The following is a 288,358-nucleotide window of genomic DNA, read 5'->3' as shown; positions in this document are numbered from 1 at the left end:
AGGGAGCCCGGTGTCTGGAAAACTCTCGCCTCGGGAGTCAGCAGGTCGTGGCTGTAAAGCCCTTTGAGAAGTCCTGAGTTCGTGAAAGGCACTATATAAATGCCAAGTCTCCTTCCTCCCCCCCCCCCCCCGCCCCCCCCCCCCCCCACTCCTTCGCCCCCTCCCCACCCCCCCACCCCCTCTGACCAATGTTCCTGTCTTTCAGGCCCAGTACTACGGCAAGATTAGCATCGGCACACCACCGCAGCCGTTCACCGTGGTCTTCGACACCGGATCATCCAACCTCTGGGTCCCCTCATCCCACTGCTCCATGTGGGACATCGCGTGCTGTGAGTAACGAGAAAACAGGACCAGAAGTGGTGGATTCACTGCTTTATCTTTCATTCTCTGGATGTGGGCGTCGCTGGCGAGGTTGGCAGCTTTTGCCCATCCCCCTAATTGCCCTGAGAAGGTGGTGGTGAGCCGCCGCCTTGAACCGCTGCAGTCCGTGTGGTGAAGGGGCTCCCACAGTGCTGTTAGGGAGGGAGTTCCAGGATTGTGCTGGGGGTGTTTGATGGGACAGTGTAGAGGGAGCTTTACTCTGTATCTAACCCGTGCTGTACCTGCCCTGGGAGTGTTTGATGGGACAGTGTAGAGGGAGCTTTACTCTGTATCTAACCCGTGCTGTACCTGCCCTGGGAGTGTTTGATGGGACAGTTTAGAGGGAGCTTTACTCTGTATCTAACCCGTGCTGTACCTGCCCTGGGAGTGTTAGATGCTTGGAACAAAAAAGGACAAGTACTGCTTCCTAACACCAGGAGTGACTCATCTCTAACCTTGTATTTATTGGGGGTGGAAGAGTTCAAGTTTTGAGCTTTGTTTAACGAGACCCTCGGTTTCTCCCTGTTCAGGGATTCACCACAAGTACAAATCGGATGCATCCAGCACGTATGTTAAAATGGAACGGAGTTTGCTATTCGATATGGAAGTGGGAGCCTTTCGGGATTCCTCAGCCAGGATACCGTAACCGTAAGTAAAGCCAGAGCTATCAGGTGGAGGGCCCAGATTCAATCCCAGCATTGTCTGTAAGGGTCCTTTGTGACCAGAGTGTGGGGCGGTCTCGATCAGCTTGCAGTAGGCAAGGCCCATGGCACAAATCAGCCCGGAATCCCCCATTTAAATTGGCCGTTTAGTGACTGGAGCTTTACTCATTATCTAACCCGTGCTGTACCTGCCCTGGGAGTGTTTGATGTGACAGTGTAGAGGGAGCTTTACTCTGTATCTAACCCGTGCTGTACCTGCCCTGGGAGTGTTTGATGGGACAGTGTAGAGGGAGCTTTTCTCTGTATCTAACCCGTGCTGTACCTGCCCTGGGAGTGTTTGATGGGACAGTGTAGAGGGAGCTTTACCCTGTATCTAACCCGTGCTGTACCTGCCCTGGGAGTGTTTGATGGGACAGTGTAGAGGAGCTTTACTCTGTATCTAACCCGTGCTGTACCTGCCCTGGGAGTGTTTGATGGGACAGTGTAGAGGGAGCTTTACTCTGTATCTAACCCGTGCTGTACCTGCCCTGGGAGTGTTTGATGGGACAGTGTAGAAGGGAGCTTTACTCTGTATCTAACCCGTGCTGTACCTGCCCTGGGAGTGTTTGATGGGACAGTGTAGAGGGAGCTTTACTCTGTATCTAACCGATGCTGCACCTGCCCTGGGAGTGTTTGATGGGACAGTGTAGAGGGAGCTTTACTCTGTATCTAACCTGTGCTGTACCTGCCCTGGGAGTGTTTGATGGGACAGTGTAGAGCGAGCTTTACTCTGTATCTAACCCGTGCTGTACCTGCCCTGGGAGTGTTTGATGGGGCAGTGTAGAGGGAGCTTTACTCTGTATCTAACCCGTGCTGTACCTGCCCTGGGAGTATTTGATGGGACAGTGTAGAGGGAGCTTTACTCTGTATCTAACCCGTGCTGTACCTGCCCTGGGAGTGTTTGATGGGGCAGTGTAGAGGGAGCTTTACTCTGTATCTAACCCGTGCTGTACCTGCCCTGGGAGTGTTTGATGGGGCAGTGTAGAGGGAGCTTTACTCTGTATCTAACCCATGCTGTACCTGCCCTGGGAGTGTTTGATGGGACAGTGTAGAGGGAGCTTTACTCTGTATCTAATCCGTGCTGCCCTTAAGTGTTCGATGCTCATGCGACTGAGTTGCTGAAATAGGGAAGTGGTGTGGTTTTCAACACCAACGCTACTCTTTAAGCACAGAGGTCACCACAAAAATAACTGAGGGTGCAGTTCCCTGAATCGGCAAGTGTGTGGGGCATCTACGGGCAAGTGTGACTTAGCCCAGCCTGTTCAGAATCTCAGGCGGTTTAGCCTCGACACCTCTCCTGTCTTGAGTGATCGGGAGGAGAAAAAGTTAATTGGGGCCTCGTGCTCCTGATTGCTGTCCAGCGCCTCCTGCTGTGAGGTATTTGAACGTCGGGCGCGAGCCGGCGCTGGCTGGGCCTGAGATTTGTTTTTTTTTCCTGCACAGCCTGCCCCAGTCGAGTAGCAGGTTGGTGCTCACCGCAGGTGAAGGTTTGGCTGAGCGGGAAGGCGTACTGGGGCGGAACATGTACTCCAGCTGCATGGCTCCCCTCCATTGGCCGAGAGTGAGCTGAGGGTAACGGAAGGTGCAGCCTACGGTCGAGGGGCAGCTGAGTGACGGTTTGAGAAGGCCGTGGGCTCTGTCGCCCCCCCCAAGCTGTGCTCCATTGAAACTGCAGCAGGTTGAATTCTCTTGTCGTGAAAAGCCTAACAACCAGAAATGGATGTTCTGCACTGCTGTTACCCAGAGATGCAAGCCAGTGGCGGATCTCTGCCTACTTTGCCCACTGTGTCTTGATGGCCGAAGTGGAATTCTGAACTACAACACAACATCTTGCATTTATATAGCGCCTTTATCGGAGTAAAACGTCCCAAGGTGCTTCACAGGAGCGATTATCAAATAAAATTTGACACCGAGCCTCAGAAGGAGATATTGACAGGCGACCAAAGGCTTGGGTCAATGAGAGGTTGGTTTTAAGGAGCATGTTAAAGGAGGAGAGAGAGGCGGAGAGGTTTAGGGAGGGAATTCCAGAGCTCGGGGCCCAGGCAGCTGAAGGCACGGCCGCCAATGGTGGAGCGATTTTATAATCGGCATTTGCGCAAGATGCCAGAATTGGAGGAGCGCCGAGATCTCGGATTGGGATTGAGGGTGGTGGTGGTGGGATTGGAGATGGGGAGCGGGCGAGGCCATGGAAGGATGCGAACAGGCGGATGAGAATTTTTAAAATAGTGCGTTACCGGATGGGGAAATGGAGAAGGGCAGAGGTTTCCAGGATGAAACTGTTAGCAGGCTGAGAATGTAATGGAGTTCTGTTTGAGCTGAGCGGAGCAGAGCTGAGATTGATGTGTGCTTTGGTTTTCTAGATTGGTGACATGAAGACCCCAAAACAGGTCTTTGCGGAGGCTGTTAAACAGCCCGGATTGGTCTTTGTTGCTGCAAAGTTCGACGGGATCCTTGGTATGGCCTACCCCAAGATCTCTGTCGATGGAGTTCTGCCTGTCTTTGATAACATGGTGAAACAGAAACTGGTGGAGAAAAATATCTTCTCCTTCTACCTGAACAGGTGGGTTTTGTGTGTGTGTTACTCTTACTGTGTGTCTCTCATTCCCTTCTGTCTCTCATCTCTCCTCCCCCCCCCCCCTTCCTCCTCCCCCTTCCTCCTCCTCCTCTCCCCCCCCTTCCCTTCCCCCCCTTCCTCTTCCTCCTCCTCTCCCTCCTCCTCTCCCCCCTTCCTCTTCCTCCTCCTCTCCCCCCCTTCCTCTTCCTCCTCTCTCCCCCCTTCCCTTCCTCCTCCTCCTCCCCCCCCCTTCCTCTTCCTCCTCCTCTCCCCCCCCTTCTCCTTCTCCTCCTCTCCCCCTCCCCTCCCTCTCCTTCCCCTCCCCTCTCCCTTCCCCTCCTCTCCCTTCCCCTCCCTCTCCCTTCCCCTCCCTCTCCCTTCCCCTCCCTCTCCCTTCCCCTCCCTCTCCCTTCCCCTCCTCTCCTTCCCCTCCCTCTCCCTTCCCCTCCCTCTCCCTTCCCCTCCCTCTCCCTTCCCCTCCCTCTCCCTTCCCCTCCTCTCCCTTCCCCTCCCTCTCCCTTCCCCTCCCTCTCCCTTCCCCTCCCTCTCCCTTCCCCTCCCTCTCCCTTCCCCTCCCTCTCCCTTCCCCTCCCTCTCCCTTCCCCTCCCTCTCCCTTCCCCTCCTCTCCCTTCCCCTCCCTCTCCCTTCCCCTCCCTCTCCCTTCCCCTCCCTCTCCCTTCCCCTCCCTCTCCCTTCCCCTCCCTCTCCCTTCCCTCCCTCTCCCTTCCCCTCCCTCTCCCTTCCCCTCCATCTCCCTTCCCCTCCCTCTCCCTTCCCCTCCCTCTCCCTCTCCCTCCTCTCCCCTCCTCCCCTCCCTCTCCCCTCCCTTCCCCTCCTCTCTCTCCCTCCCTTCCCCTCCCTCTCTCCCCTCCTTCCCCTCCCTCTCCCCTCCCTTCCCCTCCCTCTCCCCTCCCTTCCCCTCCCTCTCCCTTCCCCTCCCTTCCCCTCCCTCTCCCCTCCCTTCCCCTCCCCTCCCTTCCCCTCCCCCTCCCTTCCCCTCCCCCTCCCTTCCCCTCCCCCTCCCTTCCCCTCCCCCTCCCTTCCCCTCCCCTCCCTTCCCCTCCCCCTCCCTTCCCCTCCCCTCCCTTCCCCTCCCCCTCCCTTCCCCTCCCCCTCCCTTCCCCTCCCTCTCCCTTCCCCTCCCTCTCCCTTCCCCTCCCTCTCCCTTCCCCTCCCTCTTCCTCCTCTCCTCCCCTTCCTCCTCCCCCCCCCCCCCCCTCCGCCCTTCCTCGAGTGTAGAAGACTGTTTAATGTGCTGCCTGTTTCTCCCCGTGTCCTGTTGAAGCGTTTGTTTCATTTCTGAGGTGTTTTTGCTTCTTTCTGTCTTCGGTTCAGGAACGAGAGCACTCAGCCCGGTGGGGAGCTGCTGCTGGGAGGAGTTGACCCCAAGTACTACACGGGAGACTTCCACTATGTGAACGTCACGCGCCAGGCCTACTGGCAGATACAGGCCGACCAGTAAGTCCAGGCCGCTCTTGACTCTGCCCCTTGCACCTATTTGTCTTCGCTTCCTCTGCAAATATTCTCTCCTCGCCGGGGTGCGGAGCGGCAGGCGATGTCCACGTCTTCTGCAGTCACGCCTGAATTGCCGTTCATTCCATGGCGGTCGTGGACTTGGGAGTGCGGGGCTGGCTGTTTGACCATGGGAGCTTCACACTGGGCGCAATGCTGATCTCAGCAGACGGGTTCTCTCTCTCGCTCGCTCTCTGGAATATCGAGGATCCCTGGTGCCTGGGCTCTTGCCCGTGACCTCCGGGTGTTCCAGCGAGGCACTGGATAACTGGTGGCACCTGTGGGACCCGCACCCCTGTCACAGCAGCAGGAGTCCGCGGGGGGGGAGGAGGAATGTTGGCACTAGAGGATTGAGAAATTTATTGTGTGGGCGAACACCACCCACCCGGACCCCCCATCACCTCGGGAGGCTTGTAGGGTCCAGGAATCCCAGTCTGAAAACCAGTGCTTTACACCAGGACTGTAGCAGAGTTCGAGTGTTGTCGTGAAAGTGTTTACGCCTGATCCTATTATGATGGTTTTTCTTCTCTCTCCTCCTCTGCCTCCTTTTCCCTCTCTCTTCCTCTCTCTATCTCTGCCTCCTTCCCCTCTCTCTTTTTCCCTTTCCCTCTCCCTCTCCCTCTCCTCCTTTCTGCTGTGTAGGGTGACTGTAGGAAATCAGCTGACCCTGTGTAAAGGTGGTTGCCAGGCGATCGTGGATACAGGAACGTCCCAAATCACCGGGCCTGTGGAGGAGATTCGAGCCCTTCAAAGAGCCATCGGAGCGCTGCCCCTCATTCGGGGCGAGGTACAGACCGACATCTTAATACGGTTTCTCTCTCTGACCAACAACAACTCCTCGCATTTACAGAGCACCTTAACATCGTAAAACGTCCCAGGGCGCTTTCACGGGAGCGATTATCTAACAAAAATTGACACCGAGTCACATGAAAGTATTAGGACAGGTGACCTAAAGCTTGGTCAAACAGATAGATTTTGAGGAGCGTCTTAAAGGAGGAGAGAGAGGTTTTGGGGGCGGGGTGGGGGGAGCGCTGGTGTAGGGACTGGAAGAGGTTACAGAGATGTGGGGTGGGGGGCTGAATATCACACGGCCTCGTCTTGCTCAGAAGGTTGTGGGTTCAAGTCACACTTTAGAGACTTGAGCACATAATCCAGGCCGACACTCCCAGTGCGGTACCGAGGGAGCGCTGCACTGTCGGAGGCGCCGTCTTTCAGATGAGACGTTAAACCGAGGGCCCGTCTGCCCCCTCGGGCGGACGTAAAAGATCCCACGGCCACTATTTCGAAGAAGAGCAGGGGAGATCTCCCCGGTGTCCTGGGGCCAATATTTATCCCTCAACCAACATCACTAAAACTGATTAACTGGTCATTATCACATTGCTGTGTGTGGGAGCTTGCTGTGAGCAAATTGGTTGCCGCGTTTCCCACATTACAACAGTGACTACACTTCAAAAAGTACTTCATTGGCTGTAAAACACTTTGAGACGTCCTGAGGTGGTGAAAGACGCTGGAGAAATGCGAGCTCTTCCTTCAGCTGCCACTGATGTGCTGTCCCTGATTTTTACAAGTTTGCTCTGATGATCTGTGTTTTTCGTTTTCCTCACGCCACAGTACATGATCGACTGCGAGAAGATTCCGACTCTTCCCATCATCACCTTCAAGCTGGGCGGGAAGGAGTTCTCGCTGACGGGGGAGCAGTACGTGATGCAGGTGACGTGCGCTGGCAGCTTCATTATCTGGGTCTTCGGGTCAGGTTTTATTTTTTGTGCTGATTAAGGTGACGAGCTCTGGGAATGGAGCCTGTTCCACTTTTAAGCAGCAAACTTTCCGAGATCAGTTTGTAATGAAAGAACAAGGTGCGACACATCCAGTGTCCCCACTCCAGCGACTTGAGCACAAAACCGAGACTGACGCTCGCAGTGCCAGTACTGAGGGAGCGCCGCACTGTCGGAGGGGCAGTACTGAGGGAGCGCCGCACTGTCGGAGGGGCAGTACTGAGGGGGGGCAAGTACTGAGGGAGCGCCGCACTGTCGGAGGGGCAGAATTGAGGGAGCACCGCACTGTCGGAGGGGCAGTACTGAGGGAGCGCCGCACTGTCGGAGGGGCAGTACTGAGGGAGCATCGCACTGTCGGAGGGGCAGTACTGAGGGAGCGCCGCACTGTCGGAGGGGCGGCACTGAGGGAGTGGTGCACTGTCGGAGGGGCGGTACTGAGGGAGCGCCGCACTGTCGGAGGGGCAGTACTGAGGGAGCATCGCACTGTCGGAGGGGCAGTACTGAGGGAGCGCCGCACTGTCGGAGGGGCGGCACTGAGGGAGTGGTGCACTGTCGGAGGGGCGGTACTGAGGGAGTGGTGCACTGTCGGAGGGGCAGTACTGAGGGAGCGCCGCACTGTCGGAGGGGCAGTACTGAGGGAGTGCCGCACTGTCGGAGGGGCAGTACTGAGGGAGTGTCGCAGGGGCGGTACTGAGGGAGCGCCGCACTGTCGGAGGGGCAGTACTGAGGGAGCGCCGCACTGTCGGAGGGGCAGTACTGAGGGAGCGCCGCACTGTCGGAGGGGCAGTACTGAGGGAGCGCCGCACTGTCGGAGGTGCCGTCATTCGGATGAGACGTTAAACCGAGGCCCTGTCTGCCCCCTCAAGTGGACGTTAAAGATCCCGTGGCATTATTTCGAAGAAGAGCAGGGGAGTTCTCCCCGGTGTCCTGAGGCCAATATTTATTCCTCAACCAACATCACTAAAACAGATGATCTGGTCATGTATCACATTGCTGTTTGTGGGAGCTTGCTGTGCGCAATTGACTGCCGTGTTTCCTACATTACAGCAGTGACCACACATCAAAAAGTACTTCATTGGCTGTAAAGCGCTTTGGGACATCCTGAGGTGGTGAAAGGCGCTGGAGAAATGCAAGTCGTCTTTCTTTTAACAAATTACTTTTTTGCTGGCCATGTGACAGCCATTTTGTGTACAGCAAGATCCTGCAAAGCAACAATAAAATGGAACAACCAGTCCATTTTTATTTGTTCATGGTGTTGGTTGAGAGAGCAATGTTAGCCAGGACACTGGGAGAACGCCCCTGCACTTCTTTCAATAGTGTCAGAGTCTCTCTAACTTGAACAGGTGTGGCGATGCCGGTGTTGGACTGGGGTGGACAAATGTAAGAAATCACACAACACCAGGTTATAGTCCAACAGCTTTATTTGAAATCACAAGCTTTCGGAGCGCTGCTCCTTCGTCAGGTGAAGTGGAGAGATGCATAAAAACACAGCTTATATAGTCAGAGAATCATGTCAGATGTTTACAGGTAATCTTTCTAACTGCCATTTATCACACCTCGGCAGAGAGATAATCACAGCAATCAAAGGTGTAAATGGTGTCCAAACAGGTCAGTCAGGAAAACATTACATCAAAGAGCAATGAGGTGGGGCCACAAGGGATCAAATGTTGCAGATGCTTTAACTTGAACAGGCAATTGAGGTTTCAGTTTAACATCTCCTCTGAAAGACAGCACCTCCGACAGTGCAGCACTCCCTCAGCACTGCACTGGGAGTGTCGGCCTAGATTATGGGCTCAAGTCCTGGAGCTGGATTTGAACCCAGGGGTCAAAGATGAAAGGCCAGGGTCTAACCCACTGTGCTACTGAGGCCCCCTGAGAATGGTCTTTGCTCCACACGAGCCTCCTCCCCACCCCTTTTCATCTCACTCTTATCAACATATCCCTCTATTCCTTTCTCCCTCATGTGTTTATGCAGCTTCCCCTTAAATGTATCTACGCTATTTGCCTCCACCACTCCCTGTGGTAGCGAGCTCCCCATTCTCGCCACTCTCTGGGTAAAGAAGTTTCTCCTGAATTCCCTGTTGGATTTATTGGTGACCATCTTGTGTTTACGGCCCCTAGTTCTAGTCTCGCCCACAAGTGGAAACATCTTCTCTACTTCTACCCTATCAAACCTTTTCATAATTTTACAAACTTCGATCCGGTCACCCTGATCTCCTGCGGGGGAGGGGGGTTGCGGGGGGGTGAATTCCACCCACTTGTGTTAGGTGGGCGGAGGTTGGATTCGATAGTAGACGAGCGGTGATGACCTGGAACTCGCTGCTAACGGAAGTGGTGGAAGCGGAGACACTCAATGTTTTCAAGGGGGAGACTGGATGGGCACTTGAGGGAAATAAACTTGCAGGGCTACGGGGATAGAGCGGGGGAGAATGGGACTGACTGGATTGCTCTACAGAGAGCCGGCACGGACTCGATGGGCTGAATGGCCTCCTTCGGTGCCGTTATGACTCTGATATATTTGCACTTCAGACCACCCACTTGTGGTTAATTTTGAATCCCTTTTATCCTAACCTTTCCCTCATGTCGGTGGTTGTTTTTGCAGATCCACAAGTTTGGCCAAAGCATCTGCCTCAGTGGATTCATGGGTATGGACATCCCGCCTCCGGCTGGGCCGCTCTGGATCTTGGGTGACGTCTTCATTGGCCGCTACTACACCGTCTTCGATCGCGCCGACGACCGCGTGGGCTTTGCTGAAGCCGTGTAGCCCATTCTCCAAAAATAAAAGGGACTCTTTCCCCCCGCCTCGCGTCCGAGACAGAGTCCCCCTTTTTTTTTTGTTAAACTTGCGTGGGTCTAATTTTAGAAGGATTGTAGAAGAAAAAAATTGCAGCTCGGTTCCTACTGACTCCTACCCTGCTGACTAAACGCGACCTTCCCACGCTTCCGTAACCCTGACCCCGCTGATCGAACAGGACCTTGGTACAGTCAGGTGGCAGGAGCGATGGTTACCCACTTGATTTAAAGCAGGGATCTAACCCCGTGTGTCGGGGGAGCGCGAGAGTCCCGAGTATTCCCAGCAGTAAGGCAATTTATTTTTCTTTGCGCTCGGTGGGTAAATTTACGACTTGAAACCCTGTCGGAGTCTCATCCCGTTTATCACGGAGGTGCAAAACTATTCTCCCCCCCCCCCCCCCCCCCCCCCCCCGTGAACTGTGGTGTTTTCAGGGAATCCGATGAGCAGCAAAGTGTATCGGGACCCTGCCCCCTCCCACTCGCCCACACTAGACCATCGGTGAATGAATCTGGCGTCCCCTCATTTTTGCACTGTGGTATGTTTTAGCAATGTCGGTGAGGCCTGTGTCATTTGTCCCCCCTCTCTCCTGCTTGTTCAAAGAGAAGTCTTCACCACCTCTGGCGAGTTTCCCTTAGTGGAATGGTCTTGTTGTTGCAGATGCTTTGCTCTCGACCGCTCGACATATTCTGTACCCCTGCTGCTTACCTCGATGCCTCTTGGGGCTGGGGGGGGTGGTGGGGTGGGTCATTTTTATTCGCACCCTTTTCTATTCCGTTGTGACAGGGCCAGATAATGCTTGCCCTGAGAGACACAGCTAGGCGCTGTAGTATTCTAGATACACTGGATCCTGTTTCCAGCAGAGATTGATCAAGCAAAAAAGGGACGCTGTCTCTTTAATTCCAGAGCTGTCAAGATCAAAGCAAATGCTTATTAACGGTTTAAGCTTGTAATTCCTCCCCAGCCACTGCTCCCATATAACATGACGGACCACCTCTTATAATCTGCTCAGTCTTGTGGCTTCCAAACCAAAGGGCTCAAAAAAGATTTGATGCGTAGATCAATCTGTTAGTGACTCGGGTAGAAGAATGAATGAATGTTTGCTCTCACTCGTCTTCTCCCCCCCCCCCCTGCTCCGGCTCCCTTGCCAGCCAAGCGGTCAGGAGTTCTAATCGTAGGACCAATCTCCTGTCTCCCTGGCCTTGTGGAACGCCGAGTTGGCTGGGCTTCCTTCGTCCTCCACGGCAGGTGTTGAAGGAAGAGTGGAGCCGTGCAATGGACCTCCTCCCGCCCCCCCTAGGGGGCAACCAAGCATCGACCTGTGTAATTCTGGCCGGCTGAGTGGCAGAGTGAGGTTGGTGGTGACTGTGGGGGGGGGGGCAAGTACACGGCCCAGACACCCCAATCTCAATGAGGTGCATTGCACGGTCAACGATTTATACACCTGCCAGCCAGCAACTGGGCAAGAATGGAAACGGGGATCAATTCTAACTTGCTAGATTCTTTTTTAAAATCTTTTTTTCTTGAATGTAGGAATTTTTTCCCTATCCTAGTCCCTTCCCGGAACATTGGGGAAGATCCCCAGCCCAGTCAGCAGCTGATTTTTATGTTGATTCCTCCCTCTGGTTGCCGGCCAGCTATTTCTCAGTTTTTTGATCTGATCTCTCGAGGGAGTCGCCGGTTTGTATATCGGAACTGCCTCTGCATTATGACGTGATGGAGCATCACACGGTCTGAAACTCGGGCGGGGGGGGGGTAGAAAGTAGCAGAATTAAGCCCGTTGGACCCAATGGGGCAAAACTGTAATGTTGCAATACTCCACTTGTGCCACTAGAGGTCAGTTAAAATGCACAAGTCAAAGAAACGTAAGAGTCTACGGCACAGAAAGAGGCCATTCGGCCCACCTGCTCCGTGCTGGTGTTTAAGCTCCACACCAGCCTCCTCCCACCCCTCTTCATCTCACCCCATCAACATATCCCTCTATTCCTTTCTCCTTCATGTGTTTATCCAGCCTCCCCTTAAATGCATCACTGCTATTCGCCTCAACCACTCCCTGTGGTAGCGAGTTCCACATTCTCACCACTCTTTGGGTAAAGAAGTTTCTCCTGAATTCCCTTTTGGATTTATTAGTGACTATCTTATATTGATGGCCCCTAGTTCTGGTCTCCCCCACAAGTGGAAACATCTTCTCTACGTCTAACCTATCGAACCCCTTTCATAATCTTAAAGACGTCGATGAGGTTCTTGAGTAATGTCACACCCACAGAAAAGAATGCTTCTTTATCATGAGGTTCTGGCTTAATCCAAATACTTTCTGTCGTTGGCTTGTATTTAATAAAATAAATTAAAGTTGGTCCTTGAACTCGAACGCTCCAGATTTGTTTGTGTACAGAGCACGTGTTGTAAATGTGAATTGGACAGTAGGTCGAAGGTGTGAAGAGGACACCTGGGTTCGGCCATTGTTCTTCTCCCGGAGAGCAGGGAGCCTCTGGAATGTGTTGCGGGCTGGTGCAGTGGGTGCTGACTCTCTGCCTTCAAGAGGGAGCTTGACCGTTTCAGGGGTGTGGGAAAGCAAGTTGTGCAGAGGACTCAGAATCTGCAAAGGGATAGAGACAGGCTAGGTGCGTGGGCAAACATTTGGCAGATGGAGTATAATGTGGGAAAGTGCGAGGTTATCCACTTTGGCAGGAAAAATAAAAAAGCAAATAACAGGAAACTCTTTTTACCAGCACCTAAATAACCGGCAATCTCTCTTAACCGGCAAAATTCAGGAGTAGGTTCAGGTAAGTTTTACTTCATATTAGTGGCCGTGTAACCGGGGTTCCTGCACCTGTTGCCATGCAACAGGGACGCCTGGATCTGTGGCCGTGTACGGGGCTCTCTTACCTTGGTAAGTATACCTCTCTAATCCGGACTTTTTGATCAACCGGCACCACGCCGGTCCCGTCAGTGCCGGATGATAAAGAGTTTCCTGTATTATTTAAACGGAGAGAGATTACAAAATGCTACAGTTCATCCTTGTGCATGAAACACAAAAAGTTAGCACAAAAGCAAAATACTGTGGGTGACGGAAATCTGAAATAAAAACAGAAAATGCTGGAAATACTCAGCAGGTCAGGCAGCATCCGTGCAGAGAGAAACCGGGTTAAAAGTTCAGGTCGATGACCCTTCGTCAGAACAAAAAGTTGGCATACAGGTACAGCAAGTAATCAAAAAGGCAAATTGAATATTGGCCTTTATTGCAAGGGGTTTGGAGTATAAAAGCAGGGAAGTCCTGCTACAACTGTACAGGGTATTGGTGAGACCACAACTTGGGCACTGTGTACAGTTTTGGTCTCCTTATTTAAGGAAGGATATACTTGCATTGGAGGCAGTTCAGAGACGATTCACTCAGTTGATTCCTGAGATGAGGGGATTGACTTATGAGGAAAGGTTGAGCAGGTTGGGCCGATACTCATTGGAATTTAGAAGAATGAGAGGTGATCTTATCGAGACATATAAGCTACTGAGGGGGCTCGACAGGGTAGATGCAGAGAGGATGTTTCCCCTCGTGGGGAAACCTAGAATGCAGGGGCACAGTTTCAGAATAAAGGGTCGCCCGTTTAGAACTGAGATGAGGAGGAATTTCTTCTGAGGGTTGTAAATCTGGAATTCTCTGCCCCAGAGAGCCGTGGAGGCTGGGTCATTAAATACATTTAAGGTGGAGATAGACACAAGATAAGGGAGTGAAGGGTTATGGGGAGCGGGCAGGGAAGTGGCTTTGAGCCCACAATCAGCCATGATCTTATTGAATGGCGGAGCAGGCTCGAGGGGCCGAGTGGCCTATTCCTGCTCCTATTTCTTATGTTTCCTGACCGAGGCAGGGATCGCATCCGCAGGGTGTCTGGTGGGACTTGGGCCTACACGTAATTTTTTTCACGGGAAGCTCCCCGATTTCAGGCCATTGGGCGTGTTCTCACTGGAAAAGGTTGGGAGGTGATGGGATTGCTGTTTTCTTTTAGGATTCTATAGGCACTAGATAATCTAGACCGTGACGAGCTCTTTCACCTCGTCCGGGACGGTGGAACCAGAGGACATGGCCTGCGCTCGAAGGGGGGTAAATTCAAACCGGTGGTCAATCTGTGGAACAGGCTCTCTCGGGAGAGGGTGGAAGCTGTTGGTATTGATTCATCCATATCCAAATGAGAGGTTTCTTTCGGGAAATAACATTTTGAGATCCAGTATCTTGAGTAATTTGAGACATGAGGTGTGAGTGCGGCATGCTCGGGAGGAACAGGTGACTTTGGACCTATGGTTCCCCAAAGCTCTCCACCACTGGGGGTTTTCCTCGCCTCGTGTCTGGGTCTGTTGTAGACTCATTGATAGAGATCGATCGCTGTGATTGGTCGACAACTCCATTATCGTTGGACCATGGGAACACCAGGATGGCAGAAGGTGAACTGGATGGACCCTGGTCTATTTTCATCCAGCAATTCCTATGTTCAATTTTGCAATTGTGGGCAGTTACCAAGTGGAAACTACAAGGGGTGGGGTGGAAATAACAACTGGACCATTAATTTGGGTTTTTCCACTTGCCGGGACCTCCCTACCTCAATGGTATTCCCTTGTCTTCGGTTGGAGATCAAGGCGAAGGAGCAGTGTTGAGTCCCAGTGCAGACAACATTCCACTGTCGCTCAGGCCTTGAGTGATGCAGCAAGTCTGGGTGAACAGGCGATGGGCTGGAAATGGGCCCTAGGTTATATTGAATATGGGGTTATATTACTGTACTGATAACCTGGAGAACGTGACTTCAAACCATTGGGAGGATAGGCGCACCAACGTCAGTGTTCTTGCTCAGGCCAACATCCCAAGCATCGAAGCTTTGACCATGCTCAATCAGCTCCGATGGACAGGTCACGTCGTCCGCATGTCCGATAGGAGACTCCCAAAAACAAGCTACTCGGAGCTCCGACACGGCAAGAGAACCCCAGGTGAAGAGGAAATGCTTCAAGGACACTCTCAAAGTCTCCTTGAAAAAGTACAGCATCCCCACCGACACCTGGGAATCCCTGGCCCAAGACCGCACAAAGTGGAGGAGAAGCATCCGGGAAGGCGCCGAACACCTCGAGTCTCTTCGCCGGGAGCAAGCGGAAGCCAAGCGCAAGGAGCGCACATCAACCCAAGCACCCCACCCACCCGCCCCTTCAACCACCGTCTGCCCCACCTGCGACAGAGACTGTAGGTCCCGCATTGGACTCATCAGTCACCCGAGAACTCATGTTTAGTGTGGAAGCAAGTCATCCTCGGTTCCGAGGGACTGCCTAAGAAGAAGAAGAATCTGCAGAGCGTGACTTCAAATCACACCAGGGCAGTTTGAGAATTTGAATTCAGTTTGAGTCGGATGTCGTAAAAACCCAACTGGTTCACTGATGCCCCTTTAGTAAAGGAAACCTGCCGTCCTTACCCAGTCTGGGCCTATATGTGACTCCAGTCCCACACCAACATGGTTGACTCTTAACTGCCCTCCGACGTGGTCTAGCAAACTACTCCGTTACCACCACCTTCTCAGGGTAACTAGAGATGGGCAATAAATGCTGGCCTTGCTGGTGATGCCCACAAAAGAACATAGCGAGAGGGTTCGAGTACAGGAACAAGGATGTCTTGCTGCAGTTGTACAGGGCCTTGGTGAGACCGCACCTTGAGTATTGTGTGCAGTTTTGGTCGCCTTATCTGAGGAAGGATGTTCTTGCCATGGAGGGAGTGCAGCGAAGATTCACCAGACTGATACCTGGGATGGCAGGAATGACGTATGAGGAGAGATTGGGTCGATTGGGCTTATACTCACTGGAGTTTAGAAGAATGAGAGGGGATCTCATTGAAACTTATAAAATTCTGACAGGACTGGACAGACAAGATGCAGGAAGGATGTTCCCGATGGCGGGGGAGTCCAGAACCAGGGGTCACAGTCTAAGGATAAGGGGTAAGCCATTTAGGACTGAGATGAGGAGGAATTTCTTCACCCAGAGAGTGGTGAACCTGTGGAATTCTCTACCACAGAAGGCAGTTGAGACCAATTCATTAAATATATTCAAGAAGGAGTTAGATATATTAAGGCTAAAGAGATCAAGGGATATGGGGAGAAAGCAGGGACAGGGTACTGAATTTGGATGATCAGCCATGATCTCATTAAATGGCAGAACAGGCTCAAAGGGCCAAATGGCCTACTCCTGCTCCTATCTTCTATGTTTCTGTAAGAAATAGGAGCAGGAGGAGGCCCTTCGAGCCTGCTCCACCATTCAATAATGGTGTGGAGATGCCGGTGTTGGACTGGGGTGGACAAATGTAAGAAATCACACGACACCAGGTTATAGTCCAACAGCTTTATTTGAAATCACAAGCTTTCGGAGCGCTGCTCCTTCACCTGACGAAGGAGCAGCGCTCCGAAAGCTTGTGATTTCAAATAAAACTGTTGGACTATAACCTGGTGTTGTGTGATTTCTTACATTTGACCATTCAATAAGATCATGGCTGATCTCGAGAGTGAATTAAAAAGGAGCACCAAACCTCACTGATTGAACCTCATAGGTCAAGGAGGGCTAGACTTAGTTCAGCCCGTGAGACCCAAGCAAGGTTTTAATCCAGGTCAGCTAGAGAGAGGCTGAAGATCTCATGTCATCAATCTGGTGAACCTCTTGTGATGAATTGAGAATGTGGCCCCGTTTCACATCTCCAGAGGCACAAGGACAGCTTCTCCCATTCTTGGTGGGTTTCTTTCCTTCCCTGCAATGTTCTTCCCCCTCCTCTCATGCGGGGGAATGAATCAATGAGCGCGGCAAGACCTTCCAAGTGACCATTCTTGATGTGAGAGAGTCTGGACAGTGGGAAGCAACAGGCTACTTGACTGCACAGGTTTGAGCCAGACCTTGTTTGCTGTACAGTGACTCCTGATGCAAAGTGCCTGTGATTGTGACTGTCCCTGTGCGCTTGACACACAACATCTCCAATTGAAATTCCGCTCTAGATTGGCCTTCCCCACGCAGGAGACTGACGTCTGATGCCGAAGCTGATAAATCACTGAGTGCGTCGGGGAGATAATTGTTGCCCAGGTGTGACATTCACTGAAGTTTGCTCGAGTCAAAAAAATGACCCATAGCTCGCTGACGGCCAAGCGAGTCGGGTATCAGAAGGCCCGCCCGAGTTTCAACCCCCGGCCTGTGCTGATCTCAGCTGGGACACCGATTGGGATGAGCCAGTTGGCCTCAGCCCCATTGGGGCTTCGAAGATCCCAGCTACCTGACCGCAAACTCCGGTTCGAAAGTGCACATGCGTGGATCTTGGTTAAGAACCAGGTCGCTCTGGGCTGCGGTGCCCAATGTAAGCCAAAAGTCTTGCTTGACACTCGTATAAGGAATGGTGGCTTGGAGGAGGTACCGAAGAGTGGCTGGTGTTCTGGCGCCGCATCTCAGCAAGGTTCGGCATCTTTCAGGGAGGGAAGGGCGGGGCGCGGAATTGGGTGGGGGAAAGAGCCATGACATTGTAGCAATTAATTTTGGTGAGATTACTGGGCAAGGGCCACCAAACACACAAGTCCTTGTGACGCATTGCGTTACATAGAAACATAGAAGATAGGAGCAGGAGTAGGCCATTCGGCCCCTCGAGCCTGCTCCGCCATTTAATGAGACCATGGCTGATCATCCAAATTCAGTACCCTGTCCCTGCTTTCTCCCCAAATCCCTTGATCCCTTTAGCCTTAAGAAATATATCTAACTCCTTCTTGAATATATTTAATGAATTGGCCTCAACTGCCTTCTGTGGTAGAGAATTCCACAGGTTCACCACTCTCTGGATGAAGAAATTCCTCCTCATCTCAGTCCTAAATGACTTACCCCCTATCCTTAGACTGTGGCCTCTGGTTCTGGACTCCCCGACCATCGGGAACATCCTTCCTGCATCTAGTCTGTCTAGTCCTGTTAGAATTTTATAAGTTTCAATGAGATCCCCTCTCATTCTTCTAAACTCCAGTGAGTATAAGCCCAATCGACCCAATCTCTCCTCATACGTCATTCCTGCCATCCCAGGTATCAGTCTGGTGAATCTTCGCTGAACTCCCTCCATGGCAAGAACATCCTTCCTCAGATAAGGCGACCAAAACTGCACACAATACTCAAGGTGTGGTCTCACCAAGGCCCTGTACAACTGCAGCAAGACATCCTTGTTCCTGTACTCGAACCCTCTTGAATCAGGGTCCTCGGGCTGCGTCGAGTAGGATTTTTGGGAGGTGAAACGGTTGGGGGGTCGGCCACGGAATTTATTCGCGGTGGATCACTGTGCTCGTGCGGCGATGAAGAGCCCGACGTTGGCTCTGAGGCTTGACGCCCGTCGCCGGACGTGTTTCCTCACCACTGGCGTCGCGAACACCCTTGACATCACTCATCCCGGGCCGACGCCAGCCTCGGAGGATTGTCAATCTTATCGGTGTCAGGCCAGGTGTTAAAACCCGTGGCTGGTCAATGCCGAGTGCTGGGCTGCTGCTTAAGTAACCCGGGCACCTCCAGGAAGTGCCAAGGGCTTTGGGCACCTGGAGGAGGGGGCGTGGGGTTCTCGATGGAGAAATCACCATCAAAAACAAAGGCGGATGAGCTAGTCCTTGAATTAGCCAATGACCGCCGCAATCCGCAAGCTCGCTGACCTACATTGGCTTCCGGTCCGGCAACGCCTCGATTCTAAAATACTCATCCTGGTGTTCAAATCCCTTCACGGCCTCCTCGCCCCCTGCCCTATCTCTGTAACCTCCTCCAGCCCCACAACCCTCCGGGATCTCTTCACTCCTCCAATTCCGGCCTCTTGCGCATTCCCCCCCCCGATTTTCATAGCAGGTTATATTTAGCAGGGGTTTCTGAACAAGCCGTGCGATTTGCTAAAATATTGTGTCAAGTTTCACAGTTTTCATATTTTTGTTGTTGAGGATATCTCCCAAATTAATGCAATATTATTACGTTGGGAATTACAAACTCTTATTTTCTAGCCTCCCCGTCGAATACCATCATCAACATCATCCCTGGTCGACAGTCCTCGGACGTCCTGTGACCATCCACCACACGTTGGGTAACGGACTGTCCGCATTTGCTCTGTCTTTGACCTAGGTATGTTGGCCTTCGTAGCGAGAGGGTTCAAGTACAGGAACAAGGATGTCTTGCTGCAGTTGTACAGGGCCTTGGTGAGACCACACCTTGAGTATTGTGTGCAGTTTTGGTCGCCTTATCTGAGGAAGGATGTTCTTGCCATGGAGGGAGTGCAGTGAAGATTCACCAGGCTGATACTTGGGATGGCAGGAATGACGTATGAGGAGAGATTGGGACGATTGGGCTTGTACTCGCTGGAGTTTAGAAGAATGAGAGGGGATCTCATTGAAACTTATAAAATTCTAACAGGACTAGACAGACTAGATGCAGGAAGGATGTTCCCAATGGCCGGGACGTCCAGAACCAGGGGTCACAGTCTAGGGATAAGGGGTAAGCCATTTAGGACAGAGATGAGGAGGAATTTCTTCACCCAGAGAGTGGTGAACCTGTGGAATTCTCTACCACAGAAGGCAGTAGAGGCCAATTCATTAAATATATTCAAGAAGGAGTTGGATATATTTCTTAAGGCTAAAGGGATCAAGGGATTTGGGGAGAAGGCAGGGACAGGGTACTGAATTTGGATGATCAGCCATGATCTCATTGAATGGCGGAGCAGGCTCAAGGGGCCGAATGGCCTACTCCTGCTCCTATCTTCTATGTTTCTATGTTTGTATTCCGTACTGCGGTTCTGTAATCTCTTCCAGCCCCACAACCCTCCAAGATCTCTGCGCTCCTCCAATCCTGGCCTCTTGACCATCCCCTGATTTTAATCGCTCCACCATTGCCGGCCGTGCCTTCAGCTGCCTGGGCCCCTACGCTCTGGAATTCCCTCCCTAAACCTCTCCGCCTCTCTCTCTCCTCTTTTAAGACACTCCTTAAAACCGACCTCTTTGACCAAGCTTTTGGTCACCTGTCCCGAATACTATCTCCTTATGTGGCTCGGTGTTAAAATGTTGTCTGATAATCGCTCCTGTGAAGCACCTTGGGACGGTTCACTGCATTAAAGGCGCTGCATAAATACAAGTAGTTGTTTATTCAAAATCGCACTGTTTTATCTGCTCGAGGTATTGAGTGAGTGATATCCCACGTGAGATGGCAGATTTGTTAGGAATACCAGCACGCTTTCTGGTGGGATGAATGTAGACAGATGGCTAAAGGGAGGGAGTGGGGAGGGGGGCGATCTGCGGAGGGCTCCCTAGTCCAAAACTAGATGGTGGGGTCTGGCAGGGAGCGGTTGGTAGTAAGAAGGTACATTTAGCAATCATGGAATTATAGCAGCTTTCACGATGTCAAGATGTCCCAAAGCACTTTAGGGCTGATGAAATACTATTTGAAGTGTAGTCGCTGTTGTAATGTAGGAAACGCAGCAGCCAATTTGCACAGCAAGCTCCCACGCACAGCAATGTGATGATGACCAGATCATCCGTTTTAGGTGTTGGTTGAGGGATCAATATTGGCCCCAGGACACCGGGGAAAACTCTCCCTGCTCTTCTTTGAAATAGTGGCCGCGGGATCTTTTACGTCCACCTGAGAGAGCAGACAGGGCCTCGGTTTAACGTCTCATTCTAAAGACGGCCCCTCCGACAGTGCGGTGCTCCCTCAGTACTGCCCCTCCGACAGTGCGGCGCTCCCTCAGTACTGCCCCTCCGACAGTGCGGCGCTCCCTCAGTACTGCCCCTCCGACAGTGCGGCACTCACTCAGTACTGCCCCTCAGCACTGCCCCTCTGACAGTGCGGCACTCCCTCAGTACTGCCCCTCTGACAGTGCGGCGCTCCCTCAGTACTGCTCCTCCGACAGTGCGGCGCTCCCTCAGTACTGCCCCTCCGACAGTGCAGTACTCCCTCAGTACTGCCCCTCCCACAGTGCAGCGCTCCCTCAGTACTGCCCCTCCGACAGTGCAGCGCTCCCTCAGTACTGCCCCTCCGACAGTGCAACACTCCCTCAGTACTGCCCCTCCGACAGTGCAACACTCCCTCAGTACTGCCCTTCCGACAGTGCGACGTTCCCTCAGTACTGCTCCTCCGACAGTGCAGCGCTCCCTCTGTACTGTCCCTCCGACAGCGCAGCACTCCCTCAGTACTGCTCCTCCGACAGTGCGGCGCTCCCTCTGTACTGTCCCTCCGACAGCGCAGCACTCCCTCAGTACTGCTCCTCCGACAGTGCAGCGCTCCCTCAGTACTGCCCCTCTGACAGTGCAACACTCCCTCAGTACTGCCCCTCCGACAGCGCAGCGCTCTCTCCGTACTGCTCCTCTGACAGTGCGGCGCTCCCTCAGTACTGCCCCTCCGACAGTGCGGCACTTCCTCAGTACTGTAGTGGGCGTATCGGCCTAGTTATTTATGCTCAAGTCTCTGGAGTGGGACTCGAACCCTCAACCTTCTGACTCAGAGGCGAGAGCGCTGCCCACTGAGCCACGGCCGACACGGTGATGAGCCCTCGACATCGATTCCCCAACCAGAGGAAGTGATCACTGGACAGCTACTTGTGAGAACGTCTCATCGCTTCACGACCCGAGGAACTGCCATTGCAGATCAAATGAAAGAAGCAGTAAATGACGACCGACAGGGCTGGGAAAGGCTAACTGGACATAAGCAGTGATGCAGCCCTGAGCAGAAGCTGAAAGATGTGCAGGAGCGTTAAATGGCGCTGGCAATACCATATTTATTAAAGAACTTGCATTTCTATAGCGCCTTTCACAACCTCAGGATGTCCCAAAGCGCTTTACAGCCAGTGAAGTACTTTTGAAGTGTAGTCACTGTTGTAATGTAGGAAACGCGGCAGCCAAATTGCGCACAGCAAGCTCCCACAAACAGCAATGTGATAATGACCAGATAATCTGTTTTTTAGTGATGTTGGTTGAGGGATAAATATTGGCCCCAGGACACCGGGGAGAACTCCCCCTGCTCTTCTTCCAAAGGGTGGCCGTGGGATCTTTTACGTCCACCTGAGAGGGCAGACGGAGCCTCAATTTAACATCTCATCCCAAAGACGGCACCTCCGACAGTGCAGCACCCCCTCTGTACTGCCCTTCCAACAGTGCAGCGCTCCCTCAGTACTGCCCCTCCGACAGTGCAGCACCCCCTCCGTACTGCCCTTCCGACAGTGCAGTGCTCCCTCAGTACTGCCCCTCCGACAGTGCAGCGCTCCCTCAGTACTACCCCTCCGACAGTGCGCGGAGCTCCCTTAGTACTGCCCCTCCGACAGTGCAGCACCCCCTCCGTACTGCCCTTCCGACAGTGCAGCGCTCCCTCAGTACTGCCCCTCCGACAGTGCAGCACCCCCTCCGTACTGCCCTTCCGACAGTGCAGCGCTTCCTCAGTACTGCCCCTCCAACAGTGCAGCTCTCCCTCAGTAATGCCCCTCTGACAGTGAGGCGCTCCCTCAGTACTGCCCCTCCGACAGAGCGGCACTCCCTCAGTATTGCCCATCTGACAGTGCAGCTCTCCCTCAGTACTGCCCCTCCGACAGTGCGCGCTCCCTCAGTAATGCCCCTCTGACAGTGAGGCGCTCCCTCAGTATTGCCCATCCAACAGTGCAGCTCTCCCTCAGTACTGGGCCAGCTTTTGTGGGTTGGGGACTTTGAACCCCCATCCTTTTGGCTCAGAGGCGAGAGTGCTACCGGCTGACTTTTGTTTGACGCTTGCTACACATCGAAGCAAAGCCGGCGGTGTTTCGATGGCCTAAACGAGGATGCGGAGCCTGTCAAACCTGAAGAGGAGGTCAAGTCAATAACTGACAAGTTTGCAGCAAGATTTGACAGTGTCAGAGTGCAGGTGCCCCAGTTCGCCCTGTTCCCTACGCCTCTTGATAGCTAATCCTGACAGATTTGATGATTCCTTCTCACCAGAACTGATTGCATTTCAAAAACAGCTCTACTCTCGAGATCAGCTGCAACGTCACACTTCAACAAATCTGGACGATCCAGGAGGCCTGAAATTTGATGCTCACCATAGGTCTCATAGGAACAGGAGGAGGCCATTCAGCCCCTTGAGCCTGTCACCATAGGAACAGGAGGAAGCCATTCAGCCCCTCAAGCCTGTCACCATAGCAACGGGAGGAGGCCATTCAGCCCCTCGAGCCTGTCGCCATAGCAACGGGAGGAGGCCCATTCAGCCCCTTGAGCCTGTCGCCATAGGAACAGGAGGAAGCCATTCAGTCCCTCAAGCCTGTCACCATAGCAACGGGAGGAGGCCATTCAGCCCCTCGAGCCTGTCGCCATAGCAACGGGAGGAGGCCCATTCAGCCCCGTGAACCTGTCGCCATAGGAACAGTAGGAGGCCCATTCAGCCCCTCGAGCCTGTCGCCATAGGAACAGGAGGAGGGCCATTCAGCCCCTCGAGCCTGTTGCCTTAGCAACGGGAGGAGGCCATTCAGCCCCTCAAGCCTGTCGCCTTAGCAACGGGAGGAGGTCATTCAGCCCCTCGAGCCTGTCGCCATAGCAACGGGAGGAGGCCATTCAGCCCCTCGAGCCTGTCACCATAGGAACAGGAGGAGGCCATTCAGCCCCTCGAGCCCGTTCTGCCATTCAATGAGATTATGGCTGATCTGTGACCTAACTCCATACACCCGCCTTTGGCCTATATCCCTTAATGCTTTTGGTTAACAAAAAGCTATCAATCTCCGATTTAAAATTAACAATTGATCTAGCATCAATTGCCGTTTGCGGAAGAGAGTTCCAAACTTCTACCACCCTTTGTGTGTAGAAGTGTTTCTTAATTTCACTCCTGAAAGGTCTGGCTCTAATTTTTAGACTCTGCCCCCGAGTCCTAGACTCCCCAACCAGCGGAAATAGTTTCTCTCTATCTACCTTATCTGTTCCCCTTAAAATCCTGAAAACTTCGATCAGATCACCCCTTAACCTTCTAAATTCCAGGGACTACAACCTCAGTTTGTGCAATCGCTCCTTGTAATTTAACCCTTGGAGTTCGGGTATCATTCTGTTAAATCTACGCTGCACTCCCTTGTTACTTTGGGAGTGCACACATACACGAACAGGCAATTCTCCCCGATAAGCCTTGTACTCCCTTGAGTATAGAAGATTAAGGGGCGATCTAATTGAGGTGTTTAAGATGATTAAAAGCATTTGATAGGGTAGAGAGAGAGAGAATCTATTTCCTCCAGTGGGGGGAGAGTCCAGAACAAGGGGACATAACCTTAAAATTAGAGCCAGGCCGTTCAGCGGTGATGTCAGGAAGCACTTCTTCACACAAAGGGTGGTGGAAATCTGGAACTCTCTCCCCCAAAAGGCTGTTGAGGCTGGGGGAGGCCAATTGGAGATTTCAAGACTGAGATCGATATGTTATTGTTGGGTGAGGGTATCAGGGGTATGGAGCTAAGGAGGTTAGATGGAGTTAAGATGCCGATCAGCCATGATCTAATTGAATGGCAGAACAGGCACGAGGGGCTGAATGGCCTCCTCCTGTTCCTATGAAACAGATAAATCTAAGTACTACTCACTACGACTGGGCACGAATCTCAGTGTGTCCTTCAGGACCGTTGCTTCCAACATGACACCCAATGCAGACATGTCGGTTGACGATGTTGCTTTTCACAGTGATGATGGTCCAGTTCAATAATTTGACAAACGAGACAGGAAAATAACAAGCTATAATTTTACTTTATTGGTACACCTTTAAGTCGTGGGCAAAGGTAGCACTGCTTTCCGTAACAGATCCCTTCAGTTTGGAGTCTTGCTCTGTAGTTGTTTCTTTCTGGTCAGTGGATTCACAAAGAAGCTGCCCACAAAAAGAGGTCAAGACATTCGGATATTGTTCTATATATAACTCCCCCCCCACCCCCCGAACCTCTGGATTAGATACCAGCCTGTAACTCACTCCTGGGTATCTGTTATTCTATATATAAACCCCCTGAACCCCTCAATTAGATTCCAGCCTGTAACTCACCCCTGGGTATCTGTTATTCTATATATAAACACCCCGAACCCCTCGATTAGATTCAACCTGTAACATACTCCCGGGTATTGGTTATTCTATATATAAACCCCCTGAACCCCTCGATTAGATCCCAGCCAGTAACTCACCCCTGGGTATCTGTTATTCTATATATAAACACCCCGAACCCCTCGATTAGATTCAAGCCTGTAACATACTCCCGGGTATCGGTTATTCTATATATAAACCCCCTGAACCCCTCGATTAGATTCCAGCCTGTAACTCACCCCTGGGTACCTGTTATTATTCTATATATAAACACCCTGAACCCCTCGATTAGATTCCAGCCTGTAACACACTCCCGGGTATCTGTTATTCTATATATAAACCACCCGAACCCCTCGATTAGATTCCAGCCTGTAACTCACCCCTGGGTACCTGTTATTATTCTATATATAAACACCCCGAACCCCTCGATTAGATTCCAGCCTGTAACACACTCCCGGGTATCTGTTATTCTATATATAAACCACCCGAACCCCTCGATTAGATTCCAGCCTGTAACTCACCCCTGGGTACCTGTTATTATTCTATATATAAACACCCCGAACCCCTCGATTAGATTCCAGCCTGTAACACACTCCCGGGTATCGGTTATTCTATATATAAACCCCCTGAACCCCTCGATTAGATTCCAGCCTGTAACTCACTCCCAGGTATCTGTTATTCTATATATAAACACCCCGAACCCCTCGATTAGATTCCAGCCTGTAACACACTCCCGGGTATCTGTTATTCTATATATGTTGATTCCGGAGATGAAGGGGTTTTCTTATGAAGAAAGGTTGAGCAGGTTGGGCCTATACTCGTTGGAGTTTAGAAGAATGAGAGGGGATCTTATTGAAACATATAAGATTCTGAAGGGGCGCGACAGGGTAGAGGCAGGGAGGATGGTTCCCCTCGTGGGGCAGTCTAGAACCAGGGGGCATAATTTCAGAATAAGGGGGAAACCCTTTTAAATCGGAAATGAGGAGGAATTTCTTCTTTCTGAGGGTCGCGAATCTTTGGAATTCTCTTCCCCAGAGAGCTGTGGAGGCGGAGTCACTGAATATATTTAAGGTGGAGATAGACAGATTTTTGAAAGGTAAGGGCGTGAACATAGAAACATAGAAGATAGGAGCAGGAGTCGGCCATTCGGCCCCTCGAGCCTGTTCCGCCATTCAATGAGATCATGGCTGATCATCCAAATTCAGTACCCTGTCCCTGCTTTCTCCCCATATCCCTTGATCCTTTTAGCCTTAAGAAATATATCTAACTCCTTCTTGAATATATTTAATGAATTGGCCTCAACGGCCTTCTGTGGTAGAGAATTCCACAGGTTCACCACTCTCTGGGTGAAGAAATTCCTCCTCATCTCAGTCCTAAATGGCTTACCCCTTATCCTTAGACTGTGTCCCCTGGTTCTGGACACCCTGCCATCGGGAACATCCTTCCTGCATCTAGTCTGTCTAGTCCTGTTAGAATTTTATAAGTTTCAATGAGATCCCCTCTCATTCTTCTAAACTCTAGTGAATACAAGCCCAATTGACCCAATCTCTCCTCATACGTCATTCCTGCCATCCCAGGTATCAGTCTGGTGAATCTTCGCTGCACTCCCTGCATGGCAAGAACATCCTTCCTCAGATAAGGCGACCAAAACTGCACACAATACTCAAAGTGTGGTCTCACCAAGGCCCTGCACAACTGCAGCAAGACATCCTTGCTCCTGTACTCGAACCCTCTCGCTACGAAGGCCAACATACCATTTGCCTTCTTAACCGCCTGCTGCACCTGCATGCTTACCTTCAACGACTGGTGCACAAGGACACCCAGGTCTCGTTGCACTTCCCCTTTTCCCAATCTATTGCCGTTCAGATAATAATCTGCCTTCCTGTTTTTGCCACCAAAGTGGATAACCTTGCATTTATCCACATTATACTGCATCTGCCATGCATCTGCCCAATCACCCAACCTGTCCAAATCATACTGGAGTTTCTCTGCATCCTCCTCACAGCACACACGCCCACCCAGCTTTGTGTCATCTGCAAACTTGGAGATATTACATCTAGTTCCCTCGTCTAGATCATTAATATATATTGTGAATAACTGGGGTCCTTGCACCGATCCCTGCGGTACCCCACTAGTCACTGCCTGCCACTCAGAAAAAGACCCGTTTATTTCAACTCTTTGCTTCCTGTCTGCCAACCAGTTCTCTATCCAAGTCAGTACCTTACCCCCAATCCCATGTGCTTTAACTTTGCAAGCTAATCTCTTGTGCGGGACCTTATCGAAAGCCTTCTGAAAGTCCAAATACACCACATCCACTGGTTCTCCATTATCTATTCTACCAGTTACATCCTCAAAAAATTCCAGTAGATTAGTCAAGCATGATTTACCTTTTGTAAATCCATGTTGACTTTGTCCGATCCTGTCACTGTTTTCCAAGTGCTCTGCTATTACATCTTTTATAATGGACTCTAGCATTTTCCCCAACACCGATGTCAGGCTTACCGGTCTATAATTCCCCAGTTATGGGGAGTGGGCAGGGAAGTGGATTTGAGGCCAAGATCAGATCAGCCATGATAGTATCATTAGGGGGATAGATAGGGTTCTCTGCAGTCGAGAGCGGGAGTCCCAAAGGCTGTGTTGTCTGCCCGGTGCCAGGGTTAAGGACATCTTTTCTGGGCTGGAAAGAAACTTGGAGCGGGAGGGGGAGGATCCAGTTGTCGTGGTCCATGTTGGTACAAACGACGTAGATAGGACAAGGAAGAAGGTTCTGTTAAAGGAGTATGAACAGCTAGGGGTCAAATTAAAAAACAGAACCTCAAGGGTAATAATCTCTGGATTATTACCTGAGCCACGAGCGAATTTGGCTAGGATAAATAAAATTAGAGAGTTAAATGCGTGGCTCAAAGACTGGTGTGGGAGAAATGGGTTTTGCTTCTTGGGACACTGGCACCAGTACTGGTACAAGAGAGAGCTGTTCCGTTGGGACGGACTTCACTTGGCCAGTGCTGGGACTAGAATCCTGGCGAATCATATAACTAGGGCTGTAGAAAGGGCTTTAAACTAATTAGTGTGGGGGAGGTTTCTAGATAGCAAATAATAAAAATGACTACGGAGAAGGTCATAGACTTAGGTAGCAGTGGGGGAATTAAAAAACAGAGCGTGTCAGGAAGGGACAGAAGGTATGGAGTAAAAGGTAAAGTAGTAAAAGGGGAAAAAGCAGGAACTAAGTGTCACAAAACATATTTGAAAGTTCTTTATCTGAATGCATGTAGCATTCATAACAAAATGGACGCGTTAACGGCACAAATAACTACATATGGGTATGATCTTGTGGCCATTACAGAAACATGGCTGCAGGGTGACCATGACTGGGAATTAAATATGCCAGGTTATTTAACAATCAGGAAGGACAGGCAGGAAGGAAGGGGAGGTGGGGTGGCTATGTTAATAAAGGAAGGAATCACTGTAATACAGAGAAATGATATTGGGTCAAAGGGTCAGGATAGTGAAACAGTTTGGGTGGAGATACGGAATAATAAGGGGAAAAAAACACTAGTGGGCGTAGTCTATAGGCCTCCGAACAGTTGCAACTCTGTTGGATGGAGTATTAATCAGGAAATAGTTGAGGCTTGTAATAAGGGAACAGCTATAATTATGGGGGATTTTAACTATCATATTAACTGGACAAATCAAATTGGGCAGGGCAGCCTTGAGGATGAGTTCATTGAGTGTATTAGGGATGGGTTTCTTGAGCAGTATGTAACTGAACCGACCAGGGGGCAAGCAACCTTAGATTTGGTCCTGTGTAATGAGACAGGATTAATTAAAAATGTCCTTGTAAAGGATCCCCTTGGAATGAGTGACCATAACATGGTTGAATTCCATATTCAATTAGAGGGTGAGAAGGTTGGATCTCAAACACGCATGCTGAGCTTGAATAAAGGAGACTATGAAGGTATGAGAGCGGAATTGATTAGAGTGGACTGGGAAAATAGATTAAAGGGTAAGACGGTACATGATCAGTGGTATATATTTAAGGAGTTATTTTACAACTTCCAAAAAATATATATTCCACTGAGGAAAAAAGGGTGTAAAAGAAAAGACAGCCATCCGTGGCTAAGTAAAGTAATTAAGGATAGTATCCGACTAAAAACAAGGGCATATAAGGTAGCCAAATCTAGTGGGAGGATAGAAGATTGGGAAGTCTTTAAAAGACAGCAAAAAATAACTAAAAGATTGATTAAGAAAGGGAAGATAGATTATGAAAGTAAATTAGCAAAAAATATAAAAACAGATAGCAAAAGTTTCTATAGTTATATAAAAAGAAAAAGAGTGGCTAAAGTAAATGTTGGTCCCTTAGAGGATGAGACCGGGAAATTAATGGTGGGAAACATGGAGATGGCAAAAATGCTGAACAATTATTTTGTATCAGTCTTTACGGTAGAGGACACTAAGAATATCCCAACACTGGACAAACAGGGGGCTCTAGGGGGGGAGGAGCTAAATATGATTAAAATCACTAAGGAAGTGGTACTTGGTAAAATAATGGGACTCAAGGCGGATAAATCCCCATGACCTGATGGCTTACATCCTAGGGTCTTGAGGGAAGTGGCGGTAGGGATTGTGGATGCATTGATAATAATTTTCCAAAACTCCCTGGACTCAGCAAAGGTCCCGGCAGATTGGAAAACTGCTAATGTAACACCCTTATTTAAAAAGGGTAGTAGGCAGAAGGCTGGAAACTATAGACCTGTTAGCCTAACATCTGTGGTTGGTAAAATTTTAGAGTCCATTATTAAGGAGACAGTAACAGGACATTTGGATAAACATAATTTAATAGGACAAAGTCAGCATGGTTTTATGAAGGGGAAGTCATGTTTGACAAATTTGCTTGAGTTCTTTGAGGAAGTAACATACAGGGTGGATAAAGGGGAACCAGTGGACGTAGTGTATTTAGACTTCCAAAAGGCATTTGACAAGGTGCCACACAAAAGATTATTGCTCAAGATAAAAAATCATGGGATTGGGGGTAATATTCCGGCATGGGTGGAGGATTGGCTATCTAACAGAAAGCAGAGAGTTGGGATAAATGGTTCATTCTCAGACTGGCAATCAGTAACTAGTGGTGTTCCGCAGGGGTCAGTGCTGGGTCCCCAACTCTTTACAATCTATATTAATGATTTGGAGGAGGGGACCGAGTGTAACATATCAAAGTTTGCAGATGATACAAAGATGGGAAGGAAAGTAGTGAGTGAGGAGGACATAAAAAACCTGCAAAGGGACATAGACAGGCTAAGTACGTGGGCAGAGATTTGGCAGATGGAATACAATACTGGAAAGTGTGAGGTTATGCACTTTGGCAGGAAAAATCACAGAGCAAGTTGTTATCTTAATGGAAAGAAACTGGAAAGTACTGTAGTATAAAGGGATCTGGGGGTCCTGGTGCACAAAACTCAAAAGGTTAGTATGCAGGTGCAGCAAGTGATCAAGAAGGCCAATGGAATGTTGGCTTTTATTGCTAGGGGGATAGAATATAAAAACAGGGAGGTATTGTTGCAGTTGTACAAGGTATTGGTGAGACCGCACCTGGAATACTGCATACAGTTTTGGTGTCCATACTTAAGAAAAGACATACTTGCTCTTGAGTCAGTACAAAGAAGGTTCACTCGGTTAATCCCGGGGATGAGGGGGTGGACATATGAGGAGAGGTTGAGTAGATTGGGACTCTACTCATTGGAGTTCAGAAGAATGAGAGGCGATCTTATTGAAACATATAAGATTGTGAAGGGGCTTGATCGGGTGGATGCGGTGAGGATGTTCCCAATGATGGGTGAAACTAGAACTAGGGGGCATAATCTTAAAATAAGGGGCTGCTCTTTCAAAACTGAGATGAGGAGAAACTTCTTCACTCAGAGGGTAGTAGGTCTGTGGAATTTGCTGCCCCAGAAAGCTGTGGAAGCTACATCATTAAATAAATTTAAAACAGAAATAGACAGTTTCTTAGAAGTAAAGGGAATTAGGGGTTACGGGGAGCGGGCAGGAAATTGGACATGAGTCTAGGTTCGGAATGGTCATGGCCCTGTGGGTAGTGGAGCGGGCCCAGGGGCCGTGTAGCCTGGTTCTGCCCTTACTTCGTGTGTTCTAATTCTGTGTTAGATTTCAGGAGATGGTTCTATTCCTGTTCCTGGCTGGGGTGGAGATCACCTTTTACAGAAGGTAAGTACTGTAGAAAATATAGGGACAGTGATCTCCTGGACGAGTTTCGATCGCCTCGATGGGTCGGAGAGGAATTTCCCAGATATTTTTCTCCCAAATTGGCCATTGGGTTTTTTATCTGGTTTTTCGCCTCTCCCAGGAGATCACATGGGTTTGGGAGGGATGTAGAGTGATAGTAGATTTGAGGTTGGGATCAGATCAGCCATGATCTTATTGAATGGTGGAGCAGGCTCGAGGGGCCGATTGGCCTGCTCCTGCTCCTATTTCTTATGTTCTTATGTTCACTCCCGGGTATCCGTTATTCTATATATAAACCCACCGAACCCCTCGATTAGATCCCAGCCTGTAACTCACTCCCGGGTACCTGTTATTCTATATATAAACCCCCCGAACCCTTCGATTAGATCCCAGCCTGTAACTCACTCCCGGGTATCTGTTATTCTATATATAAACCCCCCGAACCCCTCGATTAGATTCCAGTCTGTAACTCACTCCCAGGTATCTGTTATTCTATATATAAATCCCTGAACCCCTCGATTAGATTCCAGCCTGTAACTCACTCCCGGGTATCTGTTATTCTATATATAAACCCCCCAAACCCCTCGATTAGATTCCAGCCTGTAACTCACTCCCGGGTATCTGTTATTATATATATAAACCCCCTGAACCCCTCGATTAGATCCCAGCCTGTAACTCACTCCCGGGTATCTGTTATTCTATATATAAACCCCCCAAGCCCCTCGATTAGATTCCAGCCTGTAACTCACTCCCGGGTATCTGTTATTCTATATATAAACCCCCCGAACCCCTCGATTAGATCCCAGCCTGTAACTCACTCCCGGGTACCTGTTATTATATATATAAACCCCCTGAACCCCTCGATTAGATCCCAGCCTGTAACTCACTCCCGGGTACCTGTTATCCTATATATAAACCCCCCAAACCCCTCGATTAGATTCCAGCCTGTAACTCACTCCCGGGTATCTGTTATTCTATATATAAACCCCCCAAACCCCTCGATTAGATCCCAGCCTGTAACTCACTCCCGGGTACCTGTTATTATATATATAAACCCCCTGAACCCCTCGATTAGATCCCAGCCTGTAACTCACTCCCGGGTACCTGTTATTCTATATATAAACCCCCCAAACCCCTCGATTAGATCCCAGCCTGTAACTCACTCCCGGGTATCTGTTATTATATATATAAACCCCCTGAACCCCTCGATTAGATCCCAGCCTGTAACTCACTCCCGGGTACCTGTTATTCTATATATCAACCCCCTGAACCCCTCGATTAGATTCCAGCCTGTAACTCACTCCTGGGTATCTGTTATTCTATATATAAACCCCCCCGAACCCCTCGATTAGGTCCCAGCCTGTAACTCACTCCTGGGTACCTGTTATTCTATATATAAACCCCCCGAACCCCTCGATTAGATCCCAGCCTGTAACTCATTCCCAGGTATCTGTTATTCTACATATAAATGCCCCAAACTCTTCGATTGGATTCCAGCCTGTAACTCACTCCCGGGTATCTGTTATTCTACATATAAATGCCCCAAACTCTTCGATTGGATTCCAGCCTGTAACTCCCCCCTGAGTACCCATTATTCTATATAAGGCTGGTCCAGTGGTTGTGTTTGCTAAGTGCTAATCCATGCATTCTCTGTGCGCCTATTGCTCTGTCCAGTGAGCGGGCTGGATTGCCTGAATTCCACGGTTTGAAGTTTTCCTACGTTTTTTTTGAGGCCTCTGTATCAGTGTCCAATAACCTCATTCCAGCCTGTAACTGATTGAAGTCAGTCTCATGCCAATTGGTCCCATGGTGAAGGCAGCCTTGTTTTTCAAGTTGTTGAGTTGTTTACATGCCGTTATCATTGCTCATGTATACAAAACAGGCGCTTGAGGTATTGGGTGCTCTGGCCTTTGGGGACTGGATTGCCTAGAAATGGAAATCTCTCGCTCCCAAAAGGCTGGGGGCCAATTGAAATTTTCAAGGCTTGAGATCGACTGATTGTTGTTGGGTAAGGGTATCAAGGGATATGGAACCAAGGCAGGTAGCTGGAGCTGAGATACAGATCAGACATGATCTCATCGAATGGCGGAACAGGCTCGAGGAGCTGAGTGGCCTCATCCTGTTCCTATGTTCCTATTTAAAATCGACAGGACAAACACAGGCCATTCGGCCGAACTGGTGTGTTTACACTCCACACGAGCCTCCTCCCACTTTAATTACCTCTCCCCAACCTGCCTCCCCAACCCTCTATTCCCGTTCTCCTTCATGTATGCATCAAGCCTCCCCTTAAATGTGTCAATGCTCTCTGCTTCGAGAGGTTGAGTAGACTAGGCCTATATTCTCCAGAGTTTAGAAGAATGAGAGGTGATCTCATTGAAACATATAAAATTCTTACGGGGCTTGACAGGGTAGATGCAGGGAGAATGTTTCCCCTGGGCTGGGGAGCCTAGAACCAGGGGTCACAGTCTCAGAATAAGGGGTCGGCCATTTAGGACTGAGATGAGGAGAAATTTCTTCACTCAGAGGGTGGTGAATCTTTGGAATTCTCTACCCCAGAGGGCTGTGGAGGCTCAGTCATTGGGTATATTCAAGGCTGAGATCGATAGATTTTTGGATTCTAGGAGAATCGAGGGATATGGAGATCGGGCGGGAAAGTAGAGATGAGGTCGAAGATCAGCCATGATCTTATTGAATGGCGGAGCAGGCTCGAGGGGCCGTATGGCCGACTCCTGCTCCTAATTCTTATGTTCTTATGCTCAACCACTCTATGTGTGCTTAATTTAGGGTAATGCGTGACTGCTTACTGTTGGAGGTGCAGTTTGTTTTTTTTGGATGTCTTTATCTGCAATGTTGTTGCATTGGTTCCTGCAGATGTTTGGCTCCGTGTGTTGTTGGAGTGCAAGACTGTTTTTCCCCAGTCCTTTTCCCACAGCAGCCTTGCTGTGACAGCTGGCATTTCACTTGCAGCATGCAGGCTCCTCGGCGTGGGAATATCTTTGGGAATTCCTGTAAAGAAAGAAAGAAGGACTTGCATTTGTCCAGCGCCTTTCACGACCTCAGGACGTCCCAAAGCGCTTCACAGCCAATGAAGTCCTTTTGAAGTGCGGTCACTGTTATAATGTGGGAAACACCGCAGCCAAATTGCGCGCAGCAAGATCCCACAAACAGCAATGACCAGATCGTCTCTATTTTTAGTGATGTTGGTTGGGGGGAGAAATGTTGGCCCAGGACACCGTGGAGAACTCCCCTGGTCTTCTTCGAAACAGTGCCCGCGGGATCTTTTACATCCACCTGAGAGGTTTCTCCGAAGACATGACATGGCAGGTGCAATTGCATTTGGCTCCCTCTTGCCTTCATCCCAGGAGCTACATGTTCCAATCTAGCTAGGTACGCCTACCTGGGTATGTCAGAAAGGACCAACCTTCATTGTCCACACTTCACAAGGAAGGTCACCACCAAGTTCGGCACTCTTGGGACGGTAGCATAGTGGTCATGTTACTGGATTAGTTAATCCTAGGAAAGGCCTGGCCTAAAGATTCCAGGAGCCATGAGTTCAAATCCCACCATGGTCCAATAATAATTCAATAATTAAATAGATCTGGAATTTAAAAAAAAGCTAGTATCAGTAATGGTGACCGCAAAACTGCTGGATTGTTGCAAAAACCCATCTGGTTCACTAATGTCCTTTCGTGGAAGGAAATCTGCTGCCCTGACCCGGTCTGGCCTATATGTGACTCCAGGCCCACAGCAATGCCGTTGACTCTTAACTGCTCCTCTGAAATGGCCTAACAAGCCACTCCATTGCATTCAACAAGGCGGCTCACTACCACTTTCTCGAGGGCAATTAGGGATGGGCAATAAATGCCGGCCTTGCCAGCGATGCCCACATCCTGACTGGATTGCAATACAGAGAGCCGGCACAGACTCGATGGGCTGAATGGCCACCTTCTGTGCCTCTATGACTCTATGGTCTGACAACTCCCACCCGTGGCTGTGAAAGTGCCCGAAGCATTAAACTTTTATGCTTGCGTGGCTCCTTCCAAACCACCGCTGTTGACGCTTACCAAACCAGTCAGTTTTTCATGCACTGTTGCAGTCAAACCAATATGACGGAGGCCTTGTTTGAAGGGGTGAGGTGGGTGGTGGGGGTGGTTGGGGTCGGAGGGGGAGGGGGGGATGCACGAGGGGAAGCAGGTTTACCGGTATCCCTGTGAAACGGAGACATCCAAACTGGGTGGAGTTTCAAACTGGGTAGCCATCCGCTCATCTGATTCAGCCGACAGCAATCCACTTCACCGGCCATCAGACCGGAGTTGGGGGCAAAGGGGATTTGTCAGTCGCCCATCTACTCCGTCCGCTCTGTGCCTCCAAGCTATGTTTCCCTTCCTTTGTTTTTTTTGCCCCTTGATTATTCTCTCCTCACCCCTCCATTCTCCACCCCCTCCTCCACATGCCGTCTTTGGAAAATCTGGCAAATAAATAAATTAATTTGTAACACTATGAGGCCTCAGGGGCCATATTTGCCCCAGATGTTGCTATTTCACCTTTTGTGTTGCTGCATCCCTTTAAGTGGGAGATGCGGGTATGTAAAGGGCCGCGTGCTAACCCGACGCAGCAGCCCTGCCACGTGATGGTGCTTCCTGTCCAAGCCCTAATTGGTGTAAGAAGCCTGTGCGAAATCTATTAATCAGGTCACCTTGCCCAATAGAAACTTGAGCTGCTCGCTCCATGAGCTTCCTGTGATTCCAGTGGCAATTTCGCTGCTATCGTCTGAATTGGCCCTTATATATATAAACCATCTTAACTCCTTGATACAATTCCCACCTGTAACTCATTCCCAGATATCCATCATTCTATATATAAACCACCAAAGCCCCTAATTAGATTCTAGCCTGCAACTCGCTCCCAGATAGCCATTATATTCTATTTATATATAAATGTCCCATCTGGATTAGATTTCAGGCTGTAACTCTAGTTCAGATATCGTTTATTCTTGATGCAAGGTGTCAGCCAGCGGCTCAGCGGGTAGCACTCTCGCCCCTGCGGCAGATAGGTCGTGGGGTTCAAGTCCCACTCCAGGGACTTGAAGCGCCTAACCTGGGCTGATATTCCCCTGATGGAGCGCTGCACTGTCAAAGGGGCCGTCTTTTGTGTGGGGCGCTAAACCGAGGCCCCGTCTGCCCTCTCGGGTGAACATAAGAACATAAGAAGTAGGAGCAGGAGTAGGCCATACAGCCCCTCGGGCCTGCTCCGCCATTCAACAGGATCATGGCTGATCCGAATCTAGACTCACGTCCACTTCCCTGCCCTCTCCCCGTAACCCCTAATTCCCTTATCTGCTAGGAAACTGTCTATCCCCATTTTAAATTTATTTAATGTTGCAGCTCCACAGCTCTCTGAGGTAGCAAATTCCATAGATTTACTACCCTCTGAGTGAAGAAGTTTCTCCTCATCTCAGTTTTGAAAGGGCAGCCCCTTATTCTAAGATTATGCCCCCTAGTTCTAGTCTCACCCATCAGTGGAAACATCCTCACCGCATCCACCCGATCAAGCCCCCTCACAATCTTATATGTTTCGATAAGATCGCCTCTCATTCTTCTGAGCTCCAATGAGTAGAGTCCCAACCGACTCAACCTTTCCTCATACGTCAACCCCCTCATCTCTGGAATCAACCGAGTGAACCTTCTCTGAACCTCCTCGAGAGCAAGTATATCTTTTCTTAAATATGGAAACCAAAACTGCACGCAGTATTCCAGGTGTGGCCTCACCAATACCCTGTATAACTGCAGCAAGACTTCCCTGTTTTTATACTCCAGCCCCTTGCAATAAAAGCCAAGATCCCACGGCCGCTATTCGGGGAGAAGAGCAAGGGGGGGGGCGGGGGGCGGAGTTCTCCCCAGTGTCCTGGGGCCAATATTTATCCCTCAACCAACATCACTAAAAAAAAAAACAGATGATCTGGGTCATTATCACATTGCTGTTTGTGGGAGCTTGCTGTGCGCAAATTGGCTGCCGCGTTTCCCACATTGCAACAGTGACCACACTTCAAAAAAAGTACTTCATTGGCTGTAAATCCTAGTATGTGCCATACTTGTACTGCAGGGTTTGTGCTGATGTTGGATGGGGGGTAACTTTGCTCTGAACTCCTGTGATTTCAGCCTTGGGATCGGTGGCGTTTGCTGCCTCGGCTTAACACGGTGCTCAGGCCTGCTTTCCCTCCAGGCCTCTTGGCCCGTGCTTGCTCTGCAGAAGGAAACAATAGTAAGTTCACCCCCCAAACCCACACTGGCCAACATGGTTTGCTCCAAAACTACTTCAAATAGCTCTCACTGTGTGTAGAACTGAGCGGCACAGGAAGGTTCATGGTTTGTAGTCAGTGGCCGGGGATTGCAATTACCCTCAGTGCACCTGGATAGAGCAGGGAAAATCAGCCAATGCTCAGCTCCTGTCCATCTCCCAGTGACCCCTGGAAGATCAGCCAATGCTCCGCTCCTGTCCATCACCCAGTGACCCCTGGAAGATCAGCCAATGCTCAGCTCCTGTCCATCACCCAGTGACCCCTGGAAGATCAGCCAATGCTCCGCTCCTGTCCATCACCCAGTGACCCCTGGAAGATCAGGCAATGCTCAGCTCCTGTCCATCACCCAGTGACCCCTGGAAGATCAGGCAATGCTCCGCTCCTGTCCATCACCCAGTGACCCCTGGAAGATCAGCCAATGCTCAGCTCCTGTCCATCACCCAGTGACCCCTGGAAGGTCAGCCAATGCTCCGCTCCTGTCCATCACCCAGTGACCCCTGGAAGATCAGGCAATGCGCCGCTCCTGTCCATCTCCCAGTGACCCCTGGAAGATCAGCCAATGCTCCGCTCCTGTCCATCACCCAGTGACCCCTGGAAGATCAGCCAATGCTCCGCTCCTGTCCATCTCCCAGTGACCCCTGGAAGATCAGGCAATGCTCCGCTCCTGTCCATCACTCGGTGACCCCTGGAAGATCAGGCAATGCTCCGCTCCTGTCCATCACTCGGTGACCCCTGGAAGATCAGGCAATGCTCAGCTCCTGTCCATCACCCAGTGACCCCTGGAAGATCAGGCAATGCTCCGCTCCGGTCCATCATCCAGTGACCCCTGGAAGATCAGGCAATGCTCCGCTCCGGTCCATCATCCAGTGACCCCTGGAAGATCAGGCAATGCTCAGCTCCTGTCCATCACCCAGTGACCCCTGGAAGATCAGGCAATGCGCCGCTCCTGTCCATCACCCAGTGACCCCTGGAAGATCAGGCAATGCTCCGCTCCTGTCCATCACCCAGTGACCCCTGGAAGATCAGGCAATGCTCAGCTCCTGTCCATCACCCAGTGACCCCTGGAAGATCAGGCAATGCTCCGCTCCTGTCCATCACCCAGTGACCCCTGGAAGATCAGGCAATGCTCAGCTCCTGTCCATCACCCAGTGACCCCTGGAAGATCAGGCAATGCTCCGCTCCTGTCCATCACCCAGTGACCCCTGGAAGATCAGGCAATGCGCCGCTCCTGTCCATCACCCAGTGCCCCCTGGAAGATCAGGCAATGCTCAGCTCCTGTCCATCACCCAGTGACCCCTGGAAGATCAGGCAATGCTCAGCTCCTGTCCATCATCCAGTGACCCCTGGAAGATCAGGCAATGCTCAGCTCCTGTCCATCACCCAGTGACCCCTGGAAGATCAGGCAATGCTCAGCTCCTGTCCATCACCCAGTGACCCCTGGAAGATCAGGCAGTGCTCCGCTCCTGTCCATCACCCAGTGACCCCTGGAAGATCAGGCAATGCTCCGCTCCTGTCCATCACCCAGTGACCCCTGGAAGATCAGCCAAGGTCCCCGCTCCTGATCATTACCCAGCGAACCTTGCTGGAACGTGCGAATGTGTAGATGTCGGGTGAGGAGAAGTGGGATTGGGCTGTGATGCCCCCCACATCCAAATATCCTTCTGATATTCACTGACCAGACTCACACAGGGGCAAGGGACTGGACCCACTCAACCCATCCCTCACACACATCACATTGGTGCCCTCAGAAAGAGGAGACGCCCCCTTATCAAGTTCCCAATGGACCACTACCCAGTCGGAGCGACAGGCAATCGACCTGGACAGGAAACTGGTCCCAACAGGTAAATGGAGGTTGAGGTACAGATCAATCATGATCTGACTGAATCACAGAATCATAAACATTTACGGCACAGAAGGAGGCCATTCGGCCCATCGTGTCTGCACCGGCTGAGAAAGAGCTCTCCAGCCTAATCGCACTTTCCAGCTCTCGGTCCGTAGCCCTGTGGGTTACGGCACTTCAAGTGCATATCCAAGTACTTTTTAAATGTGATGAGGGTTTCTGCCTCGACCACCCTTTCAGGCAGTGAGTTCCAGACCCCCACCACCCTCTGGGTGAAAAAAGTTCTCCTCAACTCCCCTCTAATCCTTCTACCAATTACTTTAAATCTCTGCCCCCTGGTTATTGACCTCTCTGCTGAGGGAAATAGGTCCTTCCTATCCACTCTATCTAGGCCCCTCATAATTTCATACACCTCAATTAGGTCTCCTCTCAGCCTCCTCTGTTCCAAAGAAAACGACCCCAGCCTATCCAATCTTTCAGCTGTGGCTCAGCGGGTAGCACCTCTCGCCTCTGAGTCAGAAGGCTGTGGGTTCAAGTCCCACTCCCTGAGACTTGAGCACGAAATTCTAGGCTGACACTCCCAGTGCAGTACTGAGGGAGCGCCGCACTGGCGGAGGAGCCGTCTTTCGGATGAGACGTTAAACCGACGTCTGCTCTCTCAGTTGGACGTAAAAGATCCCGCGGCACTATTCCGAAGAAGAGCAGGGGAGTTCTCCCCGGTGTCCTGGGGCCAATATTTATCCCTTAACCAACATCACTAAAACAGATTATCTGGTCATTGTCACATTGCTGTTTGTGGGAGCTTGCTGTGTACAAATTGGCTGCTGCGTTTCCTACATTACAACAGTGACCACACTTCAAAAAGTACTTCATTGGCTGTAAAGCGTTTTAGGATGTCCGGTGGTCGTGAAAGGTGCTACAGAAATGCTAGTCTTTCTTTCCTCATAGCTAAAATTCCCCAGCCCTGGCAACATCCTCCTAAATCTCCTCTGTACCCTCTGCAGTGCGATCACATCCCTCCTGTAATGTGGATGGTGGAACGTGCTCGAGGGGCCCGCTCCTGTTGCAATGTTTGCAATCGACCGTTCAATTCTCCCACCTTCCTTGGGTGGGCTTCTCATCTCTGCTCACCCCCCCCCCCCCACTTGACCAAGAACTTGCCGGGTGGGGAGAGAATCGGCAGCACAAACCCTTGCCCTACACCATGCCCTTGGGAATTGGATGGGCTCCAGCTGCCCTGATTACTGCTGCGTAGCATTTCAGGGCAGCAGTTTGAGACCGGGCAGAGGTGCTTGTTGTTGCTTTCCCTCCTCGTGTCTCATAAATATAGGGAAAAAAAGGTGTGTGATGCAGACCTCAGGTTGTTAAAAAAAATGTTTTCCACTTAATTTTCTCTTTTCCCACCTTCATCCCAGATGGAATCTCATTGGCACCCACTCCCAATAGACAAGTTATGCCTCCCTTCAATACCCCACTCGAAGGGGGTCACTCTCCACGCGCGAGTGCCAACAGGCAATTCGACTAAGGCAGGCATCACAGTTTTGTCTCACCCTGGATCCACAGGTGTGCATTTACTGGGGGGAGGGGGGGTTATTGATCGGCCTTAGGAGTGGGTACACCCCCTCCCTCCTTCTCCTCTGACAGAGAATTCCCAGCTCCAAGTGGGATTAACAGAAGCCCTGGCAGCGATCGTTCAGCTTAGCAGAGCAATGGATCTGTAAAAGAAAAACTGAGTGATTGTGACATTCAGTGTGAGTACGTATATCCATCTTTCCATTTAAATTATTGATTTTGATTGTATTAATTTTAATATATAAATGTTTAAAATCAACCCATTTAAATCCTCCACTCTCTCTCTCTTTTTCTTCACCTCACCATGACACAATAGTCAAACCCCCTTAAAGCACTAGGGGGTCTAAATGAAGCCCCTTATCCCACCTGGACATCCACCCCTGCCTATCGGATGCAAATGGTTAAATTAGTTCTCTGTGAATAGCCTTGCATCCTACAATTAATTTGTTACTGGGCTAAATAAGAGAGTGAGAGAGAGAGAGAGAGAGAGAGACTGCTGTTGAATTTTCAGCATTAAAAAAGGGATGGATTCCTATTGATAAAAAAAAAGCGACTTGTTTCTGAAGCGAGTTTCATTCCATAAATTGTTAACGGTGCTGAGTTACGTCATGGAGCATCTCTGCCGCAGAATTAGCAGAACTAAGACCCAGCTCTCTCTCTCTCTCTCTCAGCTACAGACAGCAGTCGCTCAGCCCACTATCTTTGAATTGCCAGCATCCTGCTATGCACTCTTTAATCGTCAACCAGAAAGGAGGGAAGTAAAGTACATTTGCATGTATGTGTGTTAAATATATATATATATATAATAGAGAGAGAGAGAGAGAGAGTTCAAGGACAAATGTCTGTCTGTGTGCATGTCTGCATTTAGCTTAAAAAAATAGAAGGAATTTGCAAATTATTTCTTGGGTTTTCTTTCCCCCGCCAGTGTGTGTGAATGTGAGTGCGTGTCAGTGAGAGAGTGTGTGTGTGTGTGTGAGAGAGAGAGAGAGAGAGAGTGAGAGAGAGAGGGAGAGAGAGAAACCAACCAAACAGCAGGGAGAATCCTCTCTCTGTCACTTTCCTGTGAAACTGACGGCTTTCAACAGAACAAGCAGCAACATTTTGTCTGAGATCTTGCAGCTCAGTAAGTATCGTATCTTCCTGTGCTTTCTATATTGCAAGATCATTCGCTTTGCATTTTAAATGAGCTGTTTAAAAAAAAAAAATTGTATATAGCAAAACCGAGCAATTTGGCAATTCGATATATATATATTTTAAAACCCCCACTGCTGCGAGTAAGGATGCAAATGCAAAAAAAAATTGAGATGTTGGAATAAAATATGTAACTCGGATGGAGCAGAGAATAGCTTTTTTTTATTTTGCCTGAATCTTTCCCTTCAGGACGGCTGAGGCATTTGAACCCTTGGATGCTGCGTTCTTGAGCAATGCACATCGACCATCTCTGTCGCCGGCGACAATTTCCCTTTTTTTAATATAAAATTATACATTTTTGCACCCCCCCCCCTCCTCTCCTCGGCCACTGTTTTATGCTTTTAAATAATGTGGTGGGTTTCTGTCAGTGTCGGCACAGTGCAGCGAGACTGACTTGTTATTCTGATTGTCCCGGGTGTTTAAATAGCTGGTGGGGTTTTTTTCCAGAATAAATGTATTTGTAGACTAGTAGGTGATTCAGTGTTTGCCTGGCACCGTCTACAGAGACCCCCCCCCCCCCCTCTCTCTCTCTCTCTCTGCCGTGTGTCTGTAGCATTCATTGCAAAAGGGCAAAACGTCGGGGTCTCTCGTCGGCTTGCGGTGTGCAACCTGCATGGCCATCGATTGCCAGCATTGTGCAAAAAATCAGAGGCGCTGTGTTCAAAACTAAAGCGGCAGAGACTGAGCACCATGGCTGTCACCCCGAGAAACAGGTCCGTCTGCCTGTCTGTCGCTCGGTCTCTCCATAGATCCATCCACTTTCCTTTTCTCTGTCTATTTGTATCTACCTGTCTCTACCCATCTCTGTCTAGAATCTATTTACCTTTCCATCTGTCTATCGACCTTTCTGTCTATCTATCTATCTGTCTGTCTATCTATCTACCTATCTATCTATCTACCTTTCTATCTATCTATCTATCTATCTATCTATCTTTCTCTTTACCTATCTATCTATCTATCTATCTATCTATCTACCTTTCTATCTATCTATCTATCTATCTATCTATCTGTCTATCTATCTATCTATCTTTCTCTCTATCTATCTGTCTATCTATCTATCTATCTTTCTCTCTATCTATCTATCTACCTTTCTATCTATCTATCTATCTATCTATCTTTCTCTTTACCTGTCTATCTATCTACCTTTCTCTCTATCTATCTATCTATCTATCTATCTATCTGTCTATCTATCTATCTATCTATCTATCTACCTTACTCTCTATCTGTCTATCTACCTCTCTCTATCTGTCTATTTATCCATCTATTTTATCTATTCATTTTCTTTCTGTCTTTATCTCTCTACACCCCCTTCAATGAGGGAACTGTAACACCCCCACTGGTGGGAAGGTGGAATTACAGCGTGACAAGTTTACTCAGAGAATTTTGATTACAAATGTGGACACTGGGAATTTGTATATATCTGTCCCTATCTGCCCGTCTGTCTGTCTTTCTCTTGCTCTCCATCTGTCTCTATCTGTAGATGTCCATGTTTTATATCTGGAACAGTGTCTATCTGGGTAACAATGTAGACATTAGATAATAGCATGGTAGGAATGATTATAAGAAATTAATCTCACGGCGGTTGGTTTAGCTGACATCATAAACCATGAGAGTGAAGTTTACATCGACAGTTTGGGCTAGTTTGGGGCTCTAACTTCCAAGATAAGGCCCATTCTATCCTTACCCTCACTCCCCCCTACTTTTTTAGAATATATACAGTACAGTTATCAATGAGCTCCATATTGAAGAGTTCAATTATGATTGAGTATCTGCAACTTACTGAGAAACAACGCTTTATCTCTCTAGTTATCATGTCTGCATATATCTATATCATAATTAAAAAATTATGTCTACAGGCACTTCCTGCTAGCTTTCCATTACAAATTCCTATGTCCATATTTATAATGGGAATTGTCTATGTCAACTTGTCACGCTGCAATTACACCCCTTCAGTGGAGACACTGCAGCACCACCACTGGTGGAAGGATGTAATTACAGCGTGATGAGTTTACATAGACAATTCCTATTATAAATATGGATATAGGAATTTGTGATAGAAATATATTTATATAAAAATGGCAAAACATACGCATTTAAAATAGGGACTGGATTACATCTCTGCTCCAAATGTTCCCCAGCCTCTAACTCCGCTTGACCTGAAGGCCACACTTGGTCTTGACTTCCTGTGTGAAGCACCATGGCATTGTATGTCTGCCTAGACCCCCTGCAGACTTTTCCTTTTACAAATTCCCAGTGTCCACATTTATAATGGAAACTGTCTATGTCAACTTGTCATGCTGTAGTTACACCCTCCCACCACTGGAGGTGCCATTTCTATTATAAATGTAGACACAGGCATTTATAATGGAAATGCAAAAATAAGGACAGAATGCATGACTTTCAAATGGAGACAGAATTATGTCTGTACATCCTGGTCCAAATATCCTCGCCGTTTCACCCAGCTTCACCAGACTTGGTCTTGATTTCTGTCCAAATGCCACGGGAGATCGACCAATTGAAACGTTAACCATGCAGTGAAATGGATGTTCTCATTTCCCAATTACCTGGTTCTTTATTTGCCTGGTGCACTCTCCAATACGAATGAGTTATCGAGGATCTGCCACTGTAATCGATGGCATTCCTGATCAGTAGGTCTTCCTGACCAAAGTGTAATCTGAAAAGTACAGGAGGTTAAACCTAATCAGACGATACCCATCATGCAGTGATCTCCTAGCACATTCACATTGGGTTTCTTTATGTTTAATGTTTGTCTCTGTATGTATTCACACCCTAACCAGAAACTGAACAGGAAGGGACATAGATATACACACAAACAGGCACACAGACATACGCTGATATATAAACACAGGCACACAGACATACGCTGATATATAAACACAGGCACACAGACATGCGCTGATATACACACAGGTACACAGACATACACTGATATATACACACAGACATACACTGATATATACACACAAGTACACAGACATACGCTGATATATACACACAGGTACACAGACATACGCTGATATCTAAACACAGGCACACTGACATACGCTGATATATACACACAGGTACACAGACATATGCTGATATATAAACACAGGTACACAGACATATGCTGATATATACACACACAGACATACACTGATATATACACACAGGTACACAGACATACGCTGATATATAAACACAGGCACACAGACATACGCTGATATATACACAGGCACACAGACATACGCTGATATATACACAGGCACACAGACATACGCTGATATATACACACAGGTACACAGACATACGCTTATATATACACACAGACACACAGACATACACTGATATATACACAGACACACAGACATACACTGATATATACACAGACACACAGACATACACTGATATATGCACACAGGTACACAGACATATGCTGATATATACACAGACACACAGACATACACTGATATATGCACACAGGTACACAGACATATGCTGCAATGTTCTCTCTAAGCTGTGCATGTTAGTGGCTGCGCAGTAATCTGCAAGGTACCGCACGGGCCGCTCACAAGCTTTCCTACTTGAAATACCATGCATGCGCAGAAATCTAAAGGGACCGCGTATTGAAATAAACAGGTTGGGCGCAACAAAGACAATTTAGAGGGAACACAGATACACTGATATACACGCACACAGATACACACAGGCATACATACAGATACTCGTGCATACACAGATACACGCAGAGATATACACACTGACGTTAATTCACAATTGTCCAAACATACAGACAGAGACAGTCAATCACAGATATGCACATAATCACACACACAGGTATAGATAGAGCCACACATAGAAACAACTGCACACATACACAGATACTTCTTCTTCTTCTTAGGCAGACCCTCAGAACTGAGGATGACTTGCGTCCTCACTAAAAATGAGTTCTCAGGTGACTGCATAGATAGATACACAAACACAGGTATACACACAGACACCAACACTCACAAATAGACACTGACATAAGAAAACTACTAGGCACTTGGTCTAAGCGTTAAACAAAGCTTTAATCAACTGTTTTACAACATGGCGGTCTAGTTGTGTCCTTCACTAGTTCCTGTTAAGAATGTCCTGCGCAAGCTGGGCCCGTGCCCGAGTATTTATACTCTCCCTGGACAGCGCCACCCGCAGGCCGCTCAGTTGATTCATGTCAGGCACTGTCTCACACACACACGTACATATCCATACACATATATTCACAGGCACACAGACGCAGGTATACACTTAGACTTAAATACACACACGGACACTCACGGTTACACATACTCACTTATAGACACACAGGGTTACAGACACTCACGGTTACACATACTCACTTATAGACACACACGGTTACAGACACTCACGGTTACACATACTCACTTATAGACACACACGGTTACAGACACTCACGGTTACACATACTCACTTATAGACACACACGGTTACAGACACTCATGGTTACACATACTCACATATAGACACACACGCACAGACAGACACAGAGAAACACATACAGGTGCACGCGCGCATACTCGAACCCACCCACCTATTCATGCACAAAACGAATCCACTCACTGACAAACTCACAAGCAAGCACACACTCATTCACACACACACAAACTCGCTTCCACATTTGTAAACACGCGGGCACACATGCAGACCCACACCTTTACACACAGGTGCATCCCCCCCCCCCCACACACACCCAGGTACACACAACACACTCCCACTCAAAATCACACACTCACACAGACACACTCCATGAATTTCACACCCAGTTACTCTGGCACAGACATTCACTCCACCAATCATACATTCCACTGCAAGCCACTGACTGTAAATGGGAAAATGCTGATATTTGCAAAATCATTTCCAATCCCCAATCAATTTGAGTGGTGGTGGTGGTGGGGGGGGGGGGGTGGAGTATAGAAAAATAGCCCCTGAGTTTGATGTTCTGATTTAGGGGCATGGAATGCTTCATTGCCCAGTAACTCTGCTCCCTGTCCGTTTGGCGCACTGTGTACTGGAAGGAACAACTATTTCCAGCAGCCTTTGATAAGCATTGCACACATGCCCCTGCTAAATAATGAAAGCGTTCCCGCTTCTAACAGATGCACAAACATCACCTGCTCGTTCTCTAAAAAATTGCCAAAAGATATATTACACAGACTTTGCAAAACACAAAAAACCCCCATCGACCAAATCTAATTTACACAGTAAATGGTCCTTTGACATAATATTCTGGCTCATTAAAAAAAAAACGCCTTGAGCTTTGTATAGGAATAGTCTCTGATTATATGATTTGCAAAAAAAAAAATTTTAACAAAGGATTTTAAAAGAAATGTTAGTGGGATATTTAAGAACAAGTTCCCATGTATTTTAAACTGAGAGAATCATGTACTGGGCAATTCCTTACGAAATGCTTCAATAAATAATATTAAGACTCAGTCGCTGGAAATTAATACAAGATTAAAACAGTTAGTGTTTTTTTTGGTAGCTGCAATGCCTCTTTGGGGTTTTTTTTTGCTAGCTTTGCAGATCTGAAGTGCTGGCGCGGGCACCACTGCAAACTATCACAACGAGTGCCACTCTTGCTTTCAGTTCGTCTATTCCTCATTATTTTATAAATACACAAACATGCCAGGACAAGATGTTTTTTTTAAATACCCCCCCCCCACACACAAAATCTGGTTTCTGCACTGAAGGGGGGAGGGGAAAGACCCCCTCCCCAGCCCCTGTTACTACTGCAACAAAGACCTTGCTTCCAGATTGGAGACTTGCATCTCTCTCACATTCTGTCACACTGCAGGGATTTAATGGTACATTTTGTCCTTATATCTATTATAATATATCTATAAATAAAAGTCAACCGGAGCCTTTCTAGTGGAGATACAGTCCATGAACCACTGCCTCTTGTTAAGACTAGTGTCCTGCACACAAACATCTCGCTTGGAATCAAAATCACCTTTTTTCTCCTGTCGTTGCAGATTGCGAAGGCGGTAAAGTCCACAGGAAACTTTTCTCTCATTTCCCTCACACCTCTTGACATCCAGCCTCCTCCTTTGGACGGTCGTTGGGATTGGTTTGTCCCCTCTCTCCATTTCTCAGTGACTTCCATCTCCTGGTGCAGCAGAGCTGAGCTTTCACCGTCCTGCACCGTGTCTACAAGCTTTCCCTCTCCCCCAAGTCTCTCATTTGAGCGTTGCAGGACAGAGTGAGAAAGAGAGAGAGAGAGAGGAGAGAGAGAGAGAGAGAGGGGGGAAAAAGTGATGACGAGAGGAGCCTGACTCAACCTGCCTCTGCATCCTGATTCGAAGAGCGAACACGTGCTTTTATAACGCGAAAAAAAAAGCGATACCCAGGCAAAAATCCATCCCATATGATCAGTTCAGTTTGCGTGTCCTCTTTCCGTGGGAGAAAGTCTGGAAACAAACCTCCTTCCAAGTCATGTTTGAAAGGAGATATGGGCAGAAACGAAGAGAGCGACAAGATAGTCATCAATGTTGGAGGCATTAAGCATGAGACCTATAGGAGCACCCTCAAGACTTTGCCTGGGACCAGGCTTTCCTGGTTGACAGAACCAGACGCTTTCAGCAACTTTGATTATGACCCTAAGACGGACGAGTTCTTCTTTGACCGCCACCCCTCGGTTTTCGCCTATGTCTTGAACTATTACAGAACGGGCAAGCTGCACTGCCCCGCCGACGTGTGTGGACCACTCTTCGAGGAGGAGCTGGCCTTCTGGGGCATCGACGAGACGGACGTGGAGGCATGTTGTTGGATGAACTACAGGCAGCACCGGGACGCCGAGGAAGCCCTGGACAGCTTCGAGACCCCGGAGCCGGACGACGAGGAAGATGGGGACCTCAAGAGGCTCTGTCTCCAAGAAGACTCGGGCAGGAAGCTGGGCTGGTGGAAGAGGTGGAAGAAGCTCCAGCCCAAGGTCTGGGCACTCTTCGAGGACCCTTACTCATCCAAAGCTGCCCGGGTAATGTGTGTGTGTGTGTGTGTGTTTTTTTAATGAATGGCTTCAATTTGTTGTGTTCCCGAGAGATGGAACTGTGTTCCCGTTTGCTTTGTGTGTTTTTTATGGAGAGCAGAGAAGATGTGAAGATGAGAGACAGGAATAAATTGGGAATTTTCAGAGAAAACTGAGATAGAAAATGATGGATAAGTGAGATCTAGAGAGAGAGAGAGAGAGAGAGACAGAGACAGAGAGAGAGAGAGAGACAGAGAGAGACAGAGAGAGAGAGAGAGACAGAGAGAGAGACAGAGAGAGAGAGAGAGAGAGACACAGAGAGAGAGAGAGACAGAGAGAGACAGAGAGAGAGAGAGAGACAGAGAGAGAGAGAGAGACACAGAGAGAGAGAGAGAGAGAGAGAGACACAGAGAGAGAGAGAGAGACAGAGAGAGAGAGAGAGACAGAGAGAGACAGAGAGAGAGAGAGAGAGAGAGAGAGAGAGAGGCAGAGAGAGACAGAGAGAGACAGACAGAGAGAGAGACAGAGAGAGACAGACAGAGAGAGAGAGAGACAGAGAGAGACAGCGAAAGAGAGAGAGAGAGAGAGAGACACAGAGAGAGAGAGAGAGAGAGAGACAGAGAGAGAGAGAGACAGAGAGAGAGAGACAGCGAGAGAGAGAGAGAGAGAGAGAGAACATGACTATGTTTGGGAGAAATGGACCAGAAAGATATTAGGAAATTGATCAATTGGGTTGGGAATTTGGTTCTTTTGAGATTTCGACTGGAAAGGGGAGAAGAATTAAGATATATAACAGAGATTGGAGTGGAGCAAAAGGGATGAATGGAAAGTTAAAACAAAAACGTGGTAAAGGAAAGGAAGTGAAATTAGAGAGAGAAAAGGTGCAGGGAAAAGAATGAATTAAATGTTAAATGAAGCAAGAGGAAAAAGGAAGATTCGAGCAGCAACAGAGGAGGGAAAAAAGGGAAGGGAGGGGGAAAAAATCTGATGTGTGTGGGGGGGGGAGTAAAATGGATGTAAAAAAAATAGGGAAAGGGAAAATTGGAGGATCTGCAATTGCAGATTGTGAAGGGGACGAAAGACGCATTTAAATTCCTCGGCGGGCCGGCAGGGGGCAGGACTGCGCTGTTGCAGAATCGCAGGTTGCGGCAAGAATTTAGCAACGATAGCAAATCTCCCCATTAATAATCACAGCGCCAGCAGTTTTGTAGCTGTAGTGAGCGCGAAGGTAGCGGGTTTCTTCACTATAAACCAGTAATGCAGCGAGAGGAGAAACATGCAACCACCCCCCACTGCAGCAAGGCTTGGGGGGTGGGGGGGGGAATCTCATTCCATAAACTTTAAAGCCCCTTTGGAGTAGGTGGATTAGCAACAGCCCTGTTAACACTTCCAGCATCCAGCGCTCCCCACTCACTAACAGATACAGATTTAACACAAAGGGGTAAAAGGCATTTTTAAAATTAAATTGCAATGCCCAGCAGGAAAGATTGCACAGGCTTGTGGGGGCTCTTTTTCCTAGAAAGGAGAAGCCTGAAGGGGGAGGTGACCGGATTGAGGTCTTCCAGATTCTGAAAGGGTTTTTGATGGGGTTGACAGAAGATGTTTCCACTTGTGGGGGAAACCAGCACAATCCTGCTATAATTGTAAGATGGTCACTAATAAATCCAATCGGGAATTCAGGAGAAACTCCTTTACCCAGAGAGTGGTGAGAATGTGGAACTCGCTCCCACAGGGAGTGATTGAGGTGAATAGCAGAGATACATTTAAGGGGAAGCTAGATAAACACACGAGGGAGAAAGGAATATGCTGATAGGGTGAGCTGAAGAGGGGCGGGAGGAGCTGGTGTGGAGAATAAACACCGGCAAGGATCTGATGGGCGGAATGGCCACTTTCTGTGGGTTCAAGTAATTGTATATGTTTAATATTCTTCAACATAAGAAATAGGAGCAGGAGTTGGCCATATGGCCCCTCGAGCCTGCTCTGCCATTCAATAAGATCCTGGCTGATCTTCGACTTCATCTCCACTTTCCCGCCCGAGCCCCATATCCCTCGATTCCCCTAGAATCCAAAAATCTATCCACCTCTGTCTTGACTATGCTCAACGACTGAGCCTCCACAGCCCTCTGGGGTAGAGATTTCCAAAGATTCACCACCCTCTGAGTGAAGAAATTTCTCCTCATCTCAGTCCTAAATGGCCGACCCCTTATTCTGAGACTGTGACCCCTGGTTCTAGACTCCCCAGCCAGGGGAAACATCCTCCCTGCATCTACCCTGTCAAGCCCCTTAAGAATTTTATATGTTTCAATGAGATCACCTCCCATTCTTCTAAACTCGAGGGGATATAGAGTTTAGAAGAATGTACTGAATTGTAATAAGCAAAACAGTTTGGTTGAACATGTTTAAGGATCCAGGCTCGTAAGGAATGCGTGTCTGACTGTTTATGAACAGTGTCCAGGCCCGCAGCCTTTGGTCTGTAGTTTACAGGACATATTTATGGAGGCAGCATCTCTTGTTAGGCCTCGCTCATTTAGACTGAGACTCGTTCCTTAAAAGCTTAACATATTTCCCCATAACCCCCTTCCCCCCTCCCAAATCAAAACCCCAACTCAGTCTGGGTTTGTGATCTGTCTCATTGTTATTTTGATCATCACTCTTGCCCCGAACAACTGTTCTGTTTTAATAAAACCGATTCACTAAGTTTGAAATAAAAACCCAGAAACAGTTTTTTTAAAAAGTGGGGAATTTGGAGAATGGGAATCTTGTTACTGCACTGGATGTAACAACTAGGGACTGAGAATTAAGAGTAAAGGATGAGAAGGAGGAAAGAAAGTGTTACCATTGAGATCATGACGTTTTAAAGGATACAGGATTAAAAAAAACATTTATATCCCATTGTTCATGACTTCAGGTTGTCTCAAAGCCCTTCACAGCCAAGAAATATTTTTTTGAAGTGTAGTTACTGTTGTAATGTAGGAAAGGTGGCAGCCATTTGCGCACAGCAATCTCCCACAAACAGCAATGTGATAATGACCAGATCATCTGTTTTTGTGATGTTGATTGAGGGATAAATATTGGCCCCAGGACACCAGGGAGAACTCCCCCCTGCTCTTCTTCGAAATCGTGGCTGTGGGATCTTTTACATCCACCTGAGTAGCAGACGGGGCCTCGGTTTAATGTCTCATCCGAAAGACTGCACCTCCGACAGTGCGGCGCTCCCTCAGTACTGCACCTCCGACAGTGCGGCGCTCCCTCAGTACTGTCCCTCCGACAGTGCGGCGCTCCCTCAGTACTGCCCCTCCGATAGTGCGGCGCTCCCTCAGCACTGTCCCTCCGACAGTGCGGCGCTCCCTCAGTACTGTCCCTCCGACAGTGCGGCGCTCCCTCAGTACTGTCCATCCGACAGTGCGGCGCTCCCTCAGTACTGTCCTCCGACAGTGCGGCGCTCCCTCAGTACTGCCCCTCTGATAGTGCGGCGCTCCCTCAGTACTGTCCCTCCGACAGTGCGGCGCTCCCTCAGTACTGCCCCTCCGATAGTGCGGCGCTCCCTCAGTACTGCCCCTCCGATAGTGCGGCGCTCCCTCAGTACTGCACCTCCGACAGTGCGGCGCTCCCTCAGTACTGCCCCTCCGATAGTGCGGCGCTCCCTCAGTACTGTCCCTCCGACAGTGCGGCGCTCCCTCAGTACTGTCCCTCCGACAGTGCGGCGCTCCCTCAGTACTGCCCCTCCGATAGCGCGGTGCTCCCTCAGTACTGTCCCTCCGACAGTGCGGCGCTCCCTCAGTACTGCCCCTCCGATAGTGCGGTGCTCCCTCAGTACTGCCCCTCCGATAGTGCGGCGCTCCCTCAGTACTGTCCCTCCGACAGTGCGGCGCTCCCTCAGTACTGCCCCTCCGATAGTGCAGCGCTCCCTCAGTACTGCCCCTCCGACAGTGCGGCGCTCCCTCAGTACTGCCCCTCCGACAGTGCAGCGCTCCCTCAGTACTGCCCCTCCAACAGTGCAGCACTCCCTCAGTACTGCCCCTCCAACAGTGCGGCGCTCCCTCAGTACTGCCCCTCCGACAGTGCGGCGCTCCCTCAGTACTGCCCCTCCGACAGTGCAGCACTCCCTCAGTACTGCCCCTCTGATAGTGCGGTGCTCCCTTAGTATTGCCCCTCCAACAGTGCGGCACTCACTCAGTACTGCCCCTCTGACAGTGCGGCGCTTCCTCAATACGGCCCCTCCGACAGTGCTGCGCTCCCTCAATACTGCCCCTCCGACAGTGCTGTGCTCCCTCAGTACTACCCCTCCGACAGTGCAGCACTTCCTCAGTACTGCCCCTCCGACAGTGCGGCACTCCCTCAGCACTGAACTGGAGTGGGACTTGAATCAACAACCTTCTGACTCAGACGGGAGAGTGCGACCCACTGAGCCACGGTTTACACCTTAGTGGGAAGGTGGTGGCGGGGCGGGGGGGGGGGGTGGATTTAGGCCTGGATTATGTGTGCAATTGAGTTGTTTGGAAGCACAGCGTGATCAGAAAGATTTAGTTACAGCTCAGGCCTGGTATGTTCCACTAACAGGGTGAATGCAGAATCTCAGGGCTCATTTCCAGTGAGCTCCACTCACCTGTTTTAAAGAATGTCACGTAACTTATTGTATCTAACACCAAAAATGATAGAGCGTGTTGCTTAAAGTTGGGGGGGGGGGGTTTCCCCAGTGACCTGGGCCTATACTTCTCCCTCAACCAACATCAGTAAAAAGAACAGATTATCTGGTTATTATCACATTGTTGTTTCTGGGAGCTTGCTGTGCTCACAATGGCTGCCGCGTTTCCTACATTCCGACAGTGATTACACTTCAAAAGTACTTCATTGGCTGTAAAGTGCTTTGCGACGTCCTGAGGTCGTGCAAGATGCTATATAAACGCAAGACTTTTTTTTCTTAAATGGCTTGGCAAACTATCTCCCTTATATTCCACATATATCACACTCTCCTCCAGCTTAGAGCAACTACTGTGTTGGTTACTAGGACAGTCCTCGGTACAGCAGAAGTCAGCTGGGAATACAGTGTGGACATTTTCTCTCTCCTCCTCCCTCCCCCCAACCCCTGCAAAAAACGATAACTTGTAATAATACTACAACAGCACTGGCCACGTGAGTCCCAAACATCCCCTGCTCTCAGCCTCCTCCCTCGCCTCGCTCAGCCTCAAAAGCTTCACCGAAAAATAAATGATTCAGACTGATAATGTGTGGGCGGAAGTTATTCAAGGAACAGCAATGCTATTTGGGTTGTGACCTGTGTTGCAGCACTACTGCCATCTCCGCCCCGAGAACAGGCTGTGTCCTCTGGTTAGCACCCCTCCTGCTGCCATCGCTCCGGATGCTCTGCTGTCACATCAGTGCGGCCACCCAGCATCAGAAATAAGCCTGCCTTTCCCGGGCACAAGCCCTTAGACACAGTAGCCCCTGGGTGTACACTGAGAAATAGCCCCTGTGTATATTATAAAGAGTTGCAGTCCCTGTATATATAATAGACAATAGTATACCTGTGTGGATTATATGAAATAGCAGCCCATTTGTACATTGTAAGGAATAGCAGCCCTTGTTTATAATACAGGACATAGCAGCCCCTGTGTATACTATAGGGAATAGCAGCCCTGTGTATATTATAGGGAACAGCAGCCCCTGTGTATATTATAGAGAATAGCAGCCCCTGTGTATATTATAGGGAATAGCAGCTCCTGTGTATATTATAGAGAATAGCAGCCCTTGTGTATATTATAGAGAATAGCAGCCCTTGTGTATATTATAGAGAATAGCAGCCACTGTGTATATTATAGAGAATAGCAGCCCCTGTGTATATTATAGAGAATAGCAGCCCTTGTGTATATTACAGGGAACAGCAGCCCTGTGTATATTACAGGGAACAGCAGCCCTGTGTATATTACAGGGAACAGCAGCCCCTGTGTATATTATAGGGAATAGCAGCCCTGTGTATATTACAGGGAACAGCAGCCCCTGTGTATATTATAGGGAATAGCAGCTCCTGTGTATATTATAGAGAATAGCAGCCCTTGTGTATATTATAGAGAATAGCAGCCCTTGTGTATATTATAGAGAATAGCAGCCACTGTGTATATTATAGAGAATAGCAGCCCCTGTGTATATTATAGAGAATAGCAGCCCTTGTGTATATTATAGAGAATAGCAGCCCTTGTTTATAATACAGGACATAGCAGCCCCTGTGTATACTATAGGGAATAGCAGCCCTTGTGTATATTATAGAGAATAGCAGCCTCTGTGTATATTATAGAGAATAGCAGCCACTGTGTATATTATAGAGAATAGCAGCCCCTGTGTATATTATAGAGAATAGCAGCCCTTGTGTATATTATAGAGAATAGCAGCCCTTGTGTATATTATAGAGAATAGCAGCCCCTGTGTATATTATAGAGAATAGCAGCCCTTGTGTATATTATAGAGAATAGCAGCCCCTGTGTATATTATAGAGAATAGCAGCCCTTGTGTATATTATAGGGAATAGCAGCCCCTGTGTATATTATAGAGAATAGCAGCCCCTGTGTATGTTATAGAGAATAGCAGCCCCTGTGTATATTATAGAGAATAGCAGCCCATGTGTATATTATAGAGAATAGCAGCCCCTGTGTATATTGTAGGGAATAGCAGCCCCTGTGTATATTATAGAGAATAGCAGCCCCTGTGTATATTATAGAGAATAGCAGCCCCTGTGTATATTATAGAGAATAGCAGCCCCTGTGTATACTATAGAGAATAGCAGCCCTTGTGTATATTATAGAGAATAGCAGCCCCTGTGTATATTATAGAGAATAGCAGCCCCTGTGTATATTATAGAGAATAGCAGCTCCTGTGTATATTATAGAGAATAGCAGCCCCTGTGTATATTATAGAGAATAGCAGCCCCTGTGTATATTATAGAGAATAGCAGCCCCTGTGTATATTATAGGGAATAGCAGCCCCTGTGTATATTATAGGGAATAGCAGCCCCTGTGTATATTATAGAGAATAGCAGCCCCTGTGTATATTATAGAGAATAGCAGCCCCTGTGTATATTATAGGGAATAGCAGCCCCTGTGTATATTATAGGGAATAGCAGCCCCTGTGTATATTATAGAGAATAGCAGCCCCTGTGTATATTATAGAGAATAGCAGCCCCTGTGTATATTATAGGGAATAGCAGCCACTGTGTATATTATAGAGAATAGCAGCCCCTGTGTATATTATAGAGAATAGCAGCCCCTGTGTATATTATAGGGAATAGCAGCCCCTGTGTATATTATAGGGAATAGCAGCCCCTGTGTATATTATAGAGAATAGCAGCCCATGTGTATATTATAGAGAATAGCAGCCCCTGTGTATATTATTGAGAATAGCAGCCCCTGTGTATATTATAGAGAATAGCAGCCCCTGTGTATATTATAGAGAATAGCAGCCCCTGTGTATATTATAGGGAATAGCAGCCCCTGTGTATATTATAGAGAATAGCAGCCCATGTGTATATTATAGAGAATAGCAGCCCCTGTGTATATTATTGAGAATAGCAGCCCCTGTGTATATTATAGAGAATAGCAGCCCCTGTGTATATTATAGAGAATAGCAGCCCCTGTGTATATTATAGGGAATAGCAGCCCCTGTGTATATTATAGGGAATAGCAGCCCCTGTGTATATTATAGGGAATAGCAGCCCGTGTGTATATTATAGAGAATAGCAGCCCGTGTGTATATTATAGAGAATAGCAGCCCCTGTGTATATTATAGGGAATAGCAGCCCCTGTGTATATTATAGAGAATAGCAGCCCCTGTGTATATTATTGAGAATAGCAGCCCCTGTGTATATTATAGAGAATAGCAGCCCCTGTGTATATTATAGAGAATAGCAGCCCCTGTGTATATTATAGAGAATAGCAGCCCCTGTGTATATTATAGAGAACAGCAGCTCATGTGTATATTATAGAGAATAGCAGCCCCTGTGTATATTATAGAGAATAGCAGCCCCTGTGTATATTATAGAGAATAGCAGCCCCTGTGTATATTATAGAGAATAGCAGCCCCTGTGTATATTATAGAGAATAGCAGCCCCTGTGTATATTATAGAGAATAGCAGCCCCTGTGTATATTATAGGGAATAGCAGCCCCTGTGTATATTATAGAGAATAGCAGCCCCTGTGTATATTATAGAGAATAGCAGCCCCTGTGTATATTATAGAGAAAAGCAGCCCCTGTGTATATTATGGAGAATAGCAGCCCCTGTGTATATTATAGAGAATAGCAGCCCCTGTGTATATTATAGAGAATAGCAGCTCATGTGTATATTATAGAGAATAGCAGCCCCTGTGCATATTATAGAGAATAGCAGCCCCTGTGTACATTATAGGGAATAGCAGCCCCTGTGTATATTGCAGGGAATAGCAGCCCCTGTGTATATTATAGAGAATAGCAGCCCCTGTGTATATTATAGAGAATAGCAGCTCATGTGTATATTATAGAGAATAGCAGCCCCTGTGTATATTATAGAGAATAGCAGCCCCTGTGTACATTATAGGGAATAGCAGCCCATGTGTATATTATAGGGAATAGCAGCCCCTGTGTATATTATAGGGAATAGCAGCCCCTGTGTATACTATAGAGAATAGCAGCCCCTGTGTATATTATAGAGAATAGCAGCCCCTGTGTATATTATAGAGAATAGCAGCCCCTGTGTATATTATAGAGAATAGCAGCCCCTGTGTATATTGTAGAGAATAGCAGCCCCTGTGTATATTATAGGGAATAGCAGCCCCTGTGTATATTATAGAGAATAGCAGCCCCTGTGTATATTATAGAGAATAGCAGCCCCCGTGTATATTATAGGGAATAGCAGCCCCTGTGTATACTATAGAGAATAGCAGCCCCTGTGTATATTATAGAGAATAGCAGCCCCTGTGTATATTATAGAGAATAGCAGCCCCTGTGTATATTATAGAGAATAGCAGCCCCTGTGTATATTATAGGGAATAGCAGCCCCTGTGTATATTATAGAGAATAGCAGCCCCTGTGTATATTATAGAGAATAGCAGCCCCTGTGTATATTATAGGGAATAGCAGCCCCTGTGTATATTATAGAGAATAGCAGCCCCTGTGTATATTATAGAGAATAGCAGCTCATGTGTATATTATAGAGAATAGCAGCCCCTGTGTATATTATAGAGAATAGCAGCCCCTGTGTACATTATAGGGAATAGCAGCCCATGTGTATATTATAGGGAATAGCAGCCCCTGTGTATATTATAGGGAATAGCAGCTCCTGTGTATATTATAGAGAATAGCAGCCCCTGTGTATATTATAGGGAATAGCAGCTCCTGTGTATATTATAGAGAATAGCAGCCCCTGTGTATATTATAGGGAATAGCAGCCCCTGTGTATATTATAGAGAATAGCAGCCCCGGTGTATATTATAGAGAATAGCAGCCCCGGTGTATATTATAGAGAATAGCAGCCCCTGTGTATATTATAGAGAATAGCAGCCCCGGTGTATATTATAGAGAATAGCAGCCCCTGTGTATATTATAGAGAATAGCAGCCCCTGTGTATATTATAGAGAATAGCAGCCCCTGTGTATATTATAGAGAATAGCAGCCCCTGTGTATATTATAGAGAATAGCAGCCCCTGTGTATATTATAGGGAATAGCAGCCCCTGTGTATATTATAGAGAATAGCAGCCCCGGTGTATATTATAGAGAATAGCAGCCCCTGTGTATATTATAGAGAATAGCAGCCCCTGTGTATATTATAGAGAATAGCAGCCCCGGTGTATATTATAGAGAATAGCAGCCCCTGTGTATATTATAGAGAATAGCAGCCCCTGTGTATATTATAGAGAATAGCAGCCCCGGTGTATACGAACATATGAACCATGATGGACAGGTAAAGACCCTTTGGCCCATTCAGCCCGTCCCACACATTTGCGATACCTTGTGTATCACAATATTTGAACGCCCCACCGCACCCGAAACCATGTGATATCCTGGGAGAGGCAAAAAAAGAGATAAAATCCCAAGACAATTTTTTTGGGGAAAAATCTGGGAAATTCCTCTCCGACCCCTCTACGCGATCGGAAGTGGTCCAGGAGATCACTCTGGCCCTGAATCCCCTGAAGTACCTCCCTTTTATACTTTTATATAGGATTACATGGGATATACGGCACAGAAACAGGCCATTCGGCCCAACCAGTCCATGCCGGCGTTTATGCTCCACTCGAGCCTCCTCCCGTCTTTCCTCATCTCACTCTATCAGTGTAACCCTCTATTCCCTTCTCCCTCAGATGCTTATCTAGGTTCCCCTAAAATGCCTCTGTACTATTCGCTTCAACCACTCCCTGTGGTAGCGAGTTCCACATTCTCACCACTCTCTGGGTAAAGAAGTTTCTCCTGAATTCCCGATTGGATTTATTAGTGACCATCTTGTGTTTATGACCCCTAGTTCTAGTCTCGCCCTCGAGTGGAAACATCTTCATATGTTTGTATACACAGGGGCTGCTAGTCCATATCCTACCCTATCAAACCTTTTTATAATTTTACAAGCTTCGATCTCCTGGGGCGGGGTGGGGGTGCCGTGGGGTGGGGGTTGGGGGGGGTGGGTTTGGAGGGTCTGAATTCCACTCACTTGTGTTACGCGGGCTGGGGTTGGATTCGATAGTAGACGAGTAGTGAGGACCTGGAACTCGCTGCCGACGGAAGTGGTGGAAGCGGAGACACTCAGTGTTTTCAAAGGGGCGACTGGATAGGCACTTGAGGGAAATAAACTTGCGGGGCTACGGGGATAGAGCGGAGGAATGGGACTGACTGGATCGAAGGGCCGAATGGCCTACTCCTGCTCCTATCTTCTATGTCTATGTTTCTATGCTCTACACCATTCGCTTCAACCACTCCCTGTGGTAGCGAGTTCCACATTCTCACCACTCTCTGGGTAAAGAAGTTTCTCCTGAATTCCCGATTGGATTTCTTGGTGACTATCTTATATCGATGGCCTCTAGTTATGCTCTTCCCCACAAGTGGAAACATTCTCTCTGTATCCACTCTGTCAAAACCTTTCCTAATTTTAAAGACCTCTATTAGGTCACCCCTCAGCCTTCTCTTGGTCACCAGTCTGTTCATCCTTTCCTGAGAGGTATAACCTCGCAGTTAGAATCTGAGAATAGTGCAGCATAGAAGGAGGCCATTCGGCCCATCGAGTCTGCGCCGGCTCTTTCGAAGAGCAATCCAGTTAGTCCCACTCCCTCGCTCTTTCCCCATGTCCCTGCAATTTTTTTCTCCTTCAAGTATTTACCCAATTCCCTTTTGAAGGCTACTATTGAATCTGTGTCCACCGCCCCATCAGGCAGCGCGTTCCAAATCCTAACCACTCGCTGAGTAAATCTTTTTTTCCTCATGTCGTCTCTGGTTCTTTTGCCAGTCACCTTAAATCTGTGGCCTCTGGTTATCGACCCTTCTGCCATTGGAAACAGTTTCTCTTTATTTACTCTATCGAAACCCTTCATGATTTTAAATACCTCTATCAAACCTCCTCTTAGCCTTCTCTGCTCGAAGGAGGACAACCCCAGCTTCTCCAGTCTATCCACGTAACTGTAATCCCTCATCCCTGGAACCATTCCCGTAAATCTCTTCTGCACCCTCTTGATTGATCTCAACCCTACTAACCTGCCTTCTCATGGCATCCCTCAATCACTTCTATCTTCAGAAATAAATCTACTTCCATGTTGAATCATCGATACAGTTTGCTTCAATGGCCTTCCCTTGTAACTTCACATCCTTCCTAAGGTGTGGTGCCTAGAATGGGACCCAATACTTCAGCTGGGGTCGAATGAGTGTTTTAAATTGGTTTAGCATAACTTCCTGGCTTTTGTACTCTATGCCTCTATTTATAAAACCATGGGGGAAAAACTCGGTATTGCCCCGTTTGAGGTGCCGTTATCGGCCGTGCGCACAGTTTAGCGCCTGGCGCTAATTATCGCCTCCGACAGCAAACTTGGCTTTTATCGCCCCTGGAGGTGATTGGAGCGCTAAATCAGGCGCTTCACACCTGTCTTAAGGTGCAAAGGCCGAGGAGCGAGGTGCTACCTCAGAGCGCTGGTGAAGCAAGGAAGGGCAAATCAAAATAAACCTGCAAAGTGCTGCTCAGTACCCAAAACTCCTTCACACAGCGTTGAATCTCTCCAGAAGTCTCTCTCTCTCTCTCTCAGAATGCGTGGTGCAAAAATGTCACCGACAAAAAAGGCAGGAAGCGGTCGCCTTTAAATAGCGCTCCCCCAGTCCCTTCCTGACAGCAAAACGCTCCCCTCAACCTGTCGTTGCTAGCGGCAGGCGGTAAGGCAGGGGGCGCCACTCAATATCCGGTCCGGGGCGTTAACGGGGCGTTGCGCACTCGACTGACGTCACGATCTGCCGGCGCAGGAGATCGTGGCGGTAGTGTTTAGCGCTGCCGCAAAATGTCTAGTTAATTTCGCGAGCGGCGCAAACATCGCCGCGCCCGGGCGCTAGTTGCTTTGCGCCCCAATTGGCGCCCTCTTAAGGCGCTAATGGGAGGCGCAAACAACTGAATTTTCCCCCCTAAGTGCTTTATTAACTGCTTTTTAACCTGTCCTGCCACCTTCAAAGCTTTGTGCACAGGCACCCCCAGGTCTCTTTGTTGCTGCCCCCCCTATAAAATTGTACCATTTAGTGTGTGTGGTCCCTCCTCATTCTCCCTACCAAAATGCATCACCTCACACTTCTCTGTGTTGAATTTCATCTGCCAGGTGTCCGCCCATTCCATCAGCCTGTCTGTGTCTTAGTGAAGTCTGTCACTGTCCTCCTCACTGTTTACTACAGTTCCAAGTTTCGTGTCATCTGCAAATTTCGAAATTGAGCCCTGTCCCCCCCAAGTCCAAGTCATTAATGTATATCAAAAACAGCAGTGGTCCTAGTACTGAACCCTGGGGAACGCCACGGTATACTCCCTCCAGTCCGAGAAACAGCCATGCACCACAACTCTCGGTTTTCTATCCCGTAGCCAATTTTGTATCCATGCTGCTACTGTCCCTTTTGTACCATTTCTGGCACCAGCCTTCTAAATCTTTTTTGCACCCTGTACTAGATTACTAGATTGATTCCTGGGATGAGAGGGCTGTCCTATGAGGAGAGATTGTGTAGAATGGGCCGATACTCTCTGGAGTTTAGAAGAATGAGAGGTGATCTCATTGAAACATACAAGATTCTGAGGGGGATTGACAGGGTAGGTGCTGAGAGGTTGTTTCCCCTGGCTGGAGAGTCTAGAACGAGGGGTCACAGTCTCAGGATAAGGGGTTGGCCATTTAGGACTGAGACGAGGAGGAATTTCTTCACTCAGAGGGTTTTGAATCTTTGGAATTTTCTACTGAAAAGGGCCGTGGAGGCTCAGTCGTTGAGTATATTTGTCGTTGAGGCTGCGATAGGTAGATTTTTGGACTCTAGGGGAATCGAGGGATATGGAGATCGGGTGGGAAAGTGGAGATGAGGTTGATGATCAGCCATGATCTCATTGAATGGCGGAGCAGGCTCGAGGGGCCGAATGGCCGACTCCTGCTCCTATTTCTTATGTTCTCTCCAGTGCCTCTATATCCTTTTTATGATATGGCGACCAAACCTGTTCACGGTACTCCAAGTGTGGTCTAACCAACTTTTGTAAGAGGTGATTTCTGCCCCAGCCAGAAACAGGTCCAGCTCTCACTTGAAGGAATTCAGCATCCAATTTCAATTTCAATTTTATTTGTCACATAACCAAATACAACAAGTGAAATCCAGTCAGTGAAATGCTTTTTCCTTAACGAGCCGAGCGCACCAATCAGCAAAGGACACTTAGCTGCCTGGTACGCACGGAGCCCACAAGGACGGCAGCCATCTTCATCGGCGCCATCACAATAGGGTTCGCTCTCGCCTCGCTCCGCCTTTCCCGCACTCCTGCCCGACAATCTTCAGCCGCCGTGGTACCGACGTCCCGGGGCCTGCTTCTCCCTGGCTCTCCTTCCACCCGGTCTGACCTCCGAGCCTCCCGCGGTGTCCGACCTTCCAGGGCCTGCTTTTCCCGCCCTCGGTCCGCTGGCCGCCTCCCCTCCTACCGGTTCGACCTCCGAGCCTCCCGCCACCACACGAGATGGCTGCCTGTTCCAGGGATCCACTATTCTCTAGGAAAAGAACCACCTCCTGACATCTAACCTAGATCTGGCCTTACACAACTTAAATTTGTGACCTGGTTATCCCTAATCTACTTAATTGGAACAAACTGTCAACTCGAACACAGTCGACTCCCTTTATTATCTTTCAAACCTTGATCAGATCTCCCCTAAGTCTGCGCATCTCTACAGTGTAGAGTCCCAGCTCTTTTAGTCTATCTTGATAGCTAAGGGGGGTGAAATTCCCCTAGAGGGCCTTCGAGCAGAGAAGGCTAAGAGGAGATTTGATAGAGGTGTTTAAAATCATGAAGGGTTTCGACAGAGCCGGCACAGACTCGATGGGCCGAATGGCCTCCTTCTGTGCTGTACTATTCTATGATTCTAACTGCGAGGTTATACCTATCAGGAAAGTAAAAAATGTTTGGAAAGTTAGTGCGCTACCCTTTTCAAACATTAGTTAAATTCCCATGTTTCTCCTCCAAGAGCGAAGTGGAGCGCTAAACCAAGCGCGCATCTTGCCTCTCGGAGCGCGAGAGACGGGGAACGTCCCGATCCGGGGCGAAGTGCTCAGCAGCGCTACAAGTGGGCAAGCGTGGCACTGCCGCGTTAAAGGGGCTCTTCCCCGCATTAAAGGGAAGGGCTCCACGCGGCGAGCTCCGCGGGTTTATTTTTAGATAGGTGGGCCGCCGGGGAGCGGGAGTGCTGGGCGGAGCGACCGCGGCACGGACGCCGCGACCGGTGGCCGAAAATAAGTATTTTTTAAAATCGGCGGAATTTTTTTTTGCCGGGCCACCCACCGCGCCCTTAAGTTGCGCCTCGCTGCGGGGACCGCGATTGCGAATTTTTCTTCCTAGGCGCTGCGCCTTGGAGATGACGTCACGATCTCCGGGCGCAGAGGATCGGGGCGCGACTCGGCAGCGCCGCCGCTAACTTCCTGCGGAATTTCACGGGAGGCGCAGTCATCGCCTTGGGGTGGGGGGGGGGCGGGGGGCGCAAAGCCATTGGCGCCCAGTTAGCACCTCCCACCGGAGGCTCAAAGGAGGGGAATTTTACCCCCTAGATGCTTTATACTGGGACTTAGTCTGGAGGTCATCCTCTGCACCCTTTACAAAGCCTCAATGTCACCCACCATGTGAGTATATTCCAAGTGAGGACCCAACAAGGTCTTGTACAGAGACAAAATAGCATACCTCTTCCAAATCAATTGTCCTAGGGATACAACCCAACACCCTCTTCGCTCCAGCTATCACTTCACAGCATTGCTCCTGTACCTTTAGCGATGTATGCTCTAGAACGCCCAGATCTTTTTCTATCTCCACCTTCTTTAATGCCTTTCCCTGAAGGGTGTATGAATGTTGAGCGTTCGCCCCGTCCACATGCAAAACATGGCACTTTTCCAAATTAAACACCATTTGCCAGTCATGATCCCAATCTCCCAACACATCTAGATCCCCCTGTAGCCGTCGAGCATCGTCCACAGTCCGAACGCTCTCACAGATCTTAGACCCAGCTGCAAATTTGCAGATCATGCCCCCAACACCCACATCTAGATCATTAATAAAAATAGTAAAGTGTATTATGAAAAAGTAATATTTATATAGTATCTTTTAAGAAATATCAGCTCCTGTGCATAATATAGAGAATAGCAGCCCCTGTGTATATTATGGAGAATAGCAGCCCCTGTGTATATTATAGAGAATAGCAGCCCCTGTGTATATTATAGAGAATAGCAGCCCCTGTGTATATTATAGAGAATAGCAGCCCCTGTGTATATTATTGAGAATAGCAACCCCTGTGTATATTATAGAGAATAACAGCTCCTGTGTATATTATAGGGAATAGCAGCCCCTGTGTATATTATAGAGAATAGCAGCCCCTGTGTATATTATAGAGAATAACAGCTCCTGTGTATATTATAGGGAATAGCAGCCCCTGTGTATATTATAGAGAATAGCAGCCCCTATGTATATTATAGGGAATAGCAGCCCCTGTGTATATTATAGAGAATAGCAGCCCATGTGTATATTATAGAGAATAGCAGCCCCTGTGTATATTATAGGGAATAGCAGCCCCTGTGTATATTATAGAGAATAGCAGCCCCTGTGTATATTATAGAGAATAGCAGCTCATGTGTATATTATAGAGAATAGCAGCCCCTGTGTATATTATAGAGAATAGCAGCCCCTGTGTACATTATAGGGAATAGCAGCCCATGTGTATATTATAGGGAATAGCAGCCCCTGTGTATATTATAGGGAATAGCAGCCCCTGTGTATACTATAGAGAATAGCAGCCCCTGTGTATATTATAGAGAATAGCAGCCCCTGTGTATATTATAGAGAATAGCAGCCCCTGTGTATATTATAGAGAATAGCAGCCCCTGTGTATATTGTAGAGAATAGCAGCCCCTGTGTATATTATAGGGAATAGCAGCCCCTGTGTATATTATAGAGAATAGCAGCCCCTGTGTATATTATAGAGAATAGCAGCCCCCGTGTATATTATAGGGAATAGCAGCCCCTGTGTATACTATAGAGAATAGCAGCCCCTGTGTATATTATAGAGAATAGCAGCCCCTGTGTATATTATAGAGAATAGCAGCCCCTGTGTATATTATAGGGAATAGCAGCCCCTGTGTATATTATAGAGAATAGCAGCCCCTGTGTATATTATAGAGAATAGCAGCCCCTGTGTATATTATAGGGAATAGCAGCCCCTGTGTATATTATAGAGAATAGCAGCCCCTGTGTATATTATAGAGAATAGCAGCCCCTGTGTATATTATAGGGAATAGCAGCCCCTGTGTATATTATAGAGAATAGCAGCCCCTGTGTATATTATAGGGAATAGCAGCCCCTGTGTATATTATAGAGAATAGCAGCTCATGTGTATATTATAGAGAATAGCAGCCCCTGTGTATATTATAGAGAATAGCAGCCCCTGTGTATATTATAGAGAATAGCAGCTCATGTGTATATTATAGAGAATAGCAGCTCCTGTGTATATTATAGAGAATAGCAGCCCCTGTGTATATTATAGAGAATAGCAGCCCCTGTGTATATTATAGAGAATAGCAGCTCATGTGTATATTATAGAGAATAGCAGCCCCTGTGTATATTATAGAGAATAGCAGCCCCTGTGTATATTATAGAGAATAGCAGCCCCTGTGTATATTATAGAGAATAGCAGCCCCTGTGTATATTATAGAGAATAGCAGCTCATGTGTATATTATAGAGAATAGCAGCCCCTGTGTATATTATAGGGAATAGCAGCCCCTGTGTATATTATAGAGAATAGCAGCCCCTGTGTATATTATAGAGAATAGCAGCTCATGTGTATATTATAGAGAATAGCAGCCCCTGTGTATATTATAGAGAATAGCAGCCCCTGTGTACATTATAGGGAATAGTAGCCCATGTGTATATTATAGGGAATAGCAGCCCCTGTGTATATTATAGGGAATAGCAGCTCCTGTGTATATTATAGAGAATAGCAGCCCCTGTGTATATTATAGGGAATAGCAGCTCCTGTGTATATTATAGAGAATAGCAGCCCCTGTGTATATTATAGGGAATAGCAGCTCCTGTGTATATTATAGAGAATAGCAGCCCCTGTGTATATTATAGAGAATAGCAGCCCCTGTGTATATTATAGAGAATAGCAGCCCCGGTGTATACGAACATATGAACCATGATGGACAGGTAAAGACCCTTTGGCCCATTCAGCCCGTCCCACACATTTGCGATACCTTGTGTATCACAATATTTGAACGCCCCACCGCACCCGAAACCATGTGATATCCTGGGAGAGGCAAAAAAAGAGATAAAATCCCAAGACAATTTTTTTGGGGAAAAATCTGGGAAATTCCTCTCCGACCCCTCTACGCGATCGGAAGTGGTCCAGGAGATCACTCTGGCCCTGAATCCCCTGAAGTACCTCCCTTTTATACTTTTATATAGGATTACATGGGATATACGGCACAGAAACAGGCCATTCGGCCCAACCAGTCCATGCCGGCGTTTATGCTCCACTCGAGCCTCCTCCCGTCTTTCCTCATCTCACTCTATCAGTGTAACCCTCTATTCCCTTCTCCCTCAGATGCTTATCTAGGTTCCCCTAAAATGCCTCTGTACTATTCGCTTCAACCACTCCCTGTGGTAGCGAGTTCCACATTCTCACCACTCTCTGGGTAAAGAAGTTTCTCCTGAATTCCCGATTGGATTTATTAGTGACCATCTTGTGTTTATGACCCCTAGTTCTAGTCTCGCCCTCGAGTGGAAACATCTTCATATGTTTGTATACACAGGGGCTGCTAGTCCATATCCTACCCTATCAAACCTTTTTATAATTTTACAAGCTTCGATCTCCTGGGGCGGGGTGGGGGTGCCGTGGGGTGGGGGTTGGGGGGGGTGGGTTTGGAGGGTCTGAATTGCACTCACTTGTGTTACGCGGGCTGGGGTTGGATTCGATAGTAGACGAGTAGTGAGGACCTGGAACTCGCTGCCGACGGAAGTGGTGGAAGCGGAGACACTCAGTGTTTTCAAAGGGGCGACTGGATAGGCACTTGAGGGAAATAAACTTGCGGGGCTACGGGGATAGAGCGGAGGAATGGGACTGACTGGATCGAAGGGCCGAATGGCCTACTCCTGCTCCTATCTTCTATGTCTATGTTTCTATGCTCTACACCATTCGCTTCAACCACTCCCTGTGGTAGCGAGTTCCACATTCTCACCACTCTCTGGGTAAAGAAGTTTCTCCTGAATTCCCGATTGGATTTCTTGGTGACTATCTTATATTGATGGCCTCTAGTTATGCTCTTCCCCACAAGTGGAAACACTCTCTCTGTATCCACTCTATCAAAACCTTTCCTAATTTTAAAGACCTCTATTAGGTCACCCCTCAGCCTTCTCTTGGTCACCAGTCTGTTCATCCTTTCCTGAGAGGTATAACCTCGCAGTTAGAATCTGAGAATAGTGCAGCATAGAAGGAGGCCATTCGGCCCATCGAGTCTGCGCCGGCTCTTTCGAAGAGCAATCCAGTTAGTCCCACTCCCTCGCTCTTTCCCCATGTCCCTGCAATTTTTTTCTCCTTCAAGTATTTACCCAATTCCCTTTTGAAGGCTACTATTGAATCTGTGTCCACCGCCCCATCAGGCAGCGCGTTCCAAATCCTAACCACTCGCTGAGTAAATCTTTTTTTCCTCATGTCGTCTCTGGTTCTTTTGCCAGTCACCTTAAATCTGTGGCCTCTGGTTATCGACCCTTCTGCCATTGGAAACAGTTTCTCTTTATTTACTCTATCGAAACCCTTCATGATTTTAAATACCTCTATCAAACCTCCTCTTAGCCTTCTCTGCTCGAAGGAGGACAACCCCAGCTTCTCCAGTCTATCCACGTAACTGTAATCCCTCATCCCTGGAACCATTCCCGTAAATCTCTTCTGCACCCTCTTGATTGATCTCAACCCTACTAACCTGCCTTCTCATGGCATCCCTCAATCACTTCTATCTTCAGAAATAAATCTACTTCCATGTTGAATCATCGATACAGTTTGCTTCAATGGCCTTCCCTTGTAACTTCACATCCTTCCTAAGGTGTGGTGCCTAGAATGGGACCCAATACTTCAGCTGGGGTCGAATGAGTGTTTTAAATTGGTTTAGCATAACTTCCTGGCTTTTGTACTCTATGCCTCTATTTATAAAACCATGGGGGAAAAACTCGGTATTGCCCCGTTTGAGGTGCCGTTATCGGCCGTGCGCACAGTTTAGCGCCTGGCGCTAATTATCGCCTCCGACAGCAAACTTGGCTTTTATCGCCCCTGGAGGTGATTGGAGCGCTAAATCAGGCGCTTCACACCTGTCTTAAGGTGCAAAGGCCGAGGAGCGAGGCGCTACCTCAGAGCGCTGGCGAAGCAAGGAAGGGCAAATCAAAATAAACCTGCAAAGTGCTGCTCAGTACCCAAAACTCCTTCACACAGTGTTGAATCTCTCCAGAAGTCTCTCTCTCTCTCTCTCAGAATGCGTGGTGCAAAAATGTCACCGACAAAAAAGGCAGGAAGCGGTCGCCTTTAAATAGCGCTCCCCCAGTCCCTTCCTGACAGCAAAATGCTCCCCTCAACCTGTCGTTGCTAGCGGCAGGCGGTAAGGCAGGGGGTGCCACTCAATATCCGGTCCGGGGCGTTAACGGGGCGTTGCGCACTCGACTGACGTCACGATCTGCCGGCGCAGGAGATCGTGGCGGCAGGGTTTAGCGCTGCCGCAAAATGTCTAGTTAATTTCGCGAGCGGCGCAAACATCGCCGCGCCCGGGCGCTAGTTGCTTTGCGCCCCAATTGGCGCCCTCTTAAGGCGCTAATGGGAGGCGCAAACAACTGAATTTTCCCCCCTAAGTGCTTTATTAACTGCTTTTTAACCTGTCCTGCCACCTTCAAAGCTTTGTGCACAGGCACCCCCAGGTCTCTTTGTTGCTGCCCCCCCTATAAAATTGTACCATTTAGTGTGTGTGGTCCCTCCTCATTCTCCCTACCAAAATGCATCACCTCACACTTCTCTGTGTTGAATTTCATCTGCCAGGTGTCCGCCCATTCCATCAGCCTGTCTGTGTCTTAGTGAAGTCTGTCACTGTCCTCCTCACTGTTTACTACAGTTCCAAGTTTCGTGTCATCTGCAAATTTCGAAATTGAGCCCTGTCCCCCCCAAGTCCAAGTCATTAATGTATATCAAAAACAGCAGTGGTCCTAGTACTGAACCCTGGGGAACGCCACGGTATACTCCCTCCAGTCCGAGAAACAGCCATGCACCACAACTCTCGGTTTTCTATCCCGTAGCCAATTTTGTATCCATGCTGCTACTGTCCCTTTTGTACCATTTCTGGCACCAGCCTTCTAAATCTTTTTTGCACCCTGTACTAGATTACTAGATTGATTCCTGGGATGAGAGGGCTGTCCTATGAGGAGAGATTGTGTAGAATGGGCCGATACTCTCTGGAGTTTAGAAGAATGAGAGGTGATCTCATTGAAACATACAAGATTCTGAGGGGGATTGACAGGGTAGGTGCTGAGAGGTTGTTTCCCCTGGCTGGAGAGTCTAGAACGAGGGGTCACAGTCTCAGGATAAGGGGTTGGCCATTTAGGACTGAGACGAGGAGGAATTTCTTCACTCAGAGGGTTTTGAATCTTTGGAATTTTCTACTGAAAAGGGCCGTGGAGGCTCAGTCGTTGAGTATATTTGTCGTTGAGGCTGCGATAGGTAGATTTTTGGACTCTAGGGGAATCGAGGGATATGGAGATCGGGTGGGAAAGTGGAGATGAGGTTGATGATCAGCCATGATCTCATTGAATGGCGGAGCAGGCTCGAGGGGCCGAATGGCCGACTCCTGCTCCTATTTCTTATGTTCTCTCCAGTGCCTCTATATCCTTTTTATGATATGGCGACCAAACCTGTTCACGGTACTCCAAGTGTGGTCTAACCAACTTTTGTAAGAGGTGATTTCTGCCCCAGCCAGAAACAGGTCCAGCTCTCACTTGAAGGAATTCAGCATCCAATTTCAATTTCAATTTTATTTGTCACATAACCAAATACAACAAGTGAAATCCAGTCAGTGAAATGCTTTTTCCTTAACGAGCCGAGCGCACCAATCAGCAAAGGACACTTAGCTGCCTGGTACGCACGGAGCCCACAAGGACGGCAGCCATCTTCATCGGCGCCATCACAATAGGGTTCGCTCTCGCCTCGCTCCGCCTTTCCCGCACTCCTGCCCGACAATCTTCAGCCGCCGTGGTACCGACGTCCCGGGGCCTGCTTCTCCCTGGCTCTCCTTCCACCCGGTCTGACCTCCGAGCCTCCCGCGGTGTCCGACCTTCCAGGGCCTGCTTTTCCCGCCCTCGGTCCGCTGGCCGCCTCCCCTCCTACCGGTTCGACCTCCGAGCCTCCCGCCACCACACGAGATGGCTGCCTGTTCCAGGGATCCACTATTCTCTAGGAAAAGAACCACCTCCTGACATCTAACCTAGATCTGGCCTTACACAACTTAAATTTGTGACCTGGTTATCCCTAATCTACTTAATTGGAACAAACTGTCAACTCGAACACAGTCGACTCCCTTTATTATCTTTCAAACCTTGATCAGATCTCCCCTAAGTCTGCGCATCTCTACAGTGTAGAGTCCCAGCTCTTTTAGTCTATCTTGATAGCTAAGGGGGGTGAAATTCCCCTAGAGGGCCTTCGAGCAGAGAAGGCTAAGAGGAGATTTGATAGAGGTGTTTAAAATCATGAAGGGTTTCGACAGAGCCGGCACAGACTCGATGGGCCGAATGGCCTCCTTCTGTGCTGTACTATTCTATGATTCTAACTGCGAGGTTATACCTATCAGGAAAGTAAAAAATGTTTGGAAAGTTAGTGCGCTACCCTTTTCAAACATTAGTTAAATTCCCATGTTTCTCCTCCAAGAGCGAAGTGGAGCGCTAAACCAAGCGCGCATCTTGCCTCTCGGAACGCGAGAGACGGGGAACGTCCCGATCCGGGGCGAAGTGCTCAGCAGCGCTACAAGTGGGCAAGCGTGGCACTGCCGCGTTAAAGGGGCTCTTCCCCGCATTAAAGGGAAGGGCTCCACGCGGCGAGCTCCGCGGGTTTATTTTTAGATAGGTGGGCCGCCGGGGAGCGGGAGTGCTGGGCGGAGCGACCGCGGCACGGACGCCGCGACCGGTGGCCGAAAATAAGTATTTTTTAAAATCGGCGGAATTTTTTTTTGCCGGGCCACCCACCGCGCCCTTAAGTTGCGCCCCGCGTGCTGCCAGCTGGCCTCGCTGCGGGGACCGCGATTGCGAATTTTTCTTCCTAGGCGCTGCGCCTTGGAGATGACGTCACGATCTCCGGGCGCAGAGGATCGGGGCGCGACTCGGCAGCGCCGCCGCTAACTTCCTGCGGAATTTCACGGGAGGCGCAGTCATCGCCTTGGGGTGGGGGGGGGGCGGGGGGCGCAAAGCCATTGGCGCCCAGTTAGCACCTCCCACCGGAGGCTCAAAGGAGGGGAATTTTACCCCCTAGATGCTTTATACTGGGACTTAGTCTGGAGGTCATCCTCTGCACCCTTTACAAAGCCTCAATGTCACCCACCATGTGAGTATATTCCAAGTGAGGACCCAACAAGGTCTTGTACAGAGACAAAATAGCATACCTCTTCCAAATCAATTGTCCTAGGGATACAACCCAACACCCTCTTCGCTCCAGCTATCACTTCACAGCATTGCTCCTGTACCTTTAGCGATGTATGCTCTAGAACGCCCAGATCTTTTTCTATCTCCACCTTCTATAATGCCTTTCCCTGAAGGGTGTATGAATGTTGAGCGTTCGCCCCGTCCACATGCAAAACATGGCACTTTTCCAAATTAAACACCATTTGCCAGTCATGATCCCAATCTCCCAACACATCTAGATCCCCCTGTAGCCGTCGAGCATCGTCCACAGTCCGAACGCTCTCACAGATCTTAGACCCAGCTGCAAATTTGCAGATCGTGCCCCCAACACCCACATCTAGATCATTAATAAAAATAGTAAAGTGTATTATGAAAAAGTAATATTTATATAGTATCTTTTAAGAAATATCAGCTCCTGTGCATAATATAGAGAATAGCAGCCCCCGTGTATATTATGGAGAATAGCAGCCCCTGTGTATATTATAGAGAATAGCAGCCCCTGTGTATATTATAGAGAATAGCAGCCCCTGTGTATATTATAGAGAATAGCAGCCCCTGTGTATATTATTGAGAATAGCAACCCCTGTGTATATTATAGAGAATAACAGCTCCTGTGTATATTATAGGGAATAGCAGCCCCTGTGTATATTATAGAGAATAGCAGCCCCTGTGTATATTATAGAGAATAACAGCTCCTGTGTATATTATAGGGAATAGCAGCCCCTGTGTATATTATAGAGAATAGCAGCCCCTATGTATATTATAGGGAATAGCAGCCCCTGTGTATATTATAGAGAATAGCAGCCCATGTGTATATTATAGAGAATAGCAGCCCCTGTGTATATTATAGGGAATAGCAGCCCCTGTGTATATTATAGAGAATAGCAGCCCCTGTGTATATTATAGGGAATAGCAGCCCCTGTGTATATTATAGAGAATAGCAGCCCTGGTGCATATTATAGGGAATAGCAGCCCCTGTGTATATTATAGAGAATAGCAGCCCCTGTGTATATTATAGAGAATAGCAGCCCCTGTGTATATTATAGAGAATAGCAGCCCCTGTGTATATTATAGAGAATAGCAGCCCCTGTGTATATTATAGGGAATAGCAGCCCCTGTGTATATTATAGAGAATAGCAGCCCCTTTGTATATTATAGGGAATAGCAGCCCCTGTGGAAATTATAGAGAATAGCAGCCCCTGTGTATATTATAGAGAATAGCAGCCTCTGTGTATATTGTAGAGAATAGCAGCCCCTGTGTATATTATTGAGAATAGCAGCCCCTGTGTATATTATAGAGAATAGCAGCCCCTGTGTATATTATAGGGAATAGCAGCCCCTGTGTATATTATAGGGAATAGCAGCCCCTGTGTATATTATAGAGAATAGCAGTCCCTGTGTATTATATAGAGAATAGCAGCCCCTGTGTATATTATAGAGAATAGCAGCCCCTGTGTATATTATAGGGAACAGCAGCCCCTGTGTATATTATAGAGAATAGCAGCCCCTGTGTATATTATAGAGAATAGCAGCCCCTGTGTATATTATAGAGAATAGCAGCCCCTGTGTATATTATAGAGAATAGCAGCCCCTGTGTATATTATAGAGAATAGCAGCCCCGTGTATATTATAGAGAATAGCAGCCCCTGTGTATATTATAGAGAATAGCAACCCCTGTGTATATTATAGAGAATAGCAGCCCCTGTGTATATTATAGAGAATAGCAGCCCCTGTGTATATTATGGAGAATAGCAGCCCCCGTGTATATTATAGGGAATAGCAGCCCCTGTGTATATTATAGAGAATAGCAGCCCCTGTGTATATTATAGAGAATAGCAGCCCCTGTGTATATTATACAGAATAGCAGCCCCTGTGTATATTATAGGGAATAGCAGCCCCTGTGTATATTACAGAGAATAGCAGCCCCTGTGTATATTATAGAGAATAGCAGCCCCTGTGTATATTATAGAGAATAGCAGCCCCTGTGTATATTATAGAGAATAGCAGCCCCTGTGTATATTATAGAGAATAGCAGCTCCTGTGTATATTATAGAGAATAGCAGCCCCTGTGTATATTATAGAGAATAGCAGCTCCTGTGTATATTATAGGGAATAGCAGCCCCTGTGTATATTATAGAGAATAGCAGCCCCTGTGTATATTATAGAGAATAGCAGCCCCTGTGTATATTATAGAGAATAGCAGCTCCTGTGTATATTATAGAGAATAGCAGCCCCTGTGTATATTATAGAGAATAGCAGCCCCTGTGTATATTATAGGGAATAGCAGCCCCTGTGTATATTATAGAGAATAGCAGCCCCTGTGTATATTATAGGGAATAGCGGCCCCTGTGTATATTATAGAGAATAGCAGCCCCTGTGTATATTATAGAGAATAGCAGCCCCTGTGTATATTATAGAGAATAGCAGCACCTGTGTATATTATAGAGAATAGCAGCTCCTGTGTATATTATAGGGAATAGCAGCCCCTGTGTATATTATGGAGAATAGCAGCCCCTGTGTATATTATAGAGAATAGCAGCCCCTGTGTATATTATAGGGAATAGCAGCTCCTGTGTATATTATAGAGAATAGCAGCCCCTGTGTATATTATAGAGAATAGCAGCCCCTGTGTATATTATAGAGAATAGCAGCTCCTGTGTATATTATAGAGAATAGCAGCCCCTGTGTATATTATAGAGAATAGCAGCCCCTGTGTATATTGTAGGGAATAGCAGCCCCTGTGTATATTATAGAGAATAGCAGCCCCTGTGTATATTATAGGGAATAGCGGCCCCTGTGTATATTATAGAGAATAGCAGCCCCTGTGTATATTATAGAGAATAGCAGCCCCTGTGTATATTATAGAGAATAGCAGCCCCTGTGTATATTATAGAGAATAGCAGCCCCTGTGTATATTATAGAGAATAGCAGCCCCTGTGTATATTATAGAGAATAGCAGCTCCTGTGTATATTATAGGGAATAGCAGCCCCTGTGTATATTATAGAGAATAGCAGCCCCTGTGTATATTATAGAGAATAGCAGCCCCTGTGTATATTATAGAGAATAGCAGCTCCTGTGTATATTATAGAGAATAGCAGCCCCTGTGTATATTATAGAGAATAGCAGCCCCTGTGTATATTATAGGGAATAGCAGCCCCTGTGTATATTATAGAGAATAGCAGCCCCTGTGTATATTATAGGGAATAGCGGCCCCTGTGTATATTATAGAGAATAGCAGCCCCTGTGTATATTATAGAGAATAGCAGCCCCTGTGTATATTATAGAGAATAGCAGCTCCTGTGTATATTATAGGGAATAGCAGCCCCTGTGTATATTATGGAGAATAGCAGCCCCTGTGTATATTATAGAGAATAGCAGCCCCTGTGTATATTATAGGGAATAGCAGCTCCTGTGTATATTATAGAGAATAGCAGCCCCTGTGTATATTATAGAGAATAGCAGCCCCTGTGTATATTATAGAGAATAGCAGCTCCTGTGTATATTATAGAGAATAGCAGCCCCTGTGTATATTATAGAGAATAGCAGCCCCTGTGTATATTATAGGGAATAGCAGCCCCTGTGTATATTATAGAGAATAGCAGCCCCTGTGTATATTATAGGGAATAGCGGCCCCTGTGTATATTATAGAGAATAGCAGCCCCTGTGTATATTATAGAGAATAGCAGCCCCTGTGTATATTATAGAGAATAGCAGCCCCTGTGTATATTATAGGGAATAGCGGCCCGTGTGTATATTATAGAGAATAGCAGCCCCTGTGTATATTATAGAGAATAGCAGCTCCTGTGTATATTATAGGGAATAGCAGCCCCTGTGTATATTATAGAGAATAGCAGCCCCTGTGTATATTATAGAGAATAGCAGCCCCTGTGTATATTATAGAGAATAGCAGCCCCTGTGTATATTATAGAGAATAGCAGTCCCTGTGTATTTTATAGAGAATAGCAGCCCCTGTGTATATTATAGAGAATAGCAGCCCCTGTGTATATTATAGAGAATAGCAGCTCCTGTGTATATTATAGAGAATAGCAGCCCCTGTGTATATTATAGAGAATAGCAGCCCCTGTGTATATTATAGAGAATAGCACCCCGTGTATATTGTAGAGAATAGCGGCCCCTGTGTATATTATAGGGAATAGCAGCCCCTGTGTATATTATAGGGAATAGCAGCCCCTGTGTATATTATAGAGAATAGCAGCTCCTGTGTATATTATAGAGAATAGCAGCCCCTGTGTATATTATAGGGAATAGCAGCCCCTGTGTATATTATAGAGAATAGCAGCTCCTGTATATTTTATAGAGAACAGCATCCCCTGTGTATATTAGAGAAAATAGCAACCCCCACACCAATGATTAGTTTATAATACGGTGAGATGTTGTTAGTCATTCTGCTCGGTGTGTTGTGGGCTACGTACAGATTTAGAGCAGTTCACAGCACTTGGAATTTTTGCTGCAGTATATAGATCTGCTGACGCAAGCATTTAATGTGCTCTGGGCTCTTTGTGATCTCTCAACTCATTAAATCCCACCTGCAGACAGCACGCGCTGGGGATACGTGAGTCAGTTTTTTTTTGCAGAAAGAACATTTCTTGCCGTGGTTTTCGCTGAGTGTGGATGGGCCAGTGTTCCGAAAGGTGAATGGGAATGTTCGGCCGGGAGTTTGCATGCTGTCTGTATTATCGAGATACTGACTGAGGTGCAACATTTTATGTTGTTGCAGTGGCCCCTCTGATAAAGACTTAAACCACACAGACCGGAAAAAATAAAGAAAAACTTGCATTTCCAAAGCTCCTTTCACGACCTCAGGATGTCCCAAAGTGCTTTACAGCCATTGCAGTGTAGTCACTGTTGTAATGTAGGAAACGCGGCAGCCAATTTGCGCACAGCAAGCTCCCACAAACAGCAACGTGATAATGACCAGATAAACTGTTTTTAGTGATGTTGGTTGAGGGATAAATATTGACCAGGGGAGAAATAGTGCCATGAGATCTATTACATCCACCTGAGAGGGCAGACTGAGGACTCGGTTTAACATCTCATCTGAAAGATGGCACCTCCGACAGCGCAGCGCTCCTTCCATACCACGTAGGAGTGTTAGCTTAGATTTTATACTCAATTCTCTTGGAGTGGAACTTGAACCTCACAGACCTTTCTAACTCTAGAGGCAGGAGTGCTACTGCTACACCACTGAGCCACAGCTGACACCAGAGAGAAACCATCAATTCTCCTAAATAACAACAGAAAACGCTGGAAAAACTCAGCAAGCCAGGGCAGCATCGGTGGAGAGAGAAACAGAGTTAACGTTTCAGGTCAAAGACCCTTCGTCAGAACTGGAAAAACAAGCAGGAAGAGGGATAGATTTTAAAGCAAGTGGGGGCCTGGGAAAAGGGAGAGGGGGTCTAGAGGGCTGCAGAGTGCCTAATCGAAAGATGAGGTGCTGTTGCTCGAGCTTACGCTGAGCTTCCGTGGAACAATTTTGCTATCAATTCTCCTAACTGGTTTAGATTCTAACGCATACTCCAAGGCTGCAAGGGTGTTCGGAGGAATCTGCGGTCAGATGCGGGTCGGTAACATTGCAAGTCCCGACTTTCTGAGCATTTATCCACATTATACTGCATCTGCCATGCATCTGCCCAATCGCCCAATCTGTCCAAATCATACTGGTGTTTCTCTGCATCCTCCTCACAGCACACACGCCCACCCAGCTTTGTGTCGTCTGCAGACTTGGAGATATTACATCTAGTTCCCTTGTCTAGATCATTAATATATATTGTTTGCAAAGATGCAACTGGAACGCACAAGTCTCAGTCAGCCAGGGAGACGTTGGCATGTTTCAAACCATTTTGCTTTGGATGGGGACATTTTCCATTCAAGGGAAGGCTTTGCTGGTTTCTGGCCGTGTGGGATTGTGTTTGACGTACACACATACCAACGTTGCCTGTTAGCAAGTGGTGCTTTTAGTCCACGCTACTGCCTGGCACTCCCCACTTTCCTGTTGGGATAAAGTTCCGTGGGCACCAACCCCGCAAAAAATGTACCGCGGCCAATTATCTCACTTACATGGCAGCCTCTGGAAATGAGTGTTGGCGGACTGTTCTACCATGGGGGCCATTACAGCTGGGACCTCAGCCTATTGTCACGTTAGTCTACGTGCAATCACAGGGGTCACTAGATAGTGATCAGGAACGGGAACCATGGGAGATTTTCCCTTCGATAGCGCAATGACGTTGAGGCCAGTTGTCGAGCCCTTGACTGCGATCAGTCAGTCAGCGGAGCAGAGACTGGACGGGGAACTCGGGGCCTTCCTAGTCTGTATGGCTCAGCACCTTATTAACTGCATTAGGTGTCAGCCGTGGCTCAGTGGGCAGCACTCTCGCCTCTGAGTCAGAAGGTTGTGGGTTCATAGTCCCCACTCCAGAGACTTGAGCACAGAAGCTAGGGGAGCTAGTACTGAGGGAGCGCTGCACTGCCGGGGGTCTTTTGGATGAGATATTAAACGGAGGTCCCGCCTGCCTTCTAAGGTGGACGTAAAAGTTTCCATGGCGCTATTTTGAAGAAGAACACGGGAGTTATCCCTGGTGTCCTGGGGCCCTCAATCAACATCACTAAAACAGATGATCTGGTCATTATCGCATTGCTGTTTGTGGGAGCTTGCTGTGCGCAAATTGGCTGCCGTGTTTCCTACATCACAACAGTGACTACACTCCAAAAAAAGTACTTCATTGGCTGTAAAGTGCTTTGGGACGTCCTGAGATTGTGAAAGGCGCTATAGAAATGCAAGACTTTCAAGACTTTTTTTAACAGCATATGGACCCATGTAAAGAGAGCTTTGGGACCAATTTCTTAATGGTAGACACTCAATTGTTGATCCATCTGGAAGCTCTGGTGTCCTCTTGTATCTGAATAAGGTGTGACCGACATCCTAGTGCCAGTAATGATTCACATTGGTCCCGAATTTCCGAGGCTTCCTGCGGGCAGATGCCTCCGATCGGAACAAAATCTACAAACTTACCTGCTGGTTCTGAGGCTTGCGATCCTGGGCCTCTCCTCTTTGAAATGCGCAGAGGCCCACGTATCCCGGGGACGCACGTGGTTCGCAAGCGCCCCGGGATCACATGAGCCAGGCGAACCAACGGAAGAAGGGAATCCCCCTTCATACTTTTGACAATTCCTGTACGCGCAGAGCTGTCCAAAGTATGAATGGGGATGACTGCAAAAATGCACCAACACACTGAAATAAATAAAGAAAAACCTTTATAGAAACATAGGCCTAGAAATTGAGTGGGCTTAGCGCCCATTTTGCGGCGCTAGAGGGCATTGCGCTGGACTTACAGCCGGTTTTGAAATTGACTAGGGCCCAACATCGGCGTTACACCGGTAGCGCTGCGCCGGCACCGATGACGTCATCGGTGTGCGCAGCGTCCCGGTTGCCGTGGTGACGGGCCCCAGCGCCGAAATTCAGTTGCGGCCGCCTCGCCCGTGGCAGCCGCAACTAAGACTCTGGCAACAGAGTCTTACACGACTTTGCGCCGGCACATAAAGGTGGAGCGGCGGCCGGCCGCTTTCCCGCCGGCCGCCTGCCCGCACCTCCCTCCCCGGACTCCCCCCCCCCCCCCCCCGCGGAACAGATGCTTCTCGGCTGCGAGCCCGGCACTTCCCCGAGGTGCCGGGCTCATTTTTGTGGCGATTTAACCGGCCAGCGGGCGGGTGCAGGCAGCTCCTCCTTAACTGAAGGAGGAGGCCTGCACTTCCCGAGCCTGCCGCACCGGGCGCCGCAGCGCCGGAATAGCGCCGCAATGCGGCGCGTAGCGCCAGTTTTCAGGCACAAACAGCCTTCAGTAGCGCCGGCAGCCGTTTGGGCGCGGCGCTACTGAATTTTTGGCGCGCACAGCCGACTTAGCACCGGCGCTAAATTTCCGGCGTTAAGCCCCGGCGCAGTGCAAACTCAATTTCTAGGCCATAGAAACATAGAAAATAGGAGCAGGAGTAGGCCATTCAGCCCCTTGAGCCTGCTCCGCCATTTAATGAGATCATGGCTGATCATCCAAACTCAGTACCCTGTCCCTGCCTTCTCCCCATATCCCTTGATCCCTTTAGCATTAAGAAATATATCTAACTCCTTCTTGAATATATTTAATGAATTGGCCTCAACTGCCTTGTGTGGTAGAGAATTCCACAGGTTCACCACTCTCTGGGTGAAGAGATTCCTCCTCATCTCTGTCCTAAATGGCTTACCCCCTTATCTTTAGACTGTGACCCCTGGTTCTGGACTCCCCGGCCATCGGGAACATCCTTCCTGCATCTAGTCTGTCTAGTCCTGTTAGAATTTTATAAGTTTCAATGAGATCCCCTCTCATTCTTCTAAACTCCAGCGAGTATAAGCCCAAAGTTTTCTAACCAATCAGCAGGGGTGACTCATTTGGCTGTAAACAAACAAACAGTATAAAAAGACCAGTCCTAGTGCGAGCAAGCACTGAGTGCGAGTCATGAAAGAGTGCTGTGAGTTTGGGTAAGTGTGAGTTAGGGTAAGTGGGGTGTTAGGTGCTCTTTTCAAACTTTAACTCTGTGGGTTGTAGTTAATAAGGCCTTTCTGGTGCAGATGACTGTTGGTAAACCATTTAACTGGTGTAACTAGAGGGATTGATTTAATTTAAATCCAATTAATTAAAGGGGATACTAGCATCTAAAATCGGGCAGAGGGTGTCCATAACTAACAATAAAAAATTTAATTAATTACATAGAATGGAGCAGGTGATGTGTTACTGTTGCGAGATGTGGGAGCCGGTGAACCCCATTGAGGCTCACGGTGATTACGTCTGTGACAAGTGTCTGCTGCTACAGGAACTCCAGCTCTGTGTTGATGAGCTGGAGTCTGAGCTTCAGACACTGCGACACATCAGGGAGGGGGAGAAGTGCCTGGACCCTGTGTATCAGGAGGTGGTCACACCTATGAAGTTAATTCATTCAGATGTAGCCCATGGTCAGGGACAGGACGGTGTGACTACGAGTGAGGCAGGTACGGGGATCCAGGAGGTAGAGCTGGAGGAGCCGCAGCCCTTGCTGTTGTCCAACAGGTTCGAGGTTCTTACTCCCTGTGGGGACAGGAGCAGGGACTGCAGGGAGGATGAGCAACCTGGCCACAGCACCGTGGAACAGGGGGCCATTCAAGAGGGGGGAGTAAATAGAAATGTTGTAGTGGTAGGGGATAGTATTATTAGGAGGATAGATAGAGTTCTCTGCAGCCGAGAGCGAGAGTCCCGAAGGCTGTGTTGCCTACCCGGTGCCAGGGTTAAGGACATCTCCTCTGGGCTGGAAAGAAACTTGCAGTGGGAGGGGGTGGATCCAGTTGTCGTGGTCCATGTTGGTACAAACGACGTAGATAGGACTAGGAAGCCAGTTCTGTTAAAGGAGTATGAGCAGCTAGGGGTCAAATTAAAAAACAGAACCTCAAGGGTAATAATCTCTGGATTATTACCTGAGCCACAAGCAAATTTGGCTAGGACAAATAAAATTAGAGAGTTAAATGCGTGGCTCAAAGACTGGTGTGGGAGAAATGGGTTTTGCTTCCTGGGACACTGGCACCAGTACTGGGGCAGGAGGGAGCTGTTCCGTTGGGACGGGCTTCACTTGGCCAGTGCTGGGACTAGAGTCCTGGCGGATCATATAACTAGGGCTGTAGAGAGGGCTTTAAACTAACTAGTGGGGGGGAGGTTCCTAGAGAGCAAATAATAAAAATGACAACACAGAAGGTCATAGACTTAGGTAGCAGTGGGGAAATTAAAAACCAGAGCATGTCAGGAAGGGGCAGAAGGTATGGAGTAAAAGGTAAAGTAATAAAAAGGGCAAAAGCAGGAACTAAGTGTCACAAAACATATTTGAAAGTTCTCTATCTGAATGCACGTAGCATTCGTAACAAAATAGACGAGTTAATGGCACAAATAACTACATATGGGTATGATCTTGTGGCCATTACAGAAACATGGCTGCAAGGTGACAATGCCTGGGAATTAAACATACCAGGTTATTTAACGATCAGGAAGGACAGGCAGGAAGGAAGGGGAGGTGGGGTGGCTATGTTAATAAAGGAAGGAATCACTGTAATACAGAGAAATGATATTGGGTCAAAAGATCAGGATAATGAAACAGTTTGGGTGAAGGTAAGGAATAATAAGGGGAAAAAACCACTAGTGGGCATAGTCTATAGGCCTCCGAACAGTTGCAACTCTGTTGGACGGAGTATCAATCAGGAAATAGTTGAGGCTTGTAATAAGGGAACATCTATAATTATGGGGGATTTTAACTATCATATTAATTGGACAAATCAAATTGGGCAGGGCTGCCTTGAGGATGAGTTCATTGAGTGTATTAGGGATGGGTTTCTTGAGCAGTATGTAACTGAACTGACCAGGGGGCAAGCAACCTTAGATCTGGTCCTGTGTAACGAGACAGGATTAATTAAAAATGTCCTAGTAAAGGATCCCCTTGGAATGAGTGACCATAACATGGTTGAATTCCATGTTCAATTAGAGGGTGAGAAGATTGGATCTCAAACAAGCGTGCTAAGCTTGAATAAAGGAGACTATGAAGGCATGAGAGCGGAATTGAGTAGAGTGGATTGGGAAAATAGATTAAAGGGTAAGACGATACATGATCAGTGGTGTACATTTAAGGAGTTATTTTACAACTTCCAAAAAATATATATTCCACTGAGAAGAAAAGGGTGTAAAAGAAAAGACAGCCATCCGTGGCTAAGTAAAGAAATTAAGGATAGTATTCGACTAAAAACAAGGGCATATATGGTAGCCAAATCTAGTGGGAGGATAGAGGATTGGGAAAACTTTAAAAGACAGCAAAAAATAACAAAAAGATTGATTAAGAAAGGGAAGATAGATTATGAAAGTAAATTAGCAAAAAATATAAAAACAGATAGTAAGAGTTTTTATAGTTATATAAAAAGAAAAAGGGTGGCTAAAGTAAATGTTGGTCCCTTAGAGGATGAGACCGGGAAATTAATGGTGGGAAATATGGAGATGGCAAAAACACTGAATGAATATTTTGTATCAGTCTTTACTGTAGAAGACACTAAGAATATCCCAACACTGGACAAACAGCGGGCTAAAGGGGGGGAGGAGCTAAACACGATCAAAATCACTAAGGAAGTGGTACTCGGTAAAATAATGGGACTCAAGGCGGATAAATCACCTGGACCTGATGGCTTACATCCTAGGGTCTTGAGGGAAGTGGCGGTAGGGATTGTGGATGCATTGGTAATAATTTTCCAAAACTCCCTGGACTCAGCAAAGGTCCCGGCAGACTGGAAAACTGCTAATGTAACACCCTTATTTAAAAAGGGCAGTAGACAGAAGGCTGGAAACTATAGACCGGTTAGCCTAACATCTGTGGTAGGTAAAATTTTGGAGTCCATTATTAAGGAGACAGTAACAGGACATTTGGATAATCATAATTTAATAGGACAAAGTCAGCATGGTTTTATGAAGGGGAAGTCATGTTTGACAAATTTGCTGGAGTTCTTTGAGGAAGTAACATATAGGGTGGATAAAGGGGAACCAGTGGACGTAGTGTATTTAGACTTCCAAAAGGCATTTGACAAGGTGCCACACAAAAGATTATTGTTTAAGATAAAAAATCACGGGATTGGGGGTAATATTCTGGCATGGATAGAGGATTGGCTATCTAACAGAAGGCAGAGAGTTGGGATAAATGGTTCATTCTCAGACTGGCAATCAGTAACTAGTGGTGTTCCGCAGGGGTCAGTGCTGGGTCCCCAACTCTTTACAATCTATATTAACGATTTGGAGGAGGGGACCGAGTGTAACATATCAAAGTTTGCAGATGATACTAAGATGGGAGGGAAAGTAGTGAGTGAGGAGGACATAAAAAACCTGCAAGGGGACATAGACAGGCGAAGTAAGTGGGCAGAGATTTGGCAGATGGAATACAATACTGGAAAGTGTGAGGTTATGCACTTTGGCAGGAAAAATCGTAGAGCAAGTTATTATCTTAATGGCAAGAAACTGGAAAGTACTGAAGTACAAAGGGATCTGGGGGTCCTGGTGCACGAAACTCAAAAGGTTAGTATGCAGGTGCAGCAAGTGATTACGAAGGCCAATGGAATGTTGGCTTTTATTGCTAGGGGGATAGAATATAAAAATAGGGAGGTATTGCTTCAGTTGTACAAGGTATTGGTGAGACCGCACCTGGAATACTGCATACAGTTTTGGTGTCCATACTTAAGAAAAGACATACTTGCTCTCGAGTCAGTACAAAGAAGGTTCACTCGGTTAATCCCGGGGATGAGGGGATGGACATATGAGGAGAGGTTGAGTAGATTGGGACTCTACTCATTGGAGTTCAGAAGAATGAGAGGCGATCTTATTGAAACATATAAGATTGTGAAGGGGTTGGATCGGGTGGATGCGGGGAGGATGTTCCCGATGATGGGTGGAACTAGAACTAGGGGGCATAGTCTTAGAATAAGGGGCTGCTCTTTCAAAACTGAGATGAGGAGGAACTACTTCACTCAGAGGGTGGTAGGTCCATGGAATATGCTGCCCCAAAAAGCTGTAGAAGCTACATCATTATAAATTTAAAGCAGAAATAGACAGTTTCCTAGAAGTAAAGGGAATTAAGGGTTACGGGGAGCAGGCAGGAATTTGGACATGAGTCTAGGTTCGGATCGGACATGGCCCTGTGGGTAGCGGAGCGGGCCCAGGGGCTGTGTAGCCTGATCCTGCTCCTATTTCGTGTGTCTAATTCTGTTAGATTCAGGAGATGGTTCTGTGATAGTAGATTGGCGGTTAGGATCAGATCAGCCATGATCTTATTGAATGGCGGAGCAGGCTCGAGGGGCCGATTGGCCTACTCCTGCTCCTATTTCTTATGTTCTTATGTTCTTAATCGACCCAGTCCAAAGATGTGCGGGTTAGGTTGATTGGCTATGATAAAATTGACCCTTAGTGTTAGGGGGATTAAATACGTGGGGTTACGGGGATAGGGTGGGATATGTGTTGGTGTTGGTGTAGGGGTTACGGGGATCGGGTGGGATATGTGTCGGTGCAGGCTCGATGGGCCGAAATGGCCTCTATCTGCACTGTGAGGTTTCTGTGATTCTGTGATTCTGTGACCCAATCTCTCCTCATACGTCATTCCCGCCATCCCAGGTATCAGTCTGGTGAATCTTCGCTGCACTCTCTCCATGGCAAGAACATCCTTCCTCAGATTCCATACATAAAATTAATTAAAATGCCATTTAATTAAATATTTTAAACAAAGGTTTAATTTTTTGAAAAATAAATGTAAATGTTTTAAAGGGGCTAAAAATTGCCATACCTTATTGCACAGGTTCTTTTAAATGATTGAAAAAAATATATTTTGATGTTATTTTAAACTCTTATGCTGGTAAAAGCGGGCCTTACCAGGCGTAAGGAATTTTGCGGCCTTTCAACGACGGAGGTTGCCCAGAAAGCGCAACTCTCCACCCGCGGAGGCCCTTCTCCCGGGCAGGCGGATGATCTGTCAAGAAGATTCTTGACATCGCAAGTGCTGGGTTTCAGCGCGTGCGCTTCGCGTGGTCTAAACCCGGCCCGTGCGCGGCCCCTACTGGTGCGTGCGTGCGCCTCATACGCACACGAGGGGGGTGGGGGGGGGTCGCAAAAAAATTCGGCCCATTGTGAATACACATTGTGCTCTCGGGCAATCAGATCCCAGTTATACTTCCGAATGTTCGGCAATCTTGTGTCTGATTCCCGGGCGTTTCAGAATACTAGGCTCAGAGGGTTAATTTATGAGGACAGCTTGCAGAGATTTAGCTGCTATTCCGTTGAGTATAAGGAGATTGAGGGGCGATCCGATCGAAGGATTTGATAGGGTAGATACGGGGATACTATTTCCACTGCCGGATGAAATCAAGAACGACTTAATCAAAAGGCACTTCTTCACACAAAGCGTAGTGGAAATCTGGAATTCTCGCCCCCAAACGGCTGTGGATTCTGGGTCAGTAGAAATTTTCACAAATAAGATTAATAGATTTTTGTTAGGTAAGGATATCAAGGGATATGGAGTCAAGGTACCGATCAGCTATGATCTAATTGAATAGCGGAACAGGCCCGGGGGGCTGAATAGCCAACTCCTGTTCCTATAATAAAAACAGATAAGGCTGGAAACTACTCCGCAGGTCAGGCAGCATCTGCGGAGAGAGAAACAGGGTTAATGTTTCAGGTCGATGACCCTTCGTCAGAACTGGAAAAAGTTGGAGATGTAACAGGTTTTTAAGCAAGTGCGGAGACGGGGAAAGGGGGGAGGGGAGGAGAGAACAAAAGGGAAGGTCTGTGATAGGGCGGAAGGCAGGAGAGATTAAATGACAAAAGGGATGATGGTGCAAGGCGAAAGGAGACGTTAATGGCACAAGTAAAGAAACAAAAGGCGAGACTAAAGCAAAATACTGCGGATGCTGGAAATCTGAAATAAAAACAGAAAATGCTGGAAATACTCAGCAGGTCAGGCAGCCTCTGTGGAGAGAGAAACAGAGTTAACGTTTCAGGTCGATGACCTTTCGGCAGAAACAAAAGATCGGTCCAGAGGAGGTGTAAATGGCTACAACAGAGTTCTTTGATGAGGTAACAGAGAGGGTTGATGAGGGCAATGCGGTTGATGTGGTGCACATGGATTTCCAAAAGGCGTTCGACAAAGTGTCACATAATAGGCTTGCCAGCAAAGTTGAAAGCCATGGAATAAAAGGGACAGTGGCAGCATGGATACGGAATTGGCTAAGTGACAGGAAACAGGGAGTTGTGGTGAACGGGTGTTTTTCGGACTGGAGGAAGGTGTACAGTGGTGTTCCCCAGGGGTCGGTTCTAGGACCACTGCTTTTCTTGATATATATTAATGACTTGGATGTGGGTGTACAGGGCACAATTTCAAAATCTGCAGATGACACAAAACTTGGAAGTATAGTGAATAGTGAGGATGAGAGTGATAGACTTCAGGAAGACTGGTGGAATGGGCGGACACGTGGCAGATGAAATTTAATGCAGAAAAGTGCGAAGTGATACATTTTGGTAGAAAAAATGAGGAGAGTTAATATAAACTAAATGGTACAATCCTGAAGGGAGTGCATGAACACAGAGACCTGGGGGTAAATGTGCACAAATCGTTGAAGGTGGCAGGGCAGGTTGAGAAAGCGGTTAAAAAGGCTTATGGGATCCTGGGCTTCATAAGTAGAGGTATAGAGTACAAAAGTGTGGAAATTATGATGAACCTTTATAAAACACTGGTTCGGCCCCAACTGGAGTATTGTGTCCAATTCTGGGCACCGCACTTTAGGAAGGATGTGAAGGCCTTAGAGAGGGTGCAGAAAAGATTTACAAGAATGATTCGCAGAATGAGGGACTTCAGTTACGTGGATAGACTGGAGAAGCTGGGGTTGTTCTCCTTGGAGCAGAGATGATTGAGAGGAGATTTGATTGAGGTGTTCAAAATCATGAGGAGTCTAGACAGAGTAGAGAGAGAGAAACTGTTCCCATTGGCGGAAGGGTCGAGAACCAGAGGACACAGATTTAAGGTGATTGGCAAAAGAACCAAATGCGACAGGAGGAAAAACTTTTTTACACAGCGAGTGGTTAGGATCTGGAATGCACTGCCTGAAAGGGTGGTGGAGGCAGATTCAATCACCGCTTTCAAAAGCGAATTGGATAAGTACCTGAAGGAAAAACATTTGCAGGGCTACGGGGAAAGGGCGGGGGAGTGGGACTAGCTGAAGGGCTCTTGCAGAGAGCTGGCACGGGCTCGAGGGGCCGAATGGCCTCCTTCTGTGCTGTAACCGTTCTATGATTCTATGATAACCATTGCCAGCACCCGCTGGGAGAAAGAAAGAACCTGCATTTATATAGCGCCTTTCACGACCTCAGGACATCTTAAAGCGCATTACAGCCAATGAAGTACTTTTGAAGCGTGGCCACTGTTGTAATGTAGAGAGCGGTGGTTATGATCTGAATTTGGCGAACTCGATGCAGTAATGTGTGAATTTCCTATGGCGCGCACTCACCTATGTGCCTGTTCATACGTTGCATTCAGAGCAGTTGAATGTTTCGTGGCTCAATCCTTCTGAAGGCTCAGCTCTGAGTCTAACGTGCTGCCTCCGTGCATCCGCTGCTGAAACCCTCATCCATGCCTTTGTTACCTCCAGACTTGACTATTCCAACACACTCCTGGCCGACCTCCCACGTTCTACCCTCCGTAAACTTGAGGTCAGCCAAAACTCGGCTGCCCGTGTCCTAACTCGCACCGAGTCCCGTTCACCCATCACCCCCTGTGCTCACTGCCCCGTGTCCTAACTCGCACCAAGTCCCGTTCACCCATCACCCCCTGTGCTCACTGACCAACATTGGCTCCCGATTAAGCATCACCTCGATTTTAAAACTCTCACCCTCGTTTTCAAATCCCTCCGTGGCCCTCGCCCCCTCCCTATCTCAGTGACCTCCTCCAGCCCCCACAACCCCCCGAGATATCTGCGCTCCTCTGAGCATCCCCGATTATAATCGCTCCACCATTGGCGGCTGTGCCTTCAGCTGCCTGGACCCTAAGCTCTGGAATTCCCTCCCTAAACCTCTCCGCCTCTCTCTCCTCCTTTAAGACGCTCGTTTAAAAAATACTCCTGTGAAGCGCCTTGGGACGTTTTACTACATTAAAGGCGCTATATAAATATAAGTTGCTATACCACCTCGTTCTGTCCTCTGTCGCCACGGATTCACACCCATGTTTCCAGGGATGAAGCACGTGGCACCAGGTGGTTTAATAAGTGGCTAAATGTGTCTTGCTTCACGTTATCTGACCGCCCAATAGTTCAAACCACAGCAGCAGTGGTCACGGCGGCTTTTGATTCTTGGCTGTTTTCAACAGTCGGCATATTGTTCTTCTGGGTGTATAGAATATCTGTGCTATTCAGCATGCAACCGTACAGCTCCTTGTGCGTTCTGATATACTGCACAACATTATGTTAAGCTTCAAGGACAGTGTAAAGCTGTCAAATGTTCCTTGGGCCTCAACAGTTCCTGCACTAGGAATGTAGGAACAGGAGGAGGCCATTCAGCCCGTCGTGGCTGTTCCGCCATTCTATTAGATCATGGCTGATCTGTACCTCAACTCCATTTACCCGCCTTTACTCCAAATAAAAAGAAAGACTTGCATTTATATAGCACCTTTCACGACCACTGGACATCTCAAAGCGCTTTACAGCCAATGGAGTACTAATTTGAAGTGTGGTCACTGTTGTAATGTGGGAACCGCAGCAGCCAATTTGCGCACAGCAAGCTCCCACAAACAGCAATGTGATAATGGCCAGATAATCTGTTTTAGTGATGTTGGTTGTGGGATAAATATTGGCCCCAGGACACCGGGGAGAACCCCCCTGCTCTTCTTCGAAATAGTGCCCTGGGCTTTTTTTGCATCTGCCTGAGAGAGCAGGCAGGGCCTCGGTTTAATGTCTCATCCGAAAGATGGCACCCCCTCAGTACTGGCACTGGACTGTCAGCCTGGATTATGTGCTTAAGTCTCATGGAGTGGGATTTGAACCCACAACCTTCTGACTCAGAGGCGAGTGTGCTACCCACTGAGTCACGGCTGACACTCCTGGGGCTGTAACAGTTCCTGCACTAGAAATGTAGGAACAAGAGGAGGCCATTCAGCCCCAATACCGCCATACCTTTACCCAACAAAAATCTATCGGTCACAATAGTTTCCATTGACCCAGCCTTTTGAGGGAGAGAGTTGCCGGTTTCCTTTACCCTTTGTGTGAAAAAAATGCTTTTTGATTTCACTCCTAAACAGCCTAGCACTAATTTTAAGACAACAGAAAACGCTGGAAAAACTCCGCAGGCCAGGCAGCATCCGTGGAGAGAGAAACAGAGTTAACGTTTCAGGTCGAAGGCCTTTCGTCTGACCACGCGATTTTCACTTGATTGACCTTGTTGTGCCCGCCCAGCGGGCTCAGCAGGCCAATTAAGGGCCACCCGGCAACAGGTGATGTCACAGATTGACATTTCATCTGTCAAGAGCTTTTGACAGATGAAATATCAGCGTTTCACAGCTCTTTGAAGCTGTCAAACACTGACAATCTGTACTCCAAGTTAATTCCTTCCTCTCAGGCTGATTTAGAGATCTCTCCAGAACAGAAAGCTGAATGCTGCAACTTTTGACAGCTCGCGGCCATTCTGCTTTCTGTGCCGGTGAGATGAGGGACTCCCGAGACCTGAAGGAAGGAAGGCTGTAAAGGTAAGTAAAGGTAATTAAACTTCTTTAAACACTTTACACACACCAAACACACTTACCTCTTCACTCATGCACCCATCACTCACCTGAACACCGGACATCTCGAACCGTCCAAGCCCTTCAGCCCGACGGTCCGCCTCGCTAATTTGGCGTGGTTTGGAGCCGTCGGGAATCCCACACTTCAGGAATAAAAATAGGGATTAGGCTAAAAACTACCTGTTAACAGGCAGTTAATTGGCACTAATCCCCTTCCCGCCTCGGGGAGGTGGGTCCCAGTGCGGGGCGGGTACCCGCCTCCTTTGAAACTGGCATGGAGGCGGGTTGGGGGCGGGATGGGTCCGTGCCCCCCGATTTCGAGATTTTAACCCCCCACATGCCTCCAATCCCACCTCAATGGCCCAATCCCTATGTCTCTATGTGAACAGTGTTTTTTTCAGACTGCGGGGAAAGTATACGTTGTTGTTCCCCAGGGTTCGGTATTAGGACCGCTGCTCTTTTCGATATATAGTAATGACCTGCACTTGGGTGCACAGGGCACCATTTCAAAGTTTACAGATGGCGCAAAACTCAGAAATGTAGTAAACAGCGAGGAAGATAGTAACACACTTCAGGAGGACATAGACAGGCTGGTGAAATGGGCAGACAAGTGGCAGGTGAAATTTAACGCAGAGAAGTGTGAAGTCATGCATTTTGGTAGGAAGAATGCAGAGAGGCAATATAAACATAAGGGTGCAATTTTAAAGGGGGTGTAGGAACAGAGACCTGGGGGTGTATGTACACAAATCTTTGAAGGTGGCAGGGCAAGTTGAGAAGATTGTTAAAAAGACTTATGGGATCCTTGGCTTTATTAATAGAGGAATAGAATCCAAAAGCAAGTAGGTTATGGTAGGTTATATAACACTGGTTAGGCCTCAGCTTGAGTTAGTGTATTTAATTCTGGGCACCGCACTTTAGGAAGGATGTCAAGGCCTTGGAGAGGGTGCAGAGGAGAGTTACTAGAATGGCACCAGGGATGAGGGACGCCAGTTCTCTGGAGAGACATGGAGCAGACTCACCGGCAGCGGCAGCAGCGAGAGCGGCCCTGGGAGGAGCCTGAGCGAGGACAGCGAGGTGTATAAGGAGCGGGAGAGTGAGAGAGCGAGGCCCAGACTCACCGGCTGTGGCGAGAGCGGCCCTGGGAGGAGCCTGAGTGGGAGAGCGAGGCCCAGACTCACCGGCTGTGGCGAGAGTGGCCCTGGGAGGAGCCTGAGCGAGGACAGCGAGGTGTATAAGGAGCGGGAGAGTGGGAGAGCGAGGCCCAGACTCACCGGCTGTGGCGAGAGCGGCCCTGGGAGGAGCCTGAGCGGGAGAGCGAGGCCCAGACTCACCGGCTGTGGCGAGAGCGGCCCTGGGAGGAGCCTGAGCGAGGACAGCGAGGTGTATAAGGAGTGGGAGAGTGGGAGAGCGAGGCCCAGACTCACTGGCTGTGGCGAGAGCGCGGCCCTGGGTGGAGCCTGAGCGAGGACAGCGAGGTGTATAAGGAACGGGAGAGTGGGAGAGCGAGGCCCAGACTCACCGGCTGTGGCGAGAGCGCGGCCCTGGGTGGAGCCTGAGCGAGGACAGTGAGGTGTATAAGGAGCGGGAGAGTGGGAGAGCGAGGCCCAGACTCACCGGCTGTGGCGAGAGCGCGGCCCTGGGTGGAGCCTGAGCGAGGACAGTGAGGTGTATAAGGAGCGGGAGAGTGGGAGAGCGAGGCCCAGACTCACCGGCTGTGGCGAGAGCGCGGCCCTGGGTGGAGCCTGAGCGAGGACAGTGAGGTGTATGAGGAGTGGGAGAGCGAGCGAGGCCCAGACTCACCGGCAACGGCAGCTGCAAAGGAAAAAAACACACCGAGTGATGTCACAGGATAGCTGGTAACTGGTTGGTTGGTAAAGGTTACACCATTTTTATTTGCTATTCAGATTCGGGGCCGGTGAGTATCACTGGTATTTTTTTTGTCTGTTGTCTCTTAGTCTTTAACTAAGGGCAGAGGGATATACTAAAAACTTTAGTTAATTAATCTGGTAACTAGAGGCATGGCAGGGCAGCTCGTTCCCGTGGAGTGCACATCCTGTGCCAGGTGGGAAGTCCTGGACGCTTCTCGTGGCCTGGACGACCACATGTGCAGGAAGTGTCACCAGCGACAGCAACTCGAGCTCCGTGTTTCAGAGCTTGAGCGGCAGCTGGATTCACTGAGGTGCATCCACGAGGCTGAGAACTTCGTGGATAGCACGTTTCTAGAGGTGGCCACCCCCACAGCTTAAGAGTGTGCAGGCAGAGAGGGAATGGGTGACCGCCAGACAGAAGAGGAAGACCAGGCAGGTAGTGCAGGAGTCCCCGGAGTGCATCGCGCTCTCCAACCAGTATTCTGTTCTGAGTACTGGTGGGGGCAAAGGTTCCTCTGGGGAGTGCAGCCAGAGCTAAGTCCATGGCACCACGGGTGGCTCAGCTGCACAGGGGGAGAGGAAGAAGAATGGAAGAGCAATAGTGATAGGGGATTCGATAGTTAGGAGAGCAGACAGGCGTTTCTGCGGCCGCAGATGTGACTCCAGGATGGTATGTTGCCTCCCTGGTGCCAGGGTCAAGGATGTCACCAAGTGGCTGCAGGGCATTCTGGGGGGAGAGGTTGAACAGCCAGAGGTCGTAGTCCATGTCGGTACCTCGACGTAGGCAGAAAGAGGGATGAGGTCCTGCAGGCAGAGTTTAGGGAGCTAGGAGAGAGATTAAAAAGCAGGACCTCAAAGGTAGTAATCTCCGGATTACTCCCGGTGCCACATGCTAGTAAGTACAGGAATAGGAGGATAGAACAGATGAATGTGTGGCTGGAGAGATGGTGCAGGAGGGAGGGCTTTAGATTCCTGAGGCATTGGGACCGTTTCTGGGGAAGGTGGGACCTGTACAAGCCGGACGGGTTACACCTCAACAGAGTCGGGACCAATATTCTCGCGGGGAGGTTTGATAGTGCTGTTGGGGAGGGTTTAAACTAGCTTGGCAGGGGGACGGGCACCAGCATATAGGAGTAGAAAAGAGGAATAAGGTGCATAAAAGAGTGAGTGTGTTGGATAGTACTAGAAAGTACTAGAGGCGGTAGTAGTACAATATTAGAGAGAAGCAGACTAAGAAAGACTACGAAAAATTCAAAAATGGGTTTAGAATGCATGTATGTAAATGCACAAAGTGTAGTGAATAAGGTTGGTGAGCTACAAGCACAATTAGCTGTGTGGCAATATGTTTTTGTAGCAATAACGGAAACATGGCTTAAAAACATTGAGGACTGGACGAGGGAGGTTCCTGAGGATTGGAAAGTGGCAAATGTGACACCATTGTTCAAGAATGGGTGCAAGGATAATCCTAGTCATTACAAATGTGAGAAGTCACACAACACCAGGTTATAGTCCAACAGCTTTATTTGAAATCACTTCTGTGTCGATATGCGCGATCTTCTTGGAGATCCTCTCCACTTTGAGCCGGCAGTTTGTGGTGTCGATAGTAGCCATGATCCGGCATCTCCACATCATGACTAGTAATTACAGGCTGGTCAGTTTAACATCAGTGGTGGGTAAAGTTTTAGAAACAATAATCAAGAAAAAAATTAACGGGCACTTGGAGAGGTTTAAGCAAATTAAGGAGAGCCAACACGGATTTGTAAAAGGCAGGTCGTGTTTGACTAATCTAATTGAATTTTTTGATGAAGTGACAGGGAGGATTGATGAAGGGAAATCAATGGATGTTGTCTACATGGATTTTCGGAAGGTGTTTGACAAAGTACCACACTGAAGACTGGTTAACAAAATTGAGGCTCATGGAGTAGGTGGGTCAGTGGCAGCTTGGATAAGGAACTGGCTTAAGGACAGAAAACAGCGAGTTGTGGTAAACGTCTGTTTTTCAGACTGGAGGATGGTAGACAGTGGTGTTCCCCAAGGGTCAGTGCTGGGGCCACTGATTTTTTTGATATATATAAATGACCTGGATATTGGAATATAGAGTAGAATTTCTAAATTTGCCGATGACACCAAACTTGGGGGTGTGGCAAACAGTGAGGAGGATACCAATCGACTGCAACAGGACATAAAAAGGCTCGCAGAATTTGACAGGCAAGTGGCAGATGGAATTTAATACAGAGAAGTGTGAGGTGATGCATTTTGGCAGAAGGAACAGGGAGAGGCAATATACACTTAATGGCACAGTTTTAAAGAGTGTGCAGGGACAGAGGGACCTGGGAGTTAATGTGCATAGGTTCCTGAAGGTGGTGGGACATATTGAGAGAGTCGTTAGCAAAGCATGTGATCTTGGGCTTCATAAATAGGGGTATTGAGTACAAAAGTAGAGAAGTTATGCTGAACCTTTATAAAGTGCTGGTTAGGCCACAACTGGAGTATTGCGTCCAGTTCTGGTCACCACACTTTAGGAAGGATGTGAAGGCCCTTGAGAGGGTGCAGAGGAGATTTACCAGAATGGTTCCGGGGATGGGGGATCTTAGCTACAAGGACAGGTTGGAGAAGCTGGATTTGTTTTCATTAGAGCAAAGGAGGTTGAGGGGTGATTTGATAGAGGTGTACAAGATTATGACGGGTTTGGATAGGCTAGACGGGGAAAGGCTGTTCCCACTAGTTGATGGTACAAGGACTAGGGGACACAGATTTAAGGTTTTGGGCAAGAGATACAGGGGGGGACGTGAGGAAAAACTTTTTTACGCAGCGAGTGGTGAGGACCTGGAACTCGCTGCCGACGGAAGTGGTGGAAGCGGAGACACTCAGTGTTTTCAAGGGGAGACTGGATAGGCACTTGAGGGAAATAAACGTGCAGGGCCACGCGGATAGAGCGGGGGAATGGGACTGACTGGATTGCTCTACAGAGAGCCGGCACGGACTTGATGGGCCGAATGGCCTCCTTCTGTGCTGTTATGACTCTATGCTGTCTTTCGGATGAGACATTAAACCGAGGCCCCGCCTGCTCTCTCAGGTGGATGTAAAAGATCCCATGGCCACTATATCGAAGAAGAGCGGGGGAGTTATCCCCGGTGTCCTGGGGCCAATATTTATCCCTCAACCATCATCACTTAAAAAAAACCATTTGATCTGGTCATTATCACATTGCTGTTTGTGGGAGCTTGCTGTGTGCAAATTGGCAGCCGCGCTTCCTACATTACAACAGTGACTACACTTCAAAAGTACTTCATTGGCTGTAAAGCGCTTTGGGACGTCCGGTGGTCGTGAAAGACGCTGTATAGAAACAAGCCTTTCTTTCTTGCTGCAACCTTTTCTCACTTCATCACTTTTTTACGCCTGTAAGATTATTTGGTGCCCAATTTGCTTCATCGAATGTTTAAATCAGCCTCAAGGAATCATGTAGGAGAAAACGGGGGGGGGGGGGTGGGTGGTGGGGGGGAGGAAATTGGTGAAGAGCAAAGTAGAGATAAGAAAGAATGTCAGAGACCCTAGAGTAAAGTGAGGCCTCAGTTGGTGCACAGATACCTCAGTTTGTATTATTTAGGATCATGCGACAATTCAGAAGATTAATATTTATGTCGATTAGACTTATGGTAAATGTGAAATTGCCTCGATGAGATTATGCTTCCCCTTGGCTTTGAATGGCATGTAATTACAGAGAGTTTGGCAATTTCTGTCCCACTCTCTCAACACAAACAGCGCAAAAGGCGGAACAAAAGCACAGATTTTACCCAAAAGTGATTAGACTGTGAAGCGGTTTCTCTGGCACAGGATTGATAGGAAACAGACTGCATCTAATGGGGAAGAATCCAAACTGATGCTGAGCTGGCCAGAATTCACTCACTTGCAGCAATCCACAATTTTGGTCCCATTTGCGGGACTCGAGTTTGAATCTATCGGAGGCTTTTGAACTAAATTGGACAAAGAGAAGATGATGCTACAGCCGGAGCCATCTTGTATCTGGTTTATCCGTGTCTGTTGGGTTTGAGTACAAGTCCATCCTGCAAGAGATTGGCTGGCACTCGGTGGGTGATGGCAGCTGAGAGTGTTGTGACCTGGATTTATGTTTAGATATGTATATATTTTTAAAGTTTATTTTGATTGGCTCCGGATGTTTTGCATTAGTTGGTGAAAAAGAATTCCAAAGAGTGGGATTGAACAGGAGAAATCATAACTCCTTGGGTTTCTGTACAATAGGAGTGAATGGGAAGGGGTTTGGTCCATTGGGACTCTATACAATAGGAATGAATGGGAAGAGGTTTGGTCCACTGGGACTCTATACAATAGGAGTGAATGGGAAGAGGTTTGGTCCATTGGGACTCTATACAATGGGAGTGAATGGGAAGGGGTTTGGTCCACTGGGACTCTATACAATAGGAGTGAATGGGAAGAGGTTTGGTCCATTGGGACTCTATACAATGGGAGTGAATGAGAAGAGGTTTGGTCCATTGGGACTCTATATAATGGGAGTGAATGGGAAGGGGTTTGGTCCATTGGGACTCTATACAATGGGAGTGAATGAGAAGAGGTTTGGTCCATTGGGACTCTATACAATGGAAGTGAATGGGAAGAGGTTTGGTCCATTGGGACTCTATACAATGGGAGTGAATGAGAAGAGGTTTGGTCCATTGGGACTCTATATAATGGGAGTGAATGGGAAGGGGTTTGGTCCATTGGGACTCTATACAATGGGAGTGAATGAGAAGAGGTTTGGTCCATTGGGACTCTATACAATAGGAGTGAATGGGAAGGGGTTTGGTCCACTGGGACTCTATACAATGGAAGTGAATGGGAAGAGGTTTGGTCCATTGGGACTCTATACAATAGGAGTGAATGGGAAGAGGTTTGGTCCATTGGGATTCTATACAATGGGAGTGAATGGGAAGGGGTTTGGTCCATTGGGACTCTATACAATGGGAGTGAATGGGAAGGGGTTTGGTCCATTGGGACTCTATACAATGGGAGTGAATGGGAAGAGGTTTGGTCCATTGGGACTCTATACAATGGGAGTGAATGGGAAGAGGTTTCATCCATTGGGACGCTATACAATGGGAGTGAATGGGAAGAGGTTTGGTCCATTGGGACTCTATACAATGGAGTCCCAATGGACCAAACCTCTTCCCATTCAGATTCTGGGCCATGTTAACTACTTCATTCCAGTCACTCGTTGAGCCTGGAGTTGGGCTTCCTGTAGCAGGGAGGTGATAGTCCACAAGCAACCAGCATTTAAGAAGCTTATTCTTGGTTGAGGCTTGTAGCCAACGCATGTGGTGGGTCAGTCACATCACCATGGCCACATGGACAATGGGAATGTCACACATCTCCTGCAAAGCAAATCCCTTTCAAACCTGTTCAATGTGAATAGAAAGAATCACATCAGTCCTAGCTGGTTATGTGTCAGCTGTGGCTCAGTGGGTAGCGTTCTCGCCTCTGAGTCAGAAGGTTGTGGGTTCACAGTCCCCACTACAGAGACTCGAGCACAAATTCTAGACTGACACTCCAGGGGAGTGCTGCACTGTTGGAGGTGCCGTCTTTCGGATGAGACGTTAAACTGAGGCCCCGTCTGCTCTCTCAGGTGGATGTAAAAGATCCCGTGACCGCTATTTCAATAGAAGAGCAGGGGAGTCCTGGGGCCAATAATTATCCCTCACTAAAACAGATGATCTGGTCATTATCACATTGCTATTCGTGGGAGCTTGCTGTGCGCAAATTGGCTGCCGCATTTCCCACATTACAACAGTGACTACACTTCAAAAAGCACTTCATTGGCTGTAAAGTGCTTTGGGACGTCCTGAGGTTGTGAAAGGCGCTATAGAAATGCAAGTCTTTCTTCAGTTAACAAGTGTAATAAAGGCATCTGCCTTTGATTTCAATATTGAAGCTGCCATCTAATTTTGGCACGGATTTTGTTGTTATAATTCTCAGATGATGCTAACATCAAAACTCTACTTCGAAAACAAACACAACCAGAAACAAATTGGATTTTTAATCCCCAGCTCCCCATTTGAGAAAAAAATAACTTGCATTTATATAGCACCTTTCACGGCCTCAGGACATCCCAAAGCGCTGTACAGCCAATGAATTACTTTTGCAGTGCAGTCACTTTTGTTCTGTAGCCAATCACAGCAGCCCCTCTGGTACCCCTCCCCAACTGGCCCAACTCACCTCTATATGAGACGGTGAGCATCAGCTAGCTGTTCAACCACGGGGACCTTCGCACCAAGTCCAATCTATTCGCTCCAAGTGATGTTCGCACGTGCCTAACTTCCAGCCCAGTTCAAGGGGCAAGAACTCTGCTAGCTGTTCGACCATGAGGGCTATCATAGCCCCGTTTCACTCTATCTGATGTGATATTAATGAAAAGACCAGCTGGTCTGGCAAGCCTGCCCCAAACTCATGATGGGTGGAGCATCGTGAAGAGACACTTCCTACCTAATCTATTGGAATTTTTTGAGGGAGTAACTGGTAGAATAGATGGGGGAGAGCCAGTAGATGTGGTGTACCTGGACTTCCAAAAGGCCTTCGATAAGGTCCCACATAAAAGATTAGCATGGAAAATTGAGGCTCATGGGATAAAGGGGAAAGTTTTGGCGTGGATAGGGAACTGGCTGTCAGATAGAAAACAGAGAGTTGGAATAAACGGCTCATTTTCTGAATGGCAGGCAGTAACAAGTGGGGTACCACAGGGATCTGTCCTGGGCCCCCAGCTGTTCACAATTTACATTAATGACCTGGATCAGGGAGTCGGATGCAGCATTTCCAAATTTGCAGACGACACTAAACTAGGAGGGGGGGTGGGCTCAGAGGAAGAGACCAGGAAGCTCCAGAGCGATTTGGACAGACTGGGCGATTGGGCGGATAAATGGCAGATGCACTATAATGTGGACAAGTGCGAAGTTATCCACCTTGGGTGCAGGAACGGGAGGGCAAATTATTATTTAAATGGCAATAGATTGGGAGAGGGGGAAGTACAGAGAGACCTGGGTGTTCTTGTACACCAGTCACTGAAGGCGAGCATGCAGGTGCAACAGGCGGTCAAGAAGGCAAACGGTATGCTGGCCTTCATAGCAAAAGGGTTAGAATACAGGAACAGGGATACCTTGCTGCAGCTGTACAGGGCACTGGTGAGACCACACCTCGAGTACTGTGTACAGTTTTGGTCGCCTCATCTGAGGAAGGATGTTCTTGCCATGGAGGGGGTGCAGCGGCGATTCACCAGGCTGATACCAGGAATGGCGGGAATGACCTATGAGGAGAGACTATGTAGTTTAGGGATGTACACACTGGAGTTTAGAAGATTGAGAGGGGACCTCATAGAAGTGTATAAAATTCTGACAGGTCTAGACAGACTGGATGCAGAAGGAATGTTTCCCTTGGCGGGTGAGAACAGAACTAGAGGACATAATTTAAGGATAAGGGCTAAACCATTTAGGACAGAGATGAGGGGGAATTTCTTCACTCAGAGAGTGGTGAACCTGTGGAACTCATTGCCACAGAGGGCAGTGTACGCCAGCTCATTAAATATATTTAAGAGGGAATTAGATATATTTCTACGGGCAAAAGGGGTTAAGGGTTACGGAGAGAAGGCGGGGACGGGATACTGAATTAAAAGATCAGCCATGATCTCATCGAATGGCGGAGCAGGCACGAAGGGCCGAATGGCCTACTCCTGCTCCTATCTTCTATGTATCTATGTATCTATGTACCTCCCTGCAGCCATGTAATCTCTCGGGAGAGGCAATAAACCAGAGATAAAAACCCCAGGGCCAATAATGAAAAGAAAAACTCTGAGAAAGCTCTCTTCAGTTGAAGACCTCCTCGGCAATGTTCCCTTTAAGCTGCGCTTTGCTCTGCGTGGTCTGTTTCTTTTAATGCGCGGCCCCTTTAAATTTCTACGCATGCACGGTACTCACGGTGTAAAAGCTGGTGAGCGGCCCGCATGAGAACATTGTCCCTCAGGCGACCAAAACCAGAAACTTAACTGGACCAGCCACATAAATACTGTGGCAACAAGAGCAGGTCAGAGGCTGGGTATTCTGCGGTGAGTGTCTCACCTCCTGACTCCCCAAAGCCTTTCCACCATCTACAAGGCACAAGTCAGGAGTGTGATGGAATACTCTCCACTTGCCTGGATGAATGCAGCTCCAACAACACTCAAGAAGCTCGACACCATCCAGGACAAAGCAGCCCGCTTGATCGGCACCCCATCCACCACCTTAAACATTCACTCCCTCCACCACTGGCGCACCGTGGCTGCAGTGTGCACCATCTACAAGATGCACTGCAGCAACTCGCCAAGGCTTCTTTGGCAGCACCTCCCAAACCCACGACCTCTTCCACCTAGAAGGACAAGGGCAGCAGGCGCATGGGAACACCACCACCTCCAAGTTCCCCTTCAAGTCACACACCATTCCGACTTGGAAATATATCGGCCGTTCCTTCATCGTCGCTGGGTCAAAATCCTGGAACTCCCTCCCTAACAGCACTGTGGGAGCACCTTCACCACACGGACTGCAGTGGTTCATGAAGGCGGCTCACCACCACCTTCTCAAGGGGCAATTAGGGATGGGCAATAAATGCTGGGCCTTGCCAGCGACGCCCACATCCCGTGAACGAATTAAAAAAAAAAGTCCAGGAGATCACATTCACCGTGCGTCGGTTAACTGTTAATCCACTTACCTTCCATATGATGTGCTCTCTGCATCAGCCAAGAACTTATGTTCCTATAGTCACACATGCACGCTTTCCAGCCCCAAGTCACAGGATGATGATCAGGAGCAAGACGCCTGGCTGATGGTTCCCCCTCCCCACTCCCTTCCTTCCCCCCCGAGCCCAGGGGCACTGAGACTTGATGGATCCTGCGGATGTGTTCCTGTCCAGATTGGTTAACACAGGATCATAACCGCTGGGGTCTTCTGATTTACAAGACTTTAGTGCCAGGCCTGGTGGTGCCTTGAGGCCACTAAGGGAGGTTGAAGTGACAGTTTTAACAAGTAAGTTGAGGTCCACAACAGCAAGACACAGCGCTTTTTAAAGATTCGTTTTCCAGCGCTGATTGGGCTGCTAACTGTGGTTGGGCATATTCCTGGAAGTTTTGTCACATGACCTATACTCATTGGAGTTTAGAAGAATGAGAGGGGATCCTATACTCATTGGAGTTTAGAAGAATGAGAGGGGATCTTATTGAAACATACAGGATTCTGAAGGGGCTCGACAGGGTAGATGCAGAGGGGATGTTTCCCCTCGTAGGGGAATCTAGAACTAGGAGACATCGTTTCAGAATAAAGGGTCGCCCATTTAAATCAGAAATGAGGAATAAGAACATAAGAAATAGGAGCAGGAGTAGGCCAATCGGCCCCTCGAGCCTGCTCCACCATTCAATAAGATCATGGCTGATCTGATCCTAACCTCAAATCTTCTATCACTCTCCATCCCACTCGAACCCATGTGATCACCCGGGAGAGGCGAAAAACCAGATATAAAACCCAATGGCCAATTTGGGAGAAAAAATCTGGGAAATTCCTCTCCGACCCATCTAGGCGATCGAAACTCGTCCAGGAGATCACTCTGTCCCTATATTTTCTACAGTACTTACCTTCTGTAAAGGCGATCTCCACCCCAGCCAGGAACAGGAATAAAACCATCTCCTGAAATCTAACACAGAATTAGAACACAAGAAGTAGGAGCAGAACCAGGCTACACGGCCCCTGGGCCCGCTCCACTACCCACAGGGCCATGACCATTCCGAACCTAGACTCATGTCCAATTTCCTGCCCGCTCTCCGTAACCCTTAATTCCCTTTACTTCTAGGAAACTATCTATTTCTGTTTTAAATTTATTTAATGATGTAGCTTCCACAGCTTTCTGGGGCAGCAAATTCCACAAACCTACCACCCTCTGAGTGAAGAAGTTTCTCCTCATCTCAGTTTTGAAAGAGCAGCCCCTTATTCTAAGATTATGCCCCCTAGTTCTAGTTTCACCCATCATTGGGAACATCCTCACCGCATCCACCCGATCAAGCTCCTTCACAATCTTATATGTTTCAATAAGATCGCCTCTCATTCTTCTGAACTCCAATGAGTAGAGTCCCAATCTACTCAACCTCTCCTCATATGACCACCCCCTCATCCCCGGGATTAACCGAGTGGACCTTCTTTGTACTGACTCGAGAGCAAGAATGTCTTTTCTTAAGTATGGACACCAAAACTGTATGCAGTATTCCAGGTGCGGTCTCACCAATACCTTGTATAACTGCAGCAATACCTCCCTGTTTTTATATTCTATCCCCCTAGCAATAAAAGCCAACATTCCATTGGCCTTCTTGATCACTTGCTGTACCTGCATACTAACTTTTTGAGTTTCGTGCACCAGGACCCCCAGATCCCTTTGTACTACAGTACTTTCCAGTTTCTTGCCATTAAGATAATAACTTGCTCTATGATTTTTCCTGCCAAAGTGCATAACCTTACACTTTCCAGTATTGTATTCCATCTGCCAAATCTCTGCCCACTTACTTAGCCTGTCTATGTCACTTTGCAGGTTTTTTATGTCCTCCTCACTCACTACTTTCCCTCCCATCTTTGTATCATCTGCAAACTTTGATATGTTACACTCAGTCCCCTCCTCCAAATCGTTAATATAGATTGTAAAGAGTTGGGGACCCAGCACTGACCCCTGCGGAATGCCACTAGCTACTGATTGCCAGTCTGAGAACGAACCATTTATCCCAACTCTCTGCTTTCTGTTAGAGAGCCAATCTTCCACCCACGCCAGAATATTACCCCCAATCCCGTGATTTTTTATCTTGAGCAATAATCTTTTGTGTGGCACCTTGTCAAATGCCTTTTGGAAGTCTAAATACACTACGTCCACTGGTTCTCCTTTATCCACCCTGTATGTTACTTCCTCAAAGAACTCAAGCAAATTTGTCAAACATGACTTCCCCTTCATGAAACCATGCTGAGTTTGTCCTATTAAATTATGTTTATCCAAATGTCCCGTTACTGTCTCCTTAATAATGGACTCTAACATTTTAGCAACCACAGATGTTAGGCAAACAGGTCTATAGTTTCCAGCCTTCTGCCTACTACCCATTTTAAATAAGGGTGTTACATTAGCAGTTTTCCAATCTGCCGGGACCTTTGCTGAGTCCAGGGAGTTTTGGAAAATTATTACCAATGCATCCACAATCCCTACCGCCACTTCCCTCAAGACCCTAGGATGTAAGCCATCAGGTCCAGGGGATTTATCCGGCTTGAGTCCCATTATTTTACCAAGTACCACTTCCTTAGTGATTTTAATCGTATTTAGCTCCTCTCCCCCTAGAGCCCCCTGTTTGTCCAGTGTTGGGATATTCTTAGTGTCCTCTACCGTAAAGACTGATACAAAATATTTGTTCAGCATTTTTGCCATCTCCATATTTCCCACCATTAATTTCCCGGTCTCATCCTCTAAGGGACCAACATTTACTTTAGCCACCCTTTTTATTTTTATATAACTATAAAAACTTTTGCTATCTGTTTTTATATTTTTTGCTAATTTACTTTCATAATCTATCTTCCCTTTCTTAATCAATCTTTGAGTTATTTTTTGCTGTCTTTTAAAGACTTCCCAATCTTCTATCCTCCCACTAGATTTGGCTACCTTATATGCCCTTGTTTTTAGTCGGATACTATCCTTAATTACTTTACTTAGCCATGGATGGCTATCTCTTCTTTTGCACCCTTTTTTCCTCAGTGGAATATATTTTTTTTGGAAGTTGTAAAATAACTCCTTAAATGTACACCACTGATCATGTACCGTCTTACCCTTTAATCTATTTTCCCAGTCCACTCTAATCAATTCCGCTCTCATACATTCATAGTCTCCTTTATTCAAGCTCAGCATGCTTGTTTGAGATCCAACCTTCTCACCCTCTACTTGAATATGGAATTCAACCATGTTATGGTCACTCATTCCAAGGGGATCCTTTACTAGGACATTTTTAATTAATCCTGTCTCATTACACAGGACCAGATCTAAGGTTGCTTGCCCCCTGGTTGGTTCAGTTACATACTGCTCAAGAAACCCATCCCTAATACACTCAATGAACTCATCCTCAAGGCTGCTCTGCCCAATTTGATTTGTCCAGTTAATATGATAGTTAAAATCCCCCATAATTATAGCTGTTCCCTTATTACAAGCCTCAACTATTTCCTGATTAATACTCCGTCCAACAGAGTTGCAACTGTTCGGAGGCCTATAGACTACGCCCACTAGTGTTTTTTTCCCCTTATTATTCCTTATCTCCACCCAAACTGTTTCACTACCCTGCTCCTTTGACCCAATATCATTTCTCTGTATTATAGTGATTCCTTCCTTTATTAACATAGCCACCCCACCTCCCCTCCCTTCCTGCCTGTCCTTCCTGATTGTTAAATAACCTGGTATGTTTAATTCCCAGTCATGGTCACCCTGCAGCCATGTTTCTGTAATGGCCACAAGATCATACCCATATGTAGTTATTTGTGCCGTTAACTCATTCATTTTGTTACGAATGCTACGTGCATTCAGATAAAGAACTTTCAAATATGTTTTGTGACACTTAGTTCCTGTTTTTTCCCCTTTTACTACTTTACCTTTTACTCCATACCTTCTGTCCCTTCCTGACACGTTCTGTTTTTTAATTTCCCCACTGCTACCTAAGTCTATGACCTTCTCCGTTGTCATTTCTGTTATTTGCTCTCTAGAAACCTCCCCCCCCACTAATTAGTTTAAAGCCTTCTCTACAGCCCTAGTTATATGATTCGCCAGGACTCTAGTCCCAGCACTGGCCAAGTGGAGTCCGTCCCAACGGAACAGCTCCCTCCTGTCCCAGTACTGGTGCCAGTGTCCCAAGAAGCAAAACCCATTTCTCCCACACCAGTCTTTGAGCCACGCATTTAACTCTTTAATTTTATTTATCCTAGCTTGAATGGCCCCCTGTACCACGGTGCTGTGGCCAGGTTGCTCATCCTCCCTGCAGTCCCCGCTCCCGCCCTCACAGGGAGTAAGAACCTCAATCCTGCTTGACAAGAGCAAGGGCTGCGGCTCCTTCAACACTACATCCTGGATCCCTGTACCTTCCTCACTCGTAGTCACACCGTCCTGTCCCTGACCACGGACTACATCTGCAGTAATTAATTTCATAGGTGTGACCACCTCCTGAAACAGAGTCCAGGAACTTCTCACCCTCCCTGATGTGTCGCAGTGTCTGAAGCTCGGCCTCAAGCTCTTTAACATGGAGCTTGAGTTCCTCTAGCAGCAAACACTTATCGCAAATGTAATCACCGTGAGCCTCAATGGGGTCTACCAGCTCCCACATTTCGCAACAGTGACACATCACCTGTTCACCCATATCTGTGTAATTAATTAAATTTCTTATTATTAGTTATGAAGACCCTCTGCCCTGATATAGATGATAATATTACACCACTATTTAATAGGACTTACCAACTTAAAGGTATAGAAGAGAAGGAAGAGGACCTACAACTAGCTGATCACCAACTTCCCTCGTGAATGCTGTCTGGGGGACCTGTCCGGTTGAATTGTCTCGCTGCTCCACGTCCTCAGTGTTGGATTAGCCAAAGTCTGCTTAAGCTCAATGCAACTTGCACTCCTTCTCTCAGAGGGTTGTGAATCTTTGGCATTCTCTTCCCCAGAGAGCTGTGGAGGCTGGGTTATTGAATATATTTAAGGTGGAGATAGACAGATTTTTGAACGATAAGGGGAGTCAGTTGTTATGGGGAGCGGGCAGGGAAGTGGAGTTGAGGCTAAGATCAGATCAGTCATGATCTTATTGAATGGCGGAGCAGGCTCGATGGGCTTAATGATCGACTCCTGCTCCTACGTCTTATATGTTCTTATGACCTCCAACTGCCCCGCCCCCACGCTCCCGCCATTGGCTGCCCGACAGGTCCATCACGCGGTGCCCGCCTTCCCACACCAAACGGCTCTTCGCTACTCAATTGGATAATTCCTGATTGTCAGTGAAGCAGTTTTTTCCTTTGCAATACTTTTACAGCTAGTAAATAAATAAAAACGTTCAAAGAAAGTGGAAATAAAAACACGCGCAATTTTTTTTTAATCCCTCTGATGATTTTTTTTTTCTCCTGGAGTTGCTGGCAATTCTGGAGGGTTGGCAGCTCGAAGCGCCGATGCCCACACGTGGGGGGCGGGCGCTTCGCGTTTTGGTGGACCGAAGGGTCACGCGTCCGGCCATCTCCTGCATGCGAGGCGAAGAAACGCCACCCACCACTGATTTTGGGGCCCGGGCCTCATTTATGCCGAGGCGGCACCAGACGGGTGTCCCGAAGCAGCTCGTGTACCGATTAAGGCCTACTGAAACCGAGAGTCACCAAGCCCTCCAGGGCTGGCCCTGGAGTCTCCAGGAATCGAAGATTAATCTCCTGGACACTGCCGCCAGCCAAAAGCCCGGGAGGAAAAACCATCGGGGAGTTAAAAAAATTGCGTTTTAGTTGAATTTTCCTCGAACGCTTTTGTTTATTAAGTTATAAAAATGTTGGAATGGGGAGGGGGGAGAAACGGTCTGTTTAACTGATAGCCACGAATCATCAAATCGCGTAATGAAGAGTCTGTTCCCTTTCCGATTGGCCGTGGGGAGGCGGGGCACCGCGAGGATGGACGTGTCGGGCGACCAATGGCGGGAGTGCGGGGGCGTTGGAGGCAGGAGGTCATGTGACGAAACCTCCAAGAATACGCCCAGCCAGAGTTGGCAACACTAGATCCGCCGGTCCGGGTTGGCAGCAAGCTAAGTCGGGCATCCCAGATTGTTTTTCCTGCCCCTCCCGGCCCCACAAAAATAATTCCAAGCTTGCCCATACTGCGTCTCTTAGGCTCCGTAGCCCATTGACCTGAGAGTAGCTTCCCTAAGCCTCTCCATCCCCCTCTCTCTCTCTCTTCCTTTAAGACGCTCCTTAAAACCTACCTCTTTGACCAAGCTTTGGGTCGCCTGTCCGAATATCTCATTATGTGGCTCGGTGTCAAATTCTTGTTTGATAATCGCTCCTGCGAAGCGCCTTGGGACGTTTTACTACGTTAAAGGTGCTGTATAAATGCAAGGTGTTGTTGTTGTTGCACGGCGTATGATGCGACCAGTACCTTCCTGAGAGGGGGAGCCCAGAACTGAACGAGCAGCGATGCAAATGGTGGTGGTGAAAGCAGGCACCTCTGCCGCACACCTCCCCAGTTAGCAGTCCAAAAATAGTTATGCCTGTATTTTTATATTTCTCACCTCTGACTCAGAAAGTTGTGGGTTACATCGGATATATGGCACAGAAACAGGCCATTCGGCCCAACCAGTCCATGCCGGCGTTTATGCTCCACTCGAGCCTCCTCCCGTCTTTCCTCATCTAACTCTATCAGCGTAACCCTCTATTCCCTTCTCCCTCATGTGCTTGTCCAGCCTCCCCTTAAATGCATCGATACTATTCTCCTCAACCACTCCCTGTGGCAGCGAGTTCCACATTCTCACCACTCTCTGGGTAAAGAAGTTTCTCCTGAATTCCCTATTGGATTTCTTGGTGACTATCTTATATTGATGGCCTCTAGTTATGCTCTTCCCCACAAGTGGAAACACTCTCTCTGTATCCACTCTATCAAAACCTTTCATCATTTTAAAGACCTCTATTAGGTCACCCCTCAGCCTTCTTTTTTCAAGAGAAAAGAGACCCAGCCTGTTCATCCTTTCCTGATATGTAGACCCTCGCATTTCTGGTATCATCCTTGTAAATCTTCTCTGCACCCTCTCCAGTGCCTCTATATCCTTTTTATAATATGGCGACCAGAACTGTACGCAGTACTCCGAGTGTGGTCTAACCAAGGTTCGATACAGGTTTAGTATAACTTCCCTACTTTTCAATTCTATCCCTCTAGAAATGAACCCTAGAGCTTGGTTTGTCTTTTTTATGGCCTTGTTAACCTGTGTCGCAACTTTTAGTGATTTGTGTATTTGTACTCCGAGATCCCTTTGTTCCTCTACCCCACCCAGACTCGCACCCTCCAAGTGATAAGTGACCTCCCTATTCTTCCGACCAAAATGTAATACCTCACATTTATCTGTGTTGAATTTCATTTGCCAATTATATGCCCGTTCTGCAAGTTTATTACTGTCCTCCTGTAACTTGTTGCAGTCCTCCTCAGTATTGACTGTCCCCCCCAATTTGGTGTCATCCACAAATTTAGAAATTGTGTTTTTGATTCCAAAGTCTAAATCGTTAATGTATATTGTGAACAGCAGTGGTCCCAGCACTGATCCTTGTGGAACACCACTACCCACATTCTGCCACTGTGAATAGCTACCCTTTACCCCTCCTCTCTGCTTTCTGTCTTGAAGCCAGGCAGCTATCCATTCTGCCACTTGTCCCCTGACTCCGCATTCTCTGACCTTGTTCATCAGTCTATTATGGGGTACCTTATCGAAGACCTTTTGAAAATCTAGATAAATTACATCTACTGCATTACCCTTGTCTAATCTCTCTGTTACCCCTTCAAAAAATTCAATGAGGTTGGTCAAGCAAGACTTTCTCTTTTGAAATCCATGTTGACTATTCATTATATTATTTTTGGTTTCTAGATGTTTTTCTATTTTTTCCTTAAGTAGGGACTCCATTATTTTTCCTACCACCGATGTTAAGCTGACTGGTCTATAATTCCCTGGACATGTTCTATCCCCCTTCTTAAATATCGGTATTACGTTAGCTATCCGCCAGTCCTCTGGCACTACACCTTTTTCTAATGAATTATTAAATATGTGTAGTAATGCCTCTGCTAACTCCTCCCTAGATTCTTTTAAAATGCGTAGATGCAATCCATTCGGACCAGGGGTTTGAGTTTGATTAGTTTATTTAATACACCCCCTCTTTTTATTTTAAATGCACTTATCCCATTACTAATCTCATCATCCAATGTCATGTCCACCTGTTCTATCTCCCTGGTAAATACTGAAGCGAAATAATGATTTATTATTTCTGCCATCTCTCTATTGTTACCTGTGGCATTATCCTGTCTATCCCTTAATGACCCTATTCCTATCCCAACCTTCCTTTTTTTATTGATGTGCCTGTAAAATATTTTATTATTTTGTTTTATGTTCCTTGATAATTAAATTTCATAGTTCCTCTTTGCCTTCCTAATTATTTTTTTGACTTCTCTCCTAATCTTTTCATATTCTCCCTTATCATGCACTCCCCTGCTGTCTATGTACTTAACGTATGCCTCTTTCCTTACCCTCAATTGTTCCCTTATGACTTTATTCATCCATTCATCATTAGTGTTTAGTTTGTTCTTTCCTTTTAGTGGAATATATCGTTGTTTGCCAATATCGTTGCCCTTTTTATTTTCCCAAGTTCTATTCTCAGCCCCTCAGAATCAGCTTTTCTCCAATCTCGCTCCAGGGACTTGAGCACAAAATTCTAGGCTGACACTCGGAGGTGCCAGCTTTCAGATGAGATGTTAAACCGAGGCCCCGTCTACCCTCTCGGGTGGATGTAAAAGATCCTACGGCCACTATTTCGAAGAAGAGCAGCGGTGCTATCCCTGGTGTCCTGGGGCCAATATTTATCCCTCAATCAACATAAGAAAAAAAGATTATTTCATCATTATCACATTGCAGTTTGTGGGAGCTTGCTGTGCACAAATTGGCTGCCATGTTTACTACATTACAACAGTGACTACACTTCAATTGGCTGTAAAGCACTTTGGGACGTCCGGTGGACGTGGAAGGCGCTAGTTAAATGCAAGTCTTTCTTTTTTCTTTATTTCAAATCAATGTGTTCAATATTGCTTGAAAAATGGATCTAACCATTGTAGATCCAGCATTGCCACTACAGGATGCTAATACATGAAAGAGAACTGTTTCGGTCCACCCTCACTGCTCACGGTTATGTGGCGGTCACGAGCAAAACCTTCATGGTCACTCTGAGTGAAAATCGGGGCATTTTCCCAGGCGCCTTATAGACCAGCAGAGTAGGCCGAAGCCTGGGAGTAAATTACCTACACAAACTACTAATGATAGGGAGGGTTGCCAGCTCTAGTTGGACCGTGTGCTGAGAGGTTTCATCACAAGACTTGCTGCCTCCAACTAACCCGCACGCACGCTCCCCGCCATTGGTTGTCCGATGCGTCAATCGGTCAACAATGATGGCTGCAATACCCACAATCCCCCTTGCGCTCCAGAAACCACTCTATCCAATGCATGGTTTTATCAGAGGGCGCATGCGCCTCGGCCCCCCATTTGCATTCTGGGTGTGTTTTCCAGGCCGGAGCGAAACAGGAGACGGAAATATCCCTGTGTCAGGGATCTACAGTGTCAGCCATGGCTCAGTGGGCGGCACCCTTGTCTCTGAGTCAGAAGGTTGTGGGTTCACAGTCCCCACCCCAGAGACTTGAGCACAAAAATCTAGGCTGACGCTCCCAGTGCAGTACTGAGGGAGCGCCGCACTGTCGGAGGGGCAGTACCGAGGGAGCGCCGCAATGTCGGAGGTGCAGTACTGAGGGAGCGCCGCACTGTAGGAGGGGCAGTACTGAGGGAGCGCCGCACTGTCGGAGGGGCAGTACTGAGGGAGCGCCGCACTGTCGGAGGGGCAGTACTGAGGGAGCGCCGCACTGTCGGAGGGGCAGTACTGAGGGAGCGCCGCACTGTCGGAGGGGCAGTACTGAGGGAGCGCCGCACTGTCGGAGGGGCAGTACTGAGGGAGCGCCGCACTGTCGGAGGGGCAGTACTGAGGGAGCGCCGCACTGTCGGAGGGGCAGTACTGAGGGAGCGCCGCACTGTCGGAGGGGCAGTACTGAGGGAGCGCCGCACTGTCGGAGGGGCAGTACTGAGGGAGCGCCGCACTGTTGGAGGGGCAGTGCTGAGGGAACGCCGCACTGTCGGAGGGGCAGTACTGAGGGAGCGCCGCACTGTCGGAAGGGCAGTACTGAGGGAGCGCCGCACTGTTGGAGGGGCAGTGCTGAGGGAACGCCGCACTGTCAGAGGGGCAGTACTGAGGGAGCGCCGCACTGTCGGAGGGGCAGTACTGAGGGAGCGCCGCACTGTCGGAGGGGCAGTGCTGAGGGAACGCCGCACTGTCGGAGGGGCAGTACTGAGGGAGCGCCGCACTGTCGGAGGGGCAGTGCTGAGGGAAAGCCGCACTGTCGGAGGGGGCCCTCTTTCTGAGGAGATGTTAGACCACGGCCCATCTGCCCTCTCAGTTGGATGTAAAAGATCCCAGGGCGCTATTTCGAAGAAGAGCAGGGGAGTTCTCCCCGCTGTCCTGAGTCCAATATTGATCGCTCAACCAACATCTGAAGCAGATTATCTGCTCATTATCACGTTACTGTTTGTGGGAGTTTGCTGTGCGCAAATTGGCTGCCGTGTTTCCCACATTACAACAGTGACTACACTTTAAAAGAGTACTTCATTGGCTGTAAAGCGCTTTGGGGACATCTGGTGGTCGTGAAAGGCGCTATAGAAATGCAACATCCTTTCTTTTTTTTGTGATTTTTTTTTTCCTCCCGGGAGATCAATCCTTAACTCCGGGGAACCTCCACGGCAATTCGGGAGGGTTGGGAACCATAATAACGGCCCCGTGAGGCAGAAAGAGAAGGTTATACCTGAGATGCTCAGAAAGAAACGTACTAAAGAAAAAAAAAACCAATTCATTAATTCTTTCGGGTACTTCAGCCGGCTATGCCGCAGCCCAGTGACAGCGGACAAAAAATGGCGGCCAATTAGCCTCGCCACTGCTGCTAATGGCTGCCGGGAGAAGAGGCCCAAACAGAATTTGGTAAAAAAAATAAAACATATTTCAAAAAAAAATACTATCAGTAGTCGGAGCTGCTTGGAGGAGGAGTGTGCCTGTGATGAACAGTGACTGCTTCAAGAGTAAAACTTGGGAGATTTCCGAAGTAATTTTTCCTCTAACCTTTTCCTAATTAGTCCATTGGGGAAACCGTGGAGTTGTCACATTCATGGAGTGGGTGAGGAGGTGAGTGATTATTACTATGGCTTAGAACATGCCTGCTTGTTACTAGCGGCAACAGCGGTTTCCAACACAGCAGTGAGCCGCAGATCTACCATCATCATTTTAACAGCCGTCCTCGCTTTTGTTGCAAATTATAAGGTCCGGTATACTGTCCCAGCAAGCAGGAGGCAGCTTGAAGCCGACCGTTCCCTATATGGCGAGGGTACTGATGTCAGCCCTACTGACCTACCCAGGCAGCTGTGCTAACATGCAAGTCATTAACCCAAGGGGGGTGGATACAGGGATCCTGTTATTCCAACTGTGCGCCTGTGTTAATCCAGTTTCTTCACACTGTTGGGCACAGCATTCCTCCCACCACGCCCCCCGGGTGTTACTGACTCCATCTTCTTTTACGTTAATCCAGCTCTTTCGGAGAGTCGTGCGCTGTAAATCCTTCTCACTGACGTTCTGCGTCACTGCCCTTAACCCAGCTCCTTCTTGCGCTCACTGTACTGTCAGCCGTGGCACCCTCACCCTCTGAGTCAGAAGGTTGTGGGTTCAAGTCCCACTCCATCTAGGCTGACACTCCCAGTGCAGTGCTGAGGGAGTGCCGCACTGTCAGAGGGGCAGTACTGAGGGAGCACCGCACTGCCGGAGGGGCAGTACTGAGGGAGCACCGCACTGTTGGAGGGGCAGTGCTGAGGGAGCACCGCACTGCCGGAGGGGCAGTACTGAGGGAGCACCGCACTGTCGGAGGGGCAGTGCTGAGGGAGCGCCGCACTGTCGGAGGGGCAGTACTGAGGGAGCGCCGCACTGTCGGAGGGGCAGTACTGAGGGAGCGCCGCACGGTCGGAGGGGCAGTACTGAGGAAGTGCCGCACTGTCGGAGGAGCAGTACTGAGGGAGCGCCGCACTGTCGGAGGAGTAGTACTGAGGGAGTGCTGCACTGTCGGAGGGGTAGTACTGAGGGAGCGCCGCACTGTCGGAGATGCCATCTTTCCAATGAGATGTTAAACCGAGGCCCCGTCTGCTCTCTCAGGTGGACGTAAAAGATCCCACGACACTATTTCGAAGAAGAGCAGTGGAGTTCTCCCCGGTGTCCTGGCCCTATATTTATCCCTCACTCAGCATCACTAAAACAGATGATCTGGTCATTATCACATTGCTGTTTGTGGGAGCTTGCTGTGCACAAATCGGTTGATGTGTTTCCTACATTACAACAGTGACTGCATGTCAAAAAAAAGTAGTTCATTGTCGGTAAAGTGCTTTGGGACACCTGGTGGTCGTGAAAGGTGCTACAGAAATGTCCTTCTTTTCATCAGCCCACAAGGGTCCTGCGTTAATGACTGCTTCTCAGTACGATAGATAGTGACCGTGGGTTACGTAGAGCAGAGAAGGTTAAGAGGAGATTTAATTGAGGTGTTCAAAATTAGGAATGGTTCCGATAGAGCAAATAAGGAGAAACTGTTTCCAGTGGCAGGAGGGTCGGTAACCAGAGGACACAGATTGAAGATAATTGGCAGAGGGGGAGATGAGGAGAATTTTTTTACGCAGCGAGTTGTTGTGATCTGGAATGCGCTGCCTGAAACGGGGGAGCAAGCAGATTCAATAATAGCTTTCAAAAGGGAATTGGATAAATGCTTGAAGAGAAAACATTTACAGAGCTATGGGGGAAGAGCGGGAGAGTGGGATTAATTGCAGAGCTCTACCAAAGAGCCGGCACAGGCACGATGGGCCAAATGGCCTCCTACTGCGCTGTATCATTCTATGATTCTATGAATTGAGGAGAATAGATAGTGGCAGTGAGTTACATGGTGGTGCAAACCCCACTCCAGAGACTAATCCAGAGCATATAATCTAGGCTGACACTCCCAGTGCAGTGCTGAGGGAGTGCCGCACTGTTGGAGGTGCCGTCTTTCGGATGAGACGTTAAACCGAGGTCCCATCTGCCCTGTCAGGTGGATATAAAAGATCCCATGGCTCCATTTCGAAGAAGAGCAGGGGGGAGTTCTCCCCAGTGCCCTGGGGCCAATATTTATCCCTCAACCAACATCACTAAAACAGGTGACCTGGCCATTTATCACATTGCTGTTTGTGGGAGCTTGCTGTGCGCAAATTGGCTGCCGCATTTTCTACATTACAACAGTGACTACACTTCAAAAAGTACTTCATTGGCTGTAAAGTGCTTTGGGACGTCCGGTGGTCGTGAAAGCCGCTATAGAAATGCAAGTCTTTCTTTTTATAAATTGTTATCCAGGGGTCTAAATGTTCAGTGATGCCATGGCGATGCGTTGGAGCTCTTCGGTTTGGCTTTTTTAACTTCTCTCTCTTTTTTTCTTTTGGCAGTATGTGGCATTTGCATCTCTATTCTTCATCTTGATATCCATCACCACCTTTTGCCTTGAGACCCATGAAGCATTTAACCATCTGGTGAACAGGACCGAGATTGTTACCACGGGGAACGTTACCAATGTGGTGGAGGATGTGGAGATTGAGACAGAAGCATTCCTCACCTATGTGGAGGGGATGTGTGTCATCTGGTTCACCTTTGAGTTCCTGATGCGCATCCTGTTCTGCCCCGACAAGAAGGAGTTCATCAAGAACAGCCTCAACATCATTGACTTCGTGGCCATCCTCCCTTTTTACCTGGAGGTTGGCCTGAGCGGACTCTCTTCCAAGGCCGCGAAGGATGTCTTGGGCTTCCTGCGCGTCGTGCGTTTCGTCCGAATCCTCCGCATCTTCAAGCTCACCCGCCATTTCATCGGGCTGAGGGTCCTGGGCCACACGCTGAGGGCGAGCACAAACGAGTTCCTCCTGCTGATCATCTTCCTGGCCCTTGGCGTCCTGATCTTTGCCACCATGATCTACTACGCCGAGAGGATAGGGGCTGACCCTGAAGACATCACGGGCAGCAGGCACACCAGCTTCAAAAACATCCCCATTGGCTTCTGGTGGGCGGTGGTCACCATGACTACCCTGGGCTACGGGGATATGTATCCGGAGACTTGGTCTGGGATGTTGGTGGGAGCTCTCTGTGCTTTGGCTGGTGTGTTAACCATCGCCATGCCTGTCCCTGTTATTGTCAATAACTTTGGCATGTACTATTCCTTAGCTATGGCCAAGCAAAAGTTACCAAAAAAGAAGAACAAGCACATCCCCCGAGCTCCCCAGCCGGGTTCTCCCAACTACTGCAAGCCCGACATCAAGTCTCCCCAGAGGAGTGCCCAGGGTGATTCCTGCCCTCTAGCTCAAGAGGAGGTCATCGAAATAAACAGGGCAGGTAAGGCTTCTTCTGTGGACACAGACCCTAAGCTCAAATGGCGCCGGAGCTCTGTTGAAATTAGTCAGTGGACCAGTCTTCTGATGGCTTCTGATCTTCAGATCCACTGGGGTATCTGAGCCCTACAGACCCGGGTTCAGTCTTGTTCGGTGTTAGATTAGCAGATCTGCACCAGGGAAGAGGCAGGGGTGGCTTCACTAAGCCTCAGCCCCCCTCGGTAAGGGAAGGGGGAAAACACCCAGGGTTTCATAGAAACATAGAAACATCATAGAAGATAGGAGCAGGAGTAGGCCATTCGGCCCCTCGAGCCTGCTCCGCCATTCAATGAGATCATGGCTGATCATCCAAACTCAGTACCCTGTCCCTGCTTTCTCCCCGTATCCCTTGATCCCTTTAGCCTTAAGAAATATATCTAACTCCTTCTTGAATATATTTAATAAGTTGGCCTCAATTGCCTTGTGTGGTAGAGAATTCCACAGGTTCACCACTCTCTGGGTGAAGTAATTCCTCCTCATCTCAGTCCTAAATAGCTTATCCCTTATCTTTAGACTGTGACCCCTGGTTCTGGACTCCCCCGCCATCGGGAACATCCTTCCTGCATCTAGTCTGTCTAGTCCTGTTGGAATTTTATAAGTTTCAATGAGATCCCCTCTCATTCTTCTAAACTCTAGCGAATATAACCCTAATCGTCCCAATTTCTCTTCATACGTCATTCCTGCCATCCCAAGTGTCAGTTTCCTCTCCTGATTGGGACCTGGTGACCCCTGTTGGGGGCTCACGTGTCAGGACTTGGGGTGAGGAGACGATTGGGTCTGACTTTGGTGCTCTGCCATTGAGTATCTCATCACGCACTATCAAGGCTCACCCATGAGAAATGGGCATATATATAGAATCATAGAAGTTTACAGCACAGAAGGAGGCCATTCGGCCCCTCATGTCTATGCTGGCTAAACAAGAGCTCTCCAGCCTAATCCCACCTTCCAGCTCTTGGTCCGTAGGTTGCAACACTTCAAGGGCATATCCAAGTACTTTGTAAATGTGATGAGGGTTTCTGCCTCTACCACCCTTTCAGGCAGTGAGTTCCAGACCCCCACCACCTGCTGGGTGAAAAGAATTTCTCCTCAAATCTCCTTTAATCCTTCTATCAATTACTTTAAATCTCTGCCCCCTGGTTATTGACCTCTCTGTGAAAGGAAATAGGTCCTTCCTATCCACTCTATCTAGGCCCCTCGTCATTTTATACACCTCAATTAAGTCTCCCCTCAGCCTCCTCTGTTCCAAAGAAAACAACCCCAGCCTTGGTCGACGGTACTGGAGGATGACGGTTGTCAGGCATGCACCTCGTGGTCAAACAGCCCACTGAAACTCAACAGTCTAGGTGCACGTGGGTGCGTTGCTGGAGAGTGGCTGGTGCCCGAGGAAGGGTGCCCTAGGAAGAGTTAGCAGCAAGAGGCCCAACCAAGTGCTGGACTAACCTCAGGAGATACCAGCAACGGAAAACAGGGAAAATGTGTTTTTTGGATAAACCTTTGCATAATAAACTCTCATGTAAACTGCACTGGATGTCTACATTCAGTGGGGAATAGACTCATTCTGATGTGACAGTCACCCAGTCAACCAACCTATGACTAAAAGTTGCTTTATAAATGAGCACGACAATGGTATCCCTTAATCTGTTGACACTGTAGGATGTAAGCTGTTGCCATAAAAGAGATCAGAGGAGGTGTATGGACTGGACAACGTATTACACAGTGGGAGGTTTATGGACAGGACAGTGTTTTTTTTAAATTATTCGTTCATGGGACGTGGGCGTCACTGGCAAGGCCCAGCATTTATTGCCCATCCCTAATTGACCTTGCGAAATGGTGGTGGTGAGCCGCCTTCTTGAACCGCTGCAGTCCGTGTGGTGAAGGTGGTCCCACAGTGCTGTTAGGGAGGGAGTTCCAGGATTTTGACCCAGCGATGATGAAGGAACGGCCGATATATTTCCAAGTCAGGATGGTGTGTGTGACTTGGAGGGGAACTGGGAGGTGGTGGTGTTCCCATGCGCCTGCTCCCCTTGACATAGAAACATAGAAAAATAGGAGCAGGAGTCGGCCATTCGGCCCTTCGAGCCTGCTCCGCCATTCAATATGATCATGGCTGATCCTCTATCTCAATACCATATTCCCGCTCTCTCCTCATACCCCTTGATGCCTTTTGTGTCTAGAAATCTATCTATCTCCTTCTTAAATATATTCAGTGACTGGGCCTCCACAGCCTTCTGTGGTAGAGAATTCCACAGGTTCACCACCCTCTGAGTGAAGAAATTTCTCCTCATCTCAGTCCTAAATGTCCTACCCCATATCCTGAGACTGTGACCCCTCGTTCTAGACACCCCAGCCAGGGGAAACATCCTCCCTGCATCCAGTCTGTCTAGCCCTTTCAGAATTTTATGCGTTTCAATGAGATCCCCTCTCATTCTTCTAAACTCTAGTGAATACAGGCCTAGTCGACCCAATCTCTCCTCATACAACAGTCCTGCCATCCCAGGAATCAGTCTGCTGAACCTTCGTTGCACTCCCTCTATGGCAAGTATATCCTTTCTTAGGTAAGGAGACCAAAACTGCACACAGTACTCCAGGTGTGGTCTCACCAAGGCCCTGTATAACTGTAGTAAGACATCCTTGCTCCTATACTCAAATCCTCTTGCAATGAAGGCCAACATACCATTTGCCTTCCTAACTGCTTGCTGCACCTGCATGATTGCTTTCAGTGACTGGCGTACAAGGACACCCAGGTCCCTTTGTACATCAACATTTCCCAATCTATCACCATTTAAATAATACTCTGCCTTTCTGTTTTTCCTACCGAAGTGGATAACTTCACATTTATCCACGTTATACTGCATCTGCCATGTATTTGCCCACTCACTCAACTTGTCTAAATCGCCTTGAAGCCTCTTTGCATTCTCCTCACAACTCACAATCCCACCTAGTTTCGTGTCGTCAGCAAACTTGGAAATTTTACATTTGGTTCCCTCATCCAAACCATTGATATATGTTGTGAATAGCTGGGGCCCAAGCACTGATCGCTGCGGTACCCCACTAGTCACCGCCTGCCACCCCAAAAAAGACCCATTTATTCTTACTCTCTGTTTCCTGTCTGTTAACCAATTTTCAATCCATGCCAGTATATTACCCCCAATCCCATGTGCTTTAATTTTGTACACTAACCTCTTATGTGGGACTTTATCAAAGGCCTTCTGAAAATCCAAATACACCACATCCACTGGTTCTCCCCTATCTATTCTACCAGTTACATCCTCAAAAAACTCCAGTAGGTTTGTCAAACATGATTTTCCTTTCATAAATCCATGTTGACTTTGTCTAATCCCGTTGATATTTTCCAAGTGTCCTGTTATCACATCCTTTATAATACTCTAGCATTTTCCCTACTACTGATGTTATGCTAACCGGTCTGTAGTTCCCTGTTTTCTCTCTCCCTCCTTTTTTAAATAGTGGGGTTACATTTGACCTTGGAGGTTGTGGGTTTGGGAAGTGTTTGGGGGGTGTGTTACACGGGGGAAGGTATATGGACTGGACAGTGTGTTACACAGTGAGTGGTGTATGAAGTGGATTACACATTACAGAATTGCTCCCAAGAGTGGGATCATGGATTCTAAAGAAATTTCGCCTTATTTCCCTATTGGACTTATTAGTAAGAAGTCACACAACACCAGGTTATAGTCCAACAGTTTTATTTGAAATCACAAGCTTTCGGAGCGCTGCTCCTTCGTCAGGTGAAGTGGAGAGATGCATAAAAACACAGCTTATATAGTCAGAGAATAATGTCAGATGTTTACAGGTAATCTTTCTAACTGCCACTTATCACACCTCGGCAGAGAGATAATCCCAGCAATCAAAGGTGTGAATGGTGTCCAAACAGGTCAGTCAGGAAAACATTACATCAAAGAGCAATGAGGTGGGGTCACAAGGGGTCAAATGTTGCAGATGCTGGGGTCTGTATGAAAAACAAAAAAACAGACAAAAATCATTTTTTTTGGCTGGAAATCTGTGTGGAGAGAACAAGCCAACGACGACTCGAGTCTGGATGACTATAACTTGGTGTTGTGTGACTTCTTACATTTGTCCACCCCAGTCCAACTCCGGCATCTCCACACCAGGACTTATTAGTAACTATCTTGTATCTATGGCCCCTAGTTTTGGATTCTCCCATAAGTGGAAACATTCTTTCTACATTCAAGCTGTCCAACCCATTCATAATTTTAATGACCTCCATCAGCTCAACTCTCAGTCTTTTTTCTAAAGAAATAAAATCCAACCTGTTCAATCTTTCCTGATGGCTGTAATCTCTCACCCTTTGATTCTCATAGAATCCCAGAAACTTACAGCGCAGAAGGAGGCCATTCGGCCTGTTGTGCCTGTGCCGGCTCTTTGAAGGAGGAGCCGTGCTCAGTCCCACCCCCCCCCCCTGCTGTTTGTCCGTGACCCTGTGACCTCCTCCTCCTCAACCTGTCCAACTCCCCTTTAACATTATTGATGGGATCAGCTTCCACCCACTTTTCAGGTCGCGCGTTCCAGATCCCGACAACTCTCTGAGTGAAAACATTTCTCCTCCTCTCCCCTCGAGTTCAGCGAAGATTCACCAGGCTGACACCTGGGATGGCAGGAATGACGTATGAGGAGAGATTGGGTCGATTGGGCTTGTACTCACTGGAGTTTAGAAGAATGAGAGGGGATCTCATTGAAACATATAACATTCTAACAGGACGAGACAGACTAGATGCAGGAAGGATGTTCCCGATGGTCGGGGAGTCCAGAACCAGGGGTCACAGTCTAAGGATAAGGGGTAAGCCATTTAGGACAGAAATGAGGAGGAATTTCTTCACCCAGAGAGTGGTGAACCTGTGGAATTCTCTACCACAGAAGGTGGTGGAGGCCAGTTCATTAAATATATTCAAGAAGGAGTTGGATATATTTCTTAAGGCTAAAGGGATCAAGGGATATGGGGAGAAGGCAGGGACAGGGTACTGAGTTTGGATGATCAGCCATGATCGCATTGAATGGTGGGGCAGGCTCGAGGGGCCGAATGGCCGACTCCTGCTCCTATCTTCTATGTTTCTATGAGATCTTTTGCCAATGATTTTAAATCTGTGACCTCTGCTTATTGGCCCACTCATTAGAGGGAATAGTTTTTTCTCTGTACATCTACTGTCTCTCTACTCTATCAAAACCTCTCATCATCTTGAAAACCTCTATTAGGTCACCTCTTAACCTTCCCTGCTCCAAGGAGAACAGTCTGAACTTTTCCAGCCTCTCTTCATAACTGAAGTCCCTCATCCCTGGGAACATCCTGGTAACCCTCCTCTGTAACCTCTCCAAGGCCTTGACATCTTTCCTGAAGTGTGGGGCACAGAATTGTCCACAACACTCCAGCTGAGGCCTAACCAGTGATTTATAAAGTTCTAGCGTGATCTCTTTTTGCTTTTATATGCTATTTATAAACCCAATTAACCCCGTGTGCTTTTTTAACCACCTGATCAACTTGCCCTGCCACCTTTAAGGATTTGTGTATATGGACACTCAGAGGGTTGTGAACCTTTGGAATTCTCTGCCCCAGAGGGCTGTGGATGCCGAGTCGTTGAGTATATTCAAGGCTGCGAGCGATAGATTTTTGGACTCTAGGGGAATCAAGGGATATGGGGATCAGGTGGGAAAGTGGAGTTGATGTCGAGGATCAGCCATGATCTTATTGAATGGCGGAGCAGGCTCGAGGGGCCGTATGGCCGACTCCTGCTCCTAATTCTTATGTTCTTATGACACCAAGGTCTCTCTGCACATCTACTGTCGGGCTTTGAGGAAATTCTCGGTGATTCTAACGAGTAACACTTCTGTGTGTGTCTTTTTTTTTGTGTGTGTGTAAGATCCCAAGCAAAACGGGGATGCTGCCAATGCTGCTTTGGCCAACGAGGATTGTCCGACCATTGACCAGGCCCTGTCGCCTGAGGAGAACCAGCCTGTCACGCCCGGAGGGAGGGAGCGGTACGCCCGGGACAGAGCCTGCTTCCTGCTGACCACCGGAGACTTTGAGCACTCTCCTGACGGAAGTATCCGCAAAGGTACCACTTGAGGTTCCCCGAGCCCAAACGGAAGAGGGATACAAGCAGGTCCATAGTCTGAATACAGATCGGCGGGAGGGGAGCGGGGCGGGGGAATGCGATGGGGGTCCTTTGGTTAACCTCCGTGGGGTCGTTGAGGTGATCTACAACGGGTGGGAGCGTGTGGGTGGGGAAGGGCCTTATTCACTCAGATTTGTCTCTCAGCGGTTCCCCGCCGAACAATGTTCTCAATTGTAGTGGACGCGAGCTCAATTCGAAATTGGGTTTCGAAATAAAAAGAAAATCCTGGGAATTAAAAATGGTAAAAGTGACCTTGAAGCTGTGGGATTACCATTGAAGTTCCAACCGGTTCACTCACGCCCCCTTCAGGGAAGGAAACCCGCCGCCCTTACCCGGGTCTGGGCCTACACGTGACTCCTGTCCCACCCTGAACGCGGTCGACTCTTAACCGGCCCCCTCTGACGTGACGCGCCACTCACCTGGATGGGCAACGGGGGATGGGCCACAAATGTCCGCCCGCACCCTGAAAATAAATAACAAAAAAGGAACGGATGATGAGTATTACAAACAAATCTGAGGGCACGCCTAAATTTTGAGAAGGCCGCATCACCAACAGTGACCCCCCATTCTTTTTATTGTTTTATTACGCACCCTTTTGTCTCTATTTGGTGAACACAATGCTGGCTTTAGGTTTTTCTTATTCCCACAGCAAGATAACTCTGAGCTCACTCAGCTCAGTCAGCGAGGTTACTGTGACACCTGCTCATGCTGGCAGGGCATAGTGGGCAAAGTCGACCTCTCCTCTTCCTTTCACCCCGTTTTCTCCTGAAGAATCTGCCGCATGCTGGGGCACAGCCGCACAGGGGCCTCCAGCACCTCATCCGAGCCACCATTCTTCACCTGTAGAACCTAGGCAGCGAATGCCAACTATTTGACTATTGGGGGTATCACGGTTGAACCCGGTGTTGTCCTCCTTTGGAATAGACACACACATGTGCACAGTCTCGCACATGCAGACACACATGTGCACAGTCTCGCACACGCAGACACACGTGCAGTCTCGCACATGCAGACACACGTGCAGTCTCGCACACAGACACAACGTGTGCAGTCTCGCACACACAGACACACGTGCACAGTCTCGCACATGCAGAAACGTGTGAACAGTCTCGCACACACAGACACACGTGTGCAGTCTCGCACACGCAGACACACGGGTGCACAGTCTCGCACACGCAGACACACGTGTGCACAGTCTCGCACACGCAGACACACGTGCAGTCTCGCACATGCAGACACGTGTGCACAGTCTCGCACACGCAGGCACACGTGCAGTCTCACGCAGACACATGTGCAGTCTCGCACACGCAGACACACGTGTGCAGTCTCACACATGCAGACACACGTGTGCAGTCTCGCACACGCAGACACACGTGCAGTCTCGCACACGCAGACACTCATGTGCACAGTCTCACACATGCAGACACACATGTGCACAGTCTCGCACACGCAGACACACGTGCACAGTCTTGCACACACAGACACACATGTGCAGTTTTGCATGCACACGCAATGTTCCCTCAAAAATTTTTTGGGGGTGCACGGCCCCTTTAAGGGGCTGCGGGGCCCATTCAAACTTCCGCGCATGTGCGGTTTTTCCATTGAGAAGCCAACAAGCGGCCTGTGCGGGAGCTTAGAACATAAGAACATAAGAAATAGAAGCAGGAGTCGGCCATTTGGCCCTTCGAGCCTGCTCTGCCATTCAATGAGATCATGGCTGATCTTCTAACTCAACACCACTTTCCCTGCCCGATCCTCATATCCCTTGATTCCCTTAATATCCAAAAATCTATCGCTCTCAGCCTTGAATATACTCAACGACTGAGCCTCCACAGCCCTCTGGGGCAGAGAATTCCAAAGATTCACCACCCTCTGAGTGAAGAAATTTCTCCTCATCTCAGTCCTAAATGGCCGACCCCTTATTCTGAGACTGTGACCCCTGGTTCTAGACTCCCCAGCCAGGGGAAACATCTACCCTGTCAAGTCCGGTAAGAGTTTTGTACGTTTCAATGAGATCACCTCTCATTCTTCTAAACTCCAGAGAATATAGGCCTGGTCTACTCAATCTCGCCTCGTAGGACAATCTCCCCATCCCAGGAATACTCCAGGTGTGGTCTCACCAGGGCCCTATATAATTGCAGTAAGCTTCAGACAGCTGCATGGCCGCAGGCCGCATGGCTTAACGGGAACATTGCAAACGTATATACACAGTCTCACGCACGCACTGGCATATACATATGATCATGCATGCATGCAGACTCACATAGACACATAGAAGATTCACCAGACTGATACCTGGGATGGCAGGAATGACGTAATAGGAGAGATTGGGTCGATTAGGTTTATGTTTGCTAGAGTTTAGAAGAATGAGAGGAGATCGCATTGGAACTTATAAAATTCTAACAGGACTAGACAGACTAGATGCAGGAAGGATGTTCCCGATGGCGGGGGAGTCCAGAACCAGGGGTCACAGTCTAAAGATAAGGGGTAAGCCATTTAGGACTGAGATGAGGAGGAATTTCTTCACCCAGAGAGTGGTGAACCTGTGGAATTCTCTACCACACAAGGCAGTTGAGGCCAATTCATTAAATATATTCAAGAAGGAGTTAGATATATTTCTTAAGGCTAAAGGGATATGGGGAGAAAGCAGGGACAGGGTACTGAATTTGGATGATCAGCCATGATCTCATTAAATGGTGGAACAGGCTCGAGGGGCCGAATGGCCTACTCCTGCTCCTATCTTCTATGTTTCTATGACACAGTCTCAAACGCGCAGACATGCATATACAGTCAAACACACACACATTCAGCCAGTGCTAGTGGACAGCGACCAGTTATAGTGACACCCCCTTGCGTGGGGGGAACTGAGACAAATTCGTAGCACTTCCACAGGCAGTCTGGCTGAGATCAGAACAGATGGGTTTTTTGGGACCGCACCACTTGGCGCATGGAGGAGCCTTACAGCTCTAGTCGGACATCTGAGGCCAGCCGTCCTGGTGTGAATGCCAGGATGCGGCCGCTCTGCTGCTAACCCTGCGGGAGTCTGGGAGGTCAAGGGAGGGGGGGGGAGGGGTGTGGTGGTCGCCTCACAATGTAAGCGGGTGCTCACAGGGCGCCCCCTCAGGCCCCTGCCTGCCTGGAGAGGCCGAGACTCCCAACAGGAGGCTAGCCACTTTTGAGGCGTGATTGTTGCTGGGGCCACCCCCCCCCCCGACCCCCAACAACAGAAACAAATACTTAGATGCCTTGTGGCCCTCCTTGGAAGGGGGCCGGAATAATCTTTAAAAAATGTTAAATCTTTTGGGCAGGTTCCAGACTTCAGTTTCGGGCCTGAAGCTCCAAACCGGGCCCTGGGTCGGTCGTTGGATGGTCCAATCGATCTGGTCCCGCTCGGCACCCCAGGCTGCCACTCTACTGCCAGGCTTTGGATGATAGACCTCCTGGTCTGGGACTCCCTGCCCCAGCCAAGTCCCCCCAGCCTCCTAAGCCATTGGCCAAGTTTGGGTGTGTAGAGGCTCCTTCCCTTATAAGGCCCAGTGGAAATTGCCGCGCAAGGCCCAAATCCCACGTCCAGGCCTAATTTGTGTCTCTTCTGCTGGACTCCTGCCAGAATTATGGCAGAACTGTGCCGGAACCGGTTTGTGAATTTCCAGCCCCCTCCCTCCATCGCCCCCAACACCGTTGCCATGGGAAACAGGTGTAGTGATTTTTTGTTTTTGCAAGCTCCCCATTTTTATCGACAAGAGGACGACGAGTTTGCAGTGAGTGAGCACCGCGAGCTTTTGGTCATAAGCATTGAGAAACAGCTAAAAAAAGACCTTCTCAGGGAGGGGGTGGGGGGGTAATCCCGCGGTGCGTCACTCCCAGCGAGAGTACATCGGCGGAAATCGCTGGTACGCGGTCGAATTTTCCGTTTGACAACTTTGATGGATTCGCAATTTCCCTGAATGCTCTCCCCTCCGATCGCCCCTATCCACCGTCATCGGCAGCTCGCTCGGTCCCCGTCATCACCCCCCCCCTACTATTATTTAAAAAAAGAAGCAAAAAGATCCAATTCATACAAGAAGGCCCACCTTCACCCCACACCGCCCCCCGCCCCGTTCAGCTAAGCCTTTCTCTATCAACCGCCAACCAGTGATGCATCTCGAGGCTAAAGCCCGAACCGTTGAGGCACCCAGCTTCCTCCTGTAGCTCATCGAGTAAGCCTTCTGCTATCGAAACCTGAACTCAGGCCCCAATCATTGGCCCCATGCCACTATACCACTCAAATTCAGCATCCGAGATCCCTGATCTCGGTAGCAAAGTTACGATTGGCAATGACGCGGAGGCTGAAATTAATATACAATTTCTTAAAATAAGATTAGCGCAACAAAAAAAAAGAATCCCAGGGGCCAGTGCAGCCCTCGGAAATCCGCTGGGGACCTTGTTTGGGGGATAGTGTGACACTCAATTTGTTTTTTTTTGTTCTGCGCGGGAAAAGATTTGAAACGTTACACCAATCTCTAAATAAAATATAAAGGATGTTGTTAGACTATTAACGGCAACCAGGGAACGTGGGTAAAGCGATCGAGATATGCGGGACCTTCACGCTGAGGTCACCACAGAGGTCCTTTATGGAGGTTAAATCAGCCAAAGATGGGCAAGAAAGGAAGAGGCTATTAGCACGTGAGCTGGAATGAAGGCTTTCTCCACCCTCCTACCCTCTTCACGTAACCTTTTACATCTTCTTGTTCTCAATGTGTTCCATCTGTTTCGTTTCTTGGTTTGTGGGGGGGGGGGGGGGGAGGGAGTGTCCATCAGATTAATATTCAGAGTAAAGAAAGTGATTGAGCGAAGGTGTTTCTGATGATAGTCAATTGCCAAACAGTGACAGAAGAATGTTGCCGTGGAGAATTCGGAGGTGAAAATAGACTCATTCACTGAGCGGGATCCAGAGGCTCTCTCAACCTGACGGCATCACATCACGAGCCAACATGCCTGATCATTTTTCCGCGTAGATGACTGACAGATACAATGCCAGAAAGCTCAGCTCTCCGCTGGGGGGAGCCATCATCCAACCGCCCTCCCACCCATCCTCTGGTTCGAGTATCAGTCTTGACTGGCAATTAAACTTGACTTTCTCAGGTGGAGAGAAGGGAAGCCTGCCCAGTCCAGAGGGCTGGTTGTTGGGAGACGAGGGGAGTAAGGAAAGGGAGGGCTAAACCCAGCGGGAAAAAGGAAAGCCTTTCTATCGTTGCCTTGGAACAAGCAGGTTGACCAACAAGGCCACTGTTAGCATCTCTGGAGTAGTCCGTTGGGTGGGTGGTCTTTGAATCATATCTTCTAACTTGTTAGAAGTGGTGGGGGTGGGGGGGACGTGGGGGGAGATGAAAGCTATGACTCACATTGGAAGCTCCCACTGGCAGAGCAAGGGAGCACTGCAAAGGATTCTCTTATTGCCATTCCATTTGGATACATGTTGGTGCCAATGCATGGGATTGGCATGGAGCGTACCTGCGTGCGTTTGTGCATGGGTGCCTCTGTGCACACACGTGTGTGTGTGCGTGCGCAACGAGTTTGTGAGTGAAGGAAGAGTGATTAGTTCAGTGATACCGATAGATTGCGCGGTAAGGTAGCATAGTGGTCATGTAGGCCTGGAGACATGAATTCCAATCCCACCACGGCAGCTGTGGAATTTAAATTTAAATTTAAATTTAATTAAATAAATCTGGAATTAAAAAGCTAGTATCAGTAATGGTGACCATGAAACTACCGGATTGTTGTAAAAAACCCATCTGGTTCACTAATGTCCTGTAGGGAAGGAAATCTATCGTCATTACCCGGTCTGGCCGATATGTGACTCCAGATCCACAGCAATGTGGTTGAATCTTAACTGCCCTCTAGCAAGCCACTCAATTGTATAAAGCAGCTCGTCGCCACCTTCTCAAGGGCAATTAGGGATGGGCAATAAATGCCGGTCTTGCCAGCGATGCCCATGTCAAGTGAACGAATTTTTTTTTTTAAAGGACCTGCTTTGCGCCCAGGTTGCGGTGCCCTGTCTGATCTCAGTTTGAGCGCTACAATTGGTCTCAAACCCCAGGCAGGTGACAAAATTCAGCCAGAGTTCCTGCTTCCGATCACTATCCCTCTTGGAAAGTGCGTTGGGATGAGGACAGGATTGGGCCTTGACTCTGATGGCCCGCCATGGTCAAACGGCCAGCTCCAACACTCACTGTATAAGGTCACCAATGAGGAAGGGGCCACTTGGTTGAGGTAGCAGAGCTATGTAATTCTTGCTCTTCGCCCATGTTCTTTCATATTCTTTTTAGTTTATTTGTTTCCGCCCCCCCACCCCGGCCCAGTTTTCTCCCCTCCTTCCCTGAAGGCACTGACCCTCACTGGGATACGTACGAGCAACAACAGACAGGAAAAGACCCTTTGGTCCATCCAGCCCATCCCACACAACTGTGATGCCTTGTGTATCGCAATACATCCACTCCCCACCCCACCTGATTGTCATGTGATCTCCTGGGAGAGGCAAAACTTCGGATAAAAACCGCCGACCAATTATACAGTATTATTATACATATATCGAATTTACAGCACAGAAACAGGCCATTCGGCCCAACTGGTCTATCCCAGTGTTTACGAACCTCCTCCCACTCTACTTCATCTCACCCTATCAACATATCCTTCTATTCCTTTCACCCTCACGTGCTTATCTAGCTTCCCCTTAAATACATCCATACTATTCGCCTCAACCACTCCCTGTGGTAGCGAGTTCCACATTCTCACCACTCTCTGGGTAAAGAAGTTTCTCCTGAATTCCCTATTGGATTTGTTAGTGACTATCTTATATTGATGGCCCCTAGTTCTGATCTCCCCCGCAAGTGGAAACATCTACTAGCTAACATCTACGCCTACTCGATCGAACCCCTTCATAATTTTAAAGACCTCTATCTGGTCACCCCTCAGCCTTCCCTTTTCGAGAGAAACTAAGAAATAAAATCTGCAAAATTCCTCTCCGACCCCCCTTAGGCGATCGAAGCTGGTCCAGGAGACCCCTCTGTCCCTGGTCAGTGTTATACGAGGTGCTCTCCGCCCCAGCCGGAAACAGGGCGCGCTCTCGCATGAAGGAACTCGGCGAATTAGGGTTCACCGCACGAGCCGACAAATTGTTCCCCAGGTCCACTATTCTCTGGGAAAAGAACCGCCTTCTGGCCTCTAACCTAGTTCTGGCCTTACACAACTTGAAAGTGTGACAAAGGTAGAAGATCAGCCATGATCTTATTGAATGGCGGAGCAGGCTCGAGGGGCCGAATGACCGACTCCTGCTCCTGTTCCTTATGTTCTTGTGCTCTTATTTGGCAGATGGAGTATAATGTGGGAAAGTGCGAGGTTATCCACTTTGGCAGGGAAAATAAAAAAGCAAACTATTATTTAAATGGAGAGAGATTACAAAGTTCAGAGTGACCTGGGGGTCCTTGTGCATGAAACACAAAAAGTTAGCATGGAGGTACAGTAAGTAATCAAAAGGCAAATGGAATGTTGGCCTTTATTTCAAGGGGGTGGAGTATAAAAGCAGGGAAGTCCTGCTACAACTGTACAGGGTATTGGTGAGACCACACCTTGAATACTGCGTACAGTTTTGGTCTCCTTATTTAAGGAAGGATATACTTGCATTGGAGGCAGTTCAGAGACGATTCACTAGGTTAATTCCAGAGATGAAGGGGTTTGACTTATGAGGAAAGCTTGAGCAGGCTGGGCCTATACTCATTGGAGTTTAGAAGAATGAGAGGTGATCTTATCGAAACATATAAGATACTGAGGGGGCTCGACAGGGTAGATGCTGAGAGGATGTTTCCCCTCGTGGGGAAATCTAGAACTCGGGGGCACAGTCTCAGAATAAAGGGTCGCCCTTTTAGAACTGAGATGAGGAGGAATTTCTTCTCTCAGAGGGTCGTAAATCTGTGGAATTCTCTGCCCCAGAGAGCTGTGGAGGCTGGGTCATTAAATACATTTAAAGTGGAGATAGACAAATTTTTGCAAGATAAGAGAGTGAAGGGTTATGGGGAGCAGGCGGGGAAGTGGCTTTGAGCCCAAGATCAGCCATGATCTTATTGAATGGCGGAGCAGGCTCGAGGGGCCAAGTGGCCTATTCCTGCTCCTATTTCTTATGTTCTTATGACCCCCTCCGGTCATCTCTATCCTATTTAGTTGAAACAAACTGTCTACACAAACGCAACCTCTGCCCTTCATTATCTTATAAACCTCAGTCACATCACCCTTAAGTCTACGCTTCTCTAAAGGGTTGGGCCCCAGCCCGTTGAGACTATACGGGTCACTAAAATGCTTTAAGCTGGGAATTAATCTTCTGGCCCTCCACTGCGCCCTTTCCAAAGCCTAATTATCACCCGTCATGCGAGGAGACCAAAACTGGAGACACTATTCTGACGGAGGCCTGACCAAGGCTGCTGCCAACCTTCTGGCACCTCACTCAAGTTGTCATTTTTCACATGTGACTCTTAGGCAGTGAATGTCAGCAGGCTATTTGACTATGGAGGGCGTCACAGACAAGCCCGATCCCTTTTTCACTTGACTGGTTCCTGAGATGGGGGGATTGCCCTATGAGAAGAGATTGAGGAGACTAGGCCTATATTCCCTAGAGTTTAGAAGATTGAGAGGTGATCTCATTGAAACATACAAAATTCTTACGGCACTTGACAGGGTAGATGCAGGGAGGACATTTCCCCGTGGCTGGAGAGTCTAGAACTTGGGGTCACAGTCTCAGAATAAAGGGTCGGCCATTTAGGACTGAGATGAGGAGAAATTTCTTCACTCAGAGGGTGGTGAATCTTTGGAATTCTCTGCCCCAGAGGGCTGTGGGGGTTCAGTCGTTGAGTATATTCAAGGCTGAGATCGATAGATTTTTGGACACTAGGGGGAATCAAGGGATATGGGATCGGGCGGGAAGTTGGAGTTGAGGTAGAAGATCAGCCGTGATCTCATTGAATGGGGGAGCAGGCTCGAGGGGCCGAATGGCCAACCCCTGCTCCTAATGCTTACGTTCTTATGAGCTCAGGAATGGTCACCTTGGCCGATTATCCCATTATTACCCAAGGGGCTGTGAGGCCAGTGTTAGTGTCCCCGACTGTTGTCCTAGCTCAGCACAGACATCTCTTGAATTAAATTAATTAAATTAAATTAATATTTCTTTGGTAATCCATGACTTGTGTCTTATCAATTTTTAACAGGGGAAGGGAGGTCATAGGATGTCACATCATCAACCATCCTATTTTCAATTGCCTTGGCAATGGCCATTTGAGATGAATACCCAGCATCGCCCTCGCTGAGACGAGCTCTCATTTATTTGAAGAAATTAGAATCTAAATTAAAATTTGAATTAATTATTACAACCCACATAAATTTTTAGTGGCTATTATAGCTCGCAACCTGCAACGTGTTGTAAGGATGGGATTCAGGCTGGTATTCTGGGCTAGGGGAGCGAGTCTCTGTCGAATCCATAAAGTACCTGATCCCGCCCTGCGACTCACGGCCACTGCGGGTAATGTTGGGCTGTTCTGATTAACATGGGTTAATTGGGAGGTTCGATGAAAGGCACCTTTTGATATCGGAGCGAGGAGCCCCAGAAAATAACCCGTGCGAAATCTTCGGGAAGGAGAGAGCGATTGGCATTGTATCTAACATCTGCGTACCTGTGCACCACACCTGTCATGAGGCTGTTCAAAGGGATGAACAGATGTTGAGGCTGATGTGCTTGTTCGCACATGTTACGCTCATAATCAGTTCATGGGTGGCTAAGCTGGCTGTACTGTGTCATGTATGTGCTGGTCAGGTGTCACATGTGTTAATGTCATCTCCATGTGACAATGTTTCATAGTTTGAGGATATGACAGAGCTTTACTCTGTATCTAACCCGTGCTGTACCTGCCCTGGGAGTGTTTGATGGGACAGTGTAGAGGGAGCTTTACTCTGTATCTAACCCATGCTGTACCTGCCCTGGGAGTGTTTGATGGGACAGTGTAGAGGGAGCTTTACTCTGTATCTAACCCCGTGCTGTACCTGCCCTGGGAGTTTTTGATGGGACAATGTAGAGGGAGCTTTACTCTGTATCTAACTCATGCTGTACCTGCCCTGGGAGTGTTTGATGGGTAAGTGTAGAGGGAGGTTTACTCTGTATCTAATCCATGCTGTACCTGCCCCGGGAGTGTTTGATGGGACAGTGTAGAGGGAGCTTTACTCTGTATCTAACCTGTGCTGTCCCTGCCCTGGGAGTGTTTGACGGGACAGTGTAGAGAGAGCTTTACTCTGTATCTAACCCGTGCTGTACCTGCCCTGGGAGTGTTTGATGGGACAGTGTAGAGGGAGCTTTACTCTGTATCTAACCCGTGCTATACCTGCCCTGGGAGTGTTTGATGGGGCAGTGTAGAGGGAGCTTTACTCTGTATCTAACCCGTGCTGTACCTGCCCTGGGGGTGTTTGATGGGACAGTGTAGAGGGAGCTTTACTCTGTATCTAACCCGTGCTGTACCTGCCCTGGGAGTGTTTGATGGGACAGTGTAGAGGGAGCTTTACTCTGTATCTAACCCGTGCTGTACCTGCCCTGGGAGTGTTTGATGGGACAGTGTAGAGGGAGCTTTACTCTGTATCTAACCCGTGCTGTACCTGCCCTGGGAGTGTTTGATGGGACAGTGTAGAGGGAGCTTTACTCTGTATCTAACCCGTGCTGTACCTGCCCTGGGAGTGTTTGATGGGACAGTGTAGAGGGAGCGTTACTCTGTATCTAACCTGTGCTGTACCTGCCCTGGGAGTGTTTGATGGGACAGTGTAGAGGGAGCTTTACTCTGTATCTAACCCGTGCTGTACCTGCCCTGGGAGTGTTTGATGGGACAGTGTAGAGGGAGCTTTACTCTGTATCTAACCCGTGCTGTACCTGCCCAATTCCTAGCACTAATGGCCGTGTATTTCCTTGGAGCTGCTCCTGTTCTGCGCTGTAACTTTGCCGGAAGTGCGGGGGAAATCCCGGTGAGGTTTTGCCGGCGGAGTGGGAATGTCTCAGGGGGAAAGTCACCCGTAGTACCGTTGATCTCAAATGAGCTCAAAATGCACCAACAATGTTTTCTTAGTGTGTAATATATAGAGGAAAGGCTATCCCTCTGTCTGTTGACTGTGATGGATGGATGGAGGACTGAGTTTCCCTTTCAAGGCCGCCTACCACTGAACCAATCTGACTTCCATTGAGTTTAGGGACACAAGGATTTCATCACCACCCACATGAAAGAAAGAAAGACTTGCATTTCTACAGCGTCTTTCACGACCTCAAGATGTCCCAGAGCGCTTTACAGCCAATGAAGTACTTTCTGAAGTTGTTGTAATGTAGGAAACGCGGCAGCCAAATTGCGCACAGCAAGCTCCCACAAACAGCAATATGATAATGACCAGATCATCTGTTTTAGTGATGTTGGTTGAGGGATCAATATCGGCCCCAGGACACCGGGGAGAACTCCCCTGCTCTTCTTCGAAATACTGTCCATGGGATCTTTTACGTCCACCCGAGTCTCATCGAAAGACGGCACCTCCGACAATGCTGCACTCCCTCAGTACTGCCCCTCCGACAATGCTGCACTCCCTCAGTACTGCCCCTCCGACAGTGCAGCGCTCCCTCAGTACTGCCCCTCTGACAGTGCGGCACTCCCTCAGTACTGCCCCTCCGACAATGCTGCACTCCCTCAGTACTGCCCCTCCAACAATGCAGCGCTCCCTCAGTACTGCCCCTCCGACAATGCTGCACTCCCTCAGTACTGCCCCTCCGACAATGCTGCACTCCCTCAGTACTGCCCCTCCGACAGTGCAGCGCTCCCTCAGTACTGCCCCTCCGACAGTGCGGCACTCCCTCAGTACTGCCCCTCCGACAATGCTGCACTCCCTCAGTACTGCCCCTCCGACAATGCAGCGCTTCCTCAGTACTGCCCCTCCGACAATGCTGCACTCCCTCAGTACTGCCCCTCCGACAATGCTGCACTCCCTCAGTACTGCCCCTCCGACAATGCTGCACTCCCTCAGTACTGGCACTCCGACAATGCTGCACTCCCTCAGCACTGCCGCTCCGACAGTGCTGCACTCCCTCAGCACTGCCCCTCCGACAGTGTGGCGCTCCCTCGGTACTGCCCCTCCGACAGTGCAGCGCTCCCTCAGTACTGCTCCTCCGACAATGCAGCGCTCCCTCAGTACTGCTCCTCCGACAATGCTGCACTCCCTCAGTACTGCCCCTCCGACAATGCTGCACTCCCTCAGTACTGGCACTCTGACAATGCTGCACTCCCTCAGCACTGCCCCTCCGACAGTGCTGCACTCACTCAGCACTGCCCCTCCGACAGTGCGGCGCTCCCTCAGTACTGCCCCTCCGACAGTGCAGCGCTCCCTCAGTACTGCTCCTCCGACAATGCAGCGCTCCCTCAGTACTGCCCCTCCGACAATGCTGCACTCCCTCAGTACTACCCCTCCGACAATGCTGCACTCCCTCAGTACTGGCACTCCGACAATGCTGAGCTCCCTCAGTACTGCCCCTCCGACAATGCTGCACTCCCTCAGTACTACCCCTCCGACAATGCTGCACTCCCTCAGTACTGCCCCTCCGACAATGCTGCAGTCCCTGAGTACTGTCCCTCTGACAATGCTGTGCTCCCTCAGTACTGCACTGGGAGTGTCAGCCTAGATTTTTGAGCTCAAGTCTCTGGGAGTCGAACCCACGACCTTCTGACCTTTTATCATTGTAAACACCTCGATTAGATCATCCCTCAATCTTCTAAACTCACGGGGTATACACGCCAAGTTACTTGCGTGTGTGACCCTTGAGGTTTAAATGCCTGTTGACAGTCATTGTCTAGGCAATGGCCACTTGGGGGAGGTACTGGAGAGGGCCCAGTGCTGGTGCAACTGTAGCCCAACTAACACCGTGTCAGCCATGGCTCAGTAAGCAGCACTCTTTCCTGGTTTAGAAGGTCGCGGGTTCGAGTCCCACTCCAGAGACTTGAGCTCATAATCTAGGCTGACACTCCAGTGCAGTGCTGAGGGAGTGCTGCACTGTCAGAGGTGCCGTCTTTCAGATGAAACGTTAAACCGAGGCCCCGTCTGCTAAAATATCCCGCGACACTATTGGAAGAAGAGCAGGGGGGAGTTCTTCCCGGTGTCTGGGGCCAATATTTATCCCTCAACCAACATCACTGAAAAACAGATGATCTGGTCATTGCTGTTTGTGGGAGCTTGCTGTGCGCAAATTGTCTGCCGCGTTTCCTACATTACAACAGTGACTGCACTTCAAAAAGTACTTCATTGGCTGTAAAGCGCTTTGGGACATCCAGAGGCCGTGAAAGGCGCTGGAGAATTGCAAGTCTATTCTTTCAGTCAATGGGGGGAAAAGTTGGATTGTGCTCGGTTTGAGTCGCCTGAACTGGGAACCCTGAGCCTCGTCCCATTTTGGTCCTCGGACCTCGAACTAATATTACCGGCGAGCCGCAGACGCCGGTCAGGCCTCTAGAGGCAGATCCTCGGTTTCACGGAGACCAATTGGAACCTGCTACCATGCCAGCAGTGGCCCTCAGGTATGTGCTGGAGGGGTCGGGGGTCGAGGGGGAACGGAGAATGGGAGGGTGAGTGTAAGCCTGGTCCGGCAGCGGCCTACAGTAGCACACTCCTGGCTCCACCTTTGGTGGGGGCCCCCAGCCCTCCCTGGTTAGGCTGCAAGGAGACCAGGAAAACCTGAGGGGCCTGCGGGGGGAGGCGCGGGGCTTGCCCGACTGCACAGAGCTGACGAACATCCAGAAGGGGGGGGTCTTTAAACAGACATTAGACCCCTCATTAGCATATGCAAGGGTCCTAACTCCTGCTTAAGGCGGACGCTACAGACGCCTGAATATCGTCCCACCCCCAAATGACGGTGGCCGAATTTCCGGTGTCCTTGGAGAGTGGGACATTGCCCACCGATATTGGACCTTTTTGCCCCCCCCCTTGGAAAATGGGGGCAACAAGGTCTAATTTTGCTCCCAATTCTTTTCGGACAGGAGGAATGCGGAGGAGTAAACGGGCAGAAATGATCAGGCGCATAGAATGAGCGATTTTTCTGTAAACTGGTTAATAAGACGACACGAGTATGCACCAAAATGATTCGTTTGGTCACCCCGCCTCTCTTTAAGTAAACAGAATCCACAGCATTGTAGAATGTAGAGGAATCTGCTCATAAGGGGGTTGATAAGAAGGAGTTGGATATATTTCTTAAGGCTAAATGGATCAAGGGGTATGTGGTGAAAGCAGGGACAGGGTACTGAATTTGGATGATCAGCCATGATCTCATTGAATGGCGGAGCAGGCTCGAGGGACCGAATGGCCTACTCCTGCTCCTATCTTCCATGTTATGTTTCAATGACATGACTCAGTCATTCATGAAAGAAAGACTTATCAAATAATACTGAGCGGCCTATGGGTGGCGCTGTCCAGGGAGAGTATAAATACTCGGGCACAGGCCCAGCTTGCGCAGGACATTCTTAACAGGAACTAGTGAAGGACACAACTAGACCGCCATGTTGTAAAACAGTTGATTAAAGCTTTGTTTAACGCTTAGACCAAGTGCCCAGTAGTTTTCCACGAGTCTCCTCTGTCAGTGCCTGCCCTCACTAGCGGCGGGCGCAGGTTCGGAGAGCTGGGCTCTGGCGCCACTTCATTCTCTCCGCCGCGCGCTGGCCTCTCGTGAAGATCTGGCAGGCCGCGACAGAGCCTCGTGGCACGAGCGCCACTTATAGCGGCATGACCTCGGTGTCCCCGTTTCTTAACCGTGCGGCCGAATGGAATAACAGTCCTTTGATATTGAAATTATGGCGACACTTGGGAGCCCTTGCTCTTCAGGCCTAGCCTGGGGGAAGAAGGGCTCCTGATCGTTAGAAGCTGACACCACGGGCTGGATTTTCATTGATGAGTCGGGTAGGAGGCGGGACTACAACTTTCGGGGTTGTAGTCCCGCCTCCATCGAGCTGTGGCCAACCCACGTGATTTTCACTTGATTGACCTTGTTGAGCCCGCCCAGCGGGCTCAGCAGGCCAATTAAGGGCCACCCGGCAACAGGTGACGTTACAGATTGACATTTCATCTGTCAAGAGCTTTTGACAGATGAAATATCAGCGTTTGACAGCTGTTTGAAGCTGTCAAACACTGACAATCTGTACTCCAGGTTAATTCCTTCCTCTCAGGCTGATTTAGAGCTCTCTCCAGAACAGAAAGCTGAATGCTGCAACTTTTGACAGCTCGAGGCCATTCTGCTTTCTGTGCCGGTGAGATGAGGGACTCCCGAGACCTGAAGGAAGGAAGGCTGTAAAGGTAAGTAAAGGTAATTAAACTTCTTTAAACACTTTACACAGACCAAACACATTTACCTCTGCACTCATGCACCCATCACTCACCTGAACACCGGACATCTCGACCCCTCCAAGCCCTTCATCCCGACGGTCCGCCTCACTACCTTGGCGTGGTTTGGAGCCGTTGGGAATCCCACACTTCAGCAATAAAAATAGGGATTAGGCTAAAAACTGCCTGTTAACTACCTGTTAACAAGCAGTTAATTGGCACTAATCCCCTTCCCGCCTCGGGGAGGCGGGTCCCAGCATAAGTCCGGTATCCGCCTCCTTTGAAACTGGCATGGAGGCGGGTTGGGGGCGGGATGGGTTCGTGCCCCCCGATTTCGCGATTTTAACCCCCCACACGCCTCCAATCCCGCCTCCATGGCCCAATGAAAATCCTGCCCCACGAGTCTCCAATGATTAAGCCTTTGCTTTGAGCATCGAGCAAATTTCTTCAATTGCAATATAAAAGCATTCATTCCAGTTCATCCGTGGGAAACTCCGAATCTCAGATGAAGTCCGTGATCAGGTTCGGGGTAGTGATCCAGAGACGTGAGTTCAAATCCCACCCACGGCAGCAAGGGGAATTTAAATTCAATTAATTCAATAAATCTGGAATTAAAAAGCTAGTGTCAATAATGGTGGCCATGAAACTACCGGATTGTGGTTAAAAACCCCATCTGGTTCACTAATGTCCATTTAGGGAAGGAAATCTGCCGCCTTGACCCGGTCTGGCCGATATGTAACTCCTGACCCACAACAATGTGGTTGACACTTAACTGCCCCTCTGAAATGGCTGAGCGAGCCACTCGGTTGTATCAAAGAAGGCGGCTTCTCGAGGGCAATTAGGGATGGGCAATAAATGCTGGCCTTACCGGCGACACCCACATCCCCTGAATGAATCTTAAAAGCAAATCGCCATGCTGAGCCGAAACTGATTTGTGTAATTCACTGAGATTGACTCTTTCCTATACCAGGGTCTGAATGTGTTGCATTTCCCCCCCCCCCCCCCCAGTCCGCTCACTCAGTCACCCAGCTCCACTAATGATGCTACTTTCTTAAGAGGTTATATGCTCTCGTGCACCCATGGAACTGCGATTTTTTGGAATAGCAGGATGATTTAAAAAGGAAAAAATTAGCATTTTGTACCATCTAAAAATCAGCTTGTGCCAACCCTGGTATGTACTGGCTATGTTATGGGTACGATAATGTCGCGGTTATGTTACCGGATCAGAAGCCTAACAGGCCTGCATTAAGACTTCAAATCTTACCAGGGGCAGTTTGCGATTTTTTTAATACAATTTATTCAAAAAAAAATTCGAGAAATTACAGGAAACTTTCGTTTAACCGGAGGTTAAATATCCGGAAAGCTCTATCTACCAGCAAAATTCAGGAGCCGTTTCCTATAAGTTTTTTTACTTCTCGTTGCTTTTTTTTTCCAGTCAGGCTCTGCAAGGTCTAACTGAAGCTGTTGCTTAGCTACAGAGACGCTTTTAAGCTGCGGCCGACTGTTTTGAAGCTGTTGCTAAGCAACAGGGTTTGTTGATTCACATGGCGCTTAAAAGCTCCGTATGTTTTAACCTTAGCGCTGGTTTCTACGGCAGTTTTGATGGGACGGCACCAGCTCGGTCCCGTCAGTGCCGGATACCAGAAAGTTTCCTGTAAAAAGCTGGCATCGGTAAAAGTGACCGTGAAGCTGTCAGGTTGTCGTTCGCTAACGTCCCTTTAGGGAAGGAGAGCTGCCGTCCTTACCCGGTGTGGGCCTATATGTGACTCCAGTCTCACACCACCGTGTCTGACTCTAAACTGCCCCTCTGACATGCCCTTGCAAGCCCCTCAGTTATATCAGAAACTGCTTCAAAGGATATAGACTGCAGCAGTTCAAGATAGGAGGCCCACCACCACCTTCTCAGGGCTACTAGGCCTTGAGCCAGCCAGGACCGTCCTTGTTATCAAAGATTTGAGAACATTAAACATGCAATCTGTACCATATCCCACTCAACATAGATAGGGAAATCTATTTTTTTTTTCAAAGAGGCAATTGCTAATAATTATTGAGGCCCTTTATCAGAAACCTTTCATTGTGACCTTCTTGTCAAGTAGAATATGTGACCGGATGACATCATAGGACGAAAGGTCACATGACTTTATCATTGGCGCAGTCTGCTGAGATCCGGACATGGCATATAAGGGGGGGGGAGGTGGGGGTGGGGGGCATTGTGAGAGGCCAGGTTCCCAGCAAGAAGGGTTCGACCCGAAACGTCAACTCAAATTTCTCTCCACGGATGTTGCCTGACCTGCTGAGTTTTTCCAGCATTTTCTGTTGTTATCCCACCAATGGAGTCTTGTTCGACAGGAGTGTGGATTGGAGAAACGGGCGCGGAGGGCAGCGTGGGCGATTGGCAACGCTCCTGAATTTCCGGTCACGGGAATCAATAAACCTGCAAAAAATCAGGAGCGCCGGGTTTCCTGATCCACATTTCCAGCCAGTTAGACTCATGGAAAGCTACCCTGGGATTCATCTCTCGATTGGCAAGCCAGTGAGAAATAAGGGCGTAGGGGCGGGGGTGGTGGGGGGGGGGGTTGGGGAAAGAATTCCCTTTTTCCAAGTTGGTTTTCCTACTGATCCCTGAGTATCCGGCACGCTACTGGCAGTCTGCCCACATTCCTAACCCCCTCCCCATCCCCTCTCCACTCGCCACACCCCAGCATCTGCTAAGAAAAGCCGACCAACATCTTCCAGTCAAGAGTCCTGCCCTCTTGGCATTGTAGGTAGCAGACTGCCCATTGGCTTATACTTCTCTCACTTGGGCTATTTGCCAACTGATACGGGTTTTACTTGAACAGGGGGTAGAGCTGCATTGCACCACTTTTCCATGTTCATTGCAACAATATTAAAAATTGTTGTGGAGTATTTTAAACCAACACTCGACATAAGGTTTTAGATCGATAGTCAAGTTGTCTTTATTACAGCGGTGGGGAGACAGTCTGCTCGGTCTTAGCCAGACTTCTCTCCAATGATACAACGTTTAAGCAGTCTTTTATACAAAAATTTGGTACATAATTAGCCTCGTGCACGATCCATCTTAACAATTTGATTGGGTTTCGCCCCGTGTGCACATTCACTGATTGGTTGCCTATGCCGCGTTACATTAAGGTACCGCCTTTTTACCGGAAAAGTATATGTCCGATATCACCGCAAGCTGGTGTTGCACCTATGACCTTTGTTCATGCCAGATGGGGTCTCACCAACATTGTACTTCTGACTCATTGTCCTGCTTTCCTGCCCCTCTAAGCCTTATTACTTCCCACTCATTGTTTTACTTTTCTGCCAGAGCAGAACTTACATCCTCGAGGCCTCTTATGGTTCCACGTCCGACTATTTGCAATTGTCTCCAAGTCACACAGCTTGCAGTCGTTAATCATTCTAACGCTACTGCAAAAATCAACATGTCATTCTTAGGTTATCTCAACTGCCAGTTCAGCAACTTAGAAAAAGCTTACTACTGCAAAGGCCTATTAGATTGTTGTCTTTATTACACCATTCAGTGAAACTGCCAGCGATGTCAGTTTAACTCTTTCCCCGCTGTAAAGTGATAGAATTATTTACGTTTAGTAAATTATTGAACTGACGCCATTCACGGGTATAGTGCATCACCTCTCCTCAAAAGGTTGGTCTTAAATCCCTGACCAGCTCATAACCTAAAATTAACGATCAATTTCCATTCTGAATGCCATCTCATAGGACCCCCAAAGAGCCCACGATCTTGTACCAAAGTATGAAGAGGGTATGTATTCTCTCAGCGAGCTCTTGCAGAAGAAGCAGACGCATTCATACATGCAAAGGTCGATGTTTGCTCATTAAATCATTCCGTCCCCCCCCAAACTGGATGGCCAACACTGACGCTGTTGCAATTTTTTTTTAAAAACCTGATGACGTAAAACCTGCTCGACTTTCCCTTTAATATACGCCAGCGCCATTGCAAAAATAAACTTGTGGGAAGGAGGAGACTTTGAGATGTTCTGTTTGAAGTTTCATGGGTACAGTCGATCCAGGCAAATTGCTTGTAGCGGCAAAGGGTTCAAACATAGAAACATAGAGAAATAGGAGCAGGAGTCGGCCATTCGGCCCTTCGAGCCTGCTCCGCTATTCAATATGATCATGGCTGATCCTCTATCTCAATACCATATTCCCGCTCTCTCCCCATACCCCTTGATGCCTTTTGTGTCCAGAAATCTATCTATCTCCTTCTTAAATATATTCAGTGACTTGGCCTCCACAGCCTTCTGTGGTAGAGAATTCCACAGGTTCACCACCCTCTGAGTGAAGAAATTTCTCCTCATTTCAGTCCTAAATGTCCTACCCCGTATCCTGAGACTGTGACCCCTCATTCTAGACCCCCCCCCAGCCAGGGGAAACATCCTCCCTGCATCCAGTCTGTCTAGCCCTGTCAGAATTTTATACGTTAACAATTAGGAAGTTGGGACAAGAAAGGGATGTCAGACAGACCTTTTTCACCCAAAGGGTAATGAGTTATGGAATAACTTACCAATGAAGGCCTTTGAAGTGAACCATAGAAGCTATAGTATCTTACAGTGCAGAAGGAGGCCATTTGGCCCATCTTGCCAGTGCCGGCTCTTTGAAAGAGCTATCCAATTAGTCCCACACCACCCCCCCCTGCTTTTTTCCCATAGCCCGGCAATTTTTTCCTTTTGAAGTATGTATCCAGTTCCCTTTTGAGTCTTACCATCGAATCTGCTTTCACCGCCCTTCCAGATCACAACAACTTGCTGAGTAAAAAAAAAATTCTCCTCATCTCCCCCTCTGGCTCTTTTGCCAATTATCTTCTATCTGTGTCCTCTGGTTACCGACCCTCCTGCCAGTGGAAACAGTCTCTTCCTGATCTGCTCTACCAAAACATCTCGTAATTTTGAACGCCTCTGTTAAATCTCCCCTTGACCTTCTCTGCTCCGAGGAGAACCATCCCAGTTTCTCCAGTCTCGCCACGTAATTGAAGTCCCTCATCCCTAGTACCATCCTGGAGAGATTGGGTCGATTGGGCTTATACTTGCTGGAGTTTAGAAGAATGAGGGGGGATCTCATTGAAACTTATAAAATTCTAACAGGAGTAGACAGACTAGATGCAGGAAGGATGTTCCCGATGGCGGGGAGTCCAGAACCAGGGGTCACAGTCTAAGGATAAGGGGTAAGCCATTTAGGACAGAGATGAGGAGGAATTTCTTCACCCAGAGATTGTTGAACCTGTGGAATTCTCTACCACAGAAGGCAGTAGAGGCCAATTCATTAAATATATTCAAGAAGGAGTTAGATATATTTCTTAAGGCTAAAGGGATCAAGGGCTATGGGGAGAAAGCAGGGACAGGGTACTGAATTTGGATGATCAGCCATGATCTCATTAAATGGCGGAACAGGCTCGAGGGGCCGAATGGCCTACTCCTGCTCCTATGTTTCTATGTAAATCTCCTCCACACCCTCTCTCAGGCCTTGACATCATCAGGGAACCAGAGACATCAATTGTTAATCTCCAAGAATATCAGGAATTGTCGGTGATTTTTATTTTTTGTTGAGAGAGTGCTGATGCCCAGGTTGTCCTTCCATCAGACGTCTCACTTAAGATACAAAAACTGTAGGTAGAGTCTAATAATTGGCTTTGAATGTTGTAGAGGACAGCTGACGCATCTTAAAGGGGCAGTTGCTGCAGAGTCATGAAAAGAGGTCCTGCTTTAGGCCGACAGCAGCCAAGATTTGGTATCACTGTTCGATGGCTGAAGATAGCGCAGTTTACACCAATGCAGCTCCCACGCCTACTTCAATCGCCGTGCCAACGGTGGCACGAAGGAAGACGCAAGTGGGAATAAAAAGCAGGAAATGCTGGAAACACTCAGCAGGCCGGGCAGCATCTGCGGGGAGAGAGGAGAGAAAAAAAACAAAGAGTTAACGTTTCAGGTCGTTGACCTCACACCAGAACGGTTCTAATCATAGGTCACTGACCCGGAAATGTTAACTCTTTGTTTCTCTCTCCGCAGAGGCTGAGTGCTTCCAGCATTCTCTGTTTTTATTTCAGATTTCCAGCATCCCGCAGTATCTTGCTTTTGAAGACGCCAGTGGCTCAGAATGTGAGGTGGGCTGAGTGGGTGCTTTAGCATTATTTAATAGGGAAATGCATTATACTGACCGACTGCAGTGAAGGACCCCTGTTGTTCCTCCATATTAAGGTGCGTTACAGTGGCTGTTTCCTGCCACAGATTAAGAGATAAACTGAATTCAGACCTTGGAATTGATTTTTTTGTAATTAATTATCTGCACTGAGTTTCGACGTGCAATGAAACTTTAGAGGCCAATTTGACACAAATGTGGGTGAGCTCTTCTGTACTGTGGCGTCTATCAGAATGAAACACTGCTACACACTTCAATATGGTCGCTGAAGAGTCCGGATCTTGCTTGAAAGACGGACCATATTTTGGAATCGCACGTTGAACGTGAAGGACCGATTCCTTGCCTGTCGGAGGTGACCAGAATTTATATATATTGAAAACAAAGAATTTCTTGGGGGGTGTGGGGCGGGGGAAACCTTCATAATTTAAAACTTGACAGTTTTGTCAACCAAATTTAATTGGACACAAGCATGCTTGTATCTCTGAAATTGGTCATTTAGAGGTCCAACTTTATGCCTGAAGAGCAAAATATGGTCTATGGTCATATTAACCATTACAGTTCTGATAATCGCTAGCTTATGGGGTTCGCTTTATGTTATATTTCAGATCTTAATACGAAGCTCAAGAACTTTCTACAGTTTCTAAAAGCACAGAGGTCGAACGTTCCACTGGTCCCAGATCCAGGACCCAATTGTTAAATTAACAACATATACCCACCTCCCCCCCCGAAAAAAAACCCAAGAAAAAGCAAATGGAATACTGCTGTGTTGCAGTTGTGGTATTTGATTTCTACTGTTGGAGCTGGCCAATGTGTCTCCGCGCTAGATTGTCAATGACTTCTAGTGTTAGATGTTGATTCCGATTGCGGCCCAGCACTAAGATCCAGTAGATTTATCTCTTCCAGTGTGACCTCTTGCCAGGTTCCTGGGACCAGTGAGATCCTGAAAAAAAAAAAGTAATTCAACCTCTGTAATTAGGGGGTCATGTTGAATAGGTTTAAAGTGCACTGTGACACACAAAGTCATTCTCTTTTGCTGTGGAGGTAATAATCAGTAGCCGAGTACTCGTCTGAAACCGATTGAAACGAGTCCTGGCAAATTGTCCTCAGTATAAGAATGGGCCGTAGGATATGTTCAATGTGATATTTGCTGCAGTTTTCTGCTTCATTCTCTTTGCCTTGCGCACTCTTTATTTATTTCCCATGAGAGGTTCCTATCTCCATCTAGCTTCCTACAGCAAGGATGGCCAAGGTAGTCAAGGTTGCGGACTTGTCTGACACCTTTTAGTGTCCCCATGGAGGACTGTGCCTCGACCACTCTGTCTCACCAAAGTCATTCCATTGCATTTTCGGCTATGTCAACAATTCCATACTGCACCATTCCCACTGTCTCATCGGTGCTATACTGGGCCATACTATACCATTCTTATTATTGTCTCACCAATGCTTTACTAGTTCAGTGTCCACATGGCATATCATTGCAATCTATTACCAGAAATGGTCCAAGGGATTGCCCCGTAGTTACGAAGTTCGAGTGTCAGAATTCCGTGGCAGGGGTGTCTCAGAACGAATCCAATAGTTAGTACCCCAGAGGTAGGACATCTAGGAGAGGTGACCAGTAGCTATTATGCTAGAAGGTGATTCTCCCATCTAGGAAAGGTGCCAGGGTTGACCAGTAGATAGTGGGTCATGTTGAATAGGTTTGATGTGCACTGTGAAACACAAAGTATAGGAGTCCATCATTCTATGATTCTATCTAGGAAGAATGGGTCCCGATCCCAACTTGAAGTAACATTCACATTCAGGCTTCCCCCAGATAAACTTGACTATTCTCTCTGAGCAGAGGGAACCCTTAACTCCTCAAATGTGACTCCTGGAAGATCAACCAAGGAGGCATATTGAGTATCTTCTTGGAGATAACTCCAAACACCACCCACCTCCCCCCTCCACTCCACCACACCCCGCACTCTATTAGAAAAGGATGTGAGCCTCTGGCGTTGGGACTGCGGGGAGGGACACTGAGAAAATGAAATCACAAGAAGTTAAAGAAAAACCCCTTGGAGCTCTATCAGCAGTTTTCTTGTTCATATGTATGTGCCTTTCTGTATAGAACAAAATGCAGTGCTGTTATGTGAGCATGAATGCATGAAATAGAAGATGACTGATGTTGCCATGACTGACTCTGAGACATCTTAACTCCCTGGTAGAAGTCTCCTTCTCAGTTTTCCATAGAATTTAAGAAGGAAGTCCTCTCTGGGCAAGTGCCTTAGGTGCTGACTTTAGTTGCAAGCGTTGGTGACGTGGAGTGGGTGGGGGGGGGGGGTCATCTTCTTTTGCTCCTCCTCCCAAACATGATATTGCACAGGCACTATCACATATGTGAGACACATGGACAGTAATGGCCAACGTGTAATCCTCCCAGAGGCGCAGGATGCGAACTTCAGGAGTTGTCCACAGTGACCAGATCACGAGGCATTGGAGAGAGGGTAGAAAAGAAGTGAGCTGCAGTGTATGGATCACCCAGAGGGGTAAAAGCCTTCAAATCTCTCTCAAGGTATTGGTAGTTCAGAGAAAATCTTGTGACATACAAGGATAGGTGTGTTTTTCCTCCAGTGGGTTAGGTGGAATAATCAATTGGAACGCTGTCCCTTAGTTTCAGGATCTGGGTTAATTCCAGCCCAGACTGCTGGTGAATGAGAGGTGCTACATAGAATGAGTTTGGGACAATCTTTTATTGGGTGTGACTCTACAACACAAACTACCTGTAATTCTGCACAATTGCCACAAACCTCGGCCTCCCAAAGAGACCTCACAAATATGGTTGAGAAAGGAAAGGCGTTACAATAGTTCAGTAGGGGGCGCTCTTCTGATGTTGGGATTGAGGTACATTGTTCCCGAGAGTTTAGAAGAATGAGAGGTGATCTCATTGAAACGTATAAAATTCTTAAGGGGCTTGACAGGGTAGATGCTGGGAGGATGTTTCCCCTGGCTGGGAATCTAGAACCAGGGTCACAGTCTCAGGATAAGGGGTCGGCCATTTAGGACTGAGATGAGGAGGAATTTCTTCACTCAGAGGGTGGTGAATCTTTGGAATTCTCTACCCCAGAGGGCTGTGGAGGCTCAGTCGTTGAGTATATTCAAGACAGAGATCGATAGATTGTTGGATACTAAGGGAACCAAGGGATATGGGGATAGTGCGGGAAGGTGGAGTTGAGGTAGAAGATCAGCCATGGTCTTATTGAATGGTGGAGCAGGCTTGAGGGGCCGAATGGCCTATTTCTTATGTTCTTAATAGAGGGAGCTTCAGTCCAACCTGGGAGTGCTTGATGGGGTAGTGTAGAGGGAACTTTACTCTGTATTTAACCAATGGTGTGTTTGTCATGGGACTGCTTGACATGGACACAACTGAAAAAAGTGCTGAATGTTCCACTCCCCAGAACCAATATCTCTCACACTGGTAGAACAAATTCACAAATGTTAATTATTTCTGTTAGGAGATACAAGAGTAAGAAAGTATTGCTACAATTGTACAGGGCCTTGGTGGGACCACACCTGGAGTACTGTGCACAGTTTTGGTCTCCTTATCTGAGGAAGGATATACTTGCCTTGGAGGAGGTGCAACGAAGGTTCACTAGATTGATTCCTGGGATGAGAGGTTTGTCCTGTGAGGAGAGATTGTGTAGATTGGGCTGATACTCTCTGGAGTTTAGAAGAATGAGAGGTGATCTCATTGAAAGATATAAGATTCTGAGGGGGATTGTACAGGGTAGATGCTGAGAGGTTGTTTCCCCCTGGCTGGAGTGTCTAGAACTAGGGGGCATAATCTCAGGATAAGGGGTCGGCCAATTAGAACTGAGATGAGGAGGAATTTCTTCCTCAGAGGGTTGTGAATCCTTGGAATCCTCTGCCTCAGAGGGCTGTGGATGCTGAGTCGTTGAGTATATTCAAGGCTGAGATCGATAGATTTCTGGACTCTTGGGGAATCAAGGGATATGGAGATTGGGCGGGAAAGTGGAGTTGAGGTCGAAGATCAGCCATTGAATGACGGAGCAGGCTCGAGGGGCCGTATGGCTGACTCCTGCTCCTAATTCTTATGTTCTTATATTACCCACCGCTTGCCACTGCTACCTGTCATTATTGTGCTGTCTCGGTGAACAAACACTGCTGCTCCACAAGTGTTGAACAGGAAGTATGTTTGGTGGCCCTGGACTGATCTTAACAGCTTTCTCCTTGTTCCTCCTTCCACTGAAGTAAAACGGTGTCTCTTCCATAATACAGTTTGTTAGGTACCAGGGAAGCAGGTGATCCAGAGGGGGTTTGGATATGGACTAGGTACGAATTGAAACCTTTGACCCTTTGGAATTGGGGGTTCCGAGCATTTGAACCACACAACCCCCGCCCCGCCCCGTCCCCCCATCTGCTGGTCCAGTGAGGTCACAACATTACTTCTGAATGTTGAAAGGAAGTTTAACTCAACAGTTGCCTTGAAATTTATGTGGTAGGTCAGCGAATGGAAGTTGGCTTCCAGGCTGGACTTTGAACCTAGTTTGATAGTGAGAGAAGGGGTTGGACTTTTACTGATCAAAGTAGGCCTGGAGTTTAGACTCAGTTAGAAGGCCAGTCAAGTGGAGCTAGGAGCAAGCAAGCAAGGCTTTGGTGGAGGAGGAGCAAGTAAGCAAGAGAGAGAAGGAGAATAAAGTGGTGGCAGAAAGCGGGCTGGGGGGGGGGGGAGGGAAGGTGGAAGAAGAGGTGATAGAGGAGGAGGAGGCAAAGGTCGTGGGGAGGTAGAAGGGAGAATGGAAGAGGAACAGGGAGAGGTGAGAAAAGAGGTGGAAGAGGGGATAAAGGATGAAGGGATGATGGAAGAGGAGCGGGGAGAGGTGAGAAAGGAGGAGGAAAAAGGGGATAGAGGAGAAGAAAAGAAAACCATGCTAAAAGAATCTACCAATCAGCGAAGAGCAATGGAAGATTGAGCCCCCGATTTTTTTTATTTGGCGCGGGTGGGCGGGCGGGCGCGCAGACTTGTTCCAGAGAGTTACCCTTTGTCTCGGGGTCCAGCTCACTCACTCATTATTATTTTAGTAACTGTGCAAAAAATGCTTTCTTCTCTTCTTTCTTGAAACCCAAGGTTATGAAAAGTCGAGGAGCCTAAACAACATTGCTGGCATGAGTGGGAATGCGCTCCGATTGTCTCCTGTCACCTCGCCATTCAGCTCGCCCTGCCCACTAAGGCGGCCCCAATCACCCATTCCATCCATCCTGTAGCACGGACACAAAAGAGTGGGAAATATTTTTTTAGAGAAAAATATATATGTGTGTGTATGTATCTATATCTATATAGGTATATATAGGTATATATATATCTAGGACAATTAAAGTCATTTAAAAAAGAATACAGAACAGGAGAGATCATTGCTTGAACAATAGGCTGCATATACCAAATGATTGATGAAGAACCTGCTGATTGCTGATCGATGGAAAGATAAACTGTTTAAATTTGTGCCAAGACCATGGCTTGTTCCAGGAAAAGACCCTTCCCCCCAATTCCCTCACGCCCGCCAAAAACATGGACAGCAAGGTGGAATTTTCCTCTGTTTAAAAGAAAGACAAGATTATTTACGGCACCTGCCACCCCCCCCGCCATCACCCCGCCCCACCCCAACCCCTCTCTCACCCCGCCCCTCAAAGGGCTGAGGAAATCGGAATCACGGGAGCGATGAATCTTTATGTAGGGAAGCCGCAGATTTTTTTTCCAGACCGCTATGTATTCTGTCGTGACTCTTAATCAAATTTTTTAAAAAGTGTACACTCAGGATATACGAGCCGTACAGACACACACACAAAAAAGCAAACCCTAAAACCACACACACACAAAGTGGGAAACCAGTGGAAATGACTTTCTGATCCAGAGTGCAGTGGCATTTCCCGTCCCCCTTGCCCTCCTCCCCTTTCTCCCCTCCCCACCCCACCCCACCCTTATGCATGGAACGCCATTGCAAGCAATAAGCAAATGAATACGTTTGCCTTGGTGCATGTTGAACAATTTAAAACAAAAACGAACAAAAAAAAAATGGTTTCTTTTTTTTTAAAGAAAAAAAAATATGTTCTGTCTGAAGTGGAGTGTTCGGCCTCGACTGCTGCATGCCTGTTATGCAAGAGCGAGGTGAGATCAAAGCTGTCCCTGAGCCATTTTTTGCTCTCTTCTCTACTCACAGATAATTATAAGGACAGTCCAGTGATTTCTAGATACATGCAACTGGAGGCCGTCACGGTCACATAGTGACCCCCATCCCCCTTCCTTCTCCAACACCTCCTTCCCCAACTCCTCTATCCCTTCTTCTTCCAGCTCCTCTATCGCCTCTCCTTGTTCCTCTGCCATTATCTTGTCTATCTCTATTCCCTCTTCTTCCTGCTCCTTTCTTACCTCTCCCTGCTCCTCTTCCATTCTCCCTTCTACCTCCCCATGACCTTTGCCTCCTCCTCCTCCTCTATCATCTCTTCTTCCACCCTCCCCCCGCCCGCCCGCCTTCTGCCGCCACTTTATTCTCCTTCTCCCTCTTGCTTGCTTCCTCCTCCTCCTCCACCAAAGCCTTGCTTGCTCGCTCCTCCTCCTCCATCTTCCTCTTCCTTCCATCCCTCCTCCCCCCCCCCCCAACCACCGTCACCTCTTTCCTGCTCATCTCGTTTGCTCTCTCTTCACTTTCGAGCAGGAAAAACTCAAAAAAACAACAACAAAAAAGCCCCGGCCCCCCCCACCACCCCCCTCCAACCTCCACAAAACCCCGCCCACCCACCAACCACCCCCCCACACAAAAACCTGACTTGCTGATGACAACATGGAAGAAGCAAAAGAAGGAAGACAGACAACGAGGACCATGGGATTTTGTTGTGATAGTCACATCCAACAGAGGAGCCACGAGGACAGATTAAAGAGCAACTCTTGTGTAGAATGGGGAAAAATGAACTGGAGTAAGAAATCTTAAAAAGAGAAAAGATGTGCGGGGGAAATCGAAAAAAAAAATATATATATTTAAAAGGTGCATTTTCTCAGCCTCAGCATGACATTGCATGATGTACTGTAAGGATTATATTTAATGTCATATGCAAAAAAAAAATTATATTTTCCTTCCAGATTGCAAAACTCGATGAAAAATACATAAAAAAAACACAAAAAAAATGAAGTTAGCCAATCGTATAAAACAGTATTATTGAAAGGATGCAGCTCTTTTTTTTTCTATTTTTTAATCAGAATTAATATCAAAAAGCGTGTATATAAGAAAGGTGCCATTACTCGGTCATATTGACTGCTTTTTTTTTTCCCCTGTCTCGCTCTCTCTTTCTCTCTGTCCCTGTCTCGCTCTATTCCTCTCTCTCTCTCTCTCTCTCTGGCACGCTAATTAAGTAAATGGACAGTTAAAAGATTCGTTAAGTGTTACGTTGCAGATCCCGGTGATGCCTGGATTCGGAGCAGGGGGGGCTTTCCCGAGGGCTCGGGGCCAATGGACACTTTCCCAGCGGCTCCTTCCATGGCAGTCAGCGAGGCTTCACGCAAAAGCAGGCGGAGATTCCGAGTCACAGCCCGTTAAAGGAGATATCGAGAATGCTAAGAAGGTTGGGGACAGGGATTGCTGCCCCCCCCCCCTCCACTTTCCCCCACAGATCCGACGGCCTTTCGGGCTGCTAAGTAAGATGCGGAAGCTTCTTTATTCGACTGACAAGGATTCAGGCTGAGAACGCCTGGAGATCTAGCAGTCTCAGCTCTGCCCGCAAGGTTCCCTGTCCAGGGGAGGGTGGAGGGTGGGAGTAGGGGGTTGACCAGGATCCGTGGAGACAGGAGCTTCTCACAGAATTAATCCTTTCAGCGTTAGGTACTCAGTGAGCTCTGATATGCCATTGGCTGCAAGTCGCCAAGGGTGCCAGGAGTCCTGGTTCCCCAGTTCTGCTGGCTCCAAATCGCTGAGGGACTCTTTGCTTTATTGGGAAGGTTCGCTGACTGCAGCTTGCTAATTGCTCTTCGGGTTCAGAGTTTCTCAGGTTGGACTGGGGACTCTCACTGCCCACAAGCTAAGCGTGGAGACAACTTTGGTTGTAATGCCCATTCATTCTTTGAGGGATCAGAACTGTCAGATGTATCTCAGGTCAAAAACTTGGCATTGCCCCCACCCCACCCCCCTCCTCCCCACACCCCATTTTGCTAACTTCAATGCTAACATCTGAGTATGAAAAACTGCAGGATTTCATAATTGGAATCAAATGCTCTGCACTGTACAGTGCAATAAAGCCTCTATCACTGTGCTGTTATATACCCACATTTATAAATAAGAACTAAACACCTCATAGTCCTGACACTCATTTGACAGGACTTTGTAGACACACACTGTGCAGTGTAATATAAAGTCCCCCAATCCTTGGGGCAGTCAATGGCTTGGGTGGCTAAGTGTGTCCCCTCACCCATGGCAACTAGGCTTGAATCCAGCGCAGAAGAGGTAAAGGTGCCTCTTCCTCTTGTGGGTCTAACTGCCCGACACCGTGTTACCCGAGCTTTCACACACGAGCTGAGTTTTCATCCCAACTCTTTCCGAGGATGCAGTCCTCCACCTCTTTCTGAAGGCTCCCCTTTTTAAATCCCCATCAGGGACGAAACCCTTCTCAAATGCATTTAGCTTCTTTTTTTTTCTATGGTGTGTCAAAATCCAGTTGACGGAAGGAATGCGTTCACGGGAAAGGACCATCAAGATCATTTTATTCGGTGGAGTTACAAGGATTAAAAATTGGGAATGTGAGGCGACCAGATGGGTGTTCCCTCTCAAGCGGACTGGGAACGTTGCAATGGGAATCCATCACCTTCCATTTGAACCATTCCCTTTTTGTATTGTCACTGCTAATTGGGAAAGGGTTGCGATCTGAATCAAAGCAGGTCCTTCACCTGGAGCCACGCAGATATCCCACATGCACGCAAACACACGCGCACATATACACACACTAACTCAATAGCAAAATACTGCGGATGCTGGAAATCTGAAATAACAACAGAAAATGCTGGAAACACTCAGCAGGTCGGGCAGCATCCGTGGAGAGAGAAACAGAGTTAACGTTTCAGGTCTGGGACCCTTCATCAGAACTGGAAAAAGCTGGAGATGTAACAGATATTAAGCAGTTGCAGAGACGGGGGTGGGGGTTTGGGGGGGGGAGGAAGGAATTGAAAGAACATCCTGTGAAAATGTTGCAAATGGGAATGGCAAAATCACATTGTTCCAATGAAGCTCAACGTAAGCTCGAGGAACAGCACCTCATCTTTCGATTAGGCACTTTACAGCCTTCTGGACTCAACATCGAGTTCAACAATTTCAGATCATAATCCCTGCCCCCATTTTTCATGCTGTATGATTTTGCCATTCCCATTTGCAACATTTTCACAGCATGTTCTTTCAATTCCTTCCTCCCCTCCTAAACCACCCCCCCCCCGGTCTCTGCAACTGCTTAATATCTGTTACATCTCCAGCTTTTTCCAGTTCTGATGAAGGGTCCCAGACCTGAAACGTTAACTCTGTTTCTCTCTCCACGGATGCTGCCTGGCCTGCTGAGTGTCTCCAGCGTTTTCTGTTGTTACACACACTAACACGCGTGTACGCACACATGCACATAAATACGCACACACACACACACAAAGGCACGTATATACACATACATACACAGACACGCACGCAAACACAATACATGTATATTGTTTAAAGAGGCGGTTTCCCATTCGGGCCTACCACTAAGGACAAGCCCAAGGCTCCACCGCGTTTTCTTGTCTCAGTTTGTTTCGGGGGCCGCTTACATGAGTCAGGGAATTACACTCGACAGTCGGAGCAGAAGAATCTTTAACGCAGTCACATGACGTTTCTTTGTCCGCTGTTTTGACATCAGCATTAACCTGTTTATATTGTAGGCTATCGTGGTTTCAAATTCAATCTCCTAATCGGACATTCGTGTATAATTCTATTTGGTGACATTGGCTGTGATGAGCCGACTACATTCATTGGCAGGCGAGAGACCTCTGCGTGGGGGAAGCTATTTACAGGAAACTTTCGTTTAACCGGAGGTTAGAAGTCCGGAAAGCTCTATCTACCGGCAAAATTCAGGAGCCGTTTTCTATAAGTTTTTTTACTTCTCGTTGCTTTTGTTTTCCCCAGTCAGGCTCTGCAAGGTCTGTAGCTAAGCAACAGCTTCAGCTAGAGATGCTTGCAGCTGCAGCTGACTGTTTTGAAGCTGTTGCTAAGCAACAGGGTTTGTTGATTCACACGGAGCTGAAAAGCTCTGTATGTTTTAACATTGCCGCTGGTTTATACGGCAGTTTTGATCTAACGGCACCAGCTCGGTCCCATCAGTGCCGGATACCAGAAAGTTTCCTGTAATAGGAAAGAGCTGACCCTTGGTAGCAGCAGACACTGACAACATTACTGGCTCAGGATATTCACTGTTCCAATCTTCTTAACATCATACACTTCCTTGTCTCGGCAGCCCCACTGAGACTCATTGCGCCAGCTCCTGCGGAACCCCTTCCCTCTCTCAGACTTCCCTCCTGCCTACAATCTTCCAGTTTCCGAAACCCAAACTTGGCATCATCTAGTTGCTACTTTCCTAACTTATCTCCTCTTCCACTCTTTATTACCTTAACGTTGGGGCCCTTGTCCCTTTATGTTGGGTTTTCAATTTAGAAAAAAAGAATCGGCGAACTTACGGGAACTCCATTCATGTCCGCTAAACCCGGCAAATGCTAGAATGACCCAGCCCTTCTGCTTGAGGCCCAACAGGTCAACATAGAGCGGAGGGATGTTCTGCGAGAGCATCAAGCATTTCTGTGGAAGAGTTGAGTTTTTCTCATCCTTAAAAACATATCAAAGTACAAAGTACCTCCAGTGGTAGGTTAGTCATACTGTTAAGCAACCAATAGTCCTATCAAGTTCAAAGAAAAGAGCCCAAGCTGGACTTCTCAATAGAATAACAATAAAGGTTGCTGCAGTACTCACCTTCTACCAACAGATGCCAGCAGCACATTAGAAAAATTAATGCCTCATATCCTAGTTAGCAAGCATGCTAGAGACATCTAGGGGTGGAAATCCATTACTTCGGCTTGAATCCATGTTGAACTTCTGAAAATTGGATCTGGAAATTTGAACAGATTCAATAATTTCAGCATTGTAGATCTAATTATTCCACCGCCCTCCATCCGAAAAGTTAGACACATGTCCATTTATGTGTCTGGTGTTATATTGGTGTTGGTATATTGGAAATATTCTTTCCTGAATGTTTAGGCCCATTGATATCAGCAAAGTACCGAACAGTGCAATTATTCCTTGGAGATTACTTCATTCCTTGAGGTTTAAGTGCATCTTAGAATCCAGCTCTAAAAGGGGAACTCAACTCACAGATGCGCTCCAATAATCCTTGGTGTTATAAGGAGAGCTCACAATACCCGTCACAGATGTTTCCCTGGAGCTATTTTGCTCCTGTGTTTTATTCAGCTTAAAAGCAAAGCTACCCGCTCAGCACATGTTTCACGTAGTAAACTTCCTGTAAACGCCCCCTGTCCCCCTCGATGTTACCAAAGGGAAATTTTCCGCATCAAATGTCATCTCACATGTATCCCCCCAGGAGAGTAGGGCTCAATTTTGGCTTCCCCGGTTTCAAATCCCGCCACTACCCTACCCTACCCACCTATCTGACTAAACTTCTCCAGTCATACACTCCCACACGCACTTCCTGTTTCTCTGCCACTTTATTATTGCTTAATCTTCCCCATTGAAGGCCAGTCCTTCTATTGCAATACCACTGCCCTCTATCTTCCTCTCCTCAAACCCCCCTTACTACTTGCCCGTCTCTTCCAAAGGCCGTTTGAGAACACTTCTGTTTGGCCTTGCCTTCGACGCCCCTCCCCTTCCCCACCCAAGATTCCTTCTTTAAGCTCAATGAGCTCATTCCTCAAGCCTTTTCTGAGATGCTTCCCTTTCCTGCGTTGAGATGCTTGCTGGCGTTAAAGCTCGGGAGAACTCAGGATGAAGAGACGCAGAGAAAGACTTCCACCCTAGAAGGATCAAGATTATGTGGGGCGGGGGAGAAAAAAAACCTTCCAACTGCATTCATTGACATGGTTGTCTGCTGCGGTCATGTTCTGTACATTGCGAGCAGTGGTAAACGAACCCGACACTTCTGATTTATTGAACAGTGAATGGCATCACCAGTGGCGGATCAGGGGTAACACTTAACCAGTTTGGTCTTGCCGAATTTTGCTCTGAAATATTTATGCATTTTTGAATCTTTTTAATCCCTTTTTGAATGTTTTTCCTTTAAGCATGCCTGTGATTGGTCGGACCTGCCCTCCCCCTTTGAACCTACTGAGATTTAAAAAGGAAGAAAAAAAAAGATTAAATTAAATTGTCTGAAGTATTTTTATTCTTTGCCCTGACGCTTTCTTGCAATGGTTGGTGAAAGCGTTGTAAATGTGTACTGAGTGGGGCTGGGCACCAGGGATCCCAAGCCCATCACTGATTGGTTCGTTAGCACTGGTTGGCAATCTGATCCTGATGGAGTCGGAAAGGGATACGCTGGTCATGGAGATAAGGTGGACATCCTGCACCAATTGGTAACCTAGTTCTAGTCAACCAGATGCAGGGGAGGTGGGGGGCGGGGGAGGGGCATTGAAGAACAACCATTTCCCCTTTTTTTCACTTTGGTGGGAAAAGGCTAAGTTCTCTGGAGAATCGATATTTCTATTGGGGGGTTCTGGCCATATAGCATGACACAACACCATGGAGATGTTGGGGTGCAAGATTGATGGCCATCACTACCCACTACTCGTTCTGTGGAGTTACTAGTGTGGCTGTGTCACTGGGGAATGAAGCTCAGAGGGTTCATTGTAGGGACTGAGGAAGGAGTGGATGGGGAGGTGGGGGTGGGAGGGTGGTTGGGGGGAGTCACTCCGACAAAGCTGATGTGCACACTTGCATGACTGGCTGAAAGCGGCATTGGCAGGGACCTGGGTGAAGCCCGCCCGCTGCCCACTCATCTTAGCTACAAGTAGCGAGTGGCCCAAGGACACGAGGGAAGAGAAAGGCAAAGAGGCGGGAGGGAAGGGTAGCAGGAGTTGCACCTCTCAAGTTAAGCAAAAAGCCATCTCCAAGCTCACCCCCTGAGATACCCGCAGCTGTCTGCCACGTGCCCGCAACCCCCCAAAAAAAATCGAACTCGCTTTAAAAAAAAAATAAGGTCAATGGCGCCGTTGGAAAGTTAGAGGCCTTGTTGCCATTTTGTGGTGTTGCATCCATGGTGCGCCCTGTCTTCAGAGACGCGGGGGACAGCTAGGGGGGGTTATTGGAAAACTGCGAGGGGAAAAAGCCAGGGGGAACTGAGCTGGGGGCCTGTCAGTTAGAGGTGAGGGATCTCAGAGGGAGATCTTCCTCCAACTGCCATTTTTATCGGATTCGCTAAACCGCGCAATAACAAAGGGCAATCTTCCTGCTAGGTTTACGAAGCTGCTGGCGTGCGATGGATGTGGGGGAAATCTCCCCCTCTGCACTCCCCCTTCCCCGCCCTCCGCACTCTCCTGCACCCCTCCCCTCCTCCGCTTCCCCTCCCCGCTCCCCTTCACCCCCCCGCTCCCCACTCTCTCTCTCTCCCCCGCTTCCCCGTCACGCTCCTCGCTTTCCCTTCCCCACCTTTGTTGGTACAGGAGGCTCGTTGATGACCTCTTGCTTGCCCGTCTCGCCACGGCCAGCCCCTCCATCAGGACCGCTTGCCCCGTCCGCTGGGCGGGCGCTGCCTCAGCGACTGAGCCCATGGGTTGGTTGTCTTGGTGTTCACTGGAGCCCAGTGCCCTCTGTATTCTGTGTATGTGATTTCAAATTCAACCTCGACTGATATTCACGGGATATCTGTGTTGATATTTATGCAAAAAATTTTAACAGAAAGGTCATGCGCAATAATAACAAAAAATTTACAGGAAAAAATGTACAAGGTATTTGTGCAATATTTTTGGGTGACATTTTATCATAAAGAAAAAATAAATGCCAGAGAATATTAACACGTGAAGCATGGCAGAGGAGTAAGTGTTTCTCTGCAGAGTTTAAAGGAACATTGCTGTTTTTTAAATATATGTTGGGTTAAATTTACGATGTACAAAAATCTGTTTGAGAACATCTTCAGAATCTTCGGACTGATCACAAATATGTCGTGTGTCTTGTTTGAATGTTTAAATCTCCCGCCTTCCCCCACCCCTTTCAGTAAATATCTCTGGGACTATGAGGGCTTAAAGCAGAGGGTGGGAAGTAAGGTCGACCTCCTGGGCCCCGAGTTCACAGTACGAGAAGCTCTCTTTAGTTTGGTGCTGTCCGAGTTGTCCCTATCCAGTGAGTAAAAGCACAAGGGGAAAAAGCTGCTCGCACTTCAATAATAATCGGGCAGAGAGGCCGTGAGAATACAGTGATGGGTAGAAAGGGAATTGGGAAATGGGTCTGAATATAGAGAAGGGGATTAAGGCACGGCAATCAGACAGCATTGAAGGACCTTTACTCTGCATCCAACTCTATCTCACCTGAGGAGGTTTCTTGCGGGTATAGACGGAACTTTACTCTGTATCTAACCCGTGCTGTACCTGCCCTGGGAGTGTCTGATGGGACAGTGTAGAGGGAGCTTTACTCTGTATCTAACCCGTGCTGTACCTGCCCTGGGAGTGTTTGATGGGACAGTGTAGAGGGAGCTTTACTCTGTATCTAACCCGTGCTGTACCTGCCCTGGGAGAGTTAGATGGGGACAGTGTAGAGGGAGCTTTACTCTGTATCTAACCCGTGCTGTACCTGCCCTGGGAGTGTTTGATGTGACAGTGTAGAGGGAGCTTTACTCTGTATCTAACCCGTGCTGTACCTGTCCTGGGAGTGTTTGATGGGACAGTGTAGAGGGAGCTTTACTCTGTATCTAACCCGTGCTGTACCTGCCCTGGGAGTGTTTGATGGGACAGTGTAGAGGGAGCTTTACTCTGTATCTAACCCGTGCTGTACCTGCCCCGGGAGTGTTTGATGGGACAGTGTAGAGGGAGCTTTACTCTGTATCTAACCCGTGCTGTACCTGCCCTGGGAGTGTTTGATGGGACAGTGTAGAGGGAGCTTTACTCTGTATCTAACCCGTGCTGTACCTGCCCTGGGAGTGTTTGATGGGACAGTGCAGATTGAGCTTTACTTTGTATCTAACCCGTGCTGTACCTGCCCTGGGAGTGTTTGATGGGACAGTGTAGAGGGAGATTTACTCTGTATCTAACCCGTGCTGTACCTGCCCTGGGAGTGTTTGGTGGGACAGTGTAGAGGGAGCTTTACTCTGTATCTAACCCGTGCTGTACCTGCCCTGGGAGTGTTTGATGGGACAGTGTAGAGGAAGCTTTACTCTGTATCTAACCCGTGCTGTACCTGTCCTGGGAGTGTTTAATGGGACAGTGCAGATTGAGCTTTACTCTGTATCTAACCCGTGCTGTACCTGCCCTGGGAGTGTTTGATGGGACAGTGTAGAGGGAGCTTTACGCTGTATCTAACCCGTGCTGTACCTGTCCTGGGAGTGTTTAATGGGACAGTGCAGATTGAGCTTTACTCTGTATCTAACCCGTGCTGTACCTGCCCTGGGAGTGTTTGATGGGTCAGTGTAGAGGGAGCTTTACTCTGTCTCTAACCCGTGCTGTACCTGCCCTGGGAGTGTTTGACGGGACAGTGTAGAGGGAGCTTTACTCTGTATCTAACCCGTGCTGTACCTGCCCTGGGAGTGTTTGTTGGGACAGTGTAGAGGGAGCTTTACTCTGTATCTAACCCGTGCTGTACCTGCCCTGGGAGTGTTTGATGGGACAGTGTAGAGGGAGCTTTACTCTGTATCTAACCCGTGCTGTACCTGCCCTGGGAGTGTTTGATGGGACAGTGTAGAGGGAGCTTTACTCTGTATCTAACCCGTGCTGCACCTGCCCTGGGAGTGTTTGATGGGACAGTGCAGATGAAGCTTTACTCTGTATCTAACCCGTGCTGTACCTGCCCTGGGAGTGTTTGATGGGACAGTGTAGAGGGAGCTTTACTCTGTATCTAACCCGTGCTGTACCTGCCCTGGGAGTGTTTGATGGGACAGTGTAGAGGGAGCTTTACTCTGTATCTAACCCGTGCTGTACCTGCCCTGGGAGTGTTTGATGGGACAGTGTAGAGGGAGCTTTACTCTGTATCTAACCCGTGCTGTACTTGCCTCCTTGAGCCCCTGCTGACACTGACTGTAGAGAAATCACCGAGACATATAGTAAAAAAAGACCACCTATCTGGTGGTCGTTCCATTTCCCTGTTACAAAAGGTCCTCATTGTGTATCGTCTTTGTATAACGGGGGGGCGGGAGGAAATAACCGATTGAAGGAACATGTTTTGAGGCGATCAGGAATATTTACAAGATGGTCTCCAAGTTCTTTTTGTATTAATTTGTGAGAGATTGTCAGACATCTCGAAAAATCTGATGAATTTAAAAGCTTGCCAAAATGAAAACGAAACAAAAAAAAAACACAGGTATGAACCTTTTGAGTATGGACTGTTATTTACAGCTCTTGAAATCTGTGCATGCTTTTGATTGTTCAAACATCTGCAGATAAAAAAAAACCAGTGCGAATGCCTATAAATTGAGTAGAGTTAGAGAAATGTACAGAACTGTAAAGCATTTCTTAATCACACTATTCTCTGAATAAATGGGGAAAAAAAATTACATTGTGACGTCTTTATTTTAAATATTTGTGGTGCTTACAATCTATTGCATCTCCGTTTGCGACACCGCGCTCTCTCTTCCATTCATGGGACATGGTATTTAAGAAAGAGAGACTTGCATTTCTATAGCGCCTTTCACGACCTTGGGACCTCTCAAAGCGCTTTACAGCCAATTAAGTATTTTTTTGAAGTGTAGTCTCTGTTGTAATGTAGGAAACACGGCAGCAAAGTACAAGTCAGGAGTGTGATGGAATACTCTCCACTTGCCTGGATGAGTGCAGCTCCAGCAACACTTGAGAAGCTCGACACCATCCAGGACAAAGCAGCCCGCTTGATTGGCACCCCATCCACCACCTTAAACATTCACTCCCTCCACCACCGGCGTACCGTGGCTGCAGTGTGTACCATCTACAAGATGCACTGCAGCAACTCGCCAAGGCTTCTTCGGCAGCACCTCCCAAACCCGCGACCTCTTCCACCTAGAAGGACAAGGGCAGCAGGCGCATGGGAACACCCCCACCTCCAAGTTCCCCCCCAAGTCATACACCATCCTGACTTGGAAATGTATCGGCCGTTCCTTCATCGTCGCTGGGTCAAAATCCTGGAACTCCCTCCCTAACAGCACTGTGGGAGCACCTTCACCACACGGACTGCAGCGGTTCAAGAAGGCGGCTCACCGCCACCTTCTCAAGGGGCAATTAGGGATGGGCAATAAAGGCCAGCCTTGCCAGCGACGCCCACATCCCCGGAATGAAGAAAACACAATTTGCGCACAGCAAGCTCCCACAAACAGCAATGAGATGATGACCAGATAAGGTGCAGTGGGATAGACTATTGACTTTGTATGATAGTGTGAAACGGGTAATAGCGTGTCAGCAGCCTATTTTACACCTCCCCCCCATTTTTATTTCCATTAACTTCAATAAAGTGATTTAAAAAATGTATTTGCGGGATGTGGGCGTCGCTGGCAAGGTTGGCGGTATTGCCCATCCCGAGTTGCCCTGGAGAAGGTGGTGGTGAGCCGCCTTCTTGAACCGCTGCAGTCCGTGTGGTGAAGGTGCTCCCACAGTGCTGTTAGGGAGGGAGTTCCAGGAACATAAGTACATAAGAAATAGGAGCAGGAATAGGCCACTTGGCCCCTCGAGGCTGCTCCGCCATTCAATAAGATCATGGCTGATCTTGGGCTCAAAGCCACTTCCCTGCCCGCTCCCCATAACCCTTCACTCCCTTATCTTGCAAAAAATCTGTCTATCTCCACCTTAAACGTATTTAATGACCCAGCCTCCACAGCTCTCTGGGGCAGAGAATTCCACAGATTTACGACCCTCTGAGAGAAGAAATTCCTCCTCATCTTAGTTCTAAAAGGGCGACCCTTTATTCTAAAACTGTGCCTCCGTGTTCTAGATTTCCCCACGAGGGGAAACATCCTCCCTGCATCTGCCTTGTCGAGCCCCCTCAGTATCTTATATGTTTCAATAAGGATTTTGACCCAGTGACGGTGAAGGAACGGCCGATATATTTCCAAGTCAGGATGGTGTGTACGGAAGGATAGACATGCTCAGCAGCTCGGCCCCTGTTCCATTTTGACTTGGGTTGAAAACCCTTCCAGATTGGCCCTGGAGTCTCCAGGAATTGAAGGTTAATCGCCAGGAAGCTGCCGCAAGCAAAAGCATGGGAGAAAAACCCATGGGGGCTGACGTAAGAAAACTACTAGGCACTTGGTTTAAGCGTTAAACAAAGCTTTAATCAACTGTTTTACAACATGGAGGTCTAGTTGTGTCCTTCACTAGTTCCTGTTAAGAATGTCCTGCGCAAGCTGGGCCCGTGCCCGAGTATTTATACTCTCCCTGGACAGCGCCACCCGCAGGCCGCTCAGCATTATTTCATAAGTCTTTCTTTCATGAATGACTGATTCATGTCAGGGGCGTTGAAAAGAAATTGTGTTTAAATAAAATTGGAACACTTCTGTTTATAAATATTGGAGATGGGAAAAAAGGCTGCTTGACAGACAGTCAAACATCATCCAATTGGGCAATGAAGATTCTTTCTGCTTTCCGATTGACTGTGGGAAGGAGGGGTGGCGTGAGGATGGACATGTCAGGCGACCAATGGCGGGGGGGGCGGGGGAGGCGAGGGAGGTCATAAGAACATAAGACGTAGGAGCAGGAGTCGGCCATTCGGCCCCTCGAGCCTGCTCCGCCATTCAATAAGCATGGCTGATCTGATCTTGGTCTCAACTCCATTTTCCCTGCACGGTCCCCATAACCCTTGACTCCCCTTATCATTCAAAAATCTGTCTATCTCCACCTTAAATATATTCAATGACCCGGCCTCCATGGCTCTCTGGGGAAGAGAATTTCAAAGATTCACGGGATGAAAGGTCATGGGATGAAATCTCACATTCAACCAGCGCTGGCAACCCTAGTTCTGAAGGGGACCTCTCGACGTCAGACATTCCCGCGCAGTTACTCCGTCCAGCTCCACACCACTGGCCCATGTTCCAGCCTCTCAACCCATTGCAGGTTGAGCGAGGTGCACTTGCAGGCATCACAGGAGACTGGTTCCCGGGGAGTGGCGGCAACGTCACAGTGTGCCCACCGAGGCAATGTTCGGTGGGTTTTGGTTGTGCCACGGTGGGTGTGTGGTTCTACCGCACTTGGGTGGGATTGAGCACACGCGCACATAGAAGGAGTTGTTCCTGGCACACTAACCAGCTACTGGCAGTTGGCCCAAGAACCAGAGCACCGGATTTGAAGGACGTTTCCCCTCGTTCAGTCTCAGTGGGCGCCGGTGGTGGTATTTTCCACCGTGCCGGGCTCCTCCTGCCACTGCCTCAGTGGGATGTCCCATCTGCTTGTACTTAGGGGGAACACTAGGAGCAGGCTCGAGGTCAGATTCAGGAGCAGCCCTACAGTAAGGCTCAAGGTCTTGTTGGCTCTGGTTCATAAGAACATAAGAACATAAGAAATAGGAGCAGGAGTAGGCCAATTGGCCCCTCGAGCCTGCTCCGCCATTCAATAAGATCATGGCTGATCTGATCCTAACCGCCAATCCACTATGACAGGACTATCTCCTGAATCTAACAGAATTAGACACACGAAACAGGAGCAGGATCAGGCTACACGGCCCCTGGGCCCGCTCCGCTACCCACAGGGCCATGACCGATCCGCACCTAAACTCATGTCCAAATTCCTGCCCGCTCCCCGTAACCCTTAATTCCCTTTTCTTCTAGGAAACTGTCTATTTCTGTTTTAAATTTATGTAATGATGTAGCTTCGACAGCTTTTTGGGGCAGCATATTCCATGGACCTACCACCCTCTGAGTGAAGTAGTTCCTCCTCCTCTCAGTTTTGAAAGAGCAGCCCCTTATTCTAAGACTATGCCCCCTAGTTCTAGTTTCACCCATCATCTGGAACATCCTCCCCGCATCCACCCGATCCAACCCCTTCACAATCTTATATGTTTCAATAAGATCGCCTCTCATTCTTCTGAACTCCAATGAGTAGAGTCCCAATCTACTCAACCTCTCCTCATATGTCCATCCCCTCATCCCCGGGATTAACCGAGTGAACCTTCTTTGTACTGACTCGAGAGCAAGTATGTCTTTTCTTAAGTATGGACACCAAAACTGTATGCAGTATTCCAGGTGCGGTCTCACCAATACCTTGTACAACTGAAGCAATACCTCCCTATTTTTATATTCTATCCCCCTAGCAATGAAAGTCAACATTCCATTGGCCTTCTTAATCACTTGCTGCACCTGCATACTAACCTTTTGAGTTTCGTGCACCAGGAACCCCAGATCCCTTTGTACTTCAGTACTTTCCAGTTTCTTGCCATTAAGATAATAACTTGCTCTACGATTTTTCCTGCCATAGTGCATAACCTCACACTTTCCAGTATTGTATTCCATCTGCCAAGTCTCTGCCCACTTACTTAGCCTGTCTATGTCCCCTTGCAGGTTTTTTATGTCCTCCTCTCTCACTACTTTCCCTCCCATCTTAGTATCATCTGCAAACTTTGATATGTTACACTCGGTCCCCTCCTCCAAATCGTTAATATAGATTGTAAAGAGTTGGGGACCCAGCACTGACCCCTGCGGAACACCACTGGTTACTGATTGCCAGTCTGAGAATGAACCATTTATCCCAACTCTCTGCCTTCTGTTAGATAGCCAATCCTCTATCCATGCCAGAATATTACCCCCAATCCCGTGATTTTTTATCTTAAGCAATAATCTTTTGTGTGGCACCTTGTCAAATGCCTTTTGGAAGTCTAAATACACTACGTCCACTGGTTCACCTTTATCCACCCTGTATGTTACTTCCTCAAAGAACTCCAGCAAATTTGTCAAACATGACTTCCCCTTCATAAAACCATGCTGACTTTGTCTTATTAAACTATGATTATCCAAATGTCCTGTTACTGTCTCCTTAATAATGGACTCCAAAATTTTACCTACCACAGATGTTAGGCTAACCAGTCTATAGTTTCCAGCCTTCTGTCTACTGCCCTTTTTAAAATGATAAACTGCCCTTAGTGGGGGGTTAATGGAGGGGAAGGGAGGATCTGGACAGTGGTTTCCAGAAATGAGTTTTGGCAAATTCACCATGGTCGTGTTATGCTTATCCAGCTGATTCCCAACATCAGTAACAACAACTAGCATTCGTATAGTGCCTTTAACATAGTAAAACGCCCCAAGGAGCTTCACAGGAGCGATTATCAAACACAATTCGGCACTGAGCCTCATAAGGAGATATTAGGACAGGTGACCAAAAGCCTGGTCAAAGAGGTCGGGTTTTAAGGAGCGTCTTAAAGGAGTAGAGAGAGGTGGAGAGGTTAAGGGAGGGAATTCCAGAGCTTAGGGCCCAGGCAGCTGAAGGCACGGCAGCCAATGGCGGAGCGAAGGAAATTGGGGGATACGCACGAGGCCAGAATTGGAGCGCAGAAATCTCGGAGGGAAGGAGGTTACAGAGAAAGGGAGAGGTGAGGGCCATGGAGGGATTTGAAAACAAGGATGAGAATTTTAAAATCGAGTCGTTGCCGGACCGGGAGCCAATGTAGGTCAGCGAGCAACAGGGGGTGGTGGGTGAACGGGACTCGGTGCGAGTTAGGACACGGGGCAGTGAGCACAGGGGTGGTGGGTGAACGGGACTCGGTGCGAGTTAGGATACAGGGCGGTGAGCACAGGGGTGGTGGGTGAACGGGACTGGGTGTGAGTTAGGACACGGGGCAGTGAGCACAGGGGTGGTGGGTGAACGGGACTCGGTGCGAGTTAGGATACAGGGCGGTGAGCACAGGGGTGGTGGGTGAACAGGACTTGGTGCGAGTTAGGATACAAGGCAGTGAGCACAGGGGTGGTGGGTGAACGGGACTCGGTGCGAGTTAGGACATGGGGCAGTGAGCACAGGGGGTGGTGGGTGAACGGGACTGGGTGTGAGTTAGGACACGGGGCAGTGAGCACAGGGGGTGATGGGTGAACGGGACTTGGTGTGAGTTAGGACACGGGGCAGTGAGCACAGGGGGTGATGGGTGAACGGGACTGGGTGTGAGTTAGGACACGGGGCAGTGAGCACAGGGGGTGATGGGTGAACGGGACTGGGTGTGAGTTAGGACACGGGGCAGTGAGCACAGGGGGTGATGGGTGAACGGGACTGGGTGTGAGTTAGGACACGGGGCAGTGAGCACAGGGGGTGATGGGTGAACGGGACTCGGTGCGAGTTAGGATACAGGGCAGTGAGCACGGGGTGGTGGGTGAACGGGACTCGGTGCGAGTTAGGATACAGGGCAGTGAGCACAGGGGTGGTGGGTGAACGGGACTCGGTGCGAGTTAGGATACAGGGCAGTGAGCACAGGGGTGGTGGGTGAACGGGACTTGGTGCGAGTTAGGATACAGGGCAGTGAGCACAGGGGTGGTGGGTGAACGGGACTGGGTGCGAGTTAGGACACGGGGCAGTGAGCACAGGGGGTGATGGGTGAACGGGACTTGGTGCGAGTTAGGATACAGGGCAGTGAGCACAGGGGGTGATGGGTGAACGGGACTCGGTGCGAGTTAGGACACGGGGCAGTGAGCACAGGGGGTGATGGGTGAACGGGACTGGGTGCGAGTTAGGACACGGGGCAGTGAGCACAGGGGGTGATGGGTGAACGGGACTGGGTGCGAGTTAGGACACGGGGCAGTGAGCACAGGGGGTGATGGGTGAACAGGACTCGGTGCGAGTTAGGACACGGGGCAGTGAGCACAGGGGTGGTGGGTGAACGGGACTTGGTGCGAGTTAGGACACGGGGCAGGGAGCACAGGGGGTGATGGGTGAACGGGACTCGGTGTGAGTTAGGACACGGGGCAGTGAGCACAGGGGGTGATGGGTGAACGGGACTCGGTGTGAGTTAGGACACGGGGCAGTGAGCACAGGGGGTGATGGGTGAATGGGACTGGGTGCGAGTTAGGACACGGGGCAGTGAGCACAGGGGTGGTGGGTGAACGGGACTGGGTGTGAGTTAGGACACGGGGCAGTGAGCACAGGGGGTGATGGGTGAATGGGACTGGGTGTGAGTTAGGACACGGGGCAGTGAGCACAGGGGGTGATGGGTGAACGGGACTGGGTGTGAGTTAGGACACGGGGCACTGAGCACAGGGGGTGATGGGTGAATGGGACTTGGTGCGAGTTAGGACACGGGGCAGTGAGCACAGGGGTGGTGGGTGAATGGGACTTGGTGCGAGTTAGGACACGGGGCAGTGAGCACAGAGGGTGATGGGTGAACGGGGCTCGGTGTGAGTTAGGACACGGGGCAGTGAGCACAGGGGTGGTGGGTGAACGGGACTCGGTGCGAGTTAGGATACAGGGCGGCAGAATTTTAGTTGAGTTCAAGTTTACCGAGGTGTAAGGTGGGAGGCCGACCGGGAGAGCATTGGAATAGTCGAGTCGGGAGGTAACGAAGGCAGGGGTGAGGGTTTCAGCAGCAGCTGATCTGAGGCAGGGGTGGAGACGGGCGATGTTACAGAGATGGAAGTAGGCGGTCTTGGTGACGGAGACGATATGGGGTCAGAAATATCGCGGCCAAAGATCTTGTGCATGCTTCTTCTCTTAGGCAGTCCCTCAGAACCGAGGATGACTTGCTTCCACACTAAAAATGAGTTCTCAGGTGACTGATGAGTCCGGTGCGGGACCTACAGTCTCTGTCACAGGTGGGGCAGACGGTGGTTGAAGGGGCGGGTGGGTGGGGTGCTTGGGTTGACGTGCGCTCCTTGCGCTGCCTGCGCTTGGCTTCCGCTTGCTCCCGGTGAAGAGACTTGAGATGTTTGCCGCCTTCCCGGATGCTTCTCCTCCACTTTGTGCAGTCTTGGGCCAGGGATTCCCAGGTGTCGGTGGGGATGTTGCACTTTTTCAAGGAGGCTTTGAGGGCGTCCTTGAAGCGTTTCCTCTGCCCACCTGGGGCTCTCTTGCCGTGTCGGAGCTCCGAGTAGAGCCAACTTTCACTGGGCCTCCCCATGTCCCACTGAGGGGTCCCGAGACTGGCCAGTGAACATACTGACTTAGTTTCAGCCCACCTGTGACCTTGCATGATGAGGTGAATCCCTGGAAGTTATAACATCATCAGGTCATTACAAATGCCGTTACTTCACTCACACGCAGTGGACAAGGTCTCACAGCCGCTTGTGCGTGCACGGATTCACTAGGTTCCCAATGCACAAGATGGTGTTCAATGGATCCAATCCCACTCGTAAGTGTGAATGCAGGCGAGAGATGTGCTTATGTCAGCCGTGGCTCAGTGGGTCGCACTCGCGCCTCTGAGTCAGAAGGTCGTGGGTTCATAGTCCCCACTCCAAGAGACTCAAGCACAAAAATCCAGGCTGACACTCCAGTGCAGTACTGAGGGAGCGCTGCACTGCCGGAGGTGCCGTCTTTCAGATGAGATGTTAAACTGAGGCCCCGTCTGCCCCCTCAGGTGGATGTAAAAGATCCCATGGCCACTATTTGAAGAAGAGCAGGGGGGAGTTCTCCCCGGTGTCCTGGGGCCAATATTTATCCCTCAACCAACACATCAAAAACAGATGATCCGGTCATTATCACATTGCTGTTTGTGGGAGCTTGCTGTGCGCAAATTGGTGGCTGCGTTTCCTACATTACAACAGTGACCACACTTCAAAAAGTACTTCATTGGCTGTAAAGCGCTTTGGGACGTCCAGTGGTCGTGAAAGGCGCTATAGAAATGCAAGTCTTTCTCTTATTTTTTGCCATGACCATGATGATGATATAAAAGTAACTCTAGTCCAACATTTCCAAATAATGTCACACACCACTCGCTTTGTTGAAGGTGTGGCTTTGTACAACAGCTGAGCTTCCAGAAAACTGGGGAGGAAACACAACCCCGCCCCTCCCACACACATTGCCATGGCGATCGTCTATTAAGAAAGAACTTGCATTGACAGGGCAACCTTTCACACCCTCAGGACATCCCAAAGCGCTTTGGAGACAATGACGTACCTTTGAAGCCCAGTCGCTGTTGTAATGTCGGGGGAAGGAGGCAGCCAGTTTGCGCACAGCAAGCTCCCACAAACCGCAATGGCAAAAGGTATTTGCCCTAGCCTCGCCCAGCCATCTCAAAGAGGTACAGTACCTGGATGTTCAGTTCGAAACATCCTGAATTGTAATTATCTTCTAAAGATCGCAAATCACCAATTAATTGCATGCCGCCCTAATTGGCCCATGTATCCACAAAACTTTCTTTGGTACGATCACCCAATCCGAGAGGAGTGTGTGACCGACCTTTCACCTCTGAGACCTGATTGAAATCCAGCCCAGAATTATTATTTTTTTTATTCGTTCACGGGATGCAGGCGTCACTGTGCAAGGCTGGCATTTATTGCCCATCCCTAGTTGCCTTTGAGAAGGTGGTGGTGAGCTACCACATTTCAGAGGGCAGTTAAGAGTCGACCACATTGCTGTGGGTCTGGAGTCATGTATAGGCCAGACTGGGTAAGGACAGCAGATTTCCTTCCCTAAAGGACATTAGTGAACCAGATGGGTTTTCGCAACAATCCAGTAGTTTCATGGTTACCATTACTGATGCTAGCTTTTTAATTCCAGATTTATTTAATTAACTGAATTTAAATTCCCCAGCTGCTGTGGTGGGATTTGAACTGCATAGTCATTAGTCCAGGCCTCTAGGATTACTAGTTCAGTAACATAACCACCATGCTACCATTCCCTCAACTAACAGGGCACTGAAAATCTTCTCTGTGAGGGTCCGATGCAAAATGGGTTTCACAGAAATCACAGAAACCCCACAGTGCAGATAGAGGCCATTTTGGCCCATCGAGCCTGCACCAACACATATCCCACCCGATCCCCGTAACCCCATGTATTTAATCCCCCTAACACTAAGGGTCAATTTATCATAGCCAATCAACCTAACCCGCACATCTTTGGACTGTGGGAGGAAACCGGAGCACCCGGAGGAAACCCACGCAAACACGGGGAGAATGTGCAAACTCCACATAGACAGTCACCCGAGGCCGGATTCGAACCCGGGTCCCTGGCGCTGTGAGGCAACAGTGCTAACCACTATGCCACTGTGACTGGTTTGGGCAGTCTCAAATCAGTTCCTCGTGGTACAGCACAAAACTGTCCTGAATCCTGATTTTTTGTGACTCGAAGCTTGTGTCAAGTGGTGTACCGCAGGGATCGGTGCTGGGTCCTTTGCTGTTTGTAGTGTATATTAATGATTTAGATATGAATGTAGGAGGTATGATCAGTAAGTTCGCAGATGACACGAAAATTGGTGGAGTGGTAAATAGCGAGGAGGGAAGCCTCAGGCTACAGGATGACATAGACGGGTTGGTCAGATGGGCAGAACAGTGGCAAATGGAATTTAACCCTGAAAAGTGTGAGGTGATGCATTTTGGGAGGACTAACAAGACAAGGGAATACACAATGAATGGTAGGACCCTAGGAAGGATCAGAGGGACCTTGGTGTGCATGTACATAGATCCCTGAAGGCAGCAGGACAGGTAGATAAGGTGGTTCAAAAGGCATATGGGATACTTGCCTTCATTAGCCGAGGCATAGAATATAAGAGCAGGGAGGTTATGATGGAGCTGTACAAAACGCTAATTAGGCCACAGCTGGAATACTGTGTGCAGTTCTGGTAGCCACACTATAGGAAGGATGTGATTGCATTGGAGAGGGTACAGAGGAGATTCACCAGGATGTTATCTGGGCTGGAGCGCTTCAGCTATGAAGAGAGACTGGACAGGCTGGGGTTGTTTTCCTTAGAGCAGAGAAGGCTGAGAGGGGACCTGACTGAGGTGTACAAAATTATGAGGGGCATAGATAGGGTAGATAGAAAGGAACTTTTCCCCTTAGTAGAGGGGTCAATAACCAGGGGGCATAGTTTCAAAGTAAGGGGCAGGAGGGTGGTTGGAATCTGGAACTCACTGCCTGAAAGGGTGGTAGAGGCAGGAACTCTCACAACATTCAAGAAGCATTTAGACGAGCACTTGAAACGCTATAGCATACAAGGCTACGGACCAAGTGCTGGAAAATGGGATTAGGATAGACAGGGCTTGATGGCCGGCGCAGACACGATGGGCCGAAGGGCCTCTTTCTGTGCTGTATAACTCTATGGGGGGAAAATTCAGTTGTTTGCGCCTCCTGTTCGCGCCTTAAGAGGGCGCTAATGGGGCGCAAAGCAACTAACGCCCGGGCGCGACGATGTTTGCGCCGCTCACAAAATTAACTAAACATTTTGCGGCGGCGCTAAACACTACCGCCACGATCTCCTGCGCCGGCAGATTGTGACGTCAGTCGAGTGCACAACGCCCCGGTAGCGCCCTGGACCGGATATTGAGTGGCGCCCCCTGCCTTACCGCCTGCCGCTAGCAACAACAGGTTGAGGGGAGCGTTTTGCAGTCAGGAAGGGACTGGGGGAGCGCTATTTAAAGGCGACCGCTTCCTGCCTTTTTTTGTTGGTGACATTTTTGCACCACGTATTCTGAGAGAGAGAGAGAGAGAGAGAGAGACTTCTGGAGAGATTGAACGCTGTGTGAAGGAGTTTTGAGTACTGAGCAACACTTTACAGGTTTATTTTGATTTGCCCTTCCTTGCTTCGCCAGCGCTCTGAGGTAGCGCCTCGCTGCTCGGCCTTTGCGCCTTAAGACAGGTGTGAAGCGCCTGATTTAGCGCTCCAATCACCTCCAGGGCGATAAAAGCCAAGTTTGCTGTCGGAGGCGATAATTAGCGCCAGGCGCTAAACTTTGCGCACGGCCGATAACGGCGCCCCAAATGGGCCGATACCGAATTTCTCCCCCTATGACTCAATGACAGCCTTAATTGGCACTGTCAGTCAGAGGCTGGTGCAGGTAATGTTGTTGCATCTTCACATTCTTTCCTTGGAGAGCAGTGTGAAGTAGTCTTGGGCTGATTAACAGTCTTGACAGGCCGCAATGTGAATGCTCTTTCCATGGCTGATACCAGCTGAGAGCGGGGGTTAGTCCTATATGGCGGGAGAGCTTTATGGGCTCACACAAGCCAAATGATGAAGGGGAGAGGCCACCCACACCCAGCGGATGTGAGTATACTGCCGGATGTCAACTTGGAATTCAGAGCCAGAGATCCCGTCTCCCCGGGACTGTCTGGAGTGGGGTCCCAACCCTGCACCTTCTGAGGCAAGAATGGTACCACTGAGTCAAACGCACACTGATGCAATAGAGGGTGTTCTTCTGATGCACATTGCCAGACAGAGTAGAGGAAGCTTTACTCTTTTAGGGCAAGCCAGGCTATACCTGGCTTGGTGCGAGACGCTGACACTGGGAGGCCCAAGTCAGAAACCACGGCATGGATCTTTGGCTTAATTTCTCAATGGCGATAGAAGAGGGAATCGGTTGCAATTTCAGCAAAATGGGCATCCTAGAGCCACACACGCCTTCACCCCAAGGATATCCCATGGATTGAGCCAATCTCCCTGACATCACTTCCTCTCTTTGCAAGTTGTGCAAGGACTGTTGAGACGTCAGTCAAACTGTTAGCATCAATCACAGCAGTGGAACACAAGCCCACCCACTGGGAAATAAATTGGTGGCGAGCAGTAAGACTTATATCAACTTTCAAAGGTGACGGGTAGGAAAAGACCAGCTGGTCCATCAACATAGAAACATAGAAGATAGGAGCAGGAGTAGGCCATTCGGCCCCTCGAGCCTGCTCCGCCATTTAATGAGATCATGGCTGATCATCCAAACTCAGTACCCTGTCCCTGCTTTCTCCCCATATCCCTTGATCCCTTCAGCCTCAAGAAATATATCCAACTCCTTCTTGAATATATTTAATGAATTGGCCTCAACTGCCCTGTGTGGCAGAGAATTCCACAGGTTCACCACTCTCTGGGTGAAGAAATTCCTCCTCATCTCAGTCCTAAATGGCTTACCCCTTATCCTTATATTTTGACCCCTGGTTCTGGACTCCCCCGCCATCGGGAACATGCTTCCTGCATCTAGTCTGTCTAGTCCTGTTAGAACTATGGTGTGGAGGTGCCGGTGTTGGACTGGGGTGGACAAATGTAAGAAGTCACACAACACCAGGTTATAGTCCAACAGTTTTATTTGAAATCACAAGCTTTCGGAGTGCTGCTCCTTCGTCAGGTGAAGTGGAGAGATGCCTATAGACACAGATTATATAGTCAGAGAATAATGCCAGATGATTACAGGTAATCTTTCTAACTGCCATTTATCACACCTTGGCAGAGAGATAATCACAGCAATCAAAGGTGTGAATGGTGTCCAAACGGGTCAGTCAGGAAAACATTACATCAAAGAACAATGAGGTGGGGTCACAAGGGGTCAAATGTTGCAGATGCTGGGGTCTGTATGAAAAACAAAAAACAGACAAAAAACATTTTCTTTGCTGGAAATCACAGCAGGTCCGGCCACATCTGTGTAGAGAGAACAAGCCAACGATGACTCGAGTCTGGATGACCCTACGTCAGGTGGGGTTACATGTAGCGTGACATGAACCCAAGATCCCGGTTGAGGCCGTCCTCATGAGTGCGGAACTTGGCTATCAGTTTCTGCTCTACCATTTTGCGTTGTCGTGTGTCTCGAAGGCTGCTTTGGAGAATGCTTACCCGAAGATCGGAGGCTGAATGTCCTTGACTGCTGAAGTGTTCCTCGACTGGGAGGGAACACTCCTGCCTGGCGATTGTTGCGCGGTGTCCGTTCATCCGTTGTCGCAGTGTCTACATGGTCTCGCCGATGTACCATGCTCCGGGGCATCCTTTCCTGCAACGTATGAGGTAGACAACGTTGGCCGAGTCACATGAGTATGTACCATGTACCTGGTGGGTGGTGTCCTCACGTGTGATGATGGTATCTGTGTTGATGATCTGGCATGTCTTGCAGAGGTTGCCGTGGCAGGGTTGTGTGGTGTCGTGGTCGCTGTTCTCCTGAAAGCTGGGTAATTTGCTGCGAACGATGGTCTGTTTGAGGTTAGGCGGCTGTTTGAAGGCGAGTAGTGGAGGCGTGGGGATGGCCTTAGCGAGGTGTTCGACGTCATCGATGACATGTTGAAGGCTGTGAAGAACATGGCGTAGTTTCTCCGCTCCGGGGAAGTACTGATCCTACCTCATTGTTCTTTGATGTAATGTTTTCCTGACTGACCTGTTTGGACACCATTCACACCTTTGATTGCTGTGATTATCTCTCTGCCGAGGTGTGATAAATGGCAGTTAGAAAGATTACCTGTAATCATCTGGCATTATTCTCTGACTATATAATCTGTGTCTTTATGCATCGCTCCACTTCACCTGACGAAGGAGCAGCGCTCCGAAAGCTTGTGATTTAAAATAAAACTGTTGGACTATAACCTGGTGTTGTGTGACTTCTTACTGTTAGAACTAGACAAGCCCCTATTCCACACTCATAATGGTTGGCGCATCGTGACTAGACACTTACTTCCTACCTTCATCCGCCTTCCCTATCACTCATCAACCAACTGCCCCCCACCCCACCACTCCGCACCCATGTTATCTACTGGGAGATGAAAAAAAAGAGAAAAACCCAGGGCCAATAAGAGAAAATTCCTCTCCGACCCTCTCAGGCAATCAAACCAGTCCAGGAGATCACGTGGACCATGTGTTATGTGCGAAGCCACTTACCTTCAATGTGTTGCGATCTCTAGGAACATAGGAACAGGAGGAGGCCATTCAGCCCCTCGAGCCTGTTCCGCCATTCGATGAGATCATGGCTGATCTGTGACCTAGCTCCATATACCCGCCTTTGCTGCATATCCCTTAATACTGAGGTGTACAAAATTATGAAGGGCGTAGATAGGGTAGATAGAAAAGAACTTTTCCCCTTAGTAGAGGGGTCAATAACCAGGGGGCATAGTTTCAAGGTAAGGGGCAGGAGGTTTAGAGGGGATTTGAGGAAAAAAGTTTTCACCCAGAGGGTGGTTGGAATCTGGAACTTACTGCCTGACAGGGTGGTAGAGGCAGGAACTCTCACAACATTCAAGAAGCATTTAGATTAGCACTTGAAACACCATAGCATACAAGGCTACGGACCAAGTGCTGGAAAATGGGATTAGAATAGACAGGGCTTGATGGCCGGCGCAGACACGATGGGCCGAAGGGCCGAAGGGCCTCTTTCTGTGCTGTATAACTCTATGGCCTAGAAATTCAGTTGCCTTAGCACCGCTTTTGAGGCGCTAGAGGGACTAGCGCCAGAGTTATGGCCAGTTTAAAAATTCCCTGGGGCCCTAAATCGGCGTTGCACCGGTAGCGCTGCGCCGGCACCGATGACGTCATCGGTGTGCGCAGCGTCCCGGTTGCCGTGGTAACCCGCCCGAACTCCGAAATTGAGTTGCGGCCGCCTCGCCCGTGGCAGCCGCAAGCAACGTTCTGTCAGAGGTGCCTTACTCCAGTTTGCGCCGGCGCATTAAAGGCCCCGCGGCGGCCGGCCACTTTCCCGCCGGCCGCCTGCCCGCAGCTCCCTCCCCGGACTTCTCCCCCCCCCCCCGGAACAGTTGCAAGCCCGGCACTTGTCCGAGGTGCCGGGCTCATTTTTAAGCTGATTTGCGCGGGCCGCGGCCGGGTGCAGGCAGCTCCTCCTTAACGGGAGGAGGAGGCCTGCACGTCCCCAGCCTGCCGCACCGCATCGGGTGCCGCAGCGCCGGAATTGCGGCGCGAAACGGCAGTTAGCGCCGATGTACCGCCGCAAAGACCCTTCAGTAGCGCCGGCAGCCGTTTGGGCGCGGCACTACTGAATTTTTGGCGCGCGCAGGGGGACTTAGCGCCGGCACTAACTTCCGGCGCTAAAGCCCTGCCTACGCCAGAACCCAATTTCTAGGCCTATGACTTTGGTTAACAAAAATCTATCAATCTCCGATTTAAAATTAACAATTGATCCAGCATCAATTGCCATTTGTGGAATAGAGTTCTAAACTTCTACCACCCTTTGTGTGTAGAAGTGTTTCCTAACTTCACTCCTGAAAGGTCTGGCTCTAGTTTTTAGACTGTGTCCCCTAGTCCTAGAATCCCCAGCCAGCGGAAATAGTTTCTCTTGATCTACCCTATCAGTTCCTCTTAATATCTTGAAATTTTCGATCAGATCATCCCTTAATCTTCTAAATTCCAGGGAATACAACCCCAGTTTGTGTAATCTCTCCTCGTAATTTAACCCTTGGAGTCCAGTTATCATTCTGGTGAACCTACGTTGCACTCCCTCCAAGGCCAATATATCCTTTCGAAGGCGTGGTGCCCGGAACTGCTCACAGTAAATAAAATTAGTAAACAGAAGTGTTCAAAGGAAATTAAAAATAACGGACACATTTTTTAACAGCCCTACGATTCGGTGGAGATTAATCGTTAATTCCTGGAGACTCCAGGGCAAGCCTGGAGGGTTGGCGGCCCGTAGTCTGGCAGATGCAGCAATCAGAAGGCCTCAGCTACCCCCGACAGGAAGGGAAAGACTTGAAGCTACCGGCAATGCTAGGAGGTTGTTGACTATACGGATGTGGTGAAATGCCACCAATGATCTGGGTGGGAGCTTCTCGGCCACACCAGGGATGCTCAGTGATGTAAGAAAATTACTAGGCACTTGGTCGGAGTATTAAACAAGGCTTTAATCGACTGTTTCACAACATGGAAGTCTAGTTATCCTTCACTAGTTCCTGTTTACAAAATGTCCCTGAGCAAGCTGGGCCCGTGCCCGAGTATTTATACTCTCCCTGGACAGCGCCACCAGCAGGCCACCCGGTATATTTCATAAATTTCATACATGAATGACACGATTTATGACACTCAGTGAATGTACGTCAAGTGCAACGTGAGCGGAAGCCTCGTGTTGTGGGTCTCCGCTCTTACTTTCTCTGTCTGGTGCCCTGGAACCTAATGCACATGATGAGACGTTCTTCATCTTCTCTTGCGTGCCTAAAGGAACACAGGGCAACCCATTTCTTCCACTGCGTTTACATCTAGCTGATCGCTTCTGTCACCAAGTTCCCTTTTTGCACGGGTACGTTCCAGCAGGGGTCAGGATCAAGCCTGAATTTTTTTTCTCTCTCTCAAGCCCAGAAGTGGCAAGGACAATGGTAGCACCCGAACTGAGGCCAGAGCTGCGATCAGCTAACAGACACCAGAGGATCAAACCTACGTCTCCTGGTCTGTACAGCCCACACAGTGCATGACCTCCCTGAGATACAGGCGAAGCCAGAGCTCCATTTTTAATAACAATACAACACATAAATATAGGATTTAAAGTGAATTTTATTGAGCATATGGAATTCCCAATTGTTGGGGTCTCTGATTGTCGGGGTGTCTCTGATTGTTGGGGTGTCTGATTGTTGGGGTCGCTGATTGTTGGTGTGTCTGATTGTTGGGGTGTCTGATTGTTGGGGTCGCTGATTGTTGGGGTGTCTCTGATTGTTGGGGTGTCTGATTGTTGGGGTCGCTGATTGTTGGGGTGTCTGATTGTTGGGGTGTCTGATTGTTGGGGTCGCTGATTGTTGGTGTGTCTGATTGTTGGTGTGTCTGATTGTTGGGGTCTCTGATTGTCGGGGTGTCTCTGATTGTTGGGGTGTCTGATTGTTGGGGTCGCTGATTGTTGGTGTGTCTGATTGTTGGGGTGTCTGATTGTTGGGGTCGCTGATTGTTGGGGTGTCTGATTGTTGGGGTGTCTGATTGTTGGGGTCTCTGATTGTTGGGGTGTCTGATTGTTGGGGTCGCTGATTGTTGGTGTGTCTGATTGTTGGGTTTTCTGATTGTTGGGGTGTCTGATTGTTGGGGTCGCTGATTGTTGGTGTGTCTGATTGTTGGGGTTTCCGATTGTTGGTGTGTCTGATTGTTGGGGTCTCTGATTGTTGGTGTGTCTGATTGTTGGGGCCTCTGATTGTTGGGGTCTCTGATTGTTGGGGTGTCTGATTGTTGGGGTCTCTGATTGTTGGAGTCTCTGATTGTTGGGGTGTCTGATTGTTGGAGCCTCTGATTGTTGGGGTGTCTGATTGTTGGTGTGTCTGATTGTTGGGGTGTCTGATTGTTGGGGTGTCTGATTGTTGGGGTCACTGATTGTTGGGGTGTCTGATTGTTGGGGTGTCTGATTGTTGGGGTGTCTGATTGTTGGGATGTCTGATTGTTGGGGTCACTGATTGTTGGGGTGTCTGATTGTTGGGGTGTCTGATTGTTGGGGTGTCTGATTGTTGGGATGTCTGATTGTTGGGGTCACTGATTGTTGGGGTGTCTGATTGTTGGGATGTCTGATTGTTGGGGTCACTGATTGTTGGGGTGTCTGATTGTTGGGGTGTCTGATTGTTGGGATGTCTGATTGTTGAGGTGTCTGATTGTTGGGGTGTCTGATTGTTGGAGTGTCTGATTGTTGGGATGTCTGATTATTGGAGTCTCTGGTTGTTGGGGTCACTGATTGTTGGGGTGTCTGACTGTTGGGATGTCTGATTGTTGGGGTCACTGATTGTTGGGGTGTCTGATTGTTGGGGTGTCTGATTGTTGGGGTGTCTGATTGTTGGGGTGTCTGATTGTTGGGGTGTCTGATTGTTGGAGTGTCTGATTGTTGGGATGTCTGATTATTGGAGTCTCTGGTTGATGGGGTGTCTGATTGTTGGGGTGTCTGATTGTTGGGGTGTCTGGTTGTTGGGGTGTCTGATTGTTGGGGTGTCTGATTATTGGAGTCTCTGATTGTTGGGGTGTCTGATTGTTGGGGTGTCTGATTGTTGGGGTGTCTGATTGTTGGGGTGTCTGATTGTTGGGGTGTCTGAATGTTGGGATGTCTGATTGTTGGGGTGTCTGATTGTTGGGGTGTCTGATTGTTGGGGTGTCTGATTGTTGGGGTGTCTGATTGTTGGGGTGTCTGATTGTTGGGGTGTCTGATTGTTGGGGTGTCTGATTGTTGGGGTCACTGATTGTTGGGGTGTCTGATTGTTGAGGTGTCTGATTGTTGGGGTGTCTGATTGTTGGAATGTCTGATTGTTGGGGTGTCTGATTGTTGGGGTGTCTGATTGTTGGGGTGTCTGATTGTTGGTGTCTCTGATTGTTGGGGTGTCTGATTGTTGAGGTGTCTGATTGTTGGGGTGTCTGATTGTGGGGGTGTCTGATTGTTGGGGTGTCTGATTGTTGGGGTCTCTGATTGTTGGAGTGTCTGATTGTTGGGGTGTCTGATTGTTGGGGTCTCTGATTGTTGGGGTGTCTGATTGTTGGGGTGTCTGATTGTTGGGGTCTCTGATTGTTGGGGTCTCTGATTGTTGGGGTCTCTGATTGTTGGGGTGTCTGAGTGTTGGGGTGTCTGATTGTTGGGGTGTCTGACTGTTGGGGTGTCTGATTGTTGGGGTGTCTGATTGTTGGGGTCTCTGATTGTTGGGGTGTCTGATTGTTGGGGTCTCTGATTGTTGGGGTCTCTGATTGTGGGGGTCTCTGATTGTTGGGGTGTCTGATTTTTGGGATCTCTGATTGTTGGGGTGTCTGATTGTTGGAGTCTCTGATTGTTGGGGTGTCTGATTGTTGGGGTCTCTGATTGTTGGGGTGTCTGATTGTTGGGGTCTCTGATTGTTGGGGTGTCTGATTGTTGGGGTCTCTGATTGTTGGGGTCTCTGATTGTGGGGGTGTCTGATTGTTGGGGGGTCTGATTGTTGGGGTGTCTGATTGTTGGGGTCTCTGATTGTTGGGGTGTCTGATTGTTGGGGTGTCTGAGTGTTGGGGTGTCTGATTGTTGGGGTGTCTGATTGTTGGGGTGTCTGATTGTTGGGGTGTCTGATTGTTGGGGTCTCTGATTGTTGGGGTGTCTGATTGTTGGGGGGTCTGATTGTTGGGGTGTCTGATTGTTGGGGTCGCTGATTGTTGGGGTGTCTGATTGTTGGGGTGTCTGATTGTTGGGGTCTCTGATTGTTGGGGTGTCTGATTGTTGGGGTCGCTGATTGTTGGTGTGTCTGATTGTTGGGTTTTCTGATTGTTGGGGTGTCTGATTGTTGGGGTCGCTGATTGTTGGTGTGTCTGATTGTTGGGGTTTCCGATTGTTGGTGTGTCTGATTGTTGGGGTCTCTGATTGTTGGTGTGTCTGATTGTTGGGGCCTCTGATTGTTGGGGTCTCTGATTGTTGGGGTGTCTGATTGTTGGGGTCTCTGATTGTTGGAGTCTCTGATTGTTGGGGTGTCTGATTGTTGGAGCCTCTGATTGTTGGGGTGTCTGATTGTTGGTGTGTCTGATTGTTGGGGTGTCTGATTGTTGGGGTGTCTGATTGTTGGGGTCACTGATTGTTGGGGTGTCTGATTGTTGGGGTGTCTGATTGTTGGGGTGTCTGATTGTTGGGATGTCTGATTGTTGGGGTCACTGATTGTTGGGGTGTCTGATTGTTGGGGTGTCTGATTGTTGGGGTGTCTGATTGTTGGGATGTCTGATTGTTGGGGTCACTGATTGTTGGGGTGTCTGATTGTTGGGATGTCTGATTGTTGGGGTCACTGATTGTTGGGGTGTCTGATTGTTGGGGTGTCTGATTGTTGGGATGTCTGATTGTTGAGGTGTCTGATTGTTGGGGTGTCTGATTGTTGGAGTGTCTGATTGTTGGGATGTCTGATTATTGGAGTCTCTGGTTGTTGGGGTCACTGATTGTTGGGGTGTCTGACTGTTGGGATGTCTGATTGTTGGGGTCACTGATTGTTGGGGTGTCTGATTGTTGGGGTGTCTGATTGTTGGGGTGTCTGATTGTTGGGGTGTCTGATTGTTGGGGTGTCTGATTGTTGGAGTGTCTGATTGTTGGGATGTCTGATTATTGGAGTCTCTGGTTGATGGGGTGTCTGATTGTTGGGGTGTCTGATTGTTGGGGTGTCTGGTTGTTGGGGTGTCTGATTGTTGGGGTGTCTGATTATTGGAGTCTCTGATTGTTGGGGTGTCTGATTGTTGGGGTGTCTGATTGTTGGGGTGTCTGATTGTTGGGGTGTCTGATTGTTGGGGTGTCTGAATGTTGGGATGTCTGATTGTTGGGGTGTCTGATTGTTGGGGTGTCTGATTGTTGGGGTGTCTGATTGTTGGGGTGTCTGATTGTTGGGGTGTCTGATTGTTGGGGTGTCTGATTGTTGGGGTGTCTGATTGTTGGGGTCACTGATTGTTGGGGTGTCTGATTGTTGAGGTGTCTGATTGTTGGGGTGTCTGATTGTTGGAATGTCTGATTGTTGGGGTGTCTGATTGTTGGGGTGTCTGATTGTTGGGGTGTCTGATTGTTGGTGTCTCTGATTGTTGGGGTGTCTGATTGTTGAGGTGTCTGATTGTTGGGGTGTCTGATTGTGGGGGTGTCTGATTGTTGGGGTGTCTGATTGTTGGGGTCTCTGATTGTTGGAGTGTCTGATTGTTGGGGTGTCTGATTGTTGGGGTCTCTGATTGTTGGGGTGTCTGATTGTTGGGGTGTCTGATTGTTGGGGTCTCTGATTGTTGGGGTCTCTGATTGTTGGGGTCTCTGATTGTTGGGGTGTCTGAGTGTTGGGGTGTCTGATTGTTGGGGTGTCTGATTGTTGGGGTGTCTGATTGTTGGGGTGTCTGATTGTTGGGGTCTCTGATTGTTGGGGTGTCTGATTGTTGGGGTCTCTGATTGTTGGGGGGTCTGATTGTTGGGGTGTCTGATTGTTGGGGTCTCTGATTGTTGGGGTGTCTGATTGTTGGGGTGTCTGAGTGTTGGGGTGTCTGATTGTTGGGGTGTCTGATTGTTGGGGTGTCTGATTGTTGGGGTGTCTGATTGTTGGGGTCTCTGATTGTTGGGGTGTCTGATTGTTGGGGTCTCTGATTGTTGGGGTGTCTGATTGTTGGGGTCTCTGATTGTTGGGGTCTCTGATTGTGGGGGTGTCTGATTGTTGGGGGGTCTGATTGTTGGGGTGTCTGATTGTTGGGGTCTCTGATTGTTGGGGTGTCTGATTGTTGGGGTGTCTGAGTGTTGGGGTGTCTGATTGTTGGGGTGTCTGATTGTTGGGGTGTCTGATTGTTGGGGTGTCTGATTGTTGGGGTCTCTGATTGTTGGGGTGTCTGATTGTTGGGGTCTCTGATTGTTGGGGTGTCTGATTGTTGGGGTCTCTGATTGTTGGGATGTCTGATTGTTGGGGTCACTGATTGTTGGGGTGTCTGATTGTTGGGGTGTCTGATTGTTGGGATGTCTGATTGTTGAGGTGTCTGATTGTTGGGGTGTCTGATTGTTGGAGTGTCTGATTGTTGGGATGTCTGATTATTGGAGTCTCTGGTTGTTGGGGTCACTGATTGTTGGGGTGTCTGACTGTTGGGATGTCTGATTGTTGGGGTCACTGATTGTTGGGGTGTCTGATTGTTGGGGTGTCTGATTGTTGGGGTGTCTGATTGTTGGGGTCTCTGATTGTTGGGGTGTCTGATTGTTGGAGTGTCTGTTGGGATGTCTGATTATTGGAGTCTCTGGTTGATGGGGTGTCTGATTGTTGGGGTGTCTGATTGTTGGGGTGTCTGGTTGTTGGGGTGTCTGATTGTTGGGGTGTCTGATTATTGGAGTCTCTGATTGTTGGGGTGTCTGATTGTTGGGGTGTCTGATTGTTGGGGTCTCTGATTGTTGGGGTGTCTGATTGTTGGGGTGTCTGATTGTTGGGGTGTCTGAATGTTGGGATGTCTGATTGTTGGGGTGTCTGATTGTTGGGGTGTCTGATTGTTGGGTTGTCTGATTGTTGGGGTGTCTGATTGTTGGGGTGTCTGATTGTTGGGGTGTCTGATTGTTGGGGTGTCTGATTGTTGGGGTCACTGATTGTTGGGGTGTCTGATTGTTGAGGTGTCTGATTGTTGGGGTGTCTGATTGTTGGAATGTCTGATTGTTGGGGTGTCTGAGTGTTGGGGTGTCTGATTGTTGGGGTGTCTGATTGTTGGTGTCTCTGATTGTTGGGGTGTCTGATTGTTGAGGTGTCTGATTGTTGGGGTGTCTGATTGTGGGGGTGTCTGATTGTTGGGGTGTCTGATTGTTGGGGTCTCTGATTGTTGGAGTGTCTGATTGTTGGGGTGTCTGATTGTTGGGGTCTCTGATTGTTGGGGTGTCTGATTGTTGGGGTGTCTGATTGTTGGGGTGTCTGATTGTTGGGGTGTCTGATTGTTGGGGTCTCTGATTGTGGGGGTGTCTGATTGTTGGGGTGTCTGATTGTTGGGGTGTCTGATTGTTGGGGTGTCTGATTGTTGGGGTCTCTGATTGTGGGGGTGTCTGATTGTTGGGGTGTCTGATTGTTGGGGTGTCTGAGTGTTGGGGTGTCTGATTGTTGGGGTCTCTGATTGTTGGGGTGTCTGATTGTTGGGGTCTCTGATTGTTGGGGTCTCTGATTGTGGGGGTCTCTGATTGTTGGGGTGTCTGATTGTTGGGGTGTCTGATTGTTGGGGTCTCTGATTGTTGGGGTCTCTGATTGTTGGGGTCTCTGATTGTTGGGGTGTCTGATTGTTGGGGTGTCTGATTTTTGGGATCTCTGATTGTTGGGGTGTCTGATTGTTGGAGTCTCTGATTGTTGGGGTGTCTGATTGTTGGGGTCTCTGATTGTTGGGGTCTCTGATTGTTGGGGTGTCTGATTGTTGGGGTGTCTGATTGTTGGGGTCTCTGATTGTTGGGGTGTCTGATTGTTGGGGTGTCTGATTGTTGGGGTCTCTGATTGTTGGGGTGTCTGATTGTTGGGGTGTCTGATTGTTGGGGTCTCTGATTGTTGGGGTCTCTGATTGTTGGGGTCTCTGATTGTTGGGGTGTCTGATTGTTGGGGTGTCTGAGTGTTGGGGTGTCTGATTGTTGGGGTGTCTGATTGTTGGGGTGTCTGATTGTTGGGGTGTCTGAGTGTTGGGGTGTCTGATTGTTGGGGTGTCTGATTGTTGGGGTGTCTGATTGTTGGGGTGTCTGAGTGTTGGGGTGTCTGATTGTTGGGGTCTCTGATTGTTGGGGTGTCTGATTGTTGGGGTCTCTGATTGTTGGGGTGTCTGATTGTTCGGGTGTCTGAGTGTTGGGGTGTCTGATTGTTGGGGTGTCTGATTGTTGGGGTGTCTGATTGTTGGGGTCTCTGATTGTTGGGGTGTCTGATTGTTGGGGTGTCTGAGTGTTGGGGTGTCTGATTGTTGGGGTCTCTGATTGTTGGGGTCTCTGATTTTTGGGATCTCTGATTGTTGGGGTGTCTGATTGTTGGGGTGTCTGATTGTTGGACCACAAAGTGCCTCTGATCTGCTGTCAATTGTCCGCAGTGTATAGTCACCTCTTTAGTTGTGGGTAACATCAAGATCTGCCCCTCCATCGTGCTGATGGCTCATTTGACTGTTGTCACAAGACAGGAAGTGATATTTTCAAGAGCAGAGATATACATCTCTGGGAACCAAATATCAGTTTCTGTGAGCTTGGATGGGGGCCAGCACTAAATGTTGGCAAATCTGAGCTCAGATGTTTATTTTTCACGCAGAAATGAAAAGCTGGAGTGGAGCCAGCTCCTGAAATTATCATTGAGCTGCTAAATGGAAAGTGATTTCAGTGACTCGATGTTGATGCTGATTTAGTGGGAGGCTATTTGCACAAGTTAGCCAATCATCAGGTCACATTCCAACCACGCAATTAAGGACCCTTCGTGCCGGCTGAGCGGGTTCAGATATGCTTGTTCGGTTCAATTTAGAAAAGACTCGGGAGTCCTGAGCTGAAACACAGATAAGATGCAGCCCAAAGGAGCGAACGATAATTTGGAGGTGGTAGGACACTGAAGTGTCCTCAGCGAATAAGCACATCACATGGTTGGGTGGCGCAGTCACAAGATCAGGAAGGTCGCAGGTTCGGTTCTGATGCTGGATCTATGCTGAGTTAGCTCAGCTCAGAGAGAAAAAGGGTTCTATTCCCCAGCTCTAACGTAGTTCACACTTGACAAACACAAAATGTGCATGCGTTAAAAATACCTTGCGTGACCTTCCCAAATGTAACAATTCCAATATAAAGCTTTCGCTAAGAGTGGACTCAGATGATCGAGCGTGGTCAAAGCTTCGACGCTGGGGATGTTGGCCTGAGCGAGAACACTGATGTTGGTGCGCCTATCCTGCCACTGGATATCATCACTGTGCAGGCTGTAGCTGTCAAAGGATTTTGTTCAAACACTGTGGAATGGTTTGAAAAGGATGTCAAGTGAATGAGTAACAGTACAATGGAGTGTTTACATATTTTGACTCTCGGAAGCATTCTCAACAGAAGAATTCTTATAAACTACAAATAGCTTTTGGGATCAAAATTATGAGCTGGGTTGGGTCATTTGTAGGTGACTGTGTTGAAATCAAAACTCTTAGCACCACCGTCTACTCACTCAATTCATTCCTTCTCACACCCTCAAAACTGTGGCACTCCTTACTTCTCTTATTCTTTCCTTTCTCTTGCATCCTGTCGGCCTTTGAAACCCAAGTTTGGTGTCACCTAACTGTGCACCTAGATTGGCCTCATCTTCCCATCTGATTGGCAAGATGTAACGAGTGGTGTGCCACAGGGATCAGTGCTGGGGCCTCAACTTTTTACAATTTATATAAATGACTTGGATGAAGGGACCGAAGGTATGGTTGCTAAATTTGCTGATGACTCAAAGATAGGTAGGAAAGTAAATTGTGAAGAGGACTTTAGGGGGCTACAAAGGGATATAGGTAAGTTCAGTGAGTGGGCAAAGATCTGGCAAATGGATTATAATGTGGGAAAATGTGAAGTTGTCCATTTTGGCAGGAAGAATAAAAAAGAAGCATATTATCTAAATGGTGAGATTGCAGAGCTCTGAGATACAGAGGGATCTGGGTGTCTCAGGGCATGAATCACAAAAGGTTACTATACAGGTGCAGCAAGTAATTAGGAAAGCTAATAGAATGTTATCGTTTATTGCGAGGGGAATTGAATGCAAAAGTAGGGAGATTATGCTTCAGTTATACAGGGCATTGGGGAGACCACATCTGGAGTACTGTGTACAGTATTGGTCTCCTTATTTATGGAAGGATGTAAATGTGTTGGAAGCAGTTCAGAGAAGGTTTACTAGACTAATACCTGGAATGGGCGGGTTGTCTTATGAGGAAAGGTTGGACAGGCTAGGCTTGTATCGCTGGAGTTTAGAAGAGTAAGAGGTGACTTGATTGAAACATATAAGATCCTGAGGGGTCTGGACAGGGTGGGTGTGGAGAGGATGTTTCCTCTTGTGGGAGAATCTAGAACTAGGGGTCACTGTTTAAAAATAAGGGGTCACCCATTTAAGACAGAGATGAGGAGAAATGTTTTCTTAAAGAGGGTCGTGAGTCTTTGGAATTCTCTTCCTCAGAGGGCAGTGGAAGCAGAGTCTTTGAATATTTTTAAGGCAGAGGTAGATAGATTCTTGGTGAGCAAGGGGGTGAAAGGTTATCGGGGGGTAGGCAGGAATGTGAAGTAATCGGATCAGCCATGATCTTATTGAATGCAGAGTAGGCTCGAAGGGCTGAGTGGCCGACTCCTGCTCCTAATTCGTATGTACGTATGTTCGTATGTACCTTTTCCCCAACCTTTGTTGCCTCTTCACCTAGGCGTCTCAATTAACAAAAAAGGGGGTAAACTTGAGGTGATCCAGGCATGTCCATTCGATCCTACCCCACACAACCATAGATTGGAAAAGACGCACCTAATAGTATGAGGAGTGCCAATGAGCCTGCCAAGTGCCAATTATTCTCCATCCCTGCCAACCTAGGCAGCAGCCTCAATACAGGGAGCAACCGTCAAGGCGGAGGGAGAGAAGAAAGTAATAAGTTAAGACAGGGAAAGGTTCAAGTCACCTTAGGAAGATAGGATCAGGAGGAGGCCATTCGGCCCCTCGAGCCTGTTCCGCCATTCAATGAGATCATGGCTGATCTGTATCTTAACTCCATCTACCCGCCTTGGTTCCGTAGCCCTCAATACCCTTGTCCAACAAAAATCTATCAATCTCAGTTTTGAAATGTTCAATTGACCCCCCCAGTCTCAACAGCTTTTTGGGGGAGAGAGTTCCAGGTTTCCACTGCCCTTTGTGTGGAGAAGTGCTTCCTGACATCACCCCTGAACGGCCTGGCTCTCATTTTAAGGCTCTGCCCCCTTGTTCTGGACTCCCCCCACCAGAGGAAATAGTTTCTCTCTATCTACCCGATCAACTCCTTTAATCACCTTCAACACCTCAATTAGATCGCCCCTTTTATACTCCAGGGAATATAAGCCCAGTCTGTGCAACCGGTCTTCATAATTTAACCCCTTTAGCCCCGGTGTCGTTCTGGTGAATCTGCGCTGCTCCCCCTCCGAGGACAATCTATCCTCCCCGAGGTGTGGAGCCCAGAACTGAACGCTGTGAAAGAAAGACTTCCATTTCTATAGCGCCTTTCATAACCACCAGACGTCCCAAAGCGCTTTACAGCCAGATTGAAGTGTAGTCACTGTTGTAATGTAGGAAACACAGCAGCCAATTTGCGCACAGCAAGGTCCCACAAACAGCAATGTGATAATGACCAGATAATCTGTTCTTAGTGATGTTGGTTGAGGGATAAATATTGGCCCCAGGACACCGGGGAGAACTCCCCTGCTCTTCTTCAAAATAGTGGCCGTGGGATCTTTTACGTCCACCTGAGAGGGCAGACGGGGCCTCGGTTTAACGTCTCAGCCGATAGACGGCACCTCCGACAGTGCAGCACTCCCTCAGCACTGGCACTGGGAGCGTCAGCCTAGATGTTTGTGCTCAAGATTCTGGAGTGGGGACTTTTCTGACTCAGATGGCGAGAGCGCTACCCAGCGAGCCACGGCTGAAACTTCGAGCTAAACCTTATTGTGCTTGAAGTTACGGCATTCTGGCTGCCCGCAAAGGAGAGACATCTTTCAGGACCCAGATTCTAATGATGTTGCAGAATAATTACATGGTAATAATGTCCTTCTACGGGCAGTGGGTAAAGCCAAATAAATTGGGAATTCATTATCAGCTTGGCTAAAACGCAAAATTTTCTACTCTGGTTTCACCTCAAGCAACCAGACAATATTATCAATGTCATTTATCCTTTGCTTAGTTCTATTTTTTGCTTGCCGTAGCAGTTATTGCTTTATTTTTACTCTGTTGGTGCTTCAAGCTTGCAGGACTATATATTGGGTCATTTCAGCCAAGCAGGGTAGGCAATCCTTTTATACAATCTATATATACACGGAAACTACATCGACACTTCTTTAAATAACATCAACAAAGCTTCCTCCAGAATAGTTCTCCCATGTAATACAAGGCACTGATGGATCCAGGGCGCCATTGATCCCAACTCATGGTTTGACTTTCCCGGGGATGCTGTGCGGTTTTCCCGGGATGTGCCTCTGTACCTCTGCAGTGGTTTTCCAGTCAGTGAAAACCCAACCAAAGCGGCCATTCTTCCTATAATTAAAAAAAAAAGCAGGAAATGCTGGCAATACTCCGCAGGTCAGGCATCATCTGTGGAGAGAAAGAAACAGAGTGAACGTTTCAGGTCGATGACCCTTCATCAGAACTGGAAAAAGTTGGAGATGCCACAGGTTTTTAAGCAAGTGCGGAGGTGAGGAAAGCGGGGAGGGGAGGAAAGAACAAAAGGGAAGGTCTGTGATAGGGTGGAGGGCAGGAGAGATTCAATGACAAAAGGTATGATTGTACAAAGCAAAAGGAGATGGTAATGGGACAAGTGAAGAAACAAAAGATGAGTCTAGAGGAGGTGTAAATGGGAATGGCGGAATCATCAACAGCTGCCATCTGAAAAAATGAGGGCCGAGGTTATGGTCTGAAATTGTTGAACTCGATGTTGAGTCCAGAAGGCTGTAAAGTGCCTAATCGAAAGATGAGGTGCTGTTCCTCGAGCTTACGTTGAGCTTCGTTGGAACAGTGTAAGAGGCCGAGGACCGAGAGGTCCGAGTGGGAGTGGAGCGGAGAATTAAAGTGACAGGCGACCGGAAGCTCGGGGTCACCCTTACGGACTGAACGGAGGTGTTCCGCAAAGCGATCACCCAATCTGCGTTTGGTCTCCCCAGTGTAGAGGAGACCGCATCGTGAGCAGCGAATACAGTATACTAGATTGCAAGAAGTACAAGTAAATCGCTGTTTCACCTGGAAGGGGTGTTTTGGGCCCTGGACAGTGGGAAGGGAGGAGGTGAAAGGGCAGGTGTTACATCTCCTGCGCTTGCACGGGATGGTGCCGTGGGGAGGGGAGGGGGTGTTGGGGGTGATTGAGGAGTGGACCAGGGTGTCGCAGAGGGAGCGGTCCCTTCGGAATGCTGAAAGGGGAGGGGAGGGGGAGATGCGTTTGGTGGTGGGGTCACGCTGGAGGTGGCGGAAATGGCGGCGAATTATGGCCATTCTTCCTATGTCACTTAGCGAGTGAGTGTCATCTGGTGGTTCACCAGATGGAAAAGTGTTTAAGCAAGCCCCTCCCCCATCCCGTCCCCACCCCTGTTCATACCTGAACTCACACACTTACCAGCAAGACTCACCGGGTAATGTTCAGGTGCGTAAACCTTGGTATTTTCCCCTTCTCCAGCACAGGTGTATTGAGGGCAGCTGTGGAACCTCAACTGCCCTCCCAAGCTGTGATCACTTCACTTGGCACAGGACGGTCTCCCTGGTCTGGTACGGTTCGGCACTCACCGAGAGGTTCCTGGGACATCCGAAGAGTTCTGCTGGGTGATTTCGGTTCACCTTAGCCCCCTGTGGTGTGCAGTCGGGACTCTTTGCGGCTGACGTCACAGAGTGGGGGTGCGAGACCGCACCGCGGCGGCAAGTTTAAATCTCCCGGGCTGCTAGTCGCTCGGGATCAGGATCACCGAATTCAGGAGACTCCCGGTCATTCCGGGAGGGTTGGGAATCCCTTCCTACTGCGTCATTGGCAGCAGGTGGGCTGGGAAATTTCTCGGTGCCCGCTCCCGTTCCCACCAGCGTTCCTTCGCGTTCCCGCCGCACTGGCGGCAGAGGGATGCCGGCGTAGAGCGGGCAGCTCCGGGAATCTCCCAGCCTGAATCATGCGCACGAAAGGGCTTAACAACGGGAAACTGTGTCTTCTGACCTGTAGTAACCAGGCAGACTTTAGTTTCTGGTTGTAATGAGCACCATCTGAAAATAACAGTGACGTGAGAAAACTACTAGGCACTTGGTCTAAGCGTTAAACAAAGCTTTAATCAACTGTTTTACAACATGGAGGTCTAGTTGTGTCCTTCACTAGTTCCTGTTAAGAATGTCCTGCGCAAGCTGGGCCCGTGCCCGAGTATTTATACTCTCCCTGGACAGCGCCACCCGTAGGCTGCCCAGTATTATTTCATAAGTCTTTCTTTCATGAATTCATGTCAGTCACTAAAACAGATGAACTGGTCGTTTATCACATTGCTGTGTGTGGGAGCTTGCTGTGCGCAAATTGGCTGCCACGTTTCCTACATTACAACAGTGACTCCACTTCAAAAAGTACTTCATTGGCTGTAAAGTGCTTTGGGCCGTCCTGAGGTCGTGAAAGGTGCTATAGAAATGCAAGTTCTTTCAAGTCGTCTAAACCTTAGTAAACGTCTTATTTTTCCGTTGGATCACCAAAAACCCTGAAACCAATTCAAAATAAAAACATCACTTGCTCAATGACTGCTCCTCTGACCTGCGTCACGAACCATAGCACGAGCCCGCAGATTGAATCGTCTTCCAATCAAGCTGAATGACACTCACTGGGACAGTGCGGACATTAAGCCAGCCAATCAGTTTGTGCTCCCTGCTGTGTTACCATGGTAACCACCACCGCCCCCCCCCCCAACCCCCCCGCCTTATACTTTGCACCTGAAAGTGCCGTTAGCTCTTTGCGTGGCGCGGGGAATGGAAGTGGGAGAGGGAGAGAGGTAGAGTGTGGGGTGAGACTGATTCCAGCCTGGAAGTGTCTCACTCGATATTTCTCGGGGCCTCTCTGTTCTCAATACATTGTTCAGCATTGCTGACACAAGCAATGCCAGTGCTTGGCTCACAGTTTACCATGACAGCACACAGCCTCTTTCATTACCAGCTTCTAAATTTAACCGCAAAGGCCTCCCTCAGGAGGCAGAAAATGATTAAACGCTGTACACAGTCCAACCTCTGAGTCAATGCGCTCTTGCTTAAAGGGATTGATCCCGTGACCATTGGGGAGGGATTGGGGGAGGGGTGGGGGGTGGAGAGGGGCAAGCTATTCCTGGGATGAATGGTGCAGTGAATTCTGTGATAAGGACCAAGGGTGCAGAAAGATAGAGAGAGCCTACCTGGGCCCACCCGCAGTGACCTTCTCTCAAGTGGCCAGTTTAAATAAGGTCATCCTGACATTAGCAGGAGAACCTACAACAGTGACGGGGAACTCTTCAGTGTCCCGGTTCTGTGGTTAGCCGCACGTGCCCCGAGCGCTGGCCCGCAAGTTGAGAGGCACTGGCTCCAGAGATATCCTCCTTCTGTAGGTCTCAGCCGTGGCTCCGTGGGCAGCGCTCTTCACTTTTAGAGTCAGAAGGTTCTAGGCCGCAATACAGAGACTGGAGCACAAAAATCTAGGCCGACACTCCCAGTGCAGTGCTGAGGGAGCGCCGCACTGTCGGGGGGGCAGTACTGAGGGAGCGCCGCACTGTCGGGGGGGCAGTACTGAGGGAGCGTCGTACTGTCGGAGGGGCAGTACTGAGGGAGCGCTGCACTGTTGGAGGGTCAGTACTGGGGAGTGCCGCACTGTCGGAGGGGCGGTACTGAGGGAGCGCCGCACTGTCGGAGGGGCGGTACTGAGGGAGCGCCGCACTGTCGGAGTGGCAGTACTGAGGGAGCGCCGCACGGTCGGAGGGGCAGTACTGAGGGAGCGCCGCACAGTCGGAGGGGCAGCACTGAGGGAGCGCCGCACGGTCGGAGGGGCAGTACTGAGGGAGCGCCGCACTGTCGGAGGGGCAGTACTGAGGGAGCGCCGCACTGTCGGAGGGGCAGTACTGAGGGAGCGCCGCACTGTCGGAGGGGCAGTACTGAGGGAGCGCCGCACTGTCGGAGGGGCAGTACTGAGGGAGTGCCGCACTGTCGGAGGGGCAGTACTGAGTGAGAGCCGCACTGTCGGAGGGACATTACTGAGGGAGTGCCGCACTGTCGGAGGGGCAGTACTGAGGGAGAGCCGTACTGTCGGAGGGGCAGTACTGAGGGAGTGCGGCACTGTCGGAGGGGCAGCATTGAGGGAGCGCCGCACTGTCGGATGGGCAGTACTGAGGGAGCGCCGCACTGTCGGAGGGACAGTACTGAGGGAGCGCCGCACTGTCGGAGGTGCAGTGCTGAGGGAGCGCCGCACTGTCGGAGGGGCAGTACTGAGGGAGCGCCACACTGTCGGAGCTGCAGTACTGAGGGAGGGGCTGCACTGTTGGAGGGGCAGTACAGAGGGAGCGACGCACTGTCGGAGGTGCAGTACTGAGGGAGCGCTGCACTGTCGGAGTGTCAGTGCTGAGGGAGCGCTGCACTGTCGGAGGGGCTGTGCTGAGGGGACGCCGCACTGTCTGAGGGACAGTACTGAGGGAGCGCCACACTGTCGGAGGGGCAGTACTGAGGGAGCGCTGCACTGTCGGAGGGGCAGTACTGAGGGAGCGCTGCACTGTCAGAGGGGCAGTGCTGAGGGAGCGCCGCACTGTCGGAGGGGCAGTACTGAGGGAGCGCCGCACGGTCGGAGGGACAGTACTGAGGGAGCGCCGCACGGTCAGAGGGACAGTACTGAGGGAGCGCCGCACTGTCGGAGGGGCAGTACTGAGGGAGCGCTGCACGGTCGGAGGGACAGTACTGAGGGAGCACCACACTGTCGGAGGGGCAGTACTGAGGGAGCGCCACACTGTCGGAGGGACAGTACTGAGGTAGCGCCGCACTGTCAGAGGGGCAGTACTGAGGGAGCACCACACTGTCGGAGGGGCAGTACTGAGGGAGCGCCACACTGTCGGAGGTGCCGTCTTCTGGATGAGACGTTAAACCGAGGCCCCATCTGCTCTCTCAGGTGGACGTAAAAGAGCCTACGGCCACTATTTCGAAGAAGAGCAGGGGATTTCTCCCTGTGTTCCAGCCAATATTTATTCCTTAACCAACGTCACTAAAAAAAAAACGATTATCCTGTCATTATCACATTGCTGTTTGTGGGATCTTGCTGTGTGCAAATTGGCTGCCGTGTTCCCTACAACAGTGACTACAAAAGTACTTCAAAAATACTTCATTGGCTGTAAAGGGTCCTGAGGTCGTGAAAGGCGCTGTAGAAATGCAAGTCTTTCTTTCCCGTTTAAATATTTCCTAATGGAAATAAATAGTTTCTTTTCCCAGGTGCATTTAGCTCCACTCCATCTCATTTAAGTAGCTTCTGTGTTCAAACGTCCTGAATCTAAATCTGAACTTTTCAATTATCTATCAGACTTCCACACACCGTCTGTCAGCTCTTATTGCGAGTGGGACTGTGACAGATTGCAAAGGCCAAGTCCTCCTCTCCCATTCCATCAGAACAGGTCCCAAGTTCCTTCAGTTCCTCCCGATCGACACTGAAAATAGGTGCGGGCAATTTCGGAGTGTAATGAAAATTCTGATGGTTGATCCGGTTGAAAGTCAGATTTAGATTTAAAGAACTTACATTTCGACAGCGCCTCACATGATCTCAGGTCGCCTCAAAGTGCTTCACAGCCAACAAAGTATTTTTGAAGTGTAGTCACTGCTGTAATGTGGGAAACGCGGCAGGTAATTTGCGCACAGCAAGCTCCCACAAACAGCAATGTGATGTTGGTTGAGGGATAAATAATGTCAAGGACACCAGGGAGAACTCCCCTGCTCTTCTTCAAAATAGTGGTCGTGGGATCCTTTTACATGCACCTGAGAGAACAGATGGGGCCTCGGTTTAACGTCTCATCCGAAAGACGGCACCTCCGACAATGCGACGCTCCCTCAGTACTGCCCCTCCGACAGTGCAGCGCTCCCTCAGTACTGCCCCTCCGGCAGTGCAGCGCTCCCTCAGTACTGCCCCTCCCACAGTGTGGCGCTCCCTCAGTACTGCCCCTCCCACAGTGTGGCGCTCCCTCAGTACTGCCCCTCCGACAGTGCGGTGCTCCCTCAGTACTGCTCCTCCGACAGTGCGGCACTCCCTCAGTACTGCCCCTCTGACAGTGCGGCGCTACCTCAGTACTGCCCCTCCCACAGTGTGGCGCTCCTTCAGTACTGCCCCTCTGACAGTGCGGCTCTACCTCAGTACTGCCCCTCTGACAGTGCGGCTCTACCTCAGTACTGCCCATCCCACAGTGTGGCGCTCCCTCGGTACTGCCCCTCCCACAGTGTGGCGCTCCCTCAGTACTGCCCCTCCCACAGTGCTGCACTCCCTCAGTACTGCCCCTCCGACAGTGCGGCGCTCCCTCAGTACTGCCCCTCCCACAGTGTGGCGCTCCCTCAGTACTGCCCCTCCCACAGTGCAGCGCTCCCTCAGTACTGCCCCTCCGACAGTGCTGCACTCCCTCAGTACTGCCCCTCCGACAGTGTGGCACTCCCTCAGCAATGCGCTCGGAGTGTCGGCCTAGATTTTGTGCTCAATCTCTGGATTGAGGCCTCGAACTCGCAACTTGGAAGTGGGAGTGCTGCCCACTGAGCCACGGCTGGCACAAACAACTTCACATTCCTGTTCCCGCAACTATAAATAAAATGGTGAACTTTGCCGCGGTTACTCAGTATGCGCTTGTAAAGCCATCACACGCCTCCATACGTCTGACAGGACCCCTTGTATCTCTCCGTCCCTCCGCCGTACCTTGAACTGCAGGGCCGGCAGCCGTCTCGGTCTCACCTGCTGGAAATCCAGTCCCGATTTTAACCGAACCACCCTGGGGGGCGGAAGTGGGGGGGAGGGGAAAGAGGACGCCAGGTTTAAGGTCCGCCCGATTTCACGCTGCGTTGACTTGCTGTTCCCGCTGAAGGCGTGAAGTTAAAATTGAGACATGCCTTCCCAAACCTTCCCCCTTGCCACCTCTCTCCCCCTTCAGCATCTTCTTCAAAATCTACCCCTTTGGCCTTGTCTTAAATCTCCTCTGTCCTGTCTCTTCTCCCATTGCTACGCCGTGTCCATTTTCATCTCTGTGTGAAGCCCCTTGGGATGTTTTCTCTGTCAGAAGACGGGTGTTGTCTTGCTGCAGTTGTACAGGGCCTTGGTGAGACCACACCTTGAGTATTGTGTGCAGTTTTGGTCGCCTAATCTGAGGAAGGATGTTCTTGCCATGGAGGGAGTGCAGCGAAGATTCACCAGGCTGATACCCGGGGTGGCAGGAATGACGTATGAGGAGAGATTGGGTCAATTGGGCTTGTACTCGCTGGAGTTTAGAAGAATGAGAGGGGATCTCATTGAAACTTATAAAATTCTAACAGGGCTAGACAGACTAGATGCAGGAAGGATGTTCCCGATGGCGGGGGAGTTTAGAACCAGGGGTCACAGTCTAAAGATAAGGGGTAAGCCATTTAGGACAGAGATGAGGAGGAATTTCTTCACCCAGAGAGTGGTGAACCTGTGGAATTCTCTACCACAGAAGGCAGTAGAGGCCAATTCATTAAATATATTCAAGAAGGAGTTGGATATATTTCTTAAGGCTAAAGGGATCAAGGGATATGGGGAGAAGGCAGGGACAGGGTACTGAATTTGGATGATCAGCCATGATCTCATTGAATGGCGGAGCAGGCTCGAGGGGCCGAATGGCCTACTCCTGCTCCTATCTTCTTTGTTTCTATGTTAGTGGATACATTCCTCGGCGAGTAATCCTAGAGGCTTGGGCTAATGATCCAGCTAGAACATGAGCTGAGCTCCCACCACGTGCAGTTTTTGGAACTTAAAATTCAACTTAAAATTAAAATAACTAAAAGACTCTGAAGCTGTTGGAAAATCCTAACTGGTTCCCTAATGTCCTTTAGGGAAGGAAACCCGCCCTCCTTACCCGGCCTGCACTGAATGTGACTCCAGTCCCGCAGCAACGTGGTTTTATTCTTAACTGCCCTCTGAAGTGCCCTCGCGAGCCACTCAATTGTATCAAACTGCTACCAGTGGTTCAAGAAGCATCATGTCTAAAGCATCTTACAGGAAACTTTTTTTTATCCGGCACGGACGGCACCGATGTGGTGCCGGTTCATCAAAAATTCCGGATAACCGAAAGCTATAGTAATAGATACGGAGCTGAGAGCTCCGTATAAAGCAACAAACCCTGTTGCTTAGCAACAGCTTCAGAACAATGGCCACAAGTTGCAAGCGTCTCTGTAGCTTAGCAACAGCTGCAGTCACACCCTTGCACAGCAACAAATGGAGGAAGGCAAGTAATAAAACTTACCTGAACCTACTCCTGAATTTTGCCGGTTAACTGAGATTTCCGGTTATTTAGGTGCCGGTAAATCGAAAGTTTCCTGTAGTTATCAAGATAGGCTAAAAGTGTTGGGACTCTACATGTTAGAGAAGCGTAGACTTTAGGGGTGATCTGATTGAGGTTTATAAGATGATGAAGGGAAATAGATTGTGTTCCAGTTGATAGTTTGCTCCAGTTAAATGGGAGGACCAGGGGTCACATATTTAAGTTGTCCAAGGCCAGATCGAGGTTGGATGTCAGGAGTTGGTTCTTTGCCCAGAGAATAGTGGACCACTGGGACAGGCTGCCGTCTCGTGTGGTGGACCCCGACTCGCTGAGTTCTTTCAAGCGAGAGCTGGACCTGTTTCTGGTCGGGGCGGAGATCACCTCTTACAGAAAGGTGGGCACTGCAGGGAATTCAGGACCAGAGCGATCTCCTGGACGAGTTTCCATCACCTAGCGGGGTCGGAGAGGAATTTCCCAGATTTTATTTCCCCTGGGTTTTTTATCTGTTTTTTTTTGCCTCTCCCAGGAGATTAGATGGTTTTGGGTGGGGTGGGGTGGGGCGTGTATATATTGTGATACACAAGGTATTGCGATTGTGTGAGACAGGCTGGGTGGACCAGAGGGTCTGTACCTGTCCGTCATTCCTCGTATGTTCATAAGAAGAAGGCCCACCACCACTTTCTCAGCATAAGTTTCAAGTTGATCAATCTGTGATCACTGTCCCTATTTCTATCTGATTGCCTCAGCCTGTTAATCTCTCAGCACCTTTCACCCCTCTTCAAGAGAGAGATGTCTCCTGGCCTGGGCTCAAAGTGGTGGGAGAGGTATGGAGGTTCTGGTCAGCACAGTCAGCGGGCAAGGTGGTCGTGCATCTTGTGACTCCATCAGGACTGTACAAAGAAGTGATAGAATCATAGAATGGTTACAGCACGGAAGAAGGCCATTCGGCCCGTGCCGGCTCTCTGCAAGAGCACTTCAGCTCGTCCCACTCCACCACCCTTTCCCCGTAGCCCTGCAAATTTCTTTCCTTCAGATACTTATCCAACTCCCTTTTGAAAGCCATGATTGAATCTGCCTCCACCACCCTTTCAGGCAGTGCATTCCAGATCCTAACCGCTCGCTGAGTAAAAAGGTTTTTCCTCAGGTCGCCTTTGGTTCTTCTGCCAATCACCTTAAATCTGTGTCCTCTGGTTCTTGATCCTTCTGCCAATGGGAACAGTTTCCCTCTATCTAATCTGTCTAGACCCTTCATGATTTTGAACACCTCTATCAAATCTCCTCTCCATCTTCTCTGCTCCAAGGAGAACAACCCCAGCTTCTCCAGTCTCTCCACGTAACTGAAGTCCCTCATCCCTGGAATCATTCTCTTAAATCTTTTCTGCACCCTCTCTAAGGCCTTCACATCCTTCCTAAAGAGTGGTGCCCAGAATTGGACACAGTACTCCAGTTGGGGCCGAACCAGTGTTTTATACAGGTTCATCATAATTTCCATACTATTGTACTCTATACCTCTATTTATGAAGCCCAGGATTCCGTAAGCCTTTTTAACTGCTTTCTCAACCTGCCCTGCCACCTTCAATGATTTGTGCACATGAAAGGATTATTACTAGTCCTAGCCCCTTTAGGGCTACCCCAGATCAGGCGTATTCCCCAGACGTTCACTTTCAACTAAAGTTTGAGGTCGCTGAATCCTTGTGAAGGAATAAGCCATATTTCAGAAAAATACACCATCATATGAACAGAATTCTGATATTATTAATACATGGCATACTGGGTTTAAAAGTTTGGAAAGCCTCAGCGACACAAGTTGTGTCAATACAGGCTTCTGAGATAAAGTGAAGTGTTAACACAAGCTGTAAGCACCACACAGGCTTTTGAAATGGGAATTGATTGTTAATGCTAAAACAATGGCACTATTGAAATAGCAGTTTGGCGCTTCCAGAAGGTCTGGAGTTTGGGAGAAACACAATGGAATGACCCAAGTAAAGTGTTAAAAACAAACACTTCGAACAGGAACACAGAATATTAAAAAACCATGGCCTAGAAATTCAGTTGCTTGCGCCACCAGTTTGCGCCCAAAGAGGCCACTCAGAGGCTTTAGCGCCACTGGCCACAACCACCACGATATTTAGTGGGGCGCTAATGGCGGCGTTAGCCTGTAGCGCTGCGCCACCACCGATGACATCATCGGCATGCGCAGCGCCCCGCTACCGCCCCGAACGCCATATTAGGTCGCGCCCGCCTCTTCCGCGCCGGCCGCAAATAGCGACCGGTACACAGGGGCCAACCTGTGGCGGTAGTGGCGCTAGTTAAGGCGGAGGTGCGGCCAGCCGCTTTTTCGGCGGCCGCCTGCCCGCACCTCCGTCCCCGGCCTCCTACATCCCCCCCGTGGCATTGCCGGCTGTTTCCCGAGAGCCCGGCACTTCTCCTTGGTGCCGGGCTCATTTGCCAGCACTCGCGAGCGGGGATTGCGCTGTTGCAGCCACCTCCCCCTTAACAGTGGGAGGAAGGCCTGCAGTACCGCAGCGTGCCGTGCCGCAGCGGGTGGCGCTGCGGCACTTTGCGCGCCGATATTCAGTTTCAGCGCCCCAAGCGGGGCGCGGGAAGCCTCGTTTAGCGGCCCGCTTCCATTTGGGGCGCAGAAACTGAATATCCCGATGACGCAAGTGGCTCCGCGCGCAGCGGTAATTCCGGTGCCCAGGCGAGCTTGGCGCCCAAACTGAATTTTTAGCCCCATGTGCCTTTGTAAAAGTAACATCAAATGAAAGACAGGAAACACAAGACTGTAATATAACCAACTAAGATGGCTAGGAAAACAAACACCCTAGTTGAAGTGTCTTTAATTTACATGTTGTAAAGATGATACCTACAGAACACTTTGAATATATGACTTCAATAGCTACACCAAGCAATTACATTGTGTTTGTATTGAAAATGGAATAGTTAGTAGACACGACATCTGCTTTCAAACAGTTACGGTGATATTAAGAATTGAATGGAAGGCCTTCGATAAGAATGACATCAAAGAGATAAATCTGTTGTAGCCATTTTATGATGTTTTTGAAACACCTAAACACAGACAGGATTCTAAAAGTTAACAGCTGAATTGACAGTAAGAATAGTAAAAGTCAACAGAGAGAATGAATAAAGATAATTAGCTTACATCAGCACAAAACTTCAAAGGATAAACCACTAAAACAAAGGTATAAAAATAGAGCTTTTTCAGATAGACAGTCAGAAGTCGCTGGAAATGGGCAAGCGACTCTCATTCTTCAGAGGCATCTCTGTAAGTTTTTAACTTTGAGTTTCGGGGATCATCAAGGCACTTTTAATTTGATTTTGGTGGATATTCTGGATTAGGATTAAGAATACTTAGAAATGTACCGAAGTTAAGATTAAGGAGCTCAAAAGATAAGAAATGTAAGCTATTTGTTTTTGAACTGTTAAAGTTGCGATTGAAATACCAGCTGTTAACTACAAGTCGGTTCTTTAATAAACTTCTATATTTTTAGAATTGTCTCAAGTAGTATTTCTGTATCAAACTTGCGAACTCAATTTCTGTACACTCTTTTGTAAGGAGTTGCAGAATTCTGTTTTTTTTTTTCTGGACCCTCTAGTTAAACTTATTAAAAGTGCTATCCGGAGGATGATAACATCTTCAGTCGTTCCTTTCCTTTAGGGAGAGATAGCCTGGACCTTTAGACCCAATTAAGCATCTTATAGAATTCGGCTATCTCTAACTTTAGTTGAAGGTGAATGTCTGGGGAATATGCCTGATCTGGGGTAGCCCGAAAAGGGCTAGGACTAGTAATTATCCCTTCATCCTAAAGACGCTTAATTGGGTCAAAAGGTCCAGACTATCTCTCCCTAAAGGAAAGGAAAAACCTGAAGATGTTACCATCCTCCAGATAGCTCTTTTAATAAGTTTAGCTAGACTGTAACGTTCCGGATATTATGAGGCTCTGGAAAACTCCCCCAGAATTCTGCAACTCCTCACCAAAGAACATACAGAGATTGAGTTCACGAGTTTGATACAGAAGTACTTTGTGAGACAATTCTAAAAATATATAGAATTATTAAAGAACTGTCATGCAGTTTACAGTTGGTGATTTAATCGCAACATTAACAGTTCCAAATACAAAAAGCTTACAATTCTATTATCAGAGATCCTTATTCTCAAATCTTAACTTCGCTAGTTTTACAGTTCTTAGTTTTTATTCCAGGATATCCACCAAAATCAAATACAATACCTTGATCCCTGAGATACAAAGAGTTGAAGACTTACAGAGCTAGCTCTGAAGCCAAGAATCGCTTTGCCCCTTTACAGCAAATCTATCATCCCATTTGAAAGTTCAATTTTTATACCCTTTTGCAGTGGTATTTCCTTTGAAGTTTTCTGCTGATGTAAGCTAATTATCTCTAGTCATTTTTCTGCTGACCCCTGCTATTTTTAGTCAGTTCAGCTGGTAGCATTAAGATACCCTAGGTGTTTGAAGCTTATCATAAAAACAGTGTGACAGCAGATGCATCTATTTGATGTCATTCTTACCAAGGTCTTCTGTTTGTGTCTTTTTACGACGTGTAAATTAAAAACACCTCAACCGGGTGCACCATTGTCTTCTTTCCAAGGCTTCAGACTTTCAGGAACCTCCAACCTCCTGTTTCAATAAGGCTATTGATTCAGTGTCAACAACTTATCTTATCTCAATAGACTGTATGCTGTTTACAGCTTCTCCATTGTTCAGGCTTTTAGATTTTCAAGCCCAGTTTGTCATGTTACAAAGGCCAGAATTATTTCATAGAATGGTGTATTTTTCTGAATATAGCTTATTCCTTCACACACATATACCCCCAGGTCTCTCTGTTCATGCACTCCCTTCAGGATTGTACCCTTTAGTTTATATTGCCTCTCCTCATTCTACCAAAATGTATCACTTCACACTTTTCTGCATTAAATTTCATCTGCCACGTGTCCGCCCATTCCACCAGCCTGTCTATGTCTTCCTGAAGTCTATCACTCTCCTCCTCACTGTTCACTATACTTCCAAGTTTTATGTCATCTGCAAATTTTGAAATTATGCCCTGTACACCCACGTCCAAATCATTAATATATATCAAGAAAAGCAGTGGTCCTAGAACCGACCCCTGGGGAAAACCACTGTACATCTTCCTCCAGTCCGAAACACAACCGTTCACCACTACTCTCTGTTTCCTGTCACTTAGCCAATTCCGTATCCATGCTGCCACTGTCCCTTTTATTCCATGGGCTTCAACTTTGCTGGCAAGCCTATTATGTGGCACTTTGTTGAACGCCTTTTGGAAATCCATATACACTGACAGGAATCAGTCATTCAAGAAAGAAAGACTTATGAAATAATACTGAGTGGCCTGCGGGTGGCGCTGTCCAGGGAGAGTATAAATACTCGGGCACGGGCCCAGCTTGCGCAGGACATTCTTAGCAGGAACTAGTGAAGGACACAACTAGACCTCCATGTTGTAAAACAGTTGATTAAAGCTTTGTTTAGCGCTTAGACCAAGTGCCTAGTAGTTTTCTTACGTCATACACCATGTCAACTGATGAGATGGTTTGTGATTTTATGTGGTCATCGATCAATCTTTGGGGCCTGCGCATTTCATGTTAAGCTCCCAACCACCAACCCACATCAACCACTCAGAGTCATAGAATAGAATCATAGAACGATACAGCACGGAAGGAGGCCATTCGGCCCATCGTGCCCGTGCCGGCTCTTTGAAAGAGCAGGGAGTTCTTCAATGGTAACCTGGCCAATATTTATCCCTCAAACACTACGCTGAAACAGATGATCTGGTCGTTATCTCATTGCTGTTTGTGGGAGCTTGCTGTGCGCAAATTGGCTGCCATGTTTCCTACCTAAGAACAGTGACTACACTAAGTACTTCATTGGCTGTAACGTTCTTTGAGGCGTCCTGAGGTCATGAAAGGCGCTATAGAAATGCAAGTCTTTCTTTCTTTCTTCAGTGGGCACCCCTGTGCAGACATCCTTAATGACCAGCCATGGGTGGAGGCCTGTGTCACTCATATGCACTCTTGCTTAGGAGATGTTTCAAGGGGCGTAAAATAGAAGAAAACAATCAAAAATAAAGAAATAAAGCCCATCTCCGCCCCTGTCTCAGTTTATCCACTGCTGAAACCCTCATCCATGTCTTTGTTACCTCCAGACTTGACTATTCCAACACACTCCTGGCCGGTCTCCCACATTCCACCCTACGTAAACTTGAGGTGATCCAAAACTCGGCTGCCTGTGTCCTAACTCGCACCAAGTCCCGTTCACCCGTCACCCTCTGTGCTCGCTGACCTACTTTGTCTCCCGGTTAAGCAACGCCTCGATTTAAAAATTCTCATCCTTGTTTTCAAATCCCTTCATGGCCTTGCCCCTCCCTATCTCTGTAACCTCCTCCAACCCCACAACCCTCCGCGATATCTGCGCTCCTCCAATTCTGGCCTCTTGCACATCCCCCGATTATAATCGCTCCACCATTGGTGGCCGTGCCTTCAGCTGCCTGGGCCCTAAACTCTGGAATTCCCTCCCTAAACCTCTCCGCCTCTCTCTCATTCTTTAGGACGCTCCTTAAAATCCACCTGTTTGGCCAAGCTTTTGGTCAGCTGTCCTAATATCGCCTCATGTGGCTCGGAGTCAAATTTTGTTTGATAATCGCTCCCGTGAAGCGCCTTGGGAACGTTTTATTAAGTGAAAGGCGCTGCATGTTGTTGTTGAAGTGAAGGAACTGAAATATTTTCCCTGTGTTTTATTTTTCTTGTTTTCTGTGATTTATTGTCTCGTTTTTTGATCCCTGGACAGGATTGTTGCTACGTTGGGTCACGTGACACGATTCCCCTGTGCCGATTGGGCAACATAGTGCTGGGCACGAAAGCTACTGCAGTCTCTGAGCTCTCAATTGGCTGAGGATGTTACTGTCCTGTCGACAGGAGAGCATACCCAGCATTTGCATCTGTCCCCCTGGTATATGTAGAAGGTTTGTGAGCACATCACAAGGCCTTCGGGCAACTCGTTAAGGCCTCCACCGTTTCCCGACACACTTGTTAAATAATTCCTCTGTCCTTGACTGGTTGGTTTAGCTAAAGGGCCCTTGCAGATTTATAAAGTGCTTTACCCTTATTTCATGGTTCCGTCCGAGGGACTGGAACACCAGATCTAGTCACCATCCATCTCAAGAGAAATGGACCCTGCCCACAGCAGTGATGTAGTGCGGGTTTACAGCAGCGCTGCAGCAGACACAAGAGTGGCTCCCTCATTGAAATGCTGCTCAGACACCAAGATCATTACAGCATCATTACTCACGTTGCTGCCTCTGGATGTGGCTGTGCACTTGGAAGCTGCAGTTGTAATAGATTACCGAGAGTGGGGCAGCTCGGCGCACACGGCACAATCGCCATCCTTTCACCTTTGGGTTCCGCTGTCGCAATACGGCCTGCCATCATTTCACCTCCAACACTCGGACTTCGACTGCAGCACAGCTAGCAAGGGTAATCTTCCCTTCCTGACCGCTTATACACTGTCCTTTCACTTGGGGAACATGCCTTCAAATCCTGGGAATGACTCCTTCCTTCTCCCTCTCCTTCCTTCTCTCTCCTTCCTTGTCTCTTTCATTTCTTCTCTCTTTCCTTCCTCCCCCTCACCTTTCTTCTCTTTCTCCTTCTCTCTCTCTCCTTTCGTCTCTCTCTTTTTCCTTCCTTCTCTCTCTCTCCTTTCTTCTCTCTCCTTTTCTCTCTCCCTCTCTCTTTCTATCTATCTCTCAACCTATCTCTTTTTACGTTGAATTACACAATATTTACAGCACAGAAACAGGCCATTCGGCCCAACAGGTCTATGCCGGTGTTTATGCTCCACACGAACCTCCTCCCAGAGGTTACCCCGTCTGTCTCAGCCCCTGGGTGCACCCACCCAGTGGGGTAGAAATTGGACCTCGGGACACCAGATTTAAGGGTGTAAAGTGGGTGCAACGAGGGTCAATTTTGGGGACTAACGTCCTGCGCCCAAAGGAAACCTAAAAGACGTCTGACCCGATAAAAGGGTTGGGACATTTTTCAATAGGCCCTGGAGGCTGTCTAGAATAGGAGTTAGGCCCCTTACAGATGTCAATGCCTTCAAACGACATAAAAAACACGGGAGATGCAAAACGGCCGACCGATTCTCCATCAACCATTTTACACAATCGCGCAAAGTCAAAATTAATGCCATAGAGTCATAGAGTCATAGAGTTTTACAGCACAGAAAGAGGCCCTTCGGCCCATCGTGTCTGCGCCGCCCATCCATCCCTGTCCAGTCTAATCCCATTTTCCAGCATTTGGTCCATAGCCTTGTATGCAATGGCATTTCAAGTGCTCATCCAAATGCTTCTTGAATGTTGTGAGGGTTCCTGCCTCCACCACCCTTTCAGGCATTGAGTTCCACATTCCAACCACCCTCTGGGTGAAAAAGTTCCTCCTCAAATCCCCTCTAAATCTGCTGCCCCTTACCCTGAATCTATGCCCCCTTGTTATTGACCCCCCCACTAAGTGGAAAAGTTCCTCTTTATCTACCCTATCTATGCCCCTCATTATTTTGTACACCTCAATCAGGTCCCCCCTCAGCCTTCTCTGCTCCAAGGAAAACAACTCCAGCCTGTCCAGCCTCTCTTCATAGCTGAGGCGCTCCATCCCAGGTAACATCCTGGTGAATCTTCTCTGCACCCTCTCCAAAGCAATCACATCCTTCCTATAGTGAGGCGACCAGAACTGCACACAGTACTCCAGCTGTGGCCTCACCAGCGTTTTGTACAGCTCCATCATAACCTCCCTGCTCTTATATTCTATGCCTCGGCTAATGAAGGCAAGTATCCCATATGCCTTTTTAACCACCTTATCTACCTGCTCCGCTGCCTTCAGGGATCTATGTACATGTACACCAAGGTCCCTCTGACCCTCTGTACTTCCTAGGGTCCTACCACTCATTGTGTATTCCCTTGCCTTATTTGTCCGTCCAAAATGCATCACCTCGCACTTTTCAGGGTTAAATTCCATTTGCCACTTTTCCGCCCATCTGACCAACCCGTTTATATCGTCCTGTAGCCGGAGGCTTTCCTCCTCGCAATTTACCACCCCACCAATTTTCGTGTCATCTGCGAACTTACTGATCATACCTTTTACATTTTCATCCAAATCATTTATGTAGATCACAAACAATAAGGGACCCAGCACCGATCCCTGAGGTACCCCACTGGACACAGGCTTCCAGTCACAAAAGCAACCTTCGACCATCACCCTCTGCCTCCTGCCACTCAGCCAGTTTAGGATCCAACGCGCCAAGGCACCCTGGATCCCATGGGCTCTTACCTTCTTGACCAGTCTCCTATGCGGGACTTTGTCAAAAGCTTTACTGAAGTCCATGTACACCACATCCACAGCATTTCCCTCATCCACCCCACTAGTCACCCCCTCGAAAAATTCGATCAGATTTGTTAGACATGATTTACCCTTGACAAAGCCATGCTGACTATCCCCGATTAATCCTTGCCTCTCCAAGTGGAGATTAATTTTGTCCCTCAGAATTTTTTCCAATAATTTCCCCACCACAGATGTTAGACTCACTGGCCTGTAATTCCCTGGTTTATCCCTGCTACCCTTCTTGAATAATGGTACTACGTTAGCTGTTCTCCAGTCCTCTGGTACATCCCCTGTGGCCAGAGAGGTTCTGAAAATTAGTGTCAGAGCCCCTGCAATCTCCTCCCTTGCCTCCCACAGCAGCCTGGGATACATCTCGTCCGGGCCTGGGGATTTATCCACTTTTTGGCCCGCTACAACCGCTAGCACCTCCTCCCTCTCGATGCTAATATGTTCGAGTATGTCACAGTCCCCTTGCCCGATTTCTATGTCTGCATCGTCTTTCTCCATAGTGAACACAGATGCAAAAAATTCATTTAAAACCCCGCCTACATCCTCTGGCTCTACACACAGATTGCCACTTTGGTCCCTAATGGGCCCTACCCTTTCCCTGGTTATCCTCTTGCCCTTAATATACTTATAAAACATCTTAGGATTTTCCTTTATTTTGCTCGCCAGTGTTATTTCATGGCCCCTCCTCGCCCTCCTAATTTCTTTTTTAAGTATGCCCCTGCACTTTTTATACTCCTCTAGGGCTTCTTCCGTCTTTAGTCTTTTGTAACTGCCAAAAGCCCCCCTCTTGTTTCTAATGCATTTTTGTATATCCCTTGTCATCCAAGGTTCCCTTTGCTTGTTGGTCCCACCCTTGACCTTTACAGGAACATGTTGGCGTTGTACTCTCTCTATTTCCCTTCTGAAAGTCTCCCACTGTTTTGATGTGGATTTTCCTATAAGCAGCTGCTCCCAGTCCACTTTGGCCAGATCCTGCCTTATCATATTAAAATCGGCCTTCCCCCAATTTAGAACCCTTATTTCCGGGCCGTCTTTGTCTTTTTCCATGACCACCTTAAATCTCACCGAATTATGGTCACTGTCGCCAAAATGCTCTCCTACTGACACTTCCACCACTTGCCCGGCTACATTCCCCAGAATTAGGTCCAGTACCGCCCCCTCTCTTGTAGGACTTTCTACATGTTGGCTCAAAAAGCTCTCCTGGATGCACTTTAAGAATTCTGCACCCTCTAAGCCTTTCACACTCTGACTGTCCCAATTTATATTGGGGAAGTTGAAATCCCCCACTATTATTACCCTATTATTTTCGCACTTCTCTGAGATTTGCCTACATATCTGTTCCTCTATCTCCCCCTGACTGTTTGGGGGCCTATAGTACACTCCCAGCAAAGTGCTTGCCCCCTTTTTGTTTTTAAGTTCTACCCATATGGCCTCATTAGAGGAACCCGCTAATATATCATCCCTCCTTACAGCAGTAATTGACTCCTTAATTAATATTGCAACACCCCCTCCCCTTTTACACCCCCCTCTGTCTCGCCTGAAGATTCTATACCCCGGAATATTGAGCTGCCAGTCCTGACCCTCCCTCAACCATGTCTCCGTGATAGCAACAATATCGTACTCCCATGTGTTCAACAACAACTTCAGTTCATCCACCTTATTTGCAAGACTCCTTGCATTAAAATAAATGCCTTCCAGCCCTGCCATATTCTCTTTTGCCTTCACATATTTGCTCTGCCTTCCCAGCTGACTTGTTTTTCCCTCTGTATTTGGCCGTAAATCACCCCCTACTATAGCTCCACTCTGTACCCCAACCCCCTGCCAAGTTAGTTTAAACCCTCCCCAGCAGTGCTAGCAAACCTCCCCGCAAGGATATTGGTTCCCCCCTGGTTCAGGTGTAAACCGTCCGACTTGTACAAGTCCCACCTTTCCCAGAAGCAGACCCAGTGATCCAGGAAACTAAAGCCCTCCCCCCTGCACCATCCCTTTAGCCACGCATTCATCTGTTCTATCTTCCTATTCCTATACTTACTAGCACGTGGCACCGGGAGTAATCCAGAGATTACAACCTTTGAGGTCCTGCTCCTTAATCCTTCACCTAGCTCCCTAAATTCTTGCTGCAGGACCTCATCCCTCTTTTTACCTATGTCGTTGGTACCAATGTGGACCACGACCACTGGCTGTTCTCCCTCCCCCTCCAGAATGCCCTGCAGCCGCTCAGTGACATCCTTGACCCTGGCACCAGGGAGGCAACAAACCATCCTGGATTCACGTCTACGGCCACAGAAACGCCTATCTGTTCCCCTTACTATAGAATCCCCTACCACTATTGCTCTCCCACTCTTTTTCCCCCCTTCCTGGGCAGCAGGAGCACCCCCAGTGCCAGGAAGTTGGCCGCTGCTGCCTTCCCCTGGTGAGTCATCCCCCTCAACAGTATCCAAAGCGGTATACTTGTTTGAAAGGGGGATGTCCGCAGGGGTTCCCTGCACTACCTGCCTGCCTTTGTTGCTCCGCCTGATGGTCACCCCCTGTGCTGCCCTACCCTGAGGCGTGCACAACTTGCTAAACGTGTTATCCACGAGCCTTTCAGCATCGCGCATGCTCCAAAATTCATCCACCCGCAGCTCGAGCGCCGCAATGCGGTCTACAAGTAGCTGCAGCTGGATGCATTTCCCGCACACATGGTCATCAGGGACACTGGCAGCATCCCTGACTTCCCACATAGAGCAGGAGGAGCAGAGCACGGGTCTGAACTCTCCTGCCATGACTTACCCCTTTAATTTCTTTAAAAACTTATTCAATACCCCAGTTACAGGTATGCTCTAGGGCGCTTTATTTACCAACTATCCCCACTACACCACAGAAATTTAACACCACAGAATTCAAGCTTGTATTGAAAAAAGAGAAATACTCACCAACCAATCACCTACCTGCTCCCTGGTGACGTCACACACTGATTACTTTTTACCTCTCTCCCCGCTGCTGAGTTGGTATGCCTCGCCTCTCTCCGGTTTTTATACCGGTCTCACCACACTGCTCCCGACTGGTCTCGGGCCTCGCTGGTCGCCGGGTTTTATACCGGTCTCACCACACTGCTCCCGACTGGTCTCGGGCCTCGCTGGTCGCCGGGTTTTCTCCCGAGCTCCTCCTCGCTGCTCCCGCTGGTCCCGACTGGTCTCGGGCCTCGCTGCTCTCCGGTTTTTATACCGGTCTCACCACACTGCTCCCGACTGGTCTCGGGCCTCGCTGGTCGCCGGGTTTTCTCCCGAGCTCCTCCTCGCTGCTCCCGCTGGTCCCGACTGGTCTCGGGCCTCGCTGCTCTCCGGTTTTTATACCGGTCTCACCACACTGCTCCCGACTGGTCTCGGGCCTCGCTGGTCGCCGGGTTTTCTCCCGAGCTCCTCCTCGCTGCTCCCGCTGGTCCTGACTGGTCTCGGGCCTCGCTGCTCTCCGGTTTTTATACCGGTCTCACCACACTGCTCCCGACTGGTCTCGGGCCTCGCTGGTCGCTGGGTTTTCTCCCGAGCTCCTCCTCGCTGCTCCCGCTGGTCCCGACTGGTCTCGGGCCTCGCTGCTCTCCGGTTTTTATACCGGTCTCACCACACTGCTCCCGACTGGTCTCGGGCCTCGCTGGTCGCCGGGTTTTCTCCCGAGCTCCTCCTCGCTGCTCCCGCTGGTCCCGACTGGTCTCGGGCCTCGCTGCTCTCCGGTTTTTATACCGGTCTCACCACACTGCTCCCGACTGGTCTCGGGCCTCGCTGGTCGCCGGGTTTTCTCCCGAGCTCCTCCTCGCTGCTCCCGCTGGTCCCGACTCTCTAGGCTGACACTCCCAGTGTGGGACTGAGGGAGTGCTGCACTGTCAGAGGAGCAGTACTGAGGGAGTGCTGCACTGTCAGAGGGGCAGTACTGAGGGAGTGCTGCACTGTCAGAGGGGCAGTACTGAGGAAGCGCCGCACTGTCGGAGGGGCAGTGCTGAGGGGGTGCTACACAGTCGGAGGGGTAGTGCTGAGGGAGCTCTGCACTGTCGGAGCGGCAGTACTGAGGGGGCGCTACACAGTCGGAGGGGTAGTGCTGAGGGAGCGCTGCACTGTTGGAGGCGCCGTCTTTCGGATGAGACATTAAACCATGGCCCCGTCTGCTCTCTCAGGTGGACGTAAAAGATCCCACGGCCACTATTTCGAAGACGAGCAGGGGGAGTTCTCCCCGGTGTCCTGGGGCCAATACTTATCCCTCAATCAACATCACTAAAAACAGATTATCTGGTCATTATCACATTGCTGGTTGTGGGAGCTTGCTGTGCACAAATTGGCTGCTGCGTTTCCTACATTACAACAGTGACTACACTTCAAAAAGTACTTGATTGGCTGTAAAGCGCTTTGGGACGTCCTGAGGTCGTGAAAGGCGCTATAGAAATGCGAGTTCATTCCTTTCTTGTTCTCTGTCTCTCTTTTTCTCTCCTTCCCCTTTCTCGCTCTGATGGAGGAGCGGGTGGAACAGTTCATTAAAACCTGGTAAAAAATGATTCTCTATTAATTTGTGTTTCTTTATTTAGCGGAGGAAAATGGCAGTGGAAGAGATTTATTATTTAACAGGGTTTAATGAACACACACTCTGCGACGATGATGGAACGCTCTGGTTAATATTAGCGCCGCGCACCCGCTCCATGAAGCCCTGAAAAACATTCTGAGCCGGCACGTGAATTAACCAACGAAGCAGCATCGCAATCGAAGGACTCGGAAAGGCAGCAGTGAAGAAACAAAGCATGGAGAGATACGGCCTGAAATGACTCACCTGTGCAGCTGCTGATAGGGGAGGCCCTTTGAGCGCGCACACAGAGAGAGAGAGCATGTGGGCGCCTGCTGATAATTCCCCAGGCCCTGGCAAACATCGAGTGCTCTTTCGAATTCACAGCTGACTTCCAGGTGAAAGCTGCGGTCCTCATGCTGTGGCGGCAGAGAGCCTATAAAAGAGGCTTGATGCATACATGGGGGAGAAGGGAAACCGCCTCCCCCGCACCCACGCAATTTGTGCACAGCAAGAACCCAGAACATCCCTGCTCTTCTTCGAAATAGTGCCATGGGAGCCCCCGTTGGGGAAACTGTTGCTTTGCAGGCAAACGCGTTTGCAATGTGATAAGTGGCCAGTTAATCTATTCTGCTAACGTTAAACTGAGGCCCCGTCTGCTCTCTCAGGTGGACGTAAAAGATCCCACAGCCACTATTTCAAAGAAGGGCAGGGGGGCGTTCTCTCCGGTGTCCTGGGGCCAATATTTATCCCTCAATCAACATCACTAAAAAACAGATTATCTGGTCATTATCACATTGCTGTTTGTGGGAGCTTGCTGTGCGCAAACTGGCTGCCGCGTTTCCTACATTACAACAGTGACCACACTTCAAAAAGTACTTCATTGGCTGTGAAGCACAGAAACATAGACATAGAAGATAGGAGCAGGAGTAGGCCATTCGGCCCCTTGAGCCTGCTCCGCCATTCAATGCGATCATGGCTGATCATCCAAATTCAGTACCCTGTCCCTGCTTTCTCCCCATACCCCTTGATCCCTTTAGCCTTAAGGAATATATCCAACTCCTTCTTGAATATATTTAATGAATTGGCCTCTACTGCCTTCGGTGGTAGAGAATTCCACAGGTTCGCCACTCTCTGGGTGAAGAAATTCCTCCTCATTTCTGTCCTAAATGGCTTACTCCTTATCCTTAGACTGGGACGTCCAGTGGTCGTGAAAGGCGCTATAGAAATGCAAGACTTCCTGACTGAGGCGGGAGCCGCGAGGATGGACGTGTCTGGCGACCAATGGCGGGAGTGGCGGTGGAGTGGGGGTGGGGGGTGCGGGGCGGTTGGAGGCCGGTGGTCGTGTGATGAAACCTCCACGAATACGTCCCAACCAGAGTTGGCTACACTCTATCTGACGGATGGCACTTCCATTGTTTCGCCACAGTGACGGAGTATTGACCCAGATTAAGTGCTTAGGTCTTGGAGTGGGGCTCGAAGGGGCAGCCTTAGGGGCGAGAGTGCTGGATGAATAGGCCCACGCAGCTGGCCGTGGGGGGGGGGGGGGGGGAGTGTGTGTGTGGCTGGGCATGTGATGAGACTGGCGATCAGTGAAAGGCCGCACGCTGCAGTTAAGTGTCTTCCGCCTCACTTACCTAATCACAACTTGGATGGGGGGGGGGGGGGGAGGGCAGAGACAGAGCTCTCGAGCAATCCCTTCTGTCCTGGTCCACGCTCAACCGGCCTGGCACGTATTTAAAACGCTTGTTTCGTTTGTTAAATCGCCCCTTCGAAATTTGTCTCGTGATGTTTGAGAAATGAGGGCTGGTGCTGAAATGCCTGTCGTACACATTGAAAGAAATAAACTGGCATTTACACGTCCTCAGGATATTCCAAAACGGCCTTGCAATCATTGAATTATTCTGTGAACTGCAGCCGTTGATCTTTTGTAGACAAATACGTTGGCACTGGAATAAGTCACCAGCTAATCTATTCTGATAGGGTTGTTTGAAAGAAAATAAAGAACTTGCATTTGTATAGTGTCTTTCATGATCTGAGGATGTCCTAAAGCACTTCACAGCCAATGAAGTGTTTTTGAAGTGTGGTCACTGTTGTACTGTGGGAAACACAGCAGCCAATTTGCGCACAGCAAGCTCCCACAAACAGCAATGTGATAATGACCAGATAATCTGTTTTTTAGTGATGTTGATTGAGGGATAAATATTGACCAGGACACCGGGGAGAACTCCCCTGCTCTTCTTCAAAATAATGCCGTGGGATCTCTTACGTCCACCTGAGAGAGCAGACGGGGCCTCGGTTTAACGTCTCATCCGAAAGACGGCACCTCCGACAGTGCAGCGCTCCCTCAGTACTGCCCATCCGAAAATGCGGCGCTCCCTCAGTACTGCCCCTCCGACAGTGCGGCGCTCCCTCAGTACTGCCCCTCCGACAGTGCGGTGCTCCCTCAGTACTGCCCCTCTGACAGTGCGGCGCTCCCTCAGTACTGCCCCTCCGACAGTGCGGCGCTCCCTCAGTACTGCCCCTCCGACAGTGCGGCGCTCCCTCAGTACTGCCCCTCCGACAGTGCGGTGCTCCCTCAGTACTGCCCCTCTGACAGTGCGGCGCTCCCTCAGTACTGCCCCTCCGACAGTGCGGCGCTCCCTCAGCACTGCCCCTCCGACAGTACGGCACTCCCTCAGTACTGCCCCTCCGACAGTGCAGCGCTCCCTCAGTACTACCCCTCCGACAGTGCAGCGCTCCCTCAGTACTGCCCCTCCGACAGTGCGGCGCTCCCTCAGCACTGCCCCTCCGACAGTGCGACGCTCCCTCAGTACTGCACAAGATGAGAATTTTAAAATCAAGGCGCTGCTTAAGTCACGACCTTCTGACTCAGAGTCAAGAGAGTGCTACCGACTGAGCCACAGCTGACACCTGAGGATAAATATTGGCCAGGACACCGGGAAGAACTCCCCTACTCTTTGCAAAATAGTGCCGTGGGATCTTCCTTATCCACGTGAGCAGTGGCCAACACAAGGACTTTCCTCATCTGTAAGGCCTGGGTTACAGAGGGCAGTGCCTTTACTCGTAGGAACAGGAGGAGGCCATTCAGCCCCTCGAGCCTGTTCCGCCATTCAGTGAGATCATGGCCGACCTACTTGCTGGGCAATCAAGGAGAATCACCTGGCGAGAGAGTAGCGGGGTCACGGTCTCAGGGTAAGGGGTCGGCCATTTAGGACTGAGATGAGGAGGAATTTCTTCACTCGGAGGGTGGTGAATCTTTAGAATTCTCTGGTCCAGAGGGCTGTGGAGGCTCAGTCATTGAGTATATTTAAGGCTGAGATCGATAGATTTTTGGACTCTAACGGAATCAAGGGATATGGAGATCAGGCGGGAAAGTGGAGGTGAGATCAATGATCAGCCATGATCTCATTAAATGGAGGAGCAGTTCGAGGGGCCGAATGGCTGACCCCTGCTCCCTTTTCTAATGTTCCTATGTTCTATTTCATTTAGCCTCGTTGTCAAGTGCCCAACACATCGAGGATGCTCTGTTCCTCTCTCTCTATCTCGTTCTCTCTCTCATGTGAAGGACATCAGGTGAATGCTGAAACACCAGTCCGTTTAATGGCTCTAATCGTTAAAGTTATAGGTTGAAAGGAATAAATTAACTGTGAAGTCGTTTGAAATCCTCTAAAATATTCTGACATTTCAGTGGCAACCCCACTCGGGGAGAGGAAGGAGAATTAAACAAAACAAAAGAAACAAAAGATTTTTGTTGGGGTTGGCTATCAAAGGGTATGGAGAAAAGTAGTTAAGATACAGTTCAGTCATAATCTGACTGAATGGCAGAACAGGCCTGAGGGGCTGAATGGCCTCCTCCTGTTCCTACAAAACTATGTTTACTCATCTCGCCCAACTCACCACAAAAGAGGGGCTCGGTGCACATTAACCGGCCGCACTCCCACCGACTGGGCCCAGAGCAGCCATTTGGACACGAATGGATCGGTTAATTCCACACACTTCCAGCGCCGTCTTTCTGATGAGACGTTAACCCGAGGCCCCGTCTGCCCTCTCAGGGTGGACGTGAAAGATCCCACGGCCACTATTTCGAAGAAGAGCAGGGGGGAGTTATCCCCGGTGTCCTGGGGCCAATAATGATCCCTCGACCAACAGCACTAAAACAGATGATCTGGTCATTATCACATTGCTGTTCGTGGGAGCTTGTTTTCCCCAATTAGGCTGCCACGTTTCCCACATTACAACAGTGACTACACTTCAAAAAGTACTTCATTTTCTGCAAAGCGCTTTGGGACATCCGGTGGTCGTGAAAGGCGCTATAGGAATGCAAGTCTTTCTTTTATCCCCTTTAAAGAAAAGAAGAACGGAGAGATTTAGTCGGTGCGCATTAACCCTTTGTACAGGAACAGCATTGATCGGAAAGTCAATAGAGAGGTAGAGAGACAGAGCGAGAAAAAAAGAAAAAGAGCGATAAAGAGGGAGAACTCTCTCACCGGCCTCATTAATCTTCTGGCCAGGAGTAGTGTATTTATTTACTCGATGTGGCAAATACAACGCTCACTAAAGTGCGAGCGCGATGCAATGCGACTTCAATCTGAGTCGCAGACTGTGAATACAGTCATATCCCCAAGTTGCCATGCTGATCGAATCTGAACGAGAGCTGTAGGAAATTAACAGCATGCGCTCGTACATTTCTCTGTTCCGTGCGGTTTTTCCCCTCGGGGAAGGAACCGCAGGGATGGAAATAGCCACAATTTGCACTGGCTCATTCAAAGGGAGGCCGGCGCCTGCGATGGGATCAGATGCCGACTCCTCGCGGTCTGACCACAACTCTGTGAAATATTAAATCAGTCAACACAGCACCTGCTCCCCTTTGGCTCAGAATTATGGGAATTACGGTAACATTCCTCACTGTCCCATCAAACACTCCCAGGGCAGGTACAGCACGGGTTAGATACAGAGTAAAGCTCCCTCTACACTGTCCCATCAAACACTCCCAGGGCAGGTACAGCACGGGTTAGATACAGAGTAAAACTCCCTCTACACTGTCCCATCAAACACTCCCAGGGCAGGTACAGCACGGGTTAGATACAGAGTAAAGCTCCCTCTACACTGTCCCATCAAACACTCCCAGGGCAGGTACAGCACAGGTTAGATACAGAGTAAAGCTCCCTCTACACTGTCCCATCAAACACTCCCAGGACAGGCACAGCATGGGTTAGACACAGAGTAAAGCTCCCTCTACACTGCCCCATCAAACACTCCCAGGGCAGGTACAGCACGGGTTAGATACAGAGTAAAGCTCCCTCTATACTGTCCCATCAAACACTCCCAGGGCAGGTACAGCACGGGTTAGATACAGAGTAAAGCTCCCTCTACACTGTCCCATCAAACACTCCCAGGGCAGGTACAGCATGGGCTAGATACAGAGTAAAGCTCCCTCTACTCTGCCCCATCAAACACTCCCAGGACAGGCACAGCATGGGTTAGACACAGAGTAAAGCTCCCTCTACACTGCCCCATCAAACACTCCCAGGGCAGGTACAGCACGGGTTAGATACAGAGTAAAGCTCCCTCTATACTGTCCCATCAAACACTCCCAGCGCAGGTACAGCACGGGTTATATACAGAGTAAAGCTCCCTCTACACTGCCCCATCAAACACTCTCAGGGCAGGTACAGTACGGGTTAGATACAGAGTAAAGTTCCCTCTACACTGTCCCATCAAACACTCCCAGGACAGGTACAGCATGGGTTAGATACAGAGTAAAGCTCCCTCTACACTGTCCCATCAAACACTCCCAGGGCAGGTACAGCATGGGTTAGATACAGAGTAAAGCTCCCTCTACACTGTCCCATCAAACACTCCCAGGGCAGGTACAGCACGGGTTAGATACAGAGTAAAGCTCCCTCTACACTGCCCCATCGAATACTCCCAGGGCAGGTACAGCATGGGTTAGATACAGAGTAAAGCTCCCTCTACTCTGCCCCATCAAACACTCCCAGGACAGGCACAGCATGGGTTAGACACAGAGTAAAGCTCCCTCTACACTGCCCCATCAAACACTCCCAGGGCAGGTACAGCACGGGTTAGATACAGAGTAAAGCTCCCTCTATACTGTCCCATCAAACACTCCCAGCGCAGGTACAGCACGGGTTATATACAGAGTAAAGCTTCCTCTACACTGCCCCATCAAACACTCTCAGGGCAGGTACAGTACGGGTTAGATACAGAGTAAAGCTCCCTCTACACTGCCCCATCAAACACTCCCAGGGCAGGAACAGCATGGGTTAGATACAGAGTAAAGCTCCCTCTACACTGCCCCATCAAACACTTCCAGGGCAGGTACAGCACGGGTTAGATACAGAGTAAAGCTCCCTCTACACTGCCCCATCAAACACTCCCAGGGCAGGTACAGCACGGGTTAGATACAGAGTAATGCTCCCTCTACACTGTCCCGTCAACGACTCCCAGGGCAGGTACAGCACGGGTTAGATACAGAGTAATGCTCCCTCTACACTGTCCCGTCAACCACTCCCAGGGCAGGTACAGTATGGGTTAGATACAGAGTAATGCTCCCTCTACACTGTCCCATCAAACACTCCCAGGACAGGTACAGCACAGGTTAGATACAGAGTAAAGCTCCCTCTACACTGTCCCATCAAACACTCCCAGGACAGGTACAGCACAGGTTAGATACAGAGTAAAGCCCCCTCTACACTGTCCCATCAAACACTCCCAGGGCAGGTACAGCACGGGTTAGATACAGAGTAAAGCTCCCTCTACACTGTCCCGTCAAACACTCCCAGGGCAGGTACAGCACAGGTTAGATACAGAGTAAAGCCCCCTCTACACTGTCCCATCAAACACTCCCGGGGCAGGTACAGCACAGGGTTAGATACAGAGTAAAGCTCCCTCTACACTGTCCCATCAAACACTCCCAGGGCAGGTACAGCACGGGTTAGATACAGAGTAAAGCTCCCTCTACACTGTCCCGTCAAACACTCCCAGGGCAGGTACAGCACAGGTTAGATACAGAGTAAAGCCCCCTCTACACTGTCCCATCAAACACTCCCGGGGCAGGTACAGCACAGGGTTAGATACAGAGTAAAGCTCCCTCTACACTGTCCCATCAAACACTCCCAGGGCAGGTACAGCACAGGTTAGATACAGAGTAAAGCCCCCTCTACACTGTCCCATCAAACACTCCCGGGGCAGGTACAGCACAGGTTAGATACAGAGTAAAGCTCCCTCTACACTGTCCCATCAAACACTCCCAGGGCAGGTACAGCACGGGTTAGATACAGAGTAAAGCTCCCTCTACACTGTCCCATCAAACACTCCCAGGGCAGGTACAGCACGGGTTAGATACAGAGTAAAGCTCCCTCTACACTGTCCCATCAAACACTCCCGGGGCAGGTACAGCACGGGTTAGATACAGAGTAAAGCTCCCTCTACACTGTCCCATCAAACACTCCCAGGGCAGGTACAGCATGGGTTAGATACAGAGTAAAGCTCCCTCTGCACTGCCCCATCAAACACTCCCAGGGCAGGTACAGCACGGGTTAGATACAGAGTAAAGCTCCCTCTACACTGCCCCATCAAACACTCCCAGGGCAGGTACAGCACAGGTTAGATACAGAGTAAAGCCCCCTCTACACTGTCCCATCAAACACTCCCAGGGCAGGTACAGCACAGGTTAGATACAGAGTAAAGCCCCCTCTACACTGTCCCATCAAACACTCCCGGGGCAGGTACAGCACAGGTTAGATACAGAGTAAAGCTCCCTCTACACTGTCCCATCAAACACTCCCAGGGCAGGTACAGCACGGGTTAGATACAGAGTAAAGCTCCCTCTACACTGTCCCATCAAACACTCCCAGGGCAGGTACAGCACGGGTTAGATACAGAGTAAAGCTCCCTCTACACTGTCCCATCAAACACTCCCGGGGCAGGTACAGCACGGGTTAGATACAGAGTAAAGCCCCCTCTACACTGTCCCATCAAACACTCCCAGGGCAGGTACAGCACAGGTTAGATACAGAGTAAAGCCCCCTCTACACTGTCCCATCAAACACTCCCAGGGCAGGTACAGCACGGGTTAGATACAGAGTAAAGCTCCCTCTACACTGCTCCATCAAGGGGCGGAGATGTGGTCGGAAGGTCATTGGCGGGTCAAAAATGGCGCTGAGGTTGTGAGCAGTCTGGTTCAGTTGGAGACAGTGACCAGGGAAGGGGATGGAATCAGTGGCGAGGGAACAGAGTTTGTGGCGGGGACCGAAGCCAATGATCTTCCCAATTTTTCATTGGAGAAAATTCTGGTTCATCTAAGACTGGGGACTGGATTTTCATTGCGGAGTCGGGTAGGAGGCGGGACTACAACTTTCAGGGTTGTAGTCCCGCCTCCATCGAGTTGTGGGCAACCCACGCGATTTTCACTTGATTGACCTTGTTGAGCCCGCCCAGCGGGCTCAGCAGGCCAATTAAGGGCCACCCGGCAACAGGTGACGTCACAGATTGATATTTCATCTGTCAAGAGCTTTTGACAGATGAAATATCAGCGTTTCACAGCTGTTTGAAGCTGTCAAACACTGACAATCTGTACTCCAGGTTAATTCCTTCCTCTCAGGCTGATTTAGAGATCTCACCGGAACAGAAAGCTGAATGCTGCAACTTTTGACAGCTCGCGGCCATTCTGCTTTCTGTGCCGGTGAGATGTGGGACTCCCGAGACCTGAAGGAAGGAAGGCTGTAAAGGTAAGTAAAGGTACGTAAAGCTTATTTAAACACTTTACACACACCAAACACACTTACCTCTGCACTCATGCACCCATCACTCACCTGAACACCAGACATCCCGAACCCTCCAAGCCCTTCAGCCCGACGGTCCGCCTCGCTAATTTGGCGTGGTTTGGAGCCATCGGGAATCCCACACTTCAGCAATAAAAATAGGGATTAGGCTAAAAGCTGCCTGTTAACTACCTGTTAACAGGCAGTTAATTGGCACTAATCCCCTTCCCACCTCGGGGAGGCAGGTCCCAGCACAGGTCGGGTATCCGCCTCCTTTGAAACTGGCATGGAGGCGGGTTGGGGGCGGGATGGGTTCGTGCCCCCCGATTTTGAGATTTTAACCCCCCACACGCCTCCAATCCCGCCTCCGCGGCCCAATGAAAATCCTGCTCTGGATGTCGGACAAACAGTCTGACAACACAGGCAGCGGAGGGGTCGAGAGAGGCGGTGGTGAGGTAGAACCGGGTGTCGTCAGCGTGCACGTGGAACCTGGCGTCGTATTTTCGGATGATGTCGCCGAGGGCCAGCGTGTAGATGAGGAATAGGAGGGGCCAAGAATGGATCCTGGGGAGGACACCAGAGGTAACGATGCGGGAAGCGGGAAGAGAAGCCACTGCAGGTGATTCTCTGGCTACGACTGGATGGATAAGAATGGAACCAGGCGACAGCAGTCCCACCCAGCTGGATGACGGTGGAGAGGCGTTGGAGGAGGATGGAGTGGTCAAACCATGCCACCGGTTGCAGACAGGTCGAGAAAGACGAGGAGGGGTAGTTTGCCATAGTCGCAGTCACCTGTGTCATTTGTGACTTTGGTAAGGGCCACTTCAGCGCCGGGCCAGAGGCAGAAACCTGACTGGAGGAGTCGAAACGTGGCGGGGAAGCAGGCGGCCGTGGTGATGGGGACCATTCACTACCCTCGTAGTCGTCTCCGCGGCTTGCTCGGGAGACTCTTCAGCATGTAACAGGTCTCTCCTTGTGTCAGGTACACAGCAGACTGAAATAAACTGTCTGGGACGGGTTCATAAATCTGAAAGCGGAAATAAACAATCCCGCAGCCATTGATGTTTTAACTGCACTTTGCAATTTAACAGCCCGCAAGTGACTCATGCATGGAATGTGGGCAATGGCACTGACAGGTAATTAAGGATTAATTGTGTTCGGCAAACTGCTTGTGATGTGAGTGGATGAATTCTTACAATGACTTTCCTCTCTCTCTGTATGTTAATCGAGGCACTAACCCATTGAAAAACAAAGGTATTGGCCTCAATTTTAATTCCGGGGCGGGTGGCTTTTGGGTGGGTGGGAGGACGGGGATGAGTTAGAAACTTATCCACTGCCACAGCAAACAGGCCCAGGGGTATTTTAACTCTTGGGCCTCATTAACAAGTCACTGGTCCAATTTTTTCCCCACTCGAAATAAGGAGGGAAGCGAGAGGGAAGAGGCTGCCGGCCTCTGGAAATTCGGGCGACCCTTGTAGGTAGGTGTGACAGATGAGTAAGAACATAAGAACTTGTACTCAACATTTGAGTACAGGAGTAAAGAAGTCTTACTCCAATTATATAGGGCCTTGGTGAGACCACACCTGGAGTACTGTGTACAATTTTGGTCTCCTTACCCAAGGAAGGATATACTTGCCATAGAGGGAGTGCAATGAAGGTTGACCAGGTTGATTCCTGGGATGGCGGGACTGTCGTATGAGAAGAGATTGAGTAAACTAGGCCTGTATTCTCTTGAATTCAAAAGAATGAGAGGGGATCTCATTGAAGCATACAAAATTATTACAGGGCTTGATAGGATGGATGCTGGGAGAATGTTTCCCTTGGCTGGGCAGTCTAGAACCAGGGGCCACAGCCTCAGGATAAAGGGTAGGCCATTCAGGGCTGAGATGAGAAGAAATTTCTTCACACAGAGGGTGGTGAATCTTTGGAATTCTCTACCCCAGAGGGCTGTGGAGGCTCAGTCATTGGGTATATTCAAAACAGAAGTCGATAGATTTCTGACTAGTAAGGGCATCAAGGGATATGGCGACAGGGCCGGTGAATGGAGTTGAGGCAGAAGATCAGCCATGATCTCATTGAATGGCGGAGCAGGCTCGAGGGGCTGAATGGCCGACTCCTGCTCCTATTTCTTATGTTCTTATAAGAAATTCCTCCTCATCTCGGTCCTAAATGGCCAACCCCTTATCCTGAGACTGTGACCCCTAGTTCTAGACTTTCCAGCCAGGGGAAACATCCTCTCAGCATCTACCCGGTCAATCCCCCTCAGAATCTTATGCACTTGAATGAGATCATCTCTCATTCTCCTAAACTCCAGAGGGTATCGGCCCAATCTTCTCAATCTCTCCTCATAGGACAACCCTCTCTGCAGGCCATCACTGATCTGCAAAGCATGGTGGGGAATAACAATTGGCCATTGACTTAATTTTAACTATTTCTTCCCCCGCCTCCCCCCCCACCCACCCCCAGCCAACATCTGACGCACCTTAGCAAAAGCCTGCGATGTCAAGTTAATAAGTGACGTATCAACCAAGATATTCCGATACGGTGGCTGCTAGCTCTTCGTTACGGAGCTGTCTGGCTGTGTCACCATGGCGATGCTTTTCGACTCCGGATTGCTCGCACCCTGCAGCTGGCTGCTCGTTCCTTCGACTACCTCTGCGGTCTTGTGGAGGAGGAGGGAGGAAGGAAGGGGAGGGCAAGGGTTAATAAATCTTTCAGAGCCTGTTAACTGCGTAATAAAACTGAATGGGGCCCTGCTTGTTGTGTGTTTTCGTCTGGTTCCGCAGTGATTAACTCGGGAAAGGTCACACCGTGTAAATCTCCGTCCTCCTGCAATAACTCTCAATGTTCAGGCTGCCTCTTGACAGCGAGTGCATTGTGGCTACCATTTGTCACCTGTGTTAGAACCAGCTAAAGTGGGCATTCCCCACACAGAGGTCCTCTTCCCCACGTCCCCCGCCCCAGTCAGTGCAAATAGTGTGGGGGGGGGGTGGTGGTAGGGGGAACCTCCTCTGTTGGTGATAGATGTAGGTTCACTGGGATAGAAGGGAGAGAATTTTTCTCTCTCTCTCTTCCCTTTTCACCCCCCATGAATCCTGCACATTAAAACAACAGCACAAAACCCAGTAACTCTTTGATAAAATCACGATCGTTGGCGACACTGTGAGAGAGGGAACATCGTCACCTTCGGACGTTTCAGGAACGAAATCGTGAAGTCCTTCACACAAAGGGTGGCGGAAATCTGGAGCTCTCTTCCTTCAAAAAGCTGGGGGTCAATTGAAAGCTTCAAAACTGAGCTTGATTGATCTTTGTTGGGTAAGGGTATTAAGGGTTACGGAACCAAAGCGGGTAGATGGAGTTAAGATACAGATCAGCCATGGGGCTAACTGATTGGCGGAACAGGCTCAGGGAGCTGGATGGCCTCCTCCTGTTCACAGAAATCACAGAAATCACAGAAACCCCAACAGTGCAGATAGAGGCCATTTCGGCCCATCGAGCCTGCACCGACACATACCCCACCCGATCCCCGTAACCCCTACACCAACACATATCCCACCCTATCCCCGTAACCCCACGTATTTAATCCCCCACGTTCCTCTGTTCCTATATTCCTAGTAAGATTCGGTATGCAGTAAGACTACGTTAACAGCCAATCACGACGTGCTGTAAATCAAATCCTTTAATACTTCCCAATTGGCCTCTGCTTGACTAAAGCTGCATTAATCTCCCAATGTTTATTAATGCAGCTGTGGAGTGGCGCAGATGTGGCAGACCAGTGGCAGAGCGCCAGCAGAAAACATCTGCATTCGCCAGTTAGGGGAAGCAGGCATCAAGCCTTCGGCAGAGCCGTAGGTCCGGCCAGAATATAGTTATACTGTCAGCTGTGGCTCAGTGGGCAGCACTCCTCGCCTCTGAGTCAGAAGGTCGTGGGTTCGAATCCCCACTCCGTGAGACTTGAGCACATAAAGCTAGGCCGACACTCCCAGTGCAGTGCTGAGGGAGTGCTGCACTGTCAGAGATGCTGTTTTCGGATGAGACGTGTCCTGAATCTTATCATTCATGAAGAAATGACTCATGAAATAACACTGGGCGGCCAGCTGGTGGCGCCGTCCAAGGAGTATAAATACTCGGGCGTGGGCCCAGCTTGCTCAGGACGTTTCTGTAACCAGGAACTAGTGATGTAACTAGAATCTCATGGTTGTGAAACAGTTGATTTAACTCAAACCAAGTACTTAGTGAGTTTTCTTACGTCAAGACGTTAAGCCGAGGCCCCGTCTGCTCTCACAGGTGGACGTAAAAAATCCCACGGCACGGTTTCGAAGGAGAGCAGAGGAGTTCTCCCCGGTGTCCTGTGGCCAATATTTATCCCTCAACCAACATCACTAACAACAGATTATCTGGTCATTATCACATTGCTGTACGTGGGAGCTTGCTGTGCGCAAATTGGTCACCGCGTTTCCCACATTACAACAGTGACTACACTTCAAAAGTACTTCATTGGCTGTAAAGTGCTCTGGGACGTCCTGAGGTGGTGAAAGGTGCTATAGAAATGCAAGTCTTTCTTTCTTTTATAGTTCTGCCTATCAGTGCGCCACAGTTGCTGGCTCGCTTACTTACGACGTCAAGGCTTTGTGAGGCAGGGTGTAGCAGAGCTGTGACGGATCAGAGTTTAAAACAGATCTTGCTGCCGCACAGCGAGCTGATAGAGGAAGGCCGAATCTTCAGGGGAGCTGTCTCCCTCCCCCAGTAGCTGCTACACCACCACCATCAGCAGTGGGCCTACTTCTTGTAGTGGGGTGGCGGGGGGGGGGGGCGCGATTTTAAACCACCCCCCCCCCCGGCCCGACGGGACATTCCCGCAGTTAAAATCACCTCTGAAAAGTTACCGCCCGCTGCCACCTTAACTGGGTCCTTTCTATTTTAGGTGGTCGCGGCACCTGCCTGACTCAGGCGGGAGACTCATTAATCGCATGCTAATTGGGGTTCATAGAATTACATCGAATTCACAGCACAGAAACAGGCCATTTGGCCCAGCTGGTCCGTGCCGGTGTTTATGCTCCACACGAGCCTCCTCCCACCCCTCGTCATCTCACCCCATCACCATATCCTTCTATTCCCTTCTCCCTCATGTGTTTATCCAGCCTCCCCTTAAATGCCTCTATACTATTCGCCTCAACCACTCCCTGTGTCAGCGAGTTCCACATTCTCACCACTCTCTGGGTAAAGAAGTTTCTCCTGAATTCCCCATTGGATTTATTAGTGACTCTCTTATATTGACGGCCCCTAGTTCTGGTCTCCCCCACAAGTGGAAACATCTTCTCTACGTCTACCCTATCGAACCCTTTCATAATCTTAAACACCTCGATCAGGTCACCCCTCGGCCTTCTCTTTTCTAGAGAAAAGAGCCCCCGCCTGTTCAGTCTTTCCTGATAGTTAGAACCTCTCAGCAGTTCTGGTATCATCTCTCTCACCTTTTCTATCTGTCTCTCCTTTCTTTTCTGTCTATCTCTCTTTCAGCAACATCAACAACTTGCAATTATATTCTCTCCTTCATTTCTGACGGTCTCTCCTCGCTCCCACCTCTGCCCCCCGACTTTCAACCCTTCTCACGATGCTTAATCTACTCCCAGGGCAGTATGGTGGACGGGAGTGGAACGCAAGAGTGTTGCGGGAGGCAGGGGTGTGCGAGATTGGCGGGGGGGAGGTGGGAAACAAGGAGATACGGATGGGGGGGGGCGACGGGTAGGAGGTGAGTGGATGGGTGTGTGAGTGGGGTGGGTGTGGGAGGGGGGTGGGGTGGGGGGATGGGAGTTGTGAAATGGGCGTGGAGTTTGTGGGAACTTGCTGTGCGCAGAATGACTGCTGTATTTCCCTACATTACAACAGTGACTACACTTCAAAAAACGACTTCATTGGCTGTAAAGCGCTTTGGGACGTCCTGAGGGGGTGAAAGGCGCTGGAGAAATGCAGGTTCTTTAAGGAAATCACTGTTTCTATAAGAAATAGGAGCAGGAGTCGGCCATTCGGCCCCTCGAGCCTGCTCCGCCATTCAATAAGATCATGGCTGATCTTCGACCTCATCTCCACTTTCCTGCACTATCCCCATATCCCTTGATTCCCTTAATATCCAAAAACCTATCGATCTCAGTCTTGAATATACTCAACGACTGAGCCTCCACAGCCCTCTGGGGTAGAGAATTCCAAAGAATTCCCTTTACGTGTCAGCCGTGGCTCAGTGGGGTAGAGCTCGCCCTGGTGTCCTGGGGCCAATATTTACCCCTCAACCACCGTCACTAAAAACAGATGATCTGGTCAGTTATCTCATTGCTGTTCATTGGGAGCTTGCTGTGCGCAAATTGGCTGCCGCGTTTCCCTGCAATACAACCGTGGCTGTACTTCGGAAAGTACTTCATTGGCTGTAAAACTAATGCTGCGAATTCCCGGCACTTCTCCAGCTGGGCCAATGCAATGGAGCTGGGACCATCTCCAGCAAAGCCCCCCTTAATTAACAGTGCCGGGGCCGAGAGTTTAAATAGAGGGCTTCCACCAGTGCTGTGCATGCTGGGATAGCCTTGCCTCCATAGCTGGAGGAGAAAACACTCACAATTTTCCGAACGGAGGGAGGGATGGGTGGGGGTGGGGGGTTGGGGGCGGAAGGGAAAGAGAGAAAGAGCAGAGGAGATTCACCAGGATGTTGCCTGGGCTGGAGTGTTTCAGCTATGAAGAGAGACTGGACAGGCTGGGGTTGTTTTCCTTAGAGCAGAGAAGGCTGAGGGGGGACCTGATTGAGGTGTACAAAATTATGAGGGGCATAGATAGGGTAGATAGAAAGGAACTTTTCCCGTTAGTAGAGGGGTCAATAACCAGGGGGCATAGTTTCAAGGTAAGGGGCAGGAGGTTTAGAGGGGATTTGAGGAAAAACTTTTTCACCCAGAGGGTGGTTGGAATCTGGAACTCACTGCCTGAAAGGGTGGTAGAGGCAGGAACCCTCACAACATTCAAGAAGCAATTAGATGAGCACTTGAAACGCCATAGCAGACAAGGCTACGGGCCAAGTGCTGGAAAATGGGATTAGAATAGACAGGGCTTGATGGCCGGTGCGGACACGATGGGCCGAAGGGCCGCTTTCTGTGCTGTATAACTCTATGACTCTATAAAATCATAGAAAGTTACAGCACGGAAGGAGGCCATTCCGGCCCATCGTGTCCGCGCCGGCCAACAAAGAGCTATCCAGCCTAATCCCACTTCCCAGCTTTTGGTCCGTAGCCCTGCAGGTTATAGCATCCCAAGTGCACAAATCCCCTCTAAACCTTCCCCCCAATTACTTTAAATCTGTGCCCCCTGGTTTTTGACCCCTCTGCTAAGGGAAATAAGTCCTTTCTATCCACTTTATCTATGCCCCATATAATTTTATACACCTCAATAAGGTCTCCCCTCAGCCTCCTCTGTTCCAAGGGAAACAGACCCAGCCTATCCAGTCTTTCCTCATAGCTACGGTTCTCTACTCCCAGCAACATCCTTGTAAATCTCCTCTGTGCTCTCTCTAGTGCAATCACATCTTTCCTGTAATGTGGTGACCAGGACTGCACGCAGTACTCTAGCTGAGGCCTAACTAGTGTTTTATACATAGAAACATAGAAACATAGAAGATAGGAGCAGGAGTAGGCCATTCGGCCCCTCGAGCCTGCTCCGCCATTTAATGAGATCATGGCTGATCATCCAAATTCAGTACCCTGTCCCTGCTTTCTCCCCATATCTCTTGATCCCTTTAGCCTTAAGAAATATATCTAACTCCTTCTTGAATATATTTAATGAATTGGCCTCTACTGCCTTCTGTGGTAGAGAATTCCACAGGTTCACCACTCTCTGGGTGAAGAAATTCCTCCTCATCTCTGTCCTAAATGGCTTCCCACTTATCCTTAGACTGTGACCCCTGGTTCTGGACTCCCCGACCATCGGGAACATCCTTCCTGCATCTAGTCTGTCTAGTCCTGTTAGAATTTTATAAGTTTCAATGAGATCCCCTCTCATTCTTCTAAACTCCAGCGAATAAAGCCCAATCGATCCAATCTCTCTTCACACGTCATTCCTGCCACCCAGGTATCAGTCTGGTGAATCTTCGCTGCACTTCCTCCATGGCAAGAACATCCTTCCTCAGATAAGGAACAGTTGAAGCATAACCCCCCCCTGCTCTTGTATTCTATGCCACGGCTAATAAAGGCAAGCATTCCGTATTTACAACAGAAAACGCTGGAAAAACTCAGCAGGCCAGGCTACATCCGTGGAGAGAGAAACAGAGTTAACGTTTCGGGTTGAAACCCTTCTACAGAACTGAGAAAAAAAGGCAGGAAATGAAACAGATAAAAAAGGGGGATTAAATACGTGGGGTTACGGGGATAGGGTGGGATATGTGTCGGTGTAGGGGTAACGGGGATCGGGTGGGATATGTGTCGGTGCAGGCTCGATGGGCCGAAATGGCCTCTATCTGCACTGTGGGGTTTCTGTGATTCTGTGATTCTGTGAAAAGGCAGTTTGGGGGCTGGGAAATGGGGGAGGGGATGGAAGAAGAGACATTATGAGATATTCAAGGCGAGGCGAGATGGTAATAGGACAGGTAAAGAAACAGACGATGGCTCTAGATGAAGTGTGAAATGCGCTGGCAGAGTGAAAGACAGCTGCCATGTGGGAGAGAAAAAAAAAAGGAAAAGGCACTGACGTAATAAAGACTCACTACGCACTTGGTTGAACATAAAGCAAGGCTTTAGTCGACTTGTAACAAAACATGGAGGTCTAGTTAGTAGTCACTAGCTTCCTGTTTCCAGATTGTCTCTGGCCAAGTTGGGCCCACGCCCGAGTATTTATACTCCTCGGACGGCGCCCTCAGCTGGCCGTCCAGTAGTACTTCCTGAGTTACTTCTTGTAGAAGTTGCGATTTATGACAGGCACAAACCAAAAGTGTGGATAAAAAATATAAAAATATAATAGGGGCCGAGGTTATGATCTGAAATTGTTGAACTCGATATTGAGTCCGGAAGGCTGTAAAGTGCCTAATCGGAAGATGAGGTGCTGTTCCTCGAGTTTATGTTGAGCTTCCGTGGAACAATGCACGAGGCCGCGGACGGTGAGGTCCGAGTGGGAGTGGAGCGGTGAATTGAAATGACAGGCGACCGGAAGCTCGGGGTCACCCTTCCGGACTGAACGGAGGTGTTCCGTAAAGCGGTCACCCAATCTGCGTTTGGTCTCCCCAGTGTAGAGGAGACCGCATCGTGAGCAGCGAATACAGTATACTTAACCACCTTAGCTACCTGGCCTGCTACATTCAGGGACCTGTGGACGTGCAGATCCAGAAGGACATAAAGTGGAGAAACACAGTGAAAGACGGAGAGCAAGAGAGCAGGAGAGCATTAATGCCACCCAACTGTTTCTTTGGCCCGTGTGATGGATGGATGCAGCTTGCTGTATTTAAACCGCATTTTTGTATTTCAGCTTCAATCAATAGCTCAAGCACGTGGCTGCTGGCTAAAAGTGGTGCAGCTGGACGTCCCTGGCTGCCGGCAGCTCTGCAGCTTATACACCGTGCGCCCGCCCCTTCTGTAGAAAACAGAACCCGCTGCGGTATGCGGACTTGAGGGAGCTGGATTGCACTCGGGAGTCTGGTGTGCAGCCCCTCCCCCGCACTGCAGAGGCTCAGGAGTAAACAGGGAGGAGAGGGGAGGTGAAGAGGGGGGGGAGTGGAGAGAGAGAGAGTCTGCAGTTGAGCTGCAGCCTCCTGCGGTGTACAGAGTGCGGGAGAAGCCAGCACATCCTCACAGCCCAGTGAGTTCTCCTTCCACGTTCCTCTCGGCTCACTTCGCCTGAGCAGGCAGCACACAAAAAAAAAGAAACCAAATTAGGTTGTTTATTTAGCGTTTTAGTTCCCTTCCTCTAAATCTTCTCCCTTCCTCCTCTCCTTAAGACGCTGGAGTAAAATGCCACAGGCACCTTGGCTATTTTATTTCCCTTTCCCAGTCCCTAGCCCACGAGGCCAAAGTTAGTGATCCAACTGTGACATATACAGCTTTCTGTATTTAAAAGACTTGCGTTTCTATAGCGTCTTTCACCACCTCAGGACGTCCCAAAGCGCTTTACAGCCAATGAAGTACTTTTTGAAGTGTAGTCACTGTTGCAATGTAGGAAACGCGGCAGCCAATTTGCACACAGCAAGATCCCACAAACAGCAACGAGACAATGACCAGATAATGTGTTGGTGGAGGGAGAAATATTGGCCCAGCACACCGGGGAGAACTCCCCCTGCTCTTCTTCCAAATAGTGGCCGTGGGATCATTTACGTCCACCCCAGAGGGCAGACGGGGCCTCGGTTTAATGTCACATCCGAAAGACGGCACCTCCGACAGTGCGGCACTCCCTCAGTACTGCCCCTCCGACAGTGCGGCGCTCATTCAGTACTGCCCCTCCGACAGTGCGGCGCACCCTCAGTACTGTCCCTCCGACAGTGCAGCGCTCCCTCAGTACTGCCCCTCCGACAGTGCGGCGCTCCCTCAGTACTGCCCCTCCAACAGTGCGGCGCACCCTCAGTACTGCCCCTCCGACAGTGCAGCACTCCCTCAGTACTGCCCCTCCGACAGTGCGGCGCTCCCTCAGTACTGCCCCTCCGACAGTGCGATGCACCCTCAGTACTGCCCCTCCGGCAGTGCATCACTCCCTCAGTACTGTCCCTCTGACAGTGCAGCGCTCCCTCAGTAATGCCCCTCCGACAGTGCATCGCTCCCTCAGTACTGTCCCTCCGACAGTGCAGCGCTCCCTCAGTACTGCCCCTCCGACAGTGCGGCGCTCCCTCAGTACTGACCCTCTGACAGTGCGGCGCTCCCTCAGTACTGCCCCTCCGACAGTGCAGCACTCCCTCAGTACTGCCCCTCCGACAGTGCAGCGCTCCCTCAGTACTGCCCCTCCGAAAGTGCGGAGCTCCCTCAGTACTGCCCCTCCGACAGTGCGGAGCTCCCTCAGTCCTGCGCTGGGAGTGCCAGCCTAGATTATTGTGCTCTGGACTGGGACTTAAACCCACAAGCTTCTGACTCAGAGACGGCAGGCACTGTATATATAACCACATTTATATATACAGATAACACCTGAAGTGTACAACACACAACTGACTAGCGAAGAGAGCAGGAGTCCAACCTGGGAAAAGGCGGTCAGTGTGGTTCAGCAACACACTGGGTGGTGTAGTTGCCCCTTGATTCATTGATATCTTGCTCAGTCTGAGTTGTGAATGGGGAGAGGCACTAACTAGAAGCACTGAGAGTTGTGTTTGGAGCAACAGTCACTTCTAAGTCACGTTATTCTATTTTTAAAACCCCCGAAACCCTCGATTAGATTCCAGCCTGTAACTCACTCCCAGGTATCTGTTACTCTCTATATAAACCCCCCGAACCCCTGGATTAGATTCCAGCCTGTAACTCACTCCTGGGTATCTGTTATTCTATATATAAACCCCCTGAACCCCTCGATTAGATTCCAGCCTGTAACTCACTCCCGGGTACCTGTTATTCTATATATAAAGCCCCGAACCCCTCGATTAGATTCCAGCCTGTAACTCACTCCCGGGTATCCGTTATTCTATATATAAACCCCCCCGAACCCCTCGCTTAGATTCCAGCCTGTAACTCACTCCTGGGTATCCGTTATTCTATATATAAACCCCCTGAACCCCTCAATTAGATTCCAGCCCGTAACTCACTCCCGGGTACCTGTTAATCTATATATAAATCCCCCGAACCCCTCGATTAGATTCCAGCCTGTAACTCACTCCCGGGTATCCGTTATTCTATATATAAATCCCCCGAACCCTTCGATTAGATTCCAGCCTGTAACTCACTCCCGGGTATCCGTTATTCTATATATAAACCCCCCGAACCCTTCGATTAGATTCCAGCCTGTAACTCACTCCCGGGTACCTGTTATTCTATATATAAACCCCCGAACCCCTCGATTAGATTCCAGCCTGTAACTCACTCCCGGGTATCCGTTATTCTAAATATAAACCCCCCGAACCCCTCGATTAGATTCCAGCCTGTAACTCACTCCCGGGTATCCGTTATTCTATATATAAACCCCCCGAACCCCTCGATTAGATTCTAGCCTGTAACTCACTCCCGGGTATCTGTTATTCTATATATAAACCCCCTGAACCCCTCGATTAGATTCCAGCCTGTAACTCACTCCCGGGTATCCGTTATTCTATATATAAACCCCCGAACCCCTCAATTAGATTCCAGCCTGTAACTCACTCCTGGGTACCTGTTATTCTATATATAAACCCCCTGAACCCATGGATTAGATTCCAGCCTGTAAGTCACTCCTGGGTACCTGTTATTTTATATATAAACCCCCCGAACCCCTGGATTAGATTCCAGCCTGTAACTCACTCCTGGGTACCTGTTATTCTTTATATAAACCCCCGAAGCCCTCGATTAGATTCTAGCCTGTAACTCACTCCCGGGTATCTGTTATTCTATATCTAAACCCCCGAACCCCTCGATTAGATTCCAGCCTGTAACTCACTCCTGGGTATCTGTTATTCTATATACAAACCCCCTGAACCCCATGATTAGATTCCAGCCTGTAACTCACTCCCGGGTATCTGTTATTCTATATATAAACCCCCCGAGCCCCTGGATTAGATTGCAGCCTGTAACTCACTCGCGGGTATCTGTTATTCTACATATAAACCCCCTGAAACCCTCGATTAGGTTCCAGCCTGTAACTCACTCCTGGGTACCTGTTATTCTATATATAAACCCTCCGAACCCCTCAATTAGATTCCAGCCTGTAACACACTCCTGGGTACCTGTTATTCTATATATAAACACCCCGAACCCCTCAATTAGATTCCAGCCTGTCACTCACTCCTGGGTACCTGTTATTCTATATATAAACACCCTGAACCCCTCGATTAGATTCCAGCCTGTAACTCACTCCCAGGTACCTGTTATTCTATATATAAACCCCCCCTGAACCCCTGGATTAGATTCCAACCTGTAACTCACTCCCGGGTACCTGTTATTCTATATATAAACCCCCCGAACCCCTCGATTAGGTCCCAGCCTGTAACTCACTCCCGGGTACCTGTTATTCTATATATAAACCCCTGAACCCCTGGATTAGATTCCAGCCTGTAACTCACTCCCGGGTACCTGTTATTCTATATATAAACCCCCTGAACCCCTTGATTAAATTCCAGCCTGTAACTCACTCCCGGGTATCTGTTATTCTATATATAAATCCCCCGAACCCCTCGATTAGATTCCAGCCTGTAACTCACTCCCGGGTACCTGTTATTCTATATATAAACCCCCCCTGAACCCCTCGATTAGATTCCAGCCTGTAACTCACTCCCGGGTATCTGTTATTATATATATAAACCCCCCGAACCCCTCGATTAGATTCCAGCCTGTAACTCACTCCCGGGTATCTGTTATTCAATATATATAAATCCCCCGAACCGCTGGATTAGATTCCAACCTGTTACTCACTCCCGGGTATCGGTTATTCTATATATAAACTCCCTGAACCCCTGGATTAGATTCCAGCCTGTAACTCACTCCCGGGTACCTGTTATTCTATATATTAACCTGAATACTGCACGCAGTGGAACGGCGCTCTATCCAGCAGCAGCTACGCACAGCCCATAATTACACTCCTGTATACATTGTGTACCTTCTGACAAATACACTGATCTCACCCAGGAAACATATTGGGGCTGGTATCTGCGTTTGGCTGACAAACCGCGTGAATTATTTACTCTCACAGAACAGAGGAAATCGAAAGCGTTCCCAGCACAGGCCAGGCGAGGAGGAATAAATCACAACACACAGCCCCTCACACAACTGACAGGCGGCGGCTGCAGATAATGGACTCGCTTGCACTGGACGACAAAGGGCCCCTGCAGGTTAAACCGGTAAGTGCAGCGGGCAACTGAGTCAAGCCGACTAGAATTCCTCCTCGGAACAGGAAGAGGCCCCCTCGAGCCTGTGCCGCCAGTCAATGAGACCCTGGCTGATCTGCACCTCAACTGCATTAAGTTCCCTATCCCTCCATACCCTTACCTCATTGGCTGTAATGCGCTTTGGGACGTCCCGATAGGCACTGTATAAAATTCTAACAGGACTAGACAGACTAAATGCAGGAAGGATGTTCCCGATGGCGGGGGAGTCATCGGGGTCACAGTCTAAGGATAAGGGGTAAGGCATTTAGGACAGAGATGAGGAGGAATTTCTTCACCCAGAGAGTGGTGAACCTGTGGAATTCTCTGCTACACAGGGCAGTGAGGCCAATTCATTAAATATATTCAAGAAGGAGTTGGATATATTTCTTAAGGCTAAAGGGATCAAGGGCTATGGGGAGAAAGCAGGGACCGGGTACTGAATTTGGATGATCAGCCATGATCGCATTGAATGGCGGAGCAGGCTCGAGGGGCCGAATGGCCTACTCCTGCTCCTATCTTCTATGTTTCTATGTAGAAATACAAGTCTTTCTTTTTAAAAAGAAAACAAAAAAAAATCTATCAACCTCAGTCTTGAAAGCTCCCATTGAACCCCAGCACCACAGCTTTTTGGGGGAGAGAGTTCCCGATTTCCACCACCCTTTGTGTAAAGTGCTTCCTGACATCACCCCTGAAGGGCCTGGCTCTAATTTTATGATTCTTCCCCCATGTTCTGGACTCCCCCCCGCCCCCCCCACCAGTGGAAATAGTTTCTCTCTATCTCTACCCTACTCTATCGAATCCCTGAATCAATTTAATCACCTCAATTGGAACACCCCGCAGCCATCTAAACTCGAAGGAATACAAGCCCAGTCTGTGAAACCTGTTCTCATAATTTAGCCCTTTTAGCCCCCGGGGTATCATTCTGGTGAATCTGCGCTGCTCCCCCTTCGAGGACATTGGGCCGGAAATTCGGGACCCCACGGGTGAGTACGCGCTGGGTACACTCACCCGTAGGCCCAACGGAAGTGCCGGTTTCGTGCCTGCACTGCGCATGCACGGGAAACCGGAACTTCCGTTCCCTTAAAGGAAGGGGTTCACAGGTCGAACGCGTGCGCCGGAGAGGCAGCGCGTGCGCCTGGAACTTCCGGTTTTTTTGCAGCTTTCTCCGGGAGGGTAAGTCTCCAGGAGCTACGCTTGTAAAAAGCAGTCGCAAGGCCTGCTTTTAACAAGGTAAGTGGTGAATTAAGTTAAATTAAAACATTTTTTCCACAGGTTTATTATTTTTAAATACTTTAAAGGTAAGTTTATTTTTAGCCCTGTTAGAAACTGTAATTAACTTTTTCAAAAATTAAAATTATTGTTTAAAATAGTTATTTTATGTAATTTATAGTTATTTTAAAAATGTGATTAAAAAATTTTTTTATTTGAAGTTTTAGTGATGTTTTGGGGCTGAATTGTATTCATAGATTTGACAGCTCTTCCTGTCAAACTTATGAATGGGCATTTCCCTGCTACCATTGGCTCCCCATGGCCCACGTGGTCCCAGGGGACGCATCGAACTAACTGCGCCCCTGGGATACGCAAGCACTGCGCGCCGGCAGTTGGAGGAGGCCCAGGATCGGAATCCCACGCGGGCCCACAGCTCAACGGCCGGCGCGCAAGGTAAGTGCAGGTCGGGGGCTTGCACCCGCGGGAAGCCTCCGACCCGAATTTCTGGGCCAATGTATCCTTCCTGAGGTGCGGAGCCCAGGACTGAACACAGTGACTCCAGCTGGGGCCTGACCAGAGCTCTGTACAACTGAAGCATCACTTCCTCCTGTTTGCACTCCAACCCCCTTGAGACACCATTCTATATCAGCCTTTTAGATTATTTTCTTGCACCTGCGCACTCGCTCTTAGCGCTTTGTGTGCCTGGACGCCCAAACCCTTCGTTCCTCCACAGTTCCGAAACTCAGGTTTGAACCTTACCCTGCATTGAGTTAATTGCCCTCAGTCGGAGGTGCTATGGTTGTCCCCAGTGCTTCCGGGTTACTGCAGGGAAAATTAGGCAGCCTTCCCACTCCTGATCTGTTAAGCAAGGGTATCGAGGGATAGGGAGCAAAGGCTGGAAAATAGAGTTAAGGTACAGATCAGCCACGATCTAATGGAATTGCGGAACAGGCCCGAGGGGCTGAATGGCCTCCTCCTGTTCCTAATGTTCCTATGATCGTTGTTATAGTGGACTGTCTTAGGACAACGTTGGGATTGGTTGTGATGTGCCCTCCTCCTACATGGTTGAACATTTATTCGAATTTAAATTTGAACATCAGTTTATAATTTTAGCTGTTGCCCCGTGCTCGCTGACCTACACTGGCCCCCGGTGAAGCAACGCCTCAATTTTAAAATTCTCATCCTTCTTTCAAACTCACTCCGTGGCCCTCACCGCCACCCCCCCCCCATCTCTGCAACCTCCTCCAGCCCCACAACCCTCCGAGATCTCTGCGCTCCTCCAATTCTGGTCTCCTGCGCATCTCCCGATTTCCATCGCTCCACCATTGGCGGCCGTGCCTTCAGCCGCCTGGGTCCCGAGCTCTGGAATTCCCTCCCTGAACCTCTCCGCCTCTCTCGCCTCCTTTAAGACGCTCCTTAAAACCTGCCTCTGTGACCACCCATCCTAATATCTCCTATTTTGGCTCGCTGACAATTCTTGTCTCATTAGGTTTCTGTGAAGCTCCTTGGGACGTTTTACTATGTTAAAGGCGCCATATAAATGCAAGTTGTTATTGTTGTTGTACAGCGGGAAGCTTTTGAAGGACTTGGAATATCTTTATAAATTGAAATTCATTGGTTCAACCTGCCCTTTATAACTGCTTTATTCATCGCTTCAAGCACCGTAACACTCAAGAGCAACTCCCAGCCAACCCTTGGGAATGAGGCGTATACTCATAATTACACCCAATCTCTAAATTATTCAAATAATACTTCCTGTTGTCACATTTTTGTGCCAACATTTTCCATTCAATTGGATAAATACTTGAAAAGGAAAAGAAAAAAAGTGACAGGGCTATGGGGAAAGAGCAGAGGAGAGAGTGGGACTGATTGGACAACTTTTTCAAAGAGCCGTCACAGGCCCGGTGGGCCGTGCGGCCTCCTTCTGTGCTGTAAGATTTTACGATTCTATTAGCAACTCCCACTGCTTGGGCTCTCATAAGAACATGAGAAACAGGAGCAGGAGTCGGCCACACGGCCCCTCGAGCCTGCTCCGCCATTCAATAAGATCGTGGCTGATCTTCGACCCCAACTCCACTTTCCCGCCCGATTCCCCATATCCCTCGATTTCCCCCAGAGTCCAAAAATCTATCTGAGTCTTGAATATACTCAACGACTGAGCATCCACAGCCCTCTGGGGTAGAGAATTCCAAAGATTCACAACCCTCTGAGTGAAGAAATGACTCCTCATCTCATGAGGAAGCTCGAGGAACAGCAGCTCATCTTTCAATTAGGCACTTTGCAGCCTTCTGGACTCAACATCGAGTTCAACAATTTCAGATCATAACCTCGGCCCCCATTCTTTTGGACGGCAGCTGTTGATGATTCTGCCATTCCCATTTACACCTCCTCCAGGCCCATCTTTGGTTCCTTGACTTGTCCCATTACCATCTCCTTTTGCCTCGCACCATCAACCCTTTTGTCTTTTAATCTCTCCTGGGCAGCGATCGGTGTCTCCAGAACGATAGCCTAGCAAGGAGATGCTCTGTGTGAGGCTACATCATTAAATAAATTTAAAACAGAAATAGATAGTTTCCTAGAAGTAAAGGGAATTAAGGGTTACGGGGAGCGGGCAGGAAATTGGACATGAGTCTAGGTTCGGAACGGTCATGGCCCTGTGGGTAGTGGAGTGGGCCCAGGGGCCGTGTAGCCTGATCCTGCTCCTGCTGTGTTCTAATTCTGTGTTAGATTTCAGGAGATGGTTTTATTCCTGTTCCTGGCTGGGGTGGAGATCGCCTTTACAGAAGGTAAGTACTGTAGAAAATATAGGGACAGAGTGATCTCCTGGACGAGTTTCGATCGCCTAGATGGGTCGGAGAGGAATTTCCCAGATTTTTTCTCCCAAATTGGCACATTGGGTTTTTTATCTGGTTTTTCGCCTCTCCCGGGAGATCACATGGGTTCGGGTGGGATGGAGAGTGAAAGTAGGTTTGAGGTTAGGATCAGATCAGCCATGATCTTATTGAATGGCGGAGCAGGCTCGAGGGGCCGATTGGCCTACTCCTGCTCCTATTTCTTATGTTATTATGTTCTTGTTTATTACCAGAAATCACACCCGGAAGTAAGAATTTAAGAAATAAAAACAGAAAATGCAGGAAATACTCAGCCGGTCAGGCAGGATCTGTGGAGAGAGAGAAACAGAGTTAACGTTTCAGGTCAATGACCCTTCATCAGAACTGGAAAAAGTTGGAGATGGAGCAGGTTTTTAAGCAAGTGTCGGGGCAGGGAGAGGGGGGGGGTGGGGGAGGAAAGAACAAAAGGGACGGTCTGTGATAGAGTGGAAGGCAGGAGAGATTAAATGACAAAAGGGATGATGGTGCAAGGCAAAAGGAGATGGGATTGGGACAAGTAAAGTAACCAAAGATGGGTCTAGAGGAGGTGTAAATGGGAATGGCAGAATCATCAACAACCATCTGAAAAAATAGGGACAGAGGTTATGATCTGAAATTGCTGAACTCGACGCTGAGTCCAGAAGGCTATAAAGTGCCTAATAGAAAGATGAGCTGCTGTTCCTCGAGCTTACATTGACCCTCGTTGGAACAGTGCAGTAAGAACTCAAGGCTGTCTTTTGATGCATGAATATTCATTGAATCTTCAGAAACAATGGTTTGGATAGGAGCTGATGGAGTCTATGAACATTAGAGTTCTGATGAAGTGGTTTAAAAATCTCCTACATAACAGTGACTACACTTCAAAAGTACTTCACTGACTGTGAAGCGCCGTGGGGACTTCCTGAGGAGGTGAAGGAAGCGCTATAAATGCTTGTTCTTTCATTTCATTTTGGTGTCACGTGGAGATTCTCTCCTTCACTCAGGTCCCCCGGGGGGAACCAATTGAGCTTCAGCTGCATGCGTACTGCCTGGAGTTCTCCTTTCAGTGATACCTCTACAGAGTCTTACCAGGGCTCGATATACACAGAGCAGGAAACACAAACATGGCTACCAGCGACAGTGACAGCCATCACTGGGCAGCTAATGATAGCCAAGGGAGTTTGATGCACTGCTCTTCCTTAGTCTCTGGTCCCTGTTCTCTTTTTCTGTCCCCTCTCTTTTTATATTCCTCTGTCTCAGTTCACAGCCAGCCTGGCTCTTCCTGTTACTGGTGACATCAATGGAGGCTGGGCTATCCCAGAATCCATTGGGTTAATGAAAGTCCTCTATTGAAACTCTGGGCCCCATAACTCCCGTAGAAGGCTTCAGCTGTCGGTGTGAATGATGGGACAGCCTCACCGCCACTGCGCTCTCTGACCTTGCTTTCCCTTCAGCAAGAGTAATGCTGGTAATTACCAGATCCGTCCACGTGCATGCACGCGGGTGCGAGTGATGGCAATCCTCGAAAGGGAGAGCGGGAGACCGAGATCCCACATGAAACTCCCACCGATTGGAGGAGAGTCGTTTGGTCGCACTGTTCCCGCTTTATTCCAGTGGGTGACTGCAGATATCTAGAGGCGTTACTTTGAGGCACGTGTTTGTGTCTGTGGAGTTTAGCCCGCACCTCTGCTCATTTGCACGTTTGTGTTTAGTGAAGCAACATCACTGTTGCTTACTGCAGCACCGATGTCCATGAGTGTGAGTGTGAGTGAGTGTGAATGAGTGTGAGTGTGTGGGTGTGTGTGTGAATGAGTGTGGGTGTGTGAATGAGTGTGAGTGAGTGTGAGCGAACATGTGAGTGAGTGTGAGTGAGTGTGGGTGTGTGAGTGAGTGAGGGTGTGTGAGTGAGTGTGAGTGAGTGAGGGTGTGTGAGTGTGAGTGAGTGACTGTGAGTGAATGTGTGTGAGTGAGTGTGAGTGAGTGTGTGTGAATGAGTGTGTGTGTGAGTGAGTGTGTGTGTATGAGTGTGAATGAGTGTGTGAGTGTGAATGAGTATGTGAGTGTGATTGAGTGAGTGTGAGTGAGTGAGTGTGAATGAGTGTGAGTGAGTAAGTGTGAATGAGTGTGTGAATGAGTGTGTGGTGAGTGTGAATGAGTGTGTGTGAGTGTGAATGAGTGTGAGTGAGTGAGTGTGTGTGAGTGAGTGTGAATGTGAATGAGTGTGAATGTCTGTGAGTGAGTGTGAATGAATGTGAGTGAGTGTGAATGAGTGTGAGTGCATGTAGGTGAGTGTGCGACTGTGAGATTGAGTGAGTGTGTGTGAGTGAGTGTGAATGTGAATGAGTGTGAGTGGGTGAGTGTGAATGAGTGTGAGTGAGTGTAGGTGAGTGTGGGTGAGTCTGAGTGAGCGTGTGACTGTGTGAGTGAGTGTGTGTGAGTAAGTGTGAGTGACTGTGAATTAATGAGTGCGAGTGAGTGAGTGTGAATGTGTGAGTGAGTGTGAGTGTGAATGAGTGTGGGTGAGTGTGAGTGAGTGACTGTGATTGTGAGTGTGTGTGTGTGAGTGAGTGTGAATGAGTGTGAGTGAGTGTGAATGAGTGACTGTGAGTGTGAATGAGTGTGAGTTAGTGTGTGAGTGAGTATGAATGAGTGTGAGTGAGTGTGTGTGAGTGAGTGTGAGTGAGTGAGCGTGAGTGAGTTTGAATGTGAGTGAGTGTGAATGAGTGAATGTGAATGAATGAGTGAGTGTGAGTGAGTGTGTGAGTGAGTGTGAATGTGAGTGAGTGTGAGTGAGTGTGTGTGAGTGAGTGTGAATGAGTGAGTGTGAATGAATGAGTGAGTGAGCGTGAATGTGAGTGAGAATGTGTGAGTGTGACTGTGAGTGAGTAGTGTGAGTGAGTGTGAATGTGAGTGTGAGTGTGAATGAGTGTGTGAGTGTGAGTGAGTGAATGAATGTGAGTGAGTGTGAATAAGTGCAAGTGAGTGCAGGTGAGTGTGAGTGAGTGAGTGTGTGACTGTAAGAGTGAGTGTGAATGTGAGTGAGTGTGAATGTGAATGAGAGAGTGTGAATGAGTGTGGGTGAGTGTGGGTGAGTGTGAGCGAGTGTGAGCAAGTGTGAGTGACAGTGTGTGAGTGAGTATGAGTGAGTGTGAATGAGTGTGTGTGAGTGAGTGTGAATGAGTGAGTGTGAATGAGTGAGTGAGTGTGATTGTGAGTGAGTGTGAATGGGTTTGAGTATGAGTGTGAATGAGTGTGGGTGTGTGTGAGTGACTGTCTGTGAGTGAGTGTGACTGAGTATGAATGAGTGTGTGTGAGTGTGAATGAGTGTGTGTGAATGAGTGAGTGTGAGTGAGTGTGAATGTGAGTGAGTGCATGAGTGAGTGAGTGAGTAGTGTGAATGAGTGTGAATGAGTGAGTGTGAGTGTGTGTGAGTGTGAGTGAATGTGAATGAGTGAGTGAGTGTGAGTGAGTGTGAATGTGAGTGAGTGAGTGTGAGTGACTGTCTGTGAGTGTGTGTGAATGAGTGTGTGTGAGTGTGAATGAGTGTGTGTGAATTAGTGAGTGTGAGTGTGAGTGAGTGTGAATGTGAGTGAGTGTGCATGAGTGAGTGAGTGTGTGTGTGTGAGTGAGTGTAAGTGTGTGCGAGTGTGAGTGAGTGTGAATGTGAGTGAGTGTGAATGAGTGTGAGTGAGTGTGTGACTGTGTGTGAGTGAGTGAGTGTGTGTGTGAGTGTGTGAGTGAGTGTGAATGTGAGTGAGTGTGAATGAGTGAGCGTGTGAGTGCGTGAGCGTGAGTGAGTGTGAATGTGAGTGTGAGTGAGTGTGAATGAGTGTGTGAGTGACTGCGAGTGTGTGTGAATGTGTGTGAGTAAGTGTGAGTGATTGTGAATGAGTGTGTGTGAATGAGTGTGAATAAGTGAGTGTGAGTGAGTGTGCATGAGTGAGTGAGTAGTGTGTGTGTGTGAGTGAGTGTGAATGAGTGTGAGTGAGTGAGTGTGCATGAGTGTGTGTGAGTGTGAGTGAGTGTGTGTGAGTGCACATATGGGTGTGTGCGTGTGGGAGTCTGTGTGTGTGAGTGAGTTTGTGCATATGGGTGTGTGTGTGTGTGTGTGTGTCTGCTTATCCAGACATGTTGTGTGCTCCCATTCTCCACAGCAGCCCTCTCTGTGACCTCGCTGCATGAGGCCAACAAATTGGTCTTGAATTCTGGGCAGTTTTACTGCAGTGTGGAAGGTGCCGGGGAGGATTCAAACACACGTCCCAGAGGACAGAGTCTCGCCCACTGCACCACCCAGCCCCCAGACACCAATCCTGTCAAATCACCAAGACTGCACTACATGAAGCAGGTGAAGTGCTGTTCCTGAGGTTGGAAAAAAAACAGTCTCCCAGCTGATCCTCAGCAAACCCTGGCACCACCCCGGGAGAACAGGATCTGTTCTAAATTGTCCTGGGATGGAACAATGTGGAGGGAGCTGCACTTGGCAGCAAACTATGTCTTGTAAAAATAAAGAACTTGCATTTATATAGTGCCTTTCATGACCTCAGGACATCCCAAAACGCTTTACAGCAAAGGCAGCACTTTTGAAGTGTAGTCACTGGTGTACTGTAGGAAACGAGGCAGCCAATTTGCGCACAGCAAGCTCCCACGATCAGCAATGTGATAAATGACCAGATCATCTGTTTTAGGTGTTAGTTGAGGGTTAAATATTGGCGGTAGGATCTTTTACGTCTGCCTGGGAGGGCAGACGGGGGCCTCGGTTTAACGCCTCGTCCGAAAGACGGCACCTCCGACAGCGCGGCGCTCCCTCAGCACCGCGCTGGGAGTGTGGGCCTGGGTTGCATGCTCGAGTTTCTTGTGCCGGGAACAACAGGCTGATTCCACGCAAACACAGCCCAGGTGCGGGAAGCCGACCAGAGGTGAAGCTGGCGTTTCAACGCCGCCCTATCTTTCTCCCAACGCGATGTGGGGGGTCCCCTTTAAGACTGCGCACTGCCTGTGGCGAGCTCGCGTTTGGCATGCTGCATATCTAACGTTATTCTCTCGCTCTCTCTCTCTCTTCTTTGCTCTCCACGCTGCTACAGAATTGCTTCTCTCAGCACAGTCTGCTTGGCACACTCATAAATCCTGACTCTACGTCCCTTCCCGAAACACTGCGCTACCGAGAGCTACACGAGGCCGATAAGAAGCTATCTGATGGAATGCGGTGGATTACAGTCACAGCTCATCTGGACCGATGAATTCTGCAGTAACTGGGGACTGGGTGGCGGGGGGGGGGGGGTGCAGGAGAGGAGAGGAGGGGGGGGAGGATGCAGAATCCAATCTTCCGCGAGTACTGCCCTCGTACAAAAACCTAGAAATAATCAGCTGCAATGCCTTGCGTCTGCAGTGCACTTCGAGGCTGCTTGCACTGAACAGAACATCATTTTTATGTTTATTGAATATTAATTACCTCTTTTTTGCTGCAGGATTTTTTTGCTCTGCGTTCGGCAAGGTTAGCACCAACCAATTTATTGAGTCAGCGCCATTAACCCTCACATTGCTGGGGACCTACACTACACACAAGGTACATTCGACATCAAACACTCCCAGGGCAGGTACAGCACGGGTTAGATACAGAGTAAAGCTCCCTCTACACTGTCCCATCAAACACTCCCTGGGCAGGTACAGCACGGGTTAGATACAGAGTAAAGCTCACTCTACACTGTCCCATCAAACACTCCCAGGGCAGGTACAGCACGGGTTAGATACAGAGTAAAGCTCCCTCTACACTGCCCCATCAAACACTCCCAGGGCAGGTACAGCACAGGTTAGATACAGAGTAAAGCTCCCTCTACACTGCCCCATCACACACTCCCAGGGCAGGTACAGCACGGGGTTAGATACAGAGTAAAGCTCCCTCTACACTGTCCCATCAAACACTCCCAGGACAGGTACAGCACGGGTTAGATACAGAGTAAAGCTCCCTCTACACTGTCCCATCAAACATGCCCAGGGCAGGTACAGCACGGGGTTAGATACAGAGTAAAGCTCCCTCTACACTGTCCCATCAAACACTCCCAGGACAGGTTCAGCACGGGTTAGCTACAGAGTAAAGCTCCCTCTACACTGTCCCATCAAACACTCCCAGGACAGGTACAGCATGGGTTAGATACAGAGTAAAGCTCCCTCTACACTGTCCCATCAAACACTCCCAGGACAGGTACAGCACGGGGTTAGATACAGAGTAAAGCTCCCTCTACACTGTCCCATCAAACACTCCCGGGGCAGGTGCAGCACGGGTTAGATACAGAGTAAAGCTCCCTCTACACTGTCCCATCAAACACTCCCGGGGCAGGTGCAGCACAGGGTTATGTGCAGTACTTTTCTATCAAAGCCATTTATTTTACTCTGAAGATGAAAAGTCGTTAAGTACTCCATGGTGTTGTTGGACCTTTGACCTCTCACCCAAGTAGCCAATCTTCGTGCCGAGACAGTTCTGTTGGCTAGCTATTCGCCCGTGGAAGGCGTCACAGCACAGTCCGATTCTGTCCTCCACCGTCCTCCACACTTCTGCACCCTGCTGGACAGGAGCAGGACTCCATCCTGACTCTGCCCTTGCTCCGGCAGGCGTGCTGGCTAATTGTAGCCCATTAGCACCACCCTGACTTGATCCATCGAGCTCAGCACTGACCTGGAATTGAATCGGAGACATACCGTTCCTTACAGCTCATTGGCAGGGCTGGGTGATTGCGGGGGGGAGGGAAGACCTCGCTGGGTTATTTTTCCCCCCCTCTCCCCCACCCCCCCCCCCACCTATCTTGTATGATCGCCACAGTGCCTAATACTCACGCTCCACCCTGTGATATGGCTGCAGACTGACTCAAATCCATCATAAACAGCCCTGTTATTCCGTCTCCCTCGCCAGCTCAGTCTACTGCTCCCATGGGCACTGTGCTATAATGAATTACTCCTCTGTGTGGCTATTTCTGTGGAATTCTAATTTATTTTGTGGACTTTCCAAAGAGACGACAGATAAGAGTTTAATTGTCTACTTATCAACAAATCCCGAACAGGACTCATTAAATAGAGTATCAGAATTTAATGATAAAGCATTTCCCAGAAGCCAGGATCCGAACCGCACAGGAGGAGGCCATTCGGCCCATCGTGCCTGTGCCGGCTCTTTGAACGAGCTCTCCAATTAGTCCCACTCTCCCCCTGCTCTTTCCCCACAGCCCTGCAAATTTTTTTCCTTTTCTAGTATTTATCCAATTCCCTTTTGAAAGTTACTATTGAATCTGCTTCCACCGCCCTTTCAGGCAGCGCGTTCCAGATCACAACAACTCGCTGCGTAAAACAAATTCTCCTCATCTCCCCCTCTGGTTCTTTTGACAATTATCTTAAATCTGTGTCCTCTGGTTACCGACCCTCCTGCCATGGGAAACAGTTTCTCCTTATTTACTCTATTAAAACCCCTCATGATTGTGAACACCTCTATCAAATCTCCCCTTAACCTTCTCTGCTCTGAGGAGAACAACCCCAGCTTCTCCAGTCTCTCCACATCACTGAAGTCCCTCATCCCCCTGGTACCATTCTAGTAAATCTCCTCTGCACCCTCTCCAAGGCCTTGACATCCTTCCTAAAGTGCGCTGCCCAGAATTGGACACAGTACTCCAGCTGGGGCCTAACCAGTGATTTTCAGCATAAATGCTCCTCTCATAGAGTCATAGAGTTATACAGCACAGAAAGAGGCCCTTTGGCCCATCGTGTCCGCGCCGGCCATCAAGCCCTGTCTATTCTAATCCCATTTTCCAGCACTTGGTCCGTAGCCTTGTATGCTATGGCGTTTCAAGTGCTCCTCTAAATGCTTCTTGAATGTTGTGAGGGTTCCTGCCTCTACCACCCTTTCAGGCAGTGAGTTCCACATTCCAACCACCCTCTGGGTGAAAAAGTTGCATAAGTCAGAGTGTAAAACTATCACACTGTGTGGTATTCAGCTAGTTCCGTTTTTTCATTTGCGCAGGGCCAGGTGAACTCAGCCAGGTGCAGTGGCTGGGAGGCTCACACATAAAGAACAGGCATAGAAACATAGAAACATAGAAGATAGGAGCAGGAGTAGGCCATTCGGCCCCTCGAGCCTGCTCCGCCACTTAATGAGATCATGGCTGATCATCCAAATTCAGTACCCTGTCCCTGCTTTCTCCTCATATCCCTTGATCCCTTTAGCCTTAAGAAATATATTCAACTCCTTCTTGAATATATTTAATGAATTGGCCTCAACTGCCTTGTGTGGTAGAGAATTCCACAAGTTCACCACTTTCTGGGTGAAGAAATTCCTCCTCATCTCAGTCCTAAATGGCTTACCCCTTATCCTTAGACTGTGACCCCTGGTTCTGGACTCCCCCGCCATCGGGAACATCCTTCCTGCATCTAGTCTGTCCAGTCCTGTTAGAATTTTATAAGTTTCAATGAGATCCCCTCTCATTCTTCTAAACTCCAGCGAATATAAGCCCAATCGACCCAATCTCTCCTCATACGTCATTCCTGCCATCCCAGGTATCAGACTGGTGAATCTTCGCTGCACTTAGGGGTGATGTAACAAAGTATTCCGGGTGCTCATTAGCCACAGATCAGTAACCACTTTCAGGAAAGAAGGGACAATGGAGCAATTGAGTGGGAGGGGTAGGGTGCGGTGAGGGGGAGGAACAGTGTCAGTTAACCTGGTGGTGGTGGTGGGGAGGGGCTAGAAGGGGGTGATGAAACAATGTGCTCCATCCAATGTGATCACTCGTGTCTTGAGTTCCCAATCTCAGCCATGCTGTAATAAAAGGGGAGCAATAGAAGCCTAAGTGCAGGCCTCAAGCCTGTCCTCTCAGTTTGGGAATGTGTTGAGGGTCAGGGAGATATCAGGAAAGGATAAAAAGAATTACGTACAATAGATCTCTCCTTTCCAATTCTCTCCCCTCCTCCCTTGAAGGTGCGGGCACTGGCTGCGGTTTCCAATCCTTCAGGGCCTCACTTTAGTGAGCATTCTTAATAAAAACCATCTTTTCTAGAAACAGGACAAGGCGCAATCAGCCCATCTCTCTTTCGTAGGTGATCTGGTCATTATCACATTGCTGTTTGTGGGAGCTTGCTGTGCACAAATTGGCTGCCACGTTCCCTACATTACAACAGTGACTACACTTCAAAAAGTACTTCATTGGCTGTAAAGCGCATTGGGACGTCCTGAGTTTGTGAAAGGCGCTATAGAAATGCAAGACTTTTTTGTCTGCTTTCGTAACATGTAAGAGCTTGGACCTTGAGTATAGAGCACAGCTGTTTGACTGTGAGTGCAGCACAGCTCAGACTGGGCCTCCGCTCACCTGAGATCCATACACTGTCCAGAAACTGTTGCTGGCCAGGAGCAGGAATTCGGTCCAAACTACCACAGCTGAGTGCGGGGGGGAGCTGAGGCCCTGTTAATATCGCACCCCTTCCCCCACGACTACTGCTCCAGATGTGAGCAGCTAACACAGCGTCCACCTGCTGGTAACTTCAAAAACTTCCGATAGTTATTAAACTGCAGTCTGTGTCAGGATTGCAAAGATGAAGAACTCCACACCATTGGAGAGCAGCCAGGAGTGAGAAGATTCGATCATTTGTCAATTAATGATTTATTTACACCTTTTCTGGAAAGAGGACTACATCAGCATTTCGGAGACTGCTGATTGCTGAGGGCCCGGATTCCAGAAAGGAGCAGGTTTAGGAGTCGGGGAGAATAGTGTCCGAACACACACCCCTTATACATTTTATGTTCACTTTGTGTCTCTTAGCTGCTGCTTACAGGAGGAAAGAAAGAATTTGCATTTATATAGTGCTTCGGAGTGTTTGATGGGACAGTGTAGAGGGAACTTTACTCTGTATCTAACCCGTGCTGTACCTGCCCTGGGAGTGTTTGATGGGACAGTGTAGAGGGAGCTTTACTCTGTATCTAACTGTGCTGTACCTGCCCTGGGAGTGTTTGATGGGACAGTGTAGAGGGAGCTTTACTCTGTATCTAGCCCATGCTGTACCTGCCCTGGGAGTGTTTGATGGGACAGTGTAGAGGGAGCTTTACTCTGTATCTAACCCGTGCTGTACCTGCCCTGGGAGTGTTTGATGGGACAGTGTAGAGGGAGCGTTACTCTGTATCTAACCCGCGCTGTACCTGCCCTGGGAGTGTTTGATGGGACAGTGTAGAGGGAGCTTTACTCTGTATCTAACCCGTGCTGTACCTGCCCTGGGAGTGTTTGATGGGACAGTGTAGAGGGAGCTTTATTCTGTATCTAACCCGTGCTGTACCTGCCCTGGGAGTGTTTGATGCGACAGTGTAGAGGGAACTTTACTCTGTATCTAACCCGTGCTGTACCTGCCCTGGGAGTGTTTGATGGGACAGTGCAGAGGGAGCTTTACTCTGTATCTAACCCATGCTGTACCTGCCCTGGGAGTGTTTGATGGGACAGTGTAGAGGGAGCTTTACTCTGTATCTACCCCGTGCTGTACCTGTCCTGGGAGTGTTTGATGGGACAATGTAGAGGGAGCTTTACTCTGTATCTAACCCGTGCTGTACCTGTCCTGGGAGTGTTTGATGGGAGGTGTAGGGGGAGCTTTACTCTGTATCTAGCCCATGCTGTACCTGCCCTGGGAGTGTTTGATGGGACAGTGTAGAGGGAGCTTTACTCTGTATCTAACCCGTGCTGTACCTGCCCTGGGAGTGTTTGATGGGACAGTGTAGAGGGAGCGTTACTCTGTATCTAACCCGCGCTGTACCTGCCCTGGGAGTGTTTGATGGGACAGTGTAGAGGGAGCTTTACTCTGTATCTAACCCGTGCTGTACCTGCCCTGGGAGTGTTTGATGGGACAGTGTAGAGGGAGCTTTATTCTGTATCTAACCCGTGCTGTACCTGCCCTGGGAGTGTTTGATGCGACAGTGTAGAGGGAACTTTACTCTGTATCTAACCCGTGCTGTACCTGCCCTGGGAGTGTTTGATGGGACAGTGCAGAGGGAGCTTTACTCTGTATCTAACCCATGCTGTACCTGCCCTGGGAGTGTTTGATGGGACAGTGTAGAGGGAGCTTTACTCTGTATCTACCCCGTGCTGTACCTGTCCTGGGAGTGTTTGATGGGACAATGTAGAGGGAGCTTTACTCTGTATCTAACCCGTGCTGTACCTGTCCTGGGAGTGTTTGATGGGACAGTGTAGAGGGAGCTTTACTCAGTATCTAACCCGTGCTGTACCTGCCCTGGGAGTGTTTGATGGGGACAGTGTAGAGGGAGCTTTACTCTGTATCTAACCCGTGCTGTACCTGCCCTGGGAGTGTTTGATGGGACAGTGTAGAGGGAGCTTTACTCAGTATCTAACCCGTGCTGTACCTGCCCTGGGAGTGTTTGATGGGGCAGTGTAGAGGGAGATTTACTCTGTATCTAACCCGTGCTGTACCTGCCCGGGGAGTGTTTGATTGGAAGAGGCTGTGTTTAAATTGCAGCACTACCCGGCAACAAGATTCCTCACTTTAATGAGTGTCAGGGAGAGCAGGGCGGTGAGATGAGTTTTGGATTTTCACAGATACTCCTTCTGTGCTGTAAGTCTTCAATAGCTAGGAAACTGTCTAGAAGTACAGAGAGTGACGTCAGCGAGTTGGACCGGAGACATTTCCTGCTTTCAGCTCCAACAGAAAAATAGTTCCTGACGGATGGAATGAGAATCAGGGCTAGGACGTGCTGGAGGGGCCGAATCCCAATCTAATCAGCATGGTTGAGGAGGCCCATTCCGTGATTCCCATTGCACAACACAATGTAGATCCCACCCACAGCAAGCGTCGCCTGCGAGCCTTCAGCGACGGCCCTGTTGCAACGTGTACTGACCGCTCGTGACAGCCTCGTGGTGGAAGAGCGAGTGCAGGGTGGGCTTTCTCCTGCGGGCAGTCCGCCGCTGGGCATCGGGTGAACCATTTGTCAAAACTACCAGGCGGCCAGACCCAAAAGCTCAACTGGCCTCTAAAACTGGATGGCTCACCCGAAGCAGTGAGGCAAGACCTCAACCGTGCTAATTAGATTAGGAATCGGCCCCTCCGGCTCTTTCCAGCCCTGATTCTCATTCCTTTCATCAGGGACCTTTTGGAGCTGAAAGCAGGGGCTGTTTTAAAAGCAAGTCACAGACGTCTCTCTCTCTCTCTGTTTTTAGTCACTTACAGAACCGTGAGATAAATATCAAGACCCACTCCAGAGGCTTGAGCACACAACCCAGGCCGACACTCCCCAGTGCCAGTACTGAGGGAGTGCCGCACTGTCAGAGGTGCAGTACTGAGGGAGCGCTGCACTGTCGGAGGGGCCAGTACTGAGGGAGTGCCGCACTGTCAGAGGTGCAATACTGAGGGAGTGCTGCACTGTCGGAGGGGCAGTACTGAGGGAGTGCTGCACTGTCGGAGGGGCAGTACTGAGGGAGCGCCGCACTGTCGGAGGGGCAGTACTGAGGGAGCGCGGCACTGTCGGAGGGGCAGTACCGAGGGAGCGCTGCACTGTCGGAGGGGCAGTACTGAGGGAGTGCTACACTGTCGGAGGGGCAGTACTGAGGGAGCGCTGCACTGTCGGAGGGTCAGTACTGAGGGAGCGTCGTACTGTCAGAGGGTCAGTACTGAGGGAGTGCCGCACTGTCGGAGGGGCAGTACTGAGGGAGTGCTGCACTGTCAGAGGTGCAGTACTGAGGGAGCCCCGCACTGTCGGAGGGGCAGTACTGAGGGAGTCCTGCACTGTCGGAGGGGCCGTCTTTCGGATGAGGCGTTAAACCGAGGCCCCCCCACCCACCGTCTACCTTATCAGGTGGACCTAAAAGATCCCACGGCCGCTATTTCGAGCAGGCGTCCTGTGGCCAAAGGTTAGCCCTCCACCAACATCCCTTAAAGCAGATTATCCGGTTGTTTATCTCATTGCTGTTTGTGGGAGCTTGCCATGCGCAAATTGTCAGCCGCGTTTCCCTACGTTACAACGGGGACCACACTTCAGAAAAAGTGCCCGCTTGGCTGTAAAGCGCCTTGGGACGTCCTGAGGCTGTGAAAGGTGCTGGAGAAACGCAAGTGACGTAAGAAAACTACTAGGCACTTGGTCTAAGCGTTAAACAAAGCTTTAATCAACTGTTTTACAACATGGAGGTCTAGTTGTGTCCTTCACTAGTTCCTGTTAAGAATGTCCTGCGCAAGCTGGGCTCATGCCCGAGTATTTATACTCTACCTGGACAGCGCCACCCGCAGGCCGCTCAGTTGATTCATGTCAGCAAGTCTCAGCTTTTAAATACAGAAAGCTGTATATGTCACAGTTGGATCACTAACTTTGGCCTGGTGGGCTAGGGACTGGGTCAGTGTTTGTTCCCCCTCTCCCCTTCCCCCTGCCCCTCCCCTGTCCGATGCCCACTACCACCCCCGCCCCCCCCCTCGCAACCCAATCCCTGAATTGACTCAGCTCCTGCCATTTAGTCCCGCCAAGGGGTGGCTGACGACTGCACAGGCTACTGAAAGTATTGGAGTTGGCTGCTGTTAGGCAGAGAGGTGACTAATCACGTGGGATTAACCCCGTGAGAATGATTTGTTCCGTATGATACGCACTGAGATCCTTGAGGGAGCATTGGCAATGACGGTATCTATCCTAGTCCCTATGTTCAAGATTTCTCGGGGTTTTTTGCATGACGATGATTATCCGCGATGGGCTGAAAATGCAACAAAAATTCAATCTTAAAATTTTAAAAATCAGAGTAATCCCTTTTATGTGAATTTCACGTTCATCTATCATAGAATCATAAAATTATACAGCGCGGAAGAAGGCCATTCGGCCCACCGTGCCTGTGCCGGCTCTTTGAACGAGCTCTCCAATTAGTCCCACTCCCCCCGGCTCTTTCCCCATAACCCGGCAAGTTTTTCCCCTTCAAGTATTTATCCAATTCCCTTTAGAATGTTAATACTGAATCTGGGGCTCTTTTCTCTGGAAAAGGGAAGGCTGAGGGGTGACCTGATAGAGGTCTTTAAAATTATGAAGCACTTTGATAGGGTAGGCGTAGAGAGGAGGTTTCCCACTTGTATATAAGATCGTCGCCGAGAAATCCAACAGGGAATTCAGCAGAAACCTCTTTCCCCAGAGAGTGGTGAGAACGTGGAACTCGCTGCCACAGGGAGTGGTTGAGGCGAATAGTATAGATGTATTTAAGGGGAAGCTGGATAAACACGCGAGGGAGAAAGGAATTGTTGTGTCCCAAGGGGTTTTATACCCTTACCTATATAACAATTAAGAAGGACTCCAGGGTGGAGAGTTTAGTTAACGGCCATTTTATTTACAATGTGCTTCTTCACTCAATGCGCTATATTTCCCATAGTGCATTGCAAATCACCACTACGGTTTCCCATGTGGGACAATTCTAATGCACATTCAAAATACACAACATATTTCCTCCCCCTTAAAATAGAATGTCCACAAAACAGAATAACTGAAAATGACTATAACTTTGGAAGAGAGGGTAGACTGCCTCTACATTCCGCTAACCCTGGGGATTATTCTGCCCCATGCACACAGGTTAGCACTAACTGTAACTAAGGCGCTCTGGAGGCTGCCTTTCTCTTTGGGGGTAACGCCTAGTCTCAGGAGCAGGCTCTGGCTGGCTCTCCCGTGACCCTGCAGGCGTGGCTTCCTCCCTCGATGGCACAAGAGTGGATGGTGCCACCGTCTCCGGGTCGGACAACCAGTCCCTGCTGGAGCCCCCAGCAGGTCCTTGATCCTCTGTTTCTTGGGTTACCTGTGGCGACTGTCTTGGCATTAACTGGTCTACATGCCGTCTCCATGTTCGGTCGTCTCCAGTGCGGACTCGGTATGAAATGGGGCCCGTCTTTTGAATGACCGTAGCCGGGACCCACCGCTCCGGGGTGGTGTAGTTACACGCGAGGACTTTGCCCCCCACCACAAAGTGTCGTTCTTTAGACCTCTGAGCTCGTCTGCTGACGTGATCCTGCTGATTGGCGTGCATCATTGCTTCTGTGGACGTTGACCTCAGCAGGTCAAGGCATGACCGTAGCTGCCTTCCCATGAGTAGGTAAGCAGGAGATGCTCCAGTCGTAGCATGAGGCATGTTTCGGTATTTCAGCAAGAAAGCATTCTGGCGCTGCTTTAGAGGAGCATCACTTCTGGCCGCTTTCAACGCGCGTTTCAGCGTTCTGACAAATCTCTCCGCCAATCTATTTGTGGATGGATGATAAGGCACGGAGAACATGTGCTGGATTCCATTACTCTTGAGGAACTCCTCCATCTCCTGGGATGTGAACTGTGTTCCATTGTCGGTTACGATCTGCTCCGGCAGACCAAATCGCCTGAACATCTCTCTCAGAGTCTCGATGGTTTTCTCTGTAGTGGTAGTGGACATTACTGCAACCTCCAGCCATTTGGAATGGGAGTCCACCGCGACCAGGAACATCGCTCCTTCCACTGGTCCCTCGAAGTCCAGATGGATCCGTTGCCACGGTGTCGCCGGCCATTCCCATGGATGCAGTGGCGCTGCTCTTGGCGTATCCCTGGTTGTCTCGCATGATGGGCATGATTTCGCTTCAACTTCAATCTCATGATCCAGACCGGGCCACCAGAAGTAGCTTCGTGCCAGCTCCTTCATCCGGACAATACCACAATGTCCTGAGTGCAGCTCGTTGAGGACATGTTTCCGCAGCTTTGGTGGTATGATCACTCGCATGCCCCAAAGGAGGCATCCTGATGTGACAGACAACTCCTTCCCTCTTGACAGGTAAGGTAGGAGCTCAGGTGGTGCGTCTGACACCCGTGATCCGTCTCCTCGCATCACCCGATCCAGCACCTTAGATAGCGTAGGGTCCACTCTGGTCTCTTTCTTGACCTGCCGGGCCGTGACAGGGGCATTGCTCACCATGTCAAAGTAGAAAATCTTCTGCTCACAGCCTTCAGAGGGCACAGGCAGCAGAAGTCTGGACAATCCGTCCGCATTGCCATGTGCTGCTGACCTCCGGTATTTGATGTTGTAATTGTGAGCGCTTAACATCAGCGCCCAGCGCTGCATCCTGCACGCTGCCAGGGAGGGTATTCCTGTGTGTGGACCAAAGATCGATGTCAGAGGACGATGATCCGTCAGCAAGGTGAATTTCCTTCCGAACAAGTAGTGATGGAACTTTTTGATTCCAAAGATGATGCCCAAAGCCTCTTTTTCGATCTGCGGGTATTTCACTTCCGCCTTGCTCAGGGACCTTGATGCGAATACAATCGGCTTCTCTTCGCCTGAGGGAAAGGTGTGGGACACGACCGTGCCGACGCCATAAGGCGACGCGTCACAGGCCAGCTGAATCTGCAACGACGGGTCAAAGTGCGTCAACACTCTGGGGTCAGTCAAAGCTGCTTTGGCTTTCTTGAATGCAGCTTCGCACTCCTTCGTCCATGCCCAGGCCTTGCCCTGACACAGCAACTCATGTAATGGCTTCAACAGTGATGCCAGCTGTGGAATAAACTTTCCGTAATAGTTCAAGAGACCTAAGAATGACCGCAGCTGGCCGACATTTGTAGGTGCAGGAGCGTCGGCAATGGCTTTCACTTTCGACGGTGCTGTGTGTAGGCCGTCCGCGTCGATGACATGGCCTAGGTACTCCACTGATGGCTTGAAAAATTCGCATTTGTCCTTGCGAACGCGTAAGCCATATTCTTCAAGTCTTCCCAGTGTCTTCGTCAGGTTCTGCAGATGCTCGTTGTCATCCTTTCCTGTGACAAAGATATTGTCGAGATAACATTGTACCCCTGGAATGCCGCTTAAGATCTGGTCCATAGCCCGCTGAAACAATGCTGGTGCTGACGTTATACCAAAGGGTAGGTGGCAGTACCTGTAGAGGCCCTTGTGGGTGGTAATGGTGAGGTACTTCTGTGAGTCCTCTTCTACATGCATCTGCAAGTAGGCTTGGCATAGATCAATCTTGCTAAATTTCTGACTGCCTGCTAGACCCGTGAAAAGATCTTCAATGATGGGGAGGGGACTGTTCAGCTGAGAGCACAGGATTCACTGTTACTTTGAAATCTCCACATAAGCGAACCGCGCCATCACTCTTCATCACTGGTACCACAGGCGTGGCCCACTCACTGTGCGAAACCGGCACCAGGACCCCTATCTTGACCAGACGCGCCAGGTCAGCCTCCACCTTTGGTCTGAGGGCGTAGGGAACGTTCCTGGCCTTCAGGAATCGTGGCTGGCTGTCAGGCTTCACCTTGAGTTTGACCGTAATCCCCTTCATACTCCCCAATTCTCCGTCAAAGACAGCCGCATGCTTTGTCAACACTGCCGCTAGCCCCGCCTCTTCGACTGACACCGCATTCACTTTTTTCCAATCCAGACGAATTTTCTCCAACCATGGCCTGCCCATCAGGGATGGATAGTCACCCTTGACCACGTAAACTGGCAGCATCACGGTTTGTCCATTAAGCTCCACCTTGACCTCCGTCTTACCCAGCATTGGGACTGTTTCCCCAGTGTAGGTCTTTAAGATGAGCTTGGCCGGCGTCAGTGATAGGTGGTTCAGTTTTTCTTTGAATAGCTTCTCTGAAATCAAGGAGACAGCGGCCCCCGTATCCAGCTCCATTTTGACCGGTATTCCCTTTAGTAGTGGAGTGACTCCATAGCCTGATGAGCCTCCATTCACCGTTAACGCATGGAGATTCAGCTCCCCATCAGAGTCTGTGTCACTGTCTTCTTGTTCTTGTTTCACCATGTGTAAGCTTTTCTTTTTAGAACACCAGTTGGATGTGTTTCCTTGTTTGTTTTTGTGTGTCTCTGTGTAGGATTGTTTGCTTTTCCCTTTACACACACGTTCAATGTGTCCTTTCTTTTCACATTTCCGACAGTTCAGGTCTTTACACCAGCAGTCAGATGGCTGATGACCTGACCTTCCACATCTGTAACACTCTCTGGCGCCCCTTGCATGCTTATCCGGTGTAGCTGCTACCCTGTGCACTCTTGTTGCAGCCCCCAACAGCTGTACATCTTTAGCTGCTAACTCCATAGACACAGCGAGCTCCACTGCTGATTTAAGCATCAGTTTGTCAGTCGTGAGCAAGCGCTTCTGTGTTGCTTCACATCTTAATCCACACACAAACCTATCACGGACAGTGTCATTTAGAGTTTCACCAAACTCACAATGCTCAGTTAGCTTCTTTAGCACTGCAACATATTCGGCTATGGACTCACCCTCCCCTTGGTTTCGTTTGTGAAACCTGAACCTCTCAGCAATCAGCAGCGGCTTGGGTGCGAAATGTGTTTCCAAAACTTCCACAATCTGATCATATGTCTTAGCGCCGGGCTTATCCGGGTGCATCAAACTCCGTAACAAGCCAAATGTTTTTGCTCCGATCACACTGAGGAACGTCGCCACTTTCACGTCATCTTTAATGCCATTTGCAGTCACGAAAAATCCGAAACGTTCTGTATAAGCACTCCATTGCTCCGCCGTTTCATCAAATGGTCCAAACGCTCCGGTTAGCATAGCCATCTTGTTATCTTTTTTTTCTTCTTTACAGTCCTTTTCCTCCACTTCGTTTCACTGTATCGTTACTCTCCCCCTTCTTATTTGTGTAACACACGAACCGCCACCTTTACGAGGCGATTGCATCAGCACTAAACTGCGGGCGCACCATTAAGAAAAGACAGGAACTTCTTACTTTAAACATCGCCGATTCCAGCGCAAAGTGATGCGCAAGTCCATCGTCCTCGTCGCCAGTTTTGTTGTGTCTCAAGGGGTTTTATACCCTTACCTATATAACAATTAAGAAGGACTCCGGGGTGGAGAGTTTAGTTAACGGCCATTTTATTTACAATGTGCTTCTTCACTCAATGCACTACATTTCCCATAGTGCATTGCAAATCACCACTACGGTATCCCATGTGGGACAATTCTAATACACATTCAAAATACACAACAGGAATAGAAGGATATGCTGATGGAGTGAGATGAAGAGGGGTGAGAGGAGGCTTGTTTGGAACCAGCATAGACCAGTTGGGCTGAATGGCCTGTTTTTGTGCTGTAAATTCATGCAATGCTGAACTCACCACACATTCAGGCAGTGCATTCCAGAGCAGGTACCAGAAGGCAAAGGCGGTGTCTTATCCACTGCACCACCCAGTCCCCTGCCAAATATTATCATTCTAATTCTCTGGGACTCAGTATCTGGAAGGCTCTTTCTCTGTAAAAACCTTAGAGTCAATAAATTCCATAGATTTTTTTTAAAGTACCATTTCAATTTTCTCTCTCCCTTCCTGAGCGCATTGACTCTTTGAGAGGAACATAGAGATACCTAGATTAATAGAAAGATAAACGGTGGATAGGCAGATAGATAAAGATTAATTGATGGGTAAATTGATAAAAGTTGGATAGATAGACAGTTAGATGGATAAAGGTTGAATTTATAGATAGTTAAAAGAATGAATAGATAGACAGATAGAGAGATAGATAGATATAGACAGAGAGACAGGCAGAATAGCTGAGACGAATAGCATAGATGCATTTAAGGGGAAGCTAGATAAACAAATGAAGGAGCAAGGAATAGAAGGATATGCTGATGGGGTGAGATGAAGAGGGGTGGGAGGAGGCTGGTGTGGAGCATAAACACCGGCATGGACCAGATGGGCCGAATGGCCTGTTTCTGTGCTGTAAATACTATATAATATGTAATAGACAGACAGACAGGCAGAAAGTCAGTCAGATAGACAGATAGACAGATAGATAGATAGATAGATAGACAGACGGACGGACGGACGGACGGAAGGGCGGGCGGGCGGGCGGGCAGGCAGGCAGGCAGGCAGGCAGGCAGATAGATAAGAGGTTGGATAGAGAAAACAAATATTCTTGTAAAGTTCATTGTTACTGCCTGTTTTATTTCCCTAAACACACACGAGCCAGGAAGGTGTCTCTCTCAGGAGCAGGTGCCGTAGCTACGATACACCTTTCACTCAGTGTTGTTTTTTTTGTCACGAGCCCCTTAAGAGCAATCATCTTGAAGCAGTTTGTGTCAAATGTGCTGATTTGAGAAATGGTGAAGTGGATCATTACTGCCGTGCCGGCGCCTCGGTGAAGGCAAAGGCCTCGGCTCGCTCCTGTCCCCGAGTCGATGCAGCTTATTTTTCCTTTTTTTTGTTGCCTCTTTTACCAATTGCTGACAGGGTGGAGTTGTAATAAACACAGAAGGCCTCTGCCGGGAATTGTTCTGCTTGGATCAGGAGTTCTAGGGGCTGCAGAGGAAACAAGTTCATTTAAAAAGGCGTCCGGGTGAGAGTGATTCTGTTCCATGAAACCCTGGCAAGATAATACACGGCAGCCCTTTTGAAAGTGCCGTCATAAGAACTAGAAACAGGAGTCGGCCATTCGGCCCCTCGAGCCTGCTCCACCATTCAATAAGATCATGGCTGATCTTCGACCTCAACTCCACTTTCCTGCCCGATCTCCATATCCCTTGATTCCCCTAGAGTCCAAAAATCTATCGATCTCTGTCTTGAATATACTCAATGACTGAGCCTCCACAGCCCTCTGGGGTAGAGAATTCCAAAGATTCACAACCCTCTGAGTGAAGAAATTCCTCCTCATCTCAGTCTTAAATGGCCGACCCCTTATTCTGAGACTGTGACCCCTGGTTCTAGACTCCCCAGCCAGCGGGATACAACCTATCCTGTCACCCCTCTAAGCATCTTATATGTTTCAATGAGATCACCTCTCATTCTTCTAAACTCCAGAGAGTATCGGCCCATTCTACACAATAGTCATGTTTGACTAATCTCTCAACCGGGGTTGCCAGCACTTGTTGGACACATTCGTGGAGAGTTCATCCCTTTACCTGTTGCCTCCAGCTGCCCCGCTCAGTCACACAGGCTAAGAAACGAAAAACTGCAACAATCGTCAGCCATGGCTCAGTGGATAGCACACATCACCTTTGAGTCAGAAGGTTGTGGGTTCAAGTCCCACTCCAAGAAACTTGAGTACATAAAGCTAGGCTGACACTCCAGTGAGGTGTGGAGGGAGTGCTGCACTGTCGGAGGTGCCGTCTTTCGCACGAGGCATTAAACCATCTGCTCTCTCAGGTGGACATAAAAGATCCCACGGCCATTATTTCGAAGAAGAGCAGGGGGGTTCTCCCTGGGGCTAATATTTCTCCCTCAACCAACATAATAAAAGCAGATGATCTGGTCATTATCATATTGCTGTTTGTGGGAGCTTGCTGTGCATAAATTGGCTGCTGCGTTTCCTACATTACAACAGTGACTCCACTCCAAAATGTAATTCATTGGCTGTAAAGCGCTTTGAGATATCCGGTGGTTATGAAAGGCGCTATAGAAATGTAAGTCTTTCTTTCTTTAACAAAAATGAGGAAACAAAACATACAATTTGACATGAATCTTGTCATTCAAATGGAAATGACTTATGAAATGATACTGGGTGGCCTGCTGGTGGCGCTGTCCAGGGAGAGTATAAATACTCGGGCATGGGCTCAACTTGCTCAGGACATTCTTTAACAGGAACTAGTGAAGGACACAAGTAGACCTCCATGTTGTAAATCAGTTGATTAAAGCTTTGTTTAATGCTTAGACCAAGTGCCTAGTAGTTTTCTTACATCACCATTTCTTTTCTTTAATGTCCCACCACCGCTATGGTTCTTTTCCCGGGCGTTGCTTGCAACAAGTGTCCAGGAGATCACTCCTTAACTCCTGGAGACTCCAGGGCATTCCTGGAAGGCCTGGCAACACCACCACTCTCAACACTGGACAATTCCCAGGTGGGAATCAGTTCCGAGCCATGCTCCTTAGTCATAGAGTCACAGAAATTTACTGCACAGAAGAAGGCCATTTGGCCCATCATGTCTGTGCCGGCCGACAAAGAGCCATCCCACCCTAATCCCACCTTCCAGCTCTTGGTCCGTAGCCCTGTAGGTTACGGCACTTCAAGTGTATAACCGCGGCTAAAAGTGTCTGTCACATGGGCCACTGGGAGTGGCCGTGTGGCATTAACTTATCCTACTTTTCTGTCTGATTCTCCTTTCTTGTCTTTCTCCGCTCTTTCTCTTTCCTCTGACTCCCTTTTCCGTTTGCACTTCTCCTCACGTCCCCCTTGTCTGGAATTTGCTGGTCATTATTTCTTGCTGGGGAAGGAACGAAGGTGAGAAACAATTAGGAGCTGGGCCTATCCCAGAGGCAATAAAAGTCCTCTAATAAAACTACAGTCCATATAGATTCAATAGCAAACTTTCAAAATTGCAGGTACAGCACGGGTTAGATACAGAGTAAAGCTCCCTCTACACTGTCCCATCAAACACTCCCAGGGCAGGTACAGCACGGGTTAGATACAGAGTAAAGCTCCCTCTACACTGTCCCATCAAACACTCCCAGGGCAGGTACAGCACGGTTTAGATACAGAGTAAAGCTCCCTCTACACTGTCCCATCAAACACTCCCAGGGCAGGTACAGCACGGGTTAGATACAGAGTAAAGCTCCCTCTACACTGTCCCGTCAAACACTCCCAGGGCAGGTACAGCACGGGTTAGATACAGAGTACAGCTCCCTCTGCACTGTCCCATCAAACACTCCCAGGGCAGGTACAGCACGGGTTAGATACAGAGTAAAGCTCCCTCTACACTGTCCCACCAAACACTCCCAGGGCAGGTAAAGCACGGGGTTAGATACAGAGCAAAGCTCCCCCTACACTGTCCCATCAAAAACTCCCAGGGCAGGTAAAGCACGAGTTAGATACAGAGTAAAGCTCCCTCTACACTGTCCCATCAAACACACCCAGGGCAGGTACAGCACGGTTTAGATACAGAGTAAAGCTCCCGCTATACTGTCCCATCAAACACTTCCAGGGCAGGTACCGCACGGGTTAGATACAGAGTAAAGCTCCCTCTACACTGTCCCATCAAACACTCCCAGGGCAGGTACAGCACGGGTTAGATACAGAGTAAAGCTCCCTCTACACTGTCCCATCAAACACTCCCAGGGCAGGTACAGCACGGGTTAGATACAGAGTAAAGCTCCCTCTACACTGTCCCATCAAACACTCCCAGGGCAGGTACAGCACAGGTTAGATACAGAGTAAAGCTCCCTCTACACTGTCCCATCAAACACTCCCAGGGCAGGTACAGCACGGGGTTAGATACAGAGTAAAGCTCCCTCTACACTGTCCCCATCAAACACTCCCAGGGCAGGTACCGCACGGGTTAGATATAGAGTAAAGCTCCCTCTACACTGTCCCATCAAACACTCCCAGGGCAGGTACAGCATGGGTTAGATACAGAGTAAAGCTCCCTCTGCACTGTCCCATCAAACACTCCCAGGGCAGGTACAGCACGGGTTAGATACAGAGTAAAGCTCCCTCTACACTGTCCCATCAAACACTCCCAGGGCAGGTACAGCACGGTTTAGATACAGAGTAAAGCTCCCTCTACACTGTCCCATCAAACACTCCCAGGGCAGGTACAGCACGGGGTTAGATACAGAGTAAAGCTCCCTCTACACTGTCCCCATCAAACACTCCCAGGGCAGGTACCGCACGGGTTAGATACAGAGTAAAGCTCCCTCTACACTGTCCCATCAAACACTCCCAGGGCAGGTACAGCACGGGTTAGATACAGAGTAAAGCTCCCTCTACACTGTCCCATCAAACACTCCCAGGGCAGGTATAGCACGGGTTAGATACAGAGTAAAGCTCCCTCTACACTGTCCCATCAAACACTCCCAGGGCAGGTACAGCACGGGTTAGATACAGAGTACAGCTCCCTCTGCACTGGCCCATCAAACACTCCCAGGGCAGGTACAGCACGGGTTAGATATAGAGTAAAGCTCCCTCTATACTGTCCCATCAAACACTCCCAGGGCAGGTACAGCACGGGTTAGATACAGAGTAAAGCTCCCTCTACACTGTCCCATCAAACACTCCCAGGGCAGGTACAGCACGGGTTAGATACAGAGTAAAGCTCCCTCTGCACTGTCCCATCAAACACTCCCAGGGCAGGTACAGCACGGGTTAGATACAGAGTAAAGCTCCTTCTACACTGTCTCCATCAAACACTCCCAGGGGAGGTACAGCACAGGTTAGATACAGAGTAAAGCTCTGATGCGCTATCAATTACTCATAAAAGACTGAGAGTTAAGAGAGTAACTAAAGGCTTTTATTAACAAAAGAATGAAGGTCTGCCTTGAGTGGTCGACCGGTCCAGAAATACAAAGGGCTGGGGAGCAGTCACCTTTATACTAGGACTTGTGGGAGGAGTCAGCCGAGGCATGTCCAGGCATGTACACAGTGGAATACAAACAGTGGTTTACCACATTCACCCCTTGTTTAAAATTGAGTCCGGCGGGGTGAAGTGTATTAAAAGTTAGTGTATTGGAGTCTCTCCGGAGGTCTTGTCTGCCGCTGTGATCGGCGTGGCGACGGCAGGGGTAGTGGAGCTTCCGGCGTCGAGTCCTGCGTGGGCTGTGGCACAGGCGTGTCGTCCTCGTAGATGTCGAGCGGGTCGCGGGACCCAGGCCTGCCGTCTGCTGGGGCTGGATATCGGATCGTGGGGGGGGGGTGGTAGTGAGTAGTGGGTTACTGCGGCCCCCGAGGGTGCAAGGTCTCTTATGGAGACTGTGTCCTCCCGCCCGTCCGGGTATGCAATGTAAGCATACTGGGGGTTGGCGTGGAGGAGGTCGACCCTCTCGACCAGGGGGTCCGTTTTATGGGTCCTCACGTGCCTTCTCAGTAGGACCGGCCCTGGGGACGTCAGCCATGGCGGTAGTGATGTCCCCGATGTGGACTTCCTTGGGAAGACAAACATTTTCTCATGAGGGGTGGCATTAGTGGCAGTGCAGAGCAGTGACCGAATAGAGTGGAGCGCATCGGGGAGCACATCCTGCCAGCGGGAGGTTGGAAGGCCCCTAGACTTTAAGGCTAGCAGGGCGGCCTTCCAAACTGTCGCATTTTCTCTTTCCACCTGTCCGTTCCCCCGGGGGTTGTAACTGGTGGTCCTGCTTGTGGCAATACCCCTAGTTAGCAGGTACTGACGGAGTTCGTCGCTCATAAACGATGAGCCCCGGTCGCTATGGATATAGCTGGGGAAACCGAACAGGGTGAAGAGGTCGTTCAGACATTTAATGACCGTGGCACTGGTCATGTCCGGGCAGGGGATGGCGAACGGGAAACGGGAGTACTCATCAATAATATTGAGGAAGTACACATTGCGGTCGGAGGAGGGGAGAGGCCCTTTAAAATCAACGCTCAGGCGCTCGAAGGGGCGAGTGGCTTTTATCAGGTGGGCCCTGTCTGGTCTATAAAAGTGCGGTTTGCACTCAGCGCAGACTTGGCAGTTCCTGGTCATGGTCCTGACCTCCTCAATAGAGTAAGGCAGGTTGCGGGCCTTGATGAAGTGGAAGGACCTGGTGACCCCCGGGTGGCAGAGGTCATTGTGGAGGGCCCGCAGTCTATCGATCTGCGCGCTGGCGCAGGTGCCACGCGATAGCGCATCCGGGGGTTCATTGAGCTTCCCGGGCCGGTACAAGATCTCGTAATTGTAGGTGGAAAGTTCGATTCTCCACCTCAAGATCTTGTCATTTTTGATTTTGCCCCTCTGCTTGTTGTTAAACATGAAAGCAACTGAACGTTGGTCAGTGAGCAGGGTAAATCGTTTTCCGGCCAGGTAGTGCCTCCAATGACGCACAGCCTCCACAATCGCCTGGGCCTCCTTCTCAACAGCGGAGTGTCTGGTCTCCGGGCCTTGGAGGGTTCGTGAAAAGAAGGCCACGGGTCTCCCCGCCTGATTGAGGGTAGCGGCCAGGGCAAAGTCGGACGCGTCGCTTTCCACCTGGAAGGGGATGGATTCGTCCACTGCGTGCATGGTGGCTTTGGCAATGTCTTCCTTGATACGGTGGAAGGCTAAGCGGGCCTCTGCCGTCAAGGGAAAAGAGGTGGACTTGATCAGCGGATGGGCCTTGTCCGCATAGTAGGGGACCCACTGGGCATAATAGGAGAAAAACCCTAGGCACCTCTTCAGGGCCTTGAGGCAGTGGGGCAGTGGGAGTTCCATAAGGGGACGCATCCGGTCGGGGTCGGGGCTGATGACTCCGTGTTCCACAACACAGCCAAGGATGGCGAGGCGGTTTGTGCGGAATATGCACTTCTCCTTGTTATATGTCAGGTTCAGGAGTTGGGCGGTGCGGAGGAATTTTTCGAGGTTTGCGTCATGGTCCTGCAAGTCACGGCCGCAGATGGTCACATTGTCCAGATATGGGAAAGTGGCCTGCAACGCATTTTGATCTACCCCGGTCCATCTCCCTTTGGAAGACGGAGACCCCGTTGGTGACGCCAAAGGGAACCCTAAGGAAGTGGTAGAGGCGGCCGTTTGCCTCAAAGGCAGTATACTGGCGGTCCTCAGGGCGGATAGGGAGCTGGTGGTACGCTGATTTCAGGTCAATGGTCGAGAAGACGCGGTACTGCGCGATCTGGTTGACCATATCAGCTATGCAGGGGAGTGGGTAGGCGTCCAGCAGGGTGTAGCGATTTATTGTCTGGCTGTAGTCGATGACCAGGCGCTGCTTCTCGCCGGTCTTAACGACCACAACCTGGGCTCGCCAGGGGCTGGTGCTGCCCTCAATAATCCCTTCCTTCAGGAGCCGCTCCACTTCGGTTTTAATGAAAACCCTGTCCCCGGCACTGTATCGCCTGCTCTTTGTGGCGATGGGCTTACAGTCGGGGGTGAGGTTAGCAAACAGTGGGGGGGGCGGGGGGTGACTCTGAGTGTGGAGAGGTTGCACCTGGTGCGCGGCGGGCAATTTGGGAGCTGCTGGCTGCGGACTGTGAGTGGGGGTAGGGGTCCACCGTACGCCATCGTAACACTTTTAAGGTGGCACTGAAAATCTAACCCCAGCAGGACGGCAGCGCAGAGGTCGGGCAGGACCAGAAGTTTAAAATGATCGTACACGGTCCCGTCTACTACGAATGTCACTACGCAGTAGCCGCCGATGTCCGCCGACTGGGACTCGGAGGCCATAGAAATCCGCTGGTACGCAGGCAGGACTGGGAGAGAGCAACGCCGCACCGTGTCGGGGTGGATGAAGCTCTCCGTGCTCCCAGAGTCAAAAAGGCAGATTGTATCGTGGCCATTTGCCTTAATGTCCATTGTGGAACTGGCCAGCTGGTGCGGTCTCGCTTGGTCCAGTGTAACGGATGCCAGCGTAGGGGTCGGTGTGTCGCTGCGGGTATCAGATGAGGCGGTGTTGGGGGCCTGCTGCGTTCCGGCTGTCGTCCAAGATGGCGGCGTCCATGATCCCCATGTGGCTGGAGGCGTCCAAAATGGCTGCTGTACCGGTGGTTCGCACATGGCCGGGGAGGCCCAAGATGGCGGCCCGCATGGCCCACACGCGGCGCTGCTGGGGTTCGGGGTGGCTTTGGCCCTGCAGACGTTAGCGTAGTGTCCCTTCTTCCCGCAGCCCGAGCAGATCGCGTTTTTCGCCGGGCAGCGCGCTCTGGGGTGTTTTGCCTGGCCACAGAAGTAGCATTTCTGGCCTTGGGGCACTGCTGTCTGGCCTTGGGACGCTGCTGCGGTAGTTGGGCCGTTGCTGGGGTGTGGCTGGGGTGGCACGGCGCTATGAGGCGGTCCTACCGTGTCCCAGGCTGTCATTCCCCGCGGCGTCCACGGTGCAGAGGAGTAGGCATCCATGCCCTGGTAGGCTGCATCCAACGATAGTGCGAGTTCAGAGGCCTTGTTGAGGTCGAGGTTACTCTGCTCCAACAGTCGCTGTCGGGTGTAATTGGATCTGTGGCCCGCTACAAAAGCGTCCCGGATAAGTTCCTCTGTGTACACGGCGGCCTTTACATCTTTACAACCACAGGCCCGGCCAAGCACAGACAGTGCCTGAAGGTATTCCACGGTCGATTCCCCAGGTTGTTGTTTACGACTCCCCAGAAGGTGCCTGGCGTACACTTCGTTCACTGGGCGCGTGTACTGGTCCTTGAGGAGCTTGATAGCGTCCGCGTACGAGGTCGCGTCTTGGATGACCGAGTACACTCGGTGGTTCACTTTGGAGGTCAGGACATCCAGTTTGTCCTCGTCCGATTTGATTGCTGCGGAGGCGGTCAGGAATTTTTCGAAACACTTAAGCCAGTGAGTAAACCTGGTGGATGAGTCTGCCTCCCGATGATCTAAGTCCAGGCATGCTTGTGTGAGGATCTTCTCCATTATAAAAATTTTGTTAATAAAATTGATGCGCTATCAATTACTCATAAAAGACCGAGAGTTAAGAGAGTAACTAAAGGCTTTTATTAACAAAAGAATGAAGGTCTGCCTCGAGTGGTCGACCGGTCCAGAAATACAAAGGGCTGGGGAGCAGTCACCTTTATACCAGGACTTGTGGGAGGGGTCAGCCGAGGCATGTCCAGGCATGTACACAGTGGAATACAAACACTGGTTTACCACAAGCTCCCTCTACACTGTCCCATCAAACACTCCCAGGGCGGGTACAGCACGGGTTAGATACAGAGTAAAGCTCCCTCTACACTGTCCCATCAAACACTCCCAGGGCAGGTACAGCACGGGTTAGGTACAGAGTAAAGCTCCCTCTACACTGTCCCATCAAACACTCCCAGGGCAGGTACAGCACGGGTTAGATACAGAGTAAAGCTCCCTCTACACTGCCCCATCAAACACTCCCAGGGCAGGTACAGCACGGGTTAGATACAGAGTAAAGCTCCCTCTACACTGTCCCATCAAACACTCCCAGGGCAGGTACAGCTCAGGTTAGATACAGAGTAAAGCTCCCTCTACACTGTCCCATCAAACACTCCCAAGGCAGGTGCAGCACGGGTTCGATACAGAGCAAAGCTCCCTCTACATTGTCCCATCAAACACTCCCAGGGCAGGTACAGCACGGGTTAGATACAGAGTAAAGCTCCCGCTACACTGCCCCATCAAACACTCCCAGGGCAGGTACAGCACGGGTTAGATAAAGAGTAAAGCTCCCTCTACACTGTCCCATCAAACACTCCCAGGGCAGGTACAGCTCAGGTTAGATACAGAGTAAAGCTCCCTCTACACTGTCCCATCAAACACTCCCAAGGCAGGTACAGCACGGTTTCGATACAGAGCAAAGCTCCCTCTACATTGTCCCATCAAACACTCCCAGGGCAGGTACAGCACGGGTTGGATACAGAGTAAAGCTCCCTCTACACTGCCGCATCAAACACTCCCAGGGAAGGTACAGCACGGGTTAGATACAGAGTAAGGCTCCCTCTACACTGTCCCATCAAACACTCCCAGGGCAGGTACAGCACGGGGTTAGATACAGAGTAAAGCTCCCTCTACACTGTCCCCATCAAACACTCCCAGGGCAGGTACTGCACGGGTTAGGTACAGAGTAAAGCTCCCTCTACACTGTCCCATCAAACACTCCCAGGGCAGGTACAGCATGGGTTACATACAGAGTAAAGCTCCCACTGCACTGTCCCATCAAACACTCCCAGGGCAGGCACAGCACGGGTTAGATACAGAGTAAAGCGCCCTCTACACTGTCCCATCAAACACTCCCAGGGCAGGTACAGCACGGTTTAGATACAGAGTAAAGCTCCCTCTATACTGTCCCATCAAACACTCCCAGGGCAGGTACAGCACGGGTTAGATACAGAGTAAAGCTCCGTCTACACTGTCCCATCAAACACTCCCAAGGCAGGTACAGCACGGGTTCGACACAGAGCAAAGCTCCCTCTACATTGTCCCATCAAGCACTCCCAGGGCAGGTACAGCACGGGTTGGATACAGAGTAAAGCTCCCTCTACACTGCCGCATCAAACACTCCCAGGGCAGGTACAGCACGGGTTAGATACAGAGTAAGGCTCCCTCTACACTGTCCCATCAAACACTCCCAGGGCAGGTAAAGCACAGGTTAGATACAGAGTAAAGCTCCCTCTACACTATCCCATCAAACACTCCCAGGGCAGGTACAGCACGGGGTTAGATACAGAGTAAAGCTCCCTCTACACTGTCCCCATCAAAAACTCCCAGGGTAGGTACCGCACGGGTTAGATACAGAGTAAAGCTCCCTCTACACTGTCCCATCAAACACTCCCAGGGCAGGTACAGCACGGGTTAGATACAGAGTAAAGCTCCCTCTACACTGTCCCATCAAACACTCCCAGGGCAGGTACAGCACGGGTTAGATACAGAGTAAAGCTCCCTCTACACTGTCCCATCAAACACTCCCAGGGCAGGTGCAGCACGGGTTAGATACAGAGTACAGCTCCCTCTGCACTGTCCCATCAAACACTCCCAGGGCAGGTACAGCACGGGTTAGATATAGAGTAAAGCTCCCTCTATACTGTCCCATCAAACACTCCCAGGGCAGGTACAGCACGGGTTAGATACAGAGTAAAGCTCCCTCTGCACTGTCCCATCAAACACTCCCAGGGCAGGAACAGCACGGCTTAGATACAGAGTAAAGCTCCGCCTACACTGCCCCATCAAAAACTCCCAGGGCAGGTACAGCACGGGTTAGATACAGAGTAAAGCTCCCTCTACACTGTCCCATCAAACACTCCCAGGGCAGGTACAGCACGGGTTAGATACAGAGTAAAGCTCCCTCTACACTGTCCCATCAAACACTCCCAGGGCAGGTACAGCACGGGTTAGATACAGAGTAAAGCTCCCTCTACACTGTCCCATCAAACACTCCCAGGGCAGGTGCAGCGCGGGTTAGATACAGAGTACAGCTCCCTCTGCACTGTCCCATCAAACACTCCCAGGGCAGGTACAGCACGGGTTAGATATAGAGTAAAGCTCCCTCTATACTGTCCCATCAAACACTCCCAGGGCAGGTACAGCACGGGTTAGATACAGAGTAAAGCTCCCTCTGCACTGTCCCATCAAACACTCCCAGGGCAGGAACAGCACGGCTTAGATACAGAGTAAAGCTCCGCCTACACTGCCCCATCAAAAACTCCCAGGGCAGGTACAGCACGGGTTAGATACAGAGTAAAGCTCCCCCTACACTGTCCCATCAAAAACTCCCAGGGCAGGTAAAGCACGAGTTAGATACAGAGTAAAGCTCCCTCTACACTGTCCCATCAAACACTCCCAGGGCAGGTACAGCACGGTTTAGATACAGAGTAAAGCTCCCTCTATACTGTCCCATCAAACACTCCCAGGGCAGGTACAGCACGGGTTAGATACAGAGTAAAGCTCCCTCGACACTGTCCCATCAAACACTCCCAGGGCAGGTACAGCACAGGTTAGATACAGAGCAAAGCTCCCTCTACACTGTCCCATCAAACACTCTCAGGGCAGGTACAGCACGGGGTTAGATACAGAGTAAAGCTCTCTCTACACTGTCCCCATCAAACGCTCCCAGGGCAGGTACCGCACGGGTTAGATACAGAGTAAAGCTCCCTCTACACTGTCCCATCAAACACTCCCAGGGCAGGTACAGCACGGGTTAGATACAGAGTACAGCTCCCTCTGCACTGTCCCATCACACACTCCCAGGGCAGGTACAGCACGGGTTAGATACAGAGTAAAGCTCCCTCTATACTGTCCCATCAAACACTCCCAGGGCAGGTACAGCACGGGTTAGATACAGAGTAAAGCTCCCTCTACACTGTCCCATCAAACACTCCCAGGACAGGTACAGCACGGGTTAGATACAGAGTAAAGCTCCCTCTACACTGTCCCATCAAACACTCCCAGGGCAGGTACAGCACGGGTTAGATACAGAGTAAAGCTCCTTCTACACTGTCCCCATCAAACACTCCCAGGGCAGGGACAGCACAGGTTAGATACAGAGTAAAGCTCCCTCTACACTGTCCCATCAAACACTCCCAGGGCAGGTACAGCACGGGTTAGATACAGAGTAAAGCTCCCTCTACACTGTCCCATCAAACACTCCCAGGGCAGGTACAGCACGGGTTAGATACAGAGTAAAGCTCCTTCTACACTGCCCCATCAAACACTCCCAGGGCAGATACAGCACGGGTTAGATACAGAGTAAAGCTCCCTCTACACTGTCCCATCAAACACTCCCAGGGCAGGCACAGCACGGGTTAGATACAGAGTAAAGCTCCCTCTACACTGTCCCATCAAACACTCCCAGGGCGGGTACAGCTCAGGTTAGATACAGAGTAAAGCTCCCTCTACACTGTCCCATCAAACACTCCCAAGGCAGGTACAGCACGGGTTCGATACAGAGCAAAGCTCCCTCTACATTGTCCCATCAAACACTTCCAGGGCAGGTACAGCACGGGTTAGATACAGAGTAAAGCTCCCTCTACACTGCCCCATCAACCACTCCCAGGGCAGGTACAGCACGGGTTAGGTACAGAGTAAAGCTCCCTCTACACTGCCCCATCAAACACCCCCAGGGCAGGTACAGCACGGGTTAGATACAGAGTAAGGCTCCCTCTGCACTGTCCCATCAAACACTCCCAGGGCAGGTACAGCATGGGTCAGATACAGAGTAAAGCTCCCTCTACACTGTCCCATCAAACACTCCCAGGGCAGGTACAGCACGGGTTGGATACAGAGTAAAGCTCCCTCTACACTGTCCCATCAAACACTCCCAGGGTAGGTACAGCACGGGTTAGAGACAGAGTAAAGTTCCCTCTACACTGTCCCATCAAACACTCGAAAGGCAGGTACAGCACGGGTTAGATACAGAGTAAAGCTCCCTCTACACTGTCCCATCAAACACTCCCAGGGCTGGTACAGCTCAGGTTAGATACAGAGTAAAGCTCCCTCTACACTGTCCCATCAAACACTCCCAAGGCAGGTACAGCACGGGTTCGATACAGAGCAAAGCTCCCTCCACATTGTCCCATCAAACACTCCCAGGGCAGGTACAGCACGGGTTGGATACAGAGTAAAGCTCCCTCTACACTGCCGCATCAAACACTCCCAGGGAAGGTACAGCACGGGTTAGATACAGAGTAAGGCTCCCTCTACACTGTCCCATCAAACACTCCCAGGGCAGGTACAGCACGGGGTTAGATACAGAGTAAAGCTCCCTCTACACTGTCCCCATCAAACACTCCCAGGGCAGGTACCGCACGGGTTAGGTACAGAGTAAAGCCCCCTCTACACTGTCCCATCAAACACTCCCAGGGCAGGTACAGCATGGGTTAGATACAGAGTAAAGCTCCCACTGCACTGTCCCATCAAACACTCCCAGGGCAGGCACAGCACGGGTTAGATACAGAGTAAAGCGCCCTCTACACTGTCCCATCAAACACTCCCAGGGCAGGTACAGCACGGTTTAGATACAGAGTAAAGCTCCCTCTATACTGTCCCATCAAACACTCCCAGGGCAGGTACAGCACGGGTTAGATACAGAGTAAAGCTCCGTCTACACTGTCCCATCAAACACTCCCAAGGCAGGTACAGCACGGGTTCGACACAGAGCAAAGCTCCCTCTACATTGTCCCATCAAGCACTCCCAGGGCAGGTACAGCACGGGTTGGATACAGAGTAAAGCTCCCTCTACACTGCCGCATCAAACACTCCCAGGGCAGGTACAGCACGGGTTAGATACAGAGTAAGGCTCCCTCTACACTGTCCCATCAAACACTCCCAGGGCAGGTAAAGCACAGGTTAGATACAGAGTAAAGCTCCCTCTACACTATCCCATCAAACACTCCCAGGGCAGATACAGCACGGGGTTAGATACAGAGTAAAGCTCCCTCTACACTGTCCCCATCAAAAACTCCCAGGGTAGGTACCGCACGGGTTAGATACAGAGTAAAGCTCCCTCTACACTGTCCCATCAAACACTCCCAGGGCAGGTACAGCACGGGTTAGATACAGAGTAAAGCTCCCTCTACACTGTCCCATCAAACACTCCCAGGGCAGGTACAGCACGGGTTAGATACAGAGTAAAGCTCCCTCTACACTGTCCCATCAAACACTCCCAGGGCAGGTACAGCACGGGTTAGATACAGAGTACAGCTCCCTCTGCACTGTCCCATCAAACACTCCCAGGGCAGGTACAGCACGGGTTAGATATAGAGTAAAGCTCCCTCTATACTGTCCCATCAAACACTCCCAGGGCAGGTACAGCACGGGTTAGATACAGAGTAAAGCTCCCTCTACACTGTCCCATCAAACACTCCCAGGGCAGGAACAGCACGGCTTAGATACAGAGTAAAGCTCCGCCTACACTGTCCCATCAAAAACTCCCAGGGCAGGTACAGCACGGGTTAGATACAGAGTAAAGCTCCCCCTACACTGTCCCATCAAACACTCCCAGGGCAGGTACAGCACGGTTTAGATACAGAGTAAAGCTCCCTCTATACTGTCCCATCAAACACTCCCAGGGCAGGTACAGCACGGGTTAGATACAGAGTAAAGCTCCCTCGACACTGTCCCATCAAACACTCCCAGGGCAGGTACAGCACAGGTTAGATACAGAGCAAAGCTCCCTCTACACTGTCCCATCAAACACTCCCAGGGCAGGTACAGCACGGGGTTAGATACAGAGTAAAGCTCTCTCTACACTGTCCCCATCAAACGCTCCCAGGGCAGGTACCGCACGGGTTAGATACAGAGTAAAGCTCCCTCTACACTGTCCCATCAAACACTCCCAGGGCAGGTACAGCACGGGTTAGATACAGAGTACAGCTCCCTCTGCACTGTCCCATCACACACTCCCAGGGCAGGTACAGCACGGGTTAGATACAGAGTAAAGCTCCCTCTATACTGTCCCATCAAACACTCCCAGGGCAGGTACAGCACGGGTTAGATACAGAGTAAAGCTCCCTCTACACTGTCCCATCAAACACTCCCAGGGCAGGTACAGCACGGGTTAGATACAGAGTAAAGCTCCCTCTACACTGTCCCATCAAACACTCCCAGGGCAGGTACAGCACGGGTTAGATACAGAGTAAAGCTCCTTCTACACTGTCCCCATCAAACACTCCCAGGGCAGGTACAGCACAGGTTAGATACAGAGTAAAGCTCCCTCTACACTGTCCCATCAAACACTCCCAGGGCAGGTACAGCACGGGTTAGATACAGAGTAAAGCTCCCTCTACACTGTCCCATCAAACACTCCCAGGGCAGGTACAGCACGGGTTAGATACAGAGTAAAGCTCCTTCTACACTGCCCCATCAAACACTCCCAGGGCAGATACAGCACGGGTTAGATACAGAGTAAAGCTCCCTCTACACTGTCCCATCAAACACTCCCAGGGCAGGCACAGCACGTGTTAGATACAGAGTAAAGCTCCCTCTACACTGTCCCATCAAACACTCCCAGGGCGGGTACAGCACGGGTTAGATACAGAGTAAAGCTCCCTCTACACTGTCCCATCAAACACTCCAGGGCAGGTATAGCATGGGTTAGATACAGAGTAAAGCTCCCTCTACACTGTCCCATCAAACACTCCCAGGGCAGGTACAGCTCAGGTTAGATACAGAGTAAAGCTCCCTCTACACTGTCCCATCAAACACTCCCAAGGCAGGTACAGCACGGGTTCGATACAGAGCAAAGCTCCCTCTACATTGTCCCATCAAACACTCCCAGGGCAGGTACAGCACGGGTTAGATACAGAGTAAAGCTCCCTCTACACTGCCCCATCAACCACTCCCAGGGCAGGTACAGCACGGGTTAGGTACAGAGTAAAGCTCCCTCTACACTGCCCCATCAAACACTCCCAGGGCAGGTACAGCACGGGTTGGATACAGAGTAAAGCTCCCTCTACACTGCCCCATCAAACACCCCCAGGGCAGGTACAGCACGGGTTAGATACAGAGTAAGGCTCCCTCTGCACTGTCCCATCAAGCACTCCCAGGGTAGGTACAGCATGGGTCAGATACAGAGTAAAGCTCCCTCTACACTGTCCCATCAAACACTCCCAGGGCAGGTACAGCACGGGTTGGATACAGAGTAAAGCTCCCTCTACACTGTCCCATCAAACACTCCCAGGGTAGGTACAGCACGGGTTAGAGACAGAGTAAAGTTCCCTCTACACTGTCCCATCAAACACTCCAAAGGCAGGTACAGCACGGGTTAGATACAGAGTAAAGCTCCCTCTACACTGTCACATCAAACACTCCCAGGGCAGGTACTGCACGGGTTAGATACAGAGTAAAGCTCCCTCTACACTGCCCCATCAAACACTCCCGGGGCATGTACTGCACGGGTTAGATACAGAGTAAAGCTCCCTCTACACTGTCACATCAAACACTCCCAGGGCAGGTACTGCATGGGTTAGATACAGAGTAAAGCTCCCTCTACACTGTCCCATCAAACACTCCCCGGGCAGGTACAGCACGGGTTAGATACAGAGTAAAGCTCCCTCTATACTGTCCCATCGAACACTCCCAGGGCAGGTACAGCACGGGTTAGATACAGAGTAAAGCTCCCTCTACACTGTCCCATCAAACACTCCCAGGGCAGGTACAGCACGGGTTAGATACAGAGTAAAACTCCCACTACACTGTCCCATCAAACACGCCCAGGGCAGGCACAGCACGGGTTAGATACAGAGTAAAGCTCCCTCTACACTGTCCCATCAAACACTCCCCGGGCAGGTACAGCACGGGTTAGATACAGAGTAAAGCTCCCTCTACACTGTCCCATCAAACACTCCCAGGGCAGGTACAGCACGGGTTAGATACAGAGTAAAGCTCCCTCTACACTGTCCCATCAAACACTCCCAGGGCAGGTACAGCATGGGTTAGATACAGAGTAAAGCTCCCTCTACACTGTCCCATCAAACACACCCAGGGCAGGTACAGCACGGGTTAGATACAGAGTAAAGCTCCCTCTGCACTGTCCCATCAAACACTCCCAGGGCAGGTGCAAGGTAAAGTTTTCTTTACACTCTTCAATGGGAAAGGGTTTGAAGTGAAATATTATCCATGAATTGGGTAAGCTAGTACCTGCAATCAATGGATATGGTCGCTTATTTATTTATGTTCATGGAACTGCTCGGTTGAATCCATAAGGGCTGCACTGCAGAACAAACGTACAAGGGCTGGGTGATCATTGCTGCAGAATCAGCCCCCTCGCCTCCCCTAAGCACAATGGAAATACGTCAAGCTATTGACGTAAAGACGTGTGCCGAACCCTTCTACCCCATCACATCCCCGGGCCCCTGGCGATGAAACTGGATAAAGAATGTAGCCAAGTGGAACAGAGCAGGCCATTTATTACCAGAGACATGGGGCGCTCTGCTGTGCAGAGGGTTTAAACTGTGGCAGCGAGAAATCGCTCCCAGCAAAATGTTCCCAATCCAACTGCAAAAAGCCTCTGTCTCTCTGTCTCATTCACTCTCTCTCTCTGTCTCCTTCACTCTCTTTCTCATTCACTCACTCTGTCTACCTTCCTCTCTGTCTCCATTTTTTTCTCTCTGCCTCTCTCTCTTTCTGCCTCTCCCTCTCTCTCTCTCTGCCTCTCTCTCTCTCTCTGCCTCTCTCTCCGCACCTCTCTCTCTGCCTCTGTTTCTCTCTCTCTCTCTGCCTCTCTCTCTGCCTCTCTCACTCTGCCATTCTCTCTCTGCCTCTCTCTCTGTCTCTCTCTCTCTCTGTGGCTCTCTCGCTCTGTCTCTCTCTGCCTCTGTCTCTCTCTCTCTGTCTCTCTCTCTCTCTCTCTGTCTCTCTCTCTGCCTCTCTCTCTGTCTGTCTCTCTCTCTCTCTCTCGCTCTCTCTCTGCCGCTCACTCTGCCTCTTTCTCTCTGCCTCTCTCTCTCTGCCTCTCTCTTTCTGCCGCTCTCTCTCTGCCCCTCTCTCTCTGTCTCTGTCTCTCTGCCTCTCTCTCTCTCTCTCTCTGCCGCTCACTCTGCCTCTCTTTCTCTCTGCCTCTCTCTCTCTGCCTCTCTCTCTCTGTCTCTCTCTCGCTGCCTCTCTCTCTCTGTCTCTCTCTGTCTGCCTCTATCTCTCTCTCTCTCTCTGCCGCTCTCTCGCTGCCTCTCTCTCCCTGCCTCTCTCTCTCTCTGCCGCTCTCTCTCTGTCTGTCTCTCTCTCTCTCTGTCTCTCTCTCTGTCTCTCTCTCTCTGTCTCTCTCTCTCTGTCTCTCTCTCTCTCTGTCTCTCTCTCTGTCTCTCTCTCTCTGTCTCTCTCTCTGCTTCTCTCTCTCTGCCACTCTCTCTCTGCCGCTCTCTCTCTCTCTCTCTGCCTCTCTCTGCCACTCTCTCTCTGCCGCTCTCTCTCTCTCTCTCTGCCGCTCTCTCTCTGTCTCTCTCTCTCTCTGTCTCTCTCTCTCTCTGTCTCTCTCTCTGTCTCTCTCTCTCTGTCTCTCTCTCTCTGTCTCTCTCTCTGTCTCTCTCTCTCTGTCTCTCTCTCTGTCTCTCTCTCTGTCTCTCTCTCTCTGTCTCTCTCTCTGCTTCTCTCTCTCTGCCACTCTCTCTCTGCCGCTCTCTCTCTCTCTCTCTGCCTCTCTCTGCCACTCTCTCTCTCTTTCTCTCTCTCTCTCTTTGCCTTTCCTTTTCTCTCTCTCTCTCTCTGTATCACTTCCTTTCTTATTTTTCTTTTTTTTTCTCAACTGAAAGGGATAATTACTAGTCCTAGCCCCTTTAGGACTACCCCGGATCAGGCGTATTCCCCAGATGTTCACTTTTAACTAAAGTTTGAGGTAGCTGAATCCTAAAGACGCTTAATTGCGTCTAAAGGTCCAGACTATCTCTCCCTAAAGGAAAGGAGCAAACTGAAGATGTTGCCGTCCTCCAGATAGCACTTTTAATAAGTTTAGCTAGACTGTAACCTTCCGGATATTATGAGGGTCCAGAAAACTCCCCCAGAATTCTGCAACTCCTCACCACAGAGTGTACAGAGATTGAGTTCACGAGTTTGATACAGAAGTACTATGTGAGACAATTCTAAAAAAATATAGATTTATTAAAGAACCGTCATGTAATTTCAGTAGGTGTTTCAATCGCGACATTAACAGTTCCAAATAGTAAAAAATGCTTACAATTCTTATTATCAGAGGTCCTTATTCTCAAATCTTAACTTTGTTACATTTTTACATTTCTTAGTCTATTCCAGGATATCCATCAAAATCAAGTACAAGTACCTTGATCCCCGAGATACAAAGAGTTGAAGACTTGCAGAGCTTGCCTCCTGAAGCCTGAGAATCGCTTTGCCCCTTCAAGCGAATCTACCTTCCCATTTGAAAGTCCAATTTTTATACTCTTTCTCAGTGGTATATCCTTTGAAGTTTTCTGCTGATGTAAGCTAATTATCTCTAGTCATTTTTCTGTTGACCCCTTCTATTCTTACAGTCATTCAGCTTGTAGCATTAAGAATTATGTCTCCTGTGTAGGTGTCTCAAGCTTAACACAAAAACAATGTGATGGCTGTGCATCTATTTGATGTCATTCTTACGAAGGTCTTCTGTTTGTATCTTTTGCATTTAGAACACCTCAACCAGTTGCACCATTGTCTTTTTAGTTACCTCAGTTGGTTGCAACACATAATCGTGTCTCCATGTTTCATTTGATGTTACTTTTACGAAGGCATATGTTTCTTTACCTTATGTGATTCTTTCCAAAGTGTTAGTTTAAAACACTTAAACAGGATATAGCATTGTGTTCTTCCCAAGCTGCAGGCTTCCTGGAACCTTTAACCTTCTACTTCATTAAGGCTATTGTCTCAGTGTCAACAACTTATCTTATCTCAAAAACCTCTATGCTATTCACAGCTTTACATTGGTGAGGCTTCCAGATTTTCAAACCCAGTATGTCATGTTTTAAAGCCAGAATATTTAATAAAATGGTGTATTTTTCTGAATATGGCACACTCCTTCACACAACTACTCTTCGAATTTGCTCTCCCCCCGAGTTTCTCACTCTCTCCCCTTCTCTTTGTTAGTATATTTTTCCTTTTCCCATCTCTCAATGTTCTGTCTTTCTCTTCTTCACTCTTTTACTCCATATAATGTGTCACTTTCTCTTTTCCTGTCAGTTTCTCCTTCAGCCTCTATTCTTCATTTCTTTCATTCATTCCCTTGATGTCTCTTTCTTTTCATTCGCTTGAGCTCTTGATATAATTGTGTGAGAGACAAATATATTTCACTATTCTTGACCTTCATGCATGCTTTCCCCCTCTCACGCACAGATATACAGATACACACACACTCACAGACACTCAGATGGACACAGACACATACACACACACACACACAGACACATACACAGACACACATACACAGACACAGACACACACACACACATACACAGACACACAGACACACACACAGACACACACACAGACACACACACAGACACACGCACATACATAAACACATACATACACAGACAGACAGACAAACATAGATAGACAGACGCACACACACATGCATAAACACACACCGACACACACATACCGGCACACACACACACAGACACACAGACACAGACACACACACAGACATAAATAGACAGACGCACACACACATACACAAACACGCACACATGTGGCTTTCAAAAGGGAGTTGGATAAGTACCTGAAGGAAAAATATTTGCAGGGCTCCGGGGAAAGGGCAGGGGTAGTGGGACTAGATGAAGCGCTCCTGCAGAGAGCTGGCACGGACTCGAGGGGCCGAATGGCCTCCTTCTGCGATGTAACCATTCTATGATTCTATACACAACACACACGTAGACTGAGAGACTAAGAAGAGATGGTGGGTAAAGAGAAGAAAACTAAAGGTTACATTTGAACAAATTTCTTCTGACAATTGACCTTCACTGTACGGCTGTGCAGTAACAGCCTTTGTTCAGTCCGTGACTCCCTCCGTTTCTACCTTCCCCATCTCTGCTGAGCTGGCACACTCTGGCTGGGGCACTTTCAGAAGAGAAAAACTGGCGAAATGTTTTTTTAAAGCTGTCAAAGGACTTCAGCGCTCCTGATTCGATGCGACAGGAGGCTACAAAGCCAATGCCATCTCGTGCAATATGTGACAAAGAAGACATGCATCTTTTTAAAACTCTCAATGTGTTCCATGCTTCCAACCTCCCTATCCCCATGTCTCTCATCGTTCCCCCTCCCGTCCCCTCACCCCGGTTATTCTGCGGCAAGGAGCTCATGGTGGTGCGGTGTTCCTTCGATAAATACAGTGGCTAGAAGAGCAGGTCAGAGGCTGGGTATTCTGCGGCGAGTGACTCACCTCCTGACTCCCCAAAGCCTTTCCACCATCTACAAGGCACAAGTCAGGAGTGTGATGGAATACTCTCCACTTGCCTGGATGAGCGCAGCTCCAACAACACTCAAGAAGCTCGACACCATCCAGGACAAAGCAGCCCACTTGATTGGCACCCCATCCACCACCTTAAACATTCACTCCCTCCACCACCGGCGCACCGTGGCTGCAGTGTGTACCATCTACAAGATGCACTGCAGCAACTCGCCAAGGCTTCTTTGGCAGCACCTCCCAAACCTGCGACCTCTATCACCTGGAAGGACAAGGGGCAGCAGGCGCATGGGAACACCAACACCTCCAAGTTCCCCTCCAAGTCACACACCATCCCGACTTGGAAATATATCGGCCGTTCCTTCATCGTCGCTGGGTCAAAATCCTGGAACTCCCTCCCTAACAGCACTGTGGGAGCACCTTCACCACACGGACTGCAGCGGTTCAAGAAGGTGGCTCACCACCACCTTCTCAAGGGGCAACTCGGGATGGGCAATAAATGCCGGCCTTGCCAGCAACGCCGACATCCCGTGAATGAATAAAAAAACACTTGCTCAGGTGATGTTCTTTCAAACTAACTGAAGCAATTTGGCCATGAATCAGCCCTATCAACCGCCGTAGGCCGATCGAGATCTCTCGGCAGACTTCGGTGTGGGTGGGGTGGGCCTGGCCTTAACCTTCAGGCGGTCATAGCCTGAACCAAGCCCCTCCCCTTCCGACAAGCGTCTGCTGATATTTTATCAATAGAAAGCAGGACAGCGCTGACCTTGTGACTCTCAGTAAGCAGGTGTGGAGATTCTGCGGCGGCTGTCTCTCCCTCTCTCTTCTGTCTTTGCTAATGAGTGTGACAAAAACTGCGGCAAAATGGCGGTCAGGGAGCTGACCTTTCACCTCTGGGGCCTGGTTTCGAATTGAGCGCACAATAAAAAGATGGGTGTCATTCTCATGTCTATTGGCAATCTCAGGACACCACAAAAGCACTTTGCAGCCAATGAAGTACTTTTTGAAGTAATGTCAGAAACACAGCAGCCCATTTGTCCACAGCAGTGTGATAATGACCAGATAATCTATCTTTTCAGTGATGTTAGTTGAGGGATAAATATTGGCCCCAGGACACTGGGGATACCTCCCCCTGCTCTTCTTCAAAATAGTTCTGTGGGATCTTTTATGTTCACCTGAGGGGGCAGACGGGGCCTCAGCTTAACGTCTCATCCGAAAGACGGCACTTCTGACAGTGCGGCGCTCCCTCAGCACTGCCCCTCCGACAGTGCGGCGCTCCCTCAGCACTGCCCCTCCGACAGTGCAGCGTTCCCTCAGTACTGCTCCTCCGACAGTGCGGCGCTCCCTCAGCACTGCCCCTCCGACAGTGCGGCGCTCCCTCAGCAATGCCCCTCCGACAGTGCGGCGCTCCCTCAGTACTGCCCCTCCGACAGTGCGGCGCTCCCTCAGCACTGCCCCTCCGACAGTGTGGCGCTCCCTCAGTACTGCCCCTCCGACAGTGCGGCGCTCCCTCAGCACTGCCCCTCTGACAGTGTGGTGCTCCCTCAGTACTGCCCCTCCGACAGTGTGGCGCTCCCTCAGCACTGCCCCTCCAACAGTGCGGCGCTCCCTCAGCACTGCCCCTCCGACAGTGCGGCACTCCCTCAGTACTGCCCCTCCAACAGTGCGGCGCTCCCTCAGCACTGCCCCTCCGACAGTGCGGCACTCCCTCAGCACTGCCCCTCCGACAGTGCGGCGCTCCCTCAGTACTGGCACTGGGAGCGCCAGCCTGGATTTTGTGCTCAAGTCCCATCGGAGTAGGATTTGAACCCTCGGCCTACCTGACTCTCGAGGCGAGGGCGCTACCAGCTGAGTCACGGCCGACACCTAAAAGGCAAGCTGCCGCTGTAGAAGCTTGGAGTGCTGCTGCTCTCCGGGATGACCTTGGTCCGCTGGTCACTGTTTGATGCTGTCAAACCCAGGACTTGCACGCCTCTCCTCTTCCTGTCGAATTCGGCCTCTAAAATGCTGCACGTGCGCTTGGCCACTGCTCTCACTCAAAGCACGGCTAAAACAGGCCATCTGATGTTGGAGAGGTGAGCTGCCAAGGGTTAAGTTATTTTACTGCAGTCATTTGGGATAACGTAGCTGTCGGGAGGCAGGGGGGCGAGGGAACACTTGTCAGGTTGAAGAAAGCGCGTGGACTAGCTTCAGCAACTGAGGGACGAGGGGCTGCAAATACAGCTTCCATTAAACAGCGGCACCGCTCCAGCGGGCACGGCGGAAACACCGGCAACAGCCCGAAACTATCAGCGCCATCGGGGCTTGGATCGAGTCGGCGCGGAGGACTCCGCCCCACAGCAACGCGGTCCCTGTCAACTGGGCGCAAAAAGCCCGCAGGGTGCCGAGTGGCATGGTGGGTGGGAGCTCTGCCCTTTGACCTCGAGACCGTCGCAGCCGGAGGCAGGCCTGAAACGCGAGACGCCGGTCTTCTCTATCTTTTGATTGCCATTAAGCGCCAATGCTTATCCCTCCATCAACATCACAACAAACAGACGATCTGGCCATTGTCATGTCGCTGTTTGTGGGAGCTTGCTGTGCACAAATTGGCTGCCTCGTTTCCCACATCACAACAGCGACCGCGCTTCAAAAAGTGCTTCGTTGGCTGTGAAGCGCTTTGGGACGTCCTGAGGTCGTGAAAGGCGCCGTAGAAAATGCGAGATCTTTCTTTTCTTTTTAAGTGAAATGAGTTTCAGCAACCCGGAGCCAAGGGGCCTTTAGTTCAACACCAATTCCCTGTACGTGGGCCGTCGCTCAGGGAGAGAATGCAAGGCTGGTCGGCCTGGAATTATGGGATAAGGTTCACTTGTGCCGCAAGAATAGGGCTTCTGAAATGGGGGGTGGGGGGGTGGGAGGAGGTGGAAGGGGGAAGTTTTCCTGTACATGACAGCTGCCGTTTGCACCCACCCCCTCCAACACCCACCAGAGTTGGCCGCCATCTCTATTTATGAGGCGGTACAGAAGGAGGTTTGCTGGGTTGATTGGATGCAAATGATGCCTTTCCTGTTAGCCTTGGGTGGGTGGGGGGGGGGGTATAGATTAAGAAAGACAGAACTCGCATTCATATAGCGCCTTTCATGACCTCAGCACATCCCCAAGCTCTTCACAGTCACTGTTGTAATGTAGGAAACGCGGCAGCCAATTTGCACACAGCAAGGTCCCGCAAACAGCAATGTGATAATGACCAGATCATCTGTTTTTTAGTGATGTTGGTTGAGGGATAAATACTGGCCCAGGACACCGGGGAGAACTCCCCCCTGCTCTTCTTCGAAATAGTGACATGGGATCTTTAGTGGGACTCTGAACCCACAACCTTCTGATTCAGAGGCGAGAGAGAGTGCTACCCACTGAGCCACTGGTTGTCGCCATTCAGATACAGTGAATGACACAATTGCTGCATTTGGAGCAGGAGCCTAAAGTCTAGCAGCATCTGCAGTGAGGTGACGGTTTCCTGATCACTCGGGGCCGGTTAAGGAACGCACTGCCTGGGATACGTAACTTGTGCTGTGTATGCACTAGGAGAACCCAGCGCTATAACTGACTGCAAAGAGCATTGCATTAGTTGAATTTTAGCGTGCTTTACATTGCTATTTTCCCCTTGTTATGAATCTAATGATCCATGAAGAAAGACTCATGAAATAACACTGGACGGCCAGCTGGTGGCGCCGTCCAAGGAGTATAAATACTCGGGCGTGGGCCCAGCTTGCCCAGGACATTTTGTAAACAGGAACTAGTGAAAGATAACTAGACCTTCATGTTTTGAAACAAGTTGATTAAAGCCTTGCTTTACACTCGAACCAAGTGCGTAGTGAGTTTTATTACGTCACCCCTCCTCCTCCTCCTCTCCTGAAGGTGCTGGGGTTCAGTTTCACAGGGGCTGGCTGACCTCCAGTACTTCAGCCCAGTGAAGGTAGGGGATGACAGGTGAGCAAAGAGATTTAGGGGTCTGGGTCTTTATAATTATGAAAAGGTAGACGTAGAGAAGATGTTTCCACTTGTGGGGGAGACCAGAACTAGAGGCCATCAATATAAGAGAGTCACTAATAAATCCAAGAGGGAATTCAGGAGAAAGTTCTTTACCCAGAGAGTGGTGAGAATGTGGAACTCGCTACCACAGGGAGTGGTTGAGGCCAATAGCACAGATGCATTCAAGGGGAAGCTGGATAAACACATGAGGGAGAAAGGAGTAGAAGGATATGATGATAGAGTGAGATGAAGAGGGTGGGAGGAGGCTCGTGTGGAGCATAAACACCGGCACAGACCTGATGGGCCAAATGGCCTGTTTCTGTGCTGTGAATTCTGTGTAGATACATTGGTCATTAAAAGCTGGCACTCAAGTGTAAAAAAATAAGTCAAAATGATGAATGGGTTGATGGGTCGACATTGCTAGAGCTTAGAATATATAAACAGGGAACTGCTACTGAAATGATGCCGGTGCTGGTCAGGCCTGTCAGCTCCGGACATCCCAGTTTAGGAAAGATATACTTGGAGTTGTACGAACATTTGAATCTGATGTCAAATATGGCTGCAATGTAAACTTTTTATTGCGGTCGGCCAAGTCCAGACACACGCAATGTCTCTGAGCATCATAGAGAGAAATGAATGATAGGAACTCCGCGTTTCTCTGGCTAGAGATGTAACCTTCGTTGAACCTTTCATTCTTGTCTCTTTCTCTACAAATTGTGAAGGAAATTGTATAAGAGCAGGGAGGTTATGCCAGAGCTGTATAAAACACTAGCTCGGCCAACAGCTCGAGTACTGTGTACAGTTCTGGTCACCACATTACAGGGAGGATGTGATCGCACTAGAGAGGGTGCAGAGGAGATTTACGAGGATGTTGCCTGGGCTGGGGAATTTTAGCTATGAGGAAAGATTGGATAGGCTGGGGTTGTTTTCTTTGGAACAGAGGAGGCTGAGGGGCAATTTAATTGAGGTGTACAGAATTCTGAGGGGCCTCGATAGAGTGGATAGGAAGGACCTATTTCCCTTAGCAGAGAGGTCAATAACCAGGGGGCATAGATTTAAAATAATTGGTAGAAGGATTAGAGGGGAGTTGAGGAGAACTTTTTTCACCCAGAGGGTGGTGGGGGTCTGGAACTCACTGCCTGAAAGGGTGGGAGAGGCAGAGACCCTCACTGCATTAAAAAAGTACCTGGATATGCGCTTGAAGTGCCGTAACCTACAGGGCCGCGGACCAAGAGCTGGAAAGTGGGATTGGGCTGGAGAGCTCTTTTTTGGCCGGCACAGACACGATGGGCCGAATGTCCTCCTTCTTGCCGTAAATTTCTATGATTCTATGAAAGCTCGAAATCTTTATTGGCCTCTAGTCGCGCACACTGTCCCAGGTGATTCATTATGTCCTGACAACAGTTGTTGTGACGAAGACCTCCAGAAATGAGGTCGTTCCTACAAAAACACCAGGGGCCAACTTGTCCACCATCATGGCCTATTGTGCCACTTCCTATCACTATCTTGGGCCCATCTCAATTGGATAAATATTTGAAGGATAAAAAAATTGCAGGGATATGGGGAAAGAGCAGGGGGAGGTGGGACTAACTACTGGATTGCTCTTCGATAGCGCCAGCACAGACTCGATGGGCCGCATGGCCTCCTTCTGTGCTGCACTATTCTATGATTCTATCTCGTTTCACAATGTATTGACAAAGTTCACTCAAACAGGTAGGAATCACACATCCTGCAATTTCAGCAGAAGCTAAACGGTGCAGTCAGCTAGAATGGACCCTGACACATTAAACTCTAAAGTATCCTGGGAATGAACAACTTTAACCATTTCATAACAACAACAGGAAAAACTCCGCAGGCCAGGCCACATCCGTGGAGAGAGAAACAGAGTCAACGTTTCAGGTCGAAACCCTTCGTCAGAACTGAAAAAACACAGGAAATGAAACAGATTAAAAGGCCAGTTTGGGGGCCGGGAAATGGGGATAAGAGAACAAAAGAGAAGAGAAGAGACGTTGGCCTAGAAATTCGGTGGGCTGCGCCACCAGTTAGCGCCCAAAGAGGGCACTTAGTGGGTTTAGCGCCACTGGCCACGCCTCCTGCGAAATTTAGCGGGGCGCTAATGGCGGCGTTAGCCTGTAGCACTGCGCCGCCACCGATGACGTCATCGGTGTGCGCAGCACCCCGCTACCGCCCCGATCGCAATATTTGGTCGCGCCCCCCCGCTGTAACGCCGGTCGCAATTTGCGACCGGTTCAGGGGGGCCTACCTGTGGCGGTAGTGGCGCTAATTAAAGGGGAGGTGCGGGGCGGCCATTTTTTTTGCTGGCCGCCTGCCAGCACCTCCTCGCGCCGCCGTCCCCGGCCTCCTGAGCCCCCCGGGCAGTGCCGGCTGTGTCCCAAGAGCCCGGCACTTCTCCTCGGTGCCGGGGTCTTTTGCCGGCACTCGCGATTTCCAATCGCGCTGGTGCAGGCCCCTCCCCTTTAAGGAGGGGAGGAAGGCCTGCAGTACCGCAGCACGCCGTGCCGCAGCGTGTGGCGCTGCGGCACGTTGCGCTGCGATATTCAGTTGCAGTGCCCCAAGAAGGATGCGGGGCGCCTCGAGCAGCACCCCGCTTCTGTTTGGGGCGCTGAAACTGAATTTCCGGCTGGCGCAAGCGGCTCCGTCCGGAGCGGTAATTCCGGCGCCCAGGCGAGCTTGGCGCCCCAAATGGGGCACCACCGAATTTCTAGGCCATTAAGAGGTATTCAAAACGAGACGAGATGGTGATAGGACTAGTGGAGAGACAAAAGACGGCTCTAGATTAGGTGTGAAATGCGCTGGCAGAATGGGAGACAGCTGCCAACGTCTGGTTTTGAATACCTCTTAATGTCTCTTCACTTCTCTTTTGTTATCTCATCCCCATTTCCCAGCCCCCAAACTGGCCTTTTAATCTGTTTCATTTCCTGTGCATTTTCAGTCCTGACGAAGGGTTTTGACCTGAAACGTTGACTCTATTTCTCTCTCCACAGATGCTGCCCGACCTGCTGAGTTTTTCCAGCATTTTCTGTTGTTATTTCGGATTTCCAGCATCCGCAGTATTTTGCTATTTAACCATTTCATTATCAGTAGCTACAGTACAAACCCACAAGCCATTTATGTACAAAGAGAAAGCAAAAAAAACTTAATCATGTGAGATTAAACTAGGTCCCAATCCTATGTATATATGTATACATGACTAGGGTATCTTATATCACCATGATGGCACCTGGGCTGAAGGAACTGAGCTACTATGAAAGACTAGGTGAGCTCAGGTTATATTCTCTGGAGATCATAGAATCATAGAAGGGTTACAGCACAGAAGGAGGCCATTCGGCCCGTCGAGCCCGTGCCAGCTCTCTGCAAGAGCACTTCAGCTAGCCCCACTCGCCCGCCCTTTCCCCGTAGCCCTGCAAATGTTTTTCCTTCAGGTGCTTATCCAACTCCCTTTTGAAAGCCAAGATTGAGTCTGCCGCCACCACCCTGTCAGGCAGTGCATTCCAGATCATAACCAGTCGCCACGTAAAAAAGTTTTTCCTCATGTCGCCTTTGGTTTTTCTGCCAATCACCTGAAATCTGTGTCTTCTGGTTCTCGACCCTTCTGCCAATGGGAACAGTTTCTCTCTACCTACTCTGTCTAGACACCTCATGATTTTGAACACCTCTATCAAATCTCCTCTCAACCTTCTCTGCTCCAAGGAGAACAACCCCAGCTTCTCCAGTCTCTCCACATAACTGAAGTCCCTCATCCCTGGAACCATTCTCGTAAATCTTTTCTGCACCCTCTCTAAGGTTCATCATAAATTCCTTGCTTTTGTACTCAATGCCTCTATTTATGAAACCCAGGATCCCGTACACTTTATTAACCACTTTCTCAACCTGCCTTGCCACCTTCAATGATTTGTGCATATATACCCCCACTATCGCACAGTCAAAACTCATCCCAGAGTCAATTGAAGCCCATAATCCAGGCTGACACTCCCAGCGCAGTACTGAGGGAGTGCCGCACTGTCGGAGGTGCCGCCTATCAGATGAGACGTTAAACCGAGGCCCCGCCTGCTCTCTCAGTAAAAGTTCCCACGGCCACTATTTCGAAGAAGAGCAGGGGGGAGTTCTCCCCCGGTGTCCTGGGGCCCAATATTTATCCCTCAACCAACATCACTAAAAAAAAACAGATGATCTGGTCATTATCACGTTGCTGTTTGTGGGATCTTGCTGTGCGCAAACTGGCTGCCACGTTTCCCTACATCGCGAAGTTAATACGCTTCAAAAGTACTTAATTGGCTGTAAAGCGCCTTGTGACGTCCTGAGGCTGTCAAAGGCGGCGTTTAACTGCAAGCCCTTCTTTAACAGGAAGATAGATATTTTCTTTGAAATACAGACAGTCACGTGGGAAGTAAGGGTACCATGGAGACAGGGCAGCTAATTTGGATTACAAAGATAGAGGTGGCAATGGTTAACAAAAATGGTAGAGCAGGCGCAATGGGTCGAAAGGCCGAGACCAGTTCCTATTCATTACTCATTCATTAGACCCCCCCAATGGACCAGCTCACTTCAATCCAATTCGACAGTAACTGGTGTTAAAGTGCGTGAAAGAGGTTCTTGAATCTGACTGCCACAGATCAATGTAAAATGGACCATACTTTGCAGCCCTGGCGGACGTTCAATATCCTCAGGGGCAAAGTCATTTCTTTGGTTTAAAACCAATACTATTTGACGTCCTTGTGCCAAACTCCTGCAAAATAATTACTTAGAAATTAATTGGCAGTGAAGAACCTTCATCCCTATTGATTCATAAAAATAAAATCCAAGGTTTCTTTGTGGAGCTGCATGGCAGGCCTCCAATGGGCTGAGGGGAATATTTCCCCAATATCGTCATGTGATGACTGAGGGCAGAACCAATAACCAACTCTTCTTGTTGATTAAATGGCCGGGGCCCCCACAACACCCGACATGCTCGTTGGTGCAGGTGGTCATGGGAATGTATCTTAATTTAATGTTATTTCGAATAGGGTAGAGCCATTTTTTGTCGAATCTTGCAATTCCAGTCAAATGCAGGATGGATTATATACAGAGTTACATGCAGTGTAAAGCCCCCTCTACACTGTCCCATCAAACACTCCCAGGGCAGGTACAGCACGGGTTAGATACAGAGAAAAGCTCCCTCTACACTGTCCCATCAAACACTCCCAGGGCAGGTACAGCATGGGTTAGATACAGAGTAAAGTTCCCTCTACACTGTCCCATCAAACACTCCCAGGGCAGGTACAGCACGGGTTAGATACAGAGTAAAGCCCCCTCTACACTGTCCCATCAAACACTCCCAGGGCAGGTACAGCACGGGTTAGATACAGAGTAAAGCCCCCTCTACACTGTCCCATCAAACACTCCCAGGGCAGGTACAGCACGGGTTAGATACAGAGTAAAGCCCCCTCTACACTGTCCCATCAAACACTCCCAGGGCAGGTACAGCACGGGTTAGATACAGAGTAAAGCCCCCTCTACACTGTCCCATTAAACACTCCCAGGGCAGGGACAGCATGGGTTAGATACAGAGAAAATCTCCCTCTACACTGTCCCATCAAACAATCCCAGGACAGGGACAGCACGGGTTAGATATAGAGTAAATCTCCCTCTACACTGTCCCATCAAACACTCCCAGGGCAGCTACAGCATGGGTTAGATACTGAGTAAAGCCGCCTCTGCACTGTCCCATCAAACACTCCCAGGGCAGGTACAGCACGGGTTATATACAGAGTAAAGCAGCTTCTACACTGTCCCATCAAACACTCCCAGGACAGGTACAGCATGGGGTTAGGGACAGAGTAAAGCTCCCTCTACACAGTCCCGTCAAACACTCCCAGGGCAGGTACAGCACAGGTTAGATACAGAGTAAAGCTCCCTCTACGCTGTCCCATCAAACACTCCCAGGGCAGGTACAGCACAGGTTAGATACAGAGTAAATCTCCCTCTACACTGTCCCATCAAACACTCCCAGGGCAAGTACAGCATGGGTTAGATACAGAGTAAAGCTCCCTCTACATTGTCCAATCAAACACTCCCAGGGCAGGTACAGCATGGGTTAGATACAGAGTAAAGCTCCCTCTACACTGTCCCATCAAACTCTCCCAGGGCAGGGACAGCACGGGGTTAGACGCAGTGTAAAGCTCCCTCTACACTGTCCCATCAAACACTCCCAGGGCTGGTACAGCACGGGTTAGATACAGAGTAAAGCTCCCTCTACACTGTCCCATCAAACACTCCCAGGCCAGGTACAGCACGGATTAGATACAGAGTAAATCTCCCTCTACACTGTCCCATCAAACACTCCCAGGGC

The 288,358-nt window shown here is 49.2% G+C and overlaps 2 protein-coding genes and 1 long non-coding RNA gene across 3 annotated transcripts in view; 2 read left to right on the top strand and 1 right to left on the bottom strand.

The window, feature by feature from the left end:
- Positions 1 to 12,056, top strand: part of LOC147099604 (cathepsin D-like) — a 20,290-nt gene extending 8,234 nt beyond the window's left edge. Inside the window, 8 exon segments of the mRNA XM_085969848.1 lie at positions 206 to 329; positions 891 to 932; positions 935 to 1,008; positions 3,422 to 3,621; positions 4,952 to 5,074; positions 5,771 to 5,915; positions 6,740 to 6,838; positions 9,506 to 12,056. Coding sequence (XP_085825974.1) covers positions 206 to 329; positions 891 to 932; positions 935 to 1,008; positions 3,422 to 3,621; positions 4,952 to 5,074; positions 5,771 to 5,915; positions 6,740 to 6,838; positions 9,506 to 9,667 — 969 coding nt within the window. The 3' untranslated portion in view covers positions 9,668 to 12,056.
- A 35,799-nt stretch (positions 12,057 to 47,855) lies between these two features.
- On the top strand, positions 47,856 to 150,728 carry LOC147099603 (voltage-gated potassium channel KCNC1-like). The gene is made up of 4 exons (XM_085969847.1): positions 47,856 to 48,904; positions 114,870 to 115,803; positions 121,730 to 121,924; positions 148,674 to 150,728. The coding sequence occupies exons 1-4, from the start codon at positions 48,296 to 48,298 to the stop codon at positions 148,808 to 148,810; spliced, it is 1,875 nt and encodes a 624-aa protein (XP_085825973.1). The 5' UTR covers positions 47,856 to 48,295; the 3' UTR covers positions 148,811 to 150,728.
- Positions 150,729 to 154,568: 3,840 nt separating this feature from the next.
- LOC147099602 (uncharacterized) lies at positions 154,569 to 189,827 on the bottom strand. The gene is made up of 3 exons (XR_015073945.1): positions 184,681 to 189,827; positions 157,246 to 157,461; positions 154,569 to 154,696 (listed from the first exon to the last, which is right to left on the bottom strand). It is a non-coding gene; the product is annotated as an uncharacterized LOC147099602 (long non-coding RNA).
- Positions 189,828 to 288,358: the final 98,531 nt, after the last annotated feature.

This window comes from Somniosus microcephalus, chromosome 28 (assembly GCF_052327205.1).
Source record: "Somniosus microcephalus isolate GS21.2 chromosome 28, FLI_Smic_1.0, whole genome shotgun sequence".
Taxonomy (NCBI): Eukaryota; Metazoa; Chordata; class Chondrichthyes; order Squaliformes; family Somniosidae; genus Somniosus; species Somniosus microcephalus.
Note: the sequence above shows the minus strand (reverse complement) of the source record. Positions and strands in the feature narration are given on the sequence as shown.

Excerpts from the sequence above, each read along its gene's own strand:
- LOC147099603 (XM_085969847.1), top strand. The coding sequence starts at position 48,296 with ATGATCAGTTCAGTTTGCGTGTCCTCTTTCCGTGGGAGAAAGTCTGGA. Across the intron at positions 48,905-114,869 it reads ACTCATCCAAAGCTGCCCGG|TATGTGGCATTTGCATCTCT; the intron begins GTAATGTGTGTG and ends TTCTTTTGGCAG. Across the intron at positions 121,925-148,673 it reads TGACGGAAGTATCCGCAAAG|GTTATGAAAAGTCGAGGAGC; the intron begins GTACCACTTGAG and ends TTGAAACCCAAG.